This window comes from Heloderma suspectum, chromosome 2, assembly GCF_057233095.1.
Source record: "Heloderma suspectum isolate Gila_16-S chromosome 2, 16-S_ref, whole genome shotgun sequence".
NCBI classification, from domain to species: Eukaryota; Metazoa; Chordata; class Lepidosauria; order Squamata; family Helodermatidae; genus Heloderma; species Heloderma suspectum.
In genome coordinates this window covers 279,729,064-280,017,421 of record NC_139459.1, presented here as the reverse complement: position 1 = coordinate 280,017,421, position 288,358 = coordinate 279,729,064, and the positions used below count along the sequence as shown (strand labels likewise).

Genomic DNA, 288,358 nt, shown 5'->3' with positions numbered 1-288,358 from the left:
AATGAGAGAAACTTTAAAAAGAAGATTTACAAATCTCCCCACACCATCCTTCCTCTGGCCTCTTAGCTGCATCAGTGCAAGCAAAAGTTAATGGGCTAAGTAACATGGCAAAACTGCATGCATGGCTCCATTGGCATCTGGAACTGATCTACACTCTCCTTGTAGTTCTCCTTGAACTAGCCTGGCCAAAGAAACATCTGCCATGCTACCCCAGCTAATCCTACAAATTAGAAATTGAAAAGCCCAGATAAATCCATCCACAGAGAAGTCTCCCACCCTACCCTTGGGCTATTTGCTAAAAGACCAGGAGATTACTTCACAGTCTGAAGAGATCAATAACAGGAAACCGCTTCATGATCCTGGAGTCAATGTTTGGCAACAAACAGAACCAATGGAGCATTTAGAGCAACTGCAGGGCAATTTACTACTCCGCTCCCCTCAGCAAATGGTCATCAACAGCAGCTCCTGCATGGCTAAGGGGACTAGGGCCAGGCAGGCTGAAGGAAGATCAGGTTCGATGGTTAGATGTCCAGGTGATTTGGAGAAGATCAGCAAGATCATTTCTGACTCCCAACATATCAACAATAGCAAAAACAAAAGGCTTCCCCTTCCTCCTAAACTAGGCTGTTAAAATCAAGAAAGCTTGATGGGAGACAGAAGTAGGTTTGTGTGTGAAAGCTCCAGTTCTGGTACTGAAAACAAATTCTGGACATGTGCTCAGACTCACCTTGTTCCTCAGTTCTATGCCTGCATTTCCTGAGCCTCTAATTCTGCACCTGGCTCTATTTTGCGCCTGGCTGTAGTAAAAAAACAACATGGATTCCACACAAGTGAGTTTCCCCAAGGAAACTCAGGCCCTCCTTCCAGCGGACTAGGATTGCCACTGTTGCTGTTTTTCAGGTGCAACTAGTGTCTTTAATAGCAACTTGGCATGCAGAAATTAGGGGAGTGAAGCTTTTCTATTTCTTTATCTCCAGGACAGGAAAAGTTTCACCTTTTCCTCCTAACTAATCATCAGAGATTGGTTCCACCTTGAACCTACCTGCAACACAAGAACGCACTTGCTAATCTTTAAATAATATATCAGTGTTTCTCCTCAATCTGTTTCTCCCTTTCTCTCTCTCTCTCTCTCTCTTTCTTTTAGAATTCATAAATTGCTCCACATTGAGAAATATAGGAGCAGTGTATAATAAATTAAAACACAACATACAAAGCATGTTGTAGATGAATAAAACAGATCAATAAAAGAGTGGCTAGAATTTACTGACCACAGACAAAGCCCAGGCAAAACTGAAAAGGGTGAGGGGGTGGGCTCTGGCATGACCCACCTTAGCTCAGGCCATGATAACTTGGTTATCATTCAGGACTCACCAGGTGAAGTTTAATGTTCTGAACAAAATGCACATCATGTATGGTTAATCCAGATCTATTCATAAACACACATCAAGGATCCAAAAGGCATTCCACGTTCCTTCCATTTTTATACTCCAGGGACATACCTCAGAAGTCTGGGCATTTGATTGAAATACTTCTCTAAACAAGATGGCTGCTGGGGAGTGTCAGTGTGCCCATTAAGAGCACTGGGCCTAGACACTACCTTTCCAACCTATGCACACAAAGCTGAGGCAAGATTGCACTCCCCTCTACCTGTGTTGTCTTGCCCTGACAGCCCATAGACAGTGAACTGAGAGGAGCATAAGCTGCAGGGATGGTCACTGAAGGGGAACTCAGTTGATTCTGCTGTGGCCCCGATGGGACACATACCTGCTCTTAACCCAACCAGGAAAGCATCCCAGCTTCCCTTATGGCCAATGGAAGCTTTCCTCCTGGAGTTAATAGCAGTTGCGACGGGTGGGGGGAAATTTTCCCATCAGGACCACTTTGTGTTAAATGCAAAGATGCATTTAGCATCATGTCTAGTTCCTGATAGAAAGAGTACTGGATGCCCCACCTTACTTCCTGCCTTGTAGCAGTGAGGACATCTCTCTTTGCACCACAGCAGCTCCAGCAGCTCCTGATTCAGCCGCCCAGGTCAGGGCCACATCACATGTTTCTGTTTCCACTCATGCATTGGGAAGGTTCTCACAGGTTGTTCCTTTCACAATAACAGTGATTTGGAAAGGAATTGTATTCTTTCTGTCAGCATGTCAGACATGGCTATGCCAGCCGATGCTTGTCAAACAACTATCTGACTCAGGTATAAAAACCCCTCCAACTCCATAGGTTCTGTCATAACATGGGAAGCAGTACTTTGATAGATGTTTATGCAAATGCAAAAGCCATCCTGCTTTCATTCAACAACATTCTTTTAAAGGAGGACAGGTATGATAGGTGTAAAAATTTCTACTGCCACGGATTGGTTACTCGAAAGCATTTTATTCAGTTGCGCATATACGAGTCATTAAGGTATGCATGTACAAGTCTATCTACATCAGTCTCCCCACAACCTGGTGCCCTCCAGAGGTGATGGACTGCAACACAATAATTCCAGTCACCATGGCCATTGGCCGTTAACTGGCTGGAAATTATGGGAGTTGTGGTCCAACACCTCTGGACGGCACCAGGTTCGAGAAGGCTGATATACACCTTCAGCAATCAATTTTTACAAGGGAGGAGACATTAATTAAGTGTCTGAAGTACAAAGAAGTCTGTAAATAGACTTCTTAGAATAGAATACTTGATCGACTGGAGTGCTGGGCAGAAAACAACGGAATGAAATATGATAGGGATAGATGCCAAGTTCTGCACCTAGGAAAAAGAAACCAAATGCACAGTTACAAGATGGGGGATATGTGGCTCAACAACACTACAAGCGAGAAGGATCTTGGAATTGTTGTCGATCACAAGCTGAATATGAGCCAACAATGTGATGTGGCTGCAAAAAAGGCCAATGCTATTTTGGGCTGCATTAATAGAAGCATAGTTTCCAAATCTCAGGAAGTACTAGTTCCCCTCTACTCAGCACTGGTTAGGCCCATCAAGAGTACTGTGTCCAGTTCTGGGCACCGCACTTTAAGAAGCCTGCAGACAAGCTGGAGAGGGTTCAGAGGAGGGCAACAAAGATGATCGGGGGATTGGAAACAAAGCCCTATGAAGAGAGACTGAAAGAACTGGGCATGTTTAGCCTTGAGAAGAGAAGACTGAGGGGAGATATGATAGCACTGTTCAAGTACTTGAACGGTTGTCACAGAGAGGAAGGCCAGGATCTCTTCTCGATCATCCCAGAGTGCAGGACACGGAATAATGGGCTCAAGTTACAGGAAGTCAGATTCTGGCTGAACATCAGGAAACACTTCCTGACTGTTAGAGCAATACGACAATGGAACCAATTCCCTAGGGAGGTGGTGGGCTCTCCCACACTGGAGGAATTCAAGACGAGGCTGGACAGCCATCTGTCAGGGATGCTCTGACTTGGATTCCTGCATTGAGCAGGGGGCTGGACTTGATGGTCTTGTAGGCCCCTTCCAACCCTACTGTTCTATGATTCTATGAATACAGATCAAGTTAAAATAAATCATGCCACATTTTAGGGGCCTCCTCCTTCTTTCTCTCTGTACTGCATTTACTGGGTTGGATCCAGGATCTGCCTTCCTCAAGAGAAAGGGCTGTGCTCGCGTACAGTCCCTTGGCCCAATTTTGGGGATTCCCCTGCCCCCCATGCACACCACAGCTCACCACATTCAGCAGGGTCTCCTGACTCTCTATGTGGTGTTTTCAGGGGGCTGCCATGGGAAGAAGGTGGTGGGGAACTCCACTTCTGCCAGTGCAGTTGATCTAATGTGAAGTTAAGCATACGTAGACCCACTGATTTCAATCCCTGTGCTGGCATTGTGGGTTCTATCCAAAAATATAAGCAGAAAACCGGTATCCTAGAGGACTCCAGGGAATTCTTCATTTGTTCTTTCTGTCAGCATGTCCTTAAGCCTTGGTAAGTGCAGTGTCAGTGAATGGCACGTCTTGCTATCTTGCAAAGAATTTGTAACCTAATGAGGCATATCAATACTTGGGAATGAAGTAATCTGGGAAAGAAAAACATAAAAGGTGTGTGTGAACATTTTGAAAGATCAAGGGGAAAAAACCCTGGAAAATAAGAGCAGGATTGTGATCTTGGATCAGACCAAAGATCCATCTAGATCAGGTGTGCAGAACTTCAGGCCTCTGGGCCACATCTGCCCTGCCTTGGGCCCCAATCTAGCCCTCTGGGGGTTCTCCAGCTGGCCCCACCCCCTCCCTCTGGCCTTGCCCCCTTTCTCCTAATCACTGATCATTCGGTGGTTTCCTGGCTTTTGTGCAGTTTTTCCTCCATTCTGAAAGGTTGAAATACTTCTCCTAAGGCTGAGTTACTGGCGGAAAGAGCTTTAAGCTAAGAGATGTGGGCATTTTCGATATTTTGGCCTTGTCCCTTTCACTTTTGACTTCACATGTTTTGCTTTTGGCCATGCCCACCACTGGAATGTGGCCACCAAGAGCTTCCTCGAAATGGAATTCTGCCTTTTCCTGAAAGAGTTTCCCAACGCCTGAAAAAGTTTCCCAATCCTAGCTCTAGATGGATGCATTGGTTCAAACAGTGGCCACCCATGTGCCTCCAGGAGTTCCAGAAACAAAGCATGGTCGAGATAGCCATCTACTGTTATTTCTCTCCTGAATCTGGTAATTGCAGATATACTGCCTCTGAATATGAAGGCTCCATCTAGCTGTCGTGGCTAATAGCCTTTGATAGACCTGCCCTCCATTCATTTGTCTAATCTATTCCTTTTTCAAATCCATATATGCCAGGGCCTCCTCCCCACTGCAGCTGCCATATGGTGATGGTGGCGGCAGTGGCAGCTTGGAAGTGCAGCGTGCACGCCACACAGGTCACGTCCCTCCAGGCCCCAGTAAGACATGTCACGGTGGATGCTTAAATGCAGTCCTGGCTGAGATCAGGTCAGAGCCACCTGGTGAGGTTCAGGTGGCCATATATACATTGCCAACAAAGAGGAAATGCACCACCCAAAAAGAGGGGGGAAGGATACCAATTTGCATAACTTTGCATATGCTAATTTGTACATATAGATGCAAATTTAGAAATAATTACTATAATTTAAGTAGAAATATAAGACATCTCACCATACTGGGCAGGACTTAAAAGGTAATCTGTGTTTGCCATTCACATGCTAAGCGCTGACGGGAAACGACTTATAGTTCTTTGACTTTAATCCAAACTTGGACTGGACAGCCCATTAAAAAGAGGATGCCTTCAAATACAGGACTGCCCTCTGTAATGGTAGGCATGTGGCCACCCTAAGAGTGTGTAATGTTTATCACCGACATAACTAGAAACTTTCCTCTAGAGCTCTCCTATCCTGGTGCTTCTTCTACTTGCTGCAGCCTTCTCTAGGTCGGAATACAGGAGGCAGTCCGACATCGAGAGAGAAAGTGCAAAGGTGGAGGGGAAAGGGAGCAGTGCCCATCTTCCTGGTTTAAGCGAGTCAGAGGAAAGGGGCAGCCAATGTGCTTAGAGTGAGTTTTGCAGGCTGTTATTTGGGGGGTGCTGGAAGAAGTACAACCTCTTTCCTGTCAGTGCAGTGGTGGCAAAAGAGAAAGGCCCGGCATGAATTTGTAGAAATGGCTGCCCCCCTTCTCCACTCAGAGGATGTTATTGGGATGTCAGAGACGGACAATTAAAATGGAATCAGTGGCAAAGCCCAAGGGGAGACATCGAGCAGCATATTAAACACGAGGGAAGAAGTACCAGTTCTCTTTATTTTTTTACTCCTTTGTTCTGTTGTGGGGCTGTGCAGGGCTGTAGGGAGATAGGCAACAGCATGTTCAATGAAATGAAAGAGCTCACAAGCTCTGTTTGTAGAGAGAGGCCGTGCATGCAGCTCAGCTGCAGTTGGATGTTGCTGACAGGAAAGAAGGACGGAGGGGACACACTCTATCCAGGAACGGGGATGGGTACCATACAGTTCTGACTCCCCTGTGCTCCCCACATGCTGTTACCCCTCTGTCTGTGCCCTCCCAGTAGGGTGGCCACTTGTGAATTGCCAGAAAACGGGACATGCGTCACCCCAAAAGAGGTAAAAAGACACACATTGGCATACACATTGCATATAGTAATGTATATAGAGAGATGCAAATTATTATCATAATTTAAACAGAAATACTGTACATCTCACCATAGAATGGAAGAATGTGACCTTGCTCAGTCTCCTGCCTAGCTGCTGTTGATGGGCAACTTCAAGGCCCAGCTCTTCCTCTGGATGGTTCTTTGTCTTGAAACTAGACTTGGACTGGACAGTCCCTCAGATAGAGGATGTCTTCAAAGAGAGGACAGTCTTCTATCTGAAAGGCTGCCAGAGGACGCACGGCCACCTTATGCTAAAGAAAATGGATGGGTGTCAAGTGGAGCTTCCTTTAAAAGAAGTTGCCATGAGGTGATTGACTGAGCAGGAACTGACACTGAAAGTGACATGATTCAGCAGGGGGTTGTTCCTCCTCCCAGTGAAAAGTAAAATGAAGGTGAATAATAAGGCTTCCAGCAAACTAGTGGGGCAGACACATATACCCGCCCCCCAGAACGCAGCAGCTACACACCTTTTCCTCTGTTCCTGCTGCCTGCTGACCTCAGACCTGAGGATAATCCTCAGGCTGCCTTAGTGCTCCATTCGCAACCTACAGCTAGTCAGCAAATTATTAAGTTGGGGTTTCCCCACCTCAGCATGGAGTTTCCCACTATAACACTCCACCCAGCAGCCTGAGGCTGTAGGAAATCAGAACACGGGAACATAGGAAGCTGCCTTATGCCATGGGTCCATCTAGCCCAGCATTGTCAACACTGACTGGCAGCGATGGCTGTCCAGGGGTTCAGGTAGGAGTTTTTCCAGCCCTCCCTGGAAATGGCGGGGATCGAATCTGGGACGTTCTGGATGCAAAGCAGGTGCTCTACCACTGAGCTATGCCCCTTCTGCAAATGCTCCTTGGCCCAGTGGCGATAAGGAGTTATTAGCAGCATCTGGGCACAATGGCCTTCTCCTCACTCCACGCTCCTCCTGCCCATCACGGTGCTCAGCTGAAATGCCAATGATTATGTTCAACCACTCTGTACAGCAAAGAGAAAGCTGGCAGATCTGGCTTTGTGCTACAGACATATGAGCCAACCATCATTGTATCCAACAAGGCCATTAATCCCAGTGATGTGTCACTCTATTCCAGCTCAGACAGATACTTTGGGGATTTGTCCATCCTCTATACTTTGGCCACAGATGCATCACCTATCATGCCAATTGCATTTGAATTGTTAATCAGCTCAAACACGCATAAGCCCCTCTTGACACATACTTGTCATTCATTCCCCACATCTGTTTGTGAAGTGGAGAGAGAAGCCCTCAAGGCTCAAGGGCCTCTCCATGCTCTGACTCAGCACATGGAAATGTACATTCAAGTTGAGCCTTGCCTTGCTGTTGAAAGGCAGGAGTGCTGGGTTTGGCAGGAGGGCCTCGTGTGTTAATGCTCACGCAGCCTTCCTGATCTCCAAGCAGTCACTCAGCCAGAGGTGCTTACAGGGCGACTGTATCCTTCATTAGCTAGGAACAGAAGCTGCCCTTTCACCTCCAAAGATCCCAGTGGGCCTCAGACGACAGCGCAGCGCATCTATGCGTGCTTGACCAATAGCCCATTCATCTATGCGTGCTTGACCAATAGCCCATTTGCAATGGATCTAAACGTATTACCGAAAAAGAGGACAAAAGACACCAATTGGCATAAAATTTGAAATGCTAATGTATACCCATGGACACACATTTTTAAATTATTATTTAAATAGAGATACAGTCCATGTCACTGTAGTTTGGAAGACTGGGACCAGGTGACCTGTGTGTCTTGATCAGTGTGCTGCCCAGGTGCTGTTGATTACTTGGGCTGGACAGACCTTCAGACAGAGGATGCCTCCAATACAGAGGATAGTCTTCTGGCAGGCCTTCAGACAGAGGACTGTCCTCGGTAAAAGAGGACACCTGGCCACCCTAGGGTACTCCACCAAAGCAATCCCACAATGTGGCAATTCCTGCTCAGAGCTCATCCAGCTCTGGGATACTGAAGATTTCCGTTTGGAAGGACTTGTTACAGCACCTAGGACAGGGGGGCAGGACCTCTTTCAGCCTGAGGGCCGAATTCCATTTTGGAGAAGTTCTTGGGGGCCGCATTCTAGTGGTGGGTGGGGCCGAAGGCAAAAGGGGCAGGGCCAACAACCCCCCACCATGCCAGCATAGCTTAGCTTAAAGCCCTTACTGCCAGCAACTAAGCCTTAAGAGGGGCATTATTTTATTAATTTTTTTAAAGGGGGAAATTGCACAAAAGCTGGGAAACCCCCAAACAGTCGGTGTGGGGGAAGGGGAGGGGCCAGGAGGAGGAGGCGTGGCCTTTGGGGAACTCTGGGGGCCAAATCCGGCCCCCAGGCATGAGGCTTTGCCCCCCTGACCTAAGTAAAAGTGGAGCGCTGGAGGGCAGCTCTGGCCTGCAGGGTGTAAAGCAAAGTACATGCAGGGGAGGTGGAGGCTGGTGCGGCAAGGATCTGGTAGCTGGCATTAAGGAGCACCGCAACAGGGGGTCCGACTCCAGGACTGGAATGGCAAGAAGAGTGCTGTGGGTTCAGAACAAATCGCAGCAAGAGCTGGCGAGGCAGAGTTGTCCTCCCGGTATCGGCTCGTGTGTCTGCATGGCATCAGAAGCTCCCACTTCTCTTGCTTCGGTGCTTCAACACTACGGGAGGACAGCAGACAGAAATCCCAGAATGGGGGGGAAATGGGGGGTGGCAGGAAAGAACCCAGACTGACGTTGCTCCATGCAGGGCCTGGTGCTGATCCTCCCTGACTGCAGGGAGTATGGATTCTGAAGGCTGGGGGCTTGCTGGCTAGACATCTGACTGCCTCCCCCGTCCTCCAGACACACACACACACACACACACACACACCACCGATCTCATTCAAACATGACAGTGGTGACTAAGAAGCTACATGGTTGGCATGGGAGGCAATTTAAGGCCGGGGTGGAGAACTTTTTTTCTATCTACTGATGCATTCCCTTGGGGGTAATCTGTCGGGGGCTGCATGCCAGGACTGCCTGTGGGGATGACAAAGCCAATTGTCGATGGGGGCAGAGCTCAGGCTTGGCGCCATGGGTCAGCATGGACAGGCAGCTGCCAAGGACCCAGGAGTTCAAAAGGGCCTCTCCATGCCCGTGCCCTGCTCCTGAGCCTGCCACTGCCACAGCCCCCCTCCTCCTCCTTGCCCCCCTGGGAAGCCCCACGGCCAAGTCTGCAGGCCCCGTGGTGCCCCATTTTAAAAGACAAGGTTTTTTTAATGATGCTTTGAGTAGCAGTGATCTGAAGCAATCAAATGCCTTTGGGAGGCATACCCAATGAGGACACAGGGTGGTCTTTCCATCACTCCTGGGCCCTCATTGTCCGACACCCCCCCCCCCCCCAAGGCAGCATTTGATTGATTCAGATCGCTGCTACTCAAGACATAAGTTAACAAAATCTTTTAGAACTGTGCATGGGGCCTGTGCTTAGCCAGCTGGATGCCATGGTGTTTTGCCAGGGGCCAGCTGGGCGAGGGTGAGGTTAGAGGAGCCAGAGCCGCTGCCAGGTTAAAAAAAAAATGGAGGGGATAGGCCTGGGTGGCTTGGCTAGATGGCTGGCAGCTTGGGAAGGGGGTGGGGGGTTTCAAGGGGGGAGGGGAGCTTGACTAGCTGATGGACAGGCAGGGGCTTCAGCACAGTGGCGGCAGCAGTGTGTGTGTGTGAGGCTTCTGGGCGACTGCAAAAGGGCTTTGGCGGAGGCAGTGGGGGGCTGCAGCAGCGGTGGTGGTGGTGGGCAGGGGGCTTTGGCAGCACTGAGTAGGCAGCACAGGCCCATCGGCATAACCATACCAAGGGCCCACTGGAGTCTGGAGCTGGCTCTGCCAGGGCTAAAAGTGGGTGGGGACCACCCCTTCTCTCTCTCTTTCTGCCACCACTTCTCTTTCTCATTCTGTGACACCCCCTTTCTCTCTCTCTCTCTCTCTCCTTCCCCCTTCCCCCAGCAAGCTGCTGTGTGAGGGCCAGATTAATGCTGTGCACAAATGGCCTCTTGAGATTCTCTGCCTTACTTGTGGGCAGAGAAATTTGGGAGACAATTTCACTGAATTTCTCCAGTGGGAGGAGAAATTCTCAACTGTTTCTCCCAGGTAGGGCTCCCCACTGACAGGGCTTGTAGCACAGTTTCTTTCTGTTTTGATAAGGGTTTTCGAGGGTTCTGTGCTCCAGCAGCATGAACTGTCTTGGCCGGCTGCCCCCCAATTTGCATCCACCGCCATGCAGGTGGGGGAAGTGTTGTGTCTAGCTCCAGGGATGAGGTGGAGTTAGTGCTCTGCCAAAATCTGTCCTCCAATTTCCTGAAAGTTTTTTCCCCCCATGAAAGAAGCTTCCATTGTTCTGCCTCGTTCAGGATGTTTTATAATTTATTTTTGTGGTGTTTTTGAGCGTACCTAATCACAGCTAGCCTCATTACCTCATGGTGCCTTAAACTGGGCTTTCACTGAAGAGTAGGAAGCTGAGGAGGCCACAGGCTGCCTGAGAGATGATTGTACAATGAAAAACAGGACACTTGTGCTCACTCCTCGGCTACCTCCTAAGCAAGGGAAGCCCCCAAACCCCAAACCCAAACCATGAGAATTTCTCCGAAATTTCTTCACCTTTAAATTTCTTTTCGAAAGCAATTTCTCTTCTATCAAATTGAATGAGAATGGTCGAAAAAAATGTGGGAGAAATTTTTGGCACAGCACTAGGCTGTGATCACTCTTGCCAGATCATTCTTGCCAGAGCTCTAAACTGAACTGAAGCTTGCAGAGGACTTTTGAAATTAGGCCAAGGGCTGCCAGGGGCCTACCCCTGGAAAACTTAGTGAAACTTTTCTGAGCTCTCTGCACTAAGGGCAGTAGAAACTCGCTATGCTTTTTTCCTTCTCCTGGGCTCCTCAGCAAGTTAAGCCGGGAGAAGATATAAAGAAAAGGAGTGGAACTGCTTTCATCTTGACACGCAGTTGCATGGCAGAGGAAAGGCAATACTGACATCTCGTGTGTAAGTCAGGGGTGCAATGCCCAAGAAATTTTTCACCAAAAGTGTGAATGCTTCCTCTCCCTCAAAGTTGTAGATGCCCTGTTGTCCTGGAGGGATGGGTCTCAGCTATGGTACTACAAATTTGTCATGACATCTTTTTGAGAAGCAGCAGCTGTCTCTCTCTCTCTCTCTCTCTCTGGGAGACATTATAGGACATTATAGTCCTGAGAACTCTCTCACTGAAGTTGCAAATATTCCCTTGGCTTGACTTTAAAAAACAAACAAAATCAAAACCTTCATGCCCTGGGCATTAAGACCTTCACTGATGGTCAAAAACAGTAATTACAGAGTGTTTTTGCACCTGATCTTGGCAGCAGCTAACATCCCAAACTTTGTATAGAAAAACTCACGTTTAGTTTAGGAAGTGAGACTCCTCAAATATCAGAGAATTTTCCTAGCAGCCACAAACCTAAGTTCTTCCACGATTGCCTGGCTCTGCGGGGAGGGGAAGTATCAGAGCAGACTTTTTTTTTCCTTTCCCCATACCATGTTACATCTTTATTTGGGTGAAAGGAATGTATTGTGTCTGGGTCAGCAAAGCTTGATGAGGAATCTGTGCATATTTGGCCTCCCTTGGACCATCTGCCTCCTTCTTTGAGCGCCCTTAGGAAATCCTATAAAGCAGTGTTGTAGTGGAGCCAAGGCACATGGGATCAAAGCACCAGGACTTTTTGATTAGCAGGGATGCTGATGTCATCTGCCACCCCACTGAGGTTTCCCTGTTCCCTCTGAGCTTAGCTACAATCTTCACAGTGGCTGGGCAGGGTGGTGATTGAATGGATTTTCCCAGAAATGATATATTGTTGTGAGTTATCCCTGTTGTAATGCAAAGTATTTGGGGGTGGCTTGCTCTTGTATGGGCAATTTGAAACATTAGCTCTACAAAAGACCTGCTCCTAGTGGGGCTGAAAGCTGCTAGAGCTGTCTTCTTCATATGGGTCAACACAGCTGCCTGCATTTTTGGACTCTCCTTGGGGGTATGGCTATGGGGGCTGTCATGATGAGGGCCTGTGTTCCAAAATTTACCACTACAGTGCAGCCTATAAATCTGGATCCAAAGAGCAGAACATGGCATTTAATTCATGCTTCTCAAAGTGAATACGGGCACTCAGAGAAAGCGGATTCCTCCAGTGCTACATAGAAAAGGGGGGAGGGAGGAGAGAAGCGCCCCAAGGAAGAAGTACCAGCTAACGTGGGGCTCCGGCAGTGCCAGCTGCAGCTTTTTGGGGGCCCTCGGGCAAGACGCCTTCAATGGGCCCCCTCCCTCTCAGCCTTCTCACCATCATGGTCACCAGATGCTCTCGCTCCTCCCCCGGTACCACTGGTTTGCTTGGCAGGTAGTGAGCAAGCAGGCAGTGGCATCTACAGTTCCTCCTTTTCACCACCACCATTGTCTGAGCCAGAGCGAGAGGCAGATGAACAGGCCGGTCGCAATGGCGGAGAGGAGGAGCAACTCCAGGGGGCTCTTGTCAGCGGGCCTCCATTGGAGAGTGGGCCCTCGGCAGGTGCCTGAGCATCCCTGCCCTTGATGTGGGCCCTTGGCTCTGGTACTGCCACTGCTGGATCTGTGGCATGGTTGCTGTGCTGCTCACCACGTTGGTCCTGCAGGTCTCTTTGGCTGGACAAGCAGCTGGAGATCAGCATGTGTCCCACGGGAGTGCAAGTTCTGAGCGCCTGTCGCTGCAAAAGCCAAGCCTCTGGCTGGAACCTCCCCCAAGCAAGGAATGTACGTAACAATGCCAAGAAGTTACAGATTTCTGTCTGCAGAGGATGACTTCATCGTGGGGAGAGACAGGCTACATTTGGCCTCTCTGCCTCTCATCCCTTCAGCACATCCTTTCCTCTACCCCCATCCCCTCATGCGCTGCAAGTGCTCAGTTCATGGTTCCCCACATCACTCCTGGATTGCCCGGGCTTTGATCATTTGTCCTAGACTGAAAACATGGCTTCTTTTGTCCTCCCCACCCACAGCACCTGGGGCCTTGGGATTCTTCTCCCCCCCCCCAGATGTTCTGCACAGGATGTGAGGCCTTTATTGTTGAAGAGGTCTCCACTTGCTCATGCTGTGCCTGGAAAGCCCGTTGGAACAAGAGGTGTGGAGTACAAGCGAGAGAGTCCATCCCATGCTGGCCGCGTTGCCTGTGTGTTGCCCCCACTGTGGATCAGCAGGAGCCATTTTGCATTCTGAACACACTGTGTCAGTGTGTTCAGAATGCTCAGTGTGCTCTGCCCCATTCCTTTGGCAGAGGGACCTTGTGGGCGGACAAGCGTGGCTTAGGCCATATTGATGAGGCATAACAAATCATGGCAGTTGTGTTTGCTGATGCATTTCCCACAACCCCCACCCCAATCTTGATGGGAATGGGACACTTCTCTTCCACCACCACCCCATGCATATCACGCTTCTTCCTCTACACAGCTTCCTCTGTCATAACTTGTTTTGCAGCCAGTTTCATCTACAGTTCATATATGTATCTGCCCCCATTACCAAGTGCACCGTCATAACTGCTGGGACTCAAGCACAGCATGAAACAAGGAAAGCTTGGCAGGTGTGTAGAACACTCTCATTGATTGACTATTTGATTGACTGACTGACTGGATTGTTATGTTGCTGTTGCCAAGAGTCCCAAAGCAGCTTTTTGAATTATCAGTTTATAGCACATTAAATGCACAGTTGTTAATAATTTGTTGCACAGAATCCAGATGTCTTCCTTCAAAGATGTGCTTTTGTTGTGGGAATATCGCATTTTTCCAGCACTCAAAACTATAATATTTGGTCACTGGGGAAATGCTATTTTTCCCCAGTTAGCTCATCCATTTCTGTTGCAAATGCTGCATGGGATGTAATTTCAGATTTGTCACTGGCAACACGTGGATGGTGTCTGTAACATCACTAGCGATGAGCACTAAGGTCCCCGGCCCAATTCCTCATCTGTGAACTTTTGAAATCTGTCTTGAACATTTTAAAAATATTCATCTGTGGATGTGTGCTCCGCTTTTACACTATCAGATCACTGGGGAGCTCATCCAGTTCTTTTCGTTTTTAGAAATTACAAAAGCATCTAGGCTAACACACTCTTCTCTTTATCATTGCCCTGCTATTTCAAGAATCTTTACTAGAGTTTTTAAATAAAAATATCCTTATTGGATTTATGCTCTTCAAATGTGCAAAGCCAGCCCTAAAAAACCAAAAACAAACCAACAACTGAAAACTATGGGTTTGATCCAGACTTAGTCATACTTAGAATAGACCCATTGAAATCAATTGGACAAGTCAGGCATGACTAACTAAAATCCCATAGATTTAAATGGGTCTACTTTAAGTATGACTAAGTCTGGATCCAACTCCATATGTACAGCAGCAAGGCTTCTCTTTCATTATACAGATACAGAATTTTATGTCAACTGGCTTTGGATTGTGGCCAATATATTGCATATATAACAATATAGGTTTACAGTGCAATTCTAATCATGTTTACTTGGAAGTAAGTCCCATTGTGTCCAATGGGCCTTACTAGTAAGTGCTTTTAAGAATGCAGCCTTAAAATTCTGAATCATCTGGAATGTTACTGACTTTTCCTGTGGCTAATTTCATCCAACTGATTTTGATCATAACTAGATCATTCAAGATACACAAGGTCTAAATAGCTATTGAATCATCTGTTTAGCTGACATCTCATGAAGGCAAAGCTTCTATAAAGAAGAGTTAAATCAGCCTTCCCCAACCTGGTGCTTTGCAGATGTTTTGGGTATCAGCCCCAGCCAGCATAGCCAATGGTCAGAAAAGCTGGGAGTTGTAGTCTAAAACATCTGGAGGGCAACAGGTTGGGAAGGCTGCCCTAAACATTAAAGCATCTAATCATAAATGAACCACACTTCTAACCTTAAAAAAATAAAACTTGAATATAAATGGCTGTGGAATTGTAAGTTTGCATTAAAGAACTTCAAGGGTCAGTGGTGATTTAGGGCTAAGACAATATATGTGGCACCACTACGACTGTTCACATACCATACCAAGTAGGACGCCTATATTCTGTATCAAGAAAACTCAAATCCTGCACTGAAATTATGAAAACCAACAAGTGTCTCTATCTGCTTTTTTTTTTAACGCAGTACCAGAATGTTTGCAGCTTTGTAATTAAAATAACTCTGTGATGGTATTGCATTTTTTAATTTTATTTTAGGGATTTATACCCTGCCGTTCAACAAGTTTCCAGGGCAGCTTACAAATTACAGTAAAACAAATTTAAAACTAAAACATTTAAACAATACCGTTTAAAAACAGCAGTCAGTAGAAATAAAACAAATACAAAGCAGCACAAAAGCTACCAGCACAGATAAAGCAAGCTGAGAAAATAAAAAGCTCTTCACCTTGATGCTGAAATAACATGAAAGTAGGTACCAGACAAGCCTCTCTAGGGAGAGAATTCCTCAGTCATGGTACCACCACTAGGAAGGCCCTCTCCCTAGAAGCCAATTCGATGGTAGGTGTACCATGGGCAGGCACATATGGAGACCAGCAGTCCTACGACCTATGTATATCCTCAACCTGCTAAATAATCTGTGGGTTCAGGAGTATCCAGGTTCACCTGCTTTGTGCAATGGCTGTGCTCTGTGCTATGGCTCCATGCTTCTTCATTCTCCTTGACCTGTTTCCCATTCTATGCTCCACAGTTTCCACACTCCATGTGTAACTTCTCCCTATATCTTGTTATCTAGACTAGGTGTGGGCAGAAAGTAGATCTCCAGATGTTTTGGACTTCATCTCCCAGCATTCCTGACTATTGGCCATTCTTGCAGGTGCTCCTGGGAGTTGAAGTTCCAAACATGTGGAGATCTACCTTCCAACAACCGCTGATCTAGAGAGTAAGGGGGCTTCTGTATTTGTATGCTCGAGCTAGGTGGGGCTTAAAGCAATTCTTGCTTCATTTCATTTGTAGCATAAACATAACATTTACACAGGCCAGAATGTGCATTAACATTACAAATATCACATTGAGAACAAGCATTCACATGGGAGCTGTTCAAAGGCATTTTCAAGTATGAAAAACCTGTCTGTTGACATGACAGTGGAGTAGTTCGCTCATGCCTAGATCATTCCCCTGTCGGTCTATTCTACTTGTGGCTAGGGTTGTCAGCTTTTTATAAATTAATTAGCACTCCGTTAGGAATTTGCGGGTGGTGGTGGTAATGGTAGTAATGATGATGATGAAGGAGTGGGATTAGACTATTGTAGAACATTTATGCCAAATGCATGTCATTTTGAGGCAGAAAGCATCTTCTCACATTCCTACATGATGATGCCCCATATTATTTTCCACCACTGTTGCTTTTTAGTGATTTACTTATAGAAAAACAAAACAAAACAAAGCTAATTTCCCTGCTTCAGCAGTTGCCTTAAAACGTGTCAAACCTTTTGTTAGCAAAATATTTGAGAAACCGTGATGAAATCATCAGAAAAAGAACATTGTTCCCACCAGGAAAGTTGATGGAAAGGGCTGTATAGCATTCTGTTGCCTTTGAACTGAGCCACTGCATCTATTGTCTAGTTACTGTAGCTGGCTCAGTGGATTCAGGACAATGTAAATACAAATAAACAGCCTTTGGTTTTTGCAGATTGCCCCTAGAGGCTGCAGTTACAAGCCCAGTACTCCACGTCTGTTGGTGCCCATGCAGCAGTTTCCAGGTATCATGAATTTCTGCCAGAAGCACAGATCCTGTTGTGCGTTAAGCCCACCTTTTCTGTGTTGGAGTACCACTGATGTACATGGACGGGATTTTAGCAAATTGCCAGCAGCTTGCATGAGAGATACAGATAGGTTCAGTCTGGGAATGCTATATCCTACAGCAGGGGTGGGCAAGATGCGGCCCGCAGGCTGCATTTGCCCTGGCCTTTGTTGCGCCCCACCTGACAACACCACTCAATTTGCTGCCGCATCAACAGCAGTTTTAAAAAGCAGCCAGTTTTCTTCCAAAAATGGCACACAGGGAGGGCATGCCTTGTTTTGAAGCATAAACACACTCCCTGAAGCCTCCCAGTAGTGCCATTTTACTTCCAAACAAGGCGTGCCCTCCCCATGCGCCTTGGTATAAAGAAAAATCATGACTCTCCCCCCTTTGCCTGCTGCCAAATTTCAGTGGCAAATTTGGCAGTGTGACCAAGGGTGGTGATGCAGCCCCCACTGGGGTTCAGGGTGGCAATGTGGTTCCCCAACTCCCAGAAGTTGCCCCCCCCCTTGTCCTAGAGCAATAAAGAGGCAATAACTGTACATGTGCTATAAAGCTGACATGCGGAGCCTCAACTGCCAAAGTGGGGCACCATCCCAAATCCCACTGAGATTAATCAGATTTGCAAGCACACCACTTCTAGGGCTGGAAAGAAAGTTATAAGGGCCAAACGACATCACATTGATCAGGCTTTTTAAGAAGCATGCTTAAGCTGGCCACTTTGATTTTGAAGGAAAAGGAGCCAGAGGGACCCTGATCTGGCACAGCACTTCCAGTCCATGCTGTCCATGAGGGCAAATAGCAGTGTGGGGAGATTTCTAGCAGGAAACCAGTGTGGGACCCCAATCCAGATTGGGAGCACAACACACTGGATCAGGGCCTCACTGGATTCTTTGCCTTAAAAAAAACAAAGTAGCAATGTGAATATTCAGCATAACCCTATTTTCAATTGACTTAGCCCATAGTGACATCATTGCACAGACAGATTTGATTGACTATGTAGCCCTGAGAATGACATCTCATTCGCTATGTTTTATTGGCTGGGATGGTCCATGTGACTAATCAAGGAAGTATTATCCTCATTCTCAGTTGGTTGATTTGCCCTTAGTGACACATAGCCAAATCTGATTGGCTATGTAATATCATGACATCATGCCATTCATTAAGGGATTCCTGACTGGTTGGGTTTGCTGTTGTGCCTGTTCTAGAAAGAAAAAAGTAGCAGTAACTAGATGGAAAAGATGCCAATGAAGAAGCAGCAGATAAGAGAAACAATGGCAGTTAACATGATCTTAAAAAGTTGAATATTCTCACAATTAACATTGTTTTAAGAAATGTTTCTATCTGTCCCCACCAAAATGCTACTTTTAACCCAAAAATCAAAACAAGATTTGGTGCAACCCTAACTTAGAGAGCCATCCTATGGTGCTTGAAGAGTGTCCCAGGGACCATAGGCTTCTTCGGAATCCTCCCACCGGGGCTATAGATGCTGCCGTGGCCTTGGAAGGGGACTTTGGAATCCAACCCTCCCCTGCCAGCCCCCGTGGAAACAACCATGGCACTTGCATTACAAGGTCACAAAAGTGACCTCGAGGGACCTCAAAGAGGTCTGAAAGGGGTCTTTGTGGTTGGCAGGGAGGGGAGGAGAGGTCAGGATACAAGAAATCCTATGGCCTCTCCAGCACTAACCCAGCTCCCACCAGCATGCCTCTGTAGATGAGCTCAGAGTCCCATCTAGAGGGAAAAACAGAATAAAGGAGCAGAGAGGTGAAAATCGCCTCCATCGCTCCTCCTGCCCTTCCGCCAGCAGCCCGGTACGGCACTGGATACTCGGAAGCCTCCAAAGCCGGAGGCCTCCATCCAGTGAAGGCACAACCCAAAGGACTGCACTCTTAGACATAGAACAATTACAGAACTAGATTCAAAGCCACATCTTTTTAGTTCCAACTTGTATCAATTTCTGGAACGCAAACTAAAGCAAATCCCTTTTGGGGGCTCCTTTCCAGACCAAATAACAGTAGTGACTTTCCCCCCCTTGTTGATCATGTAAATACAAAGTATTTATTATCCACTTCCAGTGGTAGGATGTTACAGGAGCTAACCACTAGAGCAATACCCTAAGTGACTGTTTACTCATGCTAGTTGTGGAAATGTTTACCGCCTGTGGTATCCCCTTACCACCTGTGGAAAGCGGTCATGGATGTGAAACTAGATTATGGGAATAGGGGACCCCTCCTATACACCACAGCTTTTACTGTCATCACCAGCAACTGCAATCCTGCTTGGCCATGTACATTTCCCCATCAGGATTGACTACACGAAAGGAAGAGCTGAATTAGAAGTACCTTTATATCTCAATATTTATATCCCTGATGTGTATGTGTGTGCTAGCTCTCAACTCCTTCATGGAGAGTCAACATCTAAAAAAGGACTTTATACACTTAGCATATACAAACTCAGGGCCTGTTCTCATGGCTGTTCCAGTGAATGGGGAACACTTTGCCTTTGTTGATATCCATTGCCAGCCATGGCATTTGGCTCACCACAGCTGAAGCAGCTGGAGCCAATAAGAACAACCCCTTTCTTGAGGTTCTACATGTCCTTCCAATATTCATGTGACCAGCACCATAGTGTTGTGATCATTGGCAGACCCCCCTTATTTTGAGGGTGTCCCTTTTTCCAAATATTCCTGGTTCAGTAGAACATTACCAGTATCTCAAGTCAGAACCCTGCAGTTTAATTCAAACCCATAGTAAAGATGCTAGACTTTTGTGGCATGTCTTGTTTTGTTTTGCTTTTTAATATCACACACACGCATATTTAGCAATGGGAAGCAAGCATGTACACTGTATTAAATCCAATGTCAAAACTGTTCCTTCAACCCACACCAAGGCAGATATCAGGTGTGACACAAATTTCCGTGGCTTGGGGCAGGCACTGGCAAACAAAGGCTATTCATTAATCAAGACCAAACAGCATATTCATAGCACTGTACATGCTCAATTATAATATCGTGCAACATAATGAAACATTAAGTACATAACAGTACTTGATTAGCATAGATGGGACAGGCTATGTAATGGCCTACAACCAAGAAACAAATGTTTTGTACTTTAAAACACAGTATTGTTTGCACTGCTCTCATAAAAGCAATGTTTTTTAAAAATTATTATTCTAGTACCCCTGAGGGTATCGTGTTTCCCTTGGATTTATATCCACTGACTCAAATAACAAACACAAATAACCACTACCATTTATCAGTGTTTATCTCAGGATAAAGCAATTTACAAGGGAAGATTGTATCTGAGGGGTGTGCACCCATTTTACATATGAGGAAACTGTGGCCTAAAGCAGTCCATGCTACACTATCAGGCCTAGCTCAACGTCCTAACTTGCATGGCAGAGGCACAGGCAGGCAACCATCCCATCACTCATTTAAAGAAACATGATAGGTGTGCACTCCACATGGGAACTCATACTTACGATTGCCCAATACACACAATCCTTCCTTCACCCTTGTTTTGAATGGGATGTTGTTGTTGTTGTTCAGTCATTAAGTCGTGTCCGACTCTTCGTGACCCCATGGACCATAGCACGCCAGGCCTTCCTGTCCTCCGCTCTCTCCCGGAGTGTGCTCAAGTCCATATTCATTGCATCGGTGATGCTATCTAGCCATCTCATCCTCTGCCGTCCCCTTCTCCTTTTGCCTTCAATCTTTCCCAGCATCAGGGTCTTTTCCAGGGAATTTTCTCTTCACATTAGGTGGCCAAAATATTTGAGCTTCAGCTTCAGTATCTGTCCTTCCTATGAGCACTCAGGGTTGATTTCCTTTAGGATTGACTGATTTGACCTCCTTGCAGTCCAGGGGACTCGTATGAGTCTTCTCCAGCACCACAGTTTGAAAGCATCAATTCTTCGGCGCTCAGCCTTCCTTATAGTCCAGCTCTCACAGCCATACGTTGTTACTGGGAAAACCATAGCTTTGATTAGACGGACCTTTGTCAGCAAGGTGATGTCTCTGCTTCTTACTATGCTGTCTTTGAAGCTCACTGAGTGACCTTGGGCCAGCCACTTTCTGTCTGCCTAATCTACTTCACAGGATTGTTATGAGGATGCTGGCCGAATTCCTTGGAGGTGATGGGATTATTTTGTAATGATGCCTTCTGTTAGATAGGCAATTGGCGGAGAGAGAAAAAAAGGCAAAACACAATTAGTGTTTACCGGGTCCACATGCACACAGGCTATCTTAGCACAACAAAAGAGATGACAGTCTTCTTTGGTGAAGAAAAGGTAAAACAGTTTCACTCACAAATGTTCTTCCATATAAAATGAATGTATAGCGTACAGTTTCGGAAAGAGTTTATTCAATCCATTTTGTGTTCCATTTCACAGGCAGGAGCGAGAGAGCAAATGCACATGCTTCCAGCAATGGTGGAGGTCGGGGGGGGGGGAGGAAAGGGAGGAGCAAAAGGATGAAATCTCAGGAAACCACATTGTAGGCTATAGAGATCCTAAGCCTAGCTGTGGTCTAGATTCCCATGAACTAACTCACTCCAACACTGCCCCCTTCCAGTAATTTGCACATGAGGCTGCAATATTCCTAATGGGAGGAAAGGTGGGATATAAATGTAATAGATAAATAAATATGTTACTTTAGCTGCATGGTAGAGGGGAAAGACATCCACTTGCTCATTCTGAACTGCCAGCGGGGTAACTGTTTGAACCAGACTTCGTTTTTCTAAGAGGTCTTAGCAGTCATTCTTCTTAGGAAGGCTTCAATGTACAGAACTGTCTCCTCCCATACAATTCTGTTGGTCCACCAAGATGGGGGTGGGTGGGGATTTTGTGTGTTGCACAGTTGGTTGGTATGCAAGAGCAACCTTCTCAGCTCAGCCTCTGGAACTCCCTGTTCTGGGAGATTCATTTGGCTCCCTCCCTAATGGCAACCCGTCACCAAGTGAAAACATTTTCTGTTTTGCCAGGCCTTTGGCCTGACCATTATTTGACTTACCTGGCCCTCTTTTCATTTTTGACCCTACAGGTTTATCTGTTACTCTGCCTGTTTAATGAGTGTTTTATGACTGAATTTTTCATTTGCTACAGTTGAGTTTTTCATCTGTTCTGTGAGCCACCTTGACCTTGAGTGGTTTGTTTTTGAATCAGAAAGCAGGGTATAAGCGTTCTTAATAAATATATATGGATAGGCTATTCCCTTTGTTTTTAGCTATTAAAACAAAGCTTCCCTTTCCTTCACTGACTTTGCAAAATCCTTCCTCTGAGTAAAAATGTGTATGCCTGGGATGCTAGGAAGCAAGGCAATACTTTGGGGTTGCCTTCTGTTGAGAAGGGTGTGCTCCAACCCTTGCTTAATCTGGAGAAGTCCTTTACTGCCCCCCACTACTTCTTCCTAACAGCTGAGAGACCCAAACGGTTATTTTATAAAGCTGGTTCTTCAGCAGTTGCACATCTCCAGATCAGGTGCCAGGTTCCTCACCTCAACATGTACATACCCAACTAAATTCAGAACTACCTCTCCCAGAATCAAGATGAATATTAGTGCTCCCCTCCACACACCCGTTCATGCCTACACCCATGCTCCTGTGGTCTCCTTTACTCACTGCCTTCTGCAGCCTGGGGGCTGATTGAATTAAGCATTCCTTTCCCAGCAAGCGGGAGTGTGCGGAGCGCAGCAACCAGCTCTCTTTGACAGGTGACTGGCAGCTCCTGGGAGGGAAGGGGAGGGGGAACTGTCGGGGCATGTTTCTTTGAAGGCAAGTAATGAGGAGAGACAGCAGGAGCGTCCGTGTTGTGTGAGAGATTGGGCTCTGGGGCTCTTGCACAGACGAAGCAGTGAGGAAGGAAGGGACACTGCCCAGCTGTGTGCTGGCCAAGGGAAGTCACTCTGCAAAGACAGGCTGAGACTCCAGATCCTTGGGTAACACTGCCCTGAAGATTAAATATCACATGCTATAGCATTCCCTGATGTTCCCCTTACAACAGATTCACTGACTGTCCAGCATCCTATGACAACAAATGAGTTCCCTTTAGGTTTGCCTTAAAAAAAAATCATTCTACCCTGCTCCTGTGGCTAAATTACAGAAATTAAAGAGTTTTGTAACTTTTCCTGGCAAGGATTGTGATAAATGGGAGTGTATTTTCAGAGGCCCACTTCCTGGGCTTGATCTACACTAGTGCTTTTTATTGGTATTGAAGTGCACTGATAATTGTTGGGGCACATTACGTATTCTATATACTGCTTTTCTAGTGTTAATTCCCTTTTTATTTTGTATTATCCAAAATACTGCAACAGATGTCACTGTGTGTGGACAAGAGGGATGTAGCGCCGTCACCATGATGGGATCATATCACTATGACACAAGGTCTGGTCTTCCTAAATCTCTCTAGCCTGTATTAGATCTGGAATAAAGCTTGCTGTTCTGTTAAGGGAGTTTGTTGAACCTTTCTGATTCCTGTCTCTGAGGACAGAGTTTCTGGGAGATGAACCACACGAGTATGTATTTTGGTGCTTTTCAACTGACTTCGCCTTCTTCCATCTCTTTTTTTGTCTCTTTAGAAAATCTAGTCCTGAGGGCCAAGCCATGGAACATTTGAAAGCACCAGATAAATGCTAAATATTATATTTCATAGAGAAGCAATGTTCAGAAGAAGACAAGATGGTGTAAAGGCTGTTGAAGCCAGCATCCTATTTCCAAGATAGGAAAGATTTGATGGAACAATTCCTACGTTTTGCTCTAGAACAAAAAGAATTATGATGATATGCATATATTGTTGCATCCTCTAAGCTCAGTGCTAATTGCTTTGTGTCACATGGATACAGAAGTAAAGAGGGAAAGGGCACCATGGACTAATGATGAAGAAGGGGGAGACAGGCTCCAGTGCTCAAGAAAACAAAATTTATTGTGCTCTATGCATTTCAGAATATTTCTTTTTCAGGAGCTGTTAAAAGCCATTTTGCCTCTTGTTGTGAAATACTCTTTCCTCTGGATACTTGCACACACTACTCTTGAAGCCTATTGCAGCAAAAACGGCTTGTAACAGCTCCTGAAGAAGGAAATATTCCAAAACTCATAGAGCACGATCAGTTTTGTTTTCTCGAGCACTGGAACCTGTCTCCCCCTTCTTCATTGTCACATGGACGCAACCATGATTTCAAATGAGTTCTCCTTGAAAAAAGAATAGTCAAGAACCAGCTGCCATACATGAGCTGATGGAATTGGAGCTTCTTTGTAACCTAGTGTGGTTTTGGAGGCATTGCTAGACACATTCTTGCAAAACTTAGCAAGATGGATGGCAGTGATGTAGATACTGTTTTCATTGATAAACAAGAATGACAAGCCTTAGCAGCTGCAAATAGCAGTGTGCAATTACAAGAGCCAAAATAAGATAACCGCCCAGTTTCATTCCAGTGCTGTGGAACAACAATGTCAAAGATGTGGCTGAAAGTGTGGATGTCTTATGGATGTCATACTCTTGGTCTATTGCATGCAACCCTGAAAGAAGAGAGTTACGTGTTTCATAATGTGGATGGTAACGTGTAGAAGATAGCTGCTTGATGTTCCATGAAAAGGCAGCTTCCTGACTCATTCACTAATTTGCAGCATCATTATGTACCTGACCAAGAAACATTGTCATGAGACCAATGAGACAGTTACACTGGTCATTCTTCTGGGAAATGTTTCATAGTTACTGGATGAAGTAACTATTTGGATGGATGTTGGCGTGCTGCAATCAAATACTAATCGTTTGAAGTACACTCATGTGACAAAGCTAGATGACGCTTTGGGGTCATCACTTTGAAAATCCTTACCTGGATTGTTTCACCAGATGTGACTGTTCAGCAGGCTTTTCAAAAAAGGAGGGCAAGTTCTACCCTCGCAGGATTCTGGGAAAAAGCAAGAGGGCACAAGCTGCATATTCATCCTAAGCCGGTTATTCAGAGCTGGTAAACAAAGCAACAGTATAGAGGATCAAGATATTTGTTTGCCAGATGTATGGGTTTAAAACTTGAAAACTATAAATGAAGCAAGATTTCAAAAGTTTATGGATGTGTACAGACCAAAGGCTGGATCTCCGCTGAACAAGATCAAAGGAACAGATGGAAGTACTATGCCACCATGTAAGTCGCATCCAGCAGAAACTTTTATGGATGAATTCTGCTTATGGAATCTGGAACTGAACTACACAAAGTGAGCTTCTATTGTGTAATCCGCAAGATGACAGATGGAATATTGAAAACCAGAAGTGCACGTCCATGTGGTTCCCCCATCTCTTGATGCCATGATGTATGCAGATGACAAGACTTCAGTGCTGTCTCACGAAGATGAAGAAGCAGAAGAGAAAACCTCCATGCTGATGAAGAAAGTAAAACAGACTGCAGTGAAGGAAAAGGCTAATAATCTGTTTGGGTTTTTTTTAATGCATATCTATTCAATAAACTTGTTAACCAGTATAAGTTAAAGAAGCTCATATGCATCACAAAATATTATGCATGTGATTAAAATTATTTTGTAACACTTTCCCCCACTAAATGCTATATGATTTAGATGTGCTGTGGTGAAAATTAATATTCATTAAGCATCTGTCCTTCATGTATGATGGACAGTATCCAGCTGTGCTCTAGCACAGGAGGAAACAAGGTTAGAGAGCTTTTCTAGACACGGCTTTTTAACCCATTACTTCTGAGTCCAGATTCTTTGTGGGATTAAGACTGGATCTCTGTTGTTGTTGTTGTTCAGTCGTTCAGTCGTGTCCGACTCTTTGTGACCCCATGGACCATAGCACGCCAGGCCTTCCTGTCCTGCGCTCTCTCCCGGAGCATGCTCAAGTTCATATTCATTGCATCCGTGATGCTATCTAGCCATCTCATCCTCTGCCGTCCCCTTCTCCTTTTGCCTTCAGTCTTTCCCAGCATCAGGGTCTTTTCCAGGGAGTTTTCTCTTCGCATTAGGTGGCCAAAATATTGGAGCTTCACCTTCATTATCTGTCCTTCCAATGAGCACTCAGGGTTGATTTCCTTTAGGATGGACTGATTTGACCTCCTTGCAGTCCAGGGGACTCGTAGGAGTCTTCTCCAGCACCACAGTTCGAAAGCATCAATTCTTCGCCGCTCAGCCTTCCTTATAGTCCAGCTCTCACATCCATACATTACTACTGGGAAAACCATAGCTTTGATTAGACGGACCTTTGTCGGCAAGGTGATGTCTCTGCTTCTTACTATGCTGTCTAGGTTGGCCATAGCTTTCCTCCCAAGGAGCAAGCGTCTTTTAATTTCATGGCTACAGTCACCATCTGCGGTGATCTTGGAGCCCAAGAAAGTAAAATCTGTCACTGCTTCCATTTCTTCCCCTTCTATATGCCAGGAAGTGATGGGGCCAGATGCCATGATCTTAGTTTTTTTAATGTTGAGTTTCAAACCAGCTTTTGCACTGTCCTCTTTCACCCTCAACAAGAGGCTCTTTAGATCCTCTTTGCTTTCTGCCATTAGGGTGGTATCGTCTGCATATCGGAGGTTGTTGATAATTCTCCCAGCAATCTTAATTCCGACCTCTGATTCATCCAACCCGGCATTTCTCATGATGTACTCTGCATATAAGTTAAATAAGCAGGGTGACAATATGCAGCCTTGTCGTACTCCTTTCCCAATTTTGAACCACTCGGTTGTTCCATGTCTGGTTCTTACTGTTGCTTCTTGACCCTCGTACAGGTTTCTCAGGAGACAGGTAAGGTGGTCTGGTACTCCCATCACTTTAAGAATTTGCCACAGTTTGTTGTGATCCACACAATCAAAGGCTTTAGCGTAGTCAATGAAGCAGAAATAGACGTTTTTCTGGAATTCTCTTGCTTTCTCCATGATGCAGCAAATGTTGGCGATTTGATCTCTAGTTCCTCTGCCTCTTCGAAACCCAGCTTGTACTTCCGGTAGTTCTCGGTTCGCATACTGCTGAAGCCTAGCTTGTAGGATTTTGAGCATCACCTTGCTGGCATGTGAAATGAGCGCAATGGTGCGGTAGTTTGAACACTCTTTGGCGTTGCCCTTCTTTGGAATTGGAATGTAAACTGACCTTTTCCAGTCTTGTGGCCACTGTTGAGTGTTCCAGATTTGTTGGCATATTGAATGCAGCACTTTAACAGCATCATCTTTTAGGATTTTAAATAGCTCAGCTGGAATACTGTCATCTCCACTAGCTTTATTGTTACTAATGCTTCCTAAGGCCCACTTGACTTCACTCTCTAGGATGTCCGGCTCAAGTTCAGTGACCGCACTATCATGGCTATCAGGGACATTCAGATCTTTCCTGTATAGTTCTTTTGTGTATTCTTGCCACCTCTTCTTTATCTCATCTGCTTCTGTTAGGTCCCTGCCTTCTTTGTCCTTTATCATGCCCATCTTTCCACAAAACGTTCCCTTGAGATCTCCAATTTTCTTGAAGAGATCTCTAGTCTTTCCCATTCTGTTGTTTTCCTCGATTTCTTTGCATTGTTCACTTAAGAAGGCCTTCTTGTCTCTCCTTGCTATTCTCTGGAACTCTGCATTCAGTTGGGTATATCTTCCCCTTTCTCCCTTGCTTTTCGCTTCCCTTCTTTCGTGAGCTACTTGTAAAGCCTCATCAGACAGCCACTTTGCTTTCTTGCATTTCTTTTTCTTTGGGATGGATTTCGTTGCTGCCTCCTGAACAATGTTACGGACCTCCGTCCATAGTTCCTCAGGCACTCTGTCTATCAGGTCTAATCCCTGAAATCTATTCCTCACCTCCACTGTATATTCATCAGGGATATGATTTAGGTCATACCTGAACGGTTTAGTGGTTTTCCCAATGTTCTTCAATTTAAGCCGAAATTTTGCAAGAAGCAGCTCATGATCTGAGCCACAGTCAGCTCCAGGTCTTGTTTTGACTGACTGTATGGAGCTTCTCCATCTTTGGCTGCAAAGGACATAATCAATCTGATTTCGATATTGACCATCTGGTGATGTCCATGTGTAGAGTCGCCTCTTGTGCTGTTGGAAAAGAGTGTTTGCTATGATCAGCATGTTCTCTTGGCAAAACTCTATTAGCCTTTGTCCTGCTTCATTTTGTACACCAAGGCCATGCCTGCCTGTTATCCCGGTGATTTCTTGACTTCCTACTTTAGCATTCCAATCCCCTATGATGAAGAGGACATCTTTTTTTGGTGTTAGTTCTAGAAGGTGTTGTAGGTCTTCATAGAACCGATCAACCTCAGCTTCTTCGGCCTCAGTGGTTGGGGCATAGACTTGAATTACTGTGATGTTGAATGGTTTGCCTTGGATTCGTACTGAGATCATTCTATCATTTTTAAGATTGTACCCCAGTACTGCTTTTCCCACCCTTTTGTTGACGATGAGTGCTACTCCATTTCTTCTAAGGGATTCTTGCCCACAATAGTAGATATGATGGTCACCTGAATTAAATTCACCCATGCCTGTCCATTTTAGTTCGCTGATTCCCAAGATGTCGATGTTCAGTCTTGCCATCTCATGTTTGACCACCTCCAGCTTACCTTGATTCATTGATCTGACATTCCAGGTTCCTAAACAATATTGTTCTTTACAGCATCGGATTTTCTTTTCACCACCAGACACATCCACAGCTGAGTGTCCTTTTGGCTTTGGCCCAGCCGCTTCACTCTTTCTGGCGCTACTTGGAAATACCCTCTGCTCTTCCCCAGTAGCATATTGGACACCTTCCGACCTGAGGGGCTCATCTTCCGGTGTCATATCTTTTAGCCTTGTGATACGTTCCATGGGGTTTTCTTGGCAAGAATACTGGAGTGCGTTGCCATTTCCTTCTCCAGTGGACCACATTTTGTCAGAACTCTCTGCCATGACCTGTCCATCTTGGGTGGCCCTGCACGGCATAGCTTATGGCTTCACTGTGTTACGCAAGCCCCTTCGCCACAACAAGGCAGTGATCCATGAAGGATCTCTGGATCTCTACAAACCTGTTTTTGTTTTTGTTTTCCTTTCCTGTCTTTCAGTACATTCCACTACATAACCTTTCCTTTGGTGGATGTAGCCTGGTAGAATGTATCAGATATCAACATTATTCCCCACTGTTATGAGGTAGCTCTCTTTTGAGTGAACAGTACTGACTCCATTTTGAGACACAGCCAGAAAGCCAGGCGTCTTCATGCCCAGCTTCAGCAAAGGTGGGAGAAAGGCCCAGGAATGGGGTTGAGAGCAATCATGTAAGACTAGATCAAGCAATTTAGTTTCTAATGGAATTCCTAAAGTGCATTCCCCAAAGGCAAAGATGGGGGGGATGAGCAAAATATGATTGTGCTGGGTAGCAAGAGTGATATCTGGTAAGTTACCTGGTCAACTGCCTGCAATGTGCTCCTGTTGTCTTACTCCAGCCTTGACAGGTGCCGTTAACACCATAATTAGCATGTAATGTCTTCTTTTCTTAAAAGAATAGTGATAATAAGAAGAACCCAGTAGGTCTTTTGTTTCCTGCAAGGACAGCCATCATCCCCAAGCACCGTCTTTTGTTATAATGAAAGGCCAACTCAGTCTTTATCCCATAGCAGGTAGCACCATTTCCACTGCCTATGAGTGGTGTCTGGTTCATCAAAGTTGTGATGTTACTGCCTTTCTCTGAACTCTATAAGAAACCTCAGGTTTGGGCAGACAGAGTCCCTTGTCCTCCTCTTCCCAGAGGCATTGGGCCATGCCGCTGAAATCACTAGGAGCCTCACCCCTCCAGGGGCATGGTGCCACACTGCTGTTGAAATCACTCAGAGTCTCTCCTCCCAGAGAAAAGGCTCCATGCTGAAATCACTGAAGGATTAGCTTCCTTCCCGCTGGAATCACTGGGCTCCTTGCTTGCCAGAGCAAGGTGCCATCAAGTCAAGGCTCCCCTAGTCAAAGCTTCCTGCTTTCCTTCCTCTTCATCTGAGACCAGGAGTTGCAATGCTTGCTAGTTCTTGTCTGCAGGACAGGGCTTCAGCTCAAGGAAAGGTATATTGCTCTTGGAGGTTCTTAGTACAAATAGTACAAGAGAGCCAGTGTAGTGTAGTGGTGAGAGTGACGGACTGGGAGCCGGGAGATCCAGGTTCTAGTCCCCACTTGGCCATGGAAGCTCACTGGGTGACTTTGGGCCAGTCACAGACTCTCAGCCCAACCTACCTCACAGGGCTGTTGTTGTGAGGATACAACAGAGAGGAGGAGGATAATGTAAGCCGCCTTGGGTTCTTTGCAAGAGGAAAAAAGGCGGGATATAAATGCAATAATAAAAATAATAAAAATTGGAGCCTCTACCTCCTCATTACCGTGTGTGTGTGTGTGTGTGTGTGTGTGTGTGTGCTTCAGGCCTTGGGAAGACTCCTTCCCACAGTCTTGAAAACTACTCTTAGGCCTGGAGCTCAGCTTCACCAAGAATGCAGCTAATTTCCCAACCAAGGCATAACTTGGTGGAGGCTGGGGCATCCCCAGTCAGTCTAAGTGTTAACAAATCCATGTGCTCAATTAATTCCCCCCAAACCAGTTTGTGCATTTGAATTTTTGTAAGCCTCAATAAGTGTGCCATTGTGGCATTATCCTCTCCAACAGTGTCTGAGCGTGGATCTCTTTGGGTAGGAATTGCCTTCTGAGCCATAGATGCTCTATTGCCAATGTCTAAAGATTCCTTATAAGCAGGTGTGTAGGTCTCGTTAGAATGTGTGTGAGTTTGTACATGGGTCTAACTAGAGCACATCATGTGACACTGCCCCCCAAGCTTCTTCAGTGGAAGTTCCTACACACACAGCAATCCTGGCCACCTAAATCGTCTCCCCTTATAATACCTATTAATGTTTTTACCTGTAAAAAGGGGTGGTGGGTGGAAACTTATTCCTAGCAAATTGGTCATCTAGAACCCAGAGCAGAGTCATATGGAGTTTTGTCTTGTAGTGATGGTGCTTCCATGAACTTGAGCACACGACTTAATGACTGAACAACAACAAATGGTGCTTCCAGACAGAGGGGTCCAGGTGCTAATAATCAGAAGACATGCTGCACCTATTCTGTCTTTTCCTACTTAACAGATTTTCCATGGTAAGAAAAATAATGGAAGAAACAGTGGGCAAACAGAGAAGGGCTGCAAGTAGAAGATGACAATGTCTGGACCCCTGCCCCCTGTAAAATTCCGTGGATGAGGCAAGGTGATGGCAGGATAAAAGGCTCGTCCGGTCCGGAAGCACCCAGTAACTCAAAAGAAAATAACATAAAAATTCACTGTCTTTCAGAGCAAAGGCAATGTAGGCACAGATAGATGTGAGATCTGGGATAGACGTAAGAGGCAAATTTGTTTCATTGTTATACATATGATGAGAGCAAACTGGAGGCTTTCAAGAAACAAGTACTTAGCTGCAGAACAGAAAGTAGAATTTCTGGGGCTAGGAATAAATTGCTAGTCTGTCAAAATACTGTGCTCATGTAGTCAGTCATTCAGAATTGCTTGAGGATAAATTTGCAGTTAGAGCAACACAGGGAAAAATAGGCCCTACACCATTAATTGCTTTATGTGGAAAGCCAATAGCATTTGGCAGCAGGAAGTAGGTGCTTGAAGGTTCCTGAAGGTCATCATCAACAAATTTAGTCAGAAGCACTACAGTTTAAACATTCACAATGGACTGCATTCTCGTCATGGTTCTTTAATCTTGTCACCAATTTATTTTGTAACTTCTCCCTGTGAAGAGACAGGTTTTGAAGCACACATACATGTTTTAGTTTATTGTTTTAAGTTGTTTTCTACAACCTCTACCTACAGAAACTCTAAAGGGACAAACTTCTAAACACAAACAAGGGAATCAACTGAAGCCATGGGGATACAACAAAGACCTGGCACTCTTACTGGCAAAGAGATAGATGGATAAGAAATGCTTTTCCTTCTTCACTGCTGTAATTTAGGACGCTGTTAAGCGCACAGGAGAAAGGCCAGACATCATCATCGTCATCAACACCACCATCACCACCACCACCAACAGGCATCCTGAACTTCTTTAAATTACAATTTGTGTTGGGATCTTCCTCATACATTTTTCCTGCCAGATACTATAGAATCAGACCCGGGATGCAATGGGAGGGATCAAGAGCAAAGAGGTTAACAATTGTTTCTCACTGTTGGGGTGTGTGTGTGTTTTTAGCCAAACCACCTATAAGTCATCTGCATTACCTGCTGTTATTCAAAATGACCTTGCAGTTTTCATCATGGGATGTGTCTCTCTCATTCACCATGGCAAAGACTGGCCATTTGCAACAATCTGAGGCCACCCCGTTAGGTCAGGCTGTATTAATTATTTTAGGGCTTGAAATGTTTCACACAAAAGCACCAGTGGTGGTGCAAGAAAGGACAGCTCTTTATTGAGGGCCTCCGTTGCTGTGGAGCTGCCTATTAAAATGCACCCTTCCTGAAATATGTAATGTGGAAGCTGTGGGTCATTCAGTGATATTTAGTCTGGGAGGGTGCTGGGCTGCTGGAATCCTTCAATCAGAAGAACATGTTAGCATAGAGGAGACTTTGGGGGCTTGATGGGTTTGCCCATGCACCTGGGATCTCACAGGTTCCCTCCTGTTCACAAGACTGAAGGGAACAAGCAAGGCTGTACCTTTTGCCCAGCAGAGGTGGCCAGCTCCATCTCTGAGGAGGCCCTGGGCAATGTGGTTTCTGGTGCATTATCTCCTCCATCTGTGAGCCCTGGTGGGCTTATTTGGTGGCAGGCAGTAGTAGCAGTACAGCGCTGCTTGATCTAGACACCATTTAAATTTCCCAAAATGCCCCCAAACAACAGTCTGTTTAGAGTGCTGGGCCAGAAAAAAAATTAACTGGGGGCCTAGGGCAAGTATCAGCAGGGCCCTGGCAAGGCCTTGCGGCTCTGGCAGCTGCCCAAGGATGCCAGGTCCTGACACCAGCCCTGGCAGCAGACACCTGGCTGTTAATGGAGGGGAGTATCCATTGAAAGAAACTCTATCTGTGTGAATGCTGGCAGTTGTAGGACTTTTTTTTCTGGCTGAGGAAAGCTGGGAATGAATTGTAAGACATTTTCTGGCTGGGGAATGCTGGGAGTTGTGGGACTTTTTCTGTCTAAACATGCATAGGATTGCACCCTTAAGTGGTTTTATTCTTGCAGCCATTTTTGTGACAGCAGCTTATGGAGATCGCCACAATCATGAAGATCATGATTGGCTCACTGTGCAGACACCAAAAAATCACACACAAGATAATATGTGAATTTAATAACACAAACAATATGATAATCATGCCAAATATTATCTTACAGTGGATTTCTTAAAACCTGCTGAATGCCATAGTTTGTTCATAGAAGAAGCACACATACATCCAGTCACTATTTGTGATTACTATACATTCGCTGAATGCATTTTGAATCTTAGTTCTCTTCAGCAGCTTGAATACATTTGAACAATTTCCATAACCAGAGGATCCTTGGCAATCCTCCTTAGCAAATATGGGCCATCACTTTTCTTCAAAGTCTCTATATAACACCCATTGCCATTATGGCATCCACATTCTCCTATATAATTTTAAAACATTTATCTATTTATTTAAAAGGGATTACAAATCGATCATTACCACCTCTTTGGTTTAGTATAAATATAGACTGAGCACAGGGGGAACACTCAGGTTCCTGTGTCAGTGTAGCATCCAAAGGATCCTTTAATCAATTCATAATATGACAGCCAGTTTAATCATGTTGCCAGTTTAATTATTTTCACATTCTCTGTGCTAATAACTTTACTATCCACTGTGTGTACACTCACTCCAGTTCACATTAACTTTTCTCCATGAGGCTGGGCACAGGCATATATGATAATGTGGGGGGAAATCGGTGTGAATAAAACCATAAGTGTTTTGAAGGTTGTTTGATTTTGTATGTTTTTGGTCGATCTCGGTCATTAACTCAGCCCATAGGTTACTGAAGAGGTTTGTGGGGGGGGGGCAGGGGGGTTGGCAGAGGTGGGGTGCGGTTCTGCAGATGATAATGTGATGCATAAAAACGTGCTGAATTGCTGAGTCATTGAGGTGTACTCCTGGGATCGAATACTTTTTTCTTTCTTTTTTTTAAAGAATGAGTAAATCATTGATGTCTTGAATAAAAGGGGCTGGGCTGAGGCTACATTCCAATTTTTCTCTCTCTTTCTGTCCACTGTTTATTTGTATCCCATCACATAGCATAGTGATTTGATGTGGTCATGTATTTCTTATATTTCTGCCTTGTAGCAATTCATGGCTTAGCAGGAGTCAGATTTTTTTTTCTTCTGAAGCCAGCAAAGCAAGAAAATATTTTCCCCTTGTTTTCTGCATGTTTGTTAATGAGCATCTGTAGTGTAAAATGTGTGGGTGGCTTGATGTTCCAAGAAACAAAGCAATTGGCTTTCATAAAATATATTGTGCTTTTCAGGTATTGGCTACTTCTGCTGTTAAAGGGGTAGAGATGGTGCAAAACCAGAGTTCAGGTATCTGCAAGATATTTGCAGTAGGCAAAATATGAGTTTTGGCAAAACTTCTTGCCAGAGTTTTATGTGTGGTTTCCCTTTCCCCATTAGCTATTCTTCTTTTTTGTTTATTGTCAAAGTACATAATAATGGAGTGATTTTGACAAGAATTTTGACATTTGCACAGAATCTGTTTGTGCTGGCCCTTCGCTTCTGTTGCTGTTGCCAGCAAACACATGGCTGAAAGTTAGACTGGGGTATGTCTCTCTATAGCAGGGGTGGGGTTGTTGTGAGGATGAAAAGGAGAAGAGGGGGACCATGTAAGCCACCTTGGGTTCTTTGAAAGAGGAAAAAAGATGGGATATAAATGCAATAATAAATATAAATAAAGTGTTGTGTTAAGAGAGTGTTGTGAGGATGCAGTTGATGCATCAGTATTTTGCAGCATAATTTTATGCAAGTTTGTCCAGAAGCAAGTCCCATGAACCTGGCAGGCAGGGTTTGGAATTCTTCAAGGCTCTGATGTTGGAGCTCACTGCACCTAACAGCAGGATTGCTCTGTAAGCCCCCTAAATTCATGGGTACAGAGCTGCAGCCTCAGTTTCTGGTAATGAGCTTCCTTCCCCTCCCCCTGTTGCTATAAAGACTGAAGGAGGATTTAAGAAAAAAATAAAGTCATGTTTATAAATGCATATTGTTTTTAGACAATAATTTATTGGTTTTGTGACACTTTCCCAGGCCATTATCACTTTGATTTCCAGTCACACCATGTGTCGCTTCGTTCAGGTTTGCATTAATGCAGTGTTCTGTTTGTGGTTTTAGTTGGAGAGCTTTCCTATATTTTCCTTTAGTATTCAGAAGTCTTTAATCAAAACACTTTTCTTTGGTGTCCACCCCCCCCCCCCCGCTTTTCTCTTTGAATTTCCAACTTGTTTTGCTGGGTTTGGTTTAGGAAATGCCTTCCTTAAAAAATAAAATAAAATACCAGTCTTCTCTAGCATCATTGATGACTATTGTTAGCATGGTATGGATGGTGGCCTAAGAACCTATCAGTTAGTTTGGAGCTTGTTCAAATTTGTGTCTTTTTTAAAGTATTGTCTTTATGTATATGTTTCATCTCAGTTAAAAAGCCACCAAACCAGAGCATGTTTCAGTTGCATTTGGACTGGCCTAGGCCCATGGAGTGGAAAATGCCCGCAGCATGATGCCCTAATTTCCAGAGGGTAGCCATGTCCGTCTACTGCAGCAAAAACAACAAAGAGTCTTTGTGGTGGCACCTTAAAGACTAACACATTTGTGTTGGCATCAGCTTTCATCAGCAGTGCCGTAGCAGTAATTTTTGAAGTGCCAGCACTCGTCATGACAGTCCCCATAGCCACACTCCAAAGGAGAGTCCAAAAATGCAGGCATTTGTGCTGTTAAGAACATAAGAACAGCCATGGTGGATCAGACCAAGAGTTCATCAGCATTCTGTTCAAACAGTGGCCAATCAGCTGTCGACCAGGAACCCACAAGCAGGGCATGAGCGCAACAGCGCCCTCCCACCCATGTTCCCCAGCAACTGATGTTCATAGGCTCACTGCCTCTGGTTCTGGAGGTAGCACATAGCCATCAGGACTAGTAGCCATTGGTAGCCTTTTCCTCCAGATCCAAACCAATAAACCAGTTCTAGCCATTTTCATCTCCACCAGAAGCAGGTCTTTCGTTAAGTGGAGAAGGGTTGCAGCTACGCTCAGAGAGACCAGGAAATTCTGAGTGGGGCTGGGGGTCAGTGTGCCGGTGCTACAACCCTGTGAGCCCTGATTCCACTACACCACTGCTCATCAGATGCATGGAGTGAATCTGTTCAGATTTCTCTGACAGAGGCCAGTTCTACACCCTGTGTCATATCAGTATGATCCCATCATAGCGACGCTACATCCATCTTGCGCGTTTATACCTCGTAGCACACACTATGACATCTGTTGCGGTATTTTGGATAATACGGAATAAAAAGCAGGAAATAATGCTAGAAAATGGTATACAGAATGTGTAATGTACTCCAACAGTTATCATGCACTTCAGTACCGATAAAAAGCACAAGTGTAGATCTAGCCAGAGACTCACAACTTAAAGATTTAAACTGGGCATTCCTCAGACTACAAGACTCGCCCAACTAGGGATGTACAAAAGTCACTTACCTGTTCGCGGATTATGTTGATGTTGTGGGGGAGGCGTTCAGTCCCTCCCCCCGGAATCCTTGCTGGGGCGGGAGGCACTCCGTTCCTCCCCCCCGGAATCCTCCACGGCCGGCTGTGCTCCGCGGCAGCTCCGCGGAGCAGCCGGCCAGGCCCGGCCAGGCCAGAGCTGTCCACAGCCGGATTTCCGGCCACGGAGGGCTCTGAGTAAAAAAACAAAAACAAAAACCGTGTACGCAAATGGCGGCGGCTACGGCCGCTGCCATTTGCGTTCCTTATTTTTGCCCATCTTAGTCTACGTAAATATTTACGTAGACTATGACGGCGAAAATAAAGGGGAACGCAAATAGCGTAGCGGGCGCTATTTGTGTCCCTTTTTGATTCCCTGTTTTAGCCTACGTAAATATTTACGTAGGCTAAAACGGGGAATCAAAAAGGGACGCAAATAGCACCCGCTACGCTATTTGTGATCCCCTTGATTTTCACCATCATAGTCTACGTAAATATTTACGTAGATTAAGAGGGCAAAAATAAGGAACGCAAATGGCGGCGGCTGTAGCCGCCGCCATTTGCGTACGCGGGTGTTTTTGGTTTTTTTTAACCCACCCAGCCATGATAGGCTACGTAAAGATTTACGTAGCCTATCACGTTGTGTTTTTTTTTTTTTTAACCTAGTCATGATAGGCTACGTAAATCTTTACATAGCTTATCACGTCTTTCTTTTTCTTTCTTCTTTTTTTTTTTACAAGAGTGGAAATGGCAGTGGCAGCAGCCAGTCGGAAGTCCGGCCGCCGCCACTGCCGTTGCTGCCGCCGCTGCCCGAAAGATCTGCCCCAGGTGAGTCTCATCCCGGGGGGGATCCGTGGGGAGTGGGGGGATGGCAGGCCGTTCCACCACGAAGTTCAGGGGGCCGAATGCACTGGCATTCGGCCTCACCGTGATCCGTGGCGGAATTCTCTGTCATCCCTACACCCAACAAAGTGAAAAAACAGCCTGACAAGGCCAGACTGTTACCCAGGAACAATCTACTACAGGACAGACCCTGAAGAGAAAACAACAAGACACCACCTATTTTTACTTACAGTTCCAGCCCAAATCACCCAGATATATAATTAATGATCCACAGCCCATTCTGGACAGTTACACTTCCCTCTCACAGGCCTTGGGCGGTAGGTCTATACATGCTTATAGACAGCACCCCCAATCTAAAATAGCTACTCACAAGCAACAACAGGCTGCATAACAAGGATACAAACACAGGGACCAGACCCTGCAACAAACCCAGATGCCTGCTCTGTCCCCATATCTCCTCTGGAAACACTGTTGCAGGACCTGATGTCACCCACAATTTTAGGGGTTCATTCACTTGCTCATCTTCCAATGTGATATATGCCATCTTCTGTCAGCAATGTGCTTCTGCATTCTATACAGGGCAAACAGGCCGATCGCTATGGAAAATACATGGACACAAATATGACATCAGAAATGGCAATATTCAAAAGCAAGTGGGGGAACACTTCAGCCTCCCAAGACTGTTGCAGCCTTAAAGTGGCCATTGTGGACCAAAGAAACTTCAAAGAGACTGCTGAGTTAGACTTCATCAGTTCTATCACCAGAGGCTTGAATCAGGATAAAGGATTTTTTTTAAAAATCACACATGTGTTAATTTGCTTACCTAGTACCAGGATGCTTGTGTTACCAGCAGCAACTGTACTGTGATTGATTGCTGCAAATAATGTGATTGTACTGCCGGTACACTCTGCATTTAATTTCCTTCTGACCTCACTGTTTACAATTCTCTTTCTCCCTACTCCCACACCTACCGTATGTAGGTATGGTACCAGGGTATGGTCTGAAGGCACATGAGGCAGCCACCTTGCTGAAGCTAAGCAGGTCTGGGTCTGCTCAGTGCTTGGAGGGGAGACCACCTGGGTACCCCATGTCGCCATCTTGAGTTCCATGATGGAAGAAAGGTGGGATATAAATGTGGTGATGATGATGATGATAATTACTATATATGAACCTGAAACTCTCTATAACACTATGCATCTGATGAAGTGGGCTATAGTCCACAGAAGCTTACATCAGAATAAATTTGTTAGTCTTTAAGGTGCCACAGGAGTCTTTGATATTCATGATGTCCTAGTAAGTTTATACAGAAAATATTGTCATCCACTTGGATGCTTGGAATGCAGTGGGATATGTACTGGAGTACATTTTTTATGTGTGTCACTGAATGATGTTATGTGTTGCCTATGTGGAGGACTATCTGGAGTTGATCTGTCAAGAAGCAGGCTTTTGATTAATTGCTTTATGCTGCAATCCTACAGCCCCAGAGCCATAGGAGAAGTCAGAACTCCACCTCCAGGGACAGAAAGAGAGGTCTGTCCTCGCAGGGGGAGATCCAATCTTGGAGGCCCCCAACCCAGCGTGAGCCTGGCAGGGCTTTGGATTCTTTGGAGGCTCTGATGTTGGAGTTCTCTGCACGTAAATAGTAGGGTTGCTCTGTACGAAAAATGTTCTAAATGCCTCAAGCCAAGCCAGTACTGTTCCTCTACAGCTTGGATGGGGGAACCTGTGGCCCTCCAGATCTTGTTGCACTACAACTCCCATCATCCCTGATCATTGGTCTTGCTGGTTGAGGCTGATGGGAGTTTGAGCCCCCAAACCTCTGGAAGGTGAAAGAATCCCCCACCCCTGCTCTGTGGGCTTTTGTTTTTCTGTGTTTTTCACATATTTCAAAGTGATTGTAGTAGCCTACCTCTCACTGCGGTGGTCAACTGGGCTGGGCTGCTTGTTTTCTAACTGGAGGGAATTGTGTTTTATAGAAAGCATCAACAAGTCTGCATGAAAAGATGGATATGTATAATACATTTTAGTTATTCACTGAAATATTTTTGCGTGACCTTTCTGCCCCCAAAAGGGCTCCTGAAGGCAACATACAACTGTAAAACAATATCATTTCAAACAACAAAATTAAGAGAAAACCTGTCTTTAAAAACATGTCAGAGAGTGGAATTGATCACATTTAAAAACCATCAAAAGCCAAGTAGAATGCAAAAAAAAAAAATTAACAGTGCACCTTGAACTAAACAAAGGTGGTCCCAGTCTAGATATTGTAGTGAGGAAATCTACACTTGGGGTGCTGCTACAGAAAAGGCCCTGTGCCATGTTCTCATAAACCTACCCTCTCTTGGTGGTGGAACATACAGCAATAACAACATTCTTTTATAAGAGAGAGAGATTGTTACAGTATCTCAGATAGCTCACGCAGCATTTCTTTAATGAGTCTGATAATCCCACTCTTTGACATCTCTGCCCTCCAAGGGTATGTTGACAATTGCGCACATACACTGTACCTCTCGTTTAAATCTTCACCAAGGTTGGCCGTAGAATCCCTGTCCAAATGTCTGGAGATGGTGAGTGGCTGGATGGGGAGGAATAGGCTGAAGCTGAACCCTGACAAGACCGAGGTACTTTTGGTGGGAGACAAGAGGAGGCTGGGGGATGTTGACCTGGTGTTGAATGGGGTACGGCTACCCTTGAAAGACCAGGTCCGCAGCCTGGGGGTCATTTTGGACTCCCAGCTGCCCATGGAGGCTCAGGTATCAGCTGTGAGCCGGACAGCGCTGTATCAACTCCATCTGATACGGCGGCTGCGCCCCTTCCTTCCCGACCATCTGCTCCCATCGGTAGTACATGCCCTGGTCTCCTCTCGTTTAGACTACTGTAATACGCTCTACGTGGGGTTACCCTTGAAGATGGTTCAGAAACTGCAGCTGGTACAGAACGCGGCGGCTCGCCTGATTAAAGGCAGCCGCTGGCGAGATCACATCACTCCAGTGCTGAAGGAGTTGCACTGGTTACCAGTTGTTTTCTGGGCCAAATTCAAGGTGTTGGTTTTGACCTTTAAAACCCTATATGGTTCCGGCCCAGCCTATCTTAAGGAGCGCCTCCAGCAGCACCAGACAGGCCGCTTAACAAGATCAGCCTCGGATGGCCTTCTCTCTGTCCCATCAGCCAGGACAGCTAGACTGGTGGGGACGAGGGAGAGGGCCTTTTCTGTGGTGGCCCCCACTCTGTGGAACTCCCTCCCTAGGGAACTCCATCATGCCCCCTCTTTAATGAGCTTCCGTCATGCATTAAAAACGTTGTTGTTCAGGCAGGCATTTGGGGTGGGTTAGGGTATTTTAGAAAATGTTTTTATTGTAGAATTTTATTGTTTTAAACTGTTTTTATTGTATGTTGTACATCGCCCAGAGTGGCTGGGTGACCAGCCAGATGGGCGATTAATAAATTTAATAATAAAATAAATAATAATAAATAAAATACACCAGAGTGCTGCAGATGTGTTGGGGTCCTCTATGAAATGCACAATGCCGTTAAGTATTCCACATATCTGTGTACCGCCTTTCCTCCAAACAGCTCAGAGCAGTGGGTTTGCCCATTAGAACCTCACTATGTACCCATGAGGTAAGTTAAAATGAGAGATGGGAGAATGAAATGAGAATTTACCCAAGACACACACACAGCACAAAGACCCACGTGGGTGAGTGGGAGTGTAAATGCTCCAAGCCCAGCACTGAATCCGTTGCATCACACCGGCCCTCTTGTCCCAGAAGAACATGTTGCTGCTGCTCTGATTTCCACAAGTGGGCTCAGGAGAGGAGTCTCCTTGATGAGGAGAAGGTGACCTTCTGCCACCTTCATTACAGAGTCCCCAACATGAACTTTACTATGGATCCGTCGCTGCTGTTGAGATAAGCATAGCAACACGCCCAAGGAATTGTACGCAGCAGCATCCTGGTGAATTCAGCAATCAAGTTGCAGTGCAAGTACATTTAGTCCTGGTCTGGGTATGTGTACTGTCAAGAGCTGTGCAGACATTTTCTCTGTGTGTGTGCCTGTTTTGTGTGTGTGTGAGTGTGTGCGTGCGCGCGCGCATGCACACACATGCACACAAAAGTGTGTTGTCCCTTCCACCTCCACCTGTCCCTGCAGCCCCAGAAGCTGTCTGCTACAGCAGCCTTCCCCATTCTGGCGCCCTCCAGATGTGTTGGACTACAAAACCCATCATCCCCAGTCAGCATGCTGCAGGGCACTAGGTTGGGGGAAGGCAGCTCCCTACGGTTTCCTAACATCTAAGCCCCTTACCCCAAAATTCAGTGCAGCTGCTACTAATATTTTTAAAGTACTTCTTAAGTCTTCTGCCATTCAGGCACTAGCCAGGCTGAGACCTGCTAACGTAACAGGAGCATGTACTCTCCTGCTACCCTTGGAGCCTAGAAATATTTTACCTCTTATTGGCCTCTGTCCTTCCCCAGCTCTGAGCTCAGTGAGGTCTCTAGCAATGCCACACTGAAGGAATTAGAGGTTAGACCTCTTCTCTGCTTTGTATACGGTACCAAAGTGACTGAACAACTAAAAAAAAAATGACACATTCATTATGATGAAAATCAACCATTTACTCATCAACCACCACACTGCCCACCTGCAGTGAGTTGGATCCAATAGCTAATCCCCCTTCATAATAAACCAGTTTTCATCGTCTTCTAGTCAGGGTTGATCTCGTTTCAGCTTCCCCACACTGGATCTCACTCTTTGTCTTCAGAGAAAACTCTAGCCTCATATATTCATCAGCGCATGATCAAATTGTAAATTAACCCAGAGAAATTCAATCAACAGCCTTTGTCTGCGAGGCAGGTTTAGATCATACTTGCAGCTGTTTAATGAAACCTTTTCATTTAGGGGGGAAAATGTAGTTACGTGGACATTTGCTTCCTCCACCCACCCTTTTTTTTGGTATAATAAATAGACCTGCAGTCAAGGCTAATTGTGTATTTCAGTTAGCCGTTTTCTTTTCAAGAAATGAAATGGGGTAAAGCCCATGCCTAAAGCACTCAGGATTATGCAATTGTGTTTTACATGCCTCTTTGCTTAAAAAAGCTGCTGCCTGCAGGTACATATACAAAGCCCCACCTGTAGGACAGCACAGTCACGTACCTGTGGTTTTTATGCCGTTCTAGCACTCGACAGTCACCACCTTGCAGGTGCTCACGATTGCTTTTATTGAGGCTCTGTACAGTTCTCAAATTGCAGAGATCAAAAGGTGAAGCAGGGTAAAGTGATAAAATATAGTAATTTTTGTACTCAAAGGAGGAACTGCCACCATTACAGGGATGCTGGTCTTTAAAACAGATATTATTGGGGAGTGACAAGACATCCAATTAACATGTTGGAACTGTATATAAAAGAAGACCACTATTTGATGTGTAGTTCAAACCTCACCCACACATGTTCACATGCGCAAACAGTTGCATCGAGACAGGGGGAAATGTGCAAAATGTCCCAGCTGAAGGGTAGCATCATGCATTACAACTCCTCCAGTGTCACACCAGCATTTTTTGTAGCATACACATAACGTGTGGATACCATACATGTGTGTGTCCATGCTTTTTTTTAACACCTGTGAACCTGTGTCTGAGAACCCTGCCTTGGAGTGACATCATGAACACTGTCCCTTAATCCCACTCCTGCTGCTTCTGTGTTGCTCACCCAGGAGCCAGGTGCCTCCTCCTTAGCCACGCAAAACAGCAGGAATTCTCTGACATGGCCTTACATTTTTATGCTATGTTGGCGTGCTTATTAGTTTTATGTTCTTTAATTAGATTTTATTTGCATCATTATTATTATGTGTTAATCTGTAAAGTGCCCAGAGAGGCTTATTTTATGAGGCGTTTAACAAATTAAACAAACAAACCACTGCAATGGAGGCATGTTGATTTGGCCCAGCCGGCCTGTCCTTTGATCTCCTAGCAACGCAGGAGCACAGCCGGCCGTGGTGGCCAGAGAAACAAGAGAAGGAGCAGGGATTCAAAAGAGAACAGGCAAGGCAGACCTGCCTGGCCTGGTGCCCTCCTGATGTGTTGGACTACCACTCCCATCATTCCCAGCCAGCATGGGCACCAGGTTGCGGAAGGCTGAAGCAAGGATTCTCCCTTTGTTCATAGCTCGAATCTTTCTCTCTGGCAGAGACAGAGAGATGTCCTGAGGAGGGAATGAGAGCCAGAACAGGGCTCAGATGAAGCAACGCTGGGCCCCTCTCCACTGCATGCTGCCCAGTCCTGGTTAATTGGGGTCCTTCTGTGGATTTCTCCTAGTAAAAACAGAGGCTTCACCAAGCAGGGAAGGCAAAGGCCCCACCAGGGAGTGCATTTTACCAGGGCCCAGAGATCCAGGAGGAGGGGGGCGGCACAGGCTGCAACCCCATTACTATAAGGAAGAAATGAGGATAAAATATGGATCATTCATGAGGGTATATATGGAAGCTTATTTCTCTGTATATATGTACCTATTGTCCAGATCTTGTGTGATTTCCTGGAGCCAATCAAAAGTAGTATTACAGCAGAATCAGCGATATTCTCAAAAGCAAGTTGCTGGCTCAGAAAAGGTGTTCTCCAGAAAAGGAGTTCTTCTGTTATTTCTCATCATCAGTCAAGATCCATATTCAAGGACAATCTTAGTCAGCTTTCTGATATTTTGTCATCTTTGAAGCCCATCATACATTATACAGAGCTCCAACAGAGAGATCTAGAAGCATTGTGCAGTCTTGCCGTTGAATGTGAATCTGGAAAAGCTTTTGACCTTGCTGAGTAGATGTTGTAGTTTTCAATGGTAGGCAGTAAGACAGCAGGTCAAGTGGTCAGCACCATACCAGATCTAAATGGAACGATATTTCTCCTATGAGAAAAGATAAGCAGACATAGAGATCGACATGATTAGTAATGCCTTTAATTACACATGAGGTTAATAACCTTCCCAAAGGCATCATTGTTAGAATGGGAACAGTGGCTTACATGGGTCTTCTTTGGGGCTCTCCTTGTGTTCTTACATTTTTCATTTACTGAGGTAACATGTATTCCTCCCTTTCCCAATGTGATTCAGCCCATATTTATTGTGCCTTTGCAGTTGCAGCAATACTTAGAAGTCTTATCCACTGACTTGCCATTCCTTGGACCACATGTTGTGAATGCAGAAAACAAATCATCATGAAAGATTTGTCATATTGGCTTGTCCTGAGGTGACTTTGTCTGATGATGATGCATCATTTCCTTTACTGATGGGACATCCTCAGAAGGCACTCACATCTGGCTCAAAGCTGGGGGAATGTTCACATGCATTCAAGAGGAAATCTCACTGTCCCACCAGAGAGACAAGCATTTCTAAAACACCATGGTAGTCAGCCCTGGGCTGCTGCTCTCTAAGGCTCAAACTGTGCATGACACTCAGTGATGTGGTGCTCTCCCTCAATGGTCTGGGTGATGTTGTCGTTGTTTTAATGCAAAGCCACCTTGAGAGGCATTTTCCCACTGTCGGTGGAATTCGAGCAGACTGATGGCAGGAAGGGACACGCACTAGGCAGCTCTTCCCTTGTTGCTGTTTGCACCAAACACAATCACCACCGCCAAACAGTTGGGGACTGAATCATGCAACTGAGTGTCTCCCATGTCTTCGAACCTGAGCTACATGTGTTTGGCATCGCTCACAACCACAGGCTTCAACATTCACTCAGGCTCAAGCATGACACCCAATTAATGGAGAAATAGCCACCCACTTTGTGTCCTCTGCATCACTCACACCAAGGCTGCCACTGTCACATTCCTGGCACCAGACTAATTGAATGTGCCCTTTTGTTTACAGACCCTCCAGCATGATGACTCAAGGTGCCATTCACTGGTCTGCTGGTGACCCTCTCTCCTAATTCTACAGGCCTTTAAGGGCAAGCCACTGCAAGGAAGTAGCCAGAGCAGCCTCCCCAACCTGGTGCCATCCAGATATATTGGACTGTAACTCCCATCATGCCCAGCCAGCATGGCATGAGAATGATGGGAGTTGCAGTCCAGCACATCTGGAGGGCACCAGTTGGAGCTAGAGTGTTGGGCATGGAAAGGAGAAAGTCAGGTTCACATCCCTAGTCAGCTCTGAAGTTCACTGATGGGAAACTCAACAGGTTGGATCCAGATCTATGCTGGATCAAGGGCACTGGCAGAAGTGGACTTCCCTGCCCTGCCCTTCCCACAGCAGCCGCTGCGGCCCCCTGAAAATGCTACACAGAGAGTCAGGAGACCCTGCTGAATGGGGTGAGATGTGGTGTATCATATGTAGGGGAGGGGGAGCCCCCAAAATTGGGTGAGGGAATCTTCTGTGAGTAGATCCCTTCCTCTCACAGACAGTCCCTTCCTCTCATGGAAGGCTGATCCTGGACCCGACCTATTATCTGTTAGTCCTAGCCCACTGCACAGGTTTGTTGTGGGGATAAAACATTACTTTGAGCTCCTTGGAGGAAGAACAGGATAGAAATGAATATGTTGTACATATGGGCTGACATACCCCGAGAGCCTTTCAGAATCTGATGGCCTATCTAGATAATCATTTTGTTGCTCAATAAATGAGCAGTTGTTGAGAACATTGTGGGTAAATCATATTTTCCTAGCACTGAGCTGAAATGCATCTCACCTTCCACTACCAGCCCCCCAGCCCCTGACCAAGTTTTTAACTGCAACACTGAATGCAGTGTAGAATGTGGCTGTGTGAGCACCACAGGCACCTCTGGGAAGGCGCCCATAGCTTCACTAGTGATAAGCGACACATTCCCCTTCCATGCTGGTGCCACTTCATGAAATTTTAAAATTTGTCATCCCGTATTTAATATTTCGTTAAAAAGAAAAATAGAAGCTAAGCTATTCCTGCTGTAGCACACAGGCACAGGAGTGCTCAGAGAACTCTTTAAAAGCCAGTGTTGTGTAGTGGTTAGAGTGTTGGACTAGGGTTCAGGAGATCTGGGTTCTAGTCCCCACTCCAGCCATGAAGCTCACTGGGTGACTTTGGCCCAGCCTACCTCACAGGATCATTGTGAGGATAAAATGGAGGGGAGGAGGGCCATGTGAGCTGCCTGGCGTTCCTTGCAAGGGGGAAAAAGGCGGGATAGAAATGCAGCAGCAGCAGCAGCAACAATGGAAGCAAATATATGAAAGGCTACTTCAAGGGCCAGCCACACCATTAAGTGACTTCCTCCAGGCAGCATCAGATGGGAGATGGATGAAAGCAGGAATTGGTGCCTGAGGACTGCATAGACATGGGTGAGAATTTTGTTTCACTTTGGTGTTGATAAGAATTTATTAACATTTCCACATTTCTTCATATTCAGGATGGAAAGAAATTGGGATTTAAAAAATGGCATGTGGGGGAAACTGAAACTGGCAGATTGTCCATCCAGGCCCAGGGCTTTGAGTGCTGGGCTCTTAAAAGTCTGGCTGTGCATTCAACCATGTTAGTGCTGAATGAAGGCTGCGATCTCTTTTTTCTGACAGGCTCCTCATCTTAAAAGCTACATGGCAGGCAGCAGGTATAACATGGTCCTCTCAGCGCGGGGAATAGCTGTGCCTATTGAATTGGGGCAGTGCAGATGGGTGAACCTTTCATTTCAGTTCATGTTTGAGTTTTAAAACTACCAATACGTGTACATTCCTTCATATTCAGAACAGGAAGGCCTTGAGATTTAAAAAATGCGAATGCGGGAGGAAGCGAAACTGACAAATTTGTCCATCCCTAATTAGTGCAGTGAGACTCATCAGCAAGCAATTACAAAAATGGTCTGTTTCCAAAAGTTCTCTCCTGCCTCAACATGTTGGCACATCTGTGTTGGAGCCAGCTCAATGCACCACGCTAGAGACTTGCAAGTATGGGGAAGCCGTGGGGGTTTGCGCAGGACCCATGGGGTCCCGGGGCGCCGTCCAGAATGGTCTGTTGTTAGCACTGCCACTGCAATGAACACACAAAATGCTTGCAGAAAATAATCAAAAGAATTGACCCAAATAAGGAAGATACCAAACATCTCCAGGTGTGTAGTCTGGTCATGTAGTCCACAACAACCAGCCTACCAGAATTTCAACAACAATAAGGACTTAGCAATTAAGAGCCTTCTGCATGTACCAACACCAGGAGTGCAGAATGTCATCCGGCCCACCAGGTTTGCCCAGAAAGCTACACCCCCTTCCCCTGGTCCCACCCCTTTCCTCCCAACCACCGATCGTGCAGCTTGTGTGCACTTTCCCCCCATTCTAGAAGGTTACAATGCCTCTCATAGGCGTAGTTGCTGTCAGGAAGTGCTTTTCACTAAAACATACTGGGATTTTTGTTTTTTGGCCCTGCCCGCCACTGGAATCTGGCCTCTGAGAGCTTTTTTGAAATGGCATTTGATCCTCCAGCTGAAAGAGCTTCTGCGCCCCTGACTTTCAGAGTGGCTGCCGATGTACTTCATGTAGTTTCACAGCAGTCAATTCGAGTTTCAGCAGCAGTACTTGTAAAACATTAATGGCGCAATCCTATGCGTGTTTAGGCAAAAAAAAGCTGGCTGGGGGATGCTGGGAGTTGTAGGACTTTGTTTTGTCTAAACATGCATAGGATTGTGCCCTAAAGAGCTTTCTTGCAGGCATCCACAAAAGAGCAGGATGAGCCACACGATCCACATTCTGGACCCGATAATTGTGAATTTTGGCAGCATCGCTAATCCCCTGAACTTCCCCTTTGGGGCATTGTGACACACACGCCCCCCCCCCCGCTCAGTTTCTTTCCAGCTGCAATAGGCAAGATCCCTCCAACAACCCTTTTTAGTGCATCTCTGTCCTCTGCAGGGAAGCCGCCGGCACCGCCCATGATATGCAGGCAAGATGTTGCATGACTAGTGCTCCATCAGGGTAGCATCGAGCTCTAAAACTTTCTTTCTTTTTTAGTCATCTGGAAAGGCCCTGACAGATGGTGGATAAATGGAATAAATCAGCGGAGTTGAAGGTTCTTCAGGCTACTTCCAGATGTTTTGGGTTTAATACCAAAAACAAACAAAAAAAGAGTTTGCCCCCCTGCCATCCTGGTAAATGAAACCCACATTTATTTTCATCAAGATTCAATTAAAAGCCTTTCTGCTTTTTTCAAGGCTGGGCGATGCAAGCTATGAGGCGAAGCTTGAAAGAGATGTCATATCGTACGCCGCTTGTTCGTTTCTTCAGAGACAAGAAAGACAAAAATGAAGAAGGCAAACTTCCCAAGGAGCTCAAGTTTCCAAAAGCATTTCATCCATAGCTGGACCCAGATTTCCAAGGGACCGGAGTGCTGACACCTGAAATATCATAGCACAGACGGAGGGTGTCAGTGGCATGCCAGAAGCTATTAGCTGTAACACAGACCTAGATCCAAAGCTAATATGCCGCTGGCACCCCCCAGGGGTAAGCCCTAGAAATAGGTCTCCTCCACTTCATAATGCTGAAAACATTTGCACGCAGCAAAGATGCATACAAGAAAACTTTACAAAATCTACACACGACCTGGTAGGGCACCCAGTGTAGACAAAAACACTTGTTCTGGTGTCTTACAGACTCGTGTCTTACAAAGTGGGATTGCAGAGGAGCAGAGGGGTGGATCCACTGGTGCATCCCAAGTCCTGCTGGCTTGAAGGAGGGGTGGGCCGCTTCCCTCCCCACTATGCCAACTCCAGGCTGGTGTAGCTGAGGGGCCCCAAAATCCTTGAAGGATCCACAGGGGTTGGGATACAGCAGATCCAAAGACACTGGCATTCTACCCCTGAAATCCCCTAACTGGGGCCTTCCACCAGCTGTTGACAATGGGAACTACCAGTTTTAGTTTTCTGCCCATGGAGCTTTCCGTGGGCAGGATGGGGCCTCTGGGGTGGATGGAGCTTCTTCCCTCCAGTGTAGCTGCTCTCTACCAGCGGAGGGGCACCTCCACCCAATTGTAATCTCCTCCAGTGAACTAGCTCCCGGAATCAGGATTGCGCTCTTAACCAAAACCAGGGAACCCCGTAGCGTGAAGCTGAGCAGGAGCATGGCTTAGTGATAGAGCACCTGCTTTGCAGGCAGAACATCTCAAGTTCAGTCTGTGGCATCTCCAGGTAGGGCTGGAAAAACTGCTACCTGAATCTCTGGAGAGCTGCTGCTGGTCAGTGCAGATATAGCGAGTGAGATGAACCCATGGTCTGACTCTGTATGGAGCAGCTTCCTATGAACACAGCCAGCCCTTGTGGTTTTGCAACTGACTGGGTGGCAATATCTTGATAGAACTAGGGATGTTGTGAGCATCCGGCACAAGGGTGGAGTCTGACAGATGCCCCCCCCATCCGCTCACCCCCCCAGACCTGACTTACCAAGCTGCTGCAACTTTCTGGACCCTATCCTTGAGTGTGGCGTGGTCCACTGGCAGGTCCAGCGGCCACCCACTTCCTCCGCGAGCTACCGTTTTGCATGGTCCAGCATTTTGCAGCAACCCAGACAGTGGTGAGTCCGTCCATCCCTAGATAGGACAAAGTCTTTGTGGTGCCAAGCTGTTTTCAGCTACACCTGCAGTGTCCTGATGCAAACGACTTTGGTTTAATTTTCATGGCTTTCCAAAATGAACTGTGAGAACCATCATTTTGCTAGGATACAAACCAAACTACACATTGCACATAAACATGACGGTGCTTATTTGGGAACCACAACAGTGAAAACATTTGACTTGGTTCAGATTTTTAGTCTGGACATGTCCTTTGTGTGACCCCAGTGAAGAATGTAAACAGAAGCCAGCCAGTGGTGTAGCGGTAAATTTTGTAGTGCAGGGGCCCATCATGACAGTTCTCACAGCCACACCCCCAAGGAGATCCAAAAATTCAGGCAGCTGTGTAAATTCAGATCAACAAATCAGTTCTAGCTAGTTTCATCTCCACCAGGAGCAGGTCTTCGGTAAAGCGAACAGGTCTTAATTGCCCATTCCAGACCAAGGTCCCACCCCAAAGTCACCTCACAATAGGGAACAATATATTGTAGCAGGGAAAATACACACACACACACACACACACTCACACTGTAGGGATTGCAGCTAAGCTCACAGGGAATTCTGGGGAGGGGAGGGGCAGATGACATTGGCATCCCTGCCAATCAGAAAGCCCTGGCACAACGTCCCCGTGAGCCCTGTCCCCTCTGCAGCACTGCAGCTGGCACTGAGGAGGTGGACTGCAAGTGTCAGCGGGAAGGAGATGGCTGGTTAAACTGAGAATGGGTGGAAACAACTAGTGACTGTTCAGGCCTGGATCTACCATCTGGGCAGACCTAGGCCTAAAGGTTGCAGAAAAGTACATGGAGGCAAGCCAAAATCCTATTTGCGGTGGTAGAGAAGGCTGAGGAAAGCAGAACCCCCAGCACATGGGAAACTGGCCTGCAAATAACCTGATCATGCTGGAAGAGGCCCCGCCCTGCCCCATCTCACCCAACCCTGTCCTCAATCTTGCCCGTTTCTATTTTTGTCTACCTGATCAATTCCCCAGGAGGGGGTTTCCTTTTCTTTCCAGCATGCCAGGCTCCTCCCTGTCCCCAGAGGCAGGTGGCACTGAGCCAGGCACCTCCTCCCTCTCTCCCTCTCTGGCATAACCCTATGCAGCCCTCCCCTGCCCCACCTCCAGAGTATGGCCCACACAAGCCCTGCTTGGAAACATCAGCATTTATTCTCAGGCTGGTTTCCTTACATTCGGAGGCTCCGGCTTTCTACAGAACACGGCAGGTGAAGCCTTGGGGCCACAACAGCAGTAATAGGGTGGCCTTAAAGAAAAGAAGCAACAGCTATGAGGCATCCAAGTGGTGGAGCACAGAGCGGGTGGAGAGAGAACGAGAGAGAGAGAGAGAGAGATTGAGAGAGAGTCGGTATGGGACAGCTCTGCTCAAACAGCCCTGGATGGATTGATTGTATGGTAGCATCCCTCCTTGTAGCCACATATTGGATCAGTTTCATTGACTTTTAAGCTAAACAGGATATTCAGAGTCTTGGGAAAATGTACTTTAAAATGCATAGCATTTTTCCTGTCAATTAAAACCACATTCAGTACCTACCTTTCCTTGCCCAGAAATTCAAACACTACAGAGCAGAAAAACAGGCTAGTTGTGTGCGGCCATTTTAGAGTTAGTCAAAGTTACTCCAGAAGTATTAATGGACACCCAGTTTTACAAGTGGCAACTTTCCAGTTACCCATTTAAAGTTGTTCCGTGCAGGAAGAATATCCTGGCCATTACACTTACATTTATTCACAAAATGGTAAGCATCTGTATTATGGCTGTAAACTTTAACTGAGAGATTAACTGACTGGGACTGCAATCCTGTGCACACTCAGCAGAGAGTAAACCCTGTTGAATACTGTGGGACTTGCATCTGAGTAAATGAATTGTAGAATTTTGCATTGTAATGCTTTTCCTTGATTAAGGACTTTTCTACACAAGAATGTTAATCCCTGCATCTACTTTTGGTTTTGTCACATAATTGAGATCTGAGCACTACATGAGGAGTGTTTCCTTTCCTGATCTTCCACTACACAACCTCTAGGTGGCACTGTGGTATAGTGGAATAACACAAATACACAAGTGGAAACAGCTTTCTTTCACCGTGAGAAATAATATCCCATTTTCCCTGTTCTAAAAAAAAAAACTCGCCAGAAGTGCTGCTTACAAACAGAAGTGAAACTGGAGGGTCATGACATCATCCAAAGAACCCATAAACAGCTGTGAGTAGGGAATGACAAGCACACAAGAAATGCCTTGTGTAGAAACGCTCTAACTGGTGGGAAGGCAAATCATAACCAGTGGGCTAGAATTAATAGCACTTTGGCAGGGGGAATTATTTATTTACTACCGAATGTGCCTGGTTTCACACAAGTTGGAACAGCCCTTTGTTTTATACAGCAAAGCCTTCAAGCAAAGTTATGCAGCTGTCAGAGCTGAACACACTGTGCCTGCCCCCTCGAGTGAAGCCATGCCCACTGACACCCCCTAGACATGGTCCCTGCCATGGTGCACCCCCATGGCCCCCTGAGGAAGGGTTCTGCCCACTCCATTTCCCGGAGCAGGGGAGAGGGGGCTGCAGTATAATTATCCCCAGACTGTTCCTCCCTGGCTGTAAACTGGATAGACTGCAAAGCTATGTGCTGGTTAGGGAGGTTTACCACCTAGTGACTGAAGACTGCAAGCTTCAACCACATGGACACATTAAAATTAATTAATATGTTCTAAGAACCAAATAACCTTGAGGTGCGCACCCCTAGGGGCCCTTTAGGATGCATGCCAAGTTTTAGGCCTTAGGTTTCACAGGTCTTGGAGCTATGGTGCTAATGAACAGACACATACACACACATCCTCTTCTATTGTTATAGAGAGGTGATTGATTTATGTCATTTATGTCAACTCGGCCTGCATGGCTGCCCTCACCCTCCTTTTATCCTCACAACAGCCCTGTGAGGTAGGTTAGGCTGAGAGATAATGACTGGCCCAAGATCACCCAGCAAGCTTCATGGCAGAGTGCGAATCTGAACATTGGTCTTCCCAGTTCCAGTCTAACCACTACAGCACCCTGGCTCTCTAAACTATTTTGGTGCCAGTGCAATATTACATACAAGTTTCTCTGCTCACGGCTCACTTTCTTTGCCACTACACTATGCCAGTGATTGTAACCAGGAGAACTGCTCAGATAGGTCAAGTTTAGCCTGGGGGAATCCCCACTGTTCAGTGTCTGTGTAAGGAGGGGAGAAAGAAATCAGCTTGATTGAGGTAGGGATGTCGGAGATATCCACAATGGAACCACATGAGTTTGGGTTTTTATGAATCTGACCCACAGATTCTGCAGTGGACCAGCTTTTCCTTGTCAGGCAGATTCCTTGGACTTGTGGACCACTTTTCCACCTGTCCTGAATTTTGTGCAGATTTCATCCATAGAAATATATGCAAAATTTAAAAACCCAGCCAAAAATGTGCATTTCCCCCATAAGCTAAAGTGTGAAAATGAGCATTTGGGGTGCATTTGTGCATTCGGAGGAAATTGCGCATTTTCACACACATGAATGTGCACAAATGTGCATTCATGCAATTGCGAATTTGTGCAAATTCAGAAACTAAACAAAAACCAATTCCTGTTGATGGGTGGGCGATGGAATGAAAGGCACAGGACAATCTGCAAAACACAGACAGAATGGATTTTACAGAGCCCCTACATCTCTAGCTTGGGGAAAACAGACTGAACTGACTCAGGATGAAAGTCAGTGAGCTTAGCTGGAGCTCTGAAAGATTGTGGGGCATCTGTTGGCATGTTTAAGCTGTGAACCTCCTAGGGATGTATGAGAAATTCATTTCCATTCATTTTCCATCAGGATTTACCAGTTTGCACCTTCCAGACCGAACACAGACTTGGACGCAATCTGTGGTCAAAGTCCGTAAATTTCCAAGCTTGCAGTGTGATTTGAGGACCCCAGAAATTGTATTTGGCAGCATGCGTACATTTGAAAATTGCACATATCATTGAAAAATGAGCAGAAATATGCTTTGATCAATGGGAGAAGAATGCATTCATCACTCAAATGTGCACAATTGATGGGTACATTTTAAAAAATACGTACAAAAATATGCATGGGTTTTCATGTGAAAAGAAAAACAAACAAAGCTCACAGGCTGATGAAGACTTGAAATGGAGTGAGCTTTGAGATGGAATTCGGAGAACTTCAGCAAGCTCAGACTTTGTTGAATTGCAGATCCCTCGAACCTCCACCTATGCTTGGCTGGTATATCTGGAAATAATGGCATACAAAATGCCATACATTTCCAGTGACCTCATAAAAAAAACACCCAGAACCTAGGGGAGATGATGCTGCACCCCCAAAACCTCACTGCCCAGAGAACTGGGCTGAGCTGGCATCTCCCTCTTGTGCATGGAGAATGGCCTGGCACTCAGAACTGAGATTACGATTGGTATGTAAGTGTATATAACAGGGTAACGGGAAGCTAGGGAAATGGTCTCTTTCGCAGTGATACCATTTTCAGCACAATGACTACGCTACAGTCTCATGTGCTTTTTGCAGGCAATGATGGGTACACATTATATGTGGCAGGGGTGGGGAACATCTTTCAGCCCAAGAGCCAAATTTGATTTCAGAGAAGCTCTCGGGGGCTGCATTCCAATGGTGGGTGGAGCCAAAGGCAAAGGGGGCAGGGCCAAAAATACCAGCACATTTGAGCTTAAAGCTCTTCCTGCCAGTAAAAGGCATCTCAACCTTTTTAGAAAGGGGCGGGGGGGGGAACTGTGTAAATGTCAGAAAAGCACCACACACCATTGGCAGGTGGGAGAAAGGGGGTGTGGCCATCTGGGGAATCCTGGTGTGTCAGACTGGTACTCTGGCAGGCCAAATTTGGCCCACGGGCCGAAGTTCAACACCCCTGGCATACGGCTAGGTATACAGTCACCCAAATATTTGGGCCAGGGTGAGGACTGTGACCATCTTGTCTCTCCACCCCTTCTGGGTGCCACTAGGGAGAGAAAGCACTGGAGCCATGACAGTGCTCGGATTATGAGGGAAAAGGCGAAGAGGTGGACTGATGAAATCCCCAAGCCCTGTTCCTAACTCCCACCAAATTCTGACAAATCATAGCTATGGCCTATAAAGCTCTTCTTGGCTTGGGAGCTCAGTATCTGATGGGACGCCTCCTCCCATATGTGCCTACCCATGCCCTATGGTCATCTATGGAGGCCTTTCTCCACGTGCCCCTTTATTCTGAAGCCTGGAGGATGGCTACTAGAGAAAGGGCCTTCTTGGTGGTGCCCCCTCCCCTGGTTACAGAACAGTCACCATGAGGAAATTTGCCATTGTTTTCTTTCTGTCTCCAGGTTGAGACTTTTCTGCTCTCCCAGACCTTTTAAATCTTTGCCATTTTAATTCCTCTTGCATGTTGGTGGTTTTAACTTGTATTATTTCTTGTCTGGTTTTAGCTCATTTTCTACTGTATTCTATTTGATTGCCTTTTGTATTTGCTTCTGTATTATTATTTTGTTGGCTTTATTGTTGTGTTTTTGATCCTTGTATTGGATATTGTTTTCTTCTTTAATGGCACAACACCAAGATAACATGTTTATAGGTGTCATATAAACACAAAGTTATAGATAATAAATCAAACCTTCCCCCCTAGCTAAGGGGGCATCACAAACAGTAAGGGGGATGTGGTTCCTCCCTCTGGCCTCCCGCAGTTCAAGCACTGAGCCATGATTAAAACAACAGCCTAGCCCTGGCAAAGGCTCCCCTAGAGATGCTGGAGAAATCTGCAACAGATTCAAATGTTCGGATTTCTGTAAATCCAATCTGCGGATTTGCATCAGACCAGCTTTTTGGGATACTTGGACTGGTTTCTAACTTTTGGGGAGGGGGGATTGGTGCAAGTTCATACCTGCGCTAAGGCGCATTCCCACAAGTGTGCATTTTGTGCAGGTGCACATTCACACCAATGCACACTTGTGCAAATGTAATGAAATTCTTGTACATCCCTAAAAATGACTGGATTCTGTGAATGAGCAGACAACAGAACGAAAGATGCCAGACAATCCGCGAAAGACAGATGGAAGAGATTTAACACAGTCTGTGCATTCCTAGCCCCACCCCCTTGTGGGTGACATCTGTTGTGCTCTTGGGGAGGGGTATTTTGATTGGGCTGATAGGTACAGCACCAAAAGACTTTGCCCCCTTGGGGCCATTGCCTCAGAAGTGGGGCCAAGGGCACAACCTTTAGTGAGATATTCTCTCAAAGGTTTTGTTAATTATATGTGCTAACACTCTTGTGAGAGTGGGGTGGGGGTTAGGTGAGGCTTTTAGGCGAGAGATACTTGGGACTCTTAAATGAAGCTTCTGTGAGAGGGGAGGGCCTCTGAAAAGCATTTCTAGGGTTGAGCCCTGACAAGAGTCAGTAGTGACTGTTTGGGCGGCGAATGCTGTCTGAAAAAAATAGAGGGAAAGTGTAAATTAATCAAATAAACACATATAGCTCAAAATATGCTAATAAACCCCCAGTGCAGAGACAAGGTCTATGGGAGACTCAGCCCAAATTAGGACAGTTTTCTGACCTCCCAGCGAGTATTATGGACTGTTCTGTGCCTATCATGTCTTTGCTGTCAGAGTCCCTGAAGACTAGGGATGCACAGGTTTTGTTAAATCTGTTCTGTTTCAGGCATCTTTCATTCTGCCATCCACTCACTGACAGACCTGGGAGGTTTTTTAGGGATGATGTATGAGAATGTTGTTCCACTTGTGTGAGTGCACATTAGTGTCAATATGAATTAGCACTAATGCACACTTGTGCTAATGTGAATTAGCGCAAATCCCCCTCCCAAAGTGAAAAACTGGTCTGCAAGACCACAGAATCTTCATGGCTCAGAAATGGCCAGTCTGCTGTGGAATCTGCAGTTTGAATTCCTAGAAATCTGAACTCATGTGAATCCGACATCCCCACTGAACACATAACACAATATTCCACTTTGGCAGCATCATAGGGTTTGTTTTTTCAGCTATGTCAATACCAATACAGTTTAGGCTCCATCTTGGGGAACAATTAGGGGCTGACTACAGTACAGGTGGATAGGTTATCTCTTGCCCAAAGAAACCCAGACTACCCTTGCTAATGAAGAGCTTCTCAAAGCCACTGATTTGATCTTCCGGAGCAGCTTCTCAAGGAGATGAACTCAAGGGGCTGCGGAGGGACAGTGCCTCAGGGTATGTGAGGAAGGGAACTCATTAGGAGAGAACCCAGTGTGCTGCACTAGCTGATTGTGCTGAAAATAAATCCCTAATGAGGACCAGCAGTGGAAGGCAGAGAGGCTTGCTAGACCTCGCCCGAACACAGGATTGCGGCTCAGGGACCCAGTATGGTTCTCTCTCCGGCTATCTCCTCCTGCCTCAAGTATGAACACACAGAGCACCCCCCCCCCCCCGGTCAGGATATCTCTTAGCTGTGAAGGTCACCAGAGCCTAACAGAAATATCCTGCTTTCCTAGACTCTGTAGCCTCAATACACTCAGACTTGGGGTGCCTCCAGACGAGGCTTTCATGTGCAACTGCCATGCACCCTTCATACCATTTTATGGCAGGTCCAGATGATGTCATAAGCTCATTGTAATCCTCCCATGTTTTCCCACCACTTCTTCCATCTTACTTTCTTACTGTAGAAAATCCATTAATGAGGGAAAGGGCCGAATAGAAGTAGAACCTCTTTGCAGGTTTGGAGCGAAAAATGCATGATTGAGGTGCAGCGGGAGGAGTTGTCCCTGGAGAAGATAGATGACATGTCGGGGCATCCCCTCCTTTCTCTATGGCTTGCTGTTCATTTCCATTTTCAGGGCCGTTTCATGCCCTGCATCACAAGTCCCTTCCCCTCATCCACTAGCTCTCAGCCTTAAGCTTTTTGGAATGAGGTTTCCTCAATCCACACACTTCAATTAGCAATTTAATTAGTAGATTACATCCAAAATAGCAGTGCTTTTTTTATGTAGTACAGTTGTGTAGGTTCCATCTGTAATCCTGTAAGGCTGCAATCCTCTAGCCCCACACTGCAGGGTTCAGGCAGTTTTTGAAAAGAAAAGTTTTGCAATTGTGCTATGGTTAAAAAAGCACAACTAACAAGTGGGAAAAATCAAGCCTGCATGTTTTCTAGCCAGATCAGATTGTGAAACTGACTAGATCAGGTTGACTAGATGGGGTTCTGAAACTGAGGAGGGGGAGTTGTTTGATAAAATCCAGTTGTGAAATTGAGTAGACTGGAGATCAGGTGTTCTCTGACAAAATTGATGGGACTTCAAGCCTGATCTGTAACCATGTTTACTTAGATGTAAGCTTAGTTGCAGTCCTCTTACTCTGTGCTGCAGACACTCTTTTTTAAAAACAACAACAACTAATATATTTTTTGGCAATTGTGCTGCTTCAAAAACTGTATACTCACAAAACATGATGCCAAAATGGTGCTGGGAAGCAACCACTTCAAAATGTTGGGTGTGTCTGGCAGCCAATGAAGGGGAGGAAAATGGGAGATGGCACTCTTCATATGGCTATGTGATTCCCTGCATGCACGCAGAAGACTGATCTCCCAGTGGGCAGAACAGAAGGGGCTGCGACAGCCCTGTCCCATTCATTCCCTCTTTCTAAGCTGGCAGATGTACATGCATCAGAGCAGGGGTGGGCAGACTTCAGGCTTGTGGGATCAACTTTGCTTTTAACTAGAACCCCGAGATCCATCACCCTCAGCCTGGTGCAAAAGACATGCATTTTGAATTAAAGCATTCTGAACCCAGAAATTTGTTTTGAGTTTTAGAACTGAATGGAGCTCACAGCCTCATCTCACAAAAATGTGATTCTAGTTACCCCCAGCTTTTTTCAGTTCGGCAGCAGCGTCATGGGTGGCAGGTCTGTAGCTGGGGGGGGGGGCGTTAAGGGGTCTACCTCATTTAAAAAACACACAAATAATTAAAGAACAGTTTACAAGCTGCTATTGTTAAATAATTGGGAGTCAGAAACCTTACTATGAATCACCTAGAGTTCTATCAGTAGATTAAGGTCTACCTTCTGCCCACCTCTGCATCACAGTGTGTCTTGAAACGTGCCTTTATCTCACAGCTTCTCTACTGGTGAGCTCTTCCATGTGTACCAGCTCACCACATCAGTGGGACCCCACTGAATGATTTGTCTTCACGTTCCCTTCACAATTCTGGTGGCAGCTTATCATGGAGTGGAGACCAACCTTGTGGTGGGAGCACATCTGCATACAGTAGTGTCCCAGTACACAGGAATTGTCTTTCCACGTAAGGCAGCCAAAATGATGCCAAAATTGGGAAAAATCCAATTCCGTCAAAGCGTGACGACAGAACGAACGCACCTGACAATCTTCAAAATGCAGATGGAATGGATTTTACAAAATCCATACATCCCTACTGGAGAGTCTCTGATTTGACTTTAATCTCTGCCACAGACGAAGTGGGGGGCATTAAAAGAGCCACTATCCTCTCAGCCTCATCCCTGTGGTCTCCACCCCTAACCTTTGCACACTGAGCAGACAGTCGGGGGGGGGGGGCTGTGCATGTTCACCCGCTCACACAATCAGGAACCCAACTATAACTAGGCAGGAGGAGAATGTATGAGTGTCGAGGCCATAAGATCTCCCCTACCGCTGGCAGGAAAAGTGTGTGCAAATTGCCTCTCCATTTCTCCTGCCCCTCCTCTCCATCCTGTCTTTCTTGCAGCGATGTTAGCATCCACCTCCGTAACCCCAAGCTGAGCCAGCACAGCCCTAGTTTAGTGATGGGTGACAAGAGCCAGCGTTTTGAGAGAACGTGACCTCGCTTTCGTCACATCACAGGTCAATGGACCAGTTCAAGGCAAACTCTTGCATCTCCCTTATGAGGCGATAGGCTTGCTAATGGGGCCCTGCTAGTGTGCGGACATCCTCTGAAACCCAAATCCACTGAGCTATTGCAAGTTCCTTTTCTGCATTTTTGAACCTGATTTATAGCTGATATTAATAGCCAGAGCAGTGGGATGTATCGGGTGTCCCTGTAGGGTCCCAGCACAGACAATTAAAAGGCAATTGCAAGAAAGGAACAATCATTATAGGGCCATAAAGCCACAACCTGGAAAGCGAAGCAAAAGTGTGCAAGTGGTCAGTGCCGAAGGGACCCCTGTCCAGAGCAGCCAGACTTGTGCCCCATGAAGCAGAGGCTGCTTGGGGTATTGGGAAAAACCAAATGGACAGCAGTGAACTGTAAGCGGCCTGAAATAAATCCCCCCCCCCCGCAATCTCTTTCCCTCTTTCAGAGAGGCACCTAGAGGAAGGGTCAGCAGCCAGAAGCAATCAGGTCAACCTGGCTCCAGGACCCCGAGAAGCACACTCCATCCCTTTCGTCTGTGCATCGCGAAGGAGGACTGGGACCCCCTTCCTGCTGCCATTGAGTCTATGGGAGCAAGGCTGACTCCTGCCTAGCAGCTGTCGGCTGACATCGAAGAGTGGTGCGGACACATGCAGAGGTCACAGGGTAGCCAGGGGCAGCCTCTGAGAGCGCAGCAGGCTTTGGAAACCGGGCGATGAAGGGCCTGTTATAGTTCAAATCAGCCCTCCCTCCCCCCCTCCCTCCCCCGCTCGCTCACCCACCCACACACAGGTGACCAGGTAACCTGCTTTACAGAGGAGAAGCCCCTGTTTGATGGGTTCCCTTGTTTGCTTGGCTTCCCAACCCAAGTCCAGGTTAAGGATCCATCACAATGAAGAGAATGGGGCGGGGGGGTGAAGTTGCCGATCAGCAGCACCAGGACAGCAGACGGAACAGGCACACGGGTCACCTGATCACAGTCTTCTCCACTATGATGAGATGTATTGTATTTCTATTTACATTGGTTATTGTTCTAAACTTGCATCTATACATCTAAATTAGTATATGCCGACATTATGCAAATTGGTGTCCTCTTCTGTCCTCTTTGTGGGTGAGACGTTTCCTCTTCTTTGGCAACAGGGAAGTGGCTGCCCTAGCCCACACCCCTCACGAAAGGGCCTCTGGCCGTCCCTGCAGCTCCTACCAATTCCTCAGGGCCCCCCCGGCATAGTGTCCCGGGGGGGGGGGGGCTTCATTGCTACAGCTGACAAGCAGTTCCAGCCCCACGGCCTGCCTTCGTGTAGCAATTTTCTTCAGGGTAGGCAAATGCAGAGATTGCAGTCAAGCCTCTACCTGGAGACAAATACCAGGGGGCGGCTGCGCTTTTTGACACCCCCCTGGTGTGGTGATGCGAGGGGAGTCAGAAAGCAGCCTGGCCAGTCAGCTTTAAATCTCTCACCTCTGGTGGAGCCATTTGCTCCATGCTAAGCAAACTTCCCCAGCCAACGAGGTGCTGATTTACGAGCCGCTTATTGCCGTGCTGAGGATTCAGCCGCGCACGCGGGAAGCAAGTCCTGCCATTTCCTGCCCATATCCCAGCAGGCCCCACCAATGAAGGACCAAACACTTCCCCAGGAACACTGGGAGGCTGGCAGCCCCAGTCTAGGCCATGTCTGCACTGCTCATTTGCCATGCATCCCTCTCAGCTGAAGCAGGAGGAATGATGCCTCTTTATTCTTTATTACATTTATATGCCACCTTTCCTCCAAGGAGCCCAAGGCAGCATACATGATCCTCCTCCTCCCCCCCCATTTTATTTGCACCACAACCCTGTGGGGTAGGTTAGGCTGAGAGTCACTGACTGGCCCAAAGCCACCCAATGAGCTTCATGGCCAAGTGGGGACTAGAACCTGGATCCCCAGATTCCCAGTGTGGAGAAAATGGACAGGGAGACATTTTCCTCCCTCTCTCATAATACTAGAACCCAGGGTCATCCCATGAAGCTGATTGGTGGGAGATTCAGGACAGATAAAAGGGGGGACTCCTGCACACAGCTCATAGTTAAACTACAGAATTTGCTACCACAACACGTAGTGATGGCCACAGTGACATCATCCTCCCTCAGGCCCATCTACCTCTGCTTTGGGACAGCTGTTCTCACTGTCCCACAAGCTTCAGCCCCTAAATTCACCAGGTAAGAGACACCCAATAAGCCAAATTAGTTCCCTTTCCCCAACCAGGATAAGTACCCAGGAGATATGAACACTATTGGTAGTGCAGAAAGATGAACAAGACATGGGATTTTATAGTTTAAAAACAAACAAATTAAAGTTTATTCAATAGATGTTATATCTTATATAATTCATCACTCAGTTCTCGGTCTTACCCTGCCTACTCTACTCCTTCTAACTCCTATTCCCACAACCCCACTGACTAGATGTAGCTTCATCAAACCCTAAGGCTCTATCTAACCCACTAACTGTCTGCTCCTGCCTTTTATAAATCCAGTCTCCACACATGTACACCCCTTTCACTCACTCACTACCAAACAGTTAACCCTAAGTTACTTGGGTTCTATTTAACACAGCAAACACATGCAAGCATTGATATAGACTCCACATGGCAAGCGCTGTGATTTTGTCGCTGACACCAGTTGGGATGGCTTTAAAAGGGGCTAGACAGATTCCTGGAGGAGAAGGCTATCAATTGCTACTAGTCCTGATGGCTCTAAGCTGCCATGGGCCCAGGTGTCATGCCACCACTGGAGTCATCTTCAGAGGAGGAGCCAGAACTGTCAGAGCCAGCTGGCTCCTCAGGAGACCCTGGCAGTAGCCAAGATGGTCTGGGACCCTCAGGGATGATGCCTTTGAATCTGCCTCCTAGAGAGGCAGAGAGCTCAGCTTCTGATGCTGAGCCACCATGAGAATGCTGGCACCTTAAGATCTGTGATAGGATGGTGGCCAGGCGAGGGAGTGCTCGCTTACTGGAAAGGACTACTCATGAGTTGGGCCCTCATGAGTTGGGCCCTCATGAGGAGGACATCTGACAAGCCTCTAACAGGAAGCAGCTGAGCACTGGGTGGGGCTCTAGTAGCTCTAGCTGTGTCAGGCCTCCCCAGTAAGGAGAGCTGTTGGAAACAATGTCCCTGCTAGTTCCAGTATTGGCTATCTTGTGTCCTCTGGCTTGGGATGGACGATGCTCTCTGCTACTGACCCTGAACTGAGTAACATACCTGGCTGATTTACTGTGTTTGACCTCTTACCTTGACCACTCCTGCTGTTGCCTGATCCTTGTTGTCTGATGGCCTGCCTGTGTTCTGGCTTCTGCCTAGGTTTTGACCACTCTTGCCTTAGCCTAAACCTCCTTGGACTGAAATCTGTGTGCTTGACCATTTGCTTGCCAAATTGACTATTCTATTGCCTTTGTTTGTTTACAAAGACTCAGGACTCAGTCTAAAGCAGGACATATGCTACCTCTAGTATCACAGGCAGTGTGCTTATGTACACCAGTTGCTGGGGAACATGGGTGGGAGGGTGCTGTTGCACTCATGTCCTGCTTGGGGGTTTCCCGTGGGCAGCTGTTGGCCTCTGTGTGAACGGAATGCTGGATGAGATGGACCCTTGGTCTGGTCCAGCAGGGCTCTTCTTATGTAACACTCTAACCACTACACCACACTGGCATATAAGATGTTCCTCTGATTGCACTGCTCTTGCCAGCTGTGAAATAGTGCCCTCAAACCTGCCTGCGATACTGATGGATGCAGGGCATGCCCGGAGCTTGGTGCAGGTTGCAATGCTTGGGTGTGTGCATTGGACCTGTTCCTTTGTGCCACTACAGGTGCTCATAGTAGAATGTAGGTGGGACGCATCCCTAACAAGGCAGCAGTCTTGGTACTTGTTGGGCTCTTTATCCACATGAACATAAAGATAACCAGGATGGTATCACAGCCTGCCCTGTGGACGTGAGACTGTGACCACTTAGAACAGGGGAGGCAACCTGGTGCCTTGCAGATGTTTGGGGCTTCCCATCATCTCTGATGACTGACCATGCCAGATGGGACTGATGGGAGTTTGAGATGGCATAAAACATCTGGAGAGCACCAGCTTGTCTACCTCTGACCTAAGACAAAATAAGATATAGATGTGCATAAAATGTACACATTCTAATTTATATGTGTGAATGATTGTTGGTCTCACCCCAACAACCCTGCAAGGTAGGCCAGGCCCAACTTGACCACAGGTTCCCCCAAAGTTGACCCAGTAGCTCCCTTCCCAGGCCAATAGGCACTGTATTTAGCACTGATGTTATACAGGACACACCACACCAACTGGAAGTTGGATAAAAGTTTATTAGGGGAAAGGAACAAAGAGGAAGGAATGGGGAGAGGTGGTAGGTTGCACAGATGTTACAAGCAAGTTACATTACTCAGAGCAAAACCAGAAACGCCAAACACCAAGGCACACACTCGCAAGAGCAAAACAATAAAGCTAGTTAGTCTATCCTATGCATTTCGAAGTATGGGCCTCTCAGGATAGCCATCGACCAGCAGCACGCCCTAGTACCGTCAGGACCAAGAGGAGACACCCACCCCTTCTTCAGCCCTCTTTTTATTGCCCAGCCCTAGCAACTCAGGGCAGATTTGAAACACCCAATCCAAGCCCAGTCCCAGGACACCCCACGCCACCCGCCAAGGAGGCTGGATCTTCCCACCAGGCACAGCTGTTATCGTTTTCCCAATTAGCCGGAGCAGAGCGTGGCCTTGAGCTGCAGGGCTGAGAAACGGCCAAAAGACAACCAACCTCCAGGTGGCTACTTCGTAGGTGACTACCCAGGCAGGCCCCATGGCTCCTGCTTCTACGGTCCCATTCTTGACAATATGTATAGGTGGAAATATAGAAGGAATTACTAAAATTGAAACAGAAATACAGTCCATCTCATCATAGTGTGGAAGACTGTGACCAGGCAAACTGTGCTTGTCTGCTGTTCAGGTGCTGACTCTCAATGGGCAACATTTCTTCTGGTTCTTTATTCTTAAACCGCGATTGAACAGGACAGCCCTTCAAATAGAGGACACCTTCAAACAGAGGATGGTCCTCTGGCATCCTTTCAAATGAGAGGGTTAGGCACATGGCCACCCTAAGCTGGCATTTGTGGCCACACATTGGGTAAACATTTTTATCCAACTATCCACCACAACCCCCAAACTCTGGAGGGCAGAACAGCCCAGTTCCAAGGACTACTTCACACAATACAAAATTCCTAGCCGGAAAAGAATCTACTCCCACATCAAAAATAACAGGTAAAGTCCATGTGGAACAGCGCATGTGAGATTTTCCCGGTAAGGAAGAAACAAGTGAGAAAACGCAGGCAGGCACCCGTGCGTGGCTGGCCTCAGCATCTAAAGGCAACGCGGTCTAGACAGGATGGCTCATTCGGCTTCCCCGAGATCCATATCTCCTCTTGGCTCATGTCCCCTTCCTTCATACCTCTCAAGAGTTAGAGCTCTGCAAGAGTTTTGGCCGTAGGACCCCTTCTCTACCTCTCTTGAGAAAACACACGGCCTGTTTGTGTTTGCTTGACCCCTCTCTGCTTGGGGTTGGGATGCAGGCCAGACTGGCCTGTGAGGGAAATCCCTGCCACACACAGAGTGGCGGCAGCAGCAGCAGAGTGGGTCTCTGTTCAGAGCACAGCACCTCGTCCGCCTCTCGGGCGCCAGCCACAGGCACAGCAGAGATGGGGGATCCCGCAAAGCAAACGGCGAGTGAAGAGCTGCTTACATTTTCCAGCTGGGCTTCACTGACTTTACTAGAGTCTATACCGTTTTCTCTTTTCATCATTCTCTCAGCCTTCCCTGCTGAGAGAGTTGTGAGGTACGAAGAGAATGTGAGGAATCTTACTTGGGATCCACTGCTTGAGAATTTCACTAGACAGAAACCATAGGCAGACAGAAGCTCCAGACAGAAGACATGTACAAGCAACAGATCTTTGTCCCTCCTCATATATTGCATGTATACACACACACACACACACACACACACACTTTGGATCCAGACTTGGTCATTCTTGGAGTGAATGAAATATATTGAAGACATTTTTATTTTCCCAGGCATTTTAGCTTTCTAGACTTTTAGCTTTGCTGTTTTAAATCTGTATTTTAAATCTCTGCATTGCTGCTAGGTTTTACTCTGGTTTTATTCTGGTTGTTTTCTTATACTGTGGTTTTAATGTTTTTATATTTCATATTGTTTTACTCTGTGCTTTTTGGTTTTAATTTTTGTGAACCACCCAGAGAGCTTCAGCTATTGGGTGGTATAGAAATGAAATGAAATGAAATGAAATGAAAAAATAAATAAATAAATAAATAAATATTGAAATCATTGGGGCATGTTAGTTATAACTACGGCTGTATGGATTGTGTAAAATCCATTCCATCTGTGTTTCGTGGATTGTCAGGAGCCTTTCATTCAGTTGTCTGCCCATCGATGGAATCGGATTTTTGTTGTTGCTGAACTTGCGCAAATTCACAGGTGCAAAATTCCACAAATTCCCCCAAAATACATATTTTCATGTTTTAGCCTATGGGGGAAATGTGCATTTTTGGCTGTTTTTTTAAAAAGTTGCACATATTTTTCTATGACAAAATTTGCGCAAAATTCAGGAAAGTTAGAAAACTGGTCTGCAAGTCCACGGAATCCGCCCAACAGGGGAAAAGCCGGTCCGCTGTGGAATCTGCAGGTCAGATTCATGAAACTCTGAATTCATTTGGTTCTGTTGTGGATTTCTCCAACATCCCTAGTCATAACTAACTTAAGTCTCACTGATTTCAATAGGTCTACCCTTAGCATAGCTAAATCTGGATCCAATCCATTGAGGGCAACAGAGGTCGAAGCTATAACCTTTTTGGCTCCTTTGAATGAGTGAATGATTGGGAATTCAAGCATATTAATATGTTGGCAACAGTTGCTGGTATAATTCACACACTACTTGGAAAAGGCCATACCTCAGTGGTAAACAGCAATCGGAATTCTAAACCATCTGGGAATGAGAGAGAGCTTACGGAAAATGAAGAAACCAGGCAGGTTGACATGAGCATTCTTTCACTGTGACCAAAAAGAGGTCTGGTGTGGGCAGCACCAGCTTCAGGTTTTGGGGGGTCCTTGGGAGAAGTGCCCTCAGTGGGGGCACCGATGCCCACGCACTTGCCCTTGCCCTCTGGGCCCAATCTGCATAACCACCCGGAGGGAGAGCACAGGAGAGGTGGGGGCAGCTTCTCTCTCTCCTCCCTCTTGCCGTTTCTTGCATGATCAGAGAAGAGAGGTGACCAGACAGCCACAGCAAAGAGGAGGAGGAGCAGGGCCAGGAAGCCCCGAAGAGTGGCAGCGAGCCCCCTAGTGGGATGTGGGACTTGGTAGGTGCCCAACACTGCCCACCCCTGACACTGGCCCCGAGGGTGCCTTTTAGTTCCACGAGACAGGGTGTATACAGGCTGTGCAAATTAGGTGGCCCCCCAAAGGAAGACGATTCCTTGCAGCCTGAGTGTGTGGAGGGGCACGTGAGACACAGGCTTTCATCCAAGGAGGTGCTTGACACACTGTACGTGTTGTTGACTCTCATTCCAGACAGCGCCTTTGGGGAAGCAGGTGTTGTTTAATAAGGGAGAAGGTGGTGGCAGCTGTGTGGAACAAAGGCACAACCTGGCTGATAACCTGGGAGACACGTGGAAGGTTGTGTGGAGTCTGGCACAACCCCGTGGCTGTCTAAATTCTCTGAAGATGGGAGCTGGAGGCAAACCGTGAAGTATCTAGTTAAAAAAGAGGAACACGTTTTTTCATAACTCTTTCTCACTCTGTCCCAGAGGCTGGTTGCCGCCCATTCATAGTTGGGAAGCACTATCTCTAATAAACAGAATGCGTATGAAGGGTGGTGTATGCTCATACTTTCGGATAAGCAAACACAGTTAGAATGGAAAACGGAATGTCACATGAATGACGAATCTGGGCAGTTAGTGGCAGCCAGGGGGGTTGTGGCACCTCTGCCTGCCAAGGCTCACCGGGAGATCAAAGCAGACCAGCTCATCTCTGCTGGACGTCACTTATAGGCCCCAGGCTAGAAACATACCACCCATCTTGCAACAAGTCCCAGTGAGGTAAATTAGGCACAGGAAGAGGGACTTGCTCAAGGTCAGCCAGTGAGCCTCATAGTGGATTAACGGTTTGAAGCCGGGTCTCTGGAAATCACTCTCGTAACTGCCTCTTGTCCACTTTCCAAGCAGAGGGCTCCGAAAATGGCTGCACCAAATAGAAGGATCAGCAAACGACTGCAACATATTGGCTTACAAGAGAATGGGAATGGAATGGAAGGAGGCCTGGCGCTGATGAAGGCGTCAGTCCTATGCACACTTACCTGGCGGTAAGCTCCACTGGAAACAATGAGACTTACCTCTGAATGTCTCTGAATAGACATGTATCAAATTACACGGAAACCATGAAACTAATGGTTTCATTCCGGGAAAGTGCATTGCTAGCAAAGCGGGGCAATGCCCAAGGCGTTGCCTTGCAGTCAGCGCCACCACCTGAGCCTCTAGGACAGGGGCAGGCAGGAGGCAGATCTCCAGATGTTTGGGAGTTCAAGTCCCAGAAGCCCCTGCCACCATGGCCCATAGTCATAGAATGCTGGGAGCTCAAGTAAAGAACATCTGGAGATCTGCCTCCTGCCCACCCCTGCGCTAGCTGTCGTAGCAGCAGCAGAAGCTGGATCAAGGAGTGTCCCTCAAGCCCTGAACCCGCCTGGTCACAGGGAGAGCGACCTCATCCAAAGCGGGCTGCACACCTAAGTTCTAGGCAGAGAAATCACCAACCAGCAGTGCTTCTGCTTTGCCTGGGTTATGTCTCCATAGTGCTCATTAGGAGCCAAATGGCCAGAGTCAGGCAGCGGAGGCTGGTGGCTTGATGTCAGTGGGGTGGTGAATCCACTCTGCATTTCAGTCAGAACTCTAAAGGAGCTATCCAAGGAACTTTGCATCTGGTTCTGACTGAGACCTGGAGCAGATTCACCGCCCCACTGACATTGGAGCCACCAGCCTCCACTGGTGTCAGGCAAGCAGGAGGATCCTCTTCTGACTTGAACCTCTGGAGATTTCGCACATTTGTCCCACAGCCTAAATCACGAAAATCTGCACTTTGGGGGATTTGCGCGTTTGGGGCACGTGCAGTTTCACAAGCGCAAATTTGCGCAAATGCAAATTTGTAGAAATTCAGGAAATTGTGAAATCCAATTCCGCCAATGAGTGGACAATGGAACAAAAGGCACCTGTCAATCCAAGAAATGCAGATGGGACAGTTTTTTTTACAAAATCTGTACATCGCTACACAGAAGGAAAGGTAGGTGGGCTGCCATTTCAACCCTCCAATATCCACTGTCTCAAGCAGCTGCATTGCTCTGTCTAGTGGTAGGGCCAGCCCCTCTCCCTCCCCCTCTCACTCCCCCTCTCACTCTCTCTCACACAGTCAGAATGATTGACAATCAACTGTTGATATGCTTGGGACAGATTGTTCTTTCCAAGTTTTGCAAAGACCTTCCCTCCACCAAGAACAGCAAGGAGTTGATTGACAGCAAGCACTGGGTATGGATGCTGCTTAAGTGCTTTATTCGCAGTGTCCCCACACAGTCTCACCTTCCCATTGGGCTTTAATATAGCCTACTGGGTCTGTGTACCTGGTTCTAGCACACCCTGCTTGATGAGATGCTCAAGCTCTTCTTCAATTTTTCCCCGCAATGAAAAAGGCACATTCCTGGCTTTCATGCAAATTGGTGCAATAAATGGATCCAGGTGGAGTGACACTGGCTTGCCTTTGTATTCTCCCAGTTCTTCAGAAAATACCCTTGGAAATGTATTAACAATTGCTGCAAGGCCACTTGTAGTAAGGGTGTAAATTCCTGGAATGCTAATCCCCATTGATGAGAACCAGTTTCTACCCAAGCGGTTTTTCCTCTGCCCCTCCACAATTATAAGTGGAAGCTTCCCTTGGAAGGAGCCATACTGTACATCTACAGTGCAGCATCCAACGGTATCGGCCTTCTTTGCATTGTAATCATGCAGAATGCATGATGGACCCTTTGGAGCAAGGGTCTCAGAAAATATGTGCTTAAAGGTGTCTCTTAAGTATGGATACCCCAGACCCCAATCCACTTCCATTTTGCACTCCTGGCCATTGATTAATACTGTTGCATACAACACAGAATCATGAGGTTCCTTGCCACAGACCTTCTGAATGTGATATAGCTGTTGAGTTTCATCACCCTGTGGATAATCAGCCCCATGAGATGCTAGGTGGAGTGACTGCTATAGTTCCCTGGCCTCGGCTTGACAGATTTTGGACAGCAGGCTCACTCAAGGTGACCCTTCTTGTTGTAAAACCTGCACTCAGCATCCTTGAATCTGCACAGATAGCATTGATGTGGTCCTCCAAAGCCTGAGCAGGAATAGGCCCTGGCTTACCTATCTGCAGATTTTATGGAGGAGCATTTCTTGTGTTCTGTTGGCCTTGCTGCCCAGAATTCTCAGCCTGCTTGCTCCAGATGGCATTGACATCATCTGCATCTCTCGAGTTCTGTGACATATAGTGATGCAGTATCACTGGCTGATGCCTTTTCTTGAGCCATCGCAATTGTCAAGTTTGGCTTGGGCAGGAGGCATCCTTGTAGTGCTTCATCATAAACCCCACAGACAAGGCGATTCCTGAACATATCCTCTGGAAAATCCCCAAAGGTGCAGTGTTAAGAATGATGACACAATTCTGCAGTATAAGTGGCAATGCCCTCTCCAGGTTGCTGCATTCGTTTGTGAAATTTAAATCTCTGCACAATAACGGAAGGATTTGGTGAGAAATGTATCTTCAGTATTCCTAAAAGTTCAACAAATGTCTTAGTTTTGGGTGAGGCAAGAGCAGGGAGGGATCTTATTATGGCAAATGACTGTGGCCCACAAACAGTTAAGAGCACGGCTCGCTTTTGTTCAGTATTAGCTTTCTTATTTACTTCCAGACAGAACGAAAGCCATTCTGCATAAGATCCCAGGAAGCAGGTTGACTAACATCAAACTCTTTGATATGTCCAAAAGCAGCCATTTTGATTTTAATTCTGTTTTTAAAACACAACACAGGAGTTGCTCAAGTTCTGAAGTGGGCCTAGCTGACTGCTAACTCCTCCAGCATCTCCACTTTCTCAGTGGTTCTGTCCATCACTGCTGGTTCCTATAATGGAGAGTGGGACCTGTACGCAGAGTTAGGCCAAATGGACTCAGGGTAGGCAGGTGTCCTGCTTTATAGAGGGCAGTGCTCTATTTGAAGGTGTCTGCTTTATGATGGGCTGAAAGACAAAGAATCAGAGCGAAGGAGAGCTGGGAGAGGCCTTAAAGTTGCCCATCAGCACTTTGCACCTGGACCATGTTAAGCAAGGTACCTGGGCAGGGGCACAGATCACCTAGCCAGTCTTTCCCACCATGGTGAGATGTATTTCTATTTAAATTATAGGAATTGTTTCTAAATTTGCATCTCTAATATGCAAATCTCATGCAAGTTGATATCCTCTTTTTTGGCGATGCCTAAGTGTCCACCATACATATCCATCTAGGGGGCAAGATTTGTTTCTTTGCTGCTGACATTCACATTCTGCGCCTAACCATTTCCTGAAGCTCTGTTGCCCTGCACAGTCTTGAAGAACCTTGCCTGAGATGCTGGGGGCGGGGTGCTTTCACAGGACACAGCCGTTGATAGTTGACTTGGTGTGGGTTTCCAAGGGCTGTATATTCTTCAGGAGATTTCCCATGTGCCTGGAGGCTTCTATCCTCTCTGCTGGGGATGTTCCACAGGCATGAGATGGAGAGGAAGACGTGCAGGAAGGACCAGCCCAGCCTGTTGGATCACGCATGCTCCAGGAGGAAGTTACAGTCCAGTAAGAGGAATCACCGCAGCAGGTTTCTCTTTCCCTCTGCAAGAGGAATGGCAGGATCAGAACTAGTATGCCTATGTTCACCAGGTGCTGGGGAGCATGGGTGGGAGGGTGCTGATGCACTCGTGTCCTGCTTGTGGGTTCCCGGTCAACAGCTGGTTGGCCACTGTGTGAACAGGATGCAGGACTAGATGGACCCTTGGTCTGGTCCAGCATAGCTCTTCTTATGTTCTTATGTAATGACAGTGAGCTAGCTAGCAAGAGCTTATTCTGGATCAGCCTGGCTGGCCTCACCAGCAGCCAGAAGGAAGGAGGGCATCCTTCCATGGACCCAACATTTCTCTCAAAGGACCTTCTGCCAGCATTTCCAGGACAAAATAAGGGGGCAGGCACATGGCTGCTGTGGTTCCCCAAATAGAAAGCACTCTGCCCTATTCCCTGCACTTCAAACTCTCAGCTACCTGGAGAAGCTCCCTTAACTCCTGGCAGCTGCTCAGGAAAACATCATCTCTCTGCACAAAGCTATTTGCAGGCCACAAACACCAGCCAAAATCCACCTGGGCAGTGGGGCGGGGTGGGTGGAGAGAGACCTGTCCAGGCAAACTCCTTCCCTCAATGCAACACAGGAGCAACAGCAGCACTCATGCCTTGGGCTCCGTCTCCAGGCACAGGGCGGTTGGGGGGGTGCCAAATGCATGTCCCAGCCACAGTTCAGCCTTTCAACTCATACACTAACCAATCCCTCATTTTCCAATGATAACAGCAGCCGTGAATTCAGCCTTAGGGTAACCTTCCCCGGCCTGGTGTCCTCCAGAGGTCTTGGACTGCAACTCCCATAATTCTAGGCCAGCATGGTCATGCTGGCTGGGAATTATGGGAGTTGCAGTCCAAGACCTCTGGAAGACACCAGGTTGGGGGAAGCTGTCTTGGGGGCACCATTCTGTTGGCCCCACACCTGCAAGGTGAGGAGAGTAATACAGGGCTGCTGTAAAGGTGACTGAATGTGGAAAAAAAAATTGTGAGGGAGGGGGAAATGAAATATTAAACGTTACTGATACCCTTTCTGATAAGTGACCCCTTTTTGAAATACCGAGCAGAGAGCTGGGCAGCCTCCCAAGAATTTTATATATCCAATCGGAGCTGGGGGAACATTTGTGCAGCCAGACCAGAGTGATGAGTGCCCTGTTTGGGGAAGTATTTCATTTCCCCAGATTGAGAATGTGTATTGATTTACCGCTTGATAATGTAAGATCTCTAGCTGGTTTGAATAAGGTGCAATATAAAAACAAGATAAAAGTATAAATGCATGTACATTTGAGCTTTGTGAGAATGTGATGCTTGCAAGAGAAGCACAGTGACAAGGGAAGAGATGGATGCTGTGCAAGAAATGAAAGGGAAAGGCACGCACCTATTTTATGAGGATTCGATTGTAAGGAGTAGCAGCCTCCACTCCATCTCCATGCCCTGCCTGGAGAACAATCGCCTCTGGGCCTCTGATTGGGCCTGCACTGTCCCTGACTGCTCCTGGCTCCCCTTTCCCCAGTTCCTTGGCTGGAATTCCTCTCCGCTACATCTGGAAGAAACTACAAAGAACACTCTATCCATACCCACCTGCTTCCACTTAGGAATAAAGGATTACTTGCCTTTTATTTGAGGGGAAAGAAAAGATTTAAATCATGACTGCCCCTTTCCCACCTCCCACTACTTTGGCTCCCCAAACCGCCATTCTCCCCCCGACCCCCACCCCCACCCCGCTTTCTGCAGCACATATGTTAGGATGAGTTCAGGAATGCAGTTTCAATTCCCTGGACTTTCTTTGATTTACAAATACAGTGACAATACCGACTAGTAAGTAAGTGCACATTAGTTCACACAGTGAGGGGGGTTAAGGATTTATTTTATTTCATTTCCTTTTAACATTTCTAGAGGGTGTTTATAGGTGGCGGTAACAACCTGTGATTGTGAGAACACTCTGGGTTAGTTAATCTAAACCTAATCAGGAATAAATAAGAGATAAGCGCAAAGATTGTGAGAACAGTTTGGAAATGGGCACTAGAGGACACGTCCTCCTTTTTATTTAAGCATCGTGGTTTTATGTTGGAAAAGCTGGTTACTGGCTAAGATTGAGTTTTTCTCTCTCCCCCCCCCCACAAAAAAAAGAGATCAGGGAGAAATGTCCTCCTTTTTACCAACCAGATTTTGTCTTTAAAAGGGCAATTAAATATGTCAAAGGGAAAAGAATCTGCACTAAGAATGCATCCCAGTGTTGAATCCAAGTTGTGTCCATAATTGTGTTAACATAACCTTCCCCTGACTGGTGCCCTCTAGATGTCTTGGACTGCAACTACTATCACCCCCAGCCAGCATCTGGAAGGCACCATGTTGAGGAAGGCTATGTTAACAGAACCATGGGCGTCTATGATTATTATTCTACATGGCATTGAATAATAATGTGATTTGAAATGTAATGAAAAATAGAGTCCTTGAAGTGTCATAAAGGGGATATTTGCTTTGCTCAACACTTCGAAGGCAACATCTCACCACAAGCTAAAATTGGCACCACGGAGGGATTTATCCCAGGAGGGCCAAAAGGGGTCGAAGTAGAGTTGCTCATTAGAATTACTGTTGGCTGCCAGTCCAGGGGTCCTGATTGCCCTTTTAAATGCTCGGGGGTGGGTGGTAGATAGGAAATCACCAAAGAAAGGAGACTGAAAAATATTATCCATCTTCAGTTCAGAGTTGGAAGTGCTATTAAGACATTATGACTACTCATGCTGTGCATGCGTGCACACGTGTGTGTGTGTGTATGTATGTATATGTGTGTGTGTGTGTGTGTGTGTATATATATATATGTGTGTGTGTGTATATATATATATATATGAAAAATAGACTAACAGCGTAGTTTCAAAATATATTTAGAGCTAAAAGTTCCAGCTTCCACCCTCATCAATGGCCTTGATGTTAAATGGATACCAAGAGTGTCAGTTTGGAATGCTGGGAGATTTAACATCACAGCTACTGATGAGGGTGGAAGCTGAAATGTTTAGCTCTAAACGTATTTCAAAATTACTCTGTTGTTGGTCTTTCTTGCATATTTTTACTTGAGACTGACTGCATCTGTAGTAGATCCAGAGCCTCCTTGGTGCTTTGCTGTTGTGCCATTTTACACCTACATACCTACCTACACACGTGTGTGTGTGTGTACTGATGGGCAAACACCACTTGCCTCAACCTGCTTGGGGTTTTTTTAATTCTCAGAGAATCCTCAGAAAACAGTCTTAACATTTTCCTGAACATTCTCTACCAAGTAGCAGATGTACCCCAATTGGTTGTGTTTGGACACAGTGCTAACACATGGCTCAGTGCTACATGAATGAGCCCTGGTCTCATGGGCTCCCCGCTCCCTTCCCTTGCTCTGGGGCACCTGGGAGGAGGAGATGAGGAGCTTTCGGTGCTGCTTTCAGCTAACTGTTGTTGCTTATTATGTCTGAACTGAGACAAATTGTCGTCATTCTCCAGTATGGCTTAGGGCAGAGGTCTCAAACCGCTTTCAGCCCGAGGACCAAAGGCCGTTTTGGAGAAGCTCTTGGGGGCTGCATTCCTGTGGTGGGCGGGAGTGCAGGTAAAAGGGGAGGGTCAAGAATACCAACATATTTTAGCATAAAGCTTTGGCTGCCAGTTACTAAGCCTTGGGAGAGGCATTTCAACCTTTTAGAATGGGGAAAAACTGTACAAAGGCTGGGAAATCACCAGGCTCTTGGTGGCCAGGGGCAAGGGCTCAATTAAAGGTACAGCAGCTCCCCCAGAGTCTGCATAAGGCTACCCTGTTCTAAGGAAGGACCAAACTAGTCCAACTGCTTTCCCATCTTGTCTTGTTCCCCCCAGCAAGAGATGTCAGAGAAATCCACAATGAATTCAAATGAGCTAATGCGCACTTGCGCAAGTGGGATGAAATTCTCATGCATCCCTTAGGAAAAATCTGATTTTGTCAATGAACAGACGATGGAACGAAAGGTGCCTAACAATCCATGAAACACAGATGGAATGCATTTAACAAAATCCGTGTGTTGCTACCCCCAGTCCCTTCCTTGCTGGGATCTGTCCAGTGTTCCATTATTTCGTGGCACCCAGTTCTTCAGCCAAAGGGGCCAGCCTACAGCTGTGTACTGAGTGCCCTGATTAAAGGCCGCATCCTTCCCCCTTCTGCTTTGAAATCAAGATGGGGATTGCATCACTGCAGGGCTAAACACAGCTCCTTTCTCCCTCTTTCCCACCGACTGTCATTTCCAAGAGGGAGGCGGAAACCGCCATCTCATTAGGGGTTTTCTCTTTAAACAGGCAGCCATGTGGAGCTAATCAGTATGAACAGAGTCCACAAGTGGTAACAAAATGGGGCAGGAAGTACACAGAAGGTTAACCAGGAGCATACAAAGGGCAAAGTGGGCACCGGAGGGGATGGGTGTAAAGAAGGGAGCAAGGCACCAGTCTGACATTTTGCCTTGGGAGATGGGCCACCATAGTGGCACTTCCCAGATGTATCACAGGTCAGCCTTTCCCAACCTGGTGCCCTCCAGGTGTGTGGGACTAGAACTCCCACCACCCCAATGGCCATGCTGCTTGGAGATGATGGGACCTGTAATCCAACACATTTGGAGGGCACCAGGTTGGGAAAGGCCATTGTAGATCTTGGTGCGATTGCCTCCTCCTCCTCCCTTCCCACAATTTTCGGGCGCAATTTCCTTTTCACCCTACAACGAATGGTAAAAAATAAATAGACTGAAAAATTTGTCACAGTGCTACTGTGGCCATGTTCCTCCACAGAATTTGCTTCTGATTACCTGCACACAATCACACCCAGCTCACGTGGCCAAGTGGGGCCTATTGAGCGTGTGTGTGTTGGGGGAGGGGCTAGATCGCACCATGAAGCCCCCCCCCCCGACCTCCACACATCCATCAGTGCTTCTGCACAGAGGCTACAGAGCATGTTTCCCGCTCCCTCCATGCAATCGATAACACCGCTTTTCGCAGGATCCAGTTGCGTGGGGGGAGCTGCCAAACATGTGGAGATCTGCCACTCTGGCCCACTCCTCTGCCCCGGGTTCAATATATTCCCACCCCCTCACCCCTGGCCAGTTCAGTATATCCTATTTGGTCATTTGAGCAGGGTGAAAACGGCCCTTAGCTGCTCTTAATAAGACGCTTAGTTTATTTTTATGTTACAGCCATCAGGGGGCACTAGGAAGCATCGCCTTTGCAGATGCATAAAGTCACATCTATTAAACTCCAGCCAGATCCCTGCTTTCTGCGGCTTTATCTGTGAGCAAACGCTGCCCTCCTGTGGCCACAAACAGGGATTCTGGATGCACACGCCTTGGCATCTCCCCTGTGCAGACTGAGCCGAGGCCTTCTCCCCTCCCCAGATCCCCCTTGTTGAGAATGACATCCAAAGCAGCCAGCAGGGAGAGCCCAAATGGGCGTAGGTGCGCAAGGCTTTGCCCTTCGCCAAAGAATCCACGAGGACAGCCTCCATCCCAGCGCCGCTCAGCCATGTCAGAGGCGAGTCCGATCCTCTGGTCTTCGTTACAGAGCAGCTTCAGCCCATTGTCTTTGTGCCTTATTAATACCGCATGCAGTCGCAGCAGCGGCAGGCAGCTGCATGCAAACAAAGGGAGCTGCACATGAGCGAGCCCAGCACTATGCGAAGTACAAAGGCTGCCTGCCTTTGAAACCTCACCCACGGCAGCATCCCTCGGAGAGGGAGATCTTCTTGCTCTTTATTAGCTGGAGGATTAGTGCAGGAAAATGCTTCTTTGTTCCACAAGTCTGTGCATCCATGTCTATGTTTTACTGCCCCATCCCACCATGACACTTTGACTTTGGTCTCCTGGTTGCTTGATTTCATCGGGACCCACCATCGGCACCCTTCTAAGGGGCACGCTGAATCTGGGTGAGCCTAACTTCTGCCAGCCAAGATTCTCCCTCTCTGTGTCAGCCTTCCCCAACCTTCAGATGTTTTGACCTTCAACTCCCATCAGCCCCAGCCAGCATGGCCAATGGTCAAGCATGCTGGGAGTTGTAGTCCGAAACATCTGGAGGGCACCAAGTTGGGGAAGGCTGTCCGGTGTGGTTCCCAAATACTTACTAGGGAGAACCCACCAAGAAAAGTAAGGATGCCTCCCACCACAGGACTGGGGTGAGTGGGGAGGTATCAGGCATACTGGTTCAAAAGCCCCAATGCCTGCAGCCCATGCCACATCTGTGCTGGTCTTTGCTTTTCCAAAGCAGCTTTGGGAAGGGACAGTATGGAGGGTCAGTGTGCATGGCACAACACAAATCAGAAATTATTTTGTATCTCTCTTTTTTTTTGCATAATTTCTTGCACAGATTAGCACAGGGGTAGGCAATTTGTTGCCAGTGGGACACCTTTCTTGGCACCTGCCAAGGTGTCCTACCCTCCTATTTACTTTTTTAAAAATAATACCCTTACTGGCAGCTGGGATTGCTGTGAATTAGGTTTCAGTTTTTACAGAAAACCATGGGTGCAAAGGAGATGTTTGATGTGTTTGGGCTCAGACCGCACCTCTTGTACTCAATTTTTGGGGCAGGTTACTTGTCCATGGCAGCCATTTTCTGGTGGTGCCCATGACAGTTTCTCAAATTGCCAAATGTGCCCACAGCCCTCAAAAGTTGCCTACCCCAGATTAACATTAAACCACACAACCAGCAGGATAGAGAACTTTATTCTGGACAAATGACTCAGACATTCACCTGCTTTGTGCTGCAGTCCTAAACATGCTTGCCTGGAAATACCACCCATTTAAATAAATAGGACATAACTTCAAGTAAAAATGTTCATGATTGCAGTGACATTCCCTCCACTGTTTTGTCCCCAAACTCACAACATGTAGGCTTGGGTCTAGTTGTCCAAGTCCTCAGAGAAGGTCACAGAATCTCATGGGCTGGATCCAGCTTTTGTCATACTTACAGCAGACTTATTGAAATCTATGGGACTTTAAGTTAGTCACAACTAACTTAAGTCTCATGGATTTCAATGGGTCTACTCTAAGTCTGATCAAATCTGGATCCAACACATTGTCATTACCATCTATAGTGTTATCACAGTGGGGTTTTGACCTGATAAACCAAAATGTTAGCTTGAAGTTTGCAGCTCTATAAAATAAACATCTGGCAGACTTTCTGAACTCTGCAATTTCCCATCAGATCCATTGCTTTCCATTCATCCAAGTTTATGAATGATTTTTTCCCATGCCCTAGAAGCAAGCCTTTTTTATTCTCATATCTTTATGAGATTTTTTAACTATTTATCCCAAATGTCTGTTCACACTTCCTTCATAGTACAAAAGAACTGGGATGCAGTGCAAGTGTGGCTGACTTATCCAGGGACTTTAGTTGGAGCAAAGTGTTGATCTCATGTTACAGAGAATAAATATGTGCGTGTAAAAATATTCAAGACCTTTACCTGAAGCAAGCTGTTGAAGGGAGGTGGTGCAAATGGGATTTGGCCTTCAGGGAGAGGCAGGTAGAAGAGGAAGAGACAAGTATGGAGGGGAGGGGAACGGAAGTGGGACAAGTGGGAGAGAAAGGGTCACTGACTGGGTAGCTAGGTGACAACAGGTTGGGAGAAAGGCTTGTGTGTACTGGAATTCCAAGACTCCAGTATATTTTTCTGTACTGCAAGGACTCATGAAAGAACATCCTTATGTCCCCTGTGTGTTGATCAACAGCCAATTCTTTCCCCTTTCCTGCTATCAAATGGGCGTCTCTGCCTCAAAGAGAGGCTCTGTCGTGGTTATTACTGGAGCTCTTCAAAGAAAGGCAAAGACCCTAAGCAACTTTGATTAATGATGTTGTTAAGAAAGGGAAAAAAACTGAACGTGGTTAATCAGAGCTGCTGTGGGTAGCATTTATTGTGCATTACAATTTTAGACCATACATGCATAGTTTCCACCCCCACCCAAACAACATTTTATCCTCACCACAATTCTGTGAACTCAGTCAGACTGAGAGCAGGTGACTGGCCCGAGGGGTCTGAGAGCAGCTTCCCCTGAGGGGCCCAACCAGAGCTGTGGAGGTGTCTGAGCTAAGTCAGCATGGCTGGTCATATACTAGCCGGTATGACTGGTTGCCAACTGTTTACTACAGATATTTCTGTGGGTTTGTCATACTGCAGGCATTCTTGCATAACTAATGGTAGGGCCAGCCCTGCCATTAGGCAGAGTGAAGCAGTTGCCTCAGGCAGCAGATGCTGGGAGATGGCAGCAAGGTGTTGGAGGACAGAGCTGTGTGCCATGTGGCCTGCTTGGTGCCTCCTAAGTTAGCCTGCTGCCCTCAGGTACAGTGGAGGATGCTGTCTTATCATCAGTGTTAAGACAGAATCATCCGCCAGTCCAGTCAGCTTTTGTACATGGAATAGGAGTGGGTGGCTTCTTGTGTTTTGCCTCGGGCAGCAAAATGTCTTGGGCCGCCCCGGGCTAATGGTCACCCATTAATATGTTTTGGGCATGCCGGTAGGGGTTTGGGGACCAGCACACACTGCTAGAGTGGCCAGCCATCCACCATTATAGGCGGAAGCCCTGTTTTTACTCTGCGTACCCAAAATCCTAATAGGTTTTGAATTGTGATTTCTAACTGCTCTTTGCTATGGATCTCCTGTAAACAAGTAAATGATAAACTACCCCCACCCCCATGTCATCTAGGTCAAGTATTCAGCTAGAAACTATGCTTGGCCTTTATTTATTTGACTGCAACTTTATGTCTTTTGAGTATGTTAAATAGCAAACCTAGCTTTGAGCAGCGGGTTGGACTCGATGGTCTTATAGGCCCCTTCCAACCTATTATTCTATGATTCAACAATTCGATGAACCTCTACCACTCAACAATCCAGTGAAGTATGTTTAGGAATGCATATAGTATCAGCTATTGTAGCAGCCATATCGGGGGTCAGACTAAGTAGCCTCATGCAGTCTCATGCTTCATGTTCTTGCTGAGCTCTTTCTCCCTTAAATATATTGTTGTAAGCTGACGAGACACAGGAATTCCTTATCTTGTCAAAGGTCATACAATTGTATATCTTGTTCTCTGCTGTTCTCTTCTGTTCTCTCCTTATCATGGCTACCCTATAACCCAGTTCTTGTATTATAAACAATAGTGCTAAGAGAAGAAATGTTGAGGACTGCAACCCCATGCGGGAGGGGGAGGAGGAGCCGTTTCATATGTGTCACAATGTCTATAAAACCAATGTGCTAATGTAAATCGGGGCTTCTGGCTCTTTGGAAATGATTCCAGCCTTAAGCCCGCGCGTTAAATAAAGAATCTCTTTTTCCTTCACTCCGTGGTCTCTCTGACTCTGGGTTCTGCAACATAAATGGTGCCGTGACTCGGATGTGGCAGGCTCTGAGCCAGACAGGTGGCAGTTGCCTGCTCTTGATCGCCGCACCGGGAAGACGAGCTCGGCGCATGCCTCCCTTTCTTGGCGCCACCGACCTTTTTGTCGAGTGAATGGGAGAAAGCCTGCACCAGGATCGCCCAAACGGCAGCAAGCGGCAAGAGAACCTTGAGAAGCGGAGGAAGGAACTTGAGCCCTGCCTGTATCGCAGCTGCAACTGAGTTGAAACCCACATTGGAAGCCTTCAGGAGAAAGTCAAGTATATGGGAAAAAGAGGGCCCCGCCTTTAGGGAGAAAGGCCACTGGGCAGAAAAAAAGAGGGCCCCGCCTTATGAAGAAGGTCAGTGTTGGTGGTATACGTATACAAAAAGAACCTACTCCTTGCGGGTAGAAGGAGTAGGTTCTTTGTAAAAAAAACCCTTCTACAAGGGGAGTAAATAAGCTGGAGTAAATAAGCCCCCATGTAATCCAGCTTTTTAGTGACCCTTGGGTGGTGGCGTAAACAGAAGGATAAAAACTCTTCCAACAGACCTCCGGGACATCACAGTTGGCAGGTCCCAGGAAAGCGTTGGGTGCATGCTAAGGGGCATCAAATCTGCCCAGGGCAGCAGCTGGGCCCGACAGGCCTGTCCAGCCCCTTATGCGAACTGGGGGCACCCTAGACAGCATCTCCAACCAATCCTCGGAAATGCATGACAATTCCTTGGCTGAGAAACAGACATGGGCGGGGCTCCCTTGTAGCCACAATCTCACACGTTACACTTAGGCAGCTGCAAACATGGGTTTGCCACTGACTGCTGCATATTCGACAGGGAGCACCAGCCAATCCCAGCAGTGTACCTGCATGAGACATGTGTACCCAGACAGGTGCTTGTCATGTTTGTAGTTTACAATGATCAGGGCCTGACAGTCATGGGTCTGAGAGCCACAGTTGTAGGGAACATCGCTGTATCCTGTGCTGCAGCTCTCAGGGTAAAGGCAATCGTAAGGTCGCTACACGGTCCACAAATTGTGGCATTTCCCCTCCTTTTTGACTTGATAGTTCATCACCTGGCCCGCATTCTAAGATTTCTAACTCCATAGTTGCATGGGGAAATTGAAAAATATGTGGATCACTTGGTGTGCAGACATGTATGCCTGCATCTGCTTATATCAAAATAAGCATGCACTGCTAGGCATTCCAGCAAACAGGTCCAGTTGTGGATTCTGGCACCCCCATGCATACGTGCATGTTCACATAGTCACATGGCCATACATATGTGATGCATTTATTGTACCTTTGCCGCTAGTATGCCTACATGTGTGTGTGGGCATGTCTATCAACAAACACAAATGCATGAGGCCGCACATTATTCCCACATGCGCTTCCTCATTAGTCCCCTGCGGCTGTCACCCTCACGCCTGCTGCTTGAGTTGCCTCTCTGGCCTACAATCAAGATTTTTTCTGTCTGCAGGGGAAACACTAACCTCTCAATCCTACTTCCACCCGAAGTGTGATTTTGCATGAATTGTATGGATTTGGGAGCCTCTGACACCCAACACCTCCCTGGAGCTGCTCTGATACCAGCCCCACCTGGCCTGAGCACAAAGGCTCCTTCATCTCCTTGTGAATCATGCGGTGTAAGCGATGGGTGGGGAGGGGTGTGCGGGTTCACCTGAGACTGGTGAGAAACTTCCCCTGGCCACCCAAGGCTGGTGCCAGGATGTTGATTGACTGTCAAAGGCAGGTGAGAAAGGGGGCTGCTCGGGAAAGGACCATCGCCCCAGTAGAAACAAGCCTCAGACAATGCATTTGAACACACCTGGAAGTTCCAGCTTCAGACAATGGGGAGAGTTACTTTAGTATTCCATATTTCTATAGGCTCAGCTGCCATGAACATTCAGGAAATCCTGAAAGCACACAGGTCCCTATCTTCAGGTGGCTTCACATTTTTTTCTTTTTTTTCTTTTAATTTAAAAACTTATATACTTCTGCATGCCTAGGAAGTATGCATCCTTCAGGTATGTAGGTATAAACCACTCCCTTACTTTTGGGTGGCCTTGTTTCATTTTCACATTAATTGGCACTCAACCACCAGAATTGCTATCAGAGAGAACAAATGGGACCTGCCACAAAACAAATCCCCTCTCCTTGAAGGAGGGCTTCTGCTCACTCCCTCCAAGCACAGCAGTCCACCCTCCCCCGCCCCATATTCTATTTTTCATTTCCAGCTGTCACTCTATATTTTGTAGCTACTCAGTTGTCAATGCTCAGTTGTCATTGGGCTGTTTTGTTGTTGTTGTTGTTGTTGCATTTAAGAAGGTTGCCCCCTTAGGTTTTTAAAGAGAAGATTTCTGTACTTCTTCAAACCTTGGGGTTGTTGTTGTTGTTACATTTCTATACTGCCCCATAGCTGAAGCTCTCTGGGCAGTTTACAGAAGTTAAAATATTAAAATACAATGTACAAAGTTTAAAAGTATTTACATAAAAGCACACAGACAATATACACAAACAACATATAACTAAAAACAACTCTGAACAGTCAGCCATAATTAAAGGCACATCCAGGATTGATGAAAACTCATCAGGTGCTGCCAAATGCCTGGGAAAAGAGAGAGGTTTTAACCTGGCACCAAAAAGATAACAATGTTGGCACCAGGCAGACCTCATTAGGAAGCTCGTTCCACAGATGGGAGGCTACCACTGAGAAGGCCCTCTCCCTCATTGCCTCCTTCCCAGCTTCCCTCAGAGGAGGCACCCAGAGGAGGACCTTAGATGGTGAATACAGAGTGTGGGTAGGTTCATTTCGGAAGAGGCGTGCCATCAGGTATTGTAGTCCCAAGACATGGGGTTACCACAGACACACTGAAACCTCCTCCTTTTTTCTTACCCTTCTTTTTTCCCACCCTTTTTTCTCACCCTTTTGATTACAGCCCTGTTGGCACTTACTCAGTGGAGGCTGGTGGCTCCAATTTCCATGGGGCTGTGAATCCATTCCATGTTTCAGTCAGAACAACCCAGAACTCTAAAGGAGCTGTCCATTTCAGGGATAGGGTTCAGCACATTCAATAGCTCTTTTAGAGTTCTGGCTGGTTCTGACTGAAACCCAGAATGGATCTACAGCCCAATGGAAATCGTAGCCACCAGCCTCCACTGCCCTTACCACTTCATTCTTAAAAGGAGGGATTATTCATAAACCAAATATTGAAATACCTAATCTATCTTTAATGCTCAATCCGATATAGATTCCGAGTTCAATGGGACTTGATTAAATATGCTTAGAGTTGCAGCCTCACTCTCAGTACAGGTTAGGAGGTGGAGGCAGTTGAGTCAGGACCTGCAGTCAGTCTGATAGGGGCCTGGGACATCTAGGTCTAGGCTGAGTGCGGAATCAAACCGGTGCTTGGTTCATCCCAGTAATGTCTACACTAAGTGGCAACAGCTGTCAAGAGCATGGTGTAGAGGGCCTTTCTCTGCACAGCTGCTAGAACTCTTTGTACATGGAGAAGCCAGAGATGGACCCGGTGGGACCTGGAATCTCGTGCCTGCGAAATGCATGTTTTGCCACTGAGGGCCAAAACAGGCATTACTTTAAACCCATATCTAGCAGTGATGCCTTTTTTCTTTCTTTTATTTTTACTCTAGAGTAAAAATATGCTTGAAGGAGGCCTGATCTGGACCTTAAAAGCCCACCTACCCCCCCCCCCCAGGGTCCTGATCTGGATTGGGGTCCCTGTGCTGACTCTAGAGTAAAAGGGGGGGGAAGATGTTGCTGCTAGAGATGGATTTGGAGTAATGTCTGTTTTGGCCCTGAGCTACAGCTCAAGCAGGAGCATCTGCTTCTTCTACATTTTAATATGTTGTTTAATGCATTAACTCTTGAGGGCAGGGTTGAGACAGGCCACTGAATATGCATGTGCCACACCTGCTGTTATGGCAGTCACAGTGGCTTTGTCTAAACTGGGCATGAGCATGTTTTGCCTTGAGAGGAGAAGACTGAGGGGAGACATGATAGTGCTCTTCAAGTCCTTTAAAGGCTGTCACAGAGAGGAGGGCCAGGATCTCTCTCGATCATCGCAGAGTGCAGGACACGGAATAATGGGCTCAAGTTGCAGGAAGCCAGATTCTGGCTGAACATCAGGAAACACTTCCTGACTGTTAGAGCAATACGACCATGGAACCAATTACCTAGGGAGGTGGTGGGCTCTCCCACACTGGAGGCGTTCAAGACGAGGCTGGACAGCCATCTGTCGGGGATGCTCTGACCTGGGTTCCTGCATTGAGCAGGGGGTTGGACTCGATGGCCTTGTAGACCACCTCGAACCCTGCTGTTCTATGATTCTATGATTCTAGACATCTCTTTCTCTAAACTCCTGTCTTAACCAGAATTTCCATCCTCACCAATCAATCAATTGTATTTACATTTTATTGTTAACCACCCAGAGAATATCTTTTGTTGAGAGTGGCATAACAAATATCGTGAATCAGTCGGTCGGTCGATCGATCGATCAATCAATCAATCAATGTACATGTGAGATCTAGAAAAGGATCTAATTTCTCATCTGCATGAAAAGAGGGACCAGGGCCATGTACAGCCTGCTCCAGGTGGGTCACTGATGCGAATAGCAGCTCTAAGCAAGATTTTGCAGTGCAGGGCAGAGAGTAAAGCTGTCAAGGTGACTCAATTCCAGCCTCTGGAGATGCCAAGTCTTTGCTCCTGGGCTTGCTGCCTACATTTTCTGATCATCTTGGGGTCCCTGCTGAGGGGTTGTTGTTTTTTAAGAGAGTGATGCCGACACAGTGGGTGTCATTGGTGAAGGATGCCAATTAAAGTCCGTGGAAGTGCGCCGTAACCGAAGTAACAATAGTAGCCGATCACAGCACCCAGGGGCTGGCAGCATTTCCCCCTCATTCCTCCTGGCTCCCCTTGCTTTACCTGCAAGACCCAAATTCCCCACAACTGTTGTGGCCTCCACCCCCCCGCCCCCCCAGAAGCTGCTGAAGCAGCACAAGCCCCCGCTGAGCCCAGATGCCGAGAGCCGCATGGTTCCCAATGCCCCGAAATGAAGCTTTGCCTTCGGAGGATGAAATTGCTCGTAATCCATCTAAACACTCTCCCCCCTGCCCCCTCCCCTGCTGGCTCTCTGCCTCCCATGGATATACATCTCTGGTTTGCATTAGGAGCAGGAGTCTGAGCTGGCCTCTCATGCATGCAACCAGATGAGACGGCGCAAGCAAGCGAGAGGGGAGAGAAAAGCCTAAGTGGATTCACTCCAGGCTTGTCAAAAGAAACACAAGCGGATGTGGGTTGGAGCTGTGTGGAGATTATGAATGGGGCACCCCCACACCTGGCAGGGTCTTCCACTCATGCCGCCCAGACACGCATCCCGGCAGCAAAACGGGGACACTTTTGGGGCCCAAGCTCTGGATTAGGAAGGGCGGATTACATTCAGAAAGCAAAACGGAAGTGCCTCTTTAGGCTGGCTCTGCTAGCCCAGGTCCAGTGCTGGTGGAGTGCTACCTTGTCCCCACATCATGCATGGGAAGAGCCACACTCTTGTCCATGACTTCTGTGATTCTTGGACGCTGGACTGAATAAGTGCTCCAGCAGCAACACTGGTTTAGCACAGCTGGAAAGACAACAAGGGGGGAAATGTCTGGCCAGGATATTTGAAGTGCCAGGGCTGTACAGGGATGAAGTGGTGGCCTTGTGAATTTTCTTTCTTTTTTAAAATTAGCACTGAACAAGCATTCCAGTGCTGAGGCATATTACATTTGTTAGATTGATATCCTGTCTGTCATCCAAGGAGCTCAGGTTCTTCCCTCCCACTGACCATTTTATCCTCATAATTGAAGGTGGTCCTTCAAGATCCAGGTACCTGAAGCACCGCCTTCCCTGACACCAATCATTCCAGGATTTAAAATCAGCCAGGGATTGTGTTGCCCTTGAGGAATGTGGCCTGTGGGGCTACCATACCTGGCAGAGCCTTTTCAGTGGCAGCACCCCTGCAGTGGAACACTCTTCTGGTAGAGATTTGGCTGTCCCCCCACATGTCAGTGAAAGACCTATTTATTTGTGCAGGCTTTTGAGGTATAGGCAATTGTTCTATTTGTTTTATGACTGATTGATTGATGGTTTTATTGTGTTTTATTATATATTTGTGATTTTGGGGTCAATATTTTAATGTGGTATTTTAATGTGGTGCTGTGTTTTATATAGGCTGTTAGCTGCCCTGGGCTCCTTGTGAGGAAGGACAGGACAGAAACAATAAATAAATAAATAAATAACCAACCAACCAACCAACCAACCAACCCTGTTAGGTAGGTTAGGCTGAGAAATCGTAATTGGCCCAAGGTCTCCTGGTGAGCTGAGTGGGAATTTGAACTTGGATCTCCCTAGTTCTAGTCCAACACTCTTATTATTTACAGTACACTGGCTCTCACATCGGTGGGCGACACATCCACCAGGGACATAAATAAAATCACATTTAAAACTTGGGAGGGGGATTACTGAGTCAAATTACAATTTTGTGCTGGACTTGGTGGGAACAGGACAAGGCAATGTCATCTGTCCTACCAAGAAGGATGTGCTCCTGACTGCAGTCCAGGTTGCTGAAAGCATCCCAACTTTACCTTGCCTGGCAAGTTCACCATTGATTTCAGTGAGAAAAAGAGGGCCGTTTACTGGGGCAAACCTGGAGCTTGCAGCTGCTACCCCATGATCTGTAAAGATGCCCCACTCAGTCAAAGCTTGAGGAGGGAAAATGCTTTGCCTTAAAGTGAGTGAGAGGGAGGGAGGGAGAAACGAAAATACTCTTGTGCGTCTCTCACTCACCGCTTGGAAGTCTAAGCAGTACGGTTTCCCATTCCCCATGCAAAGGCAATATGGAGGGGTGGAGGGGGAAAGAAAAAGATACCTCATTCAGGGAGTGGAAAAAGAGAGGCGAGAAGAGTGGCTTGGATGAGTAGTGATGTCAGAGAAGCAAGGCCCTGTGCAGGAGTTTTCACCCCAGAAACTGGCAGCACCTCAGAACATGTGTTCTATTGCGCCCACACCTCCCTACCCATCATCCTCTGCCTTCTTAGGAGGTGCTTCTGCCAAAGGCCACTGGGTAGCCAGCCTGGCCTGCATGCCCCAGTTGGATGAATCCAACCCAGTCCACTCAAGTGTAGCTGGTGGAGATCAAGAGCGCACAAAACTCCAGAGGAAAACTATCTGAGGTGGGAATCATTGTACTGGGCTCAGGAAGTGGCACCAGAAGCACTGTGCCACCTGACACACAGGGAAACTAGGGAAGCTGGTGACAAGACAAAGCCAACAGGGACCACATCTAGCCTTGGACCAGCCTTCTCCAACCTGGTGCCCTCCTGATGTGTTGAACTACAACTCCCAGCATCCCCCACCAGTGCATGCTGGGAGATGCTGTCCAACACATCTGGGGGGGACCCGGTTGGGGAAGGCTGCCTCGGACCAATACAGTGAAACAGGAGATGGAGAAATCGAGGCTTCCTGTAGGTAGTAGCAACGTTGCCTCAGAATGGGGCCAAGCCAGAGACAGAAGCATTATAAGAGAAAGTGGAACCCTATTGGCCCCTTGTGTCACCTGACCCTTGCGAAGGTGGTAGCTGCAAGGCCATCCTCCGGCCACCCATCTGTAGTGGCGATGCTGAAGTCAGCAGCCCCATCCTCAGGCAAGCTCCTCAGGGCCTTACAGCAGGCAAGACAAGACAAAGCCAGGCTAGGCCAACGTGGCTGGGCCACGGGCAACCCCAGCTAGCACGGATATGCTGCCAGCAGGAGAAGAGCTTTCCCTCTCCCCCAAAGGCTGCACCCCTAGCAGCACCACAGCCTGGCAGGGGATCTTGAGCCAGTCCCTGCTCCCCCAGAGGCTCCTGCCTGGGACGAAGGCCGTCCGCCTGGCCTGCTGCCTCGGCCGATTGGGTTTCAGACAGGAAGCCGAGAGTGACCTGAAACGCTGCCAACGGCTCCATTTAAGCACCCTGCCCCTCCCCTCCTAATCTCTTTACGGGCAGGCCTGAGCATTATCTCTCCCCTCAAAGGGGAACGCAAACGCTTTCCATTTGCTGCAGGCTGGGAGAGCCCCCTGCCATATGCTGGGTATTATCCTTCCCCTGCAGGGGGGCCCTATTACACATCACCTTGATGTGAGCTCCCTGAGCTGTAATTTTCGGCCATTAGACGGAGCTGCTTTTCCCATCCACAGCTCAATACAGCTCGGGACTCCCCGCGGGGCCGGCAGCCAAGCGAAAGCGGACAGGCGGACAATTCAAGCGGTATCATCAAGGCAACGAGAGAGGAAGCTATCAATCCACACAACGCATCCATGAGGCTGGGGCGTCTTACAATGGCCTGTGCCCCCCTAACCAGGTCAGGCAGGACTGCAGGACCGTGAGCTGCTGAACCAGGGGGGCTGAGCCTCAGGGGGCTAATGGATCAAAGCCGGCTCATCTGGGATTCAATTTGGCCCTCTGCGGCTCCATAGCTAGCTATGCCCCTTTTCCCTGACCACTGAATTTTGGTGGTTTTGTGGCTTTTGCATGCTTTTTCTCCCATTCTAAAAGGTTGAAATGTTGCTCCTAAAGCATAGTTACGGGCTTTAAGCTAATATATGCTGGTATTTTGGCCCTGCCCCTTCTGCCTTCAGCCCTGCTGCCTTCAGCCCTGCCCCTGCTGCCTTCAGCCCTGCCCCTGTTGCCTTCAGCCCTGCTGCCTTCAGCCCTGCCCCTGTTGTCTTCAGCCCTGCCCCTTCTGCCTTCAGCCCTGCCCCTGCTGCCTTCGGCCCTGCCCCTGCTGCCGTCAGCCCTGCTGCCTTCATCCCTGCCCCTTCTGCCTTCGGCCCTGCCCCTGCTGCCTTCAGCCCTGCCCCTTCAGCCTCCAGCCCTGCTGCCTTAAGCCCTGCCCTTTCTGCCTCCAGCCCTGCTGCCTTCAGCCCTGTCCCTTCTGCCTTCAGCCCTGCTGCCTTCAGCCCTGCCCCTGCTGCCTTCAGCCCTGCTGCCTTCAGCCCTGCCCCTTCTGCCTTCAGCCCTGCCCCTGCTGCCGTCAGCTCTGCTGCCTTCAGCCCTGCCCCTTCTGCCTTCAGCCCTGCTGCCTTCAGCCCTGCCCCTGCTGCCGTCAGCCCTGCTGCCTTCAGCCCTGCTCCTTCTGCCTTCAGCTCTGCTGCCTCCAGCCCTGCCCACCATAGGAATGCAGCCCCCAAGAGCTCCTCCAAAGTTGAATTTGGCCTTTGGGCTGAAAGAGGTTCGACACCTGTTCTATACAGTGGTGCTCTGTTCAGAACTGGGTCACTGAATCCCTGTTCCTGCATTGCTGACATGTAGGGCAGTTGCATGGTGAGTGAGGAGCGAGGCTGCGCTTCTCGAGCCACCCCTGATGTCTCATCCTCACACCAGCCGCCCCCTGTGCTGTCTGTGCATTGAGCACAGTTGACTGCAAAGGAACCCCTACCCTTGCGCACAGGGGCTCCATGTGATTGGTGCGCCCATGGTGTCCCAATCACGTGGAGCCCCTACATGCGAACTGCTACAGGTTCCTTTCTCGATGCCTGTGCTCAATGCATGCACATCAGAGGGACATCTAGCCTGGAGACACATCGCCAGGGGCAGGCCGGGGGTGCAGCCCCACCCCTTCTTTCGACTGTGACTGCCCTGCATGTAACACATCAGCAAGACTTGTGAGATCTGTACCCCAGGATCCTTCTAATGCCAACTATATGCTTGTTCACAGTCTGAGCAGAAAAGCCCACATTGTACCCAGTATTGTCAAGGGCTCCTTGGAGGCCTCTCTCAGTCTAATCCAGTAGCCAAGTCCAGAAACAGACAAAGGGATTCCTTTCAAAGCTTTATTCTTCTTTTAAAACTTAACAACTCTACCGTTTGCAACTAGATCTGAGCAGCACAGTACCTATGCCCTAAGTTGGAACAGTTGGTCCCCGTTTGAAAGGGAATTACTGTCAGACCCCTGAACGTAAGGACTAGGGAGAGTCCCTCCCCTTTTCCCTTGGATCCTCTGGGCGCAACCGTTGTTTGCGCGCCAACCGGGCACTACGCCTCCTTTCCACGCCCTCCATTTGGCGCCGCTCCCTGCGTCGGTGTCGCGCGTCCAGCAACCCCTCTTCCCGCTCTCTCTCACTCCCAGGACTGCTATCTAAGCTAGGAATGCTGGTGGGAGGAATCTCCGTCAGCTGTTGGCCCTGGGAAAGATGAGCACACTCCTCTCCCAGGAGCGACTGCTCTTCCTCAGAATCAGAACTACTCTGGGATTCTATGGGCTCAGTGTCCACCCTGACAAGTATTGGCTTCACTTTTTGGAGGGCCCTTGGGCAAGACACCCTCCATGGGGCTCCTCCCCCTGTGGGTCTACCTTCTCGCCACCACCGTCATCAGCTGCTCTTGCTCCGCAGCTTCTTTCTCGTTGTTGCGACCGCTTGCTTGCTGGACAGGCAGAGAGCCGACATGTAGGGCAGTTGCATGGTGGCGGCGAGCGAGGCGGCAGTGCGTCTGCTGCTGCTGCTCCTCCTCACCGCCACCATTTCTGGGCCAGAGCGAGAGGCAGGTGAATGAGCAGCCTGCGAGGGCCTTGGATGGGGTTGCACTCCGGCTGAAAGGCCAAGTGTGCAGTCTGGGAGCCCTGCTGGACTCTGAGCTAACTGGGGAAGCCCAGGTGGCTGTGGTGTGCAGGAGTGCTTTTTACCAGCTTAGGCTGGTACGCCAACTGCGGCCCTATCTGGAGGGGACGGACCTTGCCTCAGTTATCCATGCACTAGTGACGTCCAGGCTGGACTACTGTAATGCGTTATACGTGGGGCTGCCTTTGAAGACGGTTCAGAAACTCCTGCTTGTGCAGAATGCGGCCGCCCAAGTGTTGGTGGGGTGAGGCGATTTGATCACATAATGCCTATACTCTGCCAGCTGCACTGGTTACCAGTGTGTTTCCAAGCCCAATTCAAAGTGCTGGTTTTGTCCTTTAGAGCCTTAAACGGTTTGAGACCAAGTTACTCGAAGGACTGCCTTCACCCATATCAGCCTGCCTGCACTTTAAGATCAGGAAGAGAGGCCCTTCCCATTAGCCCACCCGTGACAGCAGTCGGGGGGTCCACAGTCCACACATGAGAGGCCCTTCTCTGCAGTGGCCCCACACCTTTGGAACAAACTGCCATCAGAGGTCCATCATACTCCATCATTGCAGGCTTTTAAGAAGGCCTTGACAACATATTGTTTTACTGTGGCCTTCTCCTGATATGACTGCTATTGTTGCTGTTACTGCCATTAACATCGTTGTTGATTTTATTGTTGGCTTTTATTGTTGTTTTATTGTTTTATGTTTTTATCGCATTTAATATTTTAACTGTTTTTATGTATTTTATTGGGAGGGCTTCTGCCCTGAAAGGCAGCCAAGAAATATTTTAAATTTAAAAAAAATGGGGAAGAGAAGGAACAACTCCAGGGGGCTCTTGCCAATGGGCCCCTGCTGGGGTGTGGGCCCTCAACATATCTACCCTTGAAGCTAGCCCAGATTGTAATTCACCTGAGCCAGGGCCAGCCCTACAATTAGGCAGAGTGAGGCAGCTGCCTCAGGCAGCAGATGCTGGTGGGGGATGGTGTTGGAAGACAATCCTGTATACGTGCTACACGGCCTGCCCTGTGCCTTTGAACCTAGCCTGCTGCCTTCAGGTGCCATGGAGGAGGCTGCCCCGCTGCCAGTGTTGTAAGATTCAGCTGCTGGTCCAGTCAAGTTCTGTGCATGGAATATGGGGACGGGATCATGTCTTTCACCTTGGGGAGCCCTTTTTGGGGTCACTGCATTTCTGCAGTGCCCCCAACTCGACTTGCATTTGCAAACTGAGCCATGGGTTTCTTCCCAAAGTCCAGGAACTTTTTCAGTTTTTTTAAAAAAAATGTAAATAGCTAATTGCGCAAATTACAACTGCAATTTGTGTAATTTGTGCAAATTTTGGCCCTAAATAGCATAACCTGCAAATTACACAAATTGTGACCACATTTTGAACAATTTATGCAATTTATGGCTGAAACGTGCAAATTAGGCAAATTGCACTTGCAATTTGCTCAAATTGCTATTTACATTTTTTTTAATGAAAAACTGTGCACTGGCTAAACTCGATGCAGAGTGAGTTGGGCCAGCTCGTGGGAAAGCAAGCTGAAGTCTGGGGGGCCGAGCTGATGAAAGCTTGGCAACCTCCACTCCCCAGATGGATTCCTCCTACATCCCTGCTTGAAACAGCCTCCATTAGGTGCTGATCTATGCATGGAATGGCCACTTACACATTGCCAAAAAAGAGCAAACGCATCGCAGGGAAAAAAAGGACAAAAGAAGAGAGTGTAGATTTGCATCAAATTTGCATATGCTAACCTAGGTAGATTAGCATAACCTAGGCAAATTTAGCAACAATCATTATAATTAAACAGAAAACTATGACCGGGCGACCTGTAGGCCTACTCAGTCTGCTGTCTAGGTGCTTACTTCTGGTGGACAACTGGATGGCCCCTCCTGCTCTGCCCTTCCTTCTTATGAACAGAAGAAGCTGAGCTCCCTTATACTGAGTCAATGGCCCAGTATTGTCTACACTGACTGGCAGTGGCTCTCCAGGGTTTCAGGCAGGAGTTCTTTCCCAGCCCTATCTGGAGATGCCAGGGATTGAACCCGGGACCTTCCGCATGCAAAGCAGCTGCTCTACCACTGAGCTATGGCCCCTTCCTAAGACTCTTCATCTTTAAACTGGGCTTGGACTGGACAGCCCTTCAAATAGAGGGCTGTCTTCCCACAGCCCATCAAATAAAGAATTGTCCTCTGTAAAGTAGGACATGGGGCATCCTATCGGTGGCCATGACATGTTTCACACACTGTTTCCACACCACTGCCAGAAATGTCTTCAGGCAACGAGGCCTTGTGCCCTGCGATGATACCAGGTAGTTCAGCCTTTGGGGGAAAAGACAAAGAGTAGAAGTAGAAAAGTGGCTGCTGAATGACTCCTACAGAGCTGGGCGGGTGCATTATTTGGAGGTACCCACAGTGCTGGAACAACAAGGAACTCTGAAACAGACTAAAAGGAAATGATGAAAGTGGAGGGAAACTGAGAAACTTCCTTTGTTTCAATGGATATCCATTTGGCTGAGGTACTTCCCTCCATTTTCGGACACTTAGCCTTTGTTGCTGATCCATTTATCCAAGGTACGATTACTCTAAAAGACGAGGCTAATAAGGGTTTCTCCAGCACAGCTCAGTCACTCACTCACTGACCGCAGGAAAGCCACACTTTAAAGGGTTTTTTTTTTGTTAACAAGAGCATGTCAAGGAGAGAGAGAGAGAGAGAGAGAGAGACCAAAAACAAGACTACAATTTCCATGCCAGATTTTCTTCTGGCACTGGAATAAATTTTCTTTCACAAAGTCCTATTGTTCTAGGCAGCTCTGACTAAACAGAGCTGAGGCACAGGTGAACCATTAAGCAAGAGAGAGAGAGAGAGAGAGAGAGAGAGAGAGAGAGAAAGGAGAAAAGGCTCATTTTTCAGAATGTTAAATCTCTTAGACCCAGTTCACACATAATGGTGCCAAATTGTAGGTTAATTAACCCAAATTTTCCCATGGTGCATGCTGGCCAAGTTCTTCCACCCTACCTACTAGCTGTTTTAACTTAAGAGCATAAGAATTGTTGTAGATCACAAGCTGAATATGAGCCAAGAATGTGATGTGGCCGCAAAAATGGCAAATGCTATTTTGGGCTGCATTAATAGAAGTATAGCTTCCAAATCACGTGATGTACTAGTTCCCCTCTACTCAGCACTGCTTAGGCCTCATCTGGAGTACTGTGCCCAGTTCTGGGCACCATGTTTTAAGAAGGATGCAGACAAACTGGAGAGGGGTCAGAGAAGGGCAACAAAGATGATCAGGGGACTGGAAACAAAGCCCTATGAGGAGAGACTGGAAGAACTGGGCATGTTTAGCCTTGAGAAGAGAAGACTGAGGGGAGATATGACAGCACTCTTCAAGTACTTGAAAGGTTGTCACAGAGAGGAACGCCAGGATCTCTTCTCGGTCATCCCAGAGTGCAGGACACGGAATAATGGGCTCAAGTTACAGGAAGCCAGATTCCGGCTGAACATCAGGAGAAACTTGCTGACTGTTAGAGCAACACGACAATGGAACCAATTACCTGGGGAGGTAGTGGGCTCTCCCACACTGGAGGCGTTCAAGATTAGGCTGGGCAGCCATCTGTCGTGGATGCTCTGACTTGGGTTCCTGCACTGAGCAGGGGGTTGGATTCGATGGTCTTGTAGGCCCCTTCCAACCCTAGTATTCTATGATGCTATGAAACCTACATAGCCTTTAGAGCTGGCCGCATTGTGCCTACCCCATCTGAGTGAAGACATGCCTGTTGGCACCCCTAGGCACGGTCCCAAGGCATGGCCCCTGACATGGTGCACTTTAACTTTTAACCCCTGCTGAATCTCTCCTTTGTCACACAACGTTGCTGCCTCCCCTTGATGCATGACATACATTATAAATAGTCTCAATGGGGCAGAATTCCCCCCTCCACCCGGCCATTATCCAAATGTAGTTCCCATATGCTACAACTAATGTTGTGATTTGATTTATGTTTCACATTCTTATGGTACATTCACACATCATATCCTTTAAAGCCCCTTTGAACAATACGTCATAGGCCCTTGAAGGAGGGGTCTGTCTGCTCCGTTCCCCTGAGGGGGGCTGCCCAACAGGAAAGGAAGGGGCAAGCATATAACTTTGTCCCTCAGCCTACTAATCTCCCCTAGCTTCAAACTGTGTGGACTGCAAATTGCTGGACAGGGACATCTGCCCCTAGTGGCTGAAGATGTTATTGCAAGCTTCAACCACATGAGCACATTTAAATAAATTAAAATTAATTAATGCATTTTGAAAACAAAATAACCTCAAGGTGCACATCCCTAGGGCCCCCTTAGTATGAGTGCCGAGTATCAGGTGTTTAAGTTTCACAATCTTGGAGCTATAGCGCTGATGGATGGACAGACAGACAGACACAAATCCTCTTTTATTATTATAGACAGACAGTTTAAAAATGTCCCCCCATCACATGCTTTTGAGATAAGGTAATGTCAAATTAAATAACTGACGGACTGAAAACTGAGGGCGAGTCTGAACTACAGTCCATTCTGCCACCTCATTAGGCTGCGTGCGTAGAACGGGCCTCTCTCTCCAGGTGTTGTTCAAAGGGGCTTTAAAGGATATGATGTGTGAATGCACCATAAGAATGTGAAAAATAAATCAAATTGCAACATTAGCTGTAGCATATGGGAACAGTATTTGGATAATGGCTGGGTGGAGGGGGGAATTCTGCCCCGTTGGGACCATTTATGATGTATGTCATGCATCAAGGGGAGGCAGCAAAGTTGTGTGACAAAGGAGAGATTCAGCAGGGGTTAAAACAGGGAAACGGGTGACACGTGGGGCTTTAAAAGGCCTTTAAATGTGTGACATATGTTATGGATGGCCCCATTCAGTGAGTTGGCTAGAATAAGCAGATCAAAGCAAGACAACAGTTACTGCTCTAGATCAAATGAGAGTGTTTGGGGAGGGGAAGCATGCAAAGTGTTTGCTTGTTTGTTTACTGGAAGTATTTATAGGCTTCCTTTCCTTTGTAAGGCAGTTTACAAAGATAATTAAAACCATAAAGCATTTTTTAAAAATAATTTGGTTACAAAAAATAAAAAACAGTGGTTTAAAGCAGCTTAAACCCCAACTCACAAAACTTTTAGCAGAACGCAGATTGAAACAAATAACTGCTTTTTAAGGTTGTTTAAAAAGATGGAGCACATCAGACACTGAGCAAAAACTATCCATAATAGATAGTAGAGTCCAAACTTGTTTTTTTCAAGAGAGTTCAAACTGCTGGCTTCTTCAGGGCACGCCTGTCCTCAAAGACAGCGGTCCCCAAGCTTTTTGGCACCAGAGACTGGTTTCATGGAAGACCATTTGGGGGGGTCCATTTTTGGGGGGGTCCATTTGCGTCCGTGTTCTTTGCAGTAATAGGCTACGTAAAGATTTACATAGCCTATTACTTGAAGAACAGGGACGCAAATGGCATCCGCTATGCAGACGCCATTTGCATCCCAGTGGCCGAAAGTCCGCCAGCGGCCGGAGCCAGCTGGCAGCTCTGCGGACTCGCCACAGAGCAGAGCCGGCCAGGGCCAGCGAGGATTCTGGGAAGGAGGGACGGATCGCCTCCCCCCCCTGCAGACCCCAGGTAAGGGGGTTTCGCACACCCCTACGCTCACCTCCTTCTGTACGGCCCGGTTCCTAACAGGCCACGGACCGGTACCAGTTCATGGCCTGGGGGTTGGGGACCCGTGCTCAAAGAGACATTAACCACCTCTGAAGCCCAGAATGAAAGCCCAGCCCTGGTTGAGTTCAATAAACAGGAAGGGCAAGGATCCAATGAGCAAGTATATTGATTGATTGATTGATTGAATAGATGAATGAATGATAGACCTCAAATCTCCAAGCAGCTTATGCACATTCTCAGGCTTCACAAGCTTAAATGTGTCTATAATAACATGGCCAGTGTCCTGGCTGTATTCATGTCTGATTCTGTGATGACTGTGACATCTGAACTGGAGCAGATGCAAGCACTTCTGTCTACAAGGTTTAATGCAAATTGGTCACAGCAAACCTCTGAGGTTCCACTAGTTCCGTGGTGGGCAACCTGTGGCCCTCCAAATGTTCATAGAATCATAGAATAGTAGGGTTGGAAATTGGTTCCATTGTCGTATTGCTCTAACAGTCAGGAAGTTTTTTCTGATGTTCAGCCGGAATCTGGTTTCCTGTAACTTGAGCCCATTATTCTGTGTCCTGCACTCTGGGATGATCAAGAAGAGATCCTGGCCTTCTTCTCTGTGACAACCTTTCAAGTACTTGAAGAGTGCTATCATATCTCCCCTCAGCCTTCTCTTCTCAAGGCTAAACATGCCCAGTTCTTTCAGTCTCTCTTCATAGGGCTTTGTTTCCAGTTCTCTGATCACCTTTGTTGCCCTCCTCTGAACCCTCTCCAGTTTGTCTGCATCCTTCTTGAATTGTCTGCATCCTTCTTGAAGTGTGGTGCCCAAAACTGGACACAGTACTCCAGATGAGGCCTAACCAGTGCTGAGTAGAGGGGAACTAGTACTTCCCAGGATTTGGAAGCTATGCTTCTATTAATGCAGCCCAAAAGAGCATTGGCCTTTTTTGCAGCCACATCACACTGGTGGCTCATATTCAACAATTCCAAGATCTTTCTCGCTTGTAGTGTTGTTGAGCCACGTATCCCCCATCTTGTAACTGTGCATTTGGTTTCTCTTTCCTAGGTGCAGAACTTGGCATTTAATATCCCTATTAAATGTAATTCTGTTGTTTTCTGCCCAGCGCTCCAGTCTATCCAGATCACTTTGAATTTTGTTTCTGTCTTCCAAAGTATTAGCTATCCCGCCCAATTTGGTGTCATCTGCAAATGTGATCAGCATTTCCTGCACCTCCTCCTCCAAGTCATTAATAAAAATGTTGAAGAGCACTGGGCCCAGGACTGAGCCCTGTGGTACCCCACTCGTTACCTCTCCCCAGTTTGAGAAGGTCCCATTGATAAGCACTCTTTGAGTCCAATTCTGTAGCCAACTGTGGATCCACCGGATCATTGTTTCATCTAGCCCACTTTGAGCTAGTTTGCTCATCAGGAGATCATGGGGCACTTTGTCGAAAGCTTTGCTGAAGTCGAGGTATATGATGTTTACAGCATTCCCACGGTCTACAAGGGAGGTTACTTGATCAAAAAATAGATCAGATTTGTCTGGCAGGACTCGTTTTTGACAAATCCATGTTGGCTTCAAGTAATCACGGCATTGTTTTCAAGGTGCTTCCAGATGGATTGCTTTATCATCTGCTTCAGAATTTTCCCAGGGATTGATGTCGAACTGACTGGTCTGTAGTTCCCAGGTTCCTCCTTTTTCCCCTTTTTGAAGATAGGGACAACATTAGCCCTCCTCCAGTCATCTGGCACTTCCCCCGTCCTCCATGATTTCTCAAAGAGAATAGACAGCGGTTCTGAGAGTTCTTCTGCCAGTTCCTTTATTACTCTAGGATGCGGTTCATCTGGCCCTGGAGATCTGAACTCATTCAAAGTAATTAGGTGTTCCTTGACCACATGCCTGTCGAACTCAAGCTGCAATCCTGCCCCTTCAGCCTGTACTTTGCCTTTGCCAGGGGGGTCATAGACCCTCTTTTGGGAGAAGACTGAGCCAAAGTAGGAATTGAGCACCTCTGCCTTTTCTTTGTCATCTGTTATCATTTTGCCATCCTTATTTAATAGCTGAACCACCATTTCTTTCCTCTGCCTTTTACTAGGCACGTAGCTGAAGAAAGCCTTTTTGTTGTTTTTAGCATCCCTCGCTAACCTCAGCTTGTTCTCAGCTTTAGCCTTCCTGACACCATCCCTGCAATCCTGTGCTGCCTGCCTGTACTCTTCCTTTGTTGCTTGGCCTTCTTTCCACTTCCTATATGTGTCCTTTTTGTTTTCAGGTCATCCCTAAGCTTTTTGTGAAGCCACATTGGCTTCTTCTGTTGTCTTCCACCTTTTCTTCTTGTTGGAATGGTTTGTGATTGTGCCTTGAGAATTTCCTTTTTTAAAAGCTCCCACCCATCTTGGACTCCTTTTCTCATTAGCGTTGCTTGCCATGGGACCTTAGTGATCATTGTTCTGAGTTTATTAAAATCAGCTTTCCTAAAATCCAGGGTATGCGTTTTGACTACACTCGGCTTTTGCTTCCCTTAGAACCAAGAACTCAAGTGCAACATGGTCGCTTTCCCCCAGAGTTCCTGTAACTGCTACTTTATCCACTAAGTCATCTCTGTTGGATAGGATCAAGTCAAGAATAGCCGATCCTCTAGTTCCTTCCTCTACTTTCTGTAGGAGGAAGTTATCCACCACACAAGGCAGGAATTTCCTGGAGGGGCCATGTTTTGCAGCATTTGTCTCCCAACAAATATCGGGGAAATTGAAGTCCCCCATTACTACTACATCATGCTTCCTTGAAACATTGGCTATTTGCTTTTCAAAAGTTTCATCCTCGTCTTCTCCTTGGTTAGGTGGCCGGTAGTAGACTCCGACCACCAGGTTCCTTTTATTCTTTGCTCCATTTATTTTGATCCAGATGCTCTCGATGGGGCTACCAAGCTCCTCCTCCTGTATTTCTGTGCAGAGATATGTATTTTTCACATACAGTGCAACCCCACCTCTCTTTCTGTTCCTCCTCTTCTTTTTGAACAAGTTATATCCTTCAATTGCTGTATTCCAGTCATGAGAGTCATCCCACCAAGTCTCAGTTATACCTATCAAGTCATAATTTCCCTCCTGTATTAAGAGTTCAAGTTCGTTCTGTTTGTTTCCCATACTCTGGGCATTAGTATATAGACTTCGAAGACCATGTGCTTCATAGTCTGGCTTTCTTCCTACATGTGTCTGAAGACTATTATTGGGCGCTATCAGAGCTGTTCTCTCCGTAGCAGTGCATGCGCCTACGTCCATTGTTACCCCCAACATTACATCTCCGTAGGATTCAGTTTAAAGCCCTCCTGATGAAGTTCTTCATGCTGTGGCCAAACACATTCTTCCCATCCTTTGTGAGGTGCAACCCGTCGCTTGCCAACAGCCCATCTTCCAGGAAGTATAGCCCGTGGTCCCAGAATCCAAATCTCTCTCGTCGGCACCACCTTCGTAGCCAGTCATTCGCCCGGAATATTTTTCGTTCCCTTTCTATCCCTCTTCTAACTACTGGAAGGATGGATGAGAAAACTATCTGGGCCCCAAAGTTCTTGAGTTTCTTTCCCAGAGCTTCAAAGTCTGACGTGATTTCTTCATAGCTCTGCTTGGCGGTATCATTTGTTCCCACATGGATGAGAAGAAAGGGATACCTGTCAGTGGGCTTTATGACTGCAGGCAACCTTTCAGTCACATCTCTAATTCGTCCTCCCGGGAGACAACATACCTGGCGAGTCCACGGGTCTTCGCGACATACTTGGGTCTCGATCCCACGCAGCAAGGAGTCTCCCACTACTACCACTCTTCTCTTCTTGTTGTTGTAGGCCTGGGTTTCATTGCCTCTGCTTGACTGACCTTCAGCCCCTTGCTCACTCTCATGTAGGTTCCCCTGTGATTCTTCCTCTGCAGGCTGTCCTCCAGTCTCATCCGCAAGTACCTGGAATCAGTTCCACAGCTCCACTGCTTCCACTGGTGCAGAGTGGCGTCTAGTTCTTCTTCTCCTAACGGTCACCCTTTTCCAAGGAGTATCCTCTACTCCATTTTTCTTCATCTCAGCATTTCCCACTGCCTCAGCTTGCTGTTGCTCTTCAAGCTTCTGGTCTTCCCTTTGCTGCTGTAGTTCTAGGGATGTACGAAAGGCACTTACCTTTCGCAAATTATGTTGATGGTGGGGGGGGAGGCACTCCGTCCCTCCCCCCGGAATCCTGGATCGGGGAGGAGGCGCTCTGTTCCTCCCTCCCCCCGGAATCCTGGCCGGCTGGCTGTGCTCCGCAGGGATTCTGCGGAGCCGCCGGCTGGCTCCGCCAGCAGCCGGACATCTGGCCGCTGGCTAGCAGGGATGCAAATGGTGGCGGCCGTAGCCGCCGCCATTTGCATCCCTGCAGTCAGCTGTGATAGGCTACGTAAATGTTTACATAGCCTATCACGGCTGACTTTTAAAAAAAAACACAACAACGCGCATACGCAAATGGTGGCGGCCATGGCCACTGCCATTTGCGTTCCTTATTTTGGCACGTCTTAGTCTATGTCAAGATTTACGTAAACTAAGACGGCGAAAATAAGGGGAACGCAAATAGCGTAGCGGACACTACGCTATTTGCGTTCCCCTTATTTTCGCTGTCTTAGTCTACGTAAATCTTGATGTAGACTAAGACATGCCAAAATAAGGAACACAAATGCGCCGCCATTTGCATACGCGCACTGTATGTGTGTGTGTTTTTTTAAGTCAGCCGTGATAGGCTACATAAACATTTACGTAGCCTATCACAGTTTTTTTTTTAAACCAAGCCATGATAGGCTACGTAAATGTTTACATAGCCTATCATGTCTTTTTTTTTTTTTTTAAACTGGAAATGGCGGCGGCAGCCGGTCGGAAGACCGGCCGCCGCCGCCGCCACACCGCCGCCGCCAGGAAGATCTGCCCCAGGTAAGTCTCGTCCCGGGGGGGCGGGGGGGCAGACCGTTCCGCCACCGATTTCGGGGGGCTGAATGTGCTGGCATACGGCCTCCCCAAGATCCGTTGGGGAATTCTCTGACATCCTTATGTAGTTCCCCCATTCTGTCCAAGAACTCTTCGTGTTCTCTTATTCCCCAGAGGGTTGACAGTCGCCTCTCCAGTCCACTTACTTTTTCTTCCAGCAGCGTGATCAGCTTGCACTTGTTGCAGGTGTGGGCCATGTTGTTCTCAGGCAAGAAAACAAATACTGCACACACCTTGCAGGTCACCACCACTGGAGAGTCTTATCCTTCCATAGCTCTTTTCCCTTTTTGTGTCTAGCTTTGTGATTGTTCTAGACTAGCCTGTGCCTGTTCCTCTACTCAGTAGAGGTTAAAAGCAGAGTCCCACTTGTGTGAAGTGTGTGTTACAAGACAAATAAATGGAAAAAAGTTAGTTAAAACATAAAATAAAATAAAAAATGAAAAAAAAATGTTAGGGGCCTCCCCCTTGACCTCCCCTGCCGAACTCCCCTGGCCAACTCCTGTTTGCTCCCCCTGTTCACTCACTCTGGTCGCTCGCTCTCTGGGAGCTTGCTTGCTTCTGTAGTCCCTGGACCAGCTGGAGCTCTGCTCTGCTCTGCTCTGCTCTGCTCCACTCAGCTGGCAGGCAGGAAACAGACTGAAGCTTCCCGCCCACTCAGCTGCTGGGAGTACTCAGGCCACACACCCCCAATTCAGTTGGAGCTCTCAGAAGCACCTGGTCAGCTCACAGCCACTCAGAAGGATAAGGGCAGCCCCCTGGGCTTCCTGCAGCCCACTTGCCTCTTAGCCTCTGTCTCCTTTGTCTCCTTTGTCTCCTTTGTCTCTTCAACCACTGCAACTCCCCTGGCCAACTCCTGTTTGCTCCCCTTGTTCGTTGGTTGTTGTTGGACTGCAGCTCCCATCATCCCTCACCATGGCTAGGGCTGATGGAGTTGCCGTCCAATGACATCTGCAGGGGCACAAGTTCCCCACCCCTGCACTCGCTGACCCCTAGGCCCACATGAAGGAGGCTCTTGCCATGCAGAAGCCCTCTGTGTGCTGGCCAACAGTATGCAGATGTGGTTGTGGCCAAGGAAGCTTTCTTTGATGCCATCACCACCACTGCAGAGTAGGCCCTAAAATGGGCTCTAGTCTGTGTTTAATCATATTTGCCTCAAATCTTCTGCCATTTGTGCTCTAGTTGTCAACCCACTTGTTTCATTTCCTTCTGCCCCTTGGAATGCCAAGAAGCTGACATGTCTCCAAGTAGGGACCAAGCTCTCAGCAGGACCACTAGCCCAAACTTCAGGAAACTCCCCGGAGACTTCAGGAAACTATCCAGATCCATCAGCCTCCATGGGTGGACCATTCAACTGATTTTCCTCCCCTGTGGAGGTCAGAAGCAGTATAGAAGCCAAACTTGATCAGACAGTGATCTTTCCATGAGAATAGAGTCATTGTTAGCTCCCCCACCAACACTCCAGTACAGAACACTAGATGAAGAATATGTCCTGCCACATATAATTTGAGTCAGGCTTGATTTAATTTGAGAAAGGCCCATGGTTGTCATAGCAGCCATGAAATCCCAAGCCACTCCTGACAAGTTGGCCTTGGTGTGCATGTCGGAGCCCTCCAAAATCCTTGGGGTCTTCAACACCACTTTCAAGACTGCCTCTGTCAGGGGGGGCAGCGAGACTGTTGAGCAGTGGGGTAGATGGTACCCTAGCAGAATCCTCAAGCACCCAGCATCAGGTACAGACACTCAGAACTGCTTGGACATGGCATCTGAGCAGAGAGATGGCATCCTTACTGACCCCAGCTACTCTGGCTCCCCACTCTGCAGGCCAAGCCTGGTGCTGCACCCAATAACCTGGTGGGGGCACCCGAGAGAGATTAGCGCCTCCCCCATGTCTCCCCTTTTACAGAGGACAGTCCTCTAGTTGAAGGGGTGTCCAGTACAGTTCCTGTTGAAAGAGAAAGAACTGTAAGGACAATGGCCCATCAACAGTTAGCTCCTGGGCAGCAGGCAGAAGAGGCAGCCACACAGGTCACCCGGTCACAGTCTTCCATGCTATGGTGGGATGGCCTGTATTTCTACTTAAATTATAATAATTATTTCTAAATTTGCATCTATGCATATGCTAACGTATGCAGAGCTTATGCAAATTGGAGTCCCCTTTTGTGACAATTATTAAGTGGCCACCTTACTTCACCTTCATCCAACCAGGTTCGCGTTATACGAGCCAGGGTTGGCATGCTCTTCCTGGATCAGACCATAGATTGTACTTGCCTTCCCATGAACTACCCTGGCATTCACAAACAGCACCATTAGGCTTGAGGAGATGTCAGAGGAGGTACCAACATTGTTGACGCAGGGAGTGGGCCGGAAGGGAAAATAACACAGAGATTATGGCTAATTCAGCTTCTCCTCATCTGATGCATCCACTCTCCATCACCATATATGCATGAGCCACCAGCCATCAACGAGCTAGGCCTACGTCAGCCAAGCAACTGTCCCTTCTGACCTAGATTTTTTATATAAAGCAACACAGTAGAATCAAAGTGATAGAGCTGTGTAGAAGTTTGTAAATCAGCAGCCTAGCCTTCCAGCAAACACTCTCTCCCAACTAATGGAGGAGCAATATGCAGACGTTAGAGAGTACACACATGTCCTGGCTACATGCAAAACAACCAGGAAAGCTCTTTCCCCTTACCAGAGTTCATGAAAGGAACTGGAGATGGTGAGTGGTGGTAAGGAATAAAGCTATGAGGGACTGCCACATGTGGAGGCCTGGTTTATTTATATTGTTCTGATTAATGTTACACATGCCTTTGTACACCACCCTAGAAACTATTTGGGTGAGGGGTGGCATAGAAATATGTAAATAAATAAATGTAAGGCTACCAAGGGAAGGCAGGTAGGTGAGAGAAGAAGGCCTTGTCTGAGCAAAGAAACATGTAAAATTACAGGTAATTCCTGGTGTGCAGGGGTGATTTCAAAGGCAGAAGCAGGGCCAGCCCTACCATTAGGCAGAGTGAGACAGCTGCCTCAGTTGGAAGATGCTGGGGTGTGTTTAGGGACAGCTTGGCAGCCCCCCAGCTGATCCGTCTGTTGGAAGAAAGAGTTATATGTGTCGTGCAGCACCCTCTAAGCTAGCTTTCTGCCCTCAGATATGATGGAGGGTGCCATTCCATCTCCAGAGTTGAAGCAAGACTCAACTGTCAGTCTGGTTGGCTTTTGTACTTGGAAGTGTGTGTGTGTGGGGGGGGGTGCCATCTTGATCTTGTCCTTTGCCTCTGGCAGGAAAATGTCTTGGGCTGACTTTGGATCAAAGCTGACCTTTCCAGAAAGATCACTCAAATAAACAAAGGTGAGAAAGGAAAGGAAGGATCTGTTCACAATGAGCTGTGCTGTACTTCCCAGTAAAAAGCTTGCAGCATCCTTTGGGGCAGGTTGAGTAGGTTCTACAGGACTTGGGCTCTTGTATTCCCCTTGCCAGCAGGCCTAGACTCCTAGGGCAAATTCAGAATTCAAATTTCCTCCAGACCGGCACACCATGCTGCTGCTCACAACACCCCTTCTAACAGCACACTTGGAGCCCTGCAAGAAAATCAGTGACAGTAGAGCTTTCAACAAGAATTTGATTCCTTTAAAAAGGAACACAGAACACCTAATCATGTAGGGCTGGGCTGGGCTGTGGAGCGGTTACTCAGTGGTAAAAGATTCAATTAGATTATTAGATTGGACTGATTATTTGCCACATTTCGGACGACAACAACATTGACCTCCAAGCATCTTAGAGCAATGACAAAGCATCAACATAAGTAAACAACATATGCAAATCAACATCATTCCAGAAGCACAATAACACATCAGTAACACAAAAAGCTAATAAATTCAAGAAACAATTTAAATGCAGTTGAATACAAAAACCTAATACAAAAACAATTTATCCCAAGAAGCAATTCTTAATAAACAATATTTCCAAATAAAGCTAAAAACAAAAGAATCAGCAGCACAACAGCAACACAAAGTTATCACTGCAAAAAATGCAAAATGTTAAGTGCAAATACATGTAAATGCATAGGAGCAAAACTTAAATATTCACAGACTCAACCCAAATAGGGCAGACCAAGGGACAACCCCTCTCCAAGGTCTTCCCCGCCCCCATCTGCTCTGTGCCTCCCAAAGGTTGCCACATGAAGGCTGCTGCCATCTAAGCAGCAGCTTCTTTTATAGTTTCGACCACAAAGATCAGCTGGTCTTCCTGAGGCCTGGATGGAACACAGTCCTCTACAGCCAGCAGCACAGTCGCAGCCAGGACTCAGCACGTGCTATGAGGTACTCTTGTTTTGTTTTAGTTTCAGGTGCTCCAGGGCTGAAAGCTCACATGTCAACATCAACCTCCTCAACTGACTTGGGCTGCTTCCAGACAGACAGCTCCTAGCACTACTGACCAAAAGGCATTGTGCAGCTGTTCCCCCTTTCCCCCCATAATGGATTTTCTCTGGTAAGAAAAACGATGGAAGAAACAGTGGGAAAATATGGGAGGGTTACAAATGGAAGACGATATTGTCTGGATCGCTGCAGTACAATGCTGTGAATGAGGCAGGGCAACTGCATGATAAAGGCCTCATCTGGACTGGAAGCACCCCCTTAGGGTATCATTTTGCCCACTTGTCTTCCTCCAGTGGATGTGAAGCTTTTCCCCTCTGGAATGCTATGTAAGCCATTGGACCGCAGGGAGGCAGAAGGTGTATCCATGAACTGCAAAATTCCTCCATAAGTGCTGGAGGGATGCAGCTGAACTACATCCCTTATAAGCGTTAGCAAAATCATAGGGTAGTAAGTCAGTACGGGGCCATGTAGCTGAGCTTCTCAGTGCTGATGGCTAACCCAGTTGGGTGATACACAGGTGTCTTCTTGGATCATCTGCGGGAGACCACGTGTCTTCTTTTACAGAGCCAGTCCTCTGTTTAAAGGGTTGACAGAGGACTGTCTTCTATTTGACAGTATCCTTCAGTTGAAGGGGTCTCCCGTGCAATTCCTGTTTAAAGATAATCAGAACTGTTGCCCATCTCCAAATAGCACCAGGATAGCAGACAGAGCAGGGAGGCATGCAGGTCACCTGGTCACAGTCTTCCACACGATGATGAGATGTACTGTATCTCTATTTAAATTATAATAATAATTTCTAAATTTGCAGCTATACATATAAATTAGCATATGCAAATGTTATGCAGATGTTGTCCTCTCTTGTCCTCTTTTTTTGGTGGTGCATTTCCTCTTTTCTGGCAATTTATAAGCAGCCACCCTATCTAAGAAATGGATCATCTGAGAAAGAGAAGAAGGTTTGACTCTGCCTTGTATATGTTTGTAGTTTTATAACTGTGCAAAGGTGTGAATGAGCAGGAGTGGGGGAACATGCCAGCAGTTGCGGGGTGTGTGTTTGTTTGTTTGTTTGTTGTAACCAGTGTGAAGTAGCCCCTGGCCTGTGGTCAAGCTTTTGGGATGGAAAAAGGAGTAACTTAAAACTGGGTGGGGATTAGGAAAGGTGCATATGGTTCTTGGTGGTAAGCACTGGACAGTCAAAAGTGAGGCATTACATCCTATGGGAATCACTCAGGATTGTGGCAGGATCATTCTTCCTTATCTTAGTTTTTCTCCAGAGCAGGGCCAGCCCTAGGATATAGTGCCCCCCAGACAAGGGGCGCCTTCTGTGCCGCCGCCACCCCCCATCAACTTATAGCTATCTTTTAAAAAATATTTTCAGTGCTTATCTCATGTATTGTATTTGTAGTGCTTACAGTGCTTGGTAATGTTGCCTCAAAGTAAACCATATTCTGTTGTCTTTATGTAGAATTAATGACATCAAGCTGGAAATTGAAAAAGAAACATACTTTAAAACTAGTTAATAGAAGTTCATTTTTGGAGTTAGTTTCCAAACTGTGGCACTGGGGGGGGGGGGGATACCCTAAGATACACTTAGGGTGCGATCCTATGCATGTTTAGACAGAAATAAGTCCCACACGGCTGGCTGGGTGGTGCTGGGAGTTTAGGACTTATTTCTGTCTAGACACGCATAGGATTGTGCCCTTACTGTTTTCTTCCAACCTAGCTCACTGCAGACAGTACACTCCACACACACCATCACCAAGGTCAGCTCAGCACCCCTTCAGCTTGGTGCCCAGGGCAACCTTGGTATTCTGTAGCGAGGCAGGAGGGTGAGGGGCTGACGCATAATCACACACCGCAGTCTAGTTTTCCTCCGTGTCTCACTGAAACTATCCAACCAGGAGCATCAGCCAGAGGTGAGGGAGCTGCTGTGGAATGTGCATGCCTTCCAGTTTAATAACGGTGCTTCTTAAGGGAGAAAAATAAAAGGCACCAAGAGGGGAGCAAAGAGAGGGAAACACTGAATGGAAACACCTGGGGAAGCTCCGGGGAGTAGAGTGGCTGCCGCGCTGCAGCCGGGATGGGCTCTGTCCCATCAGGAATGCTGGAGCTGGAGACGGCTGGGTTTGCTGCCAGCTGAGGTGTTAATAGGGGCTTACACCAAGGGGGCTGCTGCAAGGAGACACGAAACAGCACAGCAAGAAATAGGCCACACCTGCCGCTGGAGCACGTTGGCGAGGGGAAGACGTCTCTGTGCTAATAGGTGTGCATGGCACGCACACACTTTTCACAGAGAGGTGACAGAACACTCCCCCCAGGTCCTCCATGCTATCCACACACCCTGTACACGTAGGATTCATGGGGCGCACTGCAATCGTATAACCACGATGGTGTAACTGCCACATTTCACCCGTGTGGAACTAACAAATGATGCACATGTCTATTGCCAACTGCCTATCTGAGGGGAGAGCTGGGAAGTGTATTTTCTGGCCCCCTCCAGCACCAAACTATATGTTATACAGAGACACATGTAACATGATCTCAGCGACCCCTTTAAAGCAGGAAACACCTCTTCTGGATGTGCAGTTGGTATTAAATGGTTTTATATGGTTTCCCACCCCCTCCAAACTGCCTGTTAAGGGGCTTTATTTTGTGGGGTCCTCCCCTGGTTCCAAATGCATTGGCCCTTGACACCCCACATTTGGTACTGCAATAGGGTGGGGGTAGGGGGAAGCCAGGACATGGCAGGTGAGGAAAGGGTGAAGCTCACCTTCCCCATGGCTTCCCCAGTTCTCTGGAAGTGGCTCTGCCTAAAAACAGAGGCTAGGGGTCTGCGTGCAACAGCTCCTTAAGCCCTCAGTTACGGTGGCCACTTAAGCATCGCCAGAAAAGAGGAAATGCATCCCTCAAAAGAGAACACACAGTTGCATCAATTTGCATAGAAATAATTTCAATAGAAAACCAATACATCTCATTGTAGTGCAGAAAGCTGTGACCAGTTGACCTGTCTGGTCTGCTGTCTGGGAAATGGTGATGGGCAACATTTCTTCTGGTGATTTATCTTTAAACTGCAGTTGGACAGGACACCGCTTCAAACAGAGGACACCTTCAAACTGAGGACAGTCCTCTGTAAAAGAGGTCACATGGCCACCCCACCCTCAGCCAGGGTGTTCTCAAAGAATTGAAGGTTCAGATTATTGTACTGCGGTGGCTGTGCCTACACTCACAAGGGATGCAGCTGTAACAGTGTCGTCTACAGCCACTAGCTGCATGCTAAGGTAAATTTTGCCCTCTGTAAATGTGGATGGTCACCAGCAGATGGTTACCAACAGCCCATGTAGCTGTGGTCACCAGACAGTGAGTTTTAACGTGGCCACAACAATCCAGTTGGCTTTGAATCCATTCCAAGGGGCAGTGGCTCATGAAAACTGAGGTATGTGGGGAGACACAATGTAAGGCAGCCCCACTGCCATGGTCAGGGGTAACTAGAGCTAGATCTACACTACTGCTTTATAGTGGTATTGAAGTGCACTGATAACCGTTGGGGCACATTACACATTCTGGATACCACTACTGTAGCGTTATTTCCCGCTTTTTATTCCACATCATCCAGTATATCGCAACAAATGGCATTGTGTGTCCTACGAGGTGTAAATGCGCAATAAAGCTATAGCGTTAACATGATGGGATCATAATGATATGACACAAGGTGTAGATCTGGCCTAGGTCAAATTGCCAGTGCCACATCAGGGATCAAGGTCAGCTAATCAGTTAAGATTAGTTTCCAGGTTCATCCAGGTTAGGCATAAGTGAGAAGGTCCACATAACTATTATGGCTATCAAATAAGGATCTAACCTTTTTTTTCTAGTTTTCTGTTTAGCTCATAGCTAAAGGTCCTTTCTTAAATGGCCATTGACACGTTCTGAAGGCTGATTACTAGTTACTGGATATATGCCACACCTTTTCAGTTGGGTGCTAAGGGAAACCTTTTGGCAGTTGCAAAATAACCAGTCAATGAGACAGATGTCTGAATGTTCACAGCTGGCAGAGATGGCTGTGCAGCTGAGAAAACTAGAGCAAAATGGAGGCAAGTCATATCTTACAGTGTTTGTATTTCCATCAACCCCCTCTGCCTGGGATTGCAGCATTTGTGAGAATACAGCCAGGCCGTTTTGGCTGCCGAATGCCTGTCTAAAAATATGGCTTGAAGGCATCCCAGAATATCAGGGGATTACCTGTGCTCAGGTACATGACAGCAGTGGGCTCCAATTAAAGGCCCAAGCTAGAAGTTAACGAGCACTTTTCACCTGGCTTCAGCAGCTACACCATGTAAAACGGGGTGGGTGGGCGTGTAACCTGGTGACCTCCAGATGTTTTGGACAACAACTCCCATCAGCCTCAGCCAGCAAGGCCAATGGTCAGGAATGTTGGGAGTTTCATCCAGTACATCTGGAGAGGACCAGATGTTTTGCCCCTGAAACTATCCTGTCAAAATCCTAGTGCAAGCAGAACAGGGCTAATTTCTACCCATGTTTGTAATATTTTGGTTCTAGGAATAATGACTTTTTATATGCAAGAGCAGTGCATGATCCAGGCTGCACAAAAGCCCCATCAGAGTCTTTCACCCAATCATTCAGCAGCTGTGGGACTTTGGCCTTGGGCATCAGCCATCTCCACCCGGTGCCCATTTCCCCCTCTTTGGGCCCTGGAAGGCATTAATGTGTTTGCTTATTAGCCCCTATTACTAGCAAGGTTTAAAAAAAGCCACCTGTTCTATGGCTTATACATCTGATATTTATATCTATATTTATATCTATATATACGTACACACACAGACACACACACACACACACACACAGGAAGTTGAGTAGAGTGAATTTGGCAGCTTTTCTGCCTGTGCTCAGACTTGGAGGCTGGATCCGGCGTGGAGATGTGATCGCTCACGGAATGAAGTACTTTGATCCACGTGAGAATTATTATGGTGGGATCAGAGGTGATTATTAACAATGGCTCTTTGTCAAGCTATGGACTGTCCCAGCGATACACTCTGTGCTGCCTTGAAACTGTGCTCTTTAGCGCCATCTGTTGAGAACCTTGAATTACATACCACAGGTTGGGATTGCATCTCAAACATTTTGGTTTTGAGAGCCTTCTTGTAAAATACATTCATCACTTCCCCTTAGAGGGATACAGATGCAGAGAGAGCAAGGTAGATAAATGGAATTGGAGCTGTACAGCTGTTATTGTAAGTCTGAATAAATAATGGGGTCCCTTATCCACTTTCTGGTTAGTACAGTTCACATTAGGAGCCATATCGTTCTACCATTTAATGGATACTTGGAAGTAATCCATGTTAAAACACATCACCGTCACCCCTTGAGTTAAGGCATCAGGCTTCCCAATGAAAGTTCTCCGAATGGAGAAAATATCTTCCAGCACAACCACAGTAGACCAGCGTCTGCATTGTTAATATCATGAATCTTAAGTCATGTAGTTAGCATTTCCCCACTGCCACCACCTTAAAATAAAGATGCTTTAGGTGAGGGGTCCCCAACCTTTTTGGACCCATGAGAACAATTGGGAATTTGAGAAACTGCTGTAAGCACCACCACAAAATGGCTCCCAGGGAGGGCACAGCTAGTCACATAATGGCTGCCATGGGGGCCTGGCTAGTCAAAGGTGAGCTAAAGCGGTGGTGGTGGGGAGAGTAATAGTGAAGCTAGAGGCTGGGAAGGAGGGGGAAACAACAAGGCAAATGGGTAGAGAAAGAGCAAGGCTAGAGGCTCGGAGGGGGAGAAACAGTGAGCAAAAATGCTGAGATGGAATAACGAGGCTGGAGGCTAGGAGGGAAGGGGCAATAGGAAGGCAAAGGGGTAGAGAAAGAGCAAGGCTAGAGGCTAGGACAGGAGAGAAAGAAGTCTGCCCCAGCATTTTCCAAGGTTTTTATTTAAGTAAGGTTTTTGAAGGGGGGAGCAGTGGGGAGCGTTGTGGGTGGGTTTGAAGGTCCCCGTGGGCACCATGGCACCCATGGGTGCCACATGGGGATCCCCCGCTTTAGGCCTTCTTAATTCACATAAGTAGAAGAACAAAATCAGAAACGCATCCCAGTTCTTAAAACCCTATGCAGCCTTCAGGCTTGATCTTGCCATATGCTGGGACTGCCTAGGTGAGAAAAATAGGGCTGAGTGGAAATTTGCTATCAAAATTATTTCTTTTTTTAGAAATGTTCCAGTACAATTCTCCACTGAAAAATACAGTAATCAGGAAAAGGTTTGTAGATCAACATGGAATTTTCCAACGCACTGGAACACCATGGAATTATATTTGTCATCACATAGTAGTACATCCAAAACGTGTGTGTGTGTGTGCGCATGCACACACACGCGCACAGAGGAGTGGATCATCATAATGACCAAAGCAATAATCTGAGATTTCTTGCTTAGGTGAATACTTGGAACACATTGATCACAAATGAAGCTTGAAGGGAGACTGGAATTTGTGTGCAACAAAAACAGAGTCAACGAGCAGAGACAGAAAAACAGCTGTGCAACTGGAGGATGGGTTGGGGTTTTAGTGGGTTGGGAATGGAAGTGGGGGAGAACTCTTCAGCAGCCCACTCTTGTGAAAGCATAAATGCAAATGGAATGTATTCTTATTGCTAGGGCCCGTGACATTTCATGAGCTTAGGGTGTTTTGGTGGGGATGTATCCAACATTTCATGTTCTTATTTTTATATTCCAGCCCTACCCCTACTCCCTCCCAACACACACACACAACAAATGGGGCACTGCTGTCATGGAAGCCACCTCACTGAAGAACTCCTCAGTAGCACTCAAATGATAAGTTCTAATCCAGGGGTGCTGAATTTATTTCAGCTTGAGGGCCGCGTTCCATTTTGAAGAAGCGCCCAGGGGCTGCAGTCCAGTGGAGGGTGGGGCCAAAGTCAAAAGGGGCGGGGCTCAAAGTCAAAGGGAAAGGGCCCAAACACCCAGAATGCCAGCATATTCTAATGCACAGTTCTTCCTGCCAGTAACTCATCCTTAGGAGGGATACGTCAACCTTTTAGAATGAGGGAAAAGTACACAAAAGTTGAGAAACCACCCAACTTTCTGGGGAAAGGGGGTGGAGCCAGGAGAAGGGGCTGTAGGCCACTGGGGACCCCAGAGGCCTGGATTGGGACCCCAGGCCTTATGTTTTGCACCCCTGTTCTCAAGTCTGGGGTAGTCTCATGTTTCTGTGCCTTCATGTTAATTTCAGTCTTGATTTCTTTTGCTCTTGTGTATCTGGCTGGAAGAGATAATAAGAACTGACACATAGAGACCCCTTAAAAAAATTCCTGCTTTTATTCGAGTCAGATATTACCCTGGCCAGCAGCCCAAACTCTCCTGCAGGCCTAGCTTGTCATTCTGTTTCATTTATTTAAACACTTGCGAACCATAAGTCTTCCAATTGTAGTGTTGATCTGGATGTGTGTTTAATCCTCTTTTTAGCACTAAAAAAAGCCAGTCACAAAGTAGATTACAGTTAATGCTACTTTGAGATACCCATCACTGAATACACACCTGGCTTTTACAGATACACTTTCACAGTCTGGGTCTGTCATTGTTGCTGTTGTTGTTCAGTCGTTCAGTCGTGTCCGACTCTTCGTGACCCCATGGACCATAGCACGCCAGGCCTTCCTGTCCTGCGCTCTCTCCCGGAGCGTGCTCAAGTTCATATTCATTGCATCCGTGATGCTATCTAGCCATCTCATCCTCTGCCGTCCCCTTCTCCTTTTGCCTTCAGTCTTTCCCAGCATCAGGGTCTTTTCCAGGGAGTTTTCTCTTCGCATTAGGTGGCCAAAATATTGGAGCTTCAGCTTCATTATCTGTCCTTCCCATGAGCACTCAGGGTTGATTTCCTTTAGGATGGACTGATTTGACCTCCTTGCAGTCCAGGGCACTCGTAAGAGTCTTCTCCAGCACCACAGTTCGAAAGCATCAATTCTTCGGCGCTCAGCCTTCCTTATAGTCCAGCTCTCACAGCCATACATTACTACTGGGAAAACCATAGCTTTGATTAGACGGACCTTTGTCGGCAAGGTGATGTCTCTGCTTCTTACTATGCTGTCTAGGTTTGCCATAGCTTTCCTCCCAAGGAGCAAGCGTCTTTTAATTTCATGGCTACAGTCACCGTCTGCGGTGATCTTGGAGCCCAAGAAAGTAAAATCTGTCACTGCTTCCATTTCTTCCCCTTCTATATGCCAGGAAGTGACAGGGCCAGATGCCATGATCTTAGTTTTTGTAATGTTGAGTTTCAAACCAGCTTTTGCACTCTCCTCTTTCACCCTCAACAAGAGGCTCTTGAGATCCTCTTCGCTTTCTGCCATTAGGGTGGTATCACCTGCATATCGGAGGTTGTTGATAATTCTCCCGGCAATCTTAATTCCGACCTCTGATTCATCCAACCCAGCATTTCTCATGATGTACTCTGCATATAAGTTAAATAAGCAGGGTGACAATATGCAGCCTTGTCGTACTCCTTTCCCAATTTTGAACCAATCGGTTGTTCCATCTCTGGTTCTTACTGTTGCTTCTTGACCCTCGTACAGGTTTCTCAGGAGACAGGTAAGGTGGTCTGGTACTCCCATCTCTTTCAGAATTTGCCACAGTTTGTTGTGATCCACACAATCAAAGGCTTTAGCGTAGTCAATGAAGCAGAAATAGACGTTTTTCTGGAATTCTCTTGCTTTCTCCATGATGCAGCGAATGTTGGCGATTTGATCTCTAGTTCCTCTGCCTCTTCGAAACCCAGCTTGTACTTCCGGTAGTTCTCGGTTCGCATACTGCTGAAGCCTAGCTTGTAGGATTTTGAGCATCACCTTGCTGGCATGTGAAATGAGCGCAATTGTGCGGTAGTTTGAACACTCTTTGGCGTTGCCCTTCTTTGGAATTGGAATGTAAACTGACCTTTTCCAGTCTTGTGGCCACTGTTGAGTGTTCCAGATTTGTTGGCATATTGAATGCAGCACTTTAACAGCATCATCTTTTAGGATTTTAAATAGCTCGGCTGGAATACTGTCATCTCCGCTAGCTTTGTTGTTACTAATGCTTCCTAAGGCCCACTTGACTTCACTCTCTAGGATGTCCGGCTCAAGTTCAGTGACCGCATTATCATGGCTATCAGGGACATTCAGATCTTTCCTGTATAGTTCTTCTGTGTATTCTTGCCACCTCTTCTTAATCTCATCTGCTTCTGTTAGGTCCCTGCCTTCTTTGTCCTTTATCATGCCCGTCTTTGCACAAAACATTCCCTTGAGATCTCCAATTTTCTTGAAGAGATCTCTAGTCTTTCCCATTCTGTTGTTTTCCTCGATTTCTTTGCATTGTTCATTTAAGAAGGCCTTCTTGTCTCTCCTTGCTATTCTCTGGAACTCTGCATTCAGTTGGGTATATCTTCCCCTTTCTCCTTTGCTTTTCACTTCCCTTCTTTCGTGAGCTACTTGTAAAGCCTCATCAGACAGCCACTTTGCTTTCTTGCATTTCTTTTTCTTTGGGATGGATTTCGTTGCTGCCTCCTGAACAATGTTACGGACCTCCGTCCATAGTTCCTCAGGCACTCTGTCTATTAGGCCTAATCCCTTAAATCTATTCCTCACCTCCACTGTATATTCATCAGGGATATGATTTAGGTCATACCTGAACGGTTTAGTGGTTTTCCCGATGTTCTTCAATTTAAGCCGAAATTTTGCAAGAAGCAGCTCATGATTTGAGCCACAGTCAGCTCCAGGTCTTGTTTTTACTGACTGTATGGAGCTTCTCCATCTTTGGCTGCAAAGGACATCATCAATCTGATTTCGATATTGACCATCTGGTGAGAGGCAGCAAAAAGAGGTCCATGAATGAAAAGGGATTTGCCTCCATCGCTGGCTGTGCTCTCCAAAACGGTAGTGGTAGCGGTCAAATTTTCGCCTCAGGCTCTACCCATGTACCTGAGGCGCTCCTGCCGCCTCTGCCTGAACTCTTGCCCAGCCAGTCTTTACACGCTCTGCCCACCCTTCCACAGCTACATCCAGTTTTTCTCTTTGTAAGAATGATTCATATATAAAAGTGTAAGTAAAACAATGTTCCTCTAAGCATACTCTTCTGTAAAATATTTTGGATGAAACCGTTGGTAATAACCCACATCGAATTAAACTGGAGTGAACCTCAAAAAAGGAATCGCCACACCACTCCCTGGCCTGTTTACTAAGCTATTGTCAGAGTTTGGGCCTTACTGCAGGTAAGAGAATCTAAACGGTAACCAGACCTGGAATGTGCAACCTAGGAGCTGCAGACAGACCCTGCGAGAGGCACCCAGTTATCTTTTGTACCCCACGGACCATAAACACCTCCACTCCCAGGCTCTCCTAATGGGGAACAGGTTTTATTAAGCAAATATAGAAAGCAGAGGCTATCCTGCAAGAGAAATCCATATGAATGATGCTGACAAGATCCCACTGAAAACAACTGGCTGGGACCTGAATGTTCTCACAGGGTATTAATTCAGGCAGATGAAAACCTTACACATTTTTTGTTCTGCTTTTCTTCTCCTGCTCTCCCCCTTGCCCATCTCCTTACATATTTGCAATCTTGCAAATAGTTTTACTGATTGTTTTGTATCCTTTGTCAAGAGGGTTGCCACGCCAGATAAAAATTTCATCACAGATGGCTTCAGTGTCTGCTCAGCGTAGCACTGTGGACCAGGGTGGCCAAGTGTCCTAGTTTTCAGAGGCAGCCCTCTATTTGATGGGCTGTCAGAGGACAGTCCTCTATTTGAAGGAGTCCTCTTTTGAAGGGCTGTTCTGTCCACGTCTGGTTTAAAAATACAGAACCTAAGAAGGGCAAGCAGCAGCAGGGACCCCAAAATTGCCCGTCAGCACTTAGCTCCTGGACAGCAGACGGAGCAGGCAGGCACACAGGTCACCTGGTCACAGTCTCTTGCACTATGGTGAGAGGTATTTATATTTAAATTAGACTTCTTATTTCTAAATTTGAATCCATATATATATATTAGCATATGTCATTTTTATACATATCTATGTCCTCTTTTGTCATCTTTCTTTTTTTTGGGGGGCAATGTGTTTCCTCTTTTGAGAGATGTGTAAATGGCCACCCTACTCTGAATCCAGGATGTTTTGAACTAAGGGCCTCTCATGGTAGTCAGTGGGGTTGTTCTGTCATAAGAACATAAGAAGAGCCCTGCTGGATCAGACCAAGGGTCCACCCAGTCCAGCATTCTGTTTACACAGTGGCCAACTAGCTGCCCACGGTTAACCCACAAGCAGAACCTGAGTGCAACAGCACCCCTCGCCCATGTTCCCCAGCAACTGGTGTATCTAGGCATACTGCCTCTGATACTGGAGGTAGCACAGAGTCATCAGGACTAGTAGCCGTCAATAGCATCCACCTCCATGAATTTGTCCAATACCCTTTTAAAGCCATCCAAACTGATGACCATCACAACATCTTGTGGAAGTGAATTCCATAGTCTAACTATACACTATAGACTATACACTAACTGTGTGAAGAAGTACTGCCTTTTATCTGCCCAGAATCTCCCTGTCGTGAAATAAGGGACTTCCTTTGACACCTGGAACATGCATTAGCATCCTGTTTATGAAAACATGTCTCTATGTCTGTGCATGAAAATGAAGCATGGTGAACATCCTCACTCACTCTTCCTCTCTTTTGGAGAAGTTTTAGAAAGAGAAAATAAAATGAGGAAACCAAGCAGTGAAGACTCTTTCTGTTTCTTTCTATGTGTAACTCAGGCACCCTGTTTAAAATGGTGACATACAAGACGTTGCTCCAACAATAAAAAGTGAGTTGAGTGGGTCAGGTCTAGGGAGTAGACTGCATGTTCCCACCTTGTAATTGCCCCATATTTATAGCAGTAGGTGGGGATGCTATTAGTAATAAGCAGGAAAAGAGTGGTATGTTTATCATTTTTAGGGTGCAATCCTATGCATGTGTAGACAGGGGGGGAAAAGGCTACAATTCTGAGCATTCCCCAGCCAGCCATGCTGGCTGGAGAATGCTGGGAATTGTAGGACTTTTCTATCTAAACATACATACGATTGTGCCCTAAATGGCTATTTCCTTAGAACAAAATATACAAAATCTAAACAATGAAATATAATTCCTAGAGACCAATTATCCAAAGTTCAGGAATTTTCTCCACTCAGTGTCCAAGACATTTAGTACTTTACCGTTCCTTATTAGCTTTGCTCCTTTCAAGGTGCTCCAGGCTTTGTCCTTGGAGAGAATCTTGGTTTCAATTGCTGCCCCTTCTTCCAACTGGAGTTACAGTCTTACCAAGGAGGCTTCATGTCAATTGGCACCATCTGTCTTAGAGCCCTGTTCCTACATTATCCGCGTGTAAGGCTGTCCCAGGGGGAAGCACCATCCTTGACCTCACATCCCTGGTAGGGTGGTTGCTTATGGATCACCAAAAAAAGAGGAAATGCACCACCAGAAACGAGGATAAAAGAGGGCATATATTTGCATAGAATTTGCATCTGCCAATGTATATGTACAGACACACATTTAGAAATAATTATTATATTTCAAAGAGAAATGCAGTACATCTCATTATCGTGTGGAAAACTGTGACCAGATAACTTGTTTGCCTGCCAGTTCAGCCTGCTGTCCAGGTGTTAACTGGTGATGGGCAACAGTTCTTATGGCTCTTTCTTTATAAACTGGAACTAGACTGGACAGCCCTTCCAACAGAGGGCGCCTTCAAATAGAGGATGGTTCTCTGGCTGCCCTTCCAACAGAGGACTGTCCCTGGTAAAAAAAATACATGGCCATCCTAATCCCTGGGCTAGCCACAGCCTCTGATGTCCAGACATTGCACTGTCATTTGCAAAGGAACCCGCTATGTATGAGCAGCTGCTCACGCATAGGGGCACCACATAACTGGGACAACTGGTTGTGCCTGTGACTCGATCGCATGGAGCCCCGTGTGCAAACACTGCTCATGCATAGGGGTTCCTTTGCAGATGAGTGTTCCCAACATGTGGACCTCAGAGGGTGGGGCTAGCCTGGCAAGGTGACGTTGGAGGGGAGGGGAACAGAAGCACAGGCCCACTCCTTCTTCCCCGTAGGACTGCCCTGCACATGAGTAATCTAAAATCTCCAGCCCTTAAAGGGAGGCAGAGAGTTGCTCTATAAGATTGTGCTTCCCTGCACCCTCCCTTAATTTGGTAACCTAGTAATGTCTGTGAGCTATCGAAGCCTTAAGTGGAGCGACCTTTAGCTTTTCATCATTTTGAAATGTGTGTGTGGCGGGGGTGTGTGTGTTACATATGCGCATCACTCAATCTGGCTTGAATGCATCTTTTTTCTTTTCTGCGTTGGTCTCAACATATTGATAGGAAGACTGTTTTCTTCATCTTCCTCACGGGTCGACAAGTTATGCTTGTGACTCTCAGTCTCAGCCTGCTTCACTGTATACAGCACACACAAGCTCTCTAGGAATCTCCCTAAACGATACCATAGCTAACCTAACATATTCATGTGGAGGTGACATCCATTTCATGTGTGCAGAAGCCCTGTTAGGAAAGTGCATTGGCATTCCAGCTCTGGACATATCACAGAATCATTAATACCATAATCATATAACCGACATTATAGCCTTAATCTACCCACGTACAATGTAAACTTATTGCTTCTTGTTTCATCTTTGGAGGGTAAGGTCTACAATTGCTTTCCTTCTTGTTCCTGGCAACTTTTTAGATATTTCAGACCCCTCATTCTGTTGATCATATCTTCCCAGCCTGGCAGACCTGACAACATCATTCTGTGGTACCCAGAAAGGAACACAAACACACAATCCTGGAAATGAAATTTCATTGGCCTTAGTGTCTCAGATTCTTTTGTATAACTCTCTCTCTCTCTCTCTCTCTCTCTCTCAATTCCCCACTCCCTTTCTTGTGCTCTTCACATCTCTCCTGTCCATTCTACTTTTCCCTTTCTCAGCTAATATCTCCTGCTTATCCTCTTCCTCCCTCTGTCTGGCAGCATCACTCCCTCTGGTGCTTCTCATCCCTAAGAGCAGCTGCCGTTTCCTCTCCTTCTTCCCTCGCAAAAGCAGCACAGTTGGCTTCTTCCTCCTGGCTTCCAGCTGCTTTAATAAGCCTTTTGATGGAGGGTCTGGCCACCTGCAAAATGGATGGAAGGCCCAGGGGGAGACGGCACAAGGGTGAACCACCAGATGTCTACAGACCACCAGTGAGAGCCCCATGGAATTGACTGAGCACACTTTTCAAAGCACCAGCAGCGTAGCTCTTTCTCCTCGCCGTAGTTCTTGTAGAGATGCAGGTGAGCTTCCCTCATGCTCTTGCATGGGTCTTGTTTCTGTTCAGGATTTCGCCAGTTCTGCCCATCTTCATAACTTTTTCCTGTCTCAGAGTGGATTCTTTCCTCTCCATACAGTACATAGAATTTAGACAACCATATGCTTGACTTGTATTCTGGTTGTTGAAAATACTGAAACATTCAGGTATTCGCCCTCCGCACATCACCCCCTGGAAATGTATCCTGATCAGGGCCTGGGAAGATGAACAGCCCCAGGTCAATAAGAACCCATTAAAGAAGATCTTTCCAGTCCACAGAATGAAATGTAGGTTTGCTATTTCAAATGGAAGAGGGTTTTCTTCTTGACACTGGTTGAGCAGGCCAGGTTATCTTTGTACTAGTATTTAGCAGGATGTGTGTGTGTGTGTGTGTGTGTGTGTAAGAGAGAGAGAGAGAGAGAGAGAGGAGCTCAATCCCCACTGACCTTGACCTTGGTGAAATCAAATGTTGTTTTGTTCAGAATTGCCCATGCTGCTCTTGAATGGGAAAGAGCCTGGGAGCTGCTGTTATCACCCTTGTCATTGAAAGTCAGCGTTTTTCATGGCAAGGGGCCAGTATCAGCTTCTCTTCCAAGGTGTGAAAAAGAAACATCAACCGTTCTGGTTCAAATGAGTCCATTTACTACTTCTTGTGGCTTCAGTCTGCAAGCATGACTGTTGCTGACCTCCTCAAAGCATCTGAGTTTTTCAGAGCCAAGATAGTAAAAGTTTGGAAACTAATAAGCATTTCTGATTGTGTGTGCTTGAGCCCATATGCAGAATGAAATGGGTCCAATCCAAGTCAGGATCCAGAAGTGCCTCATCTAGACATTTTTCAACCATTCTGCTTGTGTTCTTTCCTATACATCACACACACACACACACACACACACACACACACACATCTTCTTTCAGGATGAGATAATGAATTTCTGGATTAATCTCTTTTCTTTCTTTCTAGAAAAATGAACCCTGTTGGCTACCCTAGCCATGATAAGATGTTAGCAATATCAATTCAGAAAAGAGGCTGTTACTTACTGTGCAATCAGCACCACTTTCTAGAGATGCTTCCAAATGAAGCTTTTATTGTGTAATCACGCTGCTTCATTCACAGAATTGTATGGAAGGTCCAGATGATGTTGTCTTCCACCTGTAATCCTTCCATGTTTTCCCACCACTTCTTCCATGTTTTCCCACCACTTCTTCCATGTTTTTTCTAACCACAAAAAAGTCTGTTAAGGAAGAAAAGATGGAATAGCTGCACCATGCCTTTGAATTGTTACTGCTAGGACCTCTCTGTCTGGAAGCACCCTAGTTCTATGGAACCTGCAGTATTGCAAGCTTAGTTATCAAGGGTGTCCTCTAACATTTAGGGTGCAATCCTATGGCTGCTAGACAGAGGCTAGATGGCCATAGGATTGGTTGGTTTCCAGGAACTGACCTCAGAGCCCGCGCTCCGAGGTCAGTTCCCAGAGAACTGCCTCCCCACCCCTCCCCTGCCGCCTTGTAGGCGGCATGGATTGTCCCCGTGCTCTGTGCTCATAAGAGCAGAGCAAAGTGGGGCAAAAAGGGGGCATTCCCGGGGGTGGGTGGGGAGTGCAGAAATGCCAGTATGACACTTCCTATGTGTTGTCCGGCCTCCCCACCCCGCGCTCCAATGTCCCACAGCTAGACAGCCAATCGGCCATCTAGCAGCAAATGCAGCGTGGCTGGAGCAGGGAGGAGATGATCCCCTCCGCGCTCCTCCCACTGTGCAATGGATAGAAGGTTGCCTCGAAGTTCAGAGGCAGCCACCACAGGATTGCTCCCTTAGAAGACCAGCAATAAGGATATTAAGAACTAATCCTCCAAGAACAATTATATACAACTCGCAACACAATGCCATTTCTAATCAAATCCTGTCCGCATTCCTGCCATCTGTTGGGATGGAAGCAAGTTCTTATGGGACAGCTAGTCCTCTCCCTACAGTACTGTGTCAAAGTGAATTCTTCTATGCTTAGCTGAGCACTCAACAACAAGCAACAGGTCATTAACTTTGATGAAAAACTAGACGTCAGTGGGGCACACTCTGTCTGGTACACAGTTGTCCAACATAGCCAGAGAAGAGACTCACTATGGCTCTTTAACAAAACCAGTATCTTTTGCAATGTGAGCCGGTTCAGTCTCGCTTCAGTGCCAGGTGCCAAGGGCTGATCCTGAAAAATCTATGCTGAGAGTATTGGACCCAGTCTTGTGACCCCATCAACATAACAGATGGCTGTTGACTAGGCCTTGTGCTGCTTTCTTTGGTATTATCTCTGCAGGTAGCATTAGGGAAAACTAGGAGATGTTCAGTAATTTTGAAAAGAAGGGGTTCCTCACGGGCTGCATTGGCAGTTTTGTGGAGCTATGGAAATCTGAAAATCAGGAATGATCATGGTATTCTGTGAATCCAAAAGAAACCCCCCCCCCACAAAATAAGGAGCTTCTGACCACTGTATTAAGGCTGAACTAAGGAATCGTGCAGATACTATATCCAGATTTAGTGTAACAAGTCCCACTGATTTCAGTGGGTCTACTGAATGACTAAGGGCACAATCCTATGCATGCTTAGATAGAAAAAAAAAGTCCCACAATTCTCAACAGTGGTAGCAGTTGCAGGACTTTTTTCTGTCTAAACATGCATAGGATTGTGAACTAAATCTGGATCCAATCCTATTTGTATAATTATGTATACTTTTCCTGATTACAGAAGTCTAAGGAGGTTGCAATGAGAATGGAAGACAATGATTCTTTTTAGACAGTTACATCACCCAAGGGTTTAGCAGACCTGAAAAGCAAGGACAATTTGAGGAAGACATCTCCCCCAATGGCCTTTATGGATAATCATTTTTCAGAGCCGCAAGCCCAAAATCACTATGATCCTAAAACAGTAATGTGATTACTACATAAACAAATGGCACTCATGTGGTAAAGCGAGTAAGTGCTCACCTAAAGAGAAATTGACATTTAAGAAAAACATTTTAAAATTGCACAGCCATTGTGGACAGAAGGCCAGATGAGAAACTGCCTGAGGTGGATGGAGAAAATTCTAACTGAGCCTCTGTGACAAACCTACGTATATTCTGATGTAGCTCAACAGTGCCCCCTAAAGCATCTGGTAAGTTGGCACCATGCCAGGAAGCCTGCATAGGCTTATCTCACCTTCTTGTTCTCCAATACACGTCCAAAAAAACGTAAGCACTTTTTAAAATAATGGGCTAACTGGTTCAAACTGACTGGCCCTTTTGAGATGTAAGTTTAGGGCCATTAAAAAGGTGGGACCAGCCATTAAGTAATTTTCTAATTTGCTGGCTAGATCACTGGTCAGAAATGGAGGCTACTGCATGACTGGACAAAACAACCATTAGTCTCTGCTAAGGGGCCAGTGCTGACTAAACTCAGATTCCCATAAAAGTAAGAGCTGGCTCACTCCCTGGGAACCTTCCATATAACATCTCAGTGGAGGCCAAGATGTTCTCTCTCAAACCATCCTCTCTGCAATGAATTCTGCATATGCTCTGAAACTCATGATTCCACTCAAGTAGGCAGCATGCGGGTAGCTAACTTAGATTGACTTTTTTATTATTATTTGGAAATGTCTGTGTGTGTGATTGTTGTCTTCCCTTGTTTTTTTCCTCCCTCCCACTCAAATAGACTGCTTTAGGCCCTACCAGAATGATCACGCTGCTAAAGACAGACACTGACACTGCCTGGCTGAAACTCTGAATCACTCAGATGTACATTTGCTCTGTCTCTACATCCTTGCCTCATAGGAAACACTTGTGTCCTAGACAGATACAGAAGCGATGACACAGGGCCACACACACTCAGAAAAGTTCTTACTCCTGCATCTCAGATACAGCACAGGGAAGATCAATACTGCCAGCTGTTTAGATTTTATAAGATTCTCAATTGACCTCAGCTCCTGGAGTCACAATCATTGCCGTCGTGTTGTATGATGATGAGTCGGATGCCTTGAATCCCGAAGAGCAATATCATGAGGAGATGGCTATGTGTAGGGATGGCAGAAAAATCCGCCACGGACTCCAATGAGGCCGGATTCTTTAGAATCTGCCCCCCCCCCCCGAGTCCATGGCAGAATGGACTACTCCGCCCCACCACCCCATGAAGTACAGTCGGGACGGACCCTACCTGTCGCTGTCCGGATCCGGGTCCTTCCTCCTCAACCCACAGCCATCCACTGCCAGGCTGGGGACACAAATGGTGTCCGGCGTAGCAGATGCCATTTGCGTCCCTGCCCTTTGCCATGATAGGCTATGTAAACATTTATGTAACCTATCACAGCAAAGGGCAGGGACGCAAATGGCATCTGCTATGCCGGATACCATTTGCGTCCCCAGCCTGGCAGTGGATGGAGTGCCGGCTGCGGATGGGCCCAGCCGTCGGCTCTGCGGACTCACCGCAGAGCGGTGCCAGCCAGGGAGGATTCTGGGGGGAGGGACAGATTCCCCCCCCCCCCCCGTGGACCCTGCAGCAGAATGGTAAGTGGGGTTTGTACACTCCTAGCTATGTCACAGAAGGGCAAGTGGTTTGTAGAAAGCTGCAGAAAAGCTACGGCATAAAAGGCATTGCAGAGCAGACAACGCAGAACGGAGGGGCTGTGTGGCGTGGAGGATTCATTCCAAGGCCACACACTGTCTCCTCATTAGTGAAATCACTTCTAACTGGACCAGACAGATAATATGTAAACACAGCCTGGCTGCTCTAGTGAAGTCATATCTACAGCCTAGTAGTAGCTTCTGCGCAAGACAAGTGCTGTGTACAGGCATACATTGCTGGGGTGCTCCTTAATTCTAGAAAGCAAAGCAGACAGATCCATCCATCCCTATGCATATATAGCAGGGGTGTGGAACCTCAGAACTAGGGATGTACAAATCCCCCACTGTCCGGTCCGGTCCGGGGGGGGTCTACCATGGGGCAATTCAGGCTGCTTGGGACCCCATGGAGTCCTCCGGAGCCTTGCCGCATCTGCCAGAGTTGGTGGAACAGCTCTCCGGCTTTCTAAAAAACACAATACGCTAATGGCAGCTGCCATTCGCCTATCGTGGGGAAATTACAGCCATAACTGGCATATTTTGTGCCATTTGCAGCCATACAGTGCTTACTTTTACCTAAATTGCAGCTGTTTACAGCTGTGTTTAGGAAAAGTAAGTGCTTTACGTCTGCAAATAGCGTTCAATACGCCATTTATGGCTGTAACTTTCCTGCGATAAGCTAATGGCAGCTGCCATTAGCGCATTGTGTTTTTTTAGGAAGCTGGAGAGCCACCTGGCAGGAACTCCTCCGGAGCCAAGGATAAGTGTGGCCAGTCCACCACAGACTCTGGAGATTGGGTTTTTTGGAATCTGGCCTCATTTGCATCTGTGGTGGATTTCTCCAATATCCTTACTCAGAACCAGGGACTAAATCTGCCCTCTGGGGGTCCCAATCCGGGCTCCTTCTCCTGGCTCCACCCCTTTCCCCCAAGCACTGATCCTTTGGTGGATTCCCAGATTTCATGCAGTTTTTCCCTCCTTCTAAAAGGTTGAAATGCCTCTCCTAAGGCTTAGTTACTGGCAGTGAGAGCGTTAAGCTAAAAGATGCTGGTGTTTGGCCCTTCCTCTTTTGCTTTTAGCCCCACTCACCACTGGAATGCAGCCCCCAACAGCTTCTCCCTCAGGCTGACAGAGGTTCAGCGCCCCTGATATATAGGATGGGACTGATTTTCCAGATGCTGTGTTGATGCACAGACAAACTCTGCTAAGTGCATCTCTAAGGTAATGCTGGACTATAACCTAAATAGAGATGATGGTGATGAAGAAGAAGAAGAAGAAGAAGAAGAAGAAGAAGAAGAAGAAGAAGAAGAAGAAGAAAATATTTCTTGGCTGCCTTTCAGGGCAGAAGCCCTCCCAAAGCGGTGTACAATAATAAACATGTAATAAAAACTGATCTGGTCTTAAAAAACAATAAATACACAGTATAAACAGTGATAAAACAGCAACCAAAACAGGAAAAACAGCAAACATTTCAGGGGAAGGCCAAAGTAAAATAGTAGTTTTTTCAGGGCCTTCTTAAAAGCTTGTGATGATGGGGCCTGGCGGACCTCCAATGGCAACTTAGTCCAGAGGTGTGGGGCCACTGCAGAAAAGGTCCTCTCTTGTGTGGTCAGCCACCTAACTGCTCTCACAGGTAGTCAAATGAGGAAGGCCTCTCTTCCTGATCTTAAAGTGCAGGCAGGCTGGTATGGATGTAGGCAGCCCTTCAAGTAATTTGGTCCCAAACCATTTAAACTTTAAAGGTCAAAACCAACACTTTAAATTGGACTTGGAAACACACCAGTAACCAGTGCAACTGGTGCATATAGGCATTATAAGATCAAATCACCTCACCCCCACTAACACTCGGGTGGCCGCATTCTGCACCAACTAACATTTCTGAACTGCCTTCAAAGGCAGCCCCACATACAGTGCATTACAGTAGTCCAGCCTGGATGTCATCAGTGCTTGGATAACTGAGGCATTGTCCATCCTTTCCCAATAGGGCTGCATCTAGTGATCTCCTGGACACTCCGCAGCCACCTGGGCTTCCCCATTTAGAGCAGAGTGCAGGACTCCAAGACTACGCACTTGGTCTTTTAGGGGGAGTGCAACCCCATCTAAGACTAGTTGTAAACCCCCATCCAGAGTAGTTGGTTTCCCAATCCACAGTACCTCTGTCTTGTCTGGATTAAGTTTCAGCTTGTTTACTCTCATCCACCCCAAAACAGCCTCCAGACACTGGTTCATGAGTTCAACAGCCTCCCTGGGATGTGCAGATGGAAACGAGAGGTAGAGCTGAGTTTCATCTGTATAGTGATAATACTTCAGCCCAAAGCTCCTGATGACTTCCCCCAGCAGTTTCATGTAGATGTTAAAATGCATGGGGGACAGGATGGAACCTTGCAGCACCCCACAGGCTAATGGCCATGGGTTGGAACAAAAGTCCCTCAGCACCACCTTCTGAGACCACTCCTCCAGAAAGGACCAGAACCACTTTAAAACCATGCCTCCCAAGCCCAACCCAGATAAACGATCCAGAAAGATACCACAGTTGATGGTATTGAAAGCCACTGAGAGGTCCAGAAGAACCAACAGGGTTGCACTCTCCCAATCCATTCCCCAGCGTAAGTCATCAACCAGGCGACCAAGACTGTTTCTGTCCCATAACCAGGTTTGAAACCTGACTGGAATGGATCCAAATAATCAGTATTATCCAACACTGCTTGGAGTTGTGAGGCCACCACACGCTCCAGCAACTTGTCCAAGAATGGCAAATTTGATATTAGGCAGAACTTATCCAAAACCATAAGATCTAGATTTGGTTTCTTCAACAAGGGCCTCACCACTGCTTCTTTCAAAGTGCTGGGGACTTCACAGTCCCTCAAGGAAGCATTAATCACCTCAGAGGTCCAGGTACCCAGCCCAGCTCTGGCAGACTTCACAAGCCAGGATGGACAAGGATCGAAAGAGCAAGTAGTAGGCCTCAGTCATCCAAGCAGTTTGTCCATGTCCTCAGGTTGCATATGCTAAACGGTATCACCACCACAGAATAAGATCGCAAATAGATTCTTACCTGTGTTCAATCATATTCATTACGGGTCTTCTGCCATTTGTGCTCTAATCATCATCACAGTCATTTCATCACCCTCAGGTCCTCAGAGTACCAAGGACCTGACACAGTTCTACAGCTAGTTCAATCTGCAACTAGTTCAATCTGCGTTCTACCATCTGAGCGGATCAGAGATGCCAAATCCAGCAGAAGCCCTTAACCTGAAGATCACCAGTAAAGCCTTTCTTTACAACCAGGCACAGGGCTGTCCCAAGGCATTTTGCTGTCTGAGACAAAGAACAAGATGGCTGCCTGTGATGTATTCTAGGGGTGGGGGTGGGCGTACTGTGGCTTAGTTATTGTTTTGAACCTTGGCGGCTCCTGCAGAGTTGGGAGTAGCAGCAGTGGTGGAGCTTCTGCTAAATTCTGCAGTTCTGTATGTGATAAATAAAGGACAGGTGTGTTTGAGTCCTGCTGAGTCTGACAGTCATTCCCTCTACCTATACAACAATTTGTGGCGATGAAGGTGAGATCCTGAGAGCTACACAGGCAGCAAGGACTGTGAATCCAGTGAATACAGCTAACTGGTTAGCAGTCAGCTAGGCCCACTTCAGAACTTGAGCAACTCCTGTGTTGTTGTTTTTTAAAAACAGAATTAAAATCAAAATGGCTGCTGTTGGACATATCAAAGGGTTTGATGTTAGTCAACCTGCTTCCTGAGATTCTTATGCAGAACGGCTTTTATTCTATCTGTAAGCAAATAAGAAAGTTAATGCTGAACAAAAGTGAGATGTGCTCTTAACTGTTTGTGGGTCACAGACATTTGCCACAATAAGATCCCTCCCTGCTCCTGCCTCACCCAAAACTAAGACATTTGTTGAACTTTTAGGAATATTGAAGATACATTTCTCACCAAATCCTCCCATTATTGTGCAGGGATTTAAATTTCACAAACGAGTGCAGCAACCTGGAGAGGGCATTGCCACTTATACTGCAGAACTGCGTCATCATTCTCAACACTGCAACTTTGGAGATTTTCTAGAGGATACGTTCAGGGATTGCCTTGTCTGTGGGGTTTATGATGAAGCACTACAAGGATGCCTCCTGCCAAACTTGATATTTGCGATGGCTCAAGAAAAGGCATCAGCCAGTGATACTGCATCACTATGTGTCACAGAACTCAAGAGAGATGCAGATGATGTCAGTGCCATCCAGAGCAAGCAGCCTGAGAATTCTGGGCAGCAAGGCCAACAGAACACAAGAAATGCTCCTCCATAAAAAGCTGCAGATAGGCCCTGGCTGTGGAGCACCACATCAGTGCTCTCTGTGCAGATTCAAGGATGCTGAGTGCATTGAAGAAGAGCTTGAGCATCTCATCAAGCAGGGTGCGCTAGAACCAGTTACACAGACCCAGTGGGCTACACCCATTGTGCCGGTATAAAGCCTAATGGGAAGGTGAGACTGTGCAGGGATTACAAGTGCACTGTGAATAAGGCACTTAAGCAGCATCCATACCCAGTGCCTGATGTCAGTCAATTCCTCACTGTTCTTGGTGGGGGAAAGGTCTTTGCAAAACTTGATCTGATCCAAGCATATCAACAGTTGGGCGTTGATGATGCTACTCCAGATGCACAGACAATAATCACTCATCAAGGAGCATTCCGAGTAAAGCATCTGCAACTTGGAATTTCTGTGGCATCTGGACTGTTCCAACAATTCATGGAAACCCTACTTTCTGGAATTCCAGGTGTTGTACCACATTTTGACGATGTCGTGCTCATGGGATCAACAGAGGAAGAACTTGCTGAATGACTTCAAGAAGTCCTACATCGTTTTGACACATCCGGCATTCATGTAAAAAAGGAGAAATGTGAAATTGGAACTTCCAGCATAACATTTTTGGGCTATTGTATTGATGCTTCTGGCATTCACCCCACTGATGAAAACATATGTGCAGTTCACAATGCACCTGCTCCAAAAATGAAGCAGGAACTTCAAGCCTTCTTGGGACTTCTCAATTTCTACCATGTGTTTCTTCCACAAAAAGGTAGTGGGCTCTCCCATACTGGAGGCATTCAAGATGAGGCTGGACAGCCACCTGTCAGGGATGCTCTGACTTGGATTCCTGCATTGAGCAGGGGGTTGGACTTGATGGCCTTGTAGGCCCCTTCCAACCCTACTATTCTATTATTCTATGAAGGCTACCATTGCTGAGCCACTGCATTGCTTGCTGGGAAAAGGAGTTACATGGAAATGGACGAGCCATCATGAGAATGCTTTCTAGAATGTCAAACACATGTTGAGTTCAAATTCTGTGCTTGTACATTATGATGAAAAAAAAACCACTAATCCTTACTACTGATGCTTCTTCTTACAGGGTTGGTGCTGTGCTAAGCCACAAATTCCCAGATGGTACAGAGGCACCAATAGCTTATTATTCAAGGACTATGTCATCCACTGAAAGAACTCTGCACAAATTGACAGAGAAGCCTTGGGTGTTATTGCAGGAGTCAAAAACTACTATCTAAAAAACTAAAACTAACTAAAAAAAGGAGTCATTTCAACAACTATCTCTATAGCCATGCTTTTGAAATACGCACAGACCACAAGCCTCTTTAAGGAATCTTCTTTCCTGATAAGCCTACTCCCTGCATACTATCTCCTCATGTTCAGCACTGGAGCATTCTGCTCAATGCTTATGATTATGCACTTGTCTACAAACCAGGAAAGACAATAGCTAATGCCAATGGATGGAGTCGGGTGCCACTTCAAAATCCAGATTTTGTTGTACCTCCTCCACTGGTAGTCTTGATGCTAGAAGCCCTTTCTGACCCACCTCTTAAGGCTGATCAAATTGCTAGGCTGACTGCTTGAGATCCTGTACTAGCTCATGTTTTAAACTGGATATCGAGGGGATGGCCAGATGAGGAACTGCCAGAGGAGTTTAAGCCATTCAAATGCCATCAGCATGAGATGTCTGCCCATAAGGGATGTCTGCTATGGGGAAACCATGTTGTTGTTCCAGATAAGAGTTGTCAAACCATCCTGACCACACCGCATGCGGCTCATCCAGGGATCATTTCTATGAAAGCATTGGCCAGAAGCAATGTCTGGTGGCCAGATATCGACTCAGTTATTGAAAAAACTGTAAATGAATGCAGTACTTGTCAAGCCACTAGGCACAATCCACCAAGAACACCTATCTTTCTATGGGAAGTGACCAAGAAGCCTTGGTCAAGAATCCATATTGATTTTGCAGGACCATTTCAAGGAAAAATTTCTTGGTTGTGGTAGATTCTTACTCGAAGTGGCTTGAAGTAGTCTTAGTACCATCACAAACAGCCACTGCAACTGTGTCACTTATTTGCAACCCATGGGTTGCCTGATATTATAGTCTCAGACAATGGGACTGCTTCTACATCTGCTGAATTTAAATCATTTGCGGACAAGAAACTTATTCGGGCTGTCACCGTTGCACCTCGTCATCCCGGAGCAAATGGCCAAGCTGAACAGATGGTGCAGATAACAAAAGATGTCCTGAAGCGCATTGTGGGAGGAGACTGGCCAACATGCCTTGGCAGGTTTCTCATCGCCCAACATGTTACTCCTTGTGCAACACAACAGGAGTCAGTCCTGCAGAGTTACTTATGGGGCAGCATCTAAAAACTTGCCTTGACCGTCTCCACCCAGATTTAGCTGAAGACTTACAAAGCAAATGGGAGCAAGCTCTGGATGCTGCCTTCTCAGCTCCTACTCTCTGTTCATTTGCCCCCCAAGATCAGGTGATTGCTAGGAACTATGGTGCTGGACCGAGGTGGGTTCTTTCCTCTATCATTGAGGTCACTGGACCTGTGTCATACAAGGTCCAGTGTGCAGATGGGCCAGTGTGGCATCGCCATGATGACCAGTTGAGAAGGTGTTCTGGCCAGAGTGAGTTGTCATCAGCAGAGATAGCTGCCGAAGATCTATCTGGAACTGATGTGTTTCTCTCACTGCTAGTTGAAGAGCCAGAACCACTAAGAGATGGGAGCAATACTCCTTTCTTACCTATGGCAGTTACTGAAAGAAAGTAATCTGAGCAATCTACATCTACTAGTCGAATGCAGAGACTGTGCCGTGAAAGGGTACCTCCTTGTACCCTTGAAAGACTATGATGGCTCAGGGGGGAGGAATGTTATGTATTCTGCAGGGTGGGGGGGGACTGTGGGTTGGTATTGATTTGAACCTTGGCAGCTCCTGCAGAGTTGGGAGTAGGAGCAGTGAGTGGCGCTTCTGCTAAATTCTGCAGTTCTGTGTGTGATAAAGTACAGTTGTGTCTGAGGCCCTGCTGCGCCTGACACAGTCATTCTCTCTCCCAATACAACACTGCCCCTCCTCCTTTCATGCGGCCAAGGATGACTGGACTGGCGGTGGAATCTTACTTCACCACCACTGAAAGGTGATAGGACAGCATCCTCTACCACAGCAGGCTAGTTTAGGGGACGCAGGCCAGGCCATGTGGCCCACAACTCTCTCCTCCAACACCTTGCTCCTGTCTCCCAGCATCCACCACCTGAGGCAACTGCCTCACTCTGCCTAGTGGAATGGCCAGTCCTGACAGGAAACTGTGGAACCCTGGGAAATCTGCACTGTGTAGGCCTTGCCTAAACTTACAGGCAACCTTTTAAGATTTCCTTTCCGTCTGTAATTGGCCTTTGAGCATGATACCAAAGCAATCTTTATCAAAACATAAAATACTGCCTTAAACTTAACCAAAGCATTTCTTTCTTTATTAAAACAAGAAGCAGCAGCAATAAAATCATAGCAGAGAGTGAAGGAAAATAAAGCCTAGAGTTCATAACCAGGAAAAGGGGGTTAGGCAGGAGGTGAACCATAAAGAAATCACTTTTCAACTGTAACATAAACCAAGGCAAAAAGATTAGTTTGCGGCTCTGGTGGTGACCTGAGGTCAAATGGCATCTTAGACTCTAGAAAAGCAGGATATCAAACACCACAGGTGTCCACTCTCCCCACAAGGGCATATCCGCTCTGGCTAAGGCAGGGTCAGCATTCCAGTGCTCTGCCCGATAGGCTGAGGGTATAATGACACCTCCAGGAATGGCGAGAGCCACCAGAACATATCTCCAAATTATGGTTTTCATCTGGCCCCAAGCCTGAGCAGCAATGTGTTCAGACACCACTGAAGCGGGCCCCTTCCCCTGGGGATGCCCTGTGCACATGGCTCTTACATACACTACACAAATCACATATGCAGGACACCCTGCACACTGGGTCAAACAAATACGAGACGGTCGGATGCCTCTGACTCCCCATGACTTCTTCCCCCAGCCCATACTGAGAACAGAGCTGTTGTTTCCTGAAGCCTGTTGACCATGTGTCTGAGCTGCACCTTTATGAAACTGCTATTTGGGGGGTAGTTTTCCAGTCTCTATAATCTGAGGGAGAGAAGGAAGTGGGTCGTGGGGGGGAGAGCGAGAGAGCGAGAGAGATTTGAGAGAGAACAGCACTGTTGGAGCTGAGCAGTGGAGGCTGGTGGCTCCTATTTTAGTGGGGCAATAGGTCAGAACTCTAAAGGAGCTATCCAAGGTGCTAAACCTATTTTGGGGCTAGGGTTCAACACCTTGGGTAGCTCCTTTAGAGTTCTGGCTTGTTCCGACTGAAACCTGGCATGGATTTGTAGCCCTACCAAAATCAGAGCCACCAGCCTGTCCTGGAGCTGGGTTAGCTTTGGGAGCACAGTATCCATATAATACTGTCTGGCTTATAGACATTTTTCTCTGGGGATTTTCTGACTGGCAGAACTGCTTCGATTCCCTGCCTCTTGTGTTACTCTACAAGAAAGGATATAAGATTTGTCTTCATTATCCTGAGAGCCATAAAGATCTCCATTTCATTCGTCTCAGTTTCAAAATCACTTGACATGAGAAGTTGTATAAAGGCATATCTCATAATATAGAAAAAGAAGGGCAGATCCCCCAAAGCATGCCCACATATCAGCTCCCTTTCCTTTTTGTTCAGCAGCAAACACTGAATGGGGCGTGCGAGCGTTGTTCCTGGAACAGCCAGCTTCCCTGGGGGATCCCCACACTGGCATATTGGTCGGCCATCTGAGCTGACGCCTCATGGGACCCCTGCATGCCAGGCCCATGCGCATTGAAACCCCTCTTGGTCCTTGCTTGAGCTGCTATGTGAATGCATCATGGCATGTGGAATGGGAGAAACTAGCACAGAATCCCTATTTATGAATGGGGCTGAGAGCAATGCTGCAACAACCAATGTCTTTTTCTTTTCTTTTTACATTCGAGCAACCCTGGAGACCTGGGAGAATGCACGGTGGTTAGAGCCCAACTGAGCCGATGGACAATCCAGTATCCTTTCCAGTTTAGAACTCTTTAGATGCCCTGCTACTTCTCAGCATAAAGTTCTTCTCTAACATGAAACTGAACAGGGCAAGCCATCTGGAGTCCACAAGTGAATGTGGTCCCTTCAAGCCCAAGGCAAAACATATTTATTATTTATTTACAATATCTGTACACTGCTCCACATCCAAAGATTTCAGAGCAGTGAACAGCAGATAGGATAAAAGAATAAAAACACCATATTAAAATAATAACTATTTTTAAAATGAACAGAGTTCTGATAAACTGCGGCCAGTCACTCAAGGAAGGCTTCCTGAAATAACAATGTCTTTAGGAGGTGCCAGAAGCAACACAACATGGTGCCTCCCTGGCCTCTAAAGGCAGGGAATTCCATAGGAGGGGGGCCACCACACTGAAGGCTCATCTCCTGGTGGACTCCCATTAGACCATAGGTCCATGTGGATCCACCAGGAGCAAGCCCTTTGATGACCTCAGTGACTGGGCAGGTTGCTAAGGGAGAAGATGCTCTCTCAGGTATCCTCGGGGGTGTCTCCACAGTTGATTTGCTGTGAGCTGGCTCTGTTTGGAGGTCATTTGGGGCACATGATGTCATAGCCATCCCACAGCCACCCCAGAGCTTTTCACAGAAAAACCGGATTTCCTGAGACTACTTTAAGTCCAATTCTTTTCCTTTAGTTGGGTTCTCTGTGCTTTAGTTGTTGTGTGCCTCAACCCCCACATTTACTTTGGGTATGCTAGCCCTGCCCATGGGTGTGCCTTTCACCGTGACCCAGGTCAAGGGTTGTTTCCCATCCCTGTGTTTCCCAGAACAAACCTATTAGCGTCTACTCAGAAGTAACTCCCATTGTGGGCAATGAGCCTTGTCCCCTAAATGTGTACTCCCAAAGTTACTAAGATCCCCATCAAGCAAAATAGCGTTTTAAAGGATAAAAACTCCCCTAAAGGCTGTGAAGCACTATCTTGAAGCTGCGTTCTTCGATGTTTGGGTTATTGCTGTCAGGAAATAACTAATGAGCAGCTTCAATCCTTTGCAGCGTCGAGTTAAAAAGGGGGCTGGTTGGAGCCACAATCAAGTGTTTAGAGGGGTAAAGGCTGACTGGAGTAAGTCCCCTAAACGGGAGCTTAAGGGGGAAGGAGAAAGGGGGGTAGAGCCTGGGGGGGGAAGCCTCTCTTATTGGTTGAGCAGCCCCTGCCAGTCTCATGACATTCAGTTCCAATCCTCCGACCCCACCCAGTAGTATGTTCCCATCAAGCAAATTACAAAGGTGAGGTGCACTCATTCGTAGTCCCTGTGTGGACCAAAGCCAATTCCTTGAAAAATCCAGGTAATCCTCCATTTGCTTCTCCTTCCGTTGTCATGGAGATGCCCCCCAGTCCCAAACTAGGTCAAAACTGTTGAATAATAGGAACAACTGTGTATGCTTCCAGACACTGGGGGTGGGGCAATAGAGGACAAGTTGTATCAACAGCTGCTTGTGTTGTTCACCCCCTTGTTGTCCTTTACCTTGATTGGTTCCTTTCATCTCCTCCCTCCCCTTCCTCTTCACCTCTGCAACAGGCAACATGTACTCTGTCCCTGAGAGAAGCAAGTAACCATATCTCATGCCTTCGCTTACTTACACTTAACGTACCCAGCTTTAGGGGGTGCTTGTACTTGAACAGTGCTGACGTGTATAAAAGCACTAATACAGTACGTTGATTTGAACTTCTTCTAGCCTGGCTCTAGCCTGCATTGATTCCCTCTAACAATAAATGATGTGTTACCACGTTTTCTTTGTATAAGGTAACTCTGCTTGTAAGTCACCCCAGACTATCCAACAAAAAACAGATTTTTGATCTTGAACATCTTTAGCCATGTGGTTCTATTGGGTGCACAAAAACGTTCCCCAAATTCCCTTGGTCCTACCTTCTTGTTGCTTTGCAGCGGCTGCTTCCCCTCTTTGCTATTATTATTTCATCCATGAGTTATCCCAGCTAATCAGGGATCACACGGTGGATGTGATCATGTGATAGCACCATGTAGCCAATCAGATTTGGCTATGTGGTGATGTCACTAAAGGCACACAAAGCCGCAGTGCCTTCAGTCTGAATGGGTGTCCACAGGGAGAGAATGGGTCCACATTACTGAGGCAACACAGCCAATGCTCCCTGTTTTGCTTTGTTGGAGCAGTTTCATCACCAGGGTGCAATGCAGCAAAACAGAGCTGGTGGCCTCAGCAACGGGGACAGGTTCAGTCCCTGATAGCTGCTTCGGCAAATACTTTCTCTCCACTCCCCCCCCCCCATCAAATGAGGAGGCTCCCCCCCACACTTTTTTTTGCAGGTTGCTAAAGGTTCAGTGAAGAGCACCCTCCCATTTTGAGGGGGGGGGCTTAGCTCTAGTTTAAACTTGAACAAAGACATATTTATTTTAAAATAAACAATGCAGTCATGGCATAGTCAATAAAGAAAGCATAAAAGCAGTAAGAGCAAACTGAGTGGGGAAGAGGAGAAGGCAGCAACATTCATTTGTCCTGGGCTGTTCAAAGTCTTAATGACATACCTTTGACTGCAGAAAAAAGGAGACTGAACATTTCAGCCATTTGATGAAATGTTACAAACAAAGCTGCTGAGGTAGGAAGGTTTCAGCAGAGCTCTCTGAAAACGGCTTCACATTGTTTTGGCAGCAGTTCTGTTGGTTCTGGATTTTCCACTTGCTATGCACTGGGCACACCCCAGCCCTGTTTGGTTTTCCCTTTAGTTTGTCAGTTTACTTTCTGGTTTGAGAAGAGTCCCCTTTTTACCTGCACAAATGGCCATCTGTTCTACTGGACCCAGATCCAAAACTCACATCGTATCAGGGATGGAGAAAAGAGTTTAATGCAGCTCTCAAGAATTTCCATCAGACCCCTGGCCAGGAAGATTTTAAATCAAACATGTTCCGAATATTTCATTAAAGAGGGTGGTCAGGAGGACGTAGCGTCATTGATCGTTTTTACTCTTTTTTTGAGAAATATCTCAAAAGGTCGCTTGTGTGTGGTACAGAAGGGAAAGAGATCACACACCTCAGAATAAGATGTGAGAGGAATTTCAACTTGAATAACAGAATCATAGAGATGCCAGGTTGTTTTTTTTTTTTAATTCCCTGCATTTGGGGATGCTCTACTTTCTTGGATCTCAGAGAAGTTTATTTATACACTTCAGTGAGAGGAAACTCTATCTGGGATTACCAGCCTGAAAGGGCTACTTCTTATATTCCATAACATCTTTATCACCTGCCAATTGAACATTTCCATTTTTCACAGAGCCCCCTCTCTCTTCCGGTCACACTGTGACTTGATGGGCAGAAGCAAAACACTGGAAACAGAGTCAGTTTCAGGTGCTGCAAAATTATCACCTGCCAAAGTGGGTGGTTCAGTCCAAGAGGCTGCTTCTACTTCCCTCATCCTTGACCTAGGTAGTCATAAGGATAATGGGGAATTGATTGATAAACTACTAGGATACTCTACTGTGCTCAGGGGGACTTGTGAGGTGGTCCACTGGGAAGTAAAAGAGGAGGCTGCCCAATGTTTTTACCAGCAGCTATTGCAAGGTGTTAGTGGAGGCATGGTGGGGGGTGGGGGGTAACTAGGTCAGTATAGGCACAGTCTATGCCATCAGAGTCCCACGCTGGGTGTTGCTGGCCAGTCAGCAGCTGTGTAACTGTATGATGCACCATCCCTCAGCTGCCTCATAACTCCTTCTAGTAAGAGTCCACAGGAACAGAGGAAGCTGCCTTAGACTGAGTCAGACCTTTGGTCCATCTAGGCCAGTGCTGTTGACACTGACTGGCAGCAATGGCTCTCCAGGGTTTCAGGCAGGAGTTTTTCCAAGCCTACCTGGAGATGCTGGGGATCGAACTTGGGATCTTCTACATGCAAAGCAGGTGCCCTACCACTGAGCTATGGCCCTCAAGGCTGTTGGGTCCCCATCAATTGTTACTAAGTGATGGTAGTCTCCTACTTTCCCCACCCCCTCTTGCTGGCCACTGCTGCTCTAACTTTGAAGAGTTAGGCCCTCCCCCGTATCTCAGTCTACAGTAATGTGAAGTTGAAAAATTCACGTGATAGGACATTATCACATCATTGTTTCTCCACCCCACAAAAGGCAGCCAATAAAGCCACCCCCCACCCCCCCATGGGGGAATGTATTAGTATTAGTAAATGTATTAATGTAGTCATCAGATCATTTTCAAATTAAATGTACTGATTTATTAAAGTATGAAATGTATTAGTTGTGAACATCTCGCCAAAAATGACATTAGGCATTTTTGAACGAGCATCTGAATGCAGTTCTTGATTCCATCCGTCTGTGATGTGTCTGTGCTAAGCCACCCTGGTGAGGATACTCATCTGCATTATCAATGCCTCTCTAGTTCTACAAGAACAATGATTGACTTAAATGCAGGAGAGGCTGAAAGGCAATTTATGTTGTATGCATCAAAATGCTTGTACTTGAACATCTGAAGAAATAAAGCCTTATGTGGGTGTCTTTGGTTTTGGATCATACAGGGCTCAATTCACTACCACACTGCTATCAGTATCAACAAATGATTCAGCCCATCATCATTCATCAGTCGTTGTGTCGTTGTTTTGCCTTTTCTCAAATTATTATCGCAGAAATGAGTGAGCAAATAAATCATACATGTAACATGGCCTTTAAGGTCATCAACAGAGTTAAGCTCCATCAGTCAAGGAGAAGAGCACAAGCTGCAGTTCATAGCCCCCCTCCCCCATGCTCTCACTGACTTACATACATATAGGCACAGCCATCTCCATTCCCTGGTGGCAAATTCCAACATTCCTTTTACAGAGAGAAAGAGAGAGAGAGGTCTGAATTGTATTATTATAGGGAATGCAGATACAACACTGTGCTGCTATATATATACACACACATACACACACACACATATACACACACACACACACACTTTTCATTGCAAATGTATGCATGACCTTAGAAGTTCTAAGGGAATTTTCTCCAACCTAGTGCACTCCAGATGTGTCAGACTACAACTCTGGGGGTGGTGGGAGCACCAGGCCAAATGCATCTTGAGAGCACCAGGTTGAGAAAGGCTGTCCTAGGGCATAGGCAGAAGGCAGATCTCCAGATTTTGGGACTTCAGCTCCCAGAAGCCTCTATCAACATGGCCAATAATGATCAGGAATGCTGGGAGCTGAAGCCCAAAACATCTGCAGATCTACCTTCTGCCCACCCCTCTTCTAAAGTATGCTCAAAGTAATTCTTTGAGAAAAACAGCTCCTGTGATGATAGGGAGTTCTCAAACCATATCAAAATGCAGCAAACAGGCAAAATGAGTGGGGAAATAGATCTCTTCCAGTGTCCCATGGGCCACTAATGCCTGGGATGAGCATTCTTCCCAAGACAGCAAATATTTGCAGACCCAGCCTGTGCAGAAGGGAGCTCTCGACTACAGCACTGACTACTAGCTGTATCACAGCTCCAAGTGAATGAAAAGATAAGGGATATATAAGCATGTAACATAGCTGCATGAGGCTCGGCCTGGCCATTGGGAAGCTGGCCAGTTCACCCTGACTTCAGTGAGCCAAAACAAATGTCAAACTGCCATAATGAGCCTTAGCGAAGGGTGACGACCTGCCCTGCCCCAAGAGACTTGGCAAGCAACTGGCAGCCAAATGACAGGCCTCCGTTCTGTGGGAAATATGTGCACTTCCTAACCTCAAGGGGAGAGACCTGACAGCTCCAGCTCTTCAGAGAGCCATTTCCTAGAGTCCTCCTGCTGTAGGTCTGCCAGAACCAGCACCGGGCCTACCTGACTTGATTGAAACAGGGTACCAAACAATCAGAATGGAGCGTGGGAGACGTGCCTCTGGAAGCCCTGGTCCCTGACCCTCAGAACTGTGCTCTCAGTCTCCTGCCCGGGCCAGCCCCTGCAGCACCCAGCAGTGGAGGCTCAAACCCCATCACACTGAAGCTGCTCCCGGAGATCAGGAAGAGAGAGCAACGATCTTTGCGCAGGATTTAAAGGAGGGGACAAATCACTTCCAGACTGTCATCTTTGCCCAGAAACTCAGCTTGGTTCCCTTTAATAAAGCACAGGTCAGAACTTTTGTCCTTGCAGGATTCATGCCAAGAATGATGCACGGGTTCAGACAGAGCACTCGCATTCAACTAGCTTGGAGCGGATTCCAAAGGAATTTGGTGAGCAATCATTTTTAGATGTAAAGCTCCACAAATAAACGGTGTGTAATCAATCATCATAAAGGGTGTTAAAGCAAATATAAACACACAATGCATGCAAATTCTCACAAATCTTTGTGGCAAATCTACGGCTTGTACAGCTTTTTTAAAAATATGGTCTTCGAGAACTTTCCTTCTGGAATGCAAGCGATCTTACTGCATAGTTGGGATGCTGAGGGCCAAACTACATGTTACGTTATTGGCTCTTACTCTTGAAAGCATGCTGCTCATTGCTGCCGCTTTTCTCCCGAAGGAAAAGCACAGGGGGTCGATCCAGCACCACACTCCTGACCCAGGTTGCACAAGTCTCCCACCAAAACCGAGGCTCTGGATGTTATTTGCTGCCAGAGGTGCCGCCTGCTGCTTCTTTGGCTTGCTCAAAGGCCTTTCTTTGTTCTTCTAAAGCAGAGACCAGAAAGAAAGAAAATCCAGGTGAATCCATAAGACTGGCATCGCCAGTGAGAATAACCCGGGTCAACTGAGGTTTTACATTCTCGAGATTCTCTGAAATAGAGGGCCTAACTGCACACAAGTTTTCTCCCCTAATGCTAATTGCTGTGCAGGGGAGGCATTTACTGAGATCGCGCTGATGGGGAGGGAAGGCCCTCCAACCCATGCGCCTGGAGATTTGTTTTTAAATCACCAGTGATGGAGTTGCTAATTACGTCACCACTGTCATGCTTAGCGGCCTATGGCTGACAGTCAGAAGCATAGCGGGGAGTTAAGAGGGGCTTTGAGAACTTTGTGGCTGGGATCCAGGTTCTGCCATCCATGAGAGGAAGGGCTCTGCTCATGGAAGGTCCCTCTGCCTGATTTGGGGGGATCCCCCTCCCCCCCACACCACAGCTCACCCCATTCAGCAGAGGATCTCCTGACTCCCTGTGTAGCATTGTCAGGGGGTTGGGAGGCTGCCCTGGGAAGAAGAGCTTGGGGAAGTCCACTTAAATCCAACTTACATCTGGATCCAACCCAACACCTTTCTGAGAATTTAGGTGGTTTCCTTTTATTCAATTCCCAGTCTCAAGCAACCCCCTTTGAGAACTGTGTTCGCATATCTCTTTAGCATGTTGAAAACACCTGGAGGAGTGGCCACGTGAATCTGTTGCAGCAAACACAAAGAGCCCTCTAGCACCTTGGACAGTAATGAACTGATAATGGCATAACCTTAGTAGACCACAGTCCACCTCATCATCTGATTCATCCCACTGATGAATCACTGCATCCATCCAATGAAGACGAATGAACTGATTATGACGACTGATGGCTTGAGTGAATCTACCCAATGAAGAAGATCCAAGTCCGTGAAAGCATATGTCATAATCCATTTGCCTTTAAGGTGCTACAGGGCTCTTTAACCTGTGTAACTCTCTTAAGTACGATTTTTTCAAAAACTTGGCCAGCTGATTATGAATGCCATTCTAATGATAGCCAGTAACATGACATGGACCAGGTTCTCAGCAGTCTATGTTGTTGAGAAAAATGATCTCCTAATTATTAAGGCGTAATACTTAGTTTGTGGGCAACATGAATATGGATCAATTCACTCTATCTGGTCTGAGCATGGCATCTGTGGTTTAGACTCAGACTGTACTGTCTTTTCACTTGTGCTGCCATCTGCAGAGCTAATCTATGTTAATGCCATGTGCAAAAGTTTGCATGGATCAGATATTCAAATGCCGTCATCACTAGAAGAACGGCCATGATGAGGGCATGTGAACAGCTGACCTCTGTGTGTGGCATACACAGAAGTCAGCTAAGAACATAAGAAAAGCTGTGCTGGATCAGACCAAAGGCTTATCTAGTCTGACATTCTGGGCTCACAGTGGCCAATCAGATGCCTATGGGAAGTTGTGGCATCAGAGTTCACATGGAACCCTTTCCCTGTGTGACAGCACAGCTAGAGGTCAACATGGGCCTGACAAAAACAGTCATGGCTGTTGTGAGCAGAAAGGACTGTGAGAACAGGCCTTGAGAAAGCACATTTTAGCTAGATTTTCTACTTTTGCCTCCTGTGCTGACATTTTACAGTTACTAACAAAACACATACTGTTTGTTTCTGCTTGTTGTCACCATCCTACACAGCATCTTAGAGGTGTCAGCTAGAATAAACATCCGTTGGTTCATCTGGCCTCAGCTTTTAAAACTGAAGTCATGGTGGGTAGAACTGGGCTGTGCACACAGAACTCCTTCCTGAAGGTCTCTCAGATGAGTCACAGCTCTGGGCCATGGGTACAATTTCCCTTCTGCAGAAGCAGTTTCCATGTTGATTCACCAGAGTCATTTAAGCAGGAGGCCCATTATTTCCAAGGGATGGAAAGGTTGTTCCATCCTGACTCACAGCTCAGCAAGATCGCTATTGCACAAAAGCCTTCCTCCACCACCGTTCTCCAAGGTATCTGTCTGTTCCCTTTTCTTACACGTTACTGTTGTTGGGAACACATTTCTCCATCTTTGATTCCGAGCCTCCATAATGATCTCATGGCTTTGCACACAAAAAGAGTTTGGGACTTGCAAAGAAAGGGGCCCAGTAAGATGCCAGAACTAGGCGAGCTGCATGCAAACTCATCCCCCCGAGACAGGTTAAGAGACTGATTTAATTAACACAAGCAGCACATTAAGAGCTGCCAAGCACTGTTCCCATGTTGACACTCTCCAGGCTTTTGTCAGGAGAGCTCTGGCTGTCATCACCAAACCTTCTGCTCTTCTGACATAGCCTTACCCCTCGCTGGGGAGATAAGCTTATCCAGACACACAGGCTTGCTTGTGTTCAACTTAAACCTCAGTCTCAGGGGCACAGCTGGATAGGTGGGGCTGACTTGTGCTTCTTTGCCACCATCTTGAAGAGCTGAGGAATACAGTCTCAGAAAAGACTTGGGATTGGAGCGGGGAAGGAGAGAGCTGAGTGGTAGAGCACATGCTTTGTTTTCCCGGGTTCGATCCCAGGCATTTCCAGGTAGGGCTGGGAAAACTCCTGCCTGAAACCCCGGAGAACTGCTGCCAACCTCAGTGCTGACAATACTGTGCTAGATGGACCAAGGGGCTGACTCAGTCTAAGGCAGCTTCCTACATTCCTATGAGGCGTAATCCAGTTTTCAGACAGCCACTGCATATGAAGGGCTAGGATGCATAACAGGACCTTTATTATCTGAATCTGCTTTCCGTTATTGTCTCTCATGATAGCGACTTTGCCAAGTTGTATCTGAATCTGGCCAGTCTGCTATTTCCCAATGCGAGGCGTGCATCGGCATGGAAGGAAGCAGCACGCGGCTCCTTTGGGTCCAGCCAGCATGGATTACTGAGTGACAGTGCTTTGGAAGCAGCTCTGGCCTGGCAGATGCTGCTTCCAACATCAATGAAAGGTCACATTTTATTTCTTGCTCAAACAAGGACCTTGCAGTGGAGAAAAAGTTTGTCACAAGGACAGAGAAGGATGAGGGCTGCAGGACAGGTGGTGGTGGATACAGATACCAGGCCATCAGCTGGCCAAACTGGTCTTATAGGAAATGACAAAGGCAACCTGGTAGGGACTAATCCCAATGGAGACCCAATAGCCCCACTTTTGGTGGTGCTGTGAATCCATTCTGGGTTTTGGTCAGAACCAGCCAGAACTCTAAGGAGCTTTCCAAGGTGCTGACCCTTACCCCCAAAATAGGTTCAGCACCTTGGATAGCTCCTTTAGAGTTCTGGCTGGTTCCAACCAAAACCCAGAATAGTTTTGCAGCCCTACCAAAATCAGAGCCACCAGCCTCCACTGACTAATCCAACTCTCTTCATTATATTAAAAAGGAAAGAAAAGCAGAAGACCCTGATCCTGGATCCCTGCATCCCATCTAGTTGCGCCCTAACACCAAGCAGGTTGCAAATGGATGTATTATTATTCTTTTTCGTTTGCCTACCTGTCCCCTGGGAAGCTCAGGACAACAGATATGGGGTTTAATGTTGCCCTCACAACCACGATCTTGTGAAATTTGTTAGGGCCAAGAAACAGTGACTTGTCCAAGGCCGCTCAGGGAGCTTCATGGCCGGCAGAGATCTTTGAACTTAACCGCCACACACACACACACACACACACACCTGATTCAAACACTCGATCCTTTACCTTAGTCCAACCTTCCCCAACCTAGTGCCGTCCAGATATGTTGGACTACAACTCCCATAATCCACCAGCCAGCTATATTGGCTGGGGGATTATGGCAGTTGTTGTAGTTCAATTCATCTGGAGGACACCAGGTTGGGGACGGCTGAATTCAACCTTTGTTACAGCCATTAAGGAAATGGTGTGAAACAATCATGTTTTGTCCATGCACGCTTTCCTCTGTGGGACGCCTTGAGAATGTGAGCGGTACCAAGCTGAATTCACACTGACTCCAAGGAGGGAGCCTGTGTTAAATGTGCACAGACTCGGAAACTGTATGCATAAACTAGCAACCGCCAACGTTTCTCCTCCAGCAGCGAACTGATTCATGAGCCAACCCTGTTCTGGGCCATGATCCCTCCTACAATTCATTCAATACTGGCAAAGCAATCGTTATTAAACAGAAACAGGAGAGTGCCACCTCTCCTGCAGCATGAGGATATATGAGACTTCCTGAGCCCAAATAACATTCTTTATTCTCAAGCCATAACACTTGTTTCAGCACTTGAAATCTCTGTAGAACGTAGCCAGCAGCACTTACTTCAACATACTTCCACTCCAAAGCCAGGGCTGTTTATGTTATTCAGGTCTGCACATGTGGAATTTTAGGCACAATCTGGTATGTCAGGCAGGATTTGTATTTCTAAGAATCTCACCTTTCATTTTTAAGAGGTCTCTGGCTGTAGTCTTCATGGATGTCGAGATATTTATGTCTCACATTTTATCTCACCAAGGAGCTCAGGGTGATGTGTGGACTTTTCCTTATTCCGTGTTATCCCCACAACAACCCTGTGAAGGAGGTTAGACTAAGAGATAGCAATTGTCCTACAGTCACCTTAGCAGCTTAATAATTGAATAGGGACTGAAACCAGGGCCAGTCCAAGGTGTTTTGCAGCCTGAGGTGAAGGGCAAGAGGGTAATCCCACCCCCATTCCACATATGGAATCCAGCCAGTCTGGCAGTTGAATCTTACTTCAGCACTTGCTATGGGTCAGCATTCTCCACTGCACCTGAGGTCAGCAAGCTAGCTTGGGGGACTCAGGGGGAATGGGTGCCACCACCCCCAGGATCTGCTGCTTGAGGCAGCTGCCTTACCCTGCCTAATGGTAGGGCTGGCCCTAATGTAGTCCAACCCTCTAGTCCCTACCAACTGACTTGACTTATACTGATGAATGGCTTGTAGCTTGGGCAACAAAAATCTGTTTGCTGTGCAACAAACTACCTCTTTCTCACAGCCTCCATTTACATTCCCCTAATCCACCCCATTCTACTTCCCCTCACATACCATAAGAATGCCCCTCTTCCTTCTGCCATACTGCTTCTTGTGAGAACAAGTTGACAAATTCTGGACAAATTCTCATTTGGGGGGTAAAAAAAGAATCCAAGCAGGTATATGCAAAACATAAGCACATTTTCATAAAGTTCATTTGTTTCTAGCATAGATCCTCAATTCCCTTGGCACAGAATCTGATTGCCCTATAGAAAAGGCTCCACAGGTCTGGGGCTGCTTTTGTTTTGACATTATGCATATACTTTGCATAACTTCTTTAATGTACACCACACATGTGGTTTTTCTGGTTGTTTACTTTTGGAATATGGGGCTTGATCCAAGGGCCAGAGAACTGATTGGACAAGTTCTCATTGACTTCACTGGAATCTTTTGGGCCAGTTCTTTGGTGAAATGACGAGATGGACATACAGCACTTAATTGAGGTTGTTATTGGTTTGCGGGGTTCATGTTAAAATGCAAGGATTGTCTAAGCAGAATGAAGGGCAGCAGCTGAACAAATATAACCTGCATGGAATAACTGATCTGCTGGATTGTGCAGCTGGCTTTCTTTGTGAGCAGATCCAAAGTTCTCAAATGTACTCATTATTCCAAAAATCACTGGCAAATTTTTTTGTGCAAATTCCCCCTGAGAGCGCTTTCTGAATGCCTGAAGTGCACGCTGCTTCAGTTACACACATATCCGGTTACGCACATCTTGGCTGGAACTATCTAAACACAACACAAATTCCAAATAATACAACTTAACTGTACAGTCTGAAATTCATTTCCGTAGAATAGTTGATCTTCACCTTCTATGAAAAGCTCCACAGTTACAGCAAGTCACATTATAAGAACTGAGCCAGAGATATTGTGGCAACCAGTTGCCCCAAAAGGGAGCCAAGGACCAAAGTTGTCCAATTCTGCTTTCTGAAAGGGAACCTTCCTCACACCCCTGCAAAAAAACAAAAACAGAACCCTCTTACTACAATGGGGCTAGGCAGAAGATACCTCTGGATCTACAAGTAGGTCTCTGGATGATTTCCAGTAGATTTCTGACTTTCAGTTGTTTAACAACAGCAGCAACAAAATGTCTCACCACCACCACCACCACCGACCTAAATTATACTGCTAAAATGAAAGACGCTTGGGGCAACCAGAAGTGGCCTTTTTGTGAAGAAGCATTGTGTGCTCCATTCAGCTGTGGTGCTCAAAACTAATTTCTGGTCTCAGAATTCTTTAATTCTAGAGCCTGGTTCACATATCACGACAATTCAGAGTATGGGTTGAGTAGGGGTTGTTGTTACATGCGAACCCTGCACTATGGGTTAACTATGAGTTGTTAACCTCAGACAACCCAGGAAGAGAACCCATGGCTTGTTGTTGGGTTGTGAACTCCGGGCTGTTTGTGGTTAACAACCCATAGTTAAACCATAGTGCTGGTTTCACTCATAATAAATTGGCAGCAACCCACAATTCAACAACAACCCATACTCAAGCCATACTCTGGATTGTCATTATATGTGAACTAGGTCTATGCCTTTGCAGCACGCTCTAATTGGTGAATCTTGGGTTCTAGTAAAAAAAAACCAAAGTAGACCTCCAGGTCTGATGTCTGCCCACCCTGATACTACAAAATGAGACTAGCACAGAGTACTTGTAACTTTTTCTGTGGTTCTGATAGGCCTGAAGGATTCTTTGCGCCTATTCGATTGGCATAGGTGACCATGCTGCATCACATATGGCATAGCCAGAAAGGGTTTTTTTTTCTTTTGTTCCATTGGCAGTCCTGAACAGGAAGGCCCATGATCCCCATTTTGTCTTAAGGCCTGGCTGTGGCATAGTCAGGGGTCTGCATTCCTTGCTTTGCAGCTGCCTGCTCCCCAGTGCGGCAGATTAGAACTGCCATCGCATTTAGGCCCTGGGAGTTGCATATCAAACAGTTCCATGCCTTGGAATGTCACTCTCTCATACTTAGCACTTGCACGCTTACCAAAGTTGGGCCGCATCTGGCCTCTCAACATGATTTCCTTTTGAGACCCTAAAAACTGCTGTTTTCAGAGAGCCGGAGACTTTGACCTTTCGTCGTGCTGCCATGAGTTGAGTCGGCTGTGTTCATCCCATTGCCCATGTGCTGAACTCAGCAGCATATCTCATCTTTGGAACACCCCATGCAAGCCCAAAAGCTGCTTGTGCAATGAGATGCCAAAAGCCAATCCATGTTAGGTGCAAGGCATCAGTGTGCATAAAGCCGGCTTGGCCACACTTCCAACCATCCATTAATAGATCCCAGCCATGTTGCTAGAGGCTAAATGGGTGTGTGAGAAGACTACAGAGAGCAGTGCTGGCTCCAGGTTTTTTTTGGGGGGGGGGCTTGGGCAAGACCCCCCTCAAAGGGCCCCCTCCCTCAGTGAGCCTACCTTCTCACTGTCATTATCACCTGTCATTATCAAAGCTACTGCTTTGTCATTATTGCTACCACTTGCTTGCTTGACAGGCAGAGAGGCAGTGACTTGGACTGTGTCTCCACAACAACGGAAGGAGAAGCAAGTGGAGGAGTGCCGGATTTTTTAAAAAGAATCAGCTTTGCTGCAGTTTGGTCTATGCAGGGCTCCTGGAGCAAGTGCTCCACACCAGTAAAAATTGCTTCACAGAACATACTTCCTGGTGGGGCTGGGGGTTGGAGTGAATGTCGTTTGACTGGCAGGGGCTGCTCAACCAATAAGAGAGGTCCCCTCCCCGCGCCTTTCTCCTTTCCCCTGAAGGTCCAGATGCACCTACATTTCAGGAGCAAGCCTCATTGGGCACAATGGGAGTTACTTTTGAGTAGACACACATATGCTTGTGCTGGGAAAGTGGGGGCGGGGACACTGAGATGGGAAAACTAGCCCCCTTTCTAACCACAGGATCTCTATAACAAAGGTATGAAGTAGTTATTTCCTAAGGCAATAAACCAAGCCATGGAGAATTGCAGGTTCAGCAAAGCACTTCGCAGGCTTCAGGGAATCAGTACTGTAAGCTCCACATGCAATTCAGGGGGATCTCTGTAAATTCTGATGTGGGCTTTCAGAGGACAAGCCTCATTCAGCACAATGGGGATTACTTCTGAGGAGACACTAATGGGTTTGTTCAGGGAAAGAGAGCAGTAAATACAGGGACAGGGAAACCAGCCCCCATTGTAACCTGATGCTGCACAGGATCACTGTAACGGAGGTGTGAATTAGTTACTTCCAAAGGCAATAGACCAAGCCACGGAGAATCACAGGTTATGTAAAGTGCTTTAAAAGCTTCAGGGTATCAGTGCTTTAAAATCTGTATTTCAATTCAGGGGGATCTCTGTAAATTCTGATGAGCACAATGGCAGTTACTTCTAAGTAGACACTAATTGGTTTGTGCTGGGAAACACAGGGGACAGGAAACACCTCTTGACTGGGGTCAGGCACACCCCTGGGGAGGGCTAGCATACCCGAGGTAAATATGGGAGTTGGGGCACACAATAGCTATACCATGGAGAACCCGACTTAAGGAAAATAATTGGACTTTGAGCAGTCTCAAGAAATCCAGTTTTTCCCTAATAAGCTCCAGGGTGGCTGCTGGATGGCCACAATGTCATCTGTCCCTAACAACCTCAACACGCAGCCAGCTTGGAGTAAATCACTGGTGGAGACACCCTCCTGGTTCACACAACAATATAAGTCATGGTGACTTATCACCCATGTTTGTTTAGGAGAGGCTTGTTGTGACATCTGAACCCAGTGTGGTTTCTTCTGCATGGTTTGTTAACCACAGACAAGCCACCCTGGGCAAGTTTGCACATCATGCTAAGCCACCCTGAGAAGAAGCTATGGTGGGTGGGTGGCTTGTCCATTGCTCCTGACAGACAATCGCCTGCTCAGTGGCTTGTTTCTCCCTCAGTCCCTCTCAGTCCTCCAGGCTGCTGCTGGCACCTGTCCCAGGCAGCAGAAATCCTCATTTTCTAGTTCCCCACATCAGCACCCTTTCTGCAATTGGTCCGCTGGGGTTGCCGGCTACTGGGGAAAACTCCCTCCCCCTCTCACATCAGATTGCCAAAGGGATTTAAATTTCTGAGCCCTTATGAATGCAGCAACGCATTTGCAAACTTTTTTTAAAGGGGTCTTCCTTATTTTAGGGCACAATCCCATCTGGATAGTTGGCCACCTCCGAACTTGCCCACTCCGCACTGAAATTACAAGTGCAGAGAAGGGGAAGAACCATGCCGCCCTAGGTGGCAGGGGAGGGGGGGGTGAAGTTTCTGGGAACCGAGCTCAGAGCCCTGGCTCTGATTTCGGTTACCAGAAACCGAAAAATCCTATGGCCATCTAGACACTGTTTGGCAGCCATAAGATTGCTCTCTCCCATGTGTTACTTAAGTGCAGAGGACTGCAAGACCACCTGTCTGCTATTGAGCCCCGCATAGCCATACCACACCTGTTGTCAATATCCTTGTCAATGCCCTTGTCAATTTCATCCTCCTCTTTGGCACTTCTCAAGTGAAACTCCCCCCACCCTTCCTGTGTCGGATCGCAAAATAGAAATACTTTTCTGAGCCCTTATGAATGTGAGAACATATTCACAATTGGGGGGGGGGGGTCTTGAGCAAGTGTGGCAGACTGCCTGTCCCTTATTTAACTAAGCGTATCAATATCAAAGTCTTTGTCAATTTCATACTCCAGGTCAGTGCTTCCCTTGCTTGCGAACACCTTAAAAAAAAAAAGGCTTCTTCACATTCTACAGAAGTAATAACACCTGCCCCTAAAGCAACTCCTCTCCTACAACCACCAGACACTATTGGCTCCCCACCCCTTGGTGCTTGTCACTTCCCTCCACTGGTCTCCATTGCTAGCTGTCAGATACACATCTGGGTTATAGAGCACTGAGCAGGATAACTAAATATATGCAAATTTCAAGGCAGGCAAGTGAGGTGGATTGGTACAAATATTCAAATTGCATGGTAGAGGAGTAAAACAGGGAAAATTGCACTAATTTCAAGGCAGAGCAGTAAAATTGAGGGGAAATTGTGCAAACTCATGATAAAATTGCCCTGCCAAGTTTGGACAGCACAACAAACCACCCTACAAACAAGCCACCCTAAATAACCCTACTATATGCCATGAGTTCTCAGGGTTACTTGTTTGCAAAAACAACCCATGACAGAAAACCCACTCCTGGTTTGGACGTCATGCTAAGCCACCCTGCAACTATCCATTGTAACAACCCACCATAGCTTAACGTGACATGTGAACCAGGTCCCTGAGAACCCATGACTTGCTGGATTGTTCAGGGTGGCTTGTTTTCAGGGTGATTTTTCATGGCATGCAGACGCGGCATGATGGCTTGTGAGTGGCTTGTCCCAAGCGTCTACAGAGCTGCCTGGCAAGACTGATGAAAAACATGGCCACTCCTCACCATCTCGCTACTCCTACCTCCCTCCTCCCTCATCAGTGCTGTTCAACTTCCCACTGAAACAGAAATGACACTTGGGATTGTCCATAACTCATTTGCAACCTCTTTTTAAAAAATGTTTTTGGTACTTCGGAAATATGCAAATGGGTTTGTTTGTTTTCCTGTTGTTCACAAGTGCACAACTGTGTACATTCACCCATATTCTATTTACTTTCTTTTTCTTATCAGCAGTACAGATCAATATCCCCTCCGTACATTTTGAAATCCCACTTACCAATTTCATCCTCTCATTGTATTATATCTTGAACTGACACTTGTCAGTTTGCGCCCTACTTTGGCATCTTCCTTGACACTGAAATCCAAAGGCAGCGGCTGAACAGCATGGAGCTATTGGGGTGGGCAGATGTAATTACTGCTGGAATATGGGTGTACTTACTGTTGGTGCACTTACTGCAAGAACTGGGTTGTAATTTTAATTTTATTTTTCAGAGAAGGATCCAAGAGAGGTTGTGCCACAAAGGCCCATGGGATACATGCCGGGAGCTGGAGGGAGGACTAATGGGGAAACAAACCATGGCAAGTGTAGAGTGCCTGATCATCTGTTGGGAATAACGTGGATTAGTGAGCGAACAACCAACCTACCATGGCTTATTTTCAGGGTAGCTTATCATGACATGTGAACTCATCCACTGAGTAAGTAGGCGATGGAATCTGCTCCTCCTCCTTCTCACCACCACTGTTGCCAGATCCAGGGTGAGAGGCAGGTGAAGAAGCAGGTCACAATGGTGAAGAGGAGGAACAGTTCCAGGGGGAGCTTTTCAGTGGGCCCCTGGTGGGGTGTGGTCTCTTGGCAGGTGTCCAACCATGCCTACCCTTAATGCCAGCTCTGATAGAGAGTATAACCATCATTATAAGTAAACATAAAACATTCTGTTCTATCTATTGGCACTGCTGGACAAACATTAATGACTCATTCTTCATTGCAGGATCAGAGCCAGGACACAAGGAGCAGAACCAGGAGGGACTGCAGATGGAATTCAACTGCAGCTCTCTACATTGGATGGGCAACTATTGTCTCAGTTACTACATTATCTCTCCCAACTGGTGAATTTCAAAATCTCTTCCTGACATCAGAGGAGATTTGGGAGCAAGACTGAGGCATGTAGAATTGGAGAGTGCCTAGTCAGTGTCACCCGTTCTTAAGTATGCACTTGCCATCATCCAATGAGTTCATGGTTGCAAGCATGTCTGTTGCAGCTTCTGCCCATTATTCATTATGATCCCCATGTCTGTCTGTCTTGTCTCTCCACAAGCAACCAGGCAGCCATGCAACATTCACAGAGACAAGGAGATTCTCCATCCCCAGTGCCGTGCAGACAGGGCTGACCCAAGACATGTTGCTGCCTCAAGCGAAGGGCAAGATGTCCCCAAGATGTCCTTCATTCCATGTACAAAAACCAGACAGAATGGTGGTTGAATCTTATGTCAACACTGGTAAGGGGACAGCATCTTCCACTGCACCTGAGGGCAGCACACTAGCTTAGGGGGCACAAGGCAGGCTGCATCATGCACACAGCTCTGTTCTCCAACACCTCATTACTGCTTCCTGTTCCCCAGCATCTGCTGCCTGAGGCAGCCTCCTCACTCTACCTAATGGAAGGGCTGGCCCAGCATGCAGGTCACACGTAGAGCCTACAGCAGCCATGTCCACTGGGAAGCCAACTTTTCTTTTGCCTTTGAGAAATGCACAACTTCTCAAGTTAACAGGACCTAAACAGAAAACAGCCTGTCCCCTTGATTTCAGCTCTTCACTCTGAGATCTTACTCCACCTGGAGGCCCTGAAAAAGGAAAATAAACCCCTAAAATTTCAGGACAGACCCTGAGATCTGCCAAACTTAGAATGGCTGTTGAAGAGCCTGCCTGAAGGGTAACTCAAAGCCAACCACAGCATAGTGCACCACAGATTAGGTGGCCTAGCAGGCTAGGAATTCTACTAGGGCCAAGGGGACTGGCATATCATTTATGCGTCTTTCAGTGGAATGTGATTAAAGCAAAAAGCTGCCTTTCGATGAGCATCCCTAAATGCTTGGGGACAAAGCTAAACAGGCTTGCATCCACCTTGAAGGAGGTCCTCTCAGACTCTCTCCTAGCTAGTATATCTCCCGCACCTTGGGGTCTTTCTAGCTTTTCTGGCAGCAAAACAGCATTATTAAATGCCCTTTTACAGTTATAGCAATAATTAATAATAATTTGCAGCAGCTACAACCTGAACTGTGAGGAGGGCTGGAAAGGGGAATTTCATCTGGCCAGCTTTACATGTCACGTGCAATTACAGCCCAGTCATTTTTGCCAGGAGAAAAATGCTGTGAGGTCATTTGCAAAAATAGAATTTCCAAAGAGTAATATTTTGGACTGATTTCTGTGGCCATGGTTACTTGGTGCCGCTCTCACTTTGCCCCAGTAACAAAAGACCTTGGCGGGGCGTCCTGGGGAAGAGGAGGGGATGGAGCCCAGCTTGGTTCTGCCATGCCTACACGCGCACACACACACACACGTATGTATATGTATTTCCTGGGTTTCTTTGCCAGTCACCTCATTGTTTTGCTTCTAAATGGGTATGCAACACAGCAGCTCGCACAAAAGCAGGCTTGTCCTGTCTGTCAAAGACATCATGTTAGGAAGCTGGGAAAGTGAAACAAAGGGAGTTTCTGAGAAGCACGTGTGTGTTATTCCCCCCACAGGGAGCCTGCAGCGTTTTACGCTTGTGCCTGTCAAACACCCCAAGCAGGCCCTAATCCCCTCCCCAGCAACAGATTGTCCCAGAAATCAAAATTAATCAGCTTGTTAGACTCCAGGCAAACTTTCACTTCTCTGGGCACTCATTCTGAGAATGGAAAGTTTATGTGCAAATGCATCTTTCTTTCCTTTCTTCCTAACTCACAGCAAAATGCAAAGGCAGATCTTCTTACTTACTTTGGAAGTAAAGGAGAAGCAAATCACTCTTTTTCCAGTATGGGGGGGGGGAGAGAATACTGTAACAAATAGAGTGAGAATTCTGGCTGGTTATAGAGATAGAGCCTATAATCCCTGCACTGAGTAGGACTGAATGAGTAGGACTCCTCCAATGCTATAATTCTGTTAAAGGGGCTGGGCCAGTAGGTGCTGGCAAAGATCTTGATGAACCCCTCCCAGTCTCAAGAGGCATTAGTGTATGATCAGAGGGCTCAGGTAAATAGCCTGGGGGAGCGAAGCGCTGGACCAGGGGTGCAGTATCTCAAATCTGGGGTTCCCCAAATGGCCACGCCCCTTTCCAGCCCTCTTGAGGTCCCTAGAAGGCCACACCTCTTTACCCAGATAAAAAGCGGGTGCTGCATCTTTACACATACTTGCATATAGTGTAAAGTAATGTGCTGTGTTCAGACATTTGTGTAGTCCTGTCCTGTGGCGCAATTGAGGAAGTGTTAATATGACTTCTGTATCTGCCAACTTTGTATTGTTTCTCATTTTTTGGCAAAACTTTCCTGTACATTTTGTAAGATATTATTTGTATAGTGGTTGTTGTTTTGAAGATTTTGATTCTAGAAGCCAGTCCAGGCTTCTTTCAAAAAGAAATAAAGCCTAAACCAAATGTTGTTCCTCCATGGGGAAAGTGGGTTTAGGGGGCAGATGAATGACTGAGTCTAAGTACCTGAACGAACTTTGCTTTGATGACCATCTTAAGTAGATACAACTGATTTGGTCCTCTACCTTCTGGCCTGCTTTGAATTGCTGAGGAAAGGCTTTGTATCACATATTTATATGAAAACATTTGTGCTACTGCCAAAGAAACTCTCATAAGGCCAGGAATCCCATTGGTGGAATCACAGTTTTATCTCATGGTAAGTGACATATTTCTCAGTTGCTGCACCTCTTTTCCCCCACCCTTTTTTAATTAGGAGGATCTGTGTGCCAGCACTGCAGAGTGGTGACAAAGAATGAAGTTTGTGGATGTATTTCTGTGGGTGTCTCATGGGATTAGTTTCAGTAGCGGTGCATCTGTGGAGGCGGAGGGAAGAGAAGGAACGGCCTCTTTTGCTAGACTTGCAGCATGCAGCTAACATTCTAGTCAGGGAAAATTGTGCCTTGTTTGAAACACTTGCTCACTAGCATCATCACCAGCCTTCTAACCTTAGACATCACAAACACAAAGGCCTCTGCTGCAATAACAGGCTCTTCATGTCTGTAGCTTTGGATCAAAGGTCTCCTTCCCAGTCTGCTCATGGACGTTATAAAGGAAAAGGCATCAAGAGAAGACTGAGATCTAATTTCAACTCATGCGTAGTACAAACCTGTAGAGTTCCCTCCACTTTATTATTACTAGCTGAGCAAATATGGACCTACCCCCATCAAATAGAAAAATAAGAATTGGGCCATTGTTTGCTTAGAAAAGGGAACATGCCCAAGCATTTGCTTCTGAAATAACAAAGCCTTGCCAATAAAGAACTTTCAACAACTCATTCCGTTAGTCATGGCATCATAATCCACAAATGTCATTTACAGTCAAAGATACGGGAAAGATGCTTCATTTTCCTTCAAAGTGGCCTTTAACGAATTCCACTGTGTACATTTTGTAGAAGCACTTTCTGGCAATGTGCTTTTGTAGATTTTAATCACATTTTTCCCTCCTGCCAAATGCCAGTCATCTTCTGCATCAATGAAGTCATGTTCACCCCAAACCACAATGAAAACCCATTGCATGTCATCTATCCGTCAGAGACTGACCATTCAATATTGAAAACTGAAAACCAAATATCATTGGATGTCAAAGACCAACTCTCATGTTGTTGGGTGACTATGTTCAGCAGCTATTTGAATGCTGGATGAAAATCCAGGGAATGTGCAACATCAAAATGCACAGAGGAGAATGTGGATAGCAAATCCACTTCACCGCTACTCTTGCTTGCAATGGTCGAGAGAGGGAGAGTGTGCGTGTGCCGTGTGCGTGCATGTGTGTTTAAGAGCTCCCGCATGAGGAGCCATGTGATTTGTTACAGCCACTGCTTTCATTGAAAACAGATGCCTCCAGCCCTTTGTGGCTGTGGAGAAAGAGAAGGAACCTGTTAAGAAACTAGCCCTTTGGAGTCATCGCCACAAACATAGAAGATGAAGTTTGGGGGAGAAATGTGCACAATATCCCCATTTCAAGCCTCTCAGCTGTCAGTCAGGAGACTTGTGATGTTCTAGCAAGCTCTGAATGAGTAAGTGCAGCAGGTAGTGCCTTCTGCCATTCCCTTAGAAAAGCCAGGGCCCGGGGCACCTCTGCTCTAGCCAGAACGCTGCACTGAGTTGGGGCAATGTGTTACTGTGACTTCAAAGACTCTATTGATCCAGGCGGAGGGAGGGTAGACTGTGCCAGCGCTTTGTAATTCTGTTTGACTTTTTCATGCTAAGGCAGCAGTAATAGTTATGCAGGGTGGGAGCTGCAGAGGAAAGAATGAGAGCCAAGCCCAGGACTCAGAACTCCTGGAGTCTATTTTCATCTCCTGGTGGGGAGGTGGTAGAGATTAGTGGCCAGAAGGTGGAGAATTGGACTCAGGGAAGGATGCCTGTGTCTTATTGCCAGCTCTAAGAGTTTAGTGAATATCCAGTGATTCTAGTTCAAGGCCTAGGTAGAAACTAGCATTCTGAATTTCCTAGGAAGGGCAAAGGACAGTTCATCCTGCTCCTCCCATGCATGAGGTGGGATTAGAGAATGATGACAGAATTGGCAGGGATATTGTTTTTATATTTGCTTTCACTCCCGCTTGCTTAGGGGAGGGGAAACTTTATTTACATAAAGTAGAATTAACTGAAGGGCACTCGCTTTTCAATGCTCAAATGCCAAAAGGGGGAAATTTAATGGGGGCTTAATGAAATCTACCAGCTCTGCCCCTTGACGCCCGACCCCAGTTTTAGACAAATCATGCCTTCCTAGGGTGGCCCTGTGTCCTACTTGATGTCTCCTACTTGACAGAGGACAGTCCTCCATTTGAAGGCATCCTCTGTTTGAATAGCTGTCCAGTCAACGTGGAGTTTAAAGATAAGGAAGAGAGAGCAGGAGAAGCTGAAGTTGCCTATCAAGAGTTAGCATCTGGACAGCAGACGGAGCAGGCAGACAGATGGTCACAGTCTTCCCCGTTATGGTGAGATGTATTGTATTTCTATTGAAATCAATTATTTCTATATTTGCATCTAGCCATGTAAATTAGCACATGCACATTTTATGGAAAATACTTCTACAATAGCATTACCATTCTGGAAAAAGCTGTGTGTCCTAATTCCGATACAGTATACAAATATGTGTCCCTGCTTGTCCTCTTTTTTACTGATGCATATACTTTTATACACTTTGTTTCTTTTTTAAAGGCACTCACTGAAATAAAAATAAATTAAAACCCTTTAGAAATAGTTCTAAAAGCTACCATCAGGGGTGGCATCTCTCTTACTTGTAATCAGTGACTTCTCAGCCACTATACAATATTTGTCCATGACAGTGGCACAACAACTCACACTCCATCTGCAACAGATGGCTCTGCTAGGTTCCCCATCCAACCCACCAGCTTCTTCCCCAGGCCCCACTGGGAAAAGCTCTTATCTGTGCTCAGCAGCTGATTGGAGTTAAGAGCTCTTCCCTGTTGTGAAGTGAGAAAGGGAGCCTTTGTCACTGTGCAGCAGGAAAAATCTCTTAGCTGATCAAAGATAAAAGCTTTTTTTTTTTGCAGGGGAGAGAGGGAGGGGCCTGGGGAGGAAGCAGCTGGTTAATTCAGAGGCTTGTCCTCCTTACTTGTGAGTAGACATGCAGAAGTTGTCCCGCTTATTTCTGAGTAGCTCATGCTTACTTCTGAGTGAACATGCAGAGGCATGGTACTTGGGATGCTCTTTGAATGTGCTGCTGAGTGATTCAGTCTCACTTCCTTTTGAGTAGACATGCAGAAACCTTGTCCTGCTTACTTCTGAGTAGCTTTAAAATTGGTAATAATCACATTTTGGCCCACTGATGGAACATAGCCTTCAATATCTTTGTCAGATTGAAATTTGGCCCTTGGGATGAACAAGGTTCCCCACTCCTGCCCTAAGACTTTCTGCTAGGTTCTAACAGATTTATCATAGTACAATACAGGGCATAAAATAGCTTATTGGTTGCATGCATAAAACGAATTGGAACTGTGGGTTTGTGCATGTGCATGAATTATATTTTCTTTCTAATGTTGAACTTGGTGGTCTCACGCTTATCAGTTTCCCAGTGAAATGGAACTACGCACAGACACACTTTTTGCATACTAGGGAGATGTGCCAGGTATGCAGAAATATATTAGTTTGTACATTTTTTTAAAAAAATCCCATTGGTTTCAGTGGGATTTATTCACAAGTAATCCTAGCTCCTTATAAACTGTTGCCCAACCAGGTAAAGTTTCTATTTGCATACAGCACTGGGCCAAGATATTTTTCTGCCTGAGGAAAAGGACAAGATGGGTGCCCCCCCACACACACATACACATACGCACACACACAGTTTCATATACAGAAGCTGACTAGACTGCCAGTTGAAACTGACTTCATCACTGGTGATGGGACCGTGCACCCAAGGGAGCAGGCTCACTTAGAGGGTGCAGGATATGCTGCATGTCATACATAGGTGTCCTCCAACAGCTCACCACTGCCCCCCATTAGAGTGGCCTCTTATGAATCACCAAAAAATGAGGTCAAAACTTGCATTAAAATTGCATATGCTATGTACAGATGCAAATTTGGAAATATTATAATTTAAATAGAAACGCTACCTCTGCTCTTCCTTCACAACACATCTGGCAAAAGTATTTCTGGTGGCAAAAGCTTATGGGCTCTATCATTTCACTTGACTCCAAATGATTAAGATCTCAGATATTCCCAGCAAATTAAAAATACTAGCACTGCTCAAGTAACAGAGATTCCTATTGTGAGATTTCAAAGGGTTGTAAAGGAGCATGTAGGGAATGGACAGCACACATATTTGTGAAGAACTTAAATAGAAATGTAGAGGTTGATGTGCCCAGGAGCACAAATACATTTCTCAAAAATTTCAGCATGCACATTCACTCATGTTCATGACTTAACAGGAATGAGAAAAACAGGATGGAATGGAAAACTGCTGGACGATTCAACTGTGTATGTTCAGCAATCTTGACCAAGTCCAGAAATCCATTCTGAAATCATGGAAGATAACTAATGCCCTGGTGTCACTGCACAATCAGAAGCAACTAACTACACACCACAACATCTGTGGAGAAATTTAGCGGGATAGAATTTTATAACCATCTCTACATTCTAGTGGCTTCTCGGAGGTCTATTACAGAAATGGCCTCTCACAAATTAGCAGCAAATGAAGCAGTACTGGGGGAGGGGGGGGGGTGCTAGGAACCAAAAGGGACAGCAGGGTTTTTAACAGCCTGGCCTGCTGTGTAAGTCCTTCCTTGGGTGACTGGGGATACCAAAAATAAATAATAAAAAACAACAACCCACCTTCCTTGGTCAATCCCTTGTGAAATCCCTTTGAAGCAAGAACATAATTCATGAAAGATTAACCTCAGCTTCAAAGGGGTGGGTGGGAAAGGTTATTTATAAGAAAGTAGCATTGCTTGATTAAAGCTTTTCATAGCAACAGCAGGTTAAGTTTGCACATGGTTTCCATGTAACCAATATTTGATTCCTCCCATCTTATTTCTGCCTTTCAGCCTATTCTTTAATAATTATACAGCTTTAAATTTCTGCAACTGGGCATAAGTGTGTTGCGTTTCCAATGGAAGAGGGGCTGACCTTGTGCCTTTACATGTAATAGCTAGTTCTAAACCCAGCTCACTGAGCTATCACACTCAGATTTCTCTCGCCCTCTCCCCCAGCCCAGGAATTGACTTAGGTAAAGAAGGCAATTCTTGGGTTATCCAGGGAGAAGCATTTCCCAGGAACTGGGTGGAGGCAATGCATTGGAGACATGCCACCTTTCTCCAACCATCAACACAGAAATTGGGTGTGGCCAAGAATGAAAGAGCTTGCAGACCCTGCAAGTCTGTCCAGCATCCTGTTGGGGTCAAGCAACCTGTTGAAGTGGTGCATGGCCTTAGGGGAAAGCCTAAATGCGCACATGATGTTTTTCCAATTGGAACAAAGAACACCTGGAGAGGGGATTTTCATCAGGAAATTGTTGCAGGGGGGAATTGTTGCTATTTGTAAAAGTTTAAAGCAGGGGTCCCCAGCATGGTGCGCGGGGGGGGGGGGGTTGAAAAGTATTGAATGATTGATTAATTAAAAATCTATTTTTTCTCCCTTTTTTTAAAATATACATACATGGATTTGTATGAGATGCATACAACTGTCTAGCAATTATACATGGTCTGCAACAAAAGTGGACCAAATACCCAAATAAGCCTCCACTTGAAGCTGATGTCTATATCCCACCCTTTCAATATTGAAAGCGTTGTAAGGTCCTTAATCCACTGCATTACAGGGGGTGACTGTTGAGCCTTCCAATGTTGTGATATGAGTGTTTTAGCTGTCAAAAGTGTGCAGAGAATCCATTTATGCTGACCATTTGTTAATTCCCATGAAACAGGTAAATAATTTAAAAGGGCATGTACATCAGCAAATATTAAAGGCTGTTCCAGTACAAAATTTTTCTGTGTAATTAATAACCTCCCCGCAAAAAGAAGCCCCTGCTGGGCATTGCCAAAACATATGCTTAAAAGAAGCATTAGCTGTATTTCACTGCCAGCAATTAGCCGAATTAGACAATCTCTTATTAAAGAGACATTGTGGTGTCCAGTAGACCCAAAGCAAAAGTTTTTGCTGAATAAGATGCAGCCTAAGATCCAGAGACGTGACAGGTAGACACCAAAGCAGTGATCCACTGATTAGGCATTTGGGGTGGTGCCCACAGCATGGTCTCACATTCCCAAATGCTCCCACAGGTCCAAAAAGTTTGGGGACACCCAGTTTAAAGCCAATGGAGATGCATTTGTCATAATGTGTCCATTGCCCCTGAGTTGGATGTACCAGAGACTCAAGACACCAGTTTGGCTCTTGACACTGTTTGACTTTACAGGCTCCATTCCTAGTTTCCTCTTCCCCATCTAAATGAATTAGCACGCAGTTAATTTTCTTTGCTGTTCAGCAGCTGTGCAGAAAAATAGAGTCCCACCGCATTTATTCAGTTGTTGCCTTGGTACGTTCACTATGGTTGTTCCTTTGCTCCAGTGAAATCTTCCCTTCCAGGGCTAATAGCAGCTTGTGTGTGTGTGTGTGCGTGTGTCCACTGGGACCACAGTGAAGGATGAAAGGGTTAAAAACACCACTGTCCATGAATGCCATTGTCCTGAACAAAATTGCCCCCCATACACACACATGGTAGCTAGTAACAATTTTTAAAATGCAATTTCAAGTGATACATTTAGCATCACATCTAGGAGTGGGCAACAACATAGGGCACAAGGGCACAACGTAGGAGTGGGCAACTTTCCAGCAAGCTGACCATATTCCTCAACCTGACACTGGCGCACATCTGGATGCGACCTTATCTTTTACATTCCGTACAAGCCAAAGTCAACACAGTAGAAATACACCCCTTCCATGTCAAGTTTGCAGTTCTTGGTGGGTGAGTGGGAAATAGGGTCCCCGTTACATAAAACCCAACAAATAATAGAAAATGCAGGCAATAAGAGAATGATCACCCTTTGCTCAGGACAAATGAGCAGTTCTCCACACCCTGTATACTCCTTGAGCAACAGATCAGTGGCAAGCCCTTTGTAGCTGACTGAGTGCCAGGTTGCTCCAAAGTTCTCATTTTGACCACCACCCCAGTAATGAATTATATTTTAATTGGAGCAGCCAGATTTGAGGTGTGTGGGGGGACTACCTGCTTTCCTCCTCTCTCTTCATTTCCCCTTTCTTCTTCCTCGACTTTAAAGAATGCAAGTTCAAGGTCTGACACATCGTCTCTCCTTGCCAGGAGGAAGATATTTTTGAGCGAGATCAATAGACCCAAAGAGAGAGAGCGAGATGAGGAAATGCATTTTATCGACCCGCTAAATCTCCATGCTGGGAAACTCTCGCAGGGAAATTATTTCCCTCCAGTTAGAAACAATCACCAAGAGAATCAAAGCACTTACTGTGTGCCTGGCTCTCTGCCAGCAGGGACGTTGCAGGTGCTGTGGGCTCAGAGGCTTTCTGAAGGGGTGCTGCTGTCCAGGCATAAAGTACAGCTGACACTTCACACACACACACACACACACACACACACAGCTTCCAATGCAACCTTGCTGCATGGGGATAGAATCGGCAAGTTCCCTGCATTTCCTGTTCTTCCACAACATCAGGTCTGAAATGCAGGCTTTGGGATGAACCCAATATTAGTTTAACTTAAGTCCAATTTATTTTAATGGGTCTAATCTAAGTAGGACTAACACTGGAGACAACTCATAACATTCCCCCCACCCCCATGCTGGAGATGCCACCTCCAAGAACAAACAACATCAATTTCAGATCAGTTAGGGATCGGGATGATGCACAGATGCAAACTCCCCCATGAAAACTCCCAGTGTGGAGATGATTCCAGAGAGCCACAAAATGGTGTGGCTGCTCTGAAGACATTCAAGCCACCTTTTCAGAACTGGAGATGGGACCAAGGACTTCTAAGGACACTGTCTTCTTTTTCTCCTCTTCCTCATTATTAAATAAAGACTCACTCAAATACTACTCTTCCTCCTCTGTTTGAATGTCCATGTCATTGCAATCTATAAAACACGAAGGGTTGGATCCAGACTTAGTCATACTTAGAGTGGAGATATCAATGGGACTTAATTTTAGCCTGGATCCAAACCAAAGTCTGGAGTCCTACCAGTGATTTAAAAAGTGTTGAACATATATTGAGTCAGAACATTGGTCCATCTAGCCCAGGCGTGGGGAACCACAGGCCCGTGAGCCTCAACCGGTCCAACCCGGCTCCCTGATCTGGCCTGCAGAGCATTTCCAGCTGGCCACAACCTCCACACACATTTGCCATTTCACCCAGCTTTGATCTCCCTTTATTTGCTATTTCCTGTTTCCGGAAACACTTTTTTCTTAACTTTTTTGTTTGTTTTGCTTGCCAGAAGGAGCTGTGTGCTTTTCCCATATGTTCTGGCTTCTTCCTGACCTGGGCATTGTTGGTGTATTTTGCCTTTTTCTGGAGCACTTTGGCACCTTAGTCGCTGCATCGGAAAAATGCCTGCTCTTGCTGCATCACAGCTCCTACTCAGGCTCCCGCATATACTGTTGTGAGTAGTTGTGAACCGCCCAGAGAGCTATTGGGTGGTATAGAAATGAAATGAAATGAATGAATGAATGAATGAATGAATATAAAGGCCTGTTTGGAGGTGGGGGGGGCAGGGACTACGAATCAGTTTTATATTTTGATGTCTGAGTAGACCCGTGTGGGAATGCGCAGAGGTTCTTTGGGTGGTAAGTCTGAGTCTGTCATTGTTGGGTTATTTCAGTGTTTGGGGTGGGTGGGTTGAGACCATAGCCATCACACTAGGGGACACAGAAGAACTGGAGGATAGAGGTGGCTGGAAAGGGAGGTGGAGTCCATACTATTACAATTTACTCAAAATCAAGAAGAATCACATTTTGGTTCCACCCCCTTTGCCTTTGGCCATGTCCACTGCTGAAAAGCAGCCTCCGATACCTTTTCCAGATTGGGATTTGGCCCTGGGGTTGAAAAAGTTTCCAGGCCCCAACTGAAACCAGGTTTCTTAGGCAGGGGCCTTTCCCATCATGCGCTACCCAATCCTTTGGACTGGAGATGCCAGAGACTGTGGGCTTCTTCATGTGGAGCTTTTATCCTGCTATTGAGATGGGTTACTCACAGAAGTTTACAGGTCCTTTAGATGACATCATCAACCTCCAGGGCGCCTCGCACACTAAATGACCTTTATTCCGTTTTTTAAAAGATTGGAGATAATGAGCTATCAAATCACAGCACCTGAGTTCTGCTTGAGTTCCCTCAGGAAAGCCACACAATAAGAGGAGCTAGTCCACAGCACCATCTATATAATTAAACATATTGAAGACTCAGATAAGGGGGAAAAGGAGGTGGGAAAGGGTGGGGGAGGAAGCGCATGTAAAGGGAGTTGTGATCCTGCATTTAAAACAGAAGCAGAAAGCCCCATTTTAAATGCAAGATTTTAGGCTGGTCTGGATATGCTTTCTGCCAGAGACCTTCTACATGCAAAGCACTCTGCTCTGCCACAGCTCCTGCCCCACTCCCCCAAAGAATATTCCAGTTACACCATTCCAGAGCCAATTCAAATTCAGTGGTACATCATTTGCAAATCAGTGGCCAGGATCTGAAGAACCACAGACTAGTTTCATGAGGCCAGGGGAGCTTTAGTCTTGGGTTTCCCCCCACCCCCAAAATGCAGCCCTGTGGAAAATAGCACCCCTCCCCCTTTTCTCTAAGCAGTAACTTCCATGCTGCATGGCAAACGGGGGGCAGGGGCGCACAGGCTCGAAGGCAATTAAAACATAAACCAGTTAAACAACTAAGCAGTGATCAGAAACTGTCAGAGCATTTGACAGGGGGGTTGGACTCGATGGTCTTGTAGGCCCCTTCCAACCCTACTATTCTATGATTCATTGAGAAGGGTGGCGACAGTGGAGGCTGGGGGCTCCAATGTCAGTGGGGCTGAAAATCTGCTCTGGGTTTCAATCAGGATCAGTCAGAACTCTAAAGGAGCTATCCAGGGTGCTGGACCCATTTTGAAGATAGGGTGCAGCACTTTGAATAGCTCTTTTAGAGTTCTGATTGGTTCTGACTGAAACCCAGAGCGTATGCACTGCCCCACTGACACAGAAGCCACCAGCCTCCACTGGGCAGCAATACACACACACACACACACACGGTGGCTTCTCACACCAATCTGGTAAACATCTCAATACAGGAACTTCTTGGCCTGGACCAGTTGTGAGGTTCCTTCTCTCTCCATCCTGACTCGTCATCCATGGAGTAGAAAGAAACTGCATGAGCAGAGGCTGCGTTTTGACGTCTGCTGGAGCAGTGTGGGGCAGTATGAGTTTCAGCTTCCAGTTTGTTTGTGACCAAAAACATTGGGCGACCATTTAGCCTGTGGTCATTTACCACAAGTCACATGAAAATAGCCACTTCGTAAGCCGGGTATCGATATTTTTCTGCCGAGTGATAAGGACAATCTTTCCGCACTTCTGTGCCTGATCGGGGAAGCAGAGCAGTATTAAATTCTCCTCACCACTAGGCAAGGCAACACAGATGACTAGCTCCAGCTTGCTAGGTGGTCATCGTAGCAGGTCACCCCGTCTTAAATGGTCATCTCTTTTCACCCACTGCTGGGCGTGAGACTGCGTTTTTTCATTGCCATGAGGCTTGCTAGCTGTGTTTACATGATCACCAAAGCCCATTGCGGCTTATTTAAGCCGCGTCAAGTTGTGGCACATGCCAGCGGCCATTTTGAATATTCAACCCACAGCAGGGGGTTGCTGTGGTTTTCCGTGTCGTCCAAACCTGAGCTGCAGGGGTTGACTGATGGTTAAACAGACCATGGGTTATTTGGGGGTTGTTTCACCCTCAAACAACCCCTGCCACGCAGGTTCTGATGACATGGCAAACCATGCCAACCCTGCACCGGGGGCTGAATATTCAAAATGGCCACCAGCATGTGCCACAACCTACTGTGGCTTAAATAAGCCACAGTGGGCTGCATTGATCATTCAAACTGGCCCTACAGCAGTGCAGAGAGGGCTTGGTAACTTGTGCCCATTGGCTCTGCAGCAAACAATTGTTTTTAACTTTTGATCTAGCAATCTGGACCTGTTTGTATGATGTATGGATGTGGCTGTGTTCCCCCTTGCGTTGAATGGTTTGGTCTTTGAGTGCTGTGCAAGGGAGAGGGCTATTTGGATTAAGAAGGATGCCAGCAAGTGGAAGGTTCCAATTGCAGGAGGCAAAGCGGAGGGGAAGCACCCCCCTTTTGTTCTGCATCAGTTCTTGCTGGAGCACCTATGCAGCTGGCAAATTTGCTGCAAGTCTGAAGAAGATGATGGAATTCTTTTGAATACTTATCCCAATAGCATATTCTTTACTACTTTTCATAGTCATCCATGACAATAGGGGAAATTATTGTACCCACTCCCCATTAAAAACAAAAACAAAGCCCAGACGCAAACCAACACATCATTGAGTTTTCTCCTCCAGGGCTCTGATTGCTCCCTGATGCATTAATTATGAGACCCAGGTATATATAATTTAAGACGCGTTCCATCTCCATTCCTTTGTAGTGTAACTTTGCTTTGCTGAACTTTGGATCTTGGCGTTCTTTTGGGGAAATCATGACCATTTTTCACCAGGTTTCTTTGCAGTGCTCATATACTACACAATTGCAGCAAGCTCCAGTAACATCTTGGTCGTTTCTTGTCTATATACAAACAAGCACTCCTAGACTTGATGAACAGACAGGAAATAACTGATGTGTTTATGAAAGGGGCCTGAGCTGAGACTGCTTCTCCAGTGTACACCTTGCTTGTCTGAAGTCTCTGTTTTCACTTCATATCCTGCATTTGATGGATCTCTACACAGATTTAGTGAGGTCATATGTTTCCCCCTCCAACTGTGTTTTATAGCAGTTTAAGGAACAACCATGGATGCCAGATGAAGTCAAACGTATTCTTGAAGTCAGTGACAAATATTTTCGCTTCTTTCATGTTTTACATGTTTGTTGATTGATGTCTATGTTGCATAGATGTGGTTAGTGGTGCTTTTTCCAGGGACGAGACTAGTTTGGCTTAACTGGATTATTGTGTGTATCAATACGAATTATTCCAAGGGCATTTCATTAGTGTAAGTTATTTCATGTGTTATTGTGGTTATCAGTAGAACCAGGAGGTTCTTTTAGATGGGCAAACCATTCTAACAAGCCAATTCTATGGCCCCTGGAACAGCCTCAATAAAAACTTTATAATCAGTGAGCTAACAATCAAACTGGGCAACAATTTAATGAGTCTTTCACTGAATGGTGGTAGGTGGGAGTAGGGCCAGCAGGCCTAGGGTGGCCAAGTGTCTTACTTTACAGAGGGTAGTCCTCTATTTTGGAGAGCTGGTGGAGGACAGTCCTCTCTTTGAAGGCATCCTCTGTTTGAAGGACACCTTCATCTACACATCCAGTCCAAGTCTGGTTTAAAGATAAAGAACCATCTGGAGGAAGAGCTGGGCCTTGAAGTTGCCCATCAACAGCAGCTAGACAGCAGACTGAGCAAGGCACACAGGTCTCCTGGCCACAGTCTTCTCCACTACGGTGAGAAGCGTTGTATTTCTATTTAAATTATAGTTATTATTTCTCAATTTGCACCTATGTATATACATTTATATATGCAAATGTTATGCATATTGGCGCTCTCATTTTGGGCAATGCATAAGTGGCATCATAGAGTAGGCCCAAGGCAGATGCTAAGGCAGAAAATAAGGGTTCGTGTGATCAGGAGCCTATGGTCCCAACGGGAGCCGGCTCAGACTTGCAATAACAAGCAGCTCTTTTGTTAGAGGAACCATCACAGGAAGTCTGAAATCTCCATCAGGTAGTCTTGGACTGGCCAACCTCAAGGGTGTTGGTGTCCTTGCACTTATGGCACTGGCAAGCAGGTGCATAACTTCCCATTGTAACTTCTCCCTCCCTGCATCCCCCTGCCCCCACCACATACACACAGACTTTTTGTGACTCAGGTTACTGGATGCAACTGAGAGGAGAGCCCCCTCAGTCCTTTAAAGTGCCACCTGGGCCGGAGGAGGCGAGCACAGGCCTTGAGAGAAAAGGGCCTAGTGAGCTAAGAGGCTTGTGGCAAACTCCTCCTTGTTTACCGATCTAGTCTATACAAAATTGGGATGGTGAGCAGGGTGACAGCTACTAAAGGAATTCTCCTGCTTCTAATGTTTCACAAAGAGCTGGAATCAGTCATCTTGCTTTTGGCATCAGAGGCTACAGAACATTAAAAAAAAAGAGGTGTGAGGAAGCTACATAATGCTAGGAAATTTGCCAAAGAAGTATGCCTCATACAAGCTTCAACAGCATGATACTTCGGTCAAACATAGGGCTCCCTGACTCATTTTCAACAAAGAGTGAGGGCTTTATTTACGCCAAGCTGCAGTTTTGGAATATACCCTGCCACATACATAATGACAGAGTATAGACCAAGATTGGATTTATTAGTGGTTCTGTTACATTTTTTAAATTGTTAGATCTAAAAGACAGTTGTGTGTGTGTGTGTGTGTGTGCGTGCGGGGGGTGTGGTGTTATTATTACATTATCCTCATCATCTATACAGTCACAGTGCCACCAAGGTTCCATTTGGCTTTTTGGCAGAGCAAAAAATGCACAAAACAATATGATAGAGTAGATAGTGCTTTGCAGAATAAAATCAGTTATGGGCCCAGAGAAATTGTGTGTGTGTGTGTGTGTGTGAGAGAGAGAGAGAGAGAGAGTTAGAGTTGAGGAGGGCACAGGAGAGGCAAAGTACGTTATGGTTGTGAGCTTTGTCCTACAAGTGAGATTTCTGACACAGAAATAATGGGATATTTCACATTAATGCTCCCATCTTAAATACATGGAAAGGGGGAAGCTATTTGCCCAGGGAATGCTCCCCCCTTCAAGTGCCATGTATTATTAAGTGATTTATATCCCACCCTTCCTCACAAAGAGCTCTACCTAAAGGGAGAATGAGCAAAAATAACAGGTCCCAGCACCAAGGAGGTTAAAGGTGCAATCCTATGCATGTTTAGGCATAGAAAAGTGTTGGTGGGGCATACTAGGAGGTTTTTTTTCTGTCTGCACATGCACAGGTTGTTGTTCAGTCGTTCAGTCGTGTCCGACTCTTCGTGACCCCATGGACCATAGCACGCCAAGCCTTCCTGTCCTCCACTCCCTCCCAGAGCGTGCTCAAGTTTATATTCATTGCATCGGTGATGCTATCTAGCCATCTCATCCTCTGCCGTCCCCTTCTCCTTTTGCCTTCAATCTTTCCCAGCATCAGGGTCTTTTCCAAAGAGTTTTCTCTTCGCATTAGGTAGCCAAAATATTTGAGCTTCCGCTTCAGTATCTGTCCTTCCAATGAGCACTCAGGGTTGATTTCCTTTAGGATGGACTGATTGGACCTCCTTGCAGTCCAAGGGACTCGTAAGAGTGTTCTCCAGCACCACAGTTCGAAAGCATCAATTCTTCGCCGCTCAGCCTTCCTTATAGTCCAGCTCTCACAGCCATACGTTACTACTGGGAAAACCATAGCTTTGATTATACGAACCTTTGTCGGCAAGGTGATGCCTCTGCTTCTTACTATGCTGTCTAGGTGTGCCATAGCTTTCCTCCCAAGGAGCAAGCGTCTTTTAATTTCATGGCTACAGTCATCATCTGTGGTGATCTTGGAGCCCAAGAAAGTAAAATCTGTCACTGCTTCCATTTCTTCTCCTTCTATATGCCAGGAAGAGATGGGGCCAGATGCCATGATCTTAGTTTTTTTAATGTTGAGTTTCAAACCAGCTTTTGCACTCTCCACTTTCACCCTCAACAAGAGGCTCTTTAGATCCTCTTCGCTTTCTGCCATTAGGGTGGTATTGTCTGCATATCGGAGGTTGTTGATAATTCTCCCGGCAGTCTTAATTCCGACCTGTGATTCTTCCAACCCGGCATTTCTCATGATGTACCCTGCATATAAATTAAATAAGCAGGGTGACAATATGCAGCCTTGTCATACTCCTTTCCCAAATTTGAACCATTCGGTTGTTCCATGTCCGGTTCTGACTGTTGCTTCTTGACCCTTGTACAGGTTTCTCAGGAGACAGGTAAGGTGGTCTGGTACTCCCATCGCTTTAAAAATTTGCCACAGTCTGTTGTGATCCACACAATCAAAGGCTTTAGCGTAGTCAATGAAGCAGAAATAGACGTTTTTCTGGAATTCTTTTGCTTTCTCCATGATCCAGCGAATGTTGGTGATTTGATCTCTAGTTCCTCTGCCTCTTCAGAACCCCGCTTGTACTTCCGGTAGTTCTCGGTTCACATACTGCTGAAGCCTAGCTTGTAGGATTTTGAGCATAACCTTGCTGGCATCTGAAATGAGCGCAATTGTGCAGTAGTTTGAACACTCTTTGGCGTTGCCCTTCTTTGGAATTGGAATGTAAACTGACCTTTTCCAGTCTTGTGGCCACTGTTGAGTGTTCCAGATTTGTTGGCATATTGAGTGCAGCATTTTAACAGCATCATCTTTTAGGATCTTAAATAGCTCAGCTGGAATACTGTCATCTCTGCTAGCTTTGTTGTTACTAATGCTTCCTAAGGCCCACTTGACTTCACTCTCTAGGATGTCCGGCTCAAGTTCAGTGACCGCACTGTCATGGCTATCAGGGACATTCAGATCTTTCCTGTATAGTTCTTCTGTGTATTCTTTCCACCTCTTCTTAATCTCATCTGCTTCTGTTAGGTCCCTGCCTTCTTTGTCCATTATCATGCCCGTCTTTGCACAAAACGTTCCCTTGAGATCTCCAATTTTCTTGAAGAGATCTCTAGTCTTTCTCATTCTGTTGTTTTCCTCGATTTCTTTGCATTGTTCATTTAGGAAGGCCTTCTTGTCTCTCCTTGCTGTTCTCTGGAACTCTGCATTCAGTTGGATATATCTTCCCCTTTCTCCCTTCCTTTTCGCTTCCCTTCTTTCCTCAGCTACTTGTAAAGCCTCATCAGACAGCCACTTTGCTTTCTTGCATTTCTTTTTCTTTGGGATGAATTTAGTTGCTGCCTCCTGAACAATGTTACGGACCTCTGTCCATAGTTCCTCAGGCGCTCTGTCTATCAGGTCTAATCCCTGAAATCTATTCCTCACCTCCACTGTATATTCATAAGGGATATGATTGAGGTCATACCTGAATGCATTAGTAGTTTTCCCTATGTTCTTCAATTTAAGCTGAAATTTTGCGATAAGAAGCTCATGAACTGAGCCACAGTCAGCTCCAGGTCTTGTTTTTACTGACTGTATAGAGCTTCTCCATCTTTGGCTGCAAAAGACATAATCAATCTAAATTCTGAAAGTAGGGAGAGAAGGAGAGGCAAAGGTAACATGTCTGATTGCTGTTGGGGATAAAGACTGGGGGGTTGGCAGGCAAGCAAGGCCTTCCTGGAAAGATTGGGTTTTGAGGAGGGATTTGGAGGGTGAGAAAGTGGTGAAACCACAGACATATTTCAGGAGGGGATCCAGGTATAAGGGGCAGCAAGGGAGTTAGTTGCTGCTGTCCTGGCTTCACCTCATTGTGTTAGCTAGAAACCCTAGAAACCCAAATTTCCCCGTGACTCAGGAAGTTGCTTGATATCACAGCGATAGAAAACCGAGCAGCTCTTGTGCATCTTTGAGGGAGCGAGCCTGACCAAGGCCTTTCACTGAGGAGGGTTTTGGAGGAACTTCCAGGTTTCCAGTCACAGTTGATTAATTACTGAAATAAAAACATTTAAAATATTGCAATTATTAATTGTATTGACTAGTTCAGCCCTGCCCACTCTGGTGCCCTCCAGATGTTGTGGATTTCAATTCCCATCAGCCCCAGCCAGTATGGCCAATAGTCAGAAAGGCTGGGAGTTGTAGTGCAAAACATCTGGAGAGAACCAGGTAGGGGAAGGCGATTCTAGTCTGTGAGTAAGCTGTTCATCTAGCCAACCCAACGCTCAAAGGTATATCCCTCTGCCATGCTATGGCAGGGGTGCAAAAGCCTCCCAAGCCCCCCAGCTGCTGCCACCACCAACCTCTCAAAGGAGGTAAAAATCCTCCCCCCACCCACTGCCGCTGCTGCTTGGCATCATGGGAAAAGGAGGAATTAGCCTCCCCCTTCTCCTGGCGCCTGTGCAGCAGCCGGTATCGCAGCGTCTGTGTTGCCATGAGCAGCGCAGCAGCAGCGATGCCCTTCAGGGTCACTGGGAGAAGAGCAGCCTCCCCCTTCGTCAGCGCTGTATGTGTGTTGGCATGTGCGTATGTATACACGTGCAGATGTGTGCGGCCCTGGGGCACCCCTGATCTTTGGGATCAGGAAACAGGGCTTCCAGGCCAGAGCGTTTAGCTGTTACTTGAGATGGGAGATGTTTGGGGAAGTTCACCACCACCAAGCAGGTGACTGAAAGGGCTCCCAAGCCTGAAGGGTAAAGGAAGGAGAGACTGCACAGCCACATCGCAAAAGGCCCAGCCATACAACTGTGCTCATTGCATAACATACCTGCAGTTATCAGAGAATAGTTTGGCTATATGAAATGGCTATCATCAACTCTCATGGATAAAGCTTTCCTTAATCACATGAATGCGTGAATTGGTGGCAAGATGAACGCATGGTGATGAAGACCTTCCACAATTGTGTGTTTGATTTGACCTAAGGCAACCCTCACAGCAAGCAAATATTCACATCGGCCCGGGAGCCAAGGTGGGGGGGGAACAGGGTGGAAAGCAGGCATTCTTGGAGATATACTGTCACCTAGTGGCGATTATGCAGTGCTGTGGATCTTCCACCTCAGGCACAATTCTGCACGGCTTTGTTCTGAGTCTATGGATTTAAAATAAGCTCTTGTGACTCGCAGAGGGAAATGGCAGCTACTCCACCTACACCTCTATACTAATGTTGCCTTACAACGCACTTGTCAATCTTGTAGGGGAAAAGGAGAGGCAGCACCAAATGGAAAAGGAAGGCCTCAGATTGATGCTCAGTCCAATGCTCAATGCACCTATTGTTTTCTGCAGGGACATCTTCTTGCACTATCTTGTAGTAGCAGTTCACTCAGGCTGTGTTCTTTCAAAATGTGGCATACTACACTTTCTACCCACGAGCATCAATTTGAGGCTTTCCCTCTCCTCCCCCTTGTTACACTTCTTGGTTGACTTGTAACTTTTAGGCCATTCGTGTCATGCCCACCATGTGTCATTACCTACAAGGTGCTTGAGGAACAACGTTTTGCTGTGTGCCTGGAGCCATCAAGACCAGAGGGCTAGCAAGTAGTTGGTGGGTTGCAATATGTGACTGTACAGCTTGGGCTGTGGGAGTGAAAGTAGTCCCCACAGATATTGGGACATTGTTCTTAGCTGGAAATCTCCACACAATTCAGTTTCAGAAGTGAAAACAGGTTCCATTTTCCAGGGCTCAAGCCTGGCCAATTGTCTGAGATTGAACCTCAGATTGACCAGTGTTCACACATGCATTCAGTTCACTTGCTGCAAGCTACTCAACACTCAGTGTGGTTTATTATATTTCTATCCCACATTTCCTCTACGAAACGCCTAAGCGAGGATTGACCACAGCTAGCTAGGCCTGTTTAGCCTGAGCACGGTTGCCACAACATGTGCCTTCACACCATGCCTTGGGTTCTGGTTGCAATTCCACCTTGGATGTTAATGTGTAGCTGAAGCTGTCCATTTACTTCTTAGGAGCTGCAAGGAGTACAATGCTGTAAAATGCAAAGTCCAAGTCAGGTGTAGAGGCCAGGTCCACCTTATAGCATTTAGTCATCATGAACTACAGCTCATGGCTGCTTGAAATCCATGGGGTGTGTGTGTGTGTGTGTGTGTGTGTGTGTGTGAGAGAGAGAGAGAGAGAGAGAGAGAGAGAGAGAGAATTCTAGGCTATTGGATTTATCATCACTTCTTTGAAATTTATTACATGAAGATGAAGGATGTCCTTCAATGGGAGACTCCTCCAATCCACTTTATGAAGTAGGACGTCCAGAGGCTTCTGGAACCTCTACTGGGAGGAGTCCTTAAAGCCAGCCTTTCCCAATCTTGAGTCTCCAGATGTTGACAGACTACAGTTCACATCATCCCCAGACTCCATGGCTCATGGTCAGGGATGGAGGAGGTATAAGGCTGCTCTAGTCCCTCATAGCAAAGGAACAAATCAACTACACAACCAATTGATGTTGGAGGGCCAAACTCAAATTGATGTGGGAGATCCATGATCAGGACCCCCCACTTTCCTGGCTGCTTGGAAGACCAAGAAAACAGCCCCTCCAGTCGTGATCTAAACTGCCCCCTCCTAAAGCTATTTTGTCAAGATCCTGGACCCTGAATCTACCAGTACTTCTTCCAAAGAGGAGCAGGACTTTACTCTGGACCCTAGCTCAGACTGGGACCATGGAAAGTTAACCCCTTGAGGGACAGCCTGAGCCTTCCCCACAGCATCCTGTCCTAGGAGACTGCAATATTGAAGGACCCAAAGGCCATTCACCATCACCCCCCCTGACCACAAGAACAAAGGTGACAATGGACTCGCACAATGCCTTGTTTGTTGGCAGACCGATCTCTCTTCCTTCAACCCTTCTCAGGAGGAGGAAAGTACTAGTGTGTGCTATGTATTAGGGCCCTACGGGGCTCCAAGAGGCAGGACAGCAGGGTCCACGATGAAACTCCTCTGTCACCTTCTCATGCAACAGCTCAGTGAGAAGATTCCTCACCTAGCTTGGCTGACCCAGCACGGAATTCTCCTGGACAGCTCCCCAGCTGATCCATGCCCCCTGGTCAGTCTCTGGTGATCTTCTGCCACCAAAGGATGGCAGAAGTGGATATTTTAAACTCAAGGAGTGGGCAAAGAGTGATATGGATGCTGTACCTCTTTCCCCCATATGTAGCTAATAGCAAAGGGGATCTAAACTGGGAAAACAACACAGAAAAACACCACTTCCCTGATCTTCAAAGAAGTTGCATGGGGCTGCCAATTAGTAAAAACAACAAAACACACAAAACTGAGAGACTGTATCCAGTCAAGTTTAGCCTTAATCTATGATGGGGGAAATTTAATTTTAAATAGTTGGATGCAGAAAGGGCAGGACCATGTCCAGGTGGACCAATGTGTCCATTTCTTCATGAGCAGGGAGAACCCATGTGAGGCCAACTGTTGGGACATTTAACAGTACTGCCCATATTTAGTCTGGTTACCTGCAGTTTGTATACACCACCACCTGCTAGAGAGCAACTTCCTAAACAATGCTCTGCAGTGGTAATATCTCACATATGTTGGTGAGATTATCACTGCTCACATTAGAGCATTATATAATTTTTACAGGGCCATGAATGACCTCCAATCAAACTGGAAACAACAATGGAGATAAGAAATTGGAGAAATCCCAAGTGCCTATAGAGAAAAGATAATTGTAGTTCTTTTATATTGGCCCGATGCATTTCAGAAATACTGATTTCCTTCTTCAGGGGTTTATCTTGTAGTCACCGTACTCAGACAGACAAACCTCATCTGTTTGTCCGATACAATCAATATTTCTGAAACGTGTCGGGCCAGTATAGAAGAATTACAATAAACCTTTTTCCATAGGCACCTGGGATTTCTCCAATTTCTTTTCTCCATTGTTTTTTCCTGTACACATGCCTCCCCTCCAGTCAAACTGGATCATGACAAGCACCTTGGTCCAATGGTCAATTAAATCAAGACAAGCTTTTTGGATAAGGCTCCAAGGCATCCTTCCCCAATCTGGTGCTCTCCAGATGTTTTAGAATGCAACTGCAAGCATCCTGGCTATTAGCCATGCTGGCTGGGGCTGATGGGAATTGAACTCTCAAAAAATCTGGAGGGCACCAGATTAGGGAAGGCAGCTGTATGGCATTCTCTGCCCCCATGAGCTTTTCAAAATCAACAGACCATAAAATAGAGGTATGTTGACGTTTTTTGTTGGAATTAGCTAAATTTTCACTTTTGCACAGCTTCCAATTAATATATGGCCATTATCTCAAGCAAAACCAATTATATTTAGCTAACCATCTCAGCAGTGCTTTTTTGTTCTGCATCAAACTCAGACTTGATAATCTACTAAACAGCCTCTACACAACCTCTTTTAATCTCATTTGTGACATACATTACCAGTTAATACTTGTGCATTAAAGGCAGATAGGTGTGTGTTACTGAAAATACCAGAATGTGCAATCTTTCCATTTCTTTGGGCAAGAAAAAAAATGCAATGCCCAATACATTTAAACAAGGAAATATTATTCAGGAAAGTACCTTATCATAACTGCCTCACACCTCCTCTGAAAGCACTGACAGCTTCTAATGCATTGTGTATCTGTTATACAAGTACAGCAAAAATCTCAACTAATAAGAAACTTCAGGTTAAAAACGCAACCCCCACATACATCCTTCCCTTCTTCGAACTACCCGCCACTGGTCATGAATTTCTACATTTCTAATTTTTTAAGAATGAGCCATACTCTTACTGCTTATTTTATCATGTCAATCACACGGAGGGCTCTTTTGATGCCACATAGTGGGACACACATCCTTAAAGGAGGCAATAGTGCAACCACTCCTGAAAGACACTCTGGACACAGATCTTTATAGGCCTGTTGCTAACATTTCCTTCCTGGACAAGATAAATTAGGTTTGCTTTTGGCACTTAAACTGCCTTGATCACCTTGTCAGATGGCCTTTGCTGGGAGACATAAGGGGAGTTGGGTCTTACCGCTTGTCCTGGACCTTTTGGTGGTTTTTGATACCACTGACAACAGTAACCTTCTGGAGAGGCTGTCCAAGTTCGGTTTTTCAACTTATAGGTGGACATCCATTTCCAGAGGGTGGTGTTGGATTACTGCTTGACCCCATGGCACTTACACTTTAGCATCCAATTCAATGCCTCATGCTGAACAGCCACATGAAACCCCTTTAGTCATCCAGTGATTTAGAGCAGTGTCACCAGTATGCCTATGGCAGTAATACGCAACTCTGTATTAATTTTTCATCAAACACAGGTGAGGAATGGTGGTCAGCCAGTGCCTGAGGGCAAATAAGCTGAAACTAAGGTAGTGTTAGCAGTTCGTCTGTCTAGAGGTGGATGGTGGTCAAATTATTCTGATGGTTTCACTCCCCCCTGCCATCCCCACAGAAATCAAGTCTAAAGCTCAGAGTATTAATTGGGCATTATGAACATGTTAGACTACCAACAGTTGCACTGCCTCCCAGCAGTTCTAAGTCCAATTAAAAGTGTTAGTTTTAAACATATAAAGCCCTTCATGGCTTGGGACTTCTGTATCTGAAGGCTTACCCCTGCCCATATGTACTTACCTGACCACAGATCATCCACTGAGGACATTTGAAATGTCTCCCAAGATATAGCAAGTGGCTATGAGAATAAAGGGTCTTTTCAGTAGTAGTTTTGCAGTCGCCTACTTTAAGGAGCAATCCTATGGCCCTTAGTCATTGCCTAAGGGGCCACAGCATTGCTTGGGTTGCCCTTTCCAGGGTTGGAGACAGCACTCTAGCCTTGGAAGGAGTTAGAGATCTGACACCCCCACCCCCCCTGCAACCAGCACATAAAGGGAAACCCTCACTGGCTGCTGAGGTAGGAAAAGTGAGCTGGGGGGGGTGCAGGGGGACAGACCAGAGAGGCCAGGATACAAGCTATCTGAGGCCTCTCCAGCCTACTTTCTTCCTACTCTGAAGCACCCCAGTTACACAGGCAACCAAGACTGTCTAGCAGAAAATGCAGGGTGGGAGGCAACGACCACCTTCACCACTCCTCCCACCCTGCACTGGATGGGAAGCCACCAAGTTCAGGGACTTCTGATCATCGAGGGCACAATTGATAGGACTGTACCCTTAGTGTCTTCATAGTGCTATGCAAGCATCTTTGTATTGTACCAGGTTTTTTGAACTTTGTATCATGCTATAGTTTAAGGATAGTTGTTTAGTTCTGTTAAAAAAAAATTTATTCCCCCCCCCCCCATCATTCCCACACTACATTAATCTCTTGATTTTTGTTAAAGTGATGTTTTAATTTTATTAGTTGTCTTATTTGCTGCTTAGGTTTTTCTTATTGTAATCATGATTGTTAAGTTGTAGACTTCTCAGATAAATTTATTGATCTGTTAAAAGAAGCATGTTTGTAGAGCAGGGGTGCAGAATCTCTTCCAGCTTGAGGGCCAAACTTAATAAAGTGAAGACATCTTGACAATACCAAGAAGGCAAGTTAAGACAGTAACAGCTAGGTTGTGTACTGTAAGTTTTAAGATGCTACAACTGACACCTAATGACATTTGGAGGTCACAACAATGGAGAAATATGTCACTTACCCCAAGATAAAATTTTAATTCTATCAACAGGATTCCTGGCCTTAGGAGTTTCTCTGGCAGTAGGCACAAATGTTTGCATATAAATAGGTAATACAGAGCCTTTCCTCAGCAATTCAAAGCAGGCCAGAAGGTAGAGGACCAAATCAGTTGTATCTACTTAAGATGGTCATCAAATCAAAGTTCGTTCAGGTACTTAGACTCAGTCATTCATTCTGCCCCCCAAACCCACTTTCCCCATGGAGAAACAACATTTGGTTTAGGCTTTATTTCTTTTTGAAAGAAGCCTGGACTGGCATCTAGAATCAAAATCTTCAAAAAATCTATACAAATACGTATCTTACAAAATGTACAGGAAAGTTTTGCCAAAACTGAGAAACAATACAAAGTCAGCAGATACAGCAGTGTCAAACCATATTAACACTTCCTCAACCGCTCCACAGGACAGGAGTGGCTTTTAGACTACACAAACCTCTGAACACAACACATTAATTTACACTATATACAAGTATGTATAAAGATGCAGCAACCCCTTTTTTATATAGTTATGGTTCTTCCAACATGATGCTGCGTTCTATGGTCCAACATGGGAACCACTGCACGCTGGAAGGAAAACCCGGAATAGAAGTGGTTAACCTCAAGCCATAACTAAAACACTACTGTGCCTCCAAGGCCATAAGAGTTTTAACAGTCAGTTTGGGAAAAGAGTGAAATGTTTCATGCCATTTATGATTCCAAGATGAAAGGAGCTTATTCCATTTCAGTGAATCGGGCAAACATAGCTTTCCGTACTGCATCTTTGTATGAGTCTGCTGTTGAGACACCGTAAGAACTTCCTTTTGCTCCTAGGCCAGCTCCCCTCATTCTCACTTGAGCCTGCGAAGAGAAACATTTTAGCAGTTTCAAAGCAGGAACATAAATATTGTCACTATAGCTGCATCTTGCACACATCAGGTCTCTGTATGACCAAGACCCCTAACATTATTTAAACTCTCCTCACTTCCCAGGTAAGGCATTTCCTAACTTATTCACTGAATGTGCATTTCTTTACAAAGTACTTGGAATTATAAATCATATTCCCATCAAGAAGCTTCAAAAAAATCAGAGCTTTGAGGGAACAAGTGAAATGCAGATCTCTTAACAGGTCTTGTTTCTATATGAACAGATATGAAAAAGTTTGTATGGCTCTAAAATTCACACATACTGCTTATCAGTGTGACAGCAAACAAACTCTTGCAGAAGATTCCTGCAGTCTGTAACAGAACACAATTCTACAAGTTCTCATGGGTGATTAAGAAAACCTCTATAGCACCAGCCTCCACAGGGACCAGTACAATCTTGGCAGTTGGTACCACCTAAGTCAGCAGTACCTCTTTGCTAATTAGAAATATTTTTTTTAGAAACCTGAAGTATTTACATGGACATAGAATACATTCTGTGCGCCAACATACAACTCATCCATGCTTACCTCAATGGGGGCTGTTATGCCTTGACATTTCCTTCCTAATCCTGAACCTTCCCTCCACCCCATGGCCTGAAGCATTTTGTTGCCAATATTGCTATGGTCAATGCCATCCTTAGTGGGCTGCTCGTAATTTCTACAGAAAAAAACAACATATAGTTAAGCTAAGGAAAATCTAGGGAATTTTGTTCTAACAGTACCTCCCTTTAATCTAATTGAAGCACCTCTCAAATACGTACACAGTGCCTGCATCAAACACTTTTTTCCGCTTTGGCTCTGGTGGCTCTGGTATCCCATACTTCTCACGTCTTTCAGCTGCTCTGTCTCTGTATTTCATCTGAAATTAGATAAATTCCATTTATTTTTTAAAATCCCTGTCTACCCCAACACATAATGTAGTGCGCTTCTGCCTCCAAGTAGCAAAACAAGGTGACAAAGGCTGGGTAAGGGGAAGGGATTCAAGTACTTTATCTAAACAGGAGAGCACCACATGCATATTGATCCCACCCTGTTGCTACTAGGGTGAATCATTTTCAGAAGACGTTGCCAAACGTTTCTGGTGCTCAGCAGCGCAAAAAGAAAGAAAGAAAGAAAGAAAGAAAGAAAGAAAGAAAGAAAGAGGCCCCAATAGGAAGTTCTGACCCAGACTGACACATCTAATCTGTAAGATGTATGCATGGCAATCAGCCATCAGCATTTGACTGAATTTGTTCATCTAAAATCTATATCCTACCACACTAGTAAACAAAACGTACATCTTGTATGTCTCCCAGGCAACTGCTAGTTAAGAGCCCAACTACAACTGGCTTTAAATGTCAAGCACCTATCCTCCACTTGAACTTGTTTCAGTTATTACAAATTTCAGCTCAAGGTTCTTTTTCCTTTGGTTGCTTTCCTCTTTGGGAGCCATTACACAACATTTCTGCAATTCAAGTTTCTCTTGGCGACCATAAGGACTAGTAATGTACATAAAAACCCAAACCTGGGCTTGTAACTCCTGGGATGTTATTGCTTGGGAGCTGAATGTGCTTCTCTATATTTATGGTCTTGTCATCATGCCACTAACCTCTCTCTCACGCATTTCCAAGGCTTCAAGTTCTTGCTCCGATAGTCTGGATCTCCTGTAGATGTCCATGTTTTGCTTTACAGAAAAAGGGTTTCACGATATAATCACAACTGATCACTGATTTAGGAAGCAAACAACTTTTATATCTTCTGGGATTAGGGGTACTTTACTGCCTATTTCTAAAGAGCCTCTACCCTTAAATCTCAAGTTATTTTTTTTACAAGTAATGAAACACTACTGAAAGCACAGAAGCTAACTGCTATTATTTTGTCTATGTGAGGTAGCGGGGGGGAAATCTCCACTTGAAAAACCCATTTAACTTTTTTTGCATGCTCTTTTGCCCTCAAAGCTAGGAGAACAAGTTCATCTTCAGTTATTTAGGTCACTACTGTAAAATTCTGCAACACTGGAGTTTAATTATCTGCAGCAGATGGTTACCTTATGCAGGTCAGAGAGCTGCTGGTGCCTGACTAGAGCTTCTTTATTTGGAAACTGTCTTCTACATAACAAACAGGCCAACTTTTTCCAGTCTGTCAACTTTTCTTCCTCATTCTCCAGTCTTTCCAAGAAATCCTCTTCATTATCACTGTCTCCACTATACGCGGCCACCAGTCCACGCTAGAAGAAAAGCAATGTCAAAAATGTGTAGTAAATACATTACTGACAAGTGACAACAGTTAAGTTCTATCACACTCAGAAATAGCAACTGATAGTGGATTAAGTTTGTGAGGGGCACTGTCAAGCCCCCTAACACTTCAAGTGTGGGTATAGGAAACCTCAGAGCACCACTATTACTCTGCCAAATCTGCCTGAAAAATGGCAGCCTATTAACCGGCAGACTGCTGAATACTTGTCAAGATTAGAACTCTTTGGGCAGAACACAAACTTTACCAAATATGATTGTATTTTGTTCTGAGAAAACAGATGCCCTTTAAAAAGTATCCCTCTAAAGATTCACAACCTAACATCCCAGTAAACATCAACTATCTTCAGAATGGCTGCCAAGTCTTTTTGCAACTCCAGAGATAAGAGGGCTCAAAAATGCTCCTTCCCATTTTCAGTACTTTTCTGACCCCAAGTTCTAGATGGTTTCACAAACTACACTAAGCCAAGTCAAGGTTTAAATGGAAAAAGAAGAGCCTCATTACTGAACTTGAACACAAGCTTGCAAAGAAATAATTTAGGCTCATTAAAAAAAGGCTTCATACCTTAGAAGCGAGTATTAACCGATATTTATTCCTCAAGGTTATGAATTTACAGTGGGCATGTTACCAAAGAACCGTGAAGAGCACATAGGTCAGTATAGGTTTCTATATACCTACTTTCAGTGGGTTATCATCATCACCATTCTTTATCACTTCTGTCATTATCTGCTGTCTCTCAGACAAGGTGCCCTAGGAATAGAAGAAACTCATGAGCCTGAAGACTACATCAATTCTGCATACCAAATGCTACCAGCCAATCACCCTGTACCTTTTTCTCAAACAGAGCAAAACCAGCATCTGCTGCTGCAGATTCTCTTCTTTCTTCCTCCCTTGCATTCAGAGGCTGGAAGCTATTCTTGAAGTTCTCCTTCTGTTTGTTTAAGCTCTTAGCCCAACGTTCCATGTCTTTAGCAATCTGAATGGGGAAATGACTTAATTCAGACAGTGTACATATTACAAAGCAAAATTTAACATGTGCACACAATACCACATCCCCCAACCCCTGGTCCATCTTCCAATTTCAGGTTATTTAAACATGACTTCATTATGTCAAATGAGACCTTATCAAACTAGTGTGAAAACACCTGTATTTGGAAATCATCACCAAAGCCAATTTTCAGTGTAAAGCTGGCCATTTAAAGGCTGGTTTATAATATCCAATGGTAGTGTCACAGAGTTAGTGATCTGCGCATATAGTGACACAATTCTGTTGTAAACACATAACCACACCATTCTAGAGCCCCCTTGCTTCTCTAATGTGTATTTTTATAATGGGAAACATTTTAAATTTACCCAGTATTGTTCATAAGACATGAAATTATCATTACCTGATGAAAAAAAGCACTCCTTATTTATTATTAATTAAATTTATATTCTGTCTTTCCACCAAAACTGGCGCCACGACCTTTGATCTTAGGAATAGAGGCTGTTATTTTAACTATCACCTGTTGGGCAGTTTTACTCTTGGGTTTCTCTTTCTTTTCTTTCCCTTCTTTGGTGGGAGGTGCATTACTTTGCTGATATGTTGTGCCCTCTGCCGCAGGCATATAGGTTTCTTTCTCACCATCCCAGTAAAGATACTGTTGTGTTACTGCATTGTAGTAGTACTGAAAAAAAATCAAAACCCCATATCCTTTTATATGCAACTTACATATAGAGAAAGCTACTGCTACTTTCAAACTAACAACAAAGCCGAGATAAAACTGTCTGGATTAAGCAAGTAATTTGAGATTATAATCCCTGCACTTAAGGAGTATATGGGTTCACTTCACATTACTAACTCCCTATGTAGTTTCCGTTTTTGTGGCAGGAATGGTCTCAAGACGGTGCGTGAGACAAATAAAGATGCCAAAGACCTACCGATCAAATCACCACACATGGCAAAATGCCGCAAGGCTATAAGCACATGCCAATACTGTAAATGAATTCTAAATCAAATCATAGGTCCATCTACCTCAGCATTCTCTGCTGAGTATTCTCTGCTGATTAGCGGCTGTCCAAGACCTGGGCAATGTTCTTCCTCAGATGCCATGAACTGGACTCTCCCAGTTGCTAATCCAGTATTGGACAGTGCTCCGCTTCTAAAAGGCGGCCTTTTAGACTCAGCACAGGGCCTTTACTACCCCAGGAATTTTTAGTTTATGAAAAGGAAGTGGGATAATTCTGTTTACCTGGGAATTCGGATCATAATAGAGCCCCGTCACAGGATCATAATAGAAACCTGATGATTCATCATATTGATATGTAGAAGTATCTGGAATGGCTGCAAATTGAAAGTGTGAGCTATTACTTGGTTGATTGAATTAAACCACCATTGTTTAGTAACAGTCAAGAAAACAAGTGATCACAGCTGTAGAGATAGCAAATTCCTTCTTTCCATCTAACAGCATTTCTGCCCTTTCATTCTGTTTCTCAAACTCCCCTCCCACCTCCAAATAATTAAAGTAGGTCTTTTGGATACATTCACTTCAGGAAAATGATGCAACAGAGATTAAAAGTTCATCCTATCCATAGGTTACTTTCTTCCTAGAATTGGCTACTGGTGATATGGAAGTAAAAGAATAAGCCAAGAACAACCGCTTTATATTCCTACACAATGACTCATCTAGTAGTAGTTAAGCTTCCTTACCGTATTTGGTGCCAGGGACTACACCAGTTGGAGAAGTTGATTGCACTTGGGCACTAGTACATGGCTGGGCTGCCTGTGTCTAGGGCAGAATTTAAGAAGTTACCAAAGTTATTCAAGAGCAACTTACAAGTTTTCTGCAATGTACTTTCATGCATGAGAATACACAATGAAGTATTTGTGTGTATATGTACAAAACAAGACACCTTACACAAACCTACACATCATCCTGAATGCAAGCCAATACATCTTAAGAACACTGGGTTTACATGTGTAAGACCCAAATTCAACATCTACTCAGCCACTAGCTGCTCCAGGCAATTCAATACCTCTTAGCCTAATGTACTGATACGGAGGTGATAGATAAGAATTGTATTTGGTAGGTAAGAGTTTATAAGAACTGTATATTGAGGAATGTTACCAAAATAAAAATGTATACAAGTGAAAGACTTTTGCGAAATCCTTTCAGATTGTTATGCTAACATACTAAAACTATGCACTAAGTCCAACTCCCTCTACAACAGAAGACAGTCTGTATTTACCGGAGGATCGGGTGAGTTGCTCTGTTGATTATATAACTGAGGACTCTGGGAAACAACAGCTGCTGTAGTAGCAGTTGTAACTGGAGCACCTGCCAACACACAGTTCATTAGAATTCCACAAAATAAATCTGAAAAACTAGCACTTTATTACTCTTAACTATACAAAGTACTGAAGTGCACCTCAGCTGCCCTGCACAGAGAACACCATCCGCAGAATATGTCTACTGATGTTCTAGTCAAATTCACAAACTAAACATTTCTGCCACTTTAATCTGCTGGCTATGAGAATTAGACATCAGATGACAGCCTACAGAACTGTCTTCTGGATTTTCTAGATTTGAGATGTTTAAACGGTTTAGCACTTTTAACCCCTAGAGGAAAAAAAATCTGTCAATAGCCCTTAATTATTTGCCACTCTACTGCATGCAGAAATCAAAGTTTGGTGATGGATGCAGATGGCTCTAAAGCCACACATGGCTCAACTAGAAATCTGCAGCCTCAAGTCTAGCCACAGAGCAAGTGTATTTCATACAAATCGGCCACAGGACCACAGAAATCACAGAATCATAGGGTTGGAAGGGGCCTATAAGACCATCAAGTCCAACCCTCTGCTCAGTGCAGGAAGCCTGATTCACGTGTAATTCATGTAATTTATGCACAGACCCTAAGGCCAAGTGGAACTGTGACAGCGGAGGAAGGCTTGAAACGGATGTATAAACTGTCAAGTTACTGCAAATTAAAATTGTTGTGTATGCCAGTCCTTATTCCTGCTGTCAACATTTATGGACTGAAAATATGATTGGGGTGGGGAGCAGAAGGCCCGAAGAAAGAGGACCTGGATTTGACCTATTTATTCCAAATAGCTAGCCATATTTTGGGATTTTGGACCTCTAGTGCACAATTTTGGTTCAACAAGTGGAGCAAGTACGAAGGCTCAAGTTAGTGAAAAGGAAAGCTGGAAATGGGATCATAGACAAGTAGAACTTTACCTCTGTCTAACAAAGAGGAAACTGTTACCTGATATTGTAGCTGTATCCGTGTCCAATGTTCCTGCTTGATTCTGGTAAAACTGCTGATAATCCTGTGAACACTATGCAAAAAATTAAAACAAGTTACCCTTGTGTGGTACGAAGTATAAACACAAAGGCCTAGATAAACAAACAGGAGGAGGTTCTTCTTCACTTTTATCTTTAGAGCCAAGCCGCAGTTTATAATACTATTCATATCTACCTGAGTGTACGGAGTATAGCCATCCTGTCCTAGTTGGAGGTAGTTGAAGTCAACTGCGCCACCTTCTCCACTCTGAGGCTATAAATAAATGTGGTTATAAATTAGACACAGCAAGGAGACTGGACAAATAGCTACTGAAATCACTGTTAGTGAGCTTGTCTTCTGCTAGCAATCTATTTTTAGAGATAGACCTCCTACCTGGGTGGATGACCACTGGGCTGCAGCAATGGCTGTACTAGCAACAGAGAAAGCACTGACACGATTGCCATCTGGGAGAAGCAAATCCCTGGAAACAAGAAAACAACTAAGCAGATTTCACAGGCAACTTTACTGGGTATTGCAGGAAGCTTCAAAATGCAATTACAAGGAACTTGCAGTATCTCATCTGTGGCCCACCAAGATATTGAAAGGTTACACCCCTTGAATCATTATTTCCCTCCTCTCTGGAAATCAACCTCAGATAGAAAAAGGACACTAATTCCTTTCATAACGCTCAATATTTAATACTAATAGTTGAGCAACAAAGCAGCAATATGAATGTCCAATTCTATGCCATTTGGAGAAGATTTGACAGACATCTTTAACATGAAAGTGTAGCAACTTATAACTCACTTCCTGGCACTCTTTGCAAAATCCACACCAATTGTTTTGCCATCTATTTTCAGAGGTGGCTGAAGACTTTGCAAAATCTGCAACAACTGAGAAGCATCCTAGAAAGAAAATAATAGTTGATAAAGGACAATGCTCAAGTTGAAAACCCAAACACTATTGTCGAGAAGGAATTATTTACAGCAATCATGTTTTAGAAAAACACAACACAAAACCTGACATGTGGTGTATACACCTTTCAAAGATAAGGTTTTGTTCTTTTACATATAGGGAAGTCATAGCCTAACACAATACCACTGACTGGTAAGATGTATGTTTCTCACCACATTTAAAAGGTGTTTGCTGGGAGCTTACATTCATTGATGCCCTGTCCTCTATTTAGTATTTTGTAGTCCATGTACATGTTACTTAAACGAGAAAATGCTCTAAAACGTGTTTAATTCTACCACCTCTCCAAAGCAAGGAAAGTGCAATGGTTAAGGTGTTCCACCTCTAACTGAACTGGAATGCTACTAGTGAGAGACAAGATTGCTATTTTTCCCTAAACATAGACCGAATCTGGTATCTAAGTGAAATTAAGTAGATCCTCACCATTGCTGAAGACAACTGTACAAAAGCAAAGCCTCTATTCTGCTGGGTCTGTTTGTCTTTAATCAGTCGAATGTTATTTACTGCCAGGGAAGCATATGGTGACAGAGCTGTCATGATTGATTCCACTACTGTGTGTGGAGCTATGTTTCTGAGAATAAGAGCTAGAGAAGGAAAAAGATGGTGTTACAACTTGCTTTATACATAATTTTATAACCAAACTATAGGTGTACATCAAACCAATTATACATCTTAATTTTTTTTAAAAAAACTGCTGTATTAATATGTATGTTTGGAAAAGATATGAGATACTTTGATATAACCCAGTTATGCATGTGTTTCATTCACTACCACAGTACTATATCTGATGTAGTTTTCAACCAATCACATGACTACATTTATCATTACAACCTTTTCTTGGTATACAAATGCCACCTATAAAGAAAGGAAGCCTTGCCTCTACATGTGAAGGATGGAAAGCTGGAAGTACTTCAATGAAAAGAAGAAAAGACTACAGGTTAGGACATGGCTGCATGAAAGGAGACACTAATGAGTGCAAAGTAAAGGAACCTGGGGATGTTGCTGACAGAAAGGAGAGCCACTCGTGAGGAAGAGTGGTGTGGATGGGAAGAGGAAAAAAAAAAGAGAGGAAGGTGTGCGCTCCAAGGAGTGATAGTAGCGATTTTTTTTTTAGAAAAGGACTACAGAGGAAAAGTTACTGCAGAACTCCAGCTGGAAAAATAGGGATGGAGTAAGACGCTCCTGCAACAGTAGTGAAGGCTAAGACAGTGTCCTTAGCTAGAAGAACGTCATACTTCCCATAAATTTCAAGTGCAGGAGTATGCTTCAGCAGCTTGGACTTCAATTTTTGTCCTGTACCTTTCTCTTCTGAAGAGAAAATGAAAGCACCCAAACAAATCCAATGGGGATTTCTGTATAACAGGAAGTGAACATATTCTTGGAACACACACCTTGGCCAACCAATCCCACAGTATAATGGAAGAGTTGAGATTTTACTCACTGTCACAGTAGTAGTCCACAGACTGAACAGCCTCTGGTCCTCCAGGTGGTACCTCCTGCTCTGAATCTTCATTGCAAAATAGGGGAAAATGAATTTAATTTCATGGTAAGCTTAAATTATTACATCAAGCTCTACCGTGCCAGAAAAGGAATCACATGCAGTTTATAATCATGAAAGAAAAGTATCTGTTTAATATAACTTATTCAAACAGAACTTACCAAATTTATCTGCTCCACAACGGAAGCATTTTAGTCGCCTCCTGAAGTTGTAAAGGCAGCACTAACAAACAAACAAACCCATTACATTTTAGATTAAACACCTGATCAAGCACACTGTAGGACACACCACATCTATTTCAATCATTTTAAAGTAAAGCATCTGTGATGCAGATGGTAGTTTCATGAGTTACTGTTCATAGTTGTTACTGTACAGATACTACTACATAAACACACTGCAGTAAGGCTGGTACACTCTTGAAGCCAGGAGAGTATACTTTGGCAGCCATCTTCTTAGGGGCCAGTTCATCTGCCTAGTCCATAGTGTCCAGGATAGCATGTGCACTACAAACTCACTCAATCATAACAACTAGGCACCTGGCCATCTTGTGGGGAGGCTTGCATTCTTGGTATTACCAATTATAGAGATTAAGCACTGTGCTATGCATATATTCCAGACCTGATTTGTCTAAGATCTACTCTGTTAAACACTGAGGGAAAACAGTAGGGCTGTGAACCACTTCGGCCAGGGGCCTGAACCCCAAGTCGAAGCAGGCTGCTTCAGGCCCCTTCCCAGGCGAAGTGGAGGGGGCATGAAGTGACCTGAAGCGGCTCGGGGGCTCTGAGAAGTACTTTGGAGCTTTGGCACCCCACCCCAGCCGCACCAGCGCCTCCAGCTCCTTACCTGAGCCATCACAGGAGTCACCGCCTCCAGCTCCTGAGCCCTGAACGCACACTGGCTCTTGCTGCAGGGAGTCGCCATTTTAAAAATGACAACTCCCTGCAACAAGAGCCAGAGCGCATCCAGGAGCTGGCGGCGGCGATGGTGGCGATGGTGGCGATAGCGGCGGCAGCCCAGGTACAGAACTGGGGAGTTGCATGGGAGCATCACCCCCCCCCCCCCGGCAGGATTTGGCCATCTGAATCCTGCTTCGGGTTCAGGGCCATGCGGATCCCACCCCGAAGCAAATCAGGCCCATCTTGGAAGCCCCAAAGCAGCTTCCAAGTCAGTTCGGAGGGTCCCTGCACAGCCCTAGAAAAAAGGCACATTGTATTCCAGTGACTATTAAGCTTAATCCAAAGCCCAATTCTGTGGAGTTCCTAAATTCATAAGTCTCAATAAATAGTAAATTCTTTAATATTAAAGCAAATCTTTCAGAGAGATACTCAAGGTAAATGTACTAATAGGTTCAAGGAGAGCTTCAGACGTTGACAGAATTAAGAGCTGCAATCCATGAATACTTAGCTATGATAAGCAGAGTATGAATTTGTCTACAAGTAAGGATTGACACTTTTGTCCGGTAGCACCCTTCTATATCACTTAATGCTTATCCCTGGGTTTAAACATCAAGACCCCTTGTTCTCTCACTGCTCATGCCCTTGTTCTGGCACCATGTGATGAAATTTAATTAAGAGTCAATGCAGATATAACATTCTCAAGTATTCCTGCCCCCCAATCTATATATTTAACTTCTGACATGTTTGGCTTATGGAAGATTGCAGAGGTTACTTCCCTGGCATCTAGTGATTTTTTCCTAATAGAGAATAGCCCCTTGCATTAGCTCTAAGTGGGACTAGATTGTGGATAGCTCTAATAGAGGCTAAGAAGAGATGCAGCATTACCTCAAGACAGTACTTCTTAGCAATTATTCGACTTTCAACCAACATGCTGTAGGTTTATTGAATGTGGAGTGAATACTGGTCCCTGTTTAAGAAGATCTATTAATATATTGTTTAACAAGATCTATTAATAGAGCTAGAGATCACATTGGACACAGCTGCCTGGACACTAGGTCGATAGCGTGGATGGTATCACTGGCTGGGGTAGTTCAACCAGAACAGGGAAGACGTAACATAAAAGCAACTTCCAGGCCACTTTCCAATTTTAATTGAGCCAGAAATTCCCATTATTTTAGAACACCATGCCACGTCTGTACAAAACTGATAATCATTTTTTTGCCATTCTACTGACCTATTTACTTCTTCCCAGCATTTCCTATGAACTACTTCTTGCTGAATTGTTTGTGCTTATTTGTGGTCGGGCTTATGATATTTTACTCACATTTTGTTACAGTACTGTCTTATCACTTGCTCTTACTAGAACTGAAACTGATGCAATATCCATTTCCGTAAGTATGGCTAACAACGATGGATCTACGCCAACAACAGCTAGGAGAAACGCTCTTTGCAGAAACACCGTATTACCTTGTTACAAAGCCAGTCTTCAAATTTCGGTCTGGGATTGCTGTAGTGCATCGCAATTTGTTTCCCTTGAATCAACAGTTTTTTCTGCAAAAAAAGCACATTTAGTTATTCCGGTATCACAGCAGATGTGTCCATTTTCCCAAGGCAGAGCACACTTCGGAGGATTCAGTGCTCATGAATTAAATGGACAACAAATGGGGAGAACGTAGAGAACCAACCACCGCCTCCTAAACTCTGCCCATCCAATCCTGCAGGAGGACACGGGCAGTAAGAAAATGGGATGTGCGGTAAAAGTAAACGGAATCAGGGAGTGTTGATCAAGCTGCCAAAACTAAGCGCTGGCATGGAACCAGGAAGCGTCTCAAAGGAGACCAAGTCCTAATGGCATAACAACACACTGCTTTTTAAAATATTGTTAAGTGACTGCTTCACTTCTTTCCCCAACACCCTAGAGTTTTAAAGCTTCAAAACATATGGACAACTTTCAGTTGCTTTCTTCATGATGTGCAGTTAATTCCTCTCAAGAGGACCCTGGTTACACATCTTGGAGTCTGAATTAAAGGTCATGAACTGAATACATGTTCAGTATAAATCTTTTTTTGACTAATTCATCAGTTCACATGAAAGCTTGCATAAGAAGTTTGTGTTCTTCAGACAGTAGCTTTCTCCAAACAACTAGTCTGCTACTGATGTTTCGCCAATAGGTTAACAGTTCATTTGCTTTCAGTGCCTTCAAAATTAGCATGACGTTACAAAAGGATTAGCTGCTTAAATCTATAAAAAGAAGCCAAGTTTCTGAACTTTAAACTTTATTGTTTCTTATATATGTAAAATCCCATAACCCCCCCTAACTTCTGCAAGTCCTTTATAGCTCTTCATTCAGAGAGATGCACCTTTAAGTATGTCCAGGGAATGTGTATGTTGAGGTAACATGGGCCAAACCTAAATATAGCTGAAAACGTACATTAGAATGGCTAGTTCTAATATAAAAGGCATTAAGAGCCTTAAAGGATCTGGCATATCTAGGGTGCAGATTTCATCCCTTATTGCTAGAGTAGGCAAATGAGGGGAAGGCTGAAGGGCCCAGAACAAACTGGGATATGCACAGAAACAAAAGATGTTGGCATATTTACAATATATCATGTTTGTCTGACAGTTAACAGCAACAGGGCCACTAGGGAGGCTCAACTACTTTTTCCCTAAAACTAGAGGATGTGTAGTTATTTTGGAGTGAATTTGAAATCGATTCAATAAAATGAAAACTAATATAAGCTTTGTATATATTAAAATTGTGATATCACAAGTTACTAGTAAGGTTAATTCAGGCACCCATTTGTATACCACCATTGCACGCTATAGGTATTATAAAATTCAGTTGATGCATGCAAGGATTAGCTACTCTTTCAGCTTATTTGCTGTGGTGGATGTCCATGATACGAAGTCCACAGAAAAACACAATGTTCTGTCATCCAGTAACGAAAAGCAGAGTGGTAAAATTCAGCACAAGATGCTTTTTCAGTCTTGTTTTCAAGCAAGTCTTGTTTTCTTTGCTCTTTATATTTTTTAATATCTCTGTTAGCTGCGTAAGTCTGGTTTTACAGCAATTCAGTAGGAGAGTAGTTTTGCGTTGACAAACTGATCAGATTTAACTCCAGAAGCATGCCAACGCATTGGAAATATGCAGAAAGGTAGTTCACTATATTTTACCTTATCCATTTTGTTCGTTACTTTATTCATCCCCATTCTATACAGTATTTTAGTTGCCTTTCAAAAGTTTACTTTCATCTGTTAAGTGATACTGAAAAGGCATATCTGTTACTAGAAAGTTGCAGCTGTTTCTACGATTAAGTTTTGGAGATTGTATCTTCACAGCTAGTGCTAACATACAGCACACATCCAGCATTATTGCAATGGTCAGAAAAGCCTGTTTGGTTGGACACTTAAAAGGAATTACTACAGAAATTATGATCAAAGACCAATCAGGTTAAATGCTATGTTATCACTATCAGGGATTAGGCTTACTTTATAAAAGGCAGCTTGGCAAAATCTACTGGTTTTTGTCTAAAACTATGCAATCTCGTTTTAAAAATTTTGATATATACAAAGCGTTTAATATTTAGGAAGTCACGGTTTTAGAACAAACCACTCCTTCAGCTTTCTTATTTATTCCTTTTTAAAAACTGTACAGACTTGTTCCATTTTCAGGAATTATCTAGACTTTGTGAGTGAAGCAACCTGATTGGCTTCCATCCAGCTGGTAGCATCTTGAAAGTGATAAAACTCCACGAAGGCGAAACCACGGCTTACACCTAGAGACAGCATTCAGATATAGACGGGATACTTGTGTTAGTCAGTTCCTTTAAAACAGGTGAATCTCTCTCCAACTGCTTCATTACTTCATGACAAAGCAGTTTTATAAATGCGACGTCAACTCTGAATTTGCTTCTCGTTTTGCCATGGCAAGGAAACCAAGCTGCCTTAACAGGGTACATTCCATCTGAATGAGATCCATGTTTAAAGATAACCATGCAATGGACTACTAAAATTTAAAAGTCAAATTTACAGTAGATGTTACTTACCGATCGATAACTTTTAATATCTAAAAAACTGAAGGCTTCTTCCACTATCTATAGCCTTCCAAAAGGCCAAATTCCTTACTCATGGCAAACCTTTCATTTTGCTTTGCACTTGCAGGCGAGGGGAGATTTGGAAAATGTTTTAGGCCTGGGGAAGAGGAAGGTAGTACCAAAAAATAGGTTAACACTCTCACCTGTCTTTCTCTTCATCAGCCTCACATCTGCAGGCCGAGGGCCTTCACAGGATTCAATGATCTCTCGAATCTGTATGCAAGTTTAATAAAAAATCATTAGCATTCAAAAGCTGAACGAACTCAGATAAGGGAAAACAGCAACTAACTGCCAAATGCTTACTTGGTGTTCATTTTAATACACTAGACCATTGCAAATGAAACAATTTTCCAAAATGTATTAATATCCAGCTTAAGATCAGCCATACATAAAAATGGGTAAGAGTGCTTTATAAATTTATAAATACAAATTTATTTTCCCAAGTAAATTAGAAATCTTTAAGAAGCCAGACACGTCATACAGTAGCCGAAGTTCAGAGGTGCTGACCTCTAGTCATGTTACAAGTTTATCACTCACACCTCCAAATCCTAAATGCATGAAGTCCTACCAATGTCAATGGATGTCACTTCTAAATAAGCATTTCCAAAGTGATGAATTATTATAAATATAAAGATATAAGACTCCACGGTTTGCTGCTTAGTACTGAAAAACCTTTGTGACAGTCAGCTTCCAAAATTTGAGATTTACAAATTGTGTGGCATTTTTAGACAACACAGCCATAAAAAGATACAATATTTCAGACAAGCAAAGGAATTTGTTCAAATCTATAGATATTGGCTTGTGGCAAATGTTAGTCCTACTTAGAGTAGACCCATTGAAATGAATGAGAATTAAGTTCGACTATTACCGGATACAACCCATTATTGTGATCCAAATTACAGAAGCCAAAACTTGCTCACTATAAAATCATTTTTTACATCTACAGCCATCATGTAAAAAATGCTATACTTCCAGGGAAAAAGCACAAAAGTGAAAATGAGACATTTAGCATAATTTTAAGCATTTTATTCTTTAATATACTTTCTTCCCAGAGCTCAATAGTTCACACTGTAAATCACTCAGGTACAGAAAAGCTTTTCCTTTACAAACCCAAGAATATGGTAACATTGGCCTAAACCAGCTTTCCCCAAGCTGGTGCCTTCCAATGTTTTGGATGACAACTTCCAGCATACCTGACCATTGGTGGCTGAAGTCCAAAACATCTAGAGGGCACAAAGTTGAGGGAGGCTGGTCTAAGCACAAGTACATCTTTTAGCAGATCAATGAACTACTGCTCAGAATAAAGGAAGTACTTGGAAAAGTCTTTGGTAATTAATTCTTTTAGAGTTTGCATACTGCAAACCAACTATATTAAAGCACAATGTTTAAACCACACAAACACTCATGAAAAGTTAATACAAAAACATATGAGCAATCATATGGAAATCAGTGTCAGGATTGATTCTGAGCATATGGAGAGAGTTGGCAGTTCAGATTCAGAAGGGGAACAGCAAGAACCGGGGGAGGCATCTTCCCCAGCCAGTTCAGATATGGTTAGGCATGCTTCTCAGAATGCTAGCACCCAGATGGCTGGGTCTGAAGCCCCCGCCCCCCTGGTGAGAATCCAGGAGGAGGAGGAGAGCACGGGGCATGACCTGAGGGATGCTAGACTACAGTGCAGAGCAAAGTAGGAAAAGTTAAGAGGTGGAGCTCAGACGGTCGAACTGGGTTGGTGAAGCGTGAGGGTCGACGTAGGGGAGCATCACGGGATGGGAGGGGTTTCCCTCCCTAAGTTATTCTAGCCAGCAAGTCCCTGTTCAAACTGCTAGCAACATTGTAGTTCCCATTTGGATTCCCTGCTGTTATTCCTTTGCAGCCTGAGAGTCTTTGGGGATTTGCATCTGTAATGAACCTGCTGATAGTGAATTAAAGACATGAGCCTGAAGCCTCTATTCTTGTGTGTGCGCGCATGATGAAGGTGGGGGCCAAGGGAACATGACAATCCATTTATAGGGGATTGTTATGAAAGGTACACAAAGGATTTAAGAAGGCAGCACTTCCACTCGGGAGGAGGGGGTTGCCAATTTCCTTCACTCACCCCTACAAAAACTAGCTCCAAATCAGCTTTCAAGAAGGGGGTGGGGGTGGAGATTGGCAACCAGTCGGGGTAGCAGGATAGTAGAACGAAGTGTTAAGAAAATCATTACTAAGAACTTTAAATGCCATACTGCTATTTAAGGAAGTACTTAATAATTATAATGCAATCTAAGTCAATACTAAAATATTACTTACATCATAGTCTGTAACGGTAATAGGGAGCCCACGCAACATGATAGTCTTGCTTTCTTTCTCATCATTAATGTCATTTCTATAGTCATGCTCTCCGTAGTCTCCATCAGAATGATACCCATCTTCTGATTTATCACTATTGCGCCGCTCACGTTCACGCTCCCTCTGTCAAGTGACCACACAAGCAAACAAACGATTTAGGACCACAACGTTACTATACAGCACTTTATCCATTACTTAAAAATCCCAGGACTCATGAAAATCATTCCATCCTTATTCAAACAATCCTAGTAATTTCTCAGCTACATTTTTTTTTCATTTCATGTGTAACTACTTTTTTGAGAAAAATGAGATTTGAAGATTATTCTCTATAGCTAGCTGGAATACATCCAACAAGAAGTTCTCAGCCATACAATCTCTATACACTAAGTACAGCTAGAAAGAGTACCGCTGACTAGTACAGGCTAAAAAGGGCAAAACCACTGATAATGTAACCAAGGTTTAAACTTGATGTTATTCAAAACTTTCCCAGCATACAGATCTCTCACTAACCTCAGGGCTGTCATAATCTCTGCCATCATAATCTCTGCCATCATAATCTCTGCCATCATAATCCCGGTAATCATCATATCTGTCACTTCTGCGTTCCTCACTAGATCTTTTATAGTCAGAATCCCGTCGTCGGCTTCTGGAGTCCCGGTCATCCCGATCATCTCGATCTATGATAGAACCATACCTTCCACTCCGTTCAGTTCTGCTCACACTGTACAAAGTGTTTAGAAAGAGAAACAGCTCAAAGGTTGCCATATTCATCAGTCAAGATCTTAACATGACACACAGGACTCCATAAAAAAATAGCAGCCTGGCATGGTACAAGGACATCAGAACTCAATTGGCAGGGTTTGCTACCTTTGGAGTACAGGACATTTTGCAAATGGTCCTCTCTTTTTCACAAAGCCCTGTCCACATCACATAGAATGCTGGCATTAAGACACAGGGCTGCTAAAGGAAATTTCAAGTCGTCATGGTACAACCTTGACTAAGCATCACTACACATATGACCTATGCAGAGGAGATTAACATAATTTTAAGATTTGCTTACCAGTGAGAATTACCTCTGGCTTAGAGAAATTTTGAAAGATTTTTTAAATAAAACTTTGCACCAGTGGTATTTAATGCTTTATAAATTAAAATTAATCTTATGATCTGACTCAAGTTAACTGCTTGCGCTGTGGAAGACCACTGTTTTGCATTGAACAAATCACAGGATATAAAATCCTGAGGGAAACCCTGCAAGTTCTTTTATAACAGCAATCCTAAATGCACTTATTAGGGAGTAAGCCCCATTGAATTCAGTGGGCCTTACTTCCAAGTAAACATGCACAGTACTGTGCTGTAAATTACTCAGTAAATTACTCTGTTGTGCGGACAATACAAATGTCAAAATGATTTATCAATGAATTGACAGCTGCAAAAATTTCAATAGCATTTTACTGGAAAAACAGTATTGCTCCTCCCCTTTCAGATTGGTTTTGTAACGTAAAATTTTATTTATTATGTACATGCATGTGAAAACCAAGTAGTTATTAGAAAATGGTTAACCTTTATAGTTTTCTGAAATGATAAATTTAAAGATAAAATATATCCTTATGTATGATTTACATTGGTAAAATAAATCTATTCATAGATGTAAATATTGTACATTCTTTTTCCTTCATTTAGCTTTTTTCAAGTAATTCTTATTTATGCTGTCTTTTCCTTTAAATAAATTCCTTATGTGATTATAAATATAGAAACACAAGCAAAAAATTGCACCTTATGGCCCAAATGCTTTATACGGGCAGTACCCAAGTCTGCCCACACGCCAGCAGGCCCCCCCGCTAACGCAACGCAAGTTAGCAGTTTAAAAAGCAACCAGAACCAAGTGGAAATACTACTTTCCAGAATGGGGAAGGTCAACAGAGCTTGCAGAAGGAAATGCCTTCGTGCTAACCTGTCTCAATTCGGAAACAAGCATTTCCTTGTTTCCGGGGTTGCTTTTTGAACCAGTACCTTTCTGTTGTGTGAGCGGTGGGTCTCACCTAGGGATGTCAGAGAATTCCGCCACGGATTCGGCCCCCTGAAATCTGTGGCGGAACGGCCTGCCACCCCCCCGCGGATCCCCCCCCCGGGACGAGACTTACCTGGGGTGGATGTTCCGGGTGGCGGCAGCGGCTGGTCTTCTGACCAGCCACCGCCGCCATTTACAGTCTGGAGGTGTTTTTCTTTTTTACAGGGATGTGATAGGCTACGTAAAGATTTACGTAGCCTATCATGGCTGGGTTAAAACGGCGAATCAAAAAGGGACGCAAATAGCGCCCCTTTATTTTCGCCATAATAGTCTACGTAAATATTTACGTAGACTAAGACTGCAAAAAATAAGGAACGCCGCAGCTGCCGCCATTTGTGTACGCAGTTTGTTTTTTTACGCAGAGCCCTCCGCGCCGGAAATCCGGCTGCGGGCGGCTCTGGCCTGGGCCTGGCCAGCTGCTCCGCGGAGCCGGCGCCGAGCACAGCCAGCCGTCGAGGATTCCGGGGGGGAGGAACGGATCGCCTCTCCCCCGTCGAGGATTCTGGGGGGAGGGACGGAACGCCTCCCCGCCCACCATAAACATAATCCGCGGAAAGGTGACTTTTGTACATCCCTAGTCTCACCTATGCAACAGATCAAGCAGTAGCAGCACTGGATACTGCCCTAACTACTTTTCGTTTATTTATGTGCATGTGTAGGGAAAGAACCACCATGAATGAATATCACCAAGACAACTTAATGTTTTAGTTCTCAGCTTTAGTGTATACAGTAGTTTCTCAAAGTGGATTCCTCTGTTACAGCTACTAAAGCATTTATTTTCTCCCCAATGAGCATAGACATATGCCCTACTCAGGCATTTGGTACCCATGGGTACAAAATGCATGAATGGGCCAGCAGCAATGTGTGTGGCTAGCCCCACCCCCTCATGTATCAGCAGTGTCCCCCTAGTGGCACGTGATCTGCTCAGTCTGAAGGGAGCTACTTCTCTGCACATATGGTTTCCTCCATGGAGATGGGAATCAGGGTACAGGGCTCCTGTCCCCATGGAGGAAAACCTACATGCACTGAATCAGTTGCCCTCAAATCACAAATGAGCTGGGGGATGCAGCCAGCATGCATGTCGTTAGGGGGATGGGGTTAGCCCCACATGTTCCTGCTGACACCTACAGGCATTCAGGAACGTATGCAGTGGCTGCTCCCAGGTTGTGGAACTCCCTGCCATTGGGGGTAAGTTGGCTTACTCTCTGCTGTCCTTCCACCTGCAGACAAAGATGTTTTAATTCAAACAGGTCTTTTGTATCTAAGAGGGTCTGCTGTGCTGACTGCTGTTCTTATTCTGTTATTGTGGTGTTTTTAATGTTTTTAAATTATTTTTTAATCAAGTTTTTATTTAGGGTTGCAAGCTACCCTGAGTGCCATTTTCTTGGTAGAAAGGCAGCATAAACATAAAATAAATACAATAAGGCCACAATCCTACAGCCGCTGGACAGCAACTAGATGACCATAGGATTATTCAGTTTTTGGGAACTGACCTCGGAGCCAGCGCTCCGAGGTTGGCTCCCAGAAAACCACCTCCATGCCCCCCCGTAAGAGGCGCAGTTCATCCCTGGCTCTGTGCTTGTAAGAGCAGCGCAAGTGGGGAAAGGGGGGTGTTCCTGGAGGTGGAGAGAGCGGAAGTGGTGTTACGATACTTCCTGTGCGCCGTCCTCACCACCACCACCACCACCACTCTGGCTAGACAGCCAAAATTGATTGTCTAGCCGCTGATGCAGGGCAGGTGGAGCACAGAGGAGAAGATCCCCTCTGCATTCCACCCGCCCTGCATTGGATAGTCGGTTGCCTCCGAGTTTGGAGGCAGCCAACTATCCCCACTGGATTGTGCCCTCCATCACAGATCAGGGATTTGCACTTCAGTATGCGAAGTGTTAACAGTGAACTACCTTGTGTTGATCTTATTCATCTCCAAAACTGTTGCCACCATTACGTATCACAAACGTTTCAGAACTACATACCGTTTGTCTGAACCCATAGCTTGCCTTCAATTCTTGATTGAACTGCCTCTATAGTAAACCAAGATGTCAATCTAAATGACAAGAAAGGTTTCCATCAATGCAGACATTAATAACCATTTAAAAGCCTACTGCAGAGATCTACATACTCCTAAGCAATGCTTACAAAACCCTCCTACGTAGAGTACCACTAAAGAATGCCTTTCAAACAGCATGCTTGCAACTCCAAATTACCTTCAGTACTTTACTCCTAATTCTACAGGAAAAAAAGCTTAGTCAAGCAATCACTGGAACAAGTTATGCGCATAACTGTATTAAGAGGCAACATATTCAGATACCTACAAAAAATCACCCTAAGGTACATATACATAAGCCATAGTAGCAACTCGGTAAGTTAATAGCTACATCAAAACTGTCTCGGGTAATGTAAACCTGGAGAATTCCCTGTGCAACGGGCAGGATATGAAAAACGGCAAGGCAGCCTCTCCTGGAGATTGCAGGAGACGACTTGACAGGGCGGCATTTAATGGCGGCTGACATCCGCAGCGTCGGGGGGGGGGGGGTACAAGAGTCCAGGGGCAACTGCGATAGCGGTCGTGATGGCAAATATGCGGATTCAGCCACAGCGAAAGGAAAGGCGGGGACGGGCAGACGTTCAAGAGACTCCCGACTAAGGCTCAAGCTTAACCTACCAAAAGATCGGCCAATGACGGGATCTGCAGAAAATGGACGGCTGACCCTCCCAAGCCATAGCCGGTGGATGACCTCCCCGCTCCCACCTAGTCTCGGTCGGAGGCTGCCGCAGCTGCATATATTACTAAACGTTAATTATTATTACTATATTGCTGAAGCTCAGGCACGGACTCTTTCCCTTCTTTGTAGTGAATACCTTTCTCCGCATCGCAAGCCTCAGATTCATTACTCACCGTGAAGGGGAAAGGGGAGAAGGACTATTCTGCCACCGTAGCAGCCGCAACAACAACCGCCACGGTTTCTCTCAAGCACCACAAAATGGCACCGAAGCAGAGCCCGCCGTCTTCTACCCACAATACCCAGCGCTCCGCCACTGCCTCCTGGAAACTTCCAGCAAGTAACGTGCACAAGTATCGTCCTGTAACGTCGCGCGGCATGCTGGGTAATGTAGTGTGTTGGATTTGAGCGCAGTCCCGGCCGCGGGATGGGGGGCCGTTGTAGGAGCGATTATATACGAAAACCATGACAAGTGTGAGGGTTCAGGGTTGTGGAGCTGCATTGTTTATCCGTGAACATAACACGGCAGACACCCTAGACCTCCTAAACTGTCTCCCTCTACCCCAGCAGTTCGTTTCTTTCTGCGGCAGCCATGAATCCTTTGTGTAAGTGCATGTCCGCTGGCTGCAGAGATCTTGCTGGGCGGACAACCATCTTGTGAGATATATATCGCTAACGATCACGGCCATTTCATAAAGCCGGCGAGCTCCACGGAAGAGCCTTATGGCTGTTGGCACATCGTTTTGTTTTTAAATAAAAGCGAAATTGCATTGAACCGGTTACCCCACCGATGACACAATTCGCATGCACGCTATATAAGAGCCCCTTTACGGAAATGGCATCTTCTGGAATCGAAAAAAGCAAACATTTGACTGAGAGACGCGGCTCCCTGAAAACGCTGCCACCGCAAGGCTGCAATTCTGTGCACCTTTACCTATGCTTCTTCAAAGCATGACGCTATGCTTTTTCGAACGGAGTAAAACATGCATGGGACTAGGCTGCAAAATACATCAACTGCGACTGCGTAGGGCTGAAACAGAGACCCCACCCCACCGATACCTAGGCTAGCCAAAGCGCTCGCCAGTCTCCTTGCAGACATGCGTGGATGAGGGCAGGGAGACCGAGGGAATAATGGCCTTGCTTCTTGTTTACTCACTGGAGAAAAGTTTATAAAATGGAAAGGGGTGCACTTGACATAAATAGGATAATGATGAAACAGTAGCACTCTCACACGATTTTGAACCTTCACAAAATGGCGCAGGGGGAGGGAGAGATAAGTGAGCGAGTTGCTCACAAGTGTCCCAGTATTTACTACTGCATATAGTGTCACAAATCCCACTCCACTTAGCACAAAATTACAGCAACAGGCTGAGGCAAATCCGTCTGGATGCTGTTCAGACTTCTAGCTAGCCAGCTATGCCTTTTTCCAAGATACTCCATTCCAGCCTCTCCCCCACCTTTTCCATTCCTCCCAACTGTCAACCAGCATTCCATGGCCAGTAAACATACTCAAGTCTTTACTGAGCTGTTTTGGTTCTCTTTCCGCTCCCCTGCTCCAGGAGGGTTCACTAAATATTTTCTGAGGTTCCCCCAAGCCTGGTACATGAATGGGAAGCTTGCTTAAGCCTAGGTTACTCAAAGGTTATGCACACTTTACTTTCCTCCCAGAAGTCACACACGCATTGAATTTATGAAATAATCTGGAAGGCCTTCACCAGCTGATATAAGGAGGCACATCCATGTTTCCTCCAAGCCGGCCTTAAACCTAACATCCTTCATCTGCAGGCCTCAACTCTCTCAAGACCCAGCTGTAGACGCCAAGAGGGTTCCTCTAAGGAGCATCTCTCAGCCCTCTGGTGGTCCACTACTTCCACTCAAGAAGCCTGTAGTTGTTCTTAAGCCCCTTAATTTTGTTATGGTTCCTCTTGTTAGAGGCCTTCCTAGTGGGGTGGGCTTTGGATTCCACTGAACCCTTAACCCAATCTGGCAGCTTTAGGAAATGTCTGGATCTAAGCAGGGCTCCTCCAAAGCAGTCTGAAAAATTCAGAGGGCAGTGTCTCCAGAAATCATTACATTTCTCCCCCAGCTCTCCATATAAAGAAAACGCTAAGGTGGGAGGGAGAGGAAAAAGTGTGTGTAGTTTTGTGACTGGCATTTCTAGCTTCTAATCCCAGTGAATGGTTTTGCCAGGTCTCTCCAATCCTAGTACTTTGGGGGAGGGATACCACAGGACCGATCCCATGTTCAGTACTCTTTGTAGTTCTCTCTCCTGGGAGTAGGAATGTTAAGACTTGGCAGGCTGTTGAGACACTGGCCTGACAGGACCATGCCAGGATAGAGAGGAGCGTGAAGGAAGGTCAAGAGGCAAGAATTTGGGGGTGGGGGGGGGTTGGAGTCTAGAAACTGGGTTAGGGAGAAGAGACTGACAAATGAGCAGAGCAATTAGTTAAGACCAATGGGTAGAAGCAATAGTACCAGATACTTAGGAGAGCAAAAGGAGCTCTGCCCTAGGCACAGAGCAGGGAAGAACTGGGGGAGGAGCTAGAGGATACTAAGCCTCATGCAAATATATTAGCACCTGAACCCGGACCCTGCCTTTCCTGGCCAGTTTTAGTGTGTGTGTGGGGTGGGGGGGTGGGGGGGGGGTTAACTCATTCTTGGATGCCTCCTCACACCATAGAATGTCTGTTAGCTATTTTGCATGATTTATTTCTCCATTAAGCTTTTTGCTTGAAAAGAATATTGAGTTTGTTTAGAAGTACATTGTTTTGTGTGCCCCAAATCCCACCATTTTGTTAGACAGCAGAATGTTAAAGCATGTTATCAAACTGGATCAATGCTTCTTACCCAAACAGATGTTCAATTAGACAAGAGGTGTATCTTGCCGATTTCAACGTGATTCACAAATAAGGACCTTAGCCGTTTATTTCCATAGCTGTAAGGCCAGATCTGCACAGCTGAATTACGCTCAAGAGAACACTCCAGCAGATAACAGAAACCCATCCCAGCAGAATCCTCCTGGCTTGATACTGGATTATGCCATCCTCATTCCAAATTGGTGGTGGGTAGTAGCAGCAGCTTGAATATATATCCCAAATGTATTCAGAGGGCTGTAGTTTGGGTCATCTAGCAGACAGCAGAGGAGATGACCTGGTTCACACGTAATGACAGGCCATTGCTGAGTATGTTATCCGAACATGGACCGCTGGGTTGTTTAGGGGCTAAACAACCCAGCAGTTAACCCATGGCTTGTTGTTGTATTGCTGATTAAAAGTGGAAGTGGTGGAAGGCGGCATGCCTGCTCTCTCCCTCTCATGCATGACAGCCCATGGGCTCTTTAACCCATGGGCTATCGGTCGGTGTGAACTGGCTCAGTATATATGGTAAGATACTGTCACTTCAAAGAGGTTTGAACAGAAACTATTTCCTCATTAAGATTTAGCTCAAAAATCCAGGAAGCAGAAAAGAGACCAAACATCGACTTTTCTGTTTTATTGAAAAACAAAAACACACTTCAGCAGCAAATAAAACATTGATTCAAAAAACAAGAGACAGACACAAAGAAGGACTGAAGGTACGGGGTGTGTTGGGTGTGATAGGATTCCTTTCCACATTTATTCAAGTTCCTTGTAGCGGGCAAACATGACTCTCCGCACAGCATCTCTGTATGTTTCATTAGATTGCCTTCTGCTGGGCCTCCCTTGGGTCCCTAAGCCAGCTCCCTTCTTCCGATTTTCTGGCTGGAGAAAAAAAAATGCTATTGGAGCTAGTAGTACTTGCACCTAGAAAATTCACCAGTTGTACCTTTTGGTTGCCAGGGAAGGAACAGATATTCCATATAATGAAATACATAATTAAAAATATGCAAACTACTTAAATATAGTTTGAACAATATTTCTTGGAAGAGTCAGAGTAATGTACAATGAATATATCATTCGATACCACCTAGTCGCGCCTAACACATTTATAAATAAGGACATGGACTGTTTGGTCCTTTGAGTAGTGGTGTTAGTAACTTCATTCTGTGGGATCCCTTTCTGAGTCCTACCTCCAGTACCACTACTGACCCTCCTCCCAGCACTGCCAACCGCATTTATTTTAAAGTTTCTACCCCCACGCTTTACATTTCAAGCTCAGGGCAGCTAACATAAGATTAAAAACAAAAAGTAATAATTAAAACACCAAACAATAAAAAGCATTCTGCAGACAAAAAAACTGCTGCATCCACAAAGAAACAAACAAATAAAATCAAGCAACCAGGTGAAAGACCTGCTAAACCAGAAATATTTTTATGTGGTAACAGAAGACCAGTAATAAGGATGGACATCCTGGGTGCTACAACTGAGAAGGCCCTTTACCTCATTTCTACCAACAGTCTTTCAAATGCCATTGGGACATGCAAAAGAGCTTCTCCTGCTGACATCAGTCTATGGGCAGGATCGTACAGGAGGTGGTCCTTCAGTTATATCATGCCTTCCCCATCTGGACGCATTGGGCGCAACTGTGTACAAAATAAAAAGCACCCCCTCCCCCGACCTCCAGTGCTCAACAGCTGAACATCCTGTTAGGACATTAAGTAGGGAGAGTGTGTCTGTTACACTTTACTCCTCATCAGAGATGCTACGAATTTGGAGATAATAAATTTTGTTCCTCTCACTCTTTCAGCTGTGGGAGTTTCAGCTGATGGCTTTATCATGGTGGAAACAGATTCTTATGGTCTACAGATGTACTCCCCCCACCCACACACAAATACATCTGGCCACAGATAAAGAGCCCTGTGGGAAACAGAGGATAACATGCTTGTGATGTTCCTTTCAAACTAATGCTCTTTTATTAAGAGCTGCAGACCGATGACATTTTTCCTACAGGTAGCTTTTTAGAGAATTCTCTCTTAAAACTGGGTTCAAGCAGACACATTGTTCATACACCTAAATTGCAGCCAATGAAAAATAGCTGCCTTTGCAAAGACAGGAGTTTTACCTCCACTGGAGATGTCATGCCCTGTTCATTGCGCCCCAGACCTGAGCCTTCCTTCCAGCCCATAGCTTGCATCATGCGGCTTCCTTTGTTATTGCTCTCCATTCTCCCTTTATCCATGGGCTTATAGTCACTGCAAACCAAAGCAAGCATATTGACATGGAGACTTTCCCAATAGCATATATAGCTGCATAATTGTCTAAGCAACAGCGTATTTTAAAGATGTAGCTGAAACTTTAGGAGCCAGATTGTCAGAACTACCTAGAGCTCATTCTCTAAAGCAGGAGGAGACTGACATTGGTCTTGTAAGGCCTTTCCCCCTCTCCTATAATCCCTATGGTCCAAAGTGTTTTAAAATAACAAAGCAAGAATGCATAATCAGAATCTCCTAATCGTCTGAGGATAGTTTGGATTCCCAGATCAGAGCTCTTCCCCCCCACCCCCACACTTGCAGCCAATGTGGAAAGCACTGTGTCGGCTGCTTCTCTGAGGTCAGCAAATCAACCTCAAGGGGGGGAAGGGGGTGTTTCAGTGGGCGGGGAGGGGAGGAGATAGGAGAGGACAGGCTACGAGCTATCCTGAGGCCTCTCCAGCTTCCTATCTGCCCTGTTCCGATACGCTTTTGCTAGACAGGCAAAAAGGCCTGTCTAGTGAAAATGCAGGGTGGGAGAATGGGGAGACAAAGATCACCTCCGCTGCTCCTCCCACCCCGCATAGGATGACCGTAAGTCTCCGAGTTCAGAGGCGTACGATCCTCGCAATAGGACTGCACCCTGAGTCGTGTTAATTGATCCATCCTTTAAAAACTTAAGTGTTTTGCTGGTTCAGATGAAGTTCAGCATTCTTTACAAAACTTCCAGCAACTAGCAAGTGCTGGGTATTCATCAGAAATCAGTCAGTGGTCTACCTTCTATCTTTCCCTGCTCTAAAAGCTTTGACCCATAACACAGACACACCCAAAGAACTGGCTGAGGGGGGAAAAGCACAACATCCCCACAAACTGCATCTCAGTCACATCTATATATCAGACATGTATTAAGTCAATTTCTTGACTTTTACAGATGGATGCTTTTAAAATAAGAAGACACTTTGAAAATGAAAGCTGGTGTAATGTAACAGCTAACAATGTGGGCCAGGAAGCCTCTCATTTAAATCTTCCTTCAGCCATTAACCCATGAGGGAGCTTAATGAAAGGCATTCTCTCTCAGCCTAAACTTCCCATTTTCAATATGGAATTAACACAGATAGACCTTTTAAATTGGATGGTTGCAAGGACTACTGAGAATGTAGGCAAAGTGTTTTAGGCACTTTAAAGCATGCTATACATGCTAAAATACAGTATTAATTTTTAATGCTACTTGATTTAACTTCCGTGCCCATTTCCAAGACACACAAGAAATTGTAAGGTTACATTGGATAGCATATTTCTCAAGATAAGAATATGCCATTACCTTTCAGAATTCCTGAAGTTCTTTGGACGTTTTCTCTCTGGAGAGTTCCGTTCCTCAAATCTCTCTCTTCGGTCACTTCCCTTTTCTTTAAACCTTCCCTTTAAATTAGAAGACAAAGTAAAAATTGCATCACTGATTCTTCCTGCCCTGATACGGTACCAAAAACTCATTCCTTCACTAAAAACTCCACATCTGATCAAATAATCTAAGCAGTGGAGAAAGAGTCCTTCGATGTTGTAACAGAACATATCTCACTTTCCCGACACTTCAAATGAAGACTATCTACAGATATAAGCCAGGTGTATGAGCTCTACAAGAGCCTACCGACTTTGTTAATTGCTTCATATAATTAATGTAAAATCAAAGTGCTTCCAAGCACAAGAATCCATCATCTTGCACCTACACATAATTGGGTTATCTTACAGGTGTTTAGGTTTCTTTGGAAGTGTATATTGAGTGAAGTGCTAGTGTTAAGACAGAGAGGTCTGACATTTGGTTTGCTGCACATTGAAATCAGGTTCCCTCTCTTCTCTTGTAAACATACATTCTGCAGTCAAAGCCTATACCGTTTGGCAAATCCATCTTGTGTCCAAATATCTCCTTAACATGGAGAGATGGACTGGCGACTGGTTGAAAGCTTAAGCTAATCCTATGGGAAATTCTTCAGCTCCATTGTATGATGAACCATTATATAGTCTTTCTACACAGCAGAGAGAAGTGTCCCCAGGGCTGGGCATTCATAACAAACTATGTTCCTAAGCAATCATGTTGCTTTATTTTATTCCACCTGGAGCTTTTCCCTACACATGGCTTTATTTTTAAATATCAGTTAGACTGATACCCAGAAAAACAAGGTATATATCAGCATTTTCCAGGTGGCAAAGGAAGTTGCAAGGAGGCACATGGGTTACACTAAGCAGAAACAAATCCAATATTAGTTGAGTTAGTCTGGTATTCTAACCATTATAATATACTATTTTTCTTCTCTGAGGTGCTGTTGAAGATTTTCACTATATGGCAAAAATGAGGTAAACTAAGGATGATAGTCCATTTCAGGCTACAGTCTAGATAAGGGGTGAGGAATCTGTGGGCCTTCCAGATGTTATTAGACTACAATTCCCAACATCCCTGACCCTTGGTCATGCTAGCTGGTGCAAGTTGGAGTCCAACAACATCTGGAGGGCCACAAGTTCCCCACCCCTGATCTTCATGCTCCTGCCTTACACTATGTACGTGCATATAGCTGCAAGTCAGTCTCAGTGGGACACACAGGGAATTAATGTTTTCTTTACATATGAGGATTCAGCAGAGCCACAGCTGTACAGGACCATACAAAACAGACGTAATTCCCCAGTCACCTCTCGCTCTCGCCTCTCCAAATAGGCCAGTTCTTGCTCCGATCGTTTTATCTTCCGATGAATCTCTAGGTTTTGCTGTAAGAAAAAAGTAAAAGGAACAAATAGTTCTTGAATTCTCACTTTATGCATAGAAACCTATTTCCTCCAGCCATTTAGAATATCCTAGAATAATCTAACCATTTAAAATATTCAGCCAATTGTCAAGTTTTGCTAACAGCAAAATGACAGGATGAACAACAGACATTTGGGAATAAAACAAAGCTTAACAATAAATTCCAACACTTCAACGTATATTTTACAAAAACAATATACTAAAGAATGCAAAATACAAACAAAATGAACACACACACACACTCCATTTATTGCACTGTTCCCAAAAATACTGCTTTCCAAACTTTTAACTACATCTGAGGCCTTTCTCTGGGTTCAGTTGCCAAATGAATCTTGGTGTGCATCCACTAGATAGGAGCAGGGTTTTTTCAGTAAGGGAACCAACCAGGCAGAATGCCTTCCCCAGAGAAGCTCAGCAGGCAACTGTCCTCTTTCAGGTATGTCAGGCTAAAATCTGGTTCTTTCAAAAAGCCTCTGGCTAATCTAACCCTGCTGTTGGTTTTTGACTGTAGCGCATTCTTCAACTGCAGGTGACTGGGTAATTTTATACACTACATTCACAGTTTGTGCTGTCTGCATGGCTCAAAGCCCAGATCTGAAAGGAAAACACCTTGTCCTGAAACCCTAATTTCAGGTAGCATTTCTGTCTAATATCAGAAGATTTGTTAAATGAAGCAAGATACAAAATGAACATCCCCCTGAATGTATTGCCACCATCCTTACTTTGTGAAGGTTGGAAAGCTGTTGATGCTTGATCAGTACTTCCTTATTTGGAAACTGCCTCCGGCAAAGTAAACATGCTAACTTATTCCAGTCAGTCAGCTTATCTTCATCGTTTTCAGCCTTCTGAGACCGTTCCTCCTGTTGCACTGGTGGCCGTGGAGGCTGAGGCTGTGGCTGTGGCTCCTCTTCATCATCCTCTTCCTCGTTGTCACTGTCTCCACCATACTCCCCTAGGAGTCCTATCAGAGGATTCACTACTTTTGGCTGTAGAAAAAGGAGAACAGAATGAGACCCACATGCAGCCCTGAAGCCTATTCAGCCATTCTGAGGGTTTGAGGTGTCTCAAGTATTCATGATGTATTACTAGTGAATCTGCTTCACTGCTTCCAGTACACTTAGCTGGTGTAGTGTAGTGTCTGAGAGACCAAGCAACAATTCAGGAAGTCCCTGGTTCAAATGTTGCCTCTGCTATGAACTCACTGGGTGGCCTTAGGTATGCTATTTTGTCTCAGCCTCAGTCCTCTCAACTGCAACAAAGGGGATGAATGCTTACCTTACAGGATTGTTGTAAGGATTACATTCATTCATTCAATTTATTTGTACCCTGCTCACCCCTTCATGGCTCACTGCCTTGTTGTGGCGAAGGGGCTTGCATAACTCAGTGAAGCCATAAGCTATGCCGTGCAGGGCCACCCAAGATGGACAGGTCACGGTGGAGAGTTCTGACAAAATGTGGTCTGCTTGAGAAGGAAATGGCAACCCACTCCAGTATTCTTGCCAAGAAAACTCCATGGAACGTATCACAAGACTAAAAGATATGATGCCGGAAGATGAGCCCCTCAGGTCGGAAGGTGTCCAATATACTACTGGGGAAGAGCAGAGGGAATTTCCAAGTAGCGCCAGAAAGAGTGAAGCGGCTGGGCCAAAGCCAAAAGGACAGTCAGCTGTGGATGTGTCTGGTGGTGAAAAGAAAGTCCAATGCAGTAAAGAACAATACTGTTTAGGAACCTGGAATGTCAGATCAATGAATCAAGGTAAGCTAGAGGTGGTCAAACATGAGATGGCAAGACTGAACATCAACATCTTGGGAATCAGCGAACTAAAATGGACAGGCACAGGCGAATTTAATTCAGGTGACCATTATATCTACCACTGTGGGCAAGAATCCCGTAGAAGAAATGGCGTAGCACTCATAGTCAACAAAAGGGTGGGAAAAGCAGTACTGGGGTACAATCTCAAAAACAACAGAATGATCTCAGTACGAATCCAAGGCAAACCATTCAACATCACAGTAATTCAAGTCTATGCCCCAACCTCTGAGGCCGAAGACGCTGAGGTTGATCGGTTCTATGAAGACCTACAACACCTTCTAGAACTAACACCAAAAAAAGATGTCCTTTTCATCAAAGGGGATTGGAATGCTAAAGTAGGAAGTCAAGAAATAACCGGGATAACAGGCAAGCATGGCTTGGAGTACAAAATGAAGCAGGACAAAGGCTAATAGAGTTTTGCCAAGAGAACACACTGATCATAGCAAACACTCTTTTCCAACAGAACAAGAGACGACTCTACACATGGACATCACCAGATGGTCAATATCGAAATCAGATTGATGATGTCCTTTGCAGCCAAAGATGGAGAAGCTCTATACAGTCAGTAAAAACAAGACCTGGAGCTGACTGTGGCTCAGATCATGAGCTTCTTATCGCAAAATTTTGGCTTAAATAGAAGAACATAGGGAAAACCACTAAACTATTCAGGTATGACCTAAATCATATCCCTGATGAATATACAGTGGAGGTGATGAATAGATTTCAGGGATTAGACCTGATAGACAGAGTGCCTGAGGAACTATGGACAGAGGTCCGTAACATTGTTCAGGAGGCAGCAACTAAATCCATCCCAAAGAAAAAGAAATGCAAGAAAGCAAAGTGGCTGTCTGATGAGGCTTTACAAGGAGCTGAGGAAAGAAGGGAAGTGAAAAGCAAGGGAGAAAGGGGAAGATATATCCAACTGAATGCAGAGTTCTAGAGAATAGCAAGGAGAGACAAGAAGGCCTTCTTAAATGAACAATGCAAAGAAATCGAGGAAAACAATAGAATGGGAAAGACTAGAGATCTCTTCAAGAAAATCGGAGATCTCAAGGGAACGTTTTGTGCAAGGACGGGCATGATAAAGGACAAAGAAGGTAGGGACTTAACAGAAGCAGATGAGATTAAGAAGAGGTGGCAAGAATACACAGAAGAACTATGCAGGAAAGATCTGAATGTCCCTGATAGCCATGATAGTGCAGTCACTGAACGTGAGCCGAACATCCTAGAGAGTAAAGTCAAGTGGGCCTTAGGAAGCATTACTAACAACAAAACTAGCGGAGATGACAGTATTCCAGCTGAGCTATTTAAAATCCTAAAAGATGATGCTGTTAAAGTGCTGCACTCAATATGCCAACACATTTGGAACACTCAACAGTGGGCACAAGATTGGAAAAGGTCAGTTTACATTCCAATTCCAAAGAACGACAATGCCAAAGAGTGTTCAAACTACCATACAATTGCGCTCATTTCAGATGCCAGCAAGGTTATGCTCAAAATCCTACAAGCTAGGCTTCAGCAGCATGTGAACTGAGAACTACCGGAAGTACAAGCGGGGTTCCGAAGAGGCAGAGGAACTAGAGATCAAATTGCCAACATTCGCTGGATCATGGAGAAAGCAAGAGAATTACAGAAAAACGTCTATTTCTGCTTCATTGACTATGCTAAAGCCTTTGATTGTGTGGATCACAACAAACTGTGGCAAATTCTTAAAGAGATGGGAATACCAGACCACCTTACCTGTCTCCTGAGAAACCTGTACGAGGGTCAAGAAGCAACAGTAAGAACCAGACATGGAACAACCAATTGGTTCAAAATTGGGAAAGGAGTACGACAAATATTGTCGTATCTGCTTATTTAACTTATATGCAGAGTACATCATGAGAAACGCCGGGTTGGATGAATCACAGGTTGGAATTAAGATTGCCGGGAGAATTATCAACTACCTCAAATACGGAGACAATACCACCCTAATGGCAGAAAGCGAAGAGGATCTAAAGAGCCTCTTGTTGAGGCTGGAAGTGGAGAGTGCAAAAGCTGGTTTGAAACTCAACATTAAAAAAACTAAGATCATGGCATCTGGCCCCATCACTTCCTGGCATATAGAAGGAGAAGAAATGGAAGCAGTGACAGATTTTATTTTCCTGGGTTCCAAGATCACCGCAGGCGATGACTGTAGCCATGAAATTAAAAGACACTTGCTCCTTGGGAGGAAAGCTATGGCAAACCTAGACAGCATAGTAAGAAGCGAGACATCACCTTGCCGACAAAGGTTCGTATAATCAAAGCTATGGTTTTCCCAGTAGTAATATATGGCTGTGAGAGCTGGACTATAAGGAAGGCTGAGCGCCGAAGAATTGATGTCTTCAAACTGTGGTGCTGGAGAAGACTCTTACGAGTCTCCTGGACTGCAAGGAGGTCCAATCAGTCCATCCTAAAGGAAATCAACCCTGAGTGCTCATTGGAAGGACAGATACTGAAGCTGAAGCTCAAATATTTTGGCCACTTAATGCGAAGAGAAAACTCCCTGGAGAAGACCCTAATGCTGGGAAAGATTGAAGGCGAAAGGAGAAGGGGACGGCAGAGGATGAGATGGCTAGATAGCATCACGGATGCAATGAATATGAACTTGAGCACACTCCGGGAGAGAGCGGAGGACAGGAAAGGCCTGGCGTGCTATGGTCCATGGGGTCACGAAGAGTCGGACATGACTGAACGACTGAACAACAACAACTTCCCTCCAAAAGGAAGCCCAAAGCTGCTAACGTTATCATACAAAAACAAATAAAATATTTTCAAAAGATGAATAGGAAAAATTCTCCAATTAAAATGCTACAGTAAAGCTATAAATAAACTTTCAATTCAATATTTAAGAAAACACCAATTCAGTTAATACAAAATTCATAAATATATCTACAAACAAGGGGGATAAAATAAACTACACCTATTTTAGACAAATGTATATAAACTTATATCCCTACTCCAGCAACTAATAAACTAACCATGCAGACGTAGTTGTACGAGTTATTCGCAGAAAGAGCATTCAGTTCCCTCACCTGGAGCCTGAAGTAGTACGGTACAGTTGAGAATGCTACCATCTCAGTCTATCACCTCATTCTGCATACTACGTAATATGCTGCAGAATGAGATGGTAAAATGGACTGTACAAAAATAGACAGCAGTTGGGAGATCAGCTTTTGCATAAAACACTCCCTGCAAATAAAGAGCTGGGCTAGAGACTCTTCCCCCAGTGTGCTAGGTTAGGTTTTGTTTTTACACTTGCAAAAAGTCTTTTATGTTGGGGAGCATTTAAAAAAGTGGCTTCTCCCACCTGCAGTCTGAAGTGGTGCAGTCTATTCTACCAGCTCAGGACACTACTACCTCATTCTGCTGCCTGGTAGACCAGGCCTAAGACATCACTGTACTTCCTATGTCTTGCATATGATGCTTCTGCTGACATTTCACCTTATTAAATAAAGCACTACACTGCTGACTTGTTCTGCTTGAAATCTGTTATAATTCAGGGTCAAGGAGAGCCCTCCATTGGACATAATTGCTGTGGACACTCAAGATCAGTAAATGCCAGCAGTGTGCACCGGGGTGGGGAGATCCTTCAATCATAGTCCAAGTTTCCCCCCTCATTCGGCATTAATATTTTATCTCCTCCTACACTCCCGAAGTGTAACCATGTTTTATTATACTTGTATCCTATTTTGAGAACTTCAGGGCAGTTTTTTTTATCCAGGCACTGACTAGCAGAGATCTGCTTAGCCTTAACAATGAAACATCATGTATATTCTATGTTCTGGGCTCTATAAAATTCATTTCAGCTGCAACTTCATTATTGTTTTCAGGCCATGGCTTGCAGTTTAAAAGTCCCAATTTCTCCTAATTTGTAATTCCTCCTAATTTTCAATAAATCTAAAAGTCTGATAGAGAGAAAAGAAAACCTACACACAGTAACTTGTTGCAGCAAAAGACACACATAGAGCACAATTCTATGCATGCAAGTTTATTTAGAAGTAAGGGCAGCTAAGTTCAATGGTACTCCCTTGACAGTGGATTTAGGGAAGCAGCCCTGAACCCACCTACTGCTGAACTGGAACTTTGTTTAAATCAACCAGCAGTCTGTTCACTGTTGCTGCAACACAGAGTGCGACATTATACTTTCCCCTACAATTCTTTGCCCCAGATCGGAATCGTTGCTGATTAGTTTATTGCTGTGTACACTGGACAATTTCAGTAGGGCATTAAGCACTACCCTTGCTAAGATTATTGGATAAAAATTAAATCTGAGAAAGAAAAATCTGTTCCAGCAGACAAATGCCAAGTAAGGTATTCTTACCGGGGGTGCACTCTCTTCTTTTTTCAGAGTTGGAGGTAGTGGCTTTTTAAAGACGTCTTCTGCAGGAAACTTCTCCTCTTGGGACTCATTCTGAAACATTCAGATTGAGAATTAAAATGCATAAACAGCTGAGCTTCCCCACCACTTCCTTCACAACTCTATCATTCTTACTAAAACCTTTGCTTCTACTTTCCCATTGTGCTTCCTTTAGAAGAATCAGCACAACGAACATGTTTCCTTGAACTATTCCACTCTTGCTATCTTCAGCTGGCATCCTTTTTGCCTTCGATTCTCAACCATGACAAGCCATGGGTGAGAATTACAGGGGTGTACATAAGGGGTTGTGTAGATAGCTAAATACATAGCAATTAAAGTGCCAGAACTTTCAAGAGCAACAGCAGTACATGCACAGGTAACTTCCTGATTAGACTACTGCAATGCACTTTACATGGGGCTGCCCTTGAAGATGACTTGGAAGTTGCAGCTAGTGCAAAATGCAGCAGCTAGACTGCTGACTGGAACATGTCATAAAGATCATATAACACCAGTTTTAAAGGAATTGCACTTGCTGCCAATACACTTCTGGTCGGAATTCAAGGTTCTGGTGATGACATTTAAAGCCCTAAGCGGCTTGGGGCCTCAATATTTGAGGGAGCGCCTCTCCCTATATATGCCTGCCAAGGACTGAGATCTATTGGACAGGCCCTCCTCTGTGTCCCACCAGTGTGAGACATATGCTATGGTGGGACGTGGGAGAGGGCCTTCTCTGCTGTGGCACTCCAGTTGTGGAATGCCCTCCCCTCGGAGGCCCAATTGACACGTACATTGGTTTCATTCCGGTGCCAAGTAAAAACATGGCTTTTTGCCAAAGCCTTTGAGGGCTAAATGCATTCCCTAAAGTTGCACACTGTTTAAACTGTTTTATTGTTTTAGATTGTAATTGGTATTAACTTGTTAAATGGTTTAATGTTTTCAGCTGTTTAAATTGATTTTACCTGTATACCACCCTGAGTACGTAATGATATAGGGTGGGATACAAATGTTTTAAATACTTAAAATAAATAAGAGGGGCCCAGATGCAGAATGGTGAGATGTCTGCTACGGCTGTATGTGATGTTGAAAAATACACTTCTGGTTTCCGTCCCAAACCAGTTTCCATTCTAGGATTTAAGTGTTGCTCCTCCACATTCAGACCAAGTCAAACTTGCTTTAAAATAAGGGCAAGTACACTGCATCCATTTATTGGGTAGCTGTGAGCACCTGACAAGATTTATCAGGGGATTTTGTTGTCAGAGTCGGAACAGATTTACTCAATTTACTCCTGTCTACTTGCAGTCCTATTTTTATATCCATCTTATCAGAGATGCATATGAAATATTGATGTATCTAGGTATCCTATTTACATTTCCAATGAAAGAATTAAACTAGATACTTTTGCTATTTATCCAGAAGTTTGAAAGCCAGAAGGTTGAGCTTTGCCACTCTCAGAACTTTATCTTCAAAGAGGAGAACAATTCTGACTTGACAGGCATGCCAAGCTATTTGAATATGGCCACTGATGGGCTTCATAATCCCTCTCTTGGAACCCTCAGTTCTGGATGTGAACTGGGTTTTGCTAACTTGTCAGCTCTAAAGACAAACAAGGATTGTATGTTCTCTAAAGTGAGTGGACCTTTGAGGCCATTTTTAAAATTTGGTACTGGTGTACAAAGCTCAAAACAATTGGGACCAGGATACCTGAGACAGTGCTTTCTCCTTTACCAACCTGCCTAATCACTGAGGTCATCAGAGGGCATGCACCTGGTGGTTCTACATGGACCTATGGCCTGTCTGGAGTCCACCCGGAGAATAGCCTTCAGTATGGTGGCCCCCTTCCTGTGGAACTCCCTGCCTCTAGTGGTTAGGCAGGCACCAATACTGCATTGTTTTCAGCACCTCCTGAAAACAGCCTCACTTCTATTGGCTCTCTGTTTTTTTAAAGAATAATTTTAATATCATGTTTCATTCTTCTTCTTTTTATCTTTTGTTCATTTTATCTCTTGTTGTTTACCACTCTGGAATCTGTTTAGATGTGGAACGGCATACAAATGTTGTAAATAAATAAGTTTATTGTGTAAGCTGAGGTGGCTTGATGCACATCTTACTATCTTGTCAGTCCAGTTATTTGTATTATACCTACCAATCAATGTTTGCATAGTTTAGTTTCTTTGCTTGCTTTTTAAAGAGATGCCTAAGTTTAATGATGCTTTGCCCCTGGATCTATAAACCCATGCTCTCTTTTGAAAGACTGTTTATTCTGCTTGTTTTTAATGTTCAAAAGGGACATTTTTGCTCATGAAAAGTTGGGTGGCTAAAAAGGATTATAAACTGGAAAAGAAACTGGATTATCTACAAATTATGATAAACCCTACCCAGTACCTATTTTGCAAGTTCCTAGGCTTCCCTAGTTGCACTGGCAGGCTTTAGCTATAGTAGCATTCATCCTTAGTCCTTCTAATTAGATTAAGTCTACGCAAGTTGCACAGTTCATAAGAGCGATCTTGTAACAGATATCTACCTTGGCCGTTTTATTTCTGTGTCTGTCTCTTCTCTCTCTGTTATCTCTACTGGATGTCTCGTCTCTTTCACTTGTCCTTTCCTGGCTCTTACGCCTCCTTCCACTAGGTGGTGGTGGAGATGTACATGATTCTCGCCCCATTGGTACTTCTCTCTGGACAAAAATATTTGACAAACATTTACAGAAGAACATTTCCTGATAATAAAATGGCAAAGTGAGCACACAGATGTACGTACTCTCACCTGAGTATTGGGATCATAGTATACCCCAGTTATGGGGTCAAAATAGTTTCCAGTGTCTGGGTCATAAATAAATGTAGAGACATCGGAAGAAGCTGAAGGGAAAGAAATAAAGGCAGAGGTCATATGCTTCCACAGATGACACACATCCGTAAATAAAGCAGAGGCGGTCCAAGACGATCTGGTGCCTGAGGCAGAAAATCCACCAGGGTAATTAAAATAAATTTACCAGGATAATTAAAATAAATTAAACTAAACAATTAACAATTTGCTGCCCTTTAATGATAGCCCCAGATCTGCCAACTGAGGCAAGCTGCTTCACCTAGTAGGCCAGCCCTAAAAGAAAAGCACAAGCATGAGCTGAAAGGCTCTGGATGATGAAATTTTAATCCAAATATTTTGCAAGGAGCAGGTGACCCTGGCTTAATTTTTCAAGTCAGGAAAAAATCTTGGAAGATTCTATAGTCCAATTTGAACCACTGAAAAATCTCAGATGACCAACGTGACATCTTAAAACAGAAAATTTAAGACTACTTTTCATCTTGTTTGAAAGCATGCCCATTTTTAAAAAGAGGACTGGCAATGATTTTTTGTTTTGTTTTGACTGGAGGTGTCAACAATTCTAGATAAGGAACATTTTAAATATGGAATAGTGATAGCGAGTTCTCATAACAAGTAACTATAAAGTGATAAGAAGAACAATGTAACAAGAAAATAAGGATGCGTCTTACACTCTGATCTTCGTTTCTGTGCATCAGAACCTCTCCTGTCACTCATGCCCCGTTTGCCCTAAAATACAAAAGACATTTAAAAACAGAAACCTAGAAAGCAAAACATCTGGTGGACATTTTCCTATTACTCAAAGCATTCCAGGCTAATTTGAATGCACCAAGTTAACATGTAATCAAGTACCAGTAATACTCTTCTCTGGGCTAGAGGCATAGCTCAGGAAAGCCAATAGTCACCTATCAACATCAAAAGTTTCTCATTCAGGCCAGATGTGCAGTATAGAAATGCCTAGTTTTCCAATGTCTACAAAACAGGGGATCTCCTCCTGCTCATATGGGAGAAGGGTGGGAGGAGCAGTAATCTGAACCAGTACTGTAAATAGTAGCAAATCTTAGGGCGGGTTCGTATCGAAACAGCCCATTGTGAGTTTCTTAAGCCTACAACGGACTATGGGTTAGGCGAGAGTTGTTTAACCTTTGCATAGCCATGGTGGCCGGGTTCAGATGCAACGACAAGCCCCAGCCGGGAGCTTATATGCGAAATACCAGCTGGCATGCACTGGCATGTGCTGTGGCTCACCATGGCTTAAATAACCCACAGTGGGCTGTTTTGATTGTGCGAACCAGGCTTTAGTCTGGTCGTACTTGGGGGAAAAGGCCTGCTGCAGCTATGGAATATTGTTGTTGTTCAGTCGTGTCCGACTCTTCGTGACCCCATGGACCATAGCACGCCAGGCCTTCCTGTCCTGCGCACTCTCCCGGAGTGTGCTCAGGTTCATATTCATTGCATCGGTGATGCTATCTAGCCATCTCATCCTCTGCCGTCCCCTTCTCCTTTTGCCTTCAGTCTTTCCCAGCATCAGGGTCTTTTCCAGAGAGTTTTCTCTTCGCATTAGGTGGCCAAAATATTTGAGCTTCAGCTTCAGTATCTGTCCTTCCAATGAGCACTCAGGGTGATTTCCTTTAGGATGGACTGATTGGACCTCCTTGCAGTCCAGGGGACTCGTAAGAGTCTTCTCCAGCACCACAGTTCGAAAGCATCAATTCTTCGGCGCTCAGCCTTCCTTATAGTCCAGCTCTCACAGCCATACATTGTTGTTGTTCAGTCGTTCAGTCGTGTCCGACTCTTCGTGACCCCATGGACCATAGCACGCCAGGCCTTCCTGTCCTGCGCTCTTTCCCGGAGCGTGCTCAAGTTCATATTCATTGCATCCGTGATGCTATCTAGCCATCTCATCCTCTGCCGTCCCCTTCTCCTTTTGCCTTCAGTCTTTCCCAGCATCAGGGTCTTTTCCAGGGAGTTTTCTCTTCACATTAGGTGGCCAAAATATTGGAGCTTAGTTTGCTGATTCCCAAGATGTCGATGTTCAATCTTGCCATCTCATGTTTGACCACCTCCAGCTTACCTTGATTCATTGATCTGACATTCCAGGTTCCTAAACAGTATTGTTCTTTACAGCATCGGATTTTCTTTTCACCGCCAGACACATCCACAGCTGAGTGTCCTTTCGGGTTTGGCCCAGCCGCTTCACTCTTTCTGGCGCTACTTGGAAATACCCTCTGCTCTTCCCCAGTAGCATATTGGACACCTTCCGACCTGAGGGGCTCATCTTCCGGCGTCATCTCTTTTAGCCTTGTGATACGTTCCATGGGGTTTTCTTGGCAAGAATACTGGAGTGGGTTGCCATTTCCTTCTCCAGTGGACCACATTTTGTCAGAACTCTCTGCCATGACCTGTCCGTCTTGGGTGGCCCTGCACGGCATAGCTTATGGCTTCACTGAGTTACGCAAGCCCCTTCGCCACAACAAGGCAGTGATCCATGAAGGGGAGCCTGGGAAAACCATAGCTTTGATTAGACGGACCTTTGTTGGCAAGGTGATGTCTCTGCTTCTTACTATGCTGTCTAGGTTTGCCATAGCTTTCCTCCCAAGGAGCAAGCGTCTTTTAATTTCATGGCTACAGTCACCATCTGCGGTGATCTTGGAGCCCAAGAAAGTAAAATCTGTCACTGCTGCCATTTCTTCCCCTTCTAGATGCCAGGAAGTGATAGGGCCAGATGCCATGATCTTCGTTTTTTTAATGTTGAGTTTCAAACCAGCTTTTGCACTCTCCTCTTTCACCCTCAACAAGAGGCTCTTTAGATCCTCTTCACTTTCTGCCATTAGGGTGGTATCGTCTGCATATCGGAGGTTGTTGATAATTCTCCCGGCAATCTTAATTCCGACCTCTGATTCATCCAACCCGGCATTTCTCATGATGTACTCTGCATATAAGTTAAATAAGCAGGGTGACAATATGCAGCCTTGTCGTACTCCTTTCCCAATTTTGAACCAATCGGTTTGTTCCATGTCTGGTTCTTACTGTTGCTTCTTGACCCTCGTACAGGTTTCTCAGGAGACAGGTAAGGTGGTCTGGTACTCCCATCACTTTAAGAATTTGCCACAGTTTGTTGCGATCCACACAATCAAAGGCTTTCGCGTAGTCAATGAAGCAAAAATAGACGTTTTTCTGGAATTCTCTTTGTTTCTCCATGATGCAGCGAATGTTGGCGATTTGATCTCTAGTTCCTCTGCCTCTTCGAAATATATTCGATGTAATATAGAATGGAGGAAAAACTGGTTCAGAGTTTGCTTCATCAAGCAGCCACACATACTGTCTTAAGTTTGGATGGAAAAGCAGGGCCTCTTGTCCTTGGCAAGAAAGACAGATCAATGGTTATTAATAGGCCTTGTTTAGACATGAGATAATGGGAAGAAAAACAAGTCTGGATCCGTCTTATTGCAGGTGACACGTCTGTGTAATCTTTATGGCCGTGAGCCTAGGAATCTTTCCCTGATTAGACACCTGGGATCTGTCAAGTTTCCCAATGTTATGCTTTACTTACAGTTTAGTTCTCCACCTATATACTGCAGTTTATATATACACATGCACACATGTGTGTATACACATACATATAAGAAATATTTCTTTTTATTCTTTACATTGTATTGCTGAGAGAGAGTGATCTAACCATGTGCTGTGATTTCAATAAATCTTTCACATTTATTTTACTTGGAATCTGACTTGAGCCCTTTTCTGATTACATACCAGCTCACTGGAGCAAATGGAGTAAAAAAAATAGAACCTAGTTTTCAGCAACTTTTGCAAAACATTTGAAAATGCCAGCAAACACTGAAAAGCCAAACTATTCAATCCTTCAGCCTCAGCCCAGCTGAGGGGGTATAACCAATACCCTCCAAGTGCCAACACATATCGCAGTACAAGTATACCTGGCTAAAGCGGGGATTATCGCCCTGGTCTCCATATTCATTTCTAGCAACAGAAAGAAAAAAGCATGAGTTAATACCAGCTTAAGGGCAATGAACATGCTACAAGCACAGTGAGTGTTAATTTTGCTTCACTGTAAGCGCAGCAATTTCAGTGGGCCAGTTTATCTACAAAAAAGTGAATTAAAATGTAATGTATTATGGTATTCTTATAGCGCATGGCAGGACAGAATACTCCAACATCTGCAGAACTCCTCCTTGAAAGGGAAGTAGGGGCATCCCGATCTCTAGAGGACGTTATGCCATAAATCTTCCATGAACAAAGTAGTATTGCAAGTAGCTTTACAGCGTGGCCAGCTATTATTCTTATTAACTAAGCCTACCCCCCAAATGGCTTAAATGCACCATATCATGGCCACAGTGATTAATGTGTTACAGAAGGAGCTATGAGTTGAGCTTGATAGCACAGCCCCCTAACAAGGAGATTCAACCCCTTACAGCCATAATATTACTACAAGTTATGGCCTACCTAAAACTCTCCTCAATTTGCACATTTAGATGACTAATACAACATATACGTTAACATGGTGTTATTACAGCAAATTATTTAGTAAGCTCTTTGTTACCTCCTTTTTCCTGTGGCTAGGTTTACATCCACAGCACGGCCATCAATGCTGATTGGAGGATCCAGATCTTGTAAAACCTTCACTAACCGGAGTGCCTCCTGAGAAGAGAAAAAGCCATTTAGGAGGGAAAGGAGACAACACTGAGCCACTAAACAAGAAATACGCTGTCACACCCTGAATCCTTCGCGGTCCGAGTCCAAGCAAGCTCTGCTGCTCCAAGTGGAACAAGCAAGATTCTACTTTCCCTGCCCTGGTCATTGGGTGCTTCGGACACCAGCTGCTCTGTGACATAATTACCCAGTTGGCACAATCACCACAGCCCACTGTGGCTTATTTAAGCCACAGTGGACTGCATCACGTGAGGGTGGCCATTTTGAATATTTAAGGTGTGGTGGGTGGGTACTGTGGCTTATTGTGTTGCTAGGTATTCAATTATATCCTTCAGTTGCTTGCAGAAGAACTAAGCCTGCACCACTAGTTTTGAAAGACATAGTCAGAGCATAATAATGGTAATATTGTATGCATCTAGAAGGATTACTATAGTAATGTGAAAAGATCCTAGGTAAACATGTAGTAGTGACTGGCTATGCTCACACCATGGTTTAGTGTTTTAAGGAGTCTGTGCAAACTTTGGGCTCATGGGCTCCCCGCTCCCCCAGTGTGGCCACAAGGGGTTTGGAAGTTTCAAGTTCTATTTTTGACTAACTGCAGTTTGGCATTATGTCCAAACCCAGACAAACTGGACTTTGTCTTAACTATGGTTTAATAAAATAAGCTAACTTCAAACAGATGTACAGACTGCTCCATCTGTGTTTCGTGGATTGTCAGGCGCCTTTCGTTCCGTTATCCACCCACAGATGGATGCGATTTTTTTTCATCATGCAGAAAAATACAGAAATATTTACATAAGTCTTTGCGTAAGTATTTACATAATTTATGTAAATTATGTACATAATTTAGTGTATGTAACATTTAGTGTATTGTGTCCCCCATTCCATTCAACATTTCCTCAGCAGAAACTTACGTATTTTTCTACGGATTTATATGCGTAAATTTCGGGAAAGTAAAAAAATCATCCAAAAGTCCATGGACTCCGCATGGCCTGAGGGGGGCGCTCTGCAGAGGATTCTGCAGGTCGGATTCTTAGAAATCTGAGCTCATTTTAATCCATCTCGAATTTCTCCAGCATCCCTACTTCAAACCACGGTTTAGGTTTGTTTCATTAAAAGGGGTTTGGATGTAATGCTAAGCAGCAGTTAATCAAGAACAGAAGCTTCTGATCTTCTCCTTACAGCTGCACTGGAAGGGGAGAGGGGAGGGGGAGTATGCAAGCCCAAGGCTTACACAGGCTCATCCTCATAATGCTAACCATGATTTAGCTTAGTTATGTGCAAACGCAGCCACTGTTTCCTAGCTTTGGATGGAGAAGACAAAAGAACCAACCAAATTCAGAAGATCCAATATTGTGACGAAGAATTGTACACCAAACCAAATTGGGGGGTGGGGGGGCTGCCACATAAGGAAATTATAACATTTTACCACACTATAGTATAGCATTTCATTACTGTTACCACTCCACTGTGCAGAGGGGCACATGCGGGGTGGAGGGTGAATGACAACGTACAGCATGGGAGTCCAGTTCAATGAAGCCATAGGTGTAGCCCATCCGACCAGCTTTGTTCTTCATCACACGCACACTTGAAGTGGAAAGACGGACGTATGGTGCCAGAAGTCCCACAATCACTTCCGGTGGAGTGAAGCGAGGGATGCGTTTTAACATAATTGCTGTGAAAAGTAATGCAAGGAGAAAAAGAAAGATTCCTTCAGGGGGATGTGTGTACTTCATCTTTTCTAGGATCAGTTGCCTCGAAGGCTGAGTGACAGAATCAAGTAACAACAAAATACTAGACTGCTAGCTGAGATTTAAGCATCTATGCAGAAGTAACTCAAATCCAAATGGCCATAATGAAAGTAGTTAAGACAACTTTCAGGTATACATAGCTTACTTTTACTCTCATCCTCCTGATGTTTGGTCTCAGTGACTTTTCTTGAACCACGTTCTTGATTCTCCTTTCGGGGCGGAAACATTTCAGAGTCCCTTTTCCTTTCTTGCGAAGACCACTGTTCCCTAATTTCATCTTTCTTTTTAGGGTCAGGTTCCTGAGGCTGGCACTGCTGCTCAGACATAGGCTTCCGAGGAGCAGGTTCTTGTGGAGGAATGGGCTCCTCAGGAGTTTCTTCCTCGGGTGTTGGTTCCTCAGGTAACTCTTCTTCTCCCTTTTTAAGTTTTTCTTCTGTTACTAGGCAAACAAAAAGTTAATGAAGTCATTACAGCAATAACCACTACGTTAAAACTGTTCTCTCTTAGATCTGGTCTTACACATACCATTTAAATTGCTTTTGGTTTGGCTCTCTACATATAATAGACGTCAGCTGCGAACATGATAGTTTCCTAGATTTACACTAATGAAGGACATACTGGATCACATTGACACAAGTGGGATATGCATAAAGAAGGGCCACACGTTCCTCACATGCCAATATAAGTTACCCTTCACCAGCTTCTGGGATGTTTTCTTCCCTTCCTCACAGTCTGGCACACTATCACTGAAAAGAGTCCTTGAATGCAACACCCTCAGACCAAAAAAACAAAAACACAAAACAAAAAAAGATCCTTGCAGATTCAAGGGCTGTCCCAAGTCCAGCCCAAGATCGCTCTTTCCCTGTGTTTATTTCACGAGAGTTTATCTCGTTCAGTTAACCATCTGTAGAATGGAGCAAGTGCCTGATCTAATATTGGCAATATTTAGTAATACATGCATCTCAGTTCTTCATTAATTTTGAATTTACACTGCTATTTGTGTACAAAACCCCACATTAACAAACACAGTAACAAAAGTAGGCTCACCATCTCTTGGGAGTTTGCAGAAATAACAGGATGAACGATATCCTACCGTGGATACTTTACACTGCAATGAAAGAGGCACAGCATAAGGAAAAGATACTTTTTGTCCCTGTAAGCTATTCTGCAACTTGTGTAAGCAGAACCAAACAGATAAATTCTGGAAAACAAAACATATTGCTTCCCTAAGGCTCAAACCACATGTTACAGCAAGGTGCATGGGTGCTGCCAACTTACATCTCTATGGTAATGTCTTCTTGAAATGAGTACATGACATCATGTTAGCGTTCCCCCAATGTCTGAAAAGCAGGGGTGGCGGTGGGCAGGGAAGAGAACAGAACACGAACACAATGTCACAGTATGCATTTTTCCAGCAACACATTACTGGAGAGATGTAGGTTGCAGCAATGATGCATCTCCTCATAGTGTGTAGTTTGGGCCATAGTGTATAGTTTGCACGGGACCCACCACCATTAAGAGGCCTTGAGTTCAATGGAACAAAACCTCACACCTCATTGACAGTATGAATCTTATTGCAATTCATTTGAGTTATACCTGTAATAAAACTTAATAAACCTTAACGAAGCTTCATAAGCAACTCTAAGGAAAATACACAAACTGGCAAAGTTTCCTGATATGATGGTCGCTTTGTTAAACCAAGACAGGTCAAAAACAACAATAAGCCATGAAAGCTAAAAGATGAAGAGTGGAGACATTTTTGCTTCGACACTGGTATACATCAAGGGTGGGGAACTGGTGGGGAACTTGATGAACTCCAACTCCGATCAGCCCCAGTCAGCAACACCAGTGGGAAGGGATGATGGGAGTTTTAGTCCAACATCTGGAGGTTCACACATTTCCCACCCCAGTATATATGGTGACATTTCTCAGAGCAAGACAGACATTTCTGGGAGAAAGTTGCTCTAAACTAGCCTTCTCCAACCTGGTGCTATCCAGATATGTTGGACCACAACTCCCCCCATCCCTAGGCTGCAGGCAATTGGCTGTCCTGGTTGAGGATGACGGGGGTTGTAGTCCAACACACCTGAGGGCACCAGGTTGGGGAAGGCTGCTCCAAATGATGAAATTAGTACTGACAAGGAGCAGAAGGCAGATATTCGTTATTTACATCAGCTTCTATATTACAAAACATTTGAAGTACTGCAGATGGCTTGCTTTAAATTTAAAGAAACAAATATCACAGGAATGTTAGTACCAGACAATGATTCAATGCCCTGCTCACTTAGAGGAAGGATTTACACATCATTAAGAGTCTAGGTCAGTTTTCCCCAACTTGGTTCCCTCCAACTATTTTAGACTACAACTCCCAGCATGCCGGACCATTGGCAATGATAGCTGAGGCTGATGGGAGCTGAGGACACCAGGTTGAGGAAGGCTGGGCTAAGTTGTGGACATGCCTTCCCCCTGCCAATGGAACACCCCCTGGTACCAGGCTGTGGGCTTAGGGAGACCTTTTTTCAAATAAAACAGATTTTAATAACTACACTCATTTTCTCCAGAGGAAAGAAATGCATATCTCTCCAAGATCCTTACCCAGAGATTCCTCCCACAGAAAGTAACAAGCCAATAGGAATATCTTCAACAAACTCCATCTCTAGTCTCTTCCACACTGAAATAATTTTAAGAGTTCTCTTTTCAGATACTCACACGCTTGCAATGCCAAAATTCAGGGGACTGGCTGTATTCCAGAGTCACTTGTTTACCACCAATCACAAGGTTTCCCTGTTGAAATTAAGGGCAGCGGGGGGGGGGGGGGAGAGAGCGAGAGAGCGGGTTAACTCGCTAAATATAATAGAAAACACATACAGGGGCTTATTGGGCAAAGGGCCAGCTGGCTGTTTTAAATACCTGAAACACTGGAAATTGATGAAAGGCAAATAAAGGAAAGGTGACTGCTGCACTCCAGACACATTGGCTTTGTATCACTATGAGTCTACAGGGCAAAACCTCAGGCATTACTTCTACAAAGAAGGGGTCAAACAGGGAATTGCTTGCTATGACAAATATACATGAGAGAGCGGAGATGATCAGACTAGGTTTTGGCCATATATGCATATGAAGACTGAGCCTAAGATAAAGCAAATATAATGGCAAAGACACTGGCACACTTACCCTAAAGCACCAGTGCTCTTCTGCCTGATTGCCATGCCACCGAAACACCATAGCAACACTGTTGCATAACAGCATTTTTTACGATGTAGTGCTGATATATTGGTACCCCTTATCCTAATCTCGTTTGCCAACACAGCAGGTCTTAGGGCTATTTTCTACATTACTTTTTCATACATGCATCTTAAGATCTGGATATGCATCATAAGGGTTACCCTCATATCCATTTCACTGGCAAGATAGATGTTTAGCTTTCAAACTGAACACAAGGCATATGCTTACATGATATTTTAAACACATCTACCTGTAAGGTCATGTGTATAAAAAAAAAATCTTCAGATAAAAAAGAGAATGGGCTTAATTGTATTGTTTTCCCAGATCTCTACTTCCTGTCAAAGAAAGTTTCCCAGAGATAAGGATTGCCAGCATGCTGAAAAAGCAGGCACGGGGCTCACTGTTGTGGCCTCTTGGGTGACAGGAGTTCAGTACCTCAAAGAAGATGCTCTCAAACATGGTCATCCAGCTATAGATTTTCCTCTAATAACCTACCTCTTCTGGCAGAGCCACAATTCTCAGAGACTATGAGGAGTGCTCATTTTTACGATGAAAGCAAATATGTGAGGTTTCACCAGCTAGAATCAACTTACAAAATACTAAGCACTGAAAACTTGGAACAGCCTAGACAAGAGGACTTCATGTTCTGTTGACTGGTGATCAAGTACACAAGCTTACTAAAACAAAGCAAAGATCCTGTAATCAGATCTCTTGGTTTAAATCTATGGATGGCTGGAAGAATGAAAGATGCTCTCTTCTCTGTACTTTTATTCAGTCAATTATACTATTATGATAAAAAGTGATGAACACACTGATGACACCATATTTTAATTTAGAGAAGGCAATGACACTTACGCGTTGTTCTTTACCTAAAGATATGAAGGCAGACCTCTAGAAGCAAACAAAATTGCATCTTTTTCGACATGAAATACAAAGAAACTAGCACTCAAGTGTTCTGCTGCTAAAATATTGGAAGGAATGTCACCACAGAAACATCGAACGTAATACATGACAAAGGAGTTATTATCCATCTACAAGTAAATAGCTCCACCCTAAATCTGCAAATACAAGGGAATGGAAGAATATTTATGAGAAGGTAAGCTTTGACCTAAAAGTCTAGAAGCTACATATCCTGATATCCATCAAAAAGGTTGTAACTACAAGTATGCAAACCAGACTTCAACCACAATTCAGAAGCAAACACATAAGGTGATATATCCAACGTTGCACAAACCGAAGGTAAGCTCAGGCAATGGATCGTGCCCTTTCCCTCCTGCAGCCCCCTGTACCCACCAAAAAGCCTCACCAGAAGATGGGCTGTGCCTTGCAAGGCTCCAGTGGGAGGGGGAAGTCACTGACATTGGGAACCTTGCATGCAATTCAGGCAACTCTCCCTCCACCCCTCTCCTACTGCAGCCTTGAAAGACACAGCCCACAAAATTGTGTATGTTCCCCAACCCTCTGGTGAGGCTTTCCGGTGGGTACAAGGGGCTGCAAGGGGGAGGGGAAGAATCCAATATTGTGCAAGTGGAAGTCACCTCGATATCACGCATTTGGTTCCCTAGAAACTGGGTTATGATCATGTATGTACTGAACCTCCATTGTTTCCTTATACAAGGAAAACCCACAGAAAAGGATGAATATATTATTCATGCTTGTGTCTTTGACCTGTCCAGTTTCTTGTCTCTTCTTGAAGTACCCCACAATTAGCAAGTGGTTGAGTGAATGAAAATTGTGATGCTGAAAAGTGTTATGCTCAACACTGAGTTTGCTTTGTAGGCTTATGCTCCTTTCATTTATTTATAACATGTATTAAATGCTTTCCCTAAAAAGTTCAAAGCAGTTTACAGACTATAAATTTATGAGAGCAAATACATTATGAAACCATTAGGCAGACTTAACAGGAGGACCATAAAACCAAAGTAGACATTCATTCAAGACCCCCAGTACACCCCATTAATTTTTATTAAAATCCAGGTTAACTGATCTGCCAGATATGTAATCTCAATTCAGAGAATCAGAATTCAGACAAGACTACAAGGCCATGTAGTCTTGAGTTCAGTTTCAAGGAACAACTCCCATTCAGAAAATATTACAGGCGATCAATAATAATAATAAAATAATAATAGCAGCAGCAGCAGCAGCCGCAGCAACTAAATATCACAGAAATGAAAGTTAAAGAAAATTTTCCCCTGTAATGATTTTTAAAATCTTATTTAAGTTAACACCAGTACTTTAATTTTTGTCACTCCTAGTCCCCTCAATCTACTTTTTCTTCAATTTGACTCTGGTAGTTTTCAGGGGTGATTTCACCAAAACAGTGCAGTTTTAATAACACATTGGTTCTGAATAGGTGTTGATATGCTGCCACATTGCCAACTTATGCCTGTACCAGTTTTTCTCATGAAATGTCAGAACATGTAATGGGCTCATTCAGATAATTAAACCATGATTTGCTGCAGCAGGTGCTGGGCTCATTCTGCTGCCATTTTGCATATGCAACTTCTGATTGGGCTGATCGGAGGCTGCTATGCGACATCCAAACCTGGACACTATAGATTAATTGAGGGTTAAACAATCCACAGTTAACCTAACAACTAGTTAATGGTGGGTTGTTTAACCCATGATCAACCTATAGCATCCCGATTCGAACATCACATAGCAGCCTCCGATTGGCCCAACTGGACATTGCATATGCAAAACGGGGGTGAGATGTGCCCTGCGCTCACTGCAGAAAATCGTGGGTTAGTTAAGTCATGATTTTGCCCACTGTTGTGTGTCAACTGGGTCAAAGTGTCCAGGTTTGAACGTTGCATAGCAACCTCCAATTGGAAATTGCATATGCAAAAAGGCAGCGGAATGTGCCCAGCATTCCCCACAGCGAATATGGGTTAATTAACCCACAATTTGCCACTGTTACATGAGAACAAGGTTAATAGGAACTGGCCTTTCCAAATAAAGTCCCTGATTTGGTCTCCACTTCCAGGTTTTGTTCCTAGCAAGTCAATATTCCTTAAGAAGTATAAGTCAATATTCCTTAAGAAGTATTAACTTTAATCCAATGGCTCAAATCAAGTCAATTGAAGCACATACAAGTATGCATTTCCATATATCTATATCTATAATATGTATTTTATACACACACACACAGACCCGCACCTTGCATTTCCACATATACACTGTAGACACACACATGCCTTGCGTTGTCATTTGTTCTCCATTACTCCTTTACTATCCTGTGTTCCAATAACCTGCTAAGAGCAGGTTTCAGGGACCAACTGCAATGAAACAAAATCAAATGAACACAAGAACTCTAGTTACTGGAAAAACATACAATGCAATCCTAAGTATGTTTACTCAAAAATCCCATGGAATTCAATAGGATTTACTGTCTAGTAGGTATGCTTAGGATTGCAACCTTAGAATTTTAGTGAAAGATTAGAGGAAGGTAGACTGAATAAGGGAGAGATAAGGGCATTCAGGGGGGAGATACGAAAGGAATGGATATCTAAAGCTAGTGAGGTGAAGGCCCAGAGGGCAAATGGAAAAATACCCCTTTCCCCAAAATTGGAAAAATAAAAAGTGATAATGAAGTATTTTCTTTTAGAATGATGAATACATTTAAGACAAGGTGTTCACACATAGCTACCTGGCCTTTACCTCTCAAAATTATTCCTAAAAACTAGACTTATGTAAGACTAGAAATGTAAAATTTCTTGAAAGTTAGAAGCCATGCGGGGGAGGGGGGGATTTTAAAAAAATCTCTTTAAAGATCTCCAGCATAGCTATTTCCTCTATTCCTTAAGTAATTTATCTAATGTATCTTTCACTGATAGGCATTTAGGGATGCTCCAAGTCACACTTCATTTTGAACATGTGACTACAGTTACCGTATCATAACATGTGAAGAAAATGTGAATTCTTGACCGTTTGGGTTTTGTTCTAGAGTGTCCTGTTTTTCTGGGCTCGTTCTGGACAGATGCTGTAGCACTCAGTGACTAAGTTCTAATCTAAAACCCACATGCAAGAGAAATGCTGTAGGTTATCCAATCACTGCCACCACTTGCAACAAAACCGTGTGTGGGTTATCCCATTTATGTTTCTTTTCTTTAATAGTTTGAGGCTTTGGTCTATGGAACTCACTGCCAGTTTTTAATGTATTTCCCAATTAGACCTCACTGTTAGAGAATGCTGCCTCAGCTATAAACCTTTAGCTGCTGCCACCAAAATATACCGTCTATACCTAAAAGAAACTCAGTAGCCTGGTTCTTATGGCATAGTCAACCTTTCGGGCATGTGGGCACATTTGGACATTTGAGAAACTATCCTGGGCACACCATAAAATGGCTACCATGGATGGGCATGGCTAGTCACAAAGGACAAATAATCTGCTCAGAGGTATTCATGGGAAATTAAAATGGCAGTTTACTTTGAAGCAATCCCAGATGCCAGAAAGAAAATATAAAAATATTTTTAAAATAAAAATTGGGAGTATAGTGTCCTGCTGAGCACCAAGGAAGTTGACACCACCAGTAGAAATAACCTTTAAAAATTAACAAAAATGAAGGTTTATTACGGCGAATTATTTACAAAACGGAATAAAATGTCACTCTTCAAGTAATAGGTTAAGATTGCTTAAAGATTCTTGAGTTAAATATACTTGGTTACCATTCCTAATAGGTAAAAGTCTTCCCCAGTCTCTGTAGCTTTTCCTTCAGACCAGATTTCTCTACATTCCACCCCAACCAATTCCTCACAAACAGGAACAGATGCTATGTACTAGCCTCCAGCTCTTCCTGCTGCTGCTTGTTTCTAGGATGATCCAGATGTTTCAGGAACTATTTGCTGAAGTTCTCCCTGGTCAGACATAAAGCAGGAGCCTAAAATGTATTATGTATTGGTTCGCTCATAAAATCATCCTGTTTGGTACGCTCAATTTAAAAGTACAATTTATTCAGGCAATAGCTACGAATTTACTGAATTTACTTTTAACTGTTTTTAGTTTTAATGATATTTCTATGAGCGAACTAAATTATGCACAATACATTTTGTTCCTAAAGTAACCAAGTGACTTTAAATCTGCAAAGAGTGCTAAACAGAAGAGTATTGTATATTTTTCCATTTTTTCACAAACATTCCACGTCCCCTCCAAAAAACCTGGAAAAAATCCATTCCCTCTTACTTTTTCTCTTCCCCCCCGTTTCTCTCTGCCAGCCAACTCATCCACCCACCCATCTCTTTTCCTCTCACCCCAGATCTCTGCACTCTGCTTGGATCACCACACATATGTACTTACATACATACACTCACTCTCTTTCTCTCCCTCCCTCCCCTCATGCACCCCTTGTATGCTTCATGTAGACACACTGCAAGTACATGAAAAACAGACTCTTTCAGGATCCCTCCAAAATCCCCCTAAGCCCTTTCGCTCTGAGAGGGAAAGGTATCCATTCAGATATATAAGCACACAACCCTTCCCAGCCCCCAACATTTCCAGCTGGCTTCCACTGCGCCTTTCAGTCCCCGACCCAGACAGCAGCAACAGGGCCTTTTTCTTTCCCCCCTTCTTTTTCTTGGCAGGTGGCATGCTGCAGAGGAAAGGGTCAATGTGTAATTCACTATCTTCATTTCCTAGGAATGCCCTCATGCATTCCCACATGCAGCTCAGAGATATTCATGGAAATGGCAGTGGCTGGAGGCCCTCAGATTCTAAAGCATAAACAGCCAAGCTCCTCTGATTTTTGTGGAGGTTTTAGACTTTGTTACATTTAATTCCCACCTTTCCTCCAAGGAGCCCCATCACAATGTTCTTCAACAGATGAGATTAAAAAAAACTTGTTTTTTTGTATGTAGCAGTTCTTGGGATATCAAATTCTGTGTCAGGTATTGGAACTAGAATTCCTTAATCTGCAAACTCTTGCTATGTCCTAGCTTTCAGTCATTCCACAAGGCCTTTTTATTTAGAAAGGCATATGAAGCTTTTTAAATATATTGTTTATTAGAGAAATGTAACTATTGTTTTGAGATCTTCTGATGTTCTTTTATTAAAGATTTCATCTTTTGTGATTATCTATTGCAAGGTGCCCTCATTGCCTACACCCAAATAAATGTTCTGACTGAAAAAAACAAATCTGGTCAAATATTTATGCTTCTCACATTCTCTATAGGGACAAAATATGCTGCTGGCTCTAATTTATACAAGCACCTCTCTGTTAGGTTAGGCAAGGGAATAGGCAAGAAGACGGGAAAGCAAGTGCTCATAACACTGCAGTTGATCTTTCAGGCAGAATCAGTCACAAGAACTACTGAAATACAGGCAGATGCAAATAGAAAGGAATCAGAGCAAGTTTTCACCTCAAGTGGAGATCTCAGACTGAAAGCTTTGCCACAGTAGTTGTATAGATACATCCACCCATCCATCGTCAAGAAGCACTGAACCACCAAATCATTGAAGAGCCAGTGTGGTGTAGTGGCTAGAGTGTTGGACTGGGAGCCCAGCAATCTGGGTTCTAGTCCCCACTCAGCCATGGAAGCTCACTGGGTGACTTTGGGCCAGTCACAGACTCTCAGCCCAACCTACCTCACAGGGTTGTTGTGAGGATAAAATGGAGAGGAGGAGGATCATGTAAGCCGCCTTGGGTTCCTTGCAACAGGAAAAAAGGCGGGATATAAATGCAATAAAATTAAAAATTAAAAAAAAGCTAAAGCCAGTCTGAAAATGACTGCCATCTCCTCTTTGGCCTCTCTGCCCCCTTGGCTCTTTCAGCCACAGGACCCCAGCCTCTAAGAGCTCATTTGCTGAAACATTTATTTCCTGACATTGACTCAGTTCTCACTTAATGCTGATTTGTGGGGGTTTTAACCCAGAAATGGGCAAGGGTGAGCAAGTACAGTTCCTCTGGTGTGCTCCTCACTTCTGATTTCAATTAACAACCTATGATCGCCCCTTTCGTAGGTTGTGAACATGATGTCCAAAGCTGGACACTCTGGACTGTTTAGTGGTTAAACAACCTAGGGTTAACTAGGTTGTCATAAACAAATAGGTTAACTCTGGGTTGTTTAACCCCTAAATAACCCACAGCATTCAGGTTTGTCACACTAACAACCTATAAACAGGGCAATCACAGGTTGTTAATTGAAAGTGGAAGTGAGGAGCATACCAGAGGCAGCTCACTCACTCCCACAGGTGCCTGACAACCCATGGTTTAAAAAGCCCATCAGTTGTCATTACATGTAAATAAACTCACTGAACGACTTCTTCTAAATCAAATTCTTTAGTTAAGCTTTTCTCACATCCAAATGAACATTTTGATTTGCCTTATTACTTTAGGAGCATTCCATTTTTGACACTTCACCGTCACTCCTCCATACACACACAATTTTGGTATGGTTGTAAACATTCTGTGATGTCAGAGTTGCTCAGACAACAATTAGTGGGAGTTCACAGGCAATTTTTTGCCTATTGCACATGATGAAAGGCAAAGCTTTCCACAAATGGAAAAGGGGGTGTATCTCCTGGAGTGTAACTGATTAAGATATCTCAATACTGCTGCAACTAAGCACAGTATATATTGCTATTGAGTTTTTCTTTTCATAAAATGCTGGTCAGAGTCTGCATAATTGGTCAAAACCAACTTAACTGCATGGCCTATTAACCAAGACATCTAAATCAGCTACCCATAATCCAACGAACAGGCTACGTCCCCTCAGTTTGGTTCCCAAGCTGAAGAAGCCTAATGGTGATTAGGTGTTGCTGATTGTAGGATCAAGTGAAATCTCCAACTGAAACCTGCTCAGTGAGACACCTGCCCCCTGTAACTCCTTTATGGACATCAAGACCTACAGAATCCCCAATTTGTTTCATGGAAATTAAAGTTAATTAAGTAATCAATTAACATCCTCCTTTTAAATAAGAGATTTTATGGTTTAAGGGAGACCTGTACACCTCCCATGATATTGAAGATGAGAAGGTATATGTTCTAGCAGACATAACTCCTAGCTAGCAGATATAACTTGCATTTTTCTTCTTAAATTTCCTATTCACTCTCTAGTTATATTTTATTCTCCATCTAAAATAGCATTCATGAGTGATTCTAATAAAATTCCTTTTAAATTATCAATGAAAATTTGAAAAATAAACCAAATATATTTTGTGTGTGTTGATATACAACCCTAAACTGGTTCTCTTTTCTACTGTCATTTGATACAAGAGATCTCCCTTCAAGCTCCATTAGTCAATTTTTCATCGGTGACTATTTTTTCATCCATTCCAAATGAAATAAAAACTCAGGAGCACTTGTTTGTACAACAAATTTTACTGAAGTCATGTCATGTGAAACATTTCTATCTACCGAGACTAATGTTAAGTTAACAGCAGTAACATCCTCATTTCTTCTGGTCACCATGTTCTTTATATACACATTTAAACCTCGATGTTCCAATTCAGTTTCTCAGACTGAAGATCAGAGATTCTTTGGCCTCCACATATGCCTAAATGGGAGGTGGGTTCCAACCTGGAAACAGCTGATCTCCTGAAACACACAAAGCATTAAGAAATAGTAATATAGCTACATTATCAATAAATAGATGCTTTTAAGTTACTTTATTAACAATTATAGTCATTACTTACCAGACTGCAGTCACCAGCATCAAGCTTTTCTTTGTTTAAAAGAATTGCCTAATAGTTGCTGTGTTACCAATGCTCCATTGACCTTGGATGCCACAGAATTTCAAGAACTTAGCAACTCTATTAACCAGTTCACCAACTTACCACCATCGCAGAAGCACCCCAAGGCAAAAAAAAGTTTTGAGTTTTGTTTATTATAAAACTAGTTTTCTATCTTCATATCATACTATACCTTAAACACTCATCTCAGCAGTTTAACAACACTTCTTAAAAAGGAAAATGGAGCATGTTCGTAACATTAACATTTTATTCCTTTATGAGGTTTTAGTATTTATTTATGACATTTATATCCCATCCTTCCTCTGCTCAAGGTGGCATACATTCTTCTACCTCCCATCCCTCAAGAGAAAAAGAAAAACATCCTTTTGTTGCTTCTCCTTCCCATTTCCAAAACAGACTATAAACAGAGATTTTCAAAAGGATCTAGGAAGCGATATTTTGCCTTTATTTTCAGAGAAATCATATTTTGCACATTTTGGTAATAGTCAATGACTGTGTTCAGCAACACAACAACCTATTGTGGTTTGTCCTTTAAAATAAGCCACGGAGGGTTATCGTGTCATCCACACCTGGACTACTTCACTCAGGGTGGCTTACTTTTCATGAATAAGCTCCCCTGACAACCTATGGCTTATTCTTGGGGTTGTTTAATCCACAGTGGGTTGGCATGTCATCCAAACCCAGCAGAGCCAACCCATCATGGGTTGCAGCAATCAGGTACAGAGCCACTTGGTAAGAGCGGCAAAACCCCCTGTCACTCTTCCTGAGTGATCTTGCTGGTGCTGCAGTGACAGCCCCTCCACCGATGCCCAAATGGCACTTTGGAGGGGCTGTCACTCATTCGGTAAACCCCTTAAAAAAAATCCATCCCCCTAGATTTGCACAGATGGGGCCGTAATATATATAATATGTGTGTGCATGCGCGTGTAGAAATTGTGCAAATGTCTTCCTAATGTTTTATTATCTTTTGTTGGTCTTTCATAGTTGCGCAAGTGCGCACTTACAGCTGTCAAATATATATAGCCTTGCCTTGTCAATGCCCTTGTATGTTTCAGCTGTCAAAGGCAGTATGAAACATGCAAGGAAATTGACAAGATGAGACTGCGTATAGGCTAATTTGACAGCCATTGACAGTGACAGGTCGGGAAAAGGGGACAAGATTGGCCACTCAGAAAGGAGATCCCCATTGTTTTAATGTTGGGTTGACACTTGTGGGTAGCCTGCTTCCATTCCACACTTTCCCGAGTCTCCACAAGTCCTTTTAAAAGAGATCTATGCTCCCCCCCAACCTGCCCTTTTCGCAGCTGTCTCCACCATGTTTACTGCGAATGGAAACTGTGAAAAGGGGGGGGGGCATAAGGGAGATCAGCAGGTCCAGGAAAAATTAAGTACAGTGGATAATTGCCCCCTCCTAAACCTGCTTTTCATTACAAGAAGCAGTAGGGTTTAAGCCTTGTAGAAGTTAATGGCTGGATTTGCACAGAACAGTAAGCCAGGATTCTGGTGAGTCCTGGCTTACCATGAATGAGCTGCATGCTTGTTGCTCCCTTTACAAGCCAGGATCATAAACCAGGATTTGTTTTTATCTTACAAATCCTGGCTTGTAATGGGAGCAACAAGCCAGGATCCTGGTTCAGACAATATGCTAAGCAAACCATTTCTGATATATTTAGCCACTCGCTCTAGCGGGAGAAGCCAACCAGGAGTGAACAGACTGCATGCACTAGCATTCAGCTCATTCACAGCAAGCCAGGATTCACCAGAATCCTGTTCTGTATGAATGCAGCTAGTGACTCAATAATTGGGATCCCAAAGCTAACTTAACTTTTCTCAGGGGTTCGGTACACCCACTGGGATTGTATACTTTTCTTTGAAAAACCAATTCCCATTACATCCCATATCTCAAACTGCTTTTAAAGCTCTTTTCATGGCATGAGGTAATGGGGAGGGGGGAGGTGCAATGTGGGGAGAGGCAGCTGCTGTTTGAGAAACACATCCAAAGCCCTTTCTTTGCATAGAAGTAGCTGTGTGATTCTTGGGATCCTAGCCATTGCTTTTTTAATTGTAATCATTTCTGCTCTGGATATGCCAATACATTTTCTAGGTTTACTCATTTACATTTTAGGTGTAAATTGGCTTGCAGCATAGTTACTATAGGCATGCAATTTTTAAATTCAAAAAATAATATACTCAGGAGAGAGTGACTACTACTTTCACAAACTTGCAATCCTTCTATGCTTCGAAATTGAAAAAGAAAATGTTACACAACTCTTTCTACTATACCTTACAATACTTTCAAGCTCCATCGTCTCATAATTTCATGCTCAAGGCTAAAATTCATTACGGCATATAATGTAGAGTCATTATATTCCATGAGTTGTATTCTGAGTTCTCTTCCATGAATAGAAGAGCTCCTTCTGTCTGGAGAAGGGACTCAGATTCTGCAGAGGCTTCCACTGGAGGAAGAGGAGATTTTCACCAATTTTCCCTCCCTTCTGCAGCCTCCTTTGCCTCTCTCTAGAGCAGAATTTCAGGGGCGCAAAAGATTGCAGGGGGACGGATGATCAGCAAAAATTGCCTCCCCGCCTTTTCACTGGTAGGCGCATCCCATAGCCTTTTCTTTTAGAAGAGAATCTTCAATCATTACATTTTGTTCTATTTCTGGATGGCTTCAGTTAAATGATTCAGCTTGCTTTCACCCATCCACCCCAAGCAACTGGTAAAGATAGAACTGCACAGGAGGGGATAAGGAGAGGCACAGTGAAGTGTTTCTGAGGGGATCGCAGTGCATGGGGAGGGAAGGCTTATCCTTTCCCTCCCCATTCCCCCACCCAAAAACTCACAGCCATGACTGATAACAAAATCCAATGGGGCTGTCTTTTTTATTTTACTATCACTCATAACCGCGCTATTGGGGGGAGTTTTACAGGAGTCCTGGCTGAGGAGGGAAAGGATAAACCTCCCCATCCCATGCAGCGTGATCCTCCCTCCAAAATCATCCCACTGCCTATAATTAATGAAAATTGGTGTAGGTACAAGTTACACAGTAACTGTAACATGTAGTTCAACCCTGGCTGTTCCACACCACTACAATTCCATGCATATCCACGTAAGAGATGCAATTCAAGGAAGCCCTATCTTTGTCTAAAAAAGGGAGACACAACACACATGTATATACCTCTAATGGTTGAGGAAGTTTGCAAACACCTTCCAGTGGCCCTAATCCAGAAAAGCAATTAATAAGCACAAAAGCAATAGTGGATTGCATTGAGCATCTACAAAAGACTGATTGGCTCAGTTTCATAGCTTTTAAAGCAGGGATGCAGAACCCCCAGTGTGTAGGTCTAACTGGGCTTCACAATCCAGCCAGCAGAGCCTCCAGGGGTGGGGCTTAGAGATCAAGCCCTGCCTGCTGGAAGGGTCCCCCCAATGGAAGGCGGCACCAGCTGTTATCTCCGATGTGAGAGTGGAGTGGGACCAGCGTGTGCTCTTCCTGGTGCCAGCAAAGTAGCTTTCTAGGGGTTGCCACACAAAGCCGAAGAGCAACTGCTCCTCCCAGAATCGACCAAGTCCCTTTCTCCTTGCCTCACCCAGCCCAATGATGTCATCTGGCCAGTGGTGGACCTGGGTGGCAATTTGGCCCCCCACATTTAAAAGGTTCTGCACTCCTGCTTTAATGTGAAGTTCCCATGCCCACACACCAAGTTTGCTTCTCAGAACCACTTTTGACATTGTCTTTCCTAACTTATATCCTGAATGCTCATGTACAGAGGAAGCAAGACGTCTGACAAAAGTATGCTTCTCTTAACGTGTAGCCAGATGAGTCTAGACATGCATTTAGCATGTCTTTCCAGTTTTGTATATGACTAGTTTTTCAGTGTTGTATATGACCACTTCCCATTACAAATATGTCTGTAGCCTTTTCCAGGCCTTCTCCATAAATATTACTGAAATACAAGAGTGAAAAACAAGACTGGAAACATTCCCATTGAATTCAATTTGAAACTTACTCCCTGGTAACAACTTCAGGGGAAATTTTACATATCTTCATCAGCTGAGGAACCCGTGCACATCACCATATATCACCTCTGTTGCAGACAAATCTGAGGATGTTTTAGGCTGCACAGCTAGCTCACAAGCAACACTAGTCAGTCTTCTTCATTGCCTAGTGCAGCCTTCCTCAAACTGGGGCCCTCCAGATGTGTCGAACTTTGACTCCCATCGTCCCCAGTCAGTGCAACCAATAGCCATGCTAACTGGGGGTGATAGGGTTTGTAGTCCAACACATATGGAAGGTACCAGCTTAGGGAAAGCTGGCCTAGTGTTAAACAGTGCATCCATGAACACACCAATAAGCCCCCATGAGTGCACATTGCAAGGAAGACAGGTGAACGTGGGCAAGTGGCCTTTCCTAATTTTCATTACGGAACCCCAGGTTTCATCAGAATTCATCTTAAAAGCTCCATCGAAAACAGATATGAATTCTAAAATTATGTCCAAAGAGGGATACTTCCAACATTACTTTTCCTTCCTTGTATTCTGAGAGGTGCATGGAAGTGGCTGGAAACCGATTTGCTTGTTTCTAAACATGCATGTCTTTGGCCAAAGTAGTAACATCCGGCCCTGACACAGACTCTTCTGCACATGTTGCTGCTGTAATAGCAGTAGCACAGCCAGCAATACGAGAACAACAATATTGTAAGAATTATGTAAAGTGATAAACTTCAAACACCAGTACAGACAGACATTTACAAATGAAGCTACAATTTGGGGCTCATTGGGGGGGGGGGGAAATCTCAGTAACATCTAAAAAATAGATTATATTGACCAACATCTAGTTTATTTTATCAGTCACCACATATCATGTGGGGCAACCATTTTAGAACACACACTGTGATCATACACACATGAATTAGATTACAGAACATGAGAGGAGTCAGGGTCAGTCTTGCAAAGGATGAGAAGTTCACAGGCCTGAAAATTTGCAGGGTGGGAGGGTGACAACTCCTGCCCACCTTTGTCTTGGGGTCAAACTAGACATGATACTTAATATGCCATTAGGAACCATGCTGAGTTTTGTTCCCTTAGTTACAGGCATAGGAGGCAATATGCAGGGAAGTTTAACCTCCTCAGCTATGATCACAATAAAAATGGCCCCTGACTGGTGCAACTGTGAGCCTTAGGAAAAAAGCTCCTATTGGAGGCGGGCACGCACAATTTATTAGGATTGCAACTGGGGGAAGACGGATTAAAACTGCACCCCACCCCATGCACTGAAGTCCCAATGGATATGGGCCCCACTGTACCTGTAATTAAAAGGTAAAAAGCAGATGTAGTTTTTAATGATGTATTAAGCAACACATGCAGTTTGACTCTGAGAAAGATACCACAGAGAGCCTCCTCTCTATGAGGTATTTAGGAACAGCATCTAAGGTTGGTATTGTGCTAGTGGGAAAATTTTACAGATCCCTATAGAACTCCCCCACCCACTCCCAAACTTTCACAAACAGCTGGACTGATTTCAACAACTTGGGCTGTGACAGCCTACTGATCCAAGAAGTCTCCTTCTTCCAGCCCAAACCCCCAATTATTGAATTTTCGTTTGTCTCAGCTTGTGAATTGCTATTCCCAACCAGCATGGTAATGAAATAACTGTTGCAATCTCAATACTTACTCATTTCAGTTCCCTATTTAACCAAGAGTTAACCATGCTAAGATGTGATGATCTTAGCATGGTGAATTTTGTTTTGTAGCTACAACTCTAGCTAATACAAATGATGTTCCAAAGTCACACAGATGTGTTAAAAAACAGTTGAACGTCTTACATATTAAATTTGAGTGTTCCTCCTTTTGCTGTAGGAACCTAGGATGCTTGGAACAATGACTAAACTGTAGCTAACGTGTTAAGTTCCAAACTCAGAAACTCAAACAGTTCTTTGAATAGATGGGATTCAAAAGATACGCCAGTGAGATCTAAGCACTATATTGGAGAATTCTGGTAGAAAACCTACAAAGCACCAGCATGATGACAGTACAATGTGTTTAAGAAATCTCTTAACTTTAGGGGATATCACAAGATGAATCTTGGGCCTCTAGTTACAGAACATATCAGCCTGATATTAAGTTGAAGCCCTTGACAAACCAGCTTGGAAAAGTTCTAGCAACTGTTGGACCTCATGCTAATGCTTCCAACCAGCAGTTGAGCGCTCACCGGATTGCATCACATCTTAAATGAGGCTTTTGCAAATTGAAGAGCCACAGCTAGGAAGGGGTAAGAATGTCATTTGGTCCATGTTAAAACATAAAAACCTACCAGAGTTTGCACATTTCTTCATATACAGAACAGAAAAAAATGTGATTTAAAAAACCAAATGTGAGAGAAAGCGAAACTGACATATTTGCCCTTCCCTGACCACAGCAGTGTTCATTAGCCCAAGGGTGGGCAAAAGGTAGATCTCCAGTTGCTTGGACTTCAACTCCAGAAGATCCTGCCAGCATGGCCAATGGTTAGGAACGGTAGGAGTTAAAGCCCCAAACATCTGAGATCTACTTTTTGTCCACCCCTCCTTTAGCCTATGGAAGCTATATTTTCTGCTAAGTTTTCCACAATCCAAATCACAGCCATTCTGGAAGTTTTAAGGACCATCATCTCATTTGTCCAGAACATCTAATGGCCTCTGTAAGTCAGGGAGTGTCATCTGGGAGCAATTCCAAATATCAAGGATTTTCGTGACCATTAGATGTTACTAGTATGACATTTCCTTTCACTGCAATGGCCCAGATCTGATGGCCACTGTGGGCAATGAATGAGAAGTACATAGCAGCCCCTATGGTCCCTTGTGGGGGAAAAACAGCTTCCCTTGTGGACTGACAAATGATGCAAGAACATTCACCTCTGACTAGCTTGAACTGGTTGCCTATATTCTGGAAGACTGGTACATTCAGGAATCATTGCCATTATCTTCAAACCAACTTTTGTTGAGCATGGTAGTTTTAAAATTTCACCAATATCCTCCCCACCATCCTCTGATACTTTACTCATGCAGACTTCATGTGCTCACAATCCATAGTGTGTCATGTGGCATAAAAATATATGGGACAGGGTCCACATGGGTAGGGATATATATATAACCTAAAGCAGAGATAGGCAACTTGTGCCCCTCCAGATGTTTTGGCCTACAACAGCCCTAGCCAGCATAGCCAGTGATGACAGGAGACAGTGTCAATAAACATGTGGACAGAGGTGATCTGGTAGACATTGTTTACTTGCACTTCCAAAAGGCTTTTGACAAAGTCTCTCACCAAAGACTCCTGAGCAAACTTAGCAGTCATAGAATAAGAGGACAGGTCCTCTTATGGATCAGTAACTAATAAATGGTAAATTATCCTAATGGAGGGATGTTAACAGTGGGGTCCCACAGGGATCTGTATCAGGACCAATGCTTTTCAACTTATTAATAAATGATCTGGAATTAGGAGTGAGCAGTGAAGTGGCCAGGTTTGCTGATGACACCAAATTGTTTAGGGTGGTTAAAACAAAAAGGGATTGTGAAGCGTTCCAAAAGGATCTCTCCAAACTGGGAGAACGGGCATCTAAATGGCAAATGCGGTTCAGTGTAAGCAGGTGTAAAGTGATGCACATTGGGACAAATAATCCCAACTTCATGTATAAGCTGATGGGATCTGAGCTAGTGGTGACTGATCAAGAAAGATATCTGGGAGTTATCTGTGGTGGACAGCTCGATGACAACATCAACCTAGAGTGCAGCTGTTATGAAAAAGGCAAATTCCATGTTAGGCATAATTAGGAAAGGAACTGAAAATAAAAACTGCCAGTATCATACTCCCCTTATACAAATCTATGGTGCAACCACACTTGGAGTACTGCGTACAATTCTGATCACCTAAAAAAGGATACTGTAGAGTTGGAAAAAGTGCAGTAAAGGGCAACTAAAATGATGAAGGGGCTGGAGCATCTCCCCTATGAGAGAAGGGTACAACAGCTGGGGTTGTTTAGCTTTAAAAAAAGGCAAGTAAGGGGAGACATGATAAAGGTGTACAAAATTATGCATGGTGTGGAGAAGATGGATAGGGAGACATTTCTCTCCCTTTCTCATACTAGAGCCCGGGGTCATCCCATGAAGCTGATAGGTGGGAGATTCAGGAAAGAAAAAGGAACTACTACTTCTTACAATGCATAGTTAAACTATGGAATTTGCTACCACAAGATGTAGTGATGGCCACCAATTTAGATTGAGGGGACTGAACAAATTCATGGAGAATAAGACTATCAAGGGCTACTACTCCTGATGGCTATATGCTACCTCCAGTATCAGAGGTAGTATGCCTATGTACACCAGTTGCTGGGGAGCTGTTGCACCGATGTCCTGCTTGTGGGTTTCCTGTGGGCAGCTGGTTGGCCACTGTGCGAACAGAATGCTGGACTATATGGACCTTGGTCTGAGTCAGCATGGCTCTTATGCTCTTATGATGGGAGCTGTGGCCCTCCTGATGTTTTGGCCTACAAGTTTTCCACTCCTGCCCTAAAGAGAGAAGCAGCAAAAAAAAAAAATTGTGCATGTTTTACGAAACAAAGTCAAAAAGGTAAAGAAGTTGAAGAGAGAGCAGTACGTGTCAATATTATGCAGTATACAAATTATACAGAATCCAATGAAATGAATACAAAATCCAACCGGTATGGGTGTTACCCAGTGATGATGAACAGGGATCACAGGATCAAGAGAGAGAAGGTAAGTATGTATACCTATAGAGCAGAGAGTATTGAACCACTTTCACCCAAGGGCCATTTTAGGAAAGTTTTCAGGGGCTGTATTCTAGCAGTGGGCAGGGGCTGAGGGCAAAGGCATGGGGCCAAACAGGCAGGGCTAAAATGCAAAGAATACCAGCATATTTTATCTTAAAGCTCTTACTGCCAGTAAGTAAACCTTAGGGGAGGCATTTCAATCTTTTAGAATGGGGAAGAAATTGCACAAAAGCCGCAAAACCACCAAACTGGTGATCAGGGGAAAGGGGCATGGCCATCTGGGCTGAATCGACCAAGGGGCAGATTTAGTAGCTGGGCCAGAGGTTCTGCACCCCACAGAGGGACAATAGTTTTTTTTTAAGAAGCTAGCCATTTGACGGTCTTTAAAAATCCTATGGATGGCTTGCATATTACAGGAATTAACTGTCCCACTGTAAGTGTTCTCTCACATACTATTGATTCTGCTATGCCTATTCATCACCAGAGGTAGGTAGTCAGTGAATAATACCCACACCAGTTGGATCTTGCATTCATTTGTGTTCTCCAAAGCACTGTGACACCCATTCTGCTCTCTTGAATTGTTTGACCTTTTGGTCTTATTTTGTAACATATTTCTTTTCTCCTCCTTCCCTCTGAATGAATGAATCTATATCTATCCTTATTTATACACACACAGCACAACACACACACACACACCTCTACCTCCCTCCCTTCTCCCACTAGAGACCACTTCATGCATCTGATAGAGTGGGCTCTGGCCCTTATGCTACAATAAATTTTAGTCTTTAAGTTTCCTTAGGACTTACTGCCACTAGTTTATGCTACAACAGACCAAAGCAGCTATTTCTTTAGAATGGGTCACCATTTTTAAGTCTTGCCTTTGCCCATCAAGCCCCTAATACAAGGTTCTCTTTGTACTGTTTCTCACTGTCTCCAAATACTCTGCCCTTTCAAAGGCCATTTTGTCCATGCTGATCTGGATTTTTATCTCCCTATTCCAATGTTTTCATTGCTTTAGGTGAGAATTTTTATTATTTGTTAGATTTGTATACTGTTCAACTGGCAAATGTCCTCAGGACAGTTCACAATCATAAACAACTGTATGCAACCCATCAAGATGCCCACCATGAGCTTTTGAGGTCATCTTGCAAGGCTTACCCCTAAAATTCTTGTGGTTAAGGAGATTTCAGCTGGCAGTTACTTGACCCATGACTGGAAGCCCAGGAAGACATATAAATGGCAAAAATAACTCTGATAGCATATGCTAAGGCCTTGATTGGATTTTTTAAAACTTAAATCAGATTTTTATTTTAAAAAACGCAAAAAATTCTCATTTAAAACATAATATAGTTACAATTAAATATGATCATAAACTTTCTAAACCTACACTTAAGTCTCATAAAAATGAATAAATGGCTCTGTCATATTACCATACACTGTGTTATCTACCAAAGGTAGGCATTCATTTTGGTAAAAATGGCTCTGTCCAGCCAAACTACCAACTCTTACTTTTTAGAAGTTCTGTTTGCAGGGAAAAGGTTCCAGGTTCAATCCCCGGCATCTCCAAGCAGGGCTAAGAAAGAACCATTCCTGAAACCCTGGAAAAGCCACTACCAGTCAGTGCCAATAATACTGGATCAGCGGTCTGACTCAGTGTGCAGCAACTTCCTATGTTTCTCTGACTAACGTCATGCATACAAAGACACAGGCTGGATAGGGTTGCTGTTCTGTGCCTATGTGGTGGTAGAGCTGGGCCACGTAAGGCAGAGAAGAAAAGACAGAGAGACAATATAGGAAAGGACAGTTGGAGGCAAAGCGGTAAGGAACAGTGGAGTGAATTGGAAAGTAAAAGGTAAGACATTATAGTACAGACACAGCTCCCAGTTCCTATATTCCCCCACACTTTTGCCACAGAAAAATTGCCATGGTTTCTGGATGTAAGAGACCCTACCTGGGAATATACAGTTTTTGATGTTGTAAAAAGGTGTATTGAGTTGTAAACATGTTTTAGTGATCAGATCTGCACCATTGTTTAAAAAATATGTTAAGAACTATCAGTGCAAACTTAATTTAATCAGTGATTTAAACCAAGCTACCCTGGCCAGACCTAAGCTATAAAACCGGTGTCTCCAATGCAGTGCCCATTAGGTTCTCACTGCTCTCCCTCAGATATCTTCACCTGAGCAGGTGGCAATGGCACTTCTGTATGGGAGCCAAGCAGCTCCATACAGAGAGACCACCATTACCTGGGGGGGGGGGAATGTTGTGCATTTAAGGATATCAGGAAGTAAGAGGGAGCAAAGCAACTTGCAGGTCAGGAGAGAGGACAAGAATGGGGCACCACAGGGTGCCTCCCCACTGAGAAAAAGTCACACACACACACACACACACACACACACGTAAAAGTCCAGTAAAACAGATCCTCTTGTATTTGCATAATTTTTACACGAGGTTCATACACATCAGCAACCACCATCAAATCTCAGATTGTATTTGTCTCCATGAACTGAACCATAATAATCACAAATGCAGAGCAAGAACACAGATTCATGGCATGGATACTTATGAATCCTCATGCTTTTTACAAGAGATCTGTCCAACCCTCTGCCGCCCCCCCACCCCCAAAAACCACTATCAAATCACAGGTCAGTTCTGGGTCCACAGATGTATTCTATGATTTTGTGTTGGTTTTGTTGGCCTCCCATGTAAAAATCATGACAATCCATGTTTTGGATCCTTGCATTTCTGCCATGGTGGCACTGGCAAGCACCTGATCTGATTTTCACTGTGCAGTCTACTGGCACCAATGCAAGCTTTAATTTGATGGTGGTTTGGGGGGTGGGGGGAGAACACCATGAAAAAATCAGGCAAATTCAAGAGGATCCATTTTAATTCTACTGGGTCCAGCTTTTATCTGGGCCCCACGGAACAGCAGCGAGAGGGTGGTGTACCCTGTTCCTACTTCTAACTCCAAAGGAACAGAGTGCATGAATCCACCTGTTCACAGAGATGGCTCTTGGAGGAAAGACAGTTTCCTACCCTCCTGATCTTACTACTTACCAAGGGAGAATATGAAATGGCAACTGGAACAAGAATGCTATTCCCAAAGGATAGTATGGTCTGACTTGGTGGAGATGAGCTCACATTGGTCTATAACATTTGCATTCCCCAGAGGTGATCAGGGTAGAACAATTCTCCATCAATTACTAGTGGAGAGAACTCTCCCTGCTACCTTGTGGTAGTAATCACTTACCTGGCAGGCAGGGAACTCCTTAAAGAGTCCTGATGCAGCTGTTTCCAAGTGCAATGAAGGTCACACCCTGACCTCGGAGAGATGTCAGCTTCTTACAGCTCTCAATGGCATCCTTCATCACAGTTTTTTTGCAACTGCTAGCTAGTACCCGCTGGTAGTCAGGCTGAAGTTCAGCAGATCACCCTTTCCAGTGCAGAAGCAGTGGAAAAAGGGAGTACGATGACTGCAATATCCAGTCAGATTTACTGAAATGGCTGTGGGCTACCTCCTCACCCAAGGCCAGAAGGAAGTGAGGGAGTCATATCATGGTTAACAATTATGTAGTCAACATCCTACCCAAGGGGCTAGGTGCTGCTTATGTGATTAACCATGATGTCACAGCGGTCCATGTGGGAAGAATACTTTAGATCAGTGATCTTCACTATTTTTCAAGCAGGAGCCATTTTAGCTTCAGGGACCACCACCAAGGCCATTTGGCTGGTGGGGGGGGGGGTGCTGAGAGGGGGCTTTCCTCCCCCCCCACTATCAAGTGGCAATGCTGTGCAATGGACTTGGCTGAATGATTTTTCAGGCCTCTCCTTCCCATCCCCCTCCATGTTGTCCAAACAAGGCCTCATTAGTAAGTCACCAGGCTCGCAGATTCCAACACGCTCACTTTGCCTTTGGGTTGGGTTGGAACTTTCTTGTCACTGAGAAAATGCTCTGCAGTGCTGCAAAATTTCCCACTGCAGGTCCATGTTGCTATGTCTCTCACCCATGCATTCAGTTTCCCCTCCACATCCAGCATGCACGCAGTGTACCACAGAAACTAGCCAATCACTTTGCTCTTTGCCTCTTGGGCTCTTCCACCACCACAGCTAATTGGCTGATTGTTCCCACCGCCCCAACCTCCATACAGCTGACAAGTGTAAGGTATCCTGACTCTCAACCCACAAAGCCTCCTCTGGTAGCTGCCTGCTAAAGTAAACATCAAGACAGAGCTAGAGAGACCCTGCTGAGACTGAACGAGATAGAGGTGGAGAGCTACACGTGAGGTAACCAGGATCTGCCAGTGGCCCTTGGGCCTTGCAGTGAAAAGCACTGCTTTTAGTTGTTCTTTACCAGTGTGAAAGTAAAAGTGAGAACAGTAATGTCCACACTGGGACAGGGTACGCTTAAAGTGAATTCAAGACTTAAATAATGGGGTCATTTGTAATGGGGAGGCTCTGCAAGAGGGATGTGTCAAGGAGGATGGGAGTTTATTGCTCAGCCTCCAGGGGAAAAAAAGAATTGAGACTGATTTGGTGGGCATAAAAAATGTGCTTCTTGTGTTTCAGACCAATTCTCTAGGCCACACGCCTGCACATCTTCCTTGTGTGTGGCAGTTGACCCCCAATGCCCCAGTATTTATCAAGTCATTTATGCTTTGGTTCCACAGAATGAGATTAAAACAATGAAAGTAGAAATTACTGGCCAACTATGGATTTAATGGTGTTGCTAAGTTTCAAGCTCATAAGTGGATTTCAGTGGACAGCCTTGTATACCATGGGATCTGAATTATACAGAACTGTATGTTTAGTTTTCATAATTTATTCTGCTTCTGATAAAAGGGCAAGGAACTATGCTGAGCACTTAAGTGCCAGTACCTGGAAGTTTTACACAGCCCCTCCCACTTTCAAGACCATACAGCGCCCACGTATTTTCAAAGTAGCTGAACACCTTTTTATTTCAGCATCATTTTAGTATTCGATTTGATCTTCCACTTTGCACTCACTACTTTTTAATCTAGCTGCTGGTTTTAAACTGCCTGATTTTATTGTTTATCTATTATTTTTCAGGGAGTGTTTATTTTATTGTATATTTTTAAAATTTTGTAGGCCACTTCGTAAGCCGACAGAAAAGTGGGAGGATATTTATTTATCTATTAATATTTGTACTTGTAGTTATTCCCACAAGCACAAAGGCCATGAAGGTTTGCTGCTTCTCTTCAGGAATCACAACTAGTTGCTTTAAGGAGCAAATACGTACGGTACCTAATGTTTTGGCTAAAATCCAAATTGGTCAGTGGACAGGTTGGCTATTTTTATTTCCACCAGCAGCCCCCCCTATGACTTGCAGGATTCTGCTCAAGAAGATACCTTGAACTTCAGGGCAGCTTTTCAGTGGTACAAGGACCTGCTGAAGGAAAAGGAAGTCTGGAAAGCCCATGTCCAGGAGGCAGCACAAGGCCCACTCAACTCCTACCTTTATTTCTGTGTCAGTCCCAGATAGGATTTACTCAGTGAAGACAACTCAGAATACACCATATTATGTCTCCTTTGCTCATGAACCCCATGTCATCATGCAGACTTACCTCTACAAAGAGAGTTCTTTATAAAAACAGTTGATGCTTTCAGGAATAAAATGAGTAAGCTGGGTGCTACATTGCAGGCTCTTTTCTGTACTATGTTGTATGATCACAGCCAGGTAAACCAGTCCTTCTATCCGTAAGAATTTTGAATTACTAACACAGGGTGTGCACCCTTTCTATCATGGATGTCCATCTTCTCCCTCTGTAGCTGACCATTGGTGTAGCTTACTGCTACTTTCAGCCATGAATGATTTTAGCTAATTTACTGATGTGACCAGGAAGAAATCAGAGAAGCCAGCATCCACTAGCCTGCTTACAACCCAACAACAACTTTACCAAAACCAATACATATTAAAGGGACATTAAAAAAAGCACCAAGCCTCTCCTTCGTTTCACTGGTCAGCCCTGCAGCATAATCACCACCACTGGATTGAGTGTTTATCAAAACTATTTCTTCCAAATGCCCAACAGTCTATCAAACACTCAGAATGCACACGAATTTGGAGGAGTCCAACCACAAAAGACGAGTCAAAACTGGACTGTATGTAAGCTATTGCAGCTACTCTAAGTATCTTAATTTATCTACCGGCACTGAAAGTACAGAATTGGATGGGACTGAACAAAATGTTTCACGTAAGCGACTAGGATGTAGGAAAGACATGTGTACCACGTCTTCTAAATTGTGATGCAAAACAGCATGTGAAATCTGATAAAGTTCTTATAATGCCATTAGAGCATGTCACAATAAAGGGTACCAAAGGGCTTCACCACAAATGCCTGAATCACCACACCAAGCTTGTCTACACAAAATAAAAAATGATTAAACTCGACTGTCTCCACAGTCCTTTCTTTTACAAGATTTACTAACAAGCCTGCTTTCTCCTCTAGCACAGGACGCTTATTGATCTGGAGTCAGATGGTGTATATTTACACATACAAAACATGACGTTCCAACTGGTGTGCGTAATGCCCAAAAGACATCTTTACTGTACACAAGAGCTTAATCATAGCAGCACCTGTCTCAACAGCAAACCTATGATCTCACTCACTCTTCTAGCCTTCAAGAGCTACTAGTTCTTTTAAGGCTAGGAGGACATAGAGACCAATGCACAGTGTTTGTTTAATATTAGACTGTGCTAGAGGGGCTGTGCAGAGGGGTTTCACCTGTTTTATTGCTTTTTTGTGAACTGCCCAAAGAGCTTCAACTACTGGACGGTAGAGAAATGTAAAAAATAAAAAAATAAACAGGGTATCATGAAAGCCCCATGCATAGTTCTACTCCCTTTACAGGCAGAAAGAGGCAAGGAAAGATCCAAGAGATCATAGAGTTGTATGCGTGGCAGGGGGTGGTTAACAGCCTTATCAATTATCATATGTAACATCAATATACATGTCATGGACCAGGAGCCTGAACCCTCAGATCCCAACCCCTTGTCTTCGAAGGAGGCTCCAGAGTTCATGGTTTAGAGAGAAGACTCACCCACAGCAAAATGTCATGAGGCTCCCTCCTCCCCAGAACCCAGTTCACCAGAAAGATCCCAGGAGTCTGTTCCCCTGCATCTAGAGGAGGCCACATTGCCGTCCTCAGACTTTGAGGACCTGGGCCATGAAGACACTAGCATACCGAAGACACTCCCACGATGTCAGCCTGAAATTGCCAAAACAAGTCAAGCCCCTTTAAGAGACCAAGCCTTAATAAGTATGGAGGTGGGGCCAACCAGCCTAAAGTCTGCCACATTTCTGTTGAAGTCTCAGTCTTGCTCTGTTCTTTTTTGGAGCAACATATAGACAACCTTGTCTAGCCTCCAGTCCCACTTGGAGATTTCCATGATGCTGATCTCTTTTCATCTTGATTCCTGGGAATCTTGACCTTCGCTCAAGATCTGATCCATAACAGAACCCTGCTATATCCAAGCTACATCACACAAGCATCATCAGAACCCATGGCCTGAAATGGTACAATACATGACCCACTGCCTCAAGAAAAAATTTTTCTAAAGTGAAGAAAACTTTGTTAGAAACCATGCTGTTTAGCCTGATACATCACACTATAGAAACACCTCAAGCATATGTTTTTGAGCCATCAGGTAAAGCTAAAATATCCAGATAAGATGGTGAGCAGATGATTGTTTGGCCTGTACTCAACATTCACTGGTAGTGATTTTGCTAGTGCTTAGCTTTTGCAGTCTTACTGAGTAATCAGTTTAAAGGAAAACGTCAAAATTCACAATGCAAGTGTTAAGATTTCCTGTGCAAATACCAATACTTCCAGGACTTCCTGGAAGTCCAGGACTACCAGGACTTCCCTAGGACATTGCCAGGTGTGAGGGCTTATACTTTCTGCTCTAAAAATAGGAAAGCAGCAGCTTTTATACTGTCTCCCCAGATGGTGGTGGTAGTGGTACTAATAACAGATTTCTGTATTACCATCCATCAGCAATAAGTCCATTTTATCCGAAGCACAGTTAAATCATTTTATAAAAGTTAGAACAAAAAGGGATGAATTCAGCTAGAAATGTTTTTTGCGCCGTAAGTGTAGCATAGTAGGTTGCCTCACATAGTTCTTAGGCTGAAATAAATCTGACTATTAGTCCAGCTCCCTAAAAGGATTTACAAGCATTCTCCAGATCACCCATCCCCAAACAAATTAGCTATTTATTATCCAGCACACTATGTGACATGGGTAAACAGCATGTCCAATGAGGCTATACCATGGTTTAGTACAAGATTCAGAAGCACGCATCAGAATATCACGTTACGGGAGCAAGGAAGTCATACAACATCCAAGTTGATGCAGGGCAGTCTTCCCCAACCTGTTTCTCTCCAGATGTTTCGGACAACTCCCATCAGCACGGCCATGGTTAGAGTTGTAGTTCAAAATATCTAGAGGGCACCTGGTTGGGGAAAGCTGATGCTGGAGGAAGTTTCCCACCTCAAATACTGCACATATATCCATACAAAGCTAACTACTATTTGGTTGCTGTATTGCCCACCTCCTATGAGAGTATCTCAATAGGAAAAAGGGGCACATTACCCTATACCTCCATGGAACCTCACTGTAGTCTGAGAAATGAATAGGAACAGAAAGTGGGATAAGGAGGAGGGAAAGGCCAGAATAATTGAGAGAAACTCTCCCAAAAACAGGAGAAGAAAAAATACTAAGGAAGGTGTAGATTCATATTGGGTACAGCAGCAGCAAACTAGCTTGAAATAGTTTTGTTACATTGCTTCCTATGAGAGTAGCATAATTCTTTTTAGATTATTGCTTGGACACCTCTTCCAAATGCCACAACAGCAAAAGGCTTCCCCTAAATGGAGGAAGAGCATACGAAGGACTGCCTTTTAGTGCAATCTCAGTGTAACTGTACATTGAAAGGGGATAATACTTTTAAGACAGAGGTGAGGCACCTGATGCCCTCCACATGTTGTTGGACTCCAACTTGCATCAGCCCCAGTCAGCATGACCAATGGTCAGGGATGATGGGAACGGTAGTCTAATATCTAATAGGTCACAGGTTCCCCACTCCTGCTTTAAGAAAATATTGTAGGAGAAATAACAGGAAGTGACTAAAGAAGACAGAAGAAATGTAAAGACTAAGTGGAAATAGCTGCTCCAATCAAAGTCTCTTAAGTATCGCCCTTTGCACAGAGGTAAAATATGCAACCAAACAACTGCCAATAAACACACACAGATCAGTTATGAAAAGTATGATCATTAAAGTGCTTACACATTCCACAGATGAAAATAAAAGGCAAAGTTGGAGGGGGGAATTATCTTTTAACAACATCTAACTTGAACTATGCCCACTTCTCAGGTATTTGACCTTAGTCATATTTTTATTTATTTTACTATATTTATGTCCTGTTTCCCCCTCAAAATTATATTCAAAGCAGCTAACAAAATTAAGACAGACAAAATACAGCTTTAAAACAATACATTGCAGTAAGACACAACACAAGAGCACAAGACTACAATAGTCAAAAATGAAAGCTTACTTGGAACAAAAAGGTCTTAGCTGCTTGTCTAAACACCAGCAGTAAGGGAGCCTGGCTCCCTTTCCCCAGGGAGGACATCCCACAATCTAGGTGCTACCAGAGAGGAGGCCTTCCATCTTGTGCCTACCTGCTGTACCAGTGACGGCAAAGGGACACAGGGAAAGAAGGGCCTCTCATGCTGATCTTAACACTCAGGCAGGTTCATACAGGAGAAGAAGGTTCTTAAAGTATCCTGGTCTTGGGCTCTTAAGGGCTTTAGCAAATACTATCAACTTGGATTAAGCCCAGAAATAAATAGACAGCCAATGGAGATATTACAAAATCTGAGCCCCAGTCAAAACTCTGGCAGGTAAGAGCAAATCAAACAAGGAAAGATTAATATAATAGCAACCCAACAGCTTAACACATCGTGAAGCTACAGTACAGCTCATTAAAAGTCACAGAGAAGGTGCTTTTAGTGCACAGATATCCCAGAAATCAAGAATTTTCTATTCCACCAAAATAACCCAGTGTATTTTTATTTATCTTGTCACATGATATCTGCTAGTAGTTTATTGGGCTAAGCAATTTATTTCAAAATTGGGTGAATCTCAGCAAGATTGAAGGAAGAGCCTGTTATTATCTTCACTTTCTTCTTTAATTTTTCCCTCACCCCTTTCACTGTCTGCCCAACAAGGCAGAGCAGATCAAGAAGAAGCAGGAGAGAGACTGGCTCTAACCCAAACCCAGGTCTTTCTTCAAGAAGCCTTTCTCCTAGTGGACATAAGGCAAAGCAATTCACCTTTCTAGACCACAGGATAGCAAAAAAGAGATGTCATTTTTTCCATTTAAGTTTTCTGTACAGTTGGCAAAACCAACTAACAGAAATATTTACTTTTTAAAAACGCACACAAAATTATTGTACTGCTAAGAAAGATTATTTCACATCCCCTCTATTTAAAAAAAGCTCAAAACATACCCTAAATACTTATTACAACAGGTTCATTTCAATGTAAATGAGAACACGTCACTCTGGGTGACTGTAGTGCACTCAAGAGTATTGCCACCCAATTGGATCCCAATTAAATGCTCTTAACTTGTGATATGCATATTTATAGAACTCATAACCATTAACACATTAGACACCAGCACTGCACATATAACTTCAAGACATAGTGAATGGGGTGTACTTCCACTGTTGCAATCTGATGCTATCAGAAAACTGATGTCAAGTGAATGCATACAAAGTCTAGGCTGGAGAAATATTTGGTTTTTAGTTGCCAGCACAAGGCTAGGCAAATAGGCACCGGGAATTCTCCACTTCCGTGCAAAATGCAAAATCTGATCCTTACAACTCTATACACAAGTCCCCCTCACTAAGTAGCACAATTACTATTCAATCACACATTTTAAGAAAGTGTCTTTAAGAAAGCATCTTCAGAACTGCAATGTGCTTCCTATTGCATCCAACATATATATTTCAGAACAGCATTTAAAATATATATATATGTTCAAGTAATGGCAAGGGAAATATCAGTGTGTGTGCTTTCCATAATGACCACATGCAGTATCAAATAGTGCTTAAAAACAGAAGTGTTTAAAAATCATAACCACTTGTGCAAACAAGTTGACCAATCTGCAAAAGCAACTTGACAACTCCCACTGTTTCTTCACAGGATTTGCATAGGTGCCACACAGAGTCCCCAAAAGAGGTGCACTTTTCCTGAGAAAAGATACTGACCATCCATAAGTAAAAAAGAAAAGAAAAGCTGCATAAGAGTTGCAGCCACTCATTTCATTTGCCTTTCCCCCCACAGGATTCTCTTCCCTCCATATCATGACTGGCTAAATATCTCATAGTTGAGTTACTGGCTACAATGTATTCTGTCAAAGAAATATAATCTATGCCCATCTTTAAGTCAATGCTCTACATGGATTGATAGACAACACTAAAAAAAACTCCACAAGAAAGATGACACAACACCACTTCTCCACAGTTTATCACTAAAAGCCTTCTGATGCATCCTAATGATTTACCCAAGATCCAGAACATGATAATTCTCCAGGCAGAGCCTAGGAGGAAGGCCTGCCTTTGCTTACAGCTACTTAATAGTGGTGATGAATTTTCTAGTCAGGTTGATTTAATGAATATATATCCCTCATATTAAAAAAGAAGGCTCTAGCTACCAGAAAGTGGATCACCCAATTCAGAAGACCAAAGAAATAAACCCTGCAACGTACCCTAATGACAGGTCTACCTCTTCATCTACTCTGACAACTGTATCACCGGAGTCAATCTCAAGAACTATATTCATTCAACAGCATAGCCCCTAACACTACATATGCCATCACCTATTAGGAATATCCTTCAAAAGTAATCAGATAAGTGACAAAAATTGGGTATTAAAACAGGTACAGAGAGAAAACAGTGCTGGAAGCATTTTAATCTCCCTGGCATCCGGGTAACTATAAAGTTTCAAGGGCCAGAATCTTTAAGCCAAATATGATGCAACCAACATACAAATCCAATAGATAAAAAGATGGGACACCTAGTTAGCTTTTTCACTTCTCTGTTTCCATCCAATTATCTGAATGAAAGCACATGAATAACCGGGCTAGCTGATATTTTAAAAATTAGTACAGGTTGTTCCCTCTATCCCATGCTGAGAGCTAAGCTAAACATGGAAGAATACTATGAAATAATCAAATACTTCCACTCCATAATATCCATTTCCTATTAAGAAGCAGTGCTATATTTATTAGTTCCTTTCTGAGGCTATTTGGGGGAGGAAGAAAAGAGTTGTCTCATTAAAGGTGAAATAATTTCAGTGGGAGATAAGAATTCAGCTTATGTGTAAAGGCTATTCAAGCCAGATACACAAACTTCAAATTACTTTCTGCACCTCTTCCCCATAATGAAGCAAAAAGGTAGTGTTTTCTTGAATGGTCAGTAGCAGCCATACTAACAGGGAAAAGCGGTCTCAAAACTCAAATGACAGACACCAATGGCAAGGCCTGGTACCAAAACCTTACAAGCAGCACACAGTGGGTGCTCGATGAGTCCAATAGAACAGAAGACACATTTTAATATAAAGGCACAGGCAACAATTATAGTTTGCTTTGCTCAGTTCGCCTCCTTCATTGAATGGCAATGCTTCAGTGCAATGTAAGGCTCTGGGTTTTCAAATAAATCCCTATACTAAGGACAAAGATAACGGTGCGTCTGTAGGACTTCATCACTGAACGGTACATCCTGCTCTTATTGCACTGATGACTTTGCCAGTGTAGCCAAGCACTGGATAAATTTCAGTCACCTCTATATCTGAATACCCTTCCAATGGTGCTTCTAAACTCCATGGGGCATTTTGAAAAAAACAATTTCAACTAATTTAGCTACAACACTCAAAACTCTCAGAAAATGATACATCAAGCATACTTCCTACAAAAAGGAGAGTAGCGGGGGGGGGGGGTGTCTTTAATATATCAACAAGAATTTCTCTCCTGTTGTGTAGAACATACACACATGCTACAGTCACTGAACAGGCTGAAGCTGGACCTGGTGAATCTGAGTTTGGAAACAGCCAAAACAATATATAACTGAATGCTGGTAAAAATGAAGGAAAGGGACTCAGCACCATGCCCCTAATTTATGTCTGACAGTAAAGATAGTGCCCTGTATTTTTCTCCACCTCTCTGAACAATCTGGTTCGCGTGTTAACCCAAGAACAAATTGTAGGTTAACTCTGGGTTGCTTAACCCCTAAAGAACTTAGAGTGTCAGGGTTCAGACATCACACTCACAACCTACGAACAGGGCAATCATAAGTTGTTTACAGAAAGCAGAAGCGAGGAGCGTGCCTGAGGCAAGTTGCTCCCGCTCATACCCAACAACCCAATTGTTATGTGTGAACCGAGTCGATGACTATTACTTGCAGGAAAAGAGGTGGATGCAACAAGAGCTTACTCGTTCTATTTATATTGTTGCTAGACTGAATTGAGATGAACTGATAGTTCAGCGTATATTATTTTTGTAAAGGATCATTTAGGCCATACTGGTATAAAAGCTCAAATTATTTAACAAAATATTATTTAACAAAAAAAATGTTTCTCTGAATTTCTCCCCCACAGAGCTGAACAGTATCACTTCAGTAACCCATAACATCTTCTCAGAGTTGAACTAAAAGTTAATTGCCAGTCTTAAAGCACAACTTCAATCACCTGAGCCACAAGACATAAGCCTTTGTTCAGATTAATTCAAGACTCTTAAAGCACTAAACCATAAACTGTGGATTGTGGGGAAACCTGTAGGTGGCTGCCAGGCTACTGGAAATAAAGGCTGAAGTTGATGCAGCGTAAGTGACAAGAAAGGGACAAACTGCTTCCGGGTTAGGGCATAGGACAGAACATTTTTGAAAAGAAAACCTTTTTTGGTGGGTGTTATCGGTAAAAAGTTTGGGAAACATAGTGACCATATTGAACACAAAACCAGATTTGTGTATTTCCTTCTTAACATTTAAAACACAACCTGAGGGGTGTTACTCAACATTTAAGCAGAGTGGGGAAAAGTTAAAGCTCCACTGCTCCTGTATTCAGAGATGTTGGAGGCCAGAGTTCTTCTTGGGCAGATTTTAAGCTGGAGGAGACCTGTTTCACCATTTTTAGACTAACCCTTTAAAAGGAATCATAAATCCAATTTTGTATAAGCTTTTTAGTCTTCTGAGTGTGATGGGTTTTTTTAAATAAATTCAGAAAAAAGAAAAGCCCATGGGAAAACCTAGCTACAGCTCAGAGTAAATCTGCAGACAGACTATTTGAACAGCAACTATGACATTCTGTATTCTTGTATGTTTATTTGAATACAAGATTTGAAATTCAGTCATGATTTTGAGAATCTACAGAACATCCAAGTTATGTTAATCTGAACAAAAAGCCCCATTTTATTCCAACATTGCATTACATATGTATTTTATACTTTTTCTGCAGGTGGTTAAGCCAATTTTTAAATTGGTTGGGCATTCATACACCTAGTATAATAATGTTTATATAGATCAACGCGTTTGGAATTAACATTCCCAAAGAGCAAATGAAATAAAAATTAATAGTGTCATAGCACTGAAACTAAGCAGGCATGGATTTGATCTGTGCCTGGATGGAAGACTATTAGTAGCTCCATATAAACCACTCTGATTTTTCTGGGAAGAGTGGAATAAGAGCATAATAAAATATTCCCCACCGGATCAATTTTGTAGAACAAGAAGGGATGCCCAATTTTTGAGAGGGATTCAACTGATAAATGATCTTGTGCAGTTCTCATCCATCGCTTTTCTTCACTTTTATGAGGACTTATATAGGAGAACTTGCCTGAGGATTGTGCCCAAGGAAGAGAGAAACAAATAGTAAAACTAGGTTGCAGCAATCATTGCCTGTATCTTGTTTGTTTAGCCACCACAATCCATAATGCCATCTGGAACATTCAATATCTTTTTACTGAATGACATTACATATTTGCTGATATTTGCATGTTAGCAAATAACCACAAGCTTAAAAGGCTGGTATGATCTATCTTACCGCAGCCACAATTGAACTATATAAATATGTATCTGATAGATGTTTGGCAATGCTAGATTTGTGGAGGAAGCCCTACATTTTATCTCTCACATCACTGGGTATAAGTCATTATTTTATTAATCTGTTTGTTAGGATTACTAAAGGAGACAGTGTTTCCGGCTCTCATGGGTTGTATCCATCACTGATCATCTACAACGGACTGGAAACCACTGACAGAACAAGTTCCCCTTCCTCCTGCATGCCCCCCGCAAGTCCCATTGCAGAGGTCTGCTCACCCAACACTGGGGCTTGGTGGTTGTTTTAAAAAAATGGTTTTTAACCCCATGAATACAGTGAGAAATATTTACCACTTCAAGAATAGTAATAGCCAAAAACTGGATATCAGAGCTTAAACTGGATATGAAGTATTGGCTGATAACATGCATGAATTTCCCATCTATAAATTGTTGCAAATTTGGGGAGTTTCTACAATGTGTGGAAAACATGGGGCTTCCTAAAAATTTGGAACCACAAAAAATAGTGTCATAATTTATCATTTTTAATTATAAAATTCAATACAAAAATCTAGCCCATACTGTTATTTATAGTTAATATGAGCAATTTTCTGTTTCTAAGAAAATTTGAAGATGTTCAGATTAACCAGGTGCATCTATAACAGGAGAGACCTCTCCTATGCAGCTCCATCTTGCATAAGGGCAACAGGAATACAAAAGGAAACAGACAACAAAGTCCCATACATACCCACCAGATGACAGCACATAGACAAATGAGGCATGCAAACAGGATTTTTCACTCAGAGCTGCATAGTAGTGGTCTGGCCCATGGAAACATAGGTAAGGTGTGTGTATTCAAACATATCACTATTTTGCTCAGAGAAAGTACAGATTCAGTTTACTGTACACCGTCAAGAAAGTGAAGCATCTGAGATCAGCAGCTTAGCTCCTGTCACCTGAAATCCACCATATACACAAACTCACAAGGACAACTGGGAAGAACTGGGAACCCTTTTCATAACTACAGCACTTTGAATCCATCAAGCCTGCAAAGCATGCACAACTTGAATGGGCGAGACTGGTCAGAAAAAAATGAGCTCTTTCAGTGAAACATTATTCCTCTCCAGATTTCTGGGAAACATCAGCATATTAGCTGCCATGTTGTACATTTTGGAATAAAGCCCTTCCTTTCAACTTTTGTTTCAAATGAGTCACTAGGTGTCCACCCGCCCCACAAAAATATTCTTCTAGCAGCATTTTCGACCGAAGTTTAAAGCAACCTGGTTGGCTTCCATGCAGGCGATGGCCTCTTCCAAGAGGGAAAACTCCACGCAGATATAGCCATAGTTGTAACCTGGGGACAGCATTTAAATACAGACGGGATTTGCGTTAGTGCCAGAAAGCCACATTTTCAGTACCCAATTTCCCCTTCCCCTCAGCACACACCCAGCTACCACCACCCTATGCTTCCCACAAAACAGAATAAAAGCAACAGTTGATGCTCTTTATAACTAGACTTGCTCAAGCTTTGGTAGTACTTGACCACAAGCCCATTATTCTCTTTTCTGCTTCTGAATTTGTACAATACAGTAAGTAATGTGGGTTTCCATCAAAAAAGATTATGTAATGGGGGCATTCTCATAGAAGTTAAGGAGATACTGACCCCTCCAGAACTAAACATTAAAGAAGCACAATAACCATTTCAAAGATCCAGACAGAGTCTGCTTTCAAAAGCAATATTTAAACACGTATGGAAGTAAGAAACCAAGTGCTTTATTTGGTTGTGTGAACTTTTTGGCTGTAATTATATTCAAGCCTGGGAATCTTTTTCATTCCAAGTATAGAATAAGAACAAGAAATTTCAACTTTTAAATGTTTCATTTATAAACTGAGCTAAGGCAGTTCCAAAAAAACAGGAAAATATTAATAAGACTATCCTAAAATGCTATTGTTCCTTTCTTCAGAAGTAGTCTGGGATAAAGGACAAGCAATCACTGAAGTTTTTCATAAGCTTTCCCAGAAATAATTAGTTAACCATACTGCATTAAGAAAGAATAATTTCTACTAGTGATGAAAGCTATTTTAAGAAGGAATGCACCCATCTGCCTGAAATGGAGGTCAGAAGGGCACATAAAAATGTCCTTACCTCAAAATTATCAAGGATTCATAATCATCTAAATTAAAACCAGGGTTTGCTCAGGGGAAGATGTGTCACTTAAGCAAGGAACAGTGTGCAAAGCTGCCATGGCTGAAACTGCAAGAACTGGTTTGCATTGGTATAATTCATAACAAAACCAAAGAGAACATTGTGTGTTGAGTGTTTCAGTTCCTCAGATGCCTCCGTTCTTCCCATAAAACACTCAAACCATAAGCATTATGTACTCTGTTCTATCTGGTATTGCAGATATCACAAATTAATGCAACAGATGGCCTTTCAGAGCCAATAATGTAACACCAAGAAGTAGTTACCCCTGATAAGCCCAGCACAGGTGTGCATGTCTGTGTGTTTTTTTTTAAAAGCCAGAAACTCTAAATAACATACCTACACCTCATGGTGCATCTGAGTTTATCATGAGGTGCCTTCATGTGACATAAATTCACTGTAGTGATGACTTGTATTAAAGCAGTTTGCAATGCCTACATTTCCTGAACGCTCAGAGCAGAACTGCATATTCCAGGTGACATAGAAATGCTGCCAAAAACAGCACCCCAATGACACCCTCTCTATATATAGCTTGTAGGAACACTTACTCATATTGGGATGTCATGTACATTCCTGTATCCCCATCCCTACTCCACATTATTGGTTGCTACTGGCAGGGGTAAGGAAACATACAATGTGATGACATGACTTGACTAAATATTACTATATATTGACAGGGGAAAGGGGCAGAACATGGTAGTGCCATTTTCAGCAGCATCCCCATGTTGTAGTTCCGCCCATCAGATTCTTCCAATTTGTTTATTTCCTCTAAAAATGTTTCCCATCGCATGGAATATCCATATTCAAAACTACAAAGAACTATGTAACTGGAGAGTGAGCTGTTATTGTTGTAATCAATTCAACAGCTCTATAAGCATTTCTTGAAGGCGAACCTACAAACTATTTGTCTATCAATCCAACTATTTATATTTTGAAAAATCCCCATGCTAAAAGAAGCAGTTTGCAAGAAGCAGCTTTTTCCCCCCGTAGGCTGCACCGTCCCCAGACCCACAGCTGCATAGGCAATAGAGCTACAATCAAGAAAAGAGAATTAGAAAGGGATTGCTCAGATCTATAAATACCTGCACTGAAACAAATTTGCACCACACTTTTACTACAAGATAGGGCTGCAACAACTGAAGTCTCATGAAACAGACATGCACTATTCATCGTGATTTTAATTCTAGCAGCGAAATAATGGTAAAGAGCAAATAAAAAGCCTGGTGTGCACAGTCCTAAGTTTTCCTTTCTAGTAGGCACAAGCGCCAACATGATAAGAGGTGTATAAAATTGTGTATGGTATGGAGAAAGCAGGTAGTCTCTCATAATACTAGAAGCTGGGATCATCCCATGAAGCTGAATGGTGGGAGATCTGGGACAGATAAATAAAGTCCCTCTTCACATAGCACACAGTTAAACTGTGAAATTCATAACTACAAGATGTAGTGAAGGCCACCAACTTGGATGGCTTTTTTAAAAGATCATTAGGCAAGTTCATGGAGAATAAGGCTATCAATGGCTACTAGTCATGATGGCTATATATTACCTCCAGATTCAGAGGCTCTATGCTTCCTTTTCTATGCAACTCTATGCCAGTTGCTTGGGAACACAATCAGAAAGGTGCTATCGCATTCATGTCCTGATGTGGGCTTCCCACAGGTTTCCAGTTGGCCACCATGCAAAGAGAATGCTGGACTAGATGGGCTTTTGCTCTGATCCAGCAGTGTTCTTATATTCTTATTTGTTTGTTTAGGACATTTATATACAGCTTCCCATTTAAAAAATCCTGAAGTGGTTCCCAACATATTCTTAACCCCTTCATGGCTCGGACGAGGAGAGGAGCATGGGAGCCCAAGGCTCACTGAAGCTCATTCTCATCATGCTGAACTATAGTTTAGCATGAAGTCTGAATGTGGCCAGTGAAACCATAGTTTAGCTTCCTGAGCTAAGCCCTACCCCAGAGGCTGTGTTTAAGGCAGCACCAGTGATATTTGGTTGCCACCTTGCAAGCTAAGAGGCCACCTTAATCATGGTTTGCTTGATGCATAATGGATGCCATGTTTTCAACAAGCTGCAAACTTCCTGCCTGTCAGATATGTGCTAACAGAGTTCATCATGCAGCAGACCTTGAGATATCTCAGTTTCACATGCAACTATTTTCTGATAGAACAAGGAGGCAGCCAAAGTAAAGGGGGGAAAATTAGTAATGGGTAAGATAGGGATTGAAGACAGATGTTTCAGCACAGACAAATGTAGCTTGAAGCACTCTTGGCACCTAAAGCACTTACCCGGTATTGTTACATTTATACCTCACCTTTCTATTAAAAATGCCCAAGACAGCTAACATACGATTGGTAGCTGAACAGTTCTCAGTCTACATCAATTTGAGAAGGCAGGGAACTTTTTATCTGACACTTGCCAATAAATTGCTTCAGCATATATTAAAGTAAAACAAATGCACTCCAAGGAGACCAAATAAAATGCAAACTTATTTCCCACAAGTATTTAATTATTTTTAAGAATTACTCACTTTGCTAGCTGTGGTCTCCTCAACAAACCCTCCTCTCACCCCTAAAAACTGTTTTCTAGCCCTGAAACCAAAGTCTCTGCCTCTGCTACTGTGCTTTAAATATTCCAGTCTGGTACTCTATTTGCTTCAACGTTAGCATCTGCCCAGAAGTGACACAGGCACAAGGTGTCCATTTCTGTGTTTCATGAACACAGCTACAAATCCTGGGTAAAGCAAATGAGCATTAACCAAGCCCTGTACTTTAATAACTTTCCTCCACTTTCTAGCCCGGGCCAGCCCAACTGCACAAACGACCCAAGCAATTGCTTCAAGCTGACCATATTATTTAGGGATGCTAATGAAATGGCACATGCTAATGTCTTCTGCAACATTGCAAGACATCCTGGAGCACATTTCTCAAACTGCACACTGCACAGTAACCAGCAATAATTTTAAAATGAACACTAAGTACTTGTGAAGGAAAATGTTTGAAACCTTATGTAAATTGATCCATGTGACAGTCCAGTGTGCATTTTATTCACTGAATGTACATCCACTGTGAACCTAGGATTGTCCATGGCATATAAATGTTTTAGGGAAGCTGTACATTTATATTACAGCTTCCCCTTTTTAAAATCGCTAAGCAGTTCACAACATATTCTTAACCCCTTCTCATGGCTGTGAGAGGGGAGGAGCATAGGTTAATAAGCACACATATACACAGCAAATTGCAAGCATGTAGAACTGCTGCAGCATATGCACACACAGCAAGTAACACCTAGTTAGGATTGTCATGGTTGAATTGGCCCTACAGAGGCTTCATTGCTATCCCTACCAACCGTACTTCTTTCCATCTCATCTGCTTCATCCAACTCCAACCTTAGGACTTTTCTCCTGGTGCACCTGCTTCCCTTCTTCACCAATGTGTGTATACACACACATGTATGTCTATCAACTCAGAAAAACTCCTACTTGCTTCCCAGATGTTCTCACAGAGCAGAAATGAGGAACTCCCTCCAGCCTTTGGGCATAATTCAATTCCAGGGAAGGTTTCAGGGTCTACATTCCAGTGGTGGGCGGAGCCAAAGGCAAAGGGGTTGGAACTAAAGTACAAAATAACAGCATATTGTAGTTTAAAGCTATTACTGCCCTTACTGTATTATTCGTACAAATATGTATCGAAATGGCTTAGAACTTTCTTCCCACAAAACCTAGGTGTTTGAACAATCTAGACATTTCTCTGCATTTTGAATCTTACATATCCTTTGATTTTTCTCCTGTATTTTCAGCTCAAAGCTAAGACTTTTACCAAAAGGTTCATGAACAGCTGGCAAGATTTTTCAATCCCCAGCCACTGAGGTTTGAGGGCAACTTTTCAGGAAGCATAGGGGACTGTTTGAAGGGATCTCAAATCCCGCCAAGTGCATAGATGTGAATGTGTAGCATTTTAATATATAAGCTGTGATCCAAAGGGTAATCTGCAGAGTTCCCCCCTCTCACTCCCTAAAACACTGCAGGACCATCCAGAGTAGCGTTCAATGCACGGAGAAAGACTACAATTGGAAATGAAAAACAGTATTCTTACACCTTAACACCAGTCAAATTTAACACAAGTTTATACCTCCTTATAAATTATAAAATTTCTCCCCCAAAAATTATTTCTATTTTTCTATTGCTTCAAGTTAGACTCTTTTGAACTATATTTTCACTGCAGTTGTTCAGTGAAACAACAGAACACATTATTGTTGGTTTCTGCAATACACTAGAGCACTTTAGGCACAATTCTATTCATGATTACATCCCTATCCAATCCCACCTCTATTTCCAAGCACACTTCTTTGAAACATATTAACACTGTACTCCATTTCTTTTGTATTTTTCACCTCAAAAGATCCACTTAAACTTTCAAAATGAAATCAAATGATACCATGAAAATAAGAGCATGCACCTGCTATGCTTTTATTATCTGTGGTGTTTTAATATGCTGTTTTGTTGCTTTTATTTACTACTACAGAGAGTTTTGGCTATTGGGCGGTATAGAAATGAAATGAAATGAAATAAATAAATAAATAAATAAATAAATAAATAAATAAATAAATACTGGTAGTCATCCTCCCTGGCAACAGAAATACTGAAGTATGTGATATAACCTTTTAAAAATAACATTAAGTATACCTGTCATGCTATTCATAAATTTGGCCAAAACCATGTTGTAAAAAACCTGCTTCCCAGTTAGGAGACATCACAGAGTGGCTGTTGCCAAGATGTAGGAACATTGTAGGAAGAACAACTAACTATCTCCCTAATTGACAAATGTTTACATCTGGCAATGCAGACTCCTTGGAACTATTTAGACATAATACCAAAACATGGTTTGGTGTCACAAGAACAATCCTCAGGCTTGCACACTGCCTCACCATGCATGTGGTGATTAGAAACTTTGGATCACAGCTGCAGCAAACCATAGTCTGCAGTTTTGTCCTAATACTGTAAATTGTTGTTTTGTCTGCAAGTCATGTTCAAACAGTGCTTTGCTATCCTGGTTGATGGGCAATCTACGGTTTCCATGATGTGTACTTGCTGGGTTCGGACTAAACTACAAACTATGCTTTACCACAAATAGTGAACAATGTTTTTAATCTCCATGTGCAAGGGGAGGAGGGGGTGCACCAGCCTGGGATTCATGCTCAGAACACAAAACCATGGTTTGCTGTTACATCTGAATAGCCCCATTATTTACCACAAAAGTAATGAAAAACCATGTGTGCACCCTGTACCTGCATTTTCTGCGCTGTTCCTTTCTAAGATGCTGCCCTAAAAGCAGCCAAACAATGTTTTTTAAATACCAAGTTCAAAAAGCGGCTCATAAATTTTGTTTCCCATTAAATTGCTCTTACACCAAGTCCCCAAAATGATTCTGAACTCAGCAAACCTGAAGCAGTTTCAGGGGTACTACGGGGGCAGCTTTCTTAAAAGAATATTTTGCAGGAATGTGAGTATGCCCGGTGACCCCAGGTGGACTGCACCTATATAAGGCTGTACTAATGCCAAAGCATGCAATAGGCTACACACAATTTGTTTTATAGATGTTTCAGGTTTTAAGTCCTTATGGACATTTATGTTATAACCAGACTGGAGCAAGAACGGAAAGACTTCCAGAGCTCCTCTCCATTTTCCTCCAGTATATCTCCCCACTTCTGGAACTGTAATCTTAGTTTTCTACGTTCCCTATGACATTTAACTTTGCCAATCTTTATTCCCCATCCCACCCAAAAAGCTGCCAATTATTCCCTTACAAAATTCATCTGGATACCAGTCAGGAACATAGGAAGTGAAGCCAGGAAGCTATAAACAAGCCATCCTCTGAAACAAGAAAAACCACCCAATATAGAAGTTTGGGAAACATCCATCAACCCATTTAGAGCTATCTGCATTTGATGTTGCTGAAAACAGATGCACCTCTATTTGCAAAGATGTTGTTAAAGGGCAACTATTTCAGGGCTAAGACAAAAACTCGCCCAATGAGAAGACTGAATAAAGAACACCCACTGGAAAACAAACCACTGTCAGCTCCTGAAGACTCCCTTAGAAAAGCTTTGTTTTGTCTTTCATAGGTGTCTAACCTCATGGCTAATGTCAAGCTAGCACAGGTGATTTACATCTGACTTGCCAAGCCTGTGCCTGAAGCCATCAATCCTGGAGAAGGCAAGAGGACAGACTAGATGACCCCGAAGTCATTTAAAAATCAGCAGTAACTAGGAAGTCAGCAAAGAAAGCTGTGGTTACAAGACAAGATGGGTCACCTGATACAAGCTTTTGGAAGTTTTAATGTATACCCACCCAACACAAAAAAATTGAAAAAATTCTCACCTGTAGTATAATCTTTTAGGCGCAGATTCTTCACTGGTGTCCCATCACATGCTTGGAAAGCATTAAGAATCTACAGAGGCAAACCAAGTGTCATGTTAAGTATCAAAACCTACATTATAACAAGTAACACTTCAACACAGTGTGAATGGAAATGAAAATTAAAAACCAGAAGAAGAGTATGTCTTCTTTCATGAATGTGATGAAATGGGCTCAGACCCATTAAAGTTTATGCCACAATAAATTTATTTATCTTTAAAGTGCCACCAGATTTGGGCGGGGTGGCAGTCAGGGGGATCCTGCTGCAACAGATTAACACAGCTATCCCTCTGGAATTAATTCCCTGGTTTTAGACTTTGGACTTTCAGTTCCATAATCCAAGTGTCATACTGCAACCAAAACTGAAACATACTCAAGCTATTTTGGTTTGCCTTTTTTAATATATTTTAAAATTCACTGAATTTACATTTACAACTCTTTAGATTAATAAACTCTCTGAGTGTCAAAAGAATATTTCTTTACAGTGAATTACTGCATCTCAGCATTCCTTGATGAAAACTGGATATCTTTAAGAATGCCCTTTGACACTAAGAATGCTAGAGGGTTTGTTTTTTTAAAATCGCGGCAACTGACAAGTCCGCCTTCATCTAACTTTGTGCTGCTGATCACATTGCTTAGAAGTCTCTAAAAAGTGAAAAAAAAATGAGAGCTTTTTTCTAATGAAGGTAAACAAACTTTTCTAGTTGCAAAGTAAATGCACTGCATGAATGTAAGCAGGGTCAGCAAGTAGTGGCCCTCCAGATATTTTGGCCTACAACTTCCATCAGCCTAAGCCATAGGCAATGTTGAGGGATTATGGGAGTTGAAGGCCAAAACATCTGGAGAGCCACAAGTTGGCCACTCCTGATTTAAAGCTACCCAAATAAGAGGAGTCAAAGTGACCACCAAAAAAGCTAGGAATCCTGTTCTGCTCTTATATCAGAACAAAATTAACACTTGTGATTCCTACTAGAGAGTTCTGGTACAAAACACAATGCAGGATGTATGTAATACTTTGTTCAATAACTTTGAAAGAGCAGATACTGGCAGTACAGCTGGACTCCTACCTCATATTAAAATGTGCTTTAGGTGAAAAGAATCAAAAATTGTCAAAGACCATGATTCATGCAAGCTCTGCAAAGCAGATTGACTACCACTACTACAGTGTTAGCATGTTGTCAAATAAAAGGGAAACATATCTATTTTAAAATATTTCCATGTCGAGAAAACTGTTCATATGGAATATCAAATATTGCTAGGTAAGTTTCAGGAGGGGAATAATTACTTACATCATCTTTCGTGGCCGTTTCAGGAACTCTTCCTAGTCGAATCAGCTTGCTTGGCTTTATATCTTTGAGGCAGGTCCTGTAATCCTGGTCCTTCAAGATAAGAATTAAGAGAACATTAAAGACAATAATGAAGCAGAGGAAATGTACAGCAACTCAAAACACAGAAAGTCGAAGGTGCTCCAGTTCATTAAAAACTTTGTAATATGATTTATGATCAATAAGTTAGCAGACTGGTTTTATAATTTAGTTCTAGAGATGATCAAACACAAAAAGATTTCAAGTAAGATTTATAAACTCTGTTAATCAGTAATGAGGAATGTCAGTTTCTAGGAAACAGAACAAAACCACAAGATTTGAGATAATTTGGACCTTAAGGACGATCACTATAATACTGCTTTGAAATACCATAACTAGTTTAAATACATTGGTGCTGATGTAATTAACAGACAAAGAATACATATGGCTTTTACTTAAAAAAAAAACAGTATCTTCTCCAAAACACTTTGTCAACATGCTTACAGGTACAAGCTTTCCAACCAGTCACATACCTGAAGATCTGGCTGAGAATCTTTAGAAGATTTTCCTTCTGCAAAAGACTTGCCATGTTCATAGTCAAACAGCTGACTTCCTGGCAGCCGATGATCTACATCCCGGTACTCAATGCCTCTGTAGTCTGTATCCTGCCGCCCAAGGAAATCCAGGTCACTTTTTTCCTTCAGTCCAAGACCAGATGATTCAGATACTTGCTGTTCACCCGCAGAAAGCTCCTGAGGGTTAACAAAGGCCTGAGGAGGCTTATCTTGGTCCTGAAGAGTGGGAGGAGGACCACGGCTATTTTGGAACTCTAGAGAAGATTCGGCCTCCAGATTCTGTCCTTGGGATTCTTCTTCTCTGGCTCCTGGCTCTGAATGCGGAAACTCCTCGTTTTGAATACCCAAGGAAGACCTCTCTCTAACAACATGTACAGCTTCTTCTATCTTGCATTCTCTATCTGTTAGAAGTACTGTAGATTGACTGTGCTGGAAATCCACAACATTTGGGTCCACCGAGGGCATCTCCCTATCTGCAAAATCCAGAGGCGGTGGCACATCCCTACTCCTAAAATCCTGATCAGCTTGGGATTTGGGCCTGTTTCTGAAATTTGAATGGGGTACATCCCTTTCTCTAAAGTCTAAGTCAGTTGTACCCATACCCCTCAAGTCTATATCAGGTAAATCTCTTTTCCTAAAATCTGAATATGGCTGCTCTCTGCCCCTGTAATCCTGTTCAGAGATGTCCCTTGCCCTAAAGTGTGGATGAGATCCATCTCTATTTCTGAAATCTAAATCAAATGTTCCCCTTGCACGAAAATCTGATGGGGCATCATCTCTGCCCCTGTAGTTCATAGTATGAGCTTCCCTATCCCTGTAGTTCATACGAAATGCATCCCTGTTCCTGTAATCCATAGGAGGAATGTCTCCTCCAGTATAGTCCATAGACTGCCCTTCCCTGTCCTGGAAATCTCCTGGATACATCTCCCTGCCTCTAAAGTCTGGAAGGAGTGGCACCCTGCCTCTGAAGTCCAAGTGTGAATCATCTCTACTCTGGAAGTCAGAAGGTGGGTAATCTCTGCCTCCAAAATCATGTAAATGGCCCTCCCCACCTCTGAAGTCGCTACGTGGTCCATCTCTACCTCCAAAGCTGAAAGAAGGTTCCTCTCTGTTGGCAAACTGAGGACTGAGGATGCCTGGGAGTCCCTGGATATCAAAAGGAAGTGATTCTCTGCCAGAGAAGTTGCCAGAGTGTCTTTCTTGAGCAAGACTATCAAGGGGAGGAGGAGAGTAATCCCTGTTCCACCCGGGAGCAAATCTTTCTTCTTGGCTCCCACTGTAGAAATAAAGACAGTGTTATTCATAATGTCCTTCGAGTTTGTAATCTACACATCAGCAAGTTCTTCTCTAAACTTTTTACAGAGCTGTTCAACAGTAAGATCCGCAGAAGACAATGATGTTTGGTAGTTTAAGAGGAGGTAGGATACGACAGACGTGAAAAGTAAACTTGCGTACTCCCATTTCACCATAATTCCCAGAAGAACTCAACATGGAATACCTGAAATATTAATGAGTTAATGAACGTAACAATCTACATAGTCTCACAGTACATGCAGCTGGGATGTTTAGAGAGTTCTGTTTAAGAAGCCACCACACTTGTCTTTCATACTTCTTCAAGCAGTGAATTCTCATTAAATCTGATTGTGCCACCATCTTCAAAGGAATTATCTCTTAGGTTCTCCCATCATTGTTTATGAAGGAATATTTCATGTAATTCATAGAAACTGATTAATAGACTGCATTAGCATATGTCAAAAACATAAATTACCAGTCACTGGTAGAGGAATGCTACATTAATCTCCAACAAAATCACTTACATTCTTGGATTTTTCAGAAATATGAAGAGAGACCTAAGCCAGAACAACACTGAGGTGTACGCATTCCTTTACTAATGAACACATTCTATCAGAAATGTATGTTCTGGCAAGTGGTCTGAAGAACCTTATTTTACCTTTAATATAAAGCCTCATCCTTAGGGCACTAGAAACTGAGTTATGATAAAGAACATGCTTATAAGATGCTGTTCAAACATAAACAAGGTCAGCACAGTTTTGAACTCTATTAACAAAATCAGAACTGCTACAGACCGAACTTTCCAGGGAACTAAACTTTCAACAGATAACCAACTATGCTTCAAATATGAGAACATAGCTTAAAATAGGACTCTACAGACATTTCCCTCCATGCATTTAGTGAAGACATGGAAGGGAGAGTTGGACTGTGTCCGCTAGCCCTACTCATGAGAGACACACATTTTGTACCACTTTCTTCCTCATAAGGGGTAGCAGTTTTCTTAGGTTACTAAATTACAACGTATGTCAAACAGGCCCAGGGAATTCTCTCTAAGGAACAACCTAGATGTAACAGCCCTGGCATGCATGATTCCCTCTCCATAAATAGCTGGCAGGGGAAGAACTGGATTGGGGCTGTAGCATGAGGGAGGACAGCATTAACCTTTTGTCCCTGCTATGCTCCTGGGGAGGCCCACACTGACTATTTATGTGGGAAAAAAACATATATGTCAGGGCTAAAGACTTGAAGGAATGTCATGTCTGGTTTGGCCTTGAGAGACACCCAGCTGGGTACATAGACAAGTAGGGTGTTTAAAAAAAACACACAGGAACACAGTTACTGTAGCTGTGAATTTCTTTTCCCTTAACAACAGTAAGGAATGTGATGGGCACCAGTTTAGATGGTTTAAAACCAGTTTAAAAGGGGACTGGGAAAATTCATGGAAGATAAGATTATCAATGGCTACTAGTCCTGATGGCTATATGCTACCTCCAGTATTTGAAGCAGCACTCCTATGTACACCACTTGTTGCTTGTGGTTTCCCATGGGCAGCTGGTTGGCTACTATGTGAACAGCAGGGCTGATAAAAATCAATGATTTAAAATATATATATATATATATTATTTTGGGGGGAAATAACCTGATCAGTCCTATTCTGCACTGCAGGTGGTGTAAAGAAGTGCATGCTCGCTTGCTCTCGCGCGCTCTTTCTCTCTCTCATGGCCTTACCTCTCTAAGTGCGAAGATAGAGAAGGTCCATGAATAGAGAATATGTGGAAATGGAGTAGATCTGAACAAGGAGGACCAGTCTGGATATAAATGCAAGAGACAGGGGAGGGGAATAGGAAGTGAAACCAAAAGTGGACAGAACATATTCATGCAGTCCTGACTCCTGAGGAAACTTCTGCTTCATGTATCCTCCACTGTGTATCTACCTTCTAATGAAACCGACATCTCTGAATATGTATTAAGGTTATATTAAACAATAATGTACTTCTACTAAAAAATTATGATTAAACAGAATCTTCCTCACTAGTGATTAAACTGTGATTTAAATCATTAAAATTGAGTCCTTCAGAGAAGCAATTTAAATCATGTTTTAAATCAATTTGATTTAAATCAGATCAACTCTGGTGAACAAATGCTGGGCTAGATGGACCTTGGTCTGATCCAGCATGGCTCTTCTTATATTCTTACGCTCTTATGAATGTCCTTCATTAGGGCAATAGCACGCCCTTCATATCAGAGAGCCATCCAATTATAGTAACACTGGATCATTCCCAAAGTTGTGTGAGTGGAGTTCCACTTGTGCAACGGGACTTCCCCTTCCTCTCTTCCCCATGCCCCTCCAAATCTTCTCCAGAAGGTCCCCCAACCTTCTGGTACAAATTTCAGGGGTGCATGGGGGAGGGAGAATCTGTTCTGCCAGATGAGCACCACTAATGCAGCTCATATTCTGCTACCATCTAGTCTACATTTTAGCTCTACCCCAGATTTGTCTCAGCATTTCTTAAAGCAACACTTTACAGGTAAGGATGGTAACAGAATCCACCTAAATCAGATTCTGCCCCAGATTTTGCAGTTCTGGATTAATGTAGTTGTCACAATGGGGTGAAACAACCAGTTTCCCCAAGCATCTACATTAGGGCTGGTGTTATCTAACATTCATAAAATATGGAGTCAGGGGGAAGCAGTGAGGCAACTAAATTGCAGGTGATAGATTATCCAAGATGGTAAAATCTAAAGCAGACTGAAGAATTACAGATGGATCTTTCCAAACTGGATGAATGAGCAACAAAACATCAGCAACAAAATAGCAACTGAAAGTCAATGTCTATTATTTTACAAGTTAGGTATCTCACTCTCTCACACACACACACGCTGATGATTCTGAATTGACTAAACAGATATGTTCTTGGAGTCATGGTAAACGGTTTACTAAATGCATCAACTCAGTGTACAACAACAGTGAAAGAGGCAAACTGAATCTTGGAAAGTAAGGGGCTGAAAATAAGACTACCATAATATTTTAACATAAATCTATGTTGTAGCCAAATTTGGAATACTGTGTACATTTCCAGTATCCCACCTCAAAAAAGATATTGCAAAGCTGGGAAAGGTGCAGGAAAGGGAAACCAAAACGATCATGCAGTTGGAGTACCTTCCCTACCTTCCCTGCAGGAAAAGGCTAAGTCAACTCTCTGGATTTTTTAGTTTAGAAAAATAGACAACTAAGAAAGATTGGGGGAACATGATGGAGACTTATAATATGGAGAGAATGGGCAGAGAAAGATTTCTTTCAATACTAGGAGTCAAGTTTACCTAATTAAATTGTTGGTTCAAGACAGACAAAGGAAAGTGCTTCTTCACAAACATAGCATAATTCATAGCCATAGGTGTCAGTCACTCATTTAGATCACTTTAGAAACACGAATTAGACCTATCCTCCATAAATTTATCTAAAAGCAACTTATTAACCACAACAGCTAAATGGACTCTCCTTTGTTAAAAGCAGTACAACTGTGAATACCAGATGTGATGGACATACAACAGGGAGGGCTGTTGCCCTGATGATCTGCTTGTAGGCTTTCCGGGGGCATCTAGCTAGTCACTGAGGAATAGGATGCTGAACTAAATGGATCCTTGATCTGATTTAGCAGGGCTCTTATGTTGTTAGACCTATTGCTGATTTTTAGGTGAGCCTGGAAAATAGGCACAAATAAGGATTTTTTTGTTGATTCTCTGTTTGCATGTGGAGTATGAATCCAATGGGTGACAGTTCATAAAATCAGAGTTGGAACGGACCTTTGTGATCATCTAGTCCAGCCCCCTGCTCAATGGAGGATCTAAAATGCAGGATGCAACTACAACATACCTGACAGATGGCCTTTCAGCCTCTGCTCAACTATCTACAGTGAATGACAGCCCGTCACCTACCAAGGCAGTCTGTTTCACTTTCGAACTGCTCTTACCATTCAGAAAGTTTGTCCTTATGTTTAGCCAAAATCTGCTTCCCTGCAATTTCCACTCACTGATTCTAGAACTATCCTCTGAAGCAATAAGATATGAGTCTGCTCCATCTTCATTACCATAATCAATCTGATCAATCCACAGATACTTCATGATTACCCTTCCAATGTATGAATTTCTTGGCCAGAATCCACAGAGACCTGCATGCATGCAGAGTGCTTTCCCTACACTTTATGAGTTGCTGCTCTAGAAGGCCCACACTGCATGATGCTGCAAGAAGTGGAGGCTGTTGCTAGGAGGAGAGAACTGGGACGCTCCATGAGTACATGCAGAACACTGTCTATGGAGTTTTGGATTCCTCTCCTTGGCTATAACTGCTTCCAGGTGTAAGATACCAACATTACTTTGAAAATGGCTTTCAAAAGTATAAGAGTCTGAAATAAAATGTTTAAATCACATTGAACCATGATCATAAAGCAAACAGAAGCAAAGAAAAAAGCTTACTTCTAACATCATTTCTTAGGGTTATAAAAATACAAATTCTCATGTTTAATGACGATATGACAGAAATAACCTTATTGCACCATTTAAAACCCTCAAAGCTATACCCATTATATATTTCATCAACATGTCATAACCACTAGACCCATTGTCCTTGCAATACTATGTGAACATAGGAAGCTGCCTTATATTGAGACCATTGGTCTATCTAGCGCAGTACTATCTACACCAGCCTTCCCCAACCTGGTGCCCTTGAGAGCCATACTGACTGGGGCTGATGGGAGCTGAAATCTAAAACAACTGAAGGGCATCAGGTGGGGGAAGGCTGGTCTACACTGATTAGCAGGGGCTCTCTCCGAGGTTTCAAAGTTTTCCCAGCCCTAACTAAAAATGCTGGGGTTTGAACTTGGGACCTTCTTCATGAAAAACATGTGTTCTACCAATGAGCTTTGGCCCATCTATACCACCTGTGACAAACAGAGAGTCATTTCTCCTATCATACCAAAACTATTCCTTAAAAGATTGACTACTGTGAACATATGTGTTTTAATAGCATAGGGACAGTCACTTGTGCAACTGCTTATTGTTTTTTTCATACTGGCTAGTAAATTACATTGTTAACCAAACTTGGATGAATAGACATCTGGTAGTTAGGACACTAAGCCCCATTAAGATCAAGACTAATGGCTTGCTTGAGGTTATCCAATCCTTGTGCGTGTTGACTGTACTATTCAGGTGTGCAGCAATTCTGAGTTTATTTTTTCAGCTTGCAGGTATATTACTTCTGTCTCAATCTGCAGAATCAAGCCTCAAACCTCATCATGTATCATCTGCACCTTCATCTAACGTGGCTGCCTTTAGCGAGCAGACTGCATAAATGAAGTGAGAGTACCTTTCTCTACTGCTAATGGTTGTACATTAATACTTAACTCTTTCAAGACTTCTCAAAACCTATGAATGTGGTCTCCGTCAGTGTCACTACCCTGTATTCAGACTCTTGCATTGACAGAGCATATGAATGCCTTCCATAATGATTTCAGGAGCTTTAAATCTCAAATGCTCCAAGACCCTTCAGTAAAACAAGGCATAAAATGCATAGTTCCAGTAACCCACAGCAAAACCCACAAGCATCAGGCTTATGTCCTGCACTAATGAACATGAGCATAAGGAGGATCAGTATTAAGAAGCCGACTGACAGGCATGCTGTGTCACTACATTCAGCAAACTCATCCAGATGAGGGAGCAGTGTCAAAATCAACTGTACTCTACATCATGCACCGAAAATGAAAGTATTTCTTCCATGACCATATGTAATACACTAACACCAAGTGGAAACTTATTTCTGGCAGATAGCTGCCAATACTTCACTCAACAGTTCCTTTAAGTATTTGGAAGACAAAAAAATAAACATCTTCATACCTCCAAAACATATACTAAGCTTGAAAACAAACCTATTCACTACCAGGCCAAGTTTAAGGTTTTAGTACTAGTGTACAAAACCCTAAACAACTTGGGACCTGAGAGTGCACCTTCTCCTTTATCAACCTGCCTGGTCACTGAGGTCATTGGAGGGCTTGCTCCTGGTGGTTCCACATGGACCTATGGCCCGACTGCAGTCCACCAGGAGAAGAGCCTTCAGCATGGCGGCCCCCTTTCTTTGAAATTCCCTGACCCTGGAGGTCAGGCAGGCACCAACACTGCATTGTTTCCGGCAGCTTATGAAAACAGCACTGTTCCAGGAGGTATTCCTTAACTGACCACTTACGGTTTTTATTTTTATTGTGTTTTATTAAAAAAACAAGTATAATTTTAATGTGGTTTTAATCTTTTTATTCTTTTATTGTTTTATTTCTTGTGTTCACCACTTTGAAATCTGTTCTAGATATAGAGCAGTATATAAATATTGCAAATAAATAAAATAAATTAAATCTGGAAGAGTCTCAAATATCTCCAGTTATGCAGTAAATATTGTACATTTCTCCCTTATATCTTTAAATGCATTTTTAAAAATTGCACCGAAGTCTAATCATACTTCTTTCAAAAAAGTATTTTCAAAACAGTGTTGACAAGAGGCATCTTGTCTTTGCCTTTCCCCTGGAAGCAATTACAGTAAAGGAACCATCCACAACATAGAGGGGCAGACACATTGAATATCTATTAACAAATCAGACCAGTGGGACCTGCAACAAAACACTGCAGTGTGGAGTGCTCCTGTTCAGGGTTCCAGCCACCCAACGATTCCTCTTCCAGCATATCCCATTCCATACCTCCTCCCTGCTTAGTGTCCTCACCCCCCACAAAGACAGTTTGTACTTCTGTAAACCTTTGAGATCCCCCCAAGTCTTCCCCCACTTGCGTATGGATGATGCCATTTTGGCCACATTAGGAGCAACACTCAGATAAATTAACTCACTATTGCTATATATAATACCACCGCAACAAAATGCTGCCATGTGGAATGTTCCTGTTCAGGGTTCTAGCCAGCCATGTCCTCTTTGTGGATACTCCATTCCATTCTGCCCTCCAGTTTCTGTTTGTAGGTTTGTAAGCTGGAACCCAAATAGGTTTCTAGCTAGCATATCAAAGACATATGGAACCAACAAAAACCCTTACTTATACCTATTTCTGAGGTACACCTCTCTTGTAATCAGGCTGTTTAGGACTCCTGAAGTAAAGAATTTATCAGACACTATTTTTGGTGCTGATGCATAACTACATCTACCTGACATGTCCAGCCTTATCCTCAATAACCTATATGAAGCAAAACTGTTCTGTCATTTGTTTATTTGGCACAAGTATCACTACAAAAATACTTTTCATGTTAATACACTTACCGGAAAGGACCCATTCTGTTGGCTGGTCGAGAGTTTCCCCACATTTTGTCTGCGATGGACAATGATAAAATGAGTTTTTTGTTGCGGAACTGCAGAATCTGTGAGATAAAAAATATGACAAAAGTCAAATAAGTTAAAATCCATTAACCAGAAGTATGCTATCTTTTCAATCAGCAGACATCACCCATTACCATTTTTTAAAAGCCTTGACTGCAATCTGAGCTTGCAAGGCGTGATTCAAATGTTCACAAGGAAGCTACTCTGTAGCAAAGCAGCATGTGCCTCCATCAGGAAGCTGAACCTCACTATTCTAAATTTTAAAAATCAGTTGCCAGTACTGGTCAGCTTAAAAGGCCCTATGCATCACTGGGGAAACTGAATCAACACAACCAGAACACTACACCTGGGTCCTGCATCAAACCATCCAAGGCCACAGTGAACATTGCACATCTAATTCCAGGTAGCTAACTCGATCAGAACAACACAGGGCCACTGTGGTATTTACGCCAATTTAAACTACAGTATCAAGAAACACACCCAAACACGGGCCATACCAGCATATACAAAAACAAAACCAACAACTGCTACTTATTATGTGACCATTCTATTATGTATTATAATAATATTATATCAGAAGAGGCAAGTCACAGAGACAGGATAGAGGCACAGAGAAAGAAAGGAGGGAGCCTCAACAAAATACACATTACACAGCATACAGATGACCCCTTAATTAATCTCTGTTAAACACTTCAACACATCTGGCATACCTGCAGTTCAGAACTACTTCCAGTCCACTCTAATCACCTACCACAACAAAATAATTTGTCAGTAACTGTTTTGCCCAAAACACTGGCAAGCTATTTTTTATTCTGGATACTGATAAATGTCCAGTGGAACTCCACCCCAGGGTGCCTTAGAAACCCTATAAACTTTTAACCTGTAACTTCATCTTGATTTAAGTTGGTGTACAAGATGTTCAAGGTGAAAGACGAAGGATCAGAATTACCACTACTAATCAGAAAGGAACCCACATAAAACTAGTTGTTACATCTTACTTTGTACAGAAGAACTATGCGATTAAATAATATAACCCAGGAAATGGGCAACCTTGTGGCTGGAACTACACAACACCCTATTTAACTGGTCTGTTTCCAGGATTTTGATCTCTAAAACATTCTGGCCCATTCAAAAACACATCGGCCTCTCCACACACAAAAAGACAGCTTTTAAGTCTTGATCATAGTAGCCTTGTACTTAAGCACTAGCCTCAGAGCCATAGGCAAGAAGGAATTCCACATAGGTGAATAAATGGAATCCTATGTGAGTACATGGAATCCTCCACACCCAGCACAGAAACACATTAGGCTGCTGCAGGAGGGACTACCCCTCTTCTGCCAAACTCCAGGAGCTAGTAAAAATGTTGCTGGCCAGTAACTTGTGAACTTATTTATATGGCTGTACTAGAGCATAATTAAAGGTAACATGGAAAAATTTGGTGTGTTATTATTTATCTGATATTGTCCCATAAAAATATCTAACTGACTAAACTACTAACATAACATCTATATAGACATTACTTTTTATGTGGGAGGAAAGCAGCAGGTAAACATGATAATCTAGTAAACTAAGTACTAAGGGAAAAAAAATTGCCGAGTTCTAGATATCTTGATCATAAGTGCACAGAAACAAAACTGTACTTAGCTATACCTTTATTTTCTATGCTCATAAGATATCTACATAAGGGTTAGCTTTTAAAGCTAATGACCTGGATTGTACGTAGTGACAACCCAGGGGACAGGTTGAATTGTTGTTACGTGCGAACCCTGCACTATGGTTTACCTATGGGCTGTTGACCATGGACTTTCCAGAGTTCACAACCCAACAACAAACCATGGGTTCTCTTCCTGTGTTGTTTGTGATTAACAACCCATAGTTGAATCATAGTGCAGGGGTTGCAAGTAACAACCCATAATCAACCCATACACAGGGTTGTTGTTATGTATGAACCAGGCCAATGTGTATATCAGCACAGTAGAGGCTTAGGGTGCAGCAGATTGCCAACATAAGAAACCTAGTAACAGGTTGCAGACAACCCCTTCTTTGTGTCCCATTTCCAAGACAAATTCTGTGTCTCATCTCTAGCCTGTGAATAGTTTGTGCAGTAAGAATACCACACCTCAAACAGCCTTATACTTGCACTGATTTGAGGAGCAAGTATCACAATGGAAGAAATAACTGCATGCTATCTGAACAATAAGCAATTATTACATTTTCTGATGATAGCAAACAACGTTGTCTTTTGCACCGATGTCCTTCTACGGTTTACACAAGACAAGCAGGATAGTCTCTGCATAAGAATACAAGGATAAAAGTCAGACATTAGAAATGGCAACATAGAGAAAGTAGTAGGTATTTCAGTCCAAGGGCGTTCCATTTTTGCCCTTAAGGTCACTGTAACCAAGTAAAACAAAATGTTTAAGTTGCAGACAGAGTACAAGGCTCCTGAACTGGAATTCGCTGACAGATTACACAATTTCTTCTTTTCAGTCATGGCAAAACAGAGACACTCCTCCCCCCCATTATGTTTCATACCCAGTTTCCACATGCACAGCACAAAGGGAGAACAACAACAAAAAACTATATGGTAACAGATGCAACCAGGAATACAGAACACAGAGAAAGAACAAAGCATAAACTGAGCAAGGAAAACACCAATAACAGACAAGGAGCTAAAAAGTCCACTTCTTTCTTACTGTGCAATATTTTGAAATGTCACAACACTGCATAGTCCCAAAGGCCTGTCTCCGATTTGCCCAAAACTAATAACTGAGATCAACACATGTTTATGGTACTTATATTCAGTGATGCATGATGGAAATGTTTCCAGTGCTTTATTTTTCCATGGAAAATATTTCAATTCATAAGTTTATTAGTAACAATGAATGGGTGTCAATTGCAAATACAGTATTAGGCAAGCTGGGCAGTTTCAAAGTAAAGTGTTTCGGGTGATTATCCCTAGCTATTACATATATGTCACTGAAATACATACGTTTCAGTGTGAAATGCACAGTTCTTTGGGTTGCTAAAATTAATCAGTACAGCCTTCCCCAACTTGGTGCCCACCAGATGCGTTAAGATTACAACTCCCTGAATGGGGGATACAGAGAGTTCCAGTCCTATCCAACACATCTGGAGGCAAAGGCTGAATTAGTGTATCAACAGTTTTCAGTACTTTATTTTTTCTTAAAATTAAATTAAATTTCAATCAAATGGTACAAGTATTCCAAGAAAGATTTCTACATAATGTAACACTTAAATCAAACTAATGTAACATTTAAATTAAATGTGTACTTTAATTTTTCCCCTCCAACATTTCAGGTCAAATTCTTGTGTTGTATCAGGACAAAAAAATAAGCATTACTTTTTTAGGTTGTTTACTAAATACAAGTAAACATGCTAAATTAAATCACTCTCTAAAGCAGAGGTGGGGAACCCTGGGCCAATATCCAACCCGCCCGAGGTCCCACTCTGGCCTTCCAGGGCCCCCAGGTAGTCATGCCCCGTTCCCTTGGTCCCACCCCCTTCCCCCCCTACGACCAATCATTTGGTGGATTCCCAGATTTTGTGCAAGTTTTCCTCACATTCTAGAAGGTTGAAATATCTCTCCTAAGGCTTAGTTACTGGGAGAAAGAGCTTTAAGCTACAATATACTGGGTTGGGGGGGGTTGTACTTCAGCCCTACCCCTTTTGCCTTCAGTCCTCCTCCTCCTCTGAAACTGTATTTGGCCCTCAGGCTGAAAGAGGTTCCCCACCCCTGCTCTACAGCATCAGAAGATTTTCTGATGCGAACTGAATTGTTTGCAATGCAAATGACCCTATGCAAATTAACCTAATTTTAATGAAATGAAATTTAATTTAATTTTAAGAAAAAATAAAGTACTGAAAACTGTTGCTACATTGGAATTTTTCTGGGTTTTTTCCCCAAGCAAATTAACCTAATTTGCATAGGAAAAAAACCCAGAAAAATTCCAATTAAAGGTTTGCAGAAAACTCACATCACTGCATATATTTCATTCTGCTTGAGAAAGCCAAGAGCAGCAAACATGGAGCTCCTTGATCAGGAGCACATCTCCTTAGCTTCACTAAGGTCTTTTGGTCAGTAGGAAAATCATTCCAGAAATGGATATTCTGAAAAGCCAGGTTGCGCCTGTGGCCAGAAGTACTTTTGCACAGCTTCAGCTAGTGCATCAACTATAGTCTTCCTTGGAGAAGGCGGATCTGGCTACTGTCACACATGATCTGAGTACATCTAGGTTGGGCTACTGCAATATGCTCTATATTGGGCTGCCTTTGAAAAATGTTCAGAAAGCTGGTATAGGCAGTTATTATCAGGAGGCTGCTATTGAGAGCATATTACTCCAATACTGTTCAATCTGATTTAGCTCCTTGTTTGTTTCTAAGCCCACCCCAAAGATCTAGTCATTAAAGTTGCATGGTTTGGATCAAGGATATCTAACGGACCAATTGCTCTCACAGGATTCTGCCCATCCACTGAGATCATCAGGGGAGGCTCTGCTTGATGTCCAGCCAGCATCTGAGATTAAATTGATGGGTGCATAGAAGACGACCTTATTGATAATACTGCCCAGCAGGTGGAACTATATATTCCCTGGAAGGCCCACCCGCCCCACTCTCCTCTCAATCTTTAGAAAGGCTATGAACACAATCTTTTGTTAATTTTTTAATGTCTACTGATTCCCTGATTAAATATACACACACACACACACACATATGAAGCAATCCTATGCGGATTGACGGTTGCCTCCAAGCCTGGGGGCGACCACCTATCCAGTGCACGGTGGGAGGAGTGGTGAGGAGCAGATCTTCTCCCCACTCCCGCCACCCTGCTTTTGCAGCTAGACAGCCGATTTTGGCTGTCTAGCCACAGGACCTCGGAGCATGCAAAGGGGCGGCAGGACAACGGATAGGATGTGTTGTACCAGCACTTTCAACCTCCCCATTTCCCCCACTCTGCGCTGCTCTTCCTACAAAGTGGTGCTGGAGGGGATGGAAGTTGGTGCTCCAGGAACCATCCTATCCTATGGCCATCTAGCCACTAACTAGTGGCCATTGGATTATGCCCTTAATTTTTCTTTTTTTCTATTTTTGAAAGAAATATACAACACTCAATGTTTGATAAATATAGGTATGTAAACATGCACATAAACTTATAAATGCATTAAGAAATTAAATATGTGATATTTCTAGAAGTATGTGCCCTATTTTGCCAAAATTCAATGTGATCTGCTTTTAAAATTTTAATGAAATACAATTTTAATCAACCAATGTTTGATAAATACATTGATGTCCTAATTTGAGTGTTCCTCAATGTTGCTGTCTTGTAATAATCAATGTTCATTTTTAACATGGTTGTTTTATTTTGTGGAGGATTGTTTTGTTTTGGTTTTTACTGAGTAAATTTTACTTTATTGCTCAAGGACACAGGGGTGGGGCTTGTGTGGCTGCAGACCAGCAAATAAATTCAGGAATAAATATATATATATAGGTACTCCCAGACCAGTGAATGTTCAAAAAGGGGTAGTTTTATATAATTTTACTATGCACAACCTCTACTTTAAACAACAATATGCTCTATACCCATTAATATATATTTCCAGGTATTCACTAAATGTAAAGGAAAAATGCCACTCAGCTTTATTTCACATTTGCACGTATACTTGTTCCAATAAACTAAGGACTAGATAAAAGGTTATTCTGGGTACATGTATAAACAAAATTAGCCAGCGATGCAAAAAATAAAAATAAAAATCAGCACATGAACATTTGACTTTGGCCCATTTGTCCTGCTGTTTCTCTGCTCTGTATAACTAATTCCCCCTTCCATTTTGTACCTCTCCTCCAATATGGTCCTCTGACTATAGGGTGTCATTCACTATGCTCTCTGCAGCACCATCACACTATTAGAACTGAAAGGGCTTTGTTTTTTTTTAAATACCTAGTCCCACTGCATTTGCTCTATTACTAAGAACTATAGCTGTTACCTTATTAGGGAATTCTAAGTTAATTAGATTCAAACAAGTATGATTAATTAAGCCTATATAAATGAGCAAAGAACAAGTTTTGAAAGACAAAGCATTTTTTTTTTAGATGTGCACATGTGCTGCAGCACACACTGTCTTAGAAAAGGCATTCTGTCCTAGGAGACAAGGGAAGGCAGAATTCCTCTTCTAAGATACCAAATGCTCTGCAGTTTTGGTAAGTAGCTATTTAAAATAGTGGGCATTTAAAAAAAAAAGTTTTCCCATTTTTAGTTTGTTAGAGCAGTTTAAGGGCACAATCCTATGCATGGTTAGACAGAGGAAAAAGGCCTACAACTCCCAGCATGCCCCAGCCTGCATTGCTGTCTGGGGCATGCTGGGAGTTGTAGGCCTTTTCCCTGTCTAAACATGCATAGGATTGCACCCTTAAATGATGAAACATTGCAGCCCCATTAAGATCATTTAAGTTTAATAGTTTTAGCTTCCTCCATAGTTATTTACACAGTGATATATTTCTGGAGTCAGGATGTCTGTTTCCGTTTTTTGTACCATTCGTTTCAATTACCCTCCTGGGTCAGAAACCTGCAGCATACTCCCTGGTGGAATTGAACAACACAGGAAACCATCTCATGCGAAGTCAGACCAGTGGTGCACCATCTAACCCACTCCCGTAGAGTGGCAGCGACTCCCCAAGGTGTCAGGCTAAAAGATCTTCGACAACGCTGTTGACTGAAGTTACTAGGCACAGAGGCATGAAAGATGCACTCTGTATCTTTGCTGTTTTAAATCTGTATTTTAAACTCCTGCACCGCTGCTAGGTTTTATTGTGGTTGTATTGTTATATTGTGGTTTTAATGTTCTGAATATTTTAAATTGTTTTATTGTGTGTTGCTTGGATTTAATTTTTGTGAACCGCCCAGAGAGCTTCGGCTATTGGGCGGTATAGAAATGAAATAAATAAAATAAATAAATTCACCCCACCTAACACTAGCAGCAGAACTGAGATAGAGCATCTTCGCCTTCCACAAGCAACCGCTCCCGTTATGCATGTCTGTGGGTGAGCACCGCTGTAACCCACCTGCCTGCGGCCCCCGCCAGCACAAGAGGAGAGGAAAAAAGAGCCCAGAGGCACCACCCGCCTCTAATTCCCCTCACCCAAATACACTCCCAGCAGGCGCCGCAAACCGCGGAGGCGTAGGAGTCTCCAAGACACCCGCAAGAGCCCCCTCTCCCCACCACCCAGCCCCGCCGTGGCCCTGTCAGCGTTTCCCGCGTGTCGCATCGCCTCCCTCGAACGGACAGAGAAGAAAACGCCCAGGGCAGAAAGGGTCTGGGCACAGGCGCGCACTACGGCGGAACAAGCCCCCCGCAACAAGACGGGCGAGAGGGAAGATATGACGGTACGCATTTATAATTTTAAAAAATACCCACCACAGACAGTCAGGACACCGCCGCTCCGGGCCTCCAGCGAAGCCGCAGCGCCGACCAAGAAGAAACCGGAAATTCCGGTACGCTCACCCATGTGACCGCCCGCCCCTCCTGGGTGAACGCGGAGGATGGCCTGCCCCGATGACCATAGACTTAAAATGGGTAGAGCGGCCAGCTTCCAGGTTCACTGTAGAAGCCATTTGTGGCTCTCCTTCAGGGCGGAAGTGGGAGCTGCCCATAGAAAACAATGGAGCAAGCTCAAGATTAGAGCGTAGCGCTGTCCGCGCAAAATCGAAAGGATAGCTTTCCCGTAGAAAAATGTGGGCGTTATTTAAAAAAAAATGTTTTTTTTAGACTTTTGTATCAGGCACAAGTCTTCTGCATGGAATAAGGTGTTGAATTTGGGCTTATGAGGGAGCAAGTTATGTAGATTGGTCTTTGCTGCAGTCTTGGAGGTGGGATTTTTGGCTGGAAAACCATACTGTTAGTCCCACATCTTACTTGCATCGTTAACAGTTAACTATTGAACAGTGAACAGTGACAGCAGGGCTGTCGTAAGCTACAGTTTCTCAGCCCCCTCCCCCCACCCGCCTGCCCGCACACACACACACACACACACACACTCCTACAATATGGGCATGATCCATTGGTTTGGCAACTTTTAAATGTTTAAAACTTTTTTAAAAAAAACCTTGTTTAAAACTTTTCTAAAAAAAACCTTTCCTCACATGAAATAAGTCCCAAGTTAGAAAAAGTATTAACCCGTCTTTGCTGCTGTCTTTTTAGTCCACTCATACTAATTGCAAATGAAGCTAGACTTGTATTTAGTTCAAGCAATGTACTGAATGTATCAGATTAGGAGAACATTTCCAAAATAGGAGATTTCAAACATGGCCACCATTCTAATGTGATCTAGCACTGAACTTAGGCAAATGTATACAAAACTATCATGCATCAACAAAATGCATCTCCTTTTCCCCACCTTCGATAATGTTAGTGTTTTGGTGACATAGGTTATATAATTTAAATTAAAATGCTAAACGCATAACAGCAATATACTAAGATATGCTGATGGAAAATCAGCATATTAAATTAAATCAATACATTACAGCATTGTAGACCACTTCCTATTAAATCAACAGTGTACTACGGTACAACTGTCATTAAAACACAATATAAATATACAATAATGCATCCAAAGACATTTAATTTGTATTATGACTCAGCAGTAAGATTACTGTGAAAAAGAGCTGGTGAATTAGAACAGCTGACACCATGGCAGTATCCACATGCCATTGTACACTTCCAAAAACCATTCCTGTGACTAATATTGA

At 44.6% G+C, this 288,358-nt stretch overlaps 2 protein-coding genes and 1 long non-coding RNA gene across 8 annotated transcripts; all 3 read right to left on the bottom strand.

Annotated features, from left to right (window-relative positions):
* Positions 1–141,173: 141,173 nt before the first annotated feature.
* On the bottom strand, positions 141,174–163,541 carry LOC146354695 (uncharacterized). Its single transcript, XR_014787431.1, has 4 exons — positions 163,337–163,541; positions 147,568–147,710; positions 146,145–146,277; positions 141,174–141,752 (listed from the first exon to the last, which is right to left on the bottom strand). It is a non-coding gene; the product is annotated as an uncharacterized LOC146354695 (long non-coding RNA).
* A 16,015-nt stretch (positions 163,542–179,556) lies between these two features.
* Positions 179,557–201,575, bottom strand: RBM5 (RNA binding motif protein 5). Its single transcript, XM_084839593.1, has 25 exons — positions 201,494–201,575; positions 200,571–200,641; positions 197,040–197,250; positions 196,491–196,652; positions 194,342–194,411; positions 193,807–193,880; positions 191,572–191,655; positions 189,370–189,430; positions 189,152–189,217; positions 188,134–188,294; positions 187,546–187,643; positions 187,132–187,219; positions 186,934–187,011; positions 186,721–186,793; positions 185,704–185,792; positions 185,165–185,243; positions 184,707–184,798; positions 183,981–184,142; positions 183,305–183,451; positions 183,154–183,225; positions 182,270–182,449; positions 181,832–181,906; positions 181,005–181,102; positions 180,772–180,901; positions 179,557–180,179 (listed from the first exon to the last, which is right to left on the bottom strand). Exons 2-25 carry the CDS (start codon positions 200,585–200,587, stop codon positions 180,054–180,056), a joined length of 2,493 nt encoding a protein of 830 aa, XP_084695719.1. The 5' UTR covers positions 200,588–200,641; positions 201,494–201,575; the 3' UTR covers positions 179,557–180,053.
* A 3,219-nt stretch (positions 201,576–204,794) lies between these two features.
* On the bottom strand, positions 204,795–287,076 carry RBM6 (RNA binding motif protein 6). 6 transcript variants are annotated; one of them, XM_084839588.1, is made up of 22 exons: positions 287,028–287,076; positions 281,806–281,884; positions 279,538–279,635; positions 270,899–272,216; positions 270,351–270,440; positions 269,026–269,095; positions 261,724–261,797; positions 227,361–227,435; positions 225,699–225,759; positions 224,797–225,090; positions 224,415–224,575; positions 222,791–222,888; positions 222,168–222,210; positions 218,901–218,958; positions 218,173–218,264; positions 217,931–218,083; positions 215,374–215,463; positions 209,938–210,201; positions 209,104–209,178; positions 207,746–207,843; positions 206,298–206,427; positions 204,795–205,057 (listed from the first exon to the last, which is right to left on the bottom strand). In XM_084839588.1, exons 3-22 carry the CDS (start codon positions 279,579–279,581, stop codon positions 204,932–204,934), a joined length of 3,414 nt encoding a protein of 1,137 aa, XP_084695714.1. In that variant the 5' UTR covers positions 279,582–279,635; positions 281,806–281,884; positions 287,028–287,076; the 3' UTR covers positions 204,795–204,931. The 6 variants fall into 6 exon arrangements, with proteins under 6 accessions (XP_084695714.1, XP_084695716.1, XP_084695718.1 ...); XM_084839590.1 differs by having other exon boundaries at positions 224,797–225,084; XM_084839592.1 differs by lacking the exon at positions 281,806–281,884 and having other exon boundaries at positions 270,899–272,438.
* Between the last annotated feature and the right edge of the window lie 1,282 nt (positions 287,077–288,358).

Bases quoted from the DNA above. Each gene is read 5' to 3' on its own strand.
- RBM5 (XM_084839593.1), bottom strand. The intron at 193,881-194,341 runs GTGAGAGTGTTA...TGCTGTCTCTAG, and splicing joins GCTGATGAAGAGAAAGACAG to GTGTAAGCCGTGGTTTCGCC. The intron at 184,143-184,706 runs GTAAACAGAATT...ATTTTTTTTCAG, and splicing joins ATTATGATCCGAATTCCCAG to TACTACTACAATGCAGTAAC.
- RBM6 (XM_084839588.1), bottom strand. From the start codon at position 279,581: ATGTGGGGAAACTCTCGACCAGCCAACAGAATGGGTCCTTTCCG. The intron at 270,441-270,898 runs GTATGTGACTGG...CTTATCTTGAAG, and splicing joins ATTCTCAGCCAGATCTTCAG to GACCAGGATTACAGGACCTG. The intron at 227,436-261,723 runs GTTGCTTTAAAC...TAATTTCAACAG, and splicing joins CCTGCATGGAAGCCAACCAG to GGAAACCTTGTGATTGGTGG.